The 257,018-nt window shown below is 38.4% G+C and overlaps 6 protein-coding genes across 14 annotated transcripts; 5 read left to right on the forward strand and 1 right to left on the reverse strand.

Annotated features, from left to right (window-relative positions):
- Positions 1 to 15,736: 15,736 nt before the first annotated feature.
- Positions 15,737 to 80,245, forward strand: cachd1 (cache domain containing 1). The gene is made up of 27 exons (XM_079460848.1): positions 15,737 to 16,293; positions 42,958 to 43,020; positions 47,909 to 48,057; positions 55,508 to 55,614; positions 59,515 to 59,641; positions 60,933 to 61,077; positions 61,158 to 61,374; positions 62,135 to 62,284; positions 63,579 to 63,812; positions 64,112 to 64,261; positions 65,636 to 65,759; positions 65,853 to 65,970; positions 66,068 to 66,236; positions 66,368 to 66,510; positions 66,765 to 66,946; positions 67,204 to 67,314; positions 69,290 to 69,412; positions 70,889 to 70,988; positions 71,144 to 71,260; positions 71,544 to 71,704; positions 72,186 to 72,272; positions 72,797 to 72,913; positions 73,190 to 73,341; positions 74,727 to 74,888; positions 75,722 to 75,799; positions 76,688 to 76,789; positions 78,732 to 80,245. The coding sequence occupies exons 1-27, from the start codon at positions 16,045 to 16,047 to the stop codon at positions 78,977 to 78,979; spliced, it is 3,885 nt and encodes a 1,294-aa protein (XP_079316974.1). The 5' UTR covers positions 15,737 to 16,044; the 3' UTR covers positions 78,980 to 80,245.
- Positions 80,246 to 82,878: 2,633 nt separating this feature from the next.
- raver2 (ribonucleoprotein, PTB-binding 2) lies at positions 82,879 to 133,621 on the forward strand (the record flags this gene model as incomplete). The annotated part of the gene is given in 16 exon segments (XM_079460435.1): positions 82,879 to 82,899; positions 82,902 to 83,204; positions 88,428 to 88,494; positions 103,051 to 103,523; positions 113,765 to 113,956; positions 116,337 to 116,457; positions 117,430 to 117,512; positions 117,728 to 117,826; positions 121,319 to 121,430; positions 122,507 to 122,805; positions 125,021 to 125,132; positions 125,396 to 125,523; positions 130,434 to 130,535; positions 130,860 to 130,982; positions 131,694 to 131,876; positions 132,407 to 133,621. Coding segments are annotated over 16 exon segments (2,556 nt in total). The 3' UTR covers positions 132,545 to 133,621.
- Positions 133,622 to 135,201: 1,580 nt separating this feature from the next.
- Positions 135,202 to 166,065, reverse strand: jak1 (Janus kinase 1). The gene is made up of 24 exons (XM_079460434.1): positions 165,816 to 166,065; positions 159,524 to 159,729; positions 155,879 to 156,002; positions 154,364 to 154,511; positions 153,856 to 154,019; positions 151,739 to 152,081; positions 151,110 to 151,292; positions 150,812 to 150,969; positions 150,488 to 150,602; positions 147,381 to 147,579; positions 144,869 to 144,978; positions 144,107 to 144,256; positions 143,904 to 143,991; positions 143,241 to 143,368; positions 142,940 to 143,075; positions 141,272 to 141,423; positions 141,037 to 141,187; positions 140,133 to 140,221; positions 138,732 to 138,924; positions 138,525 to 138,649; positions 138,243 to 138,415; positions 138,018 to 138,135; positions 137,285 to 137,395; positions 135,202 to 136,887 (listed from the first exon to the last, which is right to left on the reverse strand). The coding sequence occupies exons 2-24, from the start codon at positions 159,720 to 159,722 to the stop codon at positions 136,774 to 136,776; spliced, it is 3,471 nt and encodes a 1,156-aa protein (XP_079316560.1). The 5' UTR covers positions 159,723 to 159,729; positions 165,816 to 166,065; the 3' UTR covers positions 135,202 to 136,773.
- A 3,767-nt stretch (positions 166,066 to 169,832) lies between these two features.
- ak4 (adenylate kinase 4) lies at positions 169,833 to 173,736 on the forward strand. Of its 2 annotated transcripts, none has more exons than XM_079460437.1 (6): positions 169,833 to 169,963; positions 170,180 to 170,339; positions 171,019 to 171,138; positions 171,724 to 171,896; positions 172,526 to 172,644; positions 172,721 to 173,736. In XM_079460437.1, the coding sequence occupies exons 2-6, from the start codon at positions 170,198 to 170,200 to the stop codon at positions 172,845 to 172,847; spliced, it is 681 nt and encodes a 226-aa protein (XP_079316563.1). In that variant the 5' UTR covers positions 169,833 to 169,963; positions 170,180 to 170,197; the 3' UTR covers positions 172,848 to 173,736. The 2 variants fall into 2 exon arrangements, with proteins under 2 accessions (XP_079316563.1, XP_079316562.1); XM_079460436.1 differs by having other exon boundaries at positions 169,843 to 169,959.
- A 1,301-nt stretch (positions 173,737 to 175,037) lies between these two features.
- dnajc6 (DnaJ (Hsp40) homolog, subfamily C, member 6) lies at positions 175,038 to 196,519 on the forward strand (the record flags this gene model as incomplete). Of its 8 annotated transcripts, XM_079460992.1 has the most annotated exons (20): positions 175,065 to 175,102; positions 178,078 to 178,198; positions 181,215 to 181,365; positions 183,420 to 183,469; positions 183,778 to 183,926; positions 184,698 to 184,820; positions 185,938 to 186,071; positions 186,235 to 186,429; positions 186,521 to 186,629; positions 186,738 to 186,817; positions 188,316 to 188,509; positions 188,910 to 188,936; positions 189,724 to 190,107; positions 190,880 to 191,029; positions 191,697 to 191,792; positions 191,959 to 192,096; positions 192,170 to 192,502; positions 192,945 to 193,093; positions 193,319 to 193,495; positions 193,829 to 196,519. In XM_079460992.1, the coding sequence occupies 20 exons, from the start codon at positions 175,082 to 175,084 to the stop codon at positions 193,928 to 193,930; spliced, it is 2,883 nt and encodes a 960-aa protein (XP_079317118.1). In that variant the 3' UTR covers positions 193,931 to 196,519. The 8 variants fall into 8 exon arrangements, 6 of the variants coding, with proteins under 6 accessions (XP_079317119.1, XP_079317118.1, XP_079317121.1 ...); XM_079460993.1 differs by lacking the exon at positions 188,910 to 188,936 and having other exon boundaries at positions 175,038 to 175,102; XR_013786951.1 differs by lacking the exon at positions 188,910 to 188,936 and having other exon boundaries at positions 190,880 to 190,954; positions 193,273 to 193,495; positions 193,829 to 195,173.
- Positions 196,520 to 219,795: 23,276 nt separating this feature from the next.
- lepr (leptin receptor) lies at positions 219,796 to 243,096 on the forward strand. Its single transcript, XM_079460662.1, has 20 exons — positions 219,796 to 220,086; positions 222,281 to 222,341; positions 223,871 to 223,923; positions 225,028 to 225,225; positions 227,458 to 227,566; positions 228,295 to 228,476; positions 229,855 to 229,988; positions 230,216 to 230,354; positions 232,329 to 232,601; positions 232,733 to 232,838; positions 232,930 to 233,153; positions 234,407 to 234,558; positions 234,811 to 234,964; positions 237,369 to 237,448; positions 237,554 to 237,767; positions 238,766 to 238,969; positions 239,057 to 239,134; positions 239,403 to 239,496; positions 241,008 to 241,083; positions 241,537 to 243,096. Exons 2-20 carry the CDS (start codon positions 222,337 to 222,339, stop codon positions 242,299 to 242,301), a joined length of 3,240 nt encoding a protein of 1,079 aa, XP_079316788.1. The 5' UTR covers positions 219,796 to 220,086; positions 222,281 to 222,336; the 3' UTR covers positions 242,302 to 243,096.
- Positions 243,097 to 257,018: the final 13,922 nt, after the last annotated feature.

A 257,018-nucleotide genomic window follows, 5' to 3' on the forward strand; every position in this document is an offset into this window, starting at 1 on the left:
TGAATTATGACAAACTGTGAAAACAGTATTATTGGATAATGTTAAGTGCCTGTTTTTCAAGGTCTCTCGTCCCCAGAGACTGCAGCAAACATCTCTCTTACTGAATGCCTTGAACTGGAAGAGGACTATTTTCATAATATTTGCAAAAATCATGACAATATAATTTTAATAAAAAGTCAAATGGCAATAATCACTGCATTTACATTTTGTCCTAAGCTTTGTCTATTACTTACTTTTGTCTATATAAAAATGTCGCTCCTGGAATTGATTTTGTATGGCATTTGTATCAATGTGTTTGTATGTTTTTTGTACATTTTTCAATCAATCATTTATGTTAAATATTACTTCTGCCATCTTCAGAGGTATTTTTGCCCCAAACCTTAATTCAATTAAGAACACACACGTGCCACCAGAAGAGGGCAGTGTAGGATTCATTTTGTTTGTCATATTTTCTGTCATTTATCTGGTCATAATCACATTTAAAGCAACCCAAGGTTGACCATACTGCTGTTCAAAAACACATTATAAAACATTGTAAACAATACAAATGTAATGCATATTATAACATATATCAGCAATCTAAAAATGATGGTGAGACTTTAGAATAAGGTTGTATTTGTTAACATTGGTAAATTCATTAACAATGAAAACATAGTTTTTTATCATTTATTCTATGTCTTTATTAATGAGTTAATGTCAACACAATTATGTTAGTTAAATATGCATTAACTAATGTTAACAACTTTTGAGTTTTAAAATGTTAGTTAAAGGGATAGTTCACCCAAAAATTATGTCATAATTTACTCACCCTCAAGTTGTTCCAAACCTGAAGAATGTCAGTAACTAAACAGATCGCATCCCCCATTTACCGCCATGTAGGGAAAACAAATACTATGGCAGTCAATGGGAGATGAGATGTGTTTGGTTTCTGACAGATAGCTGAAGCATTAACAAATACAACCTAAGGTGTTGATAAAAGTTTACATAGAAACTGTGTCTATGGAAAGTCCTCACAGAACATGAAAACCCAATACACGTGTGTGGTTTGGCTATAATTGTAACTGTTTTATTTTTCATCTATGTCAACAGATTACATTTGGGAAGATATCATTTGCCCGATATGAAAACATCCAAGGTGTACGTGCAGACTTGTGAATGGTTTGCATTATAGAACTACACACTTCTGGAAAAAATGTTCTTTTGCACTGGATAAACAAACATGATCATTAAACAAGTCTTATAGGAAAGGCTTAACAAGTCCTGCATGTTTGCCAAAGAAAAAAATGGCATACACATGGATAGATGATTACACCCATGAAGACTCTATCTTAACCAGAGGAAAAAACTCTGACCTTGAACTCTTGAGCGTTCAGCAGCCCATGTGAAGAGAGAGATTTGATGTAGGGAATGTTTTTGATCAGTTCTGCTCTCCGGTTTCTTTTCTGGAACAGCCGCCATCCAGACCCTGGCGAAGGAAATACGAAGGAACAAATCCACATCTTTTTTATGAGAAGAATAAACATTACCATATGGCCTCATAATGTATCTGGACACTTACTCCACACTTTAAATCTACACATTTTTGCACCATATAACAATATATAAATTCAAGTGACGTTTATTTTGAAGAAATTGTCAAACTTTGCACAGCGTGTCCATAGTAAATGTGAGAAATTACACCTGTGGTAGGGCACTTGTGTGAATCAACTTCACATACTGTATCTGATCAAATACAAGCACATTGGTTAAAATCATTCGGACTAATTTATTCATGTTGCATTTTATAGTTAGACTACACATTTTTTATTTTACAAAAGTTGATATTTATACAGTGCTCATTATAGTTTACGGCCTTACAAACTCCCTAGGATGTTAAAAAAACCTTCGAACACCTCTTCTCCAATCAGATTCAATGACTGGAACTTTTTCATAACACACAATATGTGAATAGCGAGGGCTTTGATATATGTGACCCTGGATCAAAAAACGACTTAAGTCTTAAGTAGCACGGGAACATTTTTGATAAAAACCCAAAATACATTGTGTGTGTCAAAATGATCGATTTTTCTTTTATGCCAAAAAATCATTAGGATATTAAAAAAAGATCATGTTCTATGAAGATATTTTGTAAATTTACTGTGGATGTCAATTTCCTCAATATTTGAATTTTTACAGATTCCAGAGTTTTAAACGGTTGTCAGATATTTAGGATGTTTATCAAGCTTTCAGGTGAAGTAAACATGTCAATTTCGAAAAATGTACCCCATAAGATCATTTTTTTTGTTGTCCAGGCTCACAATATGGTACTGGAAAATAAAGAAATAATATGTTACGTATAAATTTCCTTTGGTTTGCTTTCAGGTCCTCAGGCACATATACCCAGATTACAGGTGGAATGCCAAGCTTCACTGAATCCTTCCACACACACCTCAAGTAGGCCTACAGTTCACAACCTTTGTCACACCACAACCCACCCTGATGAAATATAGATGAAGTCCTACAATTTTTACAAGCCTCCAAACCATATCTTGTCAGTCCTGTACATTTACATTACATTTACATTTACATTTATTCATTTGGCAGACGCTTTTATCCAAAGCGACTTACAAGTAGTTTTTATACAGTGGAACATTACTGCAGAGCAATCAGGGGTAAGGTGTCTTGCTCAAGGGCACTTCAGTCATGACCTGCTGACACTGAGATTAGAACCAGCAACCTTCTGACCACAAGCCCAACGCTCTAACCATTAGGCCACAGCTGACCCCTGTCTACATGTTAAAAATATTTTCAGCCTTCCAGCAGTTTACCAGTTTAGTTTTCACAAGTAGTAGAGTAAAAGAGTAAAAGAGCAACTGCCTGTTATGAGTGAGAATAATTGTGACAAAGAAAACATTAGCACCATGCTAAAATATGCTACCATTGATATGTTCTTAAAAAATCCTTTGTGGTGTTACTGTCCTTAGTAATATATATTGTGCTTTAGCTTAAAACTTAAACCAGTCTGGTTTGCTGGTTTTAGCTATAGTGTAAACTTTTTGTCTTATGGCCCTGTGCAGAACATCACCCTCAGCTCATGTGTTTCTCATCTAAATGCACACTTTGGTGATTTCATGTAGCCAAATGGAGTTGGTGTGTGTATCATGGCTCCCGTGAGCACCATTTTAAACAATAAATGACGATGGGGACATTCTATAATAGTCTTGTTGACTTTATAGACTCATAGACAAAGGCCATGAAAGCTTGAGTCCAAAGGAGCTTTGATTTGTGTTTGTTGTGTTTTTAAAAAACACGCAGATATGGGATAGTTCACCCAAAAATCATTAACTTACTCTAAATGTCAACCTGCATGACTTTCTTCTGGAGAACACAAAAGAAGATATTTTGAAGAATGTTGGTAACCAAACAACATTGTCCCCCATTGACTTTCTCCTTTTGAAACTTGAAATTTCTCCTTTTGTGTTCCACAGAATAAAGAGTCTTAATAAATGATGACAGAATGTTTTTTGGGGGGGGAACTATACCTTTAAGTCAATAAAAACAACACTACATGTATAGAGATCTAGGACATCCGAATGTGTGTGGGTGAGTGGCAATATTGTAACGTACATTTTTTTGTGGGACAAAATGAGGAAAAAAAACAAAATACATTTTCACAAATTAGATTTTGTTATCAAATACTTTCGTATTTATAAGAGAACCATGTGTTTTATTAAATCAATGTTTAAAGATTAGTGTCCTTTTATGCTAATTCTTGCTTATGCTGAATGCATGTGTAGTGTTTTTAAATTGCAATATCTTAACATTTCATAACATTTCCAGTTTAGCCTGCTGAGGAATATGTCTTTCTCTGAGCTGATATGGAAAGCATCTACAGGTCTTGGTTGGTGGTGTATGTGTATGAATGTTTGTATCATGTGATGTGTGCGGGCCAGTTATTATTAAAGAGCTACTCATTATGAAAATAATACGTAATTGATGAAATAATATGAAGAATGAAGTAAACAACAGAAAGTGGGAGGACTGTGGAAAAATACATAACTTTTTTAATAACTAAAATATGAATGATTAAAAATGGTGCTAATCAAGAGATTGTATGGGGTAAATGACTGTAAACGTGTTGTATGTACCGTATGTAAAGGATGTGTATGCTCATCAGCCGTCTAAAGTCCAAGCAACAGCAATATGTGATATTTCCTCCCTCTGTGTTGTGAAACCTTGTGCAAACGACCCAAACTACATTCAGGTGCATTTAATCAAAGTGCATCTGAGATCTGTCATGCTCGTGTAACAGATAAAAGGCAGAAAGAAAAGAGACACAATAAATGAAATACTGGTGTAAATTTACTGTGGTTTTCCTCCGGGGCCCTCTACCCATCTACTCCCATAATACATCTCTCTCACATTCGCTCTTCCTCAGACAAAATCCTCAATTGTCAGGATACGTGTGAACTGTTGTTTCAGAACAGCCGACACTCGATTGACCCCTGGACAAAGAGTGCAGTGTCCGGAGCGTATGTGCGTCTTTTTTGTTTTTATTATGGCCTGGTCTAGCAAAACTAATTGTTATCGATTGAAATGTTTTGAAATATGCTTTTTAATACGAATTACATAATGATTTAGGACAGTCTGTGGTTCATCTGTCTATGCAGTGTGTATATTTTAAAGCGATAGTTCACATAAAAATGACAATTCTGTCATTATTTACTTACCCCTCAGGTTGATCCTAACCTGTTTAAATGTATTTGTTTTGCTGAACACAAAGGAAGATATTTGTGAGAATGCCAGTAACCAAACATGTCTCATCCCTCATTTATGCCATAGTAGGGAAAATAACGGGAGTCAATGGGGAATTAGATCTGTTCATTTTTGGGGGACCTATCCCTTTAAGGACACATGTATAAAGTTCTGGAAATGTTATCTGACTTATGTTCTGCTTTTCTAAATTTACTATTTATAGTTGTGGTAAAATAATCATTTTTGTAAAAGTTTATTTAAATTTGATCTTTCAATTGTATTTATATATTGCACAGGTTCTGGGTCAAACAGTTTTAAGAGATTCATTCATTTTGGTTAAATTGTGTGGTTTTTTTTGTGTATTACTTAATTTCCAATAGGTCGAGTTTTCTGTTACTTTAATCTAAATTAAAACACTTTGACTTTAAAATAAGCAAGAAGAGACCGGTCTCATAACTGGCATTAGCACAGCAACACAGCAAAAAATCACATTCCTCCTAAGCATTTTTGTTTTGTTTTCTATTAAAACTATTTAAAACTTATTTATAACAAGAAAAGTGACCTAAGATTTCTGGTCATGTTTTATTAAAGAAAATATAATAACTATGTTTAAAACAAAATTGTAAATTAAATTTACAGTAAATTACTGTTTAATCTGCCGCAAAATTAAAGCCAAGGTTTACAGTGAAGGTAATGCTATTGATCAGGTACGATAAGGTTTTTAGGTCAAGTTCTCTCTGAAACAGATTTAAATGGATCTGTGGTTTCCCCATACATTTATACTACAGAAGCAGGAATTGCAGGAGAGGTTTTCTCCATTTTCTCGGGATGTTTGTGCTTTGTAAAGCTCTGGGGAACAGAATACGTTTTTTTGCTGCAATTTGGCAGCACAAGGGAGCAAGAAGGTATAATGAGGGAAAACTGTTTCATGTGACAACAGTTTGAAGGAGTAGAATCAAAGCTAATGTGAACCCTTTTTTTTCAACTAATAGCTGAATCTTTTCTTTTAATGAGAGCTGTGAACAAAAAAGATTATTGAAGAAGAAATTGAACTGTATTGTTAATCTGTCTATTTTAGTCCGTTGGAGGAAAATGTAAGATATAACGCTCATGGTTAAATGTTATATATCTGCTTTTGTAAATCATGAGTATATTTCCAATTTTTTCTTATTTTTTTTAATTCATTGAACTTGTCTTCATCTATATCTTACCGTCTCTTTCAATTGATCTTGTTCTGTTTCGTCTATATTTCCACGTATGTTTCCACTCAGCTCAAAATTCTTTCCGATTCTAAGGCCTCTTCCCTCAGGCTAAAAGGAGGGGCCAGGACCTGATTTGGGACCAGTTTTCATGACCTGAAACACTGCACTTCTCCAAACTTGTTTCTCTTAGAGGCTAATCTATAAACTATAACATAGAAAAGGTTTAGGTTACAGACATTCTAGGGCAGATTGCTTAAATGGATGCTGTGTTTTTCCCAGTACTACTGAATTGTTAAACACCTCAATGTTGAGCTCTGTTGTTTGATACATTTATTTTTTATAAGATTCTGTCACTCAAATTCTGTGATGGCTAAATATAGATTTTGATATCAATATTTATGTTCTCTTGCCTCAGCTATCGTCATCGACTTGTAAACATGGCCTATAAACTACAATATTGTTTTAGCTCATTGACTAAATGTTTAATGCTCATTCATCTGTAAGGGCCTTTGGATCAAATGAATAGATGTTAATTTAAATGTTATATTATTGATTCGAATAAAAAGGCACAATCATGACGTAAAATGAACTTATGTTTTAACTGAACTTTTCCAAATCACCAATCCCATTCACTCTGGAATCAAATACTCAGATTAGTTTTACTCATGGCAGTCTTCCCAGTGCAAAAAGCCAAAGTCACCCTGAAAGGATTCTATATGGGGCTGCTTTATGTGTTAGCTTTAAATTATTGTCGCTGAGGGACTTTTCCACCTTAAAGATTTCACAGAACAGAACACCTGTGGAGAAGTTCTTGTTGCCTAATACATTAACAAGATCCTAAATGTGTTCTGTGTCTCTCAGCCGCAACGTAATTGAAACGACAGATTTGAAACTCTGTAAGTTGAGATATTTTGAGAGTGTTTGTAGCTACGTTTGTAGTCAGTCTATAGCTTGAAAAAAGTACTGAAGTAGAACACACCTCTTGTACGTACATTGACGGACCTCAGTGTTACATTTAAAGGGATAGTTCAACCAAAGATGAATATTTTGTCATATCAAGATATTTTGGAAAATAGATGCGAGTTGGTCTTTAAACAATGGAAGTCAATGTGGGCCATGTTGTTTGGTTACCAGAATTCTTTTAAATATATATTTTTGTGTTCTCTGCAGAATAAAGAAAGTCATACAGGTTTGGAATTACATGAAAGTCAAATGACAGAGTTTTCATTTCTATCCCTTTCATGACAGAGCGTCATTTGCACAAATTGCATGTATAAAAAAGATCATGCTTTACTATTTCATATGTCATCATTGTTCTTAAGAAACGTTGTCCGTAGACTGAAAGTAAAATTTGTACAAACATATGGTCTTGAAATCTCCTCAGAAGATATTTATATATAGACTTTCAACAAGTAGGCCTACCATATGACAAAAAAATTATGGAAAACACTGCTTGCTTTAAATAACACATTTTGCATTAAATTTAAATGTTTTGTTGATACTCTTTCAAACCGTGTTTGCATCAAAATACACTAATGTTTAAGACCTCAGCACAGCCAGAAATAGAAAAATGGCTTCAGCTGGGAATCGGCTTAGTCCTCAAAGCTCACTCTGATGTTGAAATAGTTTGGGGGGGGATGTGGTGCGTGAGGAAAAGTGGAGAACCAGATTCAGTTTCACTTGTCTGTAAAAAGCCTGAAAAAGTGTTGTCATGGCAACAGGGTAGGTTTAAAGTGCACCTAAAAACTGACGTAAAAAGAATATGAAACATATCAGGGAGACATGGTACCATTTATTTTTGGGTGCGAAGTTCTCTGTAACGGTTTGGTCCCTCTCCTCGGCTGTTCAGAGCTCAGGCTGTGAGAGTGTTTAATAATGTCTACTGGAATCACATCCATCTGCTCATTATTCAGGCCTGGCTTTGCGGTAGGTTCAAATTAAAAACTGATAGTGGCTATACTCCCAGAGTTCCTTCTTTGACGTGAGGCCTGTGGCTCCTCCAAGACTAGGAAACAGGGGGACTTATTGGCTGTCAAATAGCCTGCAGACATTTAAGCATCACCCCCAGTCCCTCGCAGTTCACCCTCAGGTCTGTCTTCCATCAAATGTTGGAGCGCAGCCACAAATTATTATCCATATGTGTATGTTGGCTTACTGGTTTGGAAATGAGGGAGTAGCATGCTTCCTGATGGACCGGTATCATTGAGTTAAGTGTGGACTTTCTAGAACAACATTAAAAGAATACAAACTTCTGTTTCTCTTTGATATGTTGATGTCTATTTAGACCTAGCTTTAGGCCATGCATGTTGCAAAATGCCTCTAACTTTATCTCAGATTTGTATTTTTGTATTCATTACATGGAATTCCATTAACCCTTTAACATAACCCAATGCAATGCAAATTCAAAGTTCGGGTTAAACAGCTGTAAAAAATGACAATAGGAAAATTCCTATGCTGCAATATTTTTTAAATAGGGCACAATATACTGTATTAATATTGAGGATTTTTTAATATTAATTTTTACAGTTGTTTTACCAGCATTTACATTTTTTCCACAGCATTGCTATACATATGTTTCAGCATTAACGGAAATGTAGACGGAACGGATAAAATACTGTCGGAAAGTTCTCAGTGCATTTTCTCTTTTTTACATCGTGTTTTTCAATTTTACAGATTTTTAACAGTATACACTTTTAAACAAATCCCGTAAAAAACTAATATTGCGTCAACTAAGGCACCAGACAAAAAAACCTATTCACCCAAATTTTAATGTGCAGTTTATTTCTCTAATGTAACATTTTTATGGCACTTCAATGCATGAAATTTCTGTCAAATAAAACAATAAAATTACGTAAAATTACAATGTGCTATACGCATAATATGTATGCATATTCCATATGCTAAAATAGCTTTAATGTAAATTTAAAGTCACCATAACAGAAAGTTGCGATTGATTTCTTTTCTGTATTGTGACGTGTGTCTGAGTGAAAGCTGGCCATTGGACAGTCAGTATTGTCCTACCTCTTTTTTGTAGCTGACATCATGTGGTGAAGAGTTGTTGTTGAGAGGGGGAGAGGAGCTTTTTGCTTTAAGATTACAAGTGAATAATCTATAATAATCTCTCCAACACTGTGTTAAAGACTTTTCCTGTTTTATTGCATGGTGACTTTAAAAAATGCAACAGATGTTTTGATTTGTAACGCTTGTGTAGCTAACATTTTCAGAATATTACAATTCAATTTAAGCCATTTATTGCGTTGCAGTTCCTAATAAAGTTACTGTTTGGACAAAAGGTTAAGTGAAGGAATGTGACCTTTGGGGCCAGAGAAGAGAAGTCAGTGGTTAGTCGTCTTTCATGTAATGGTGCTAGAGCTTCCACTGTACTATGCGCAGAAGAAACCCGAAAAGAACATTTTATTTCTCTTTGTGTCCTGTTTTCAATTGAGAGTAAAAAGAAGAGAATAGGAAACAGAAATTAAGAATCTCAACCACAGCCAGACATGAGAGCACAATACGAGTAATTGTGCTTGTTACTCCTAGTCTTTTATAATATAAATCCTTTATAATTCATTGAATGTGCAGAAGTGTTTCTGTTGAAATCATGAATGTTCTTGCTCTCCTTTTATCGCTTAAAACCAGGTGTGTTGTAGAACTGCAGATTAAATAGAATTATATAAATAAAATAATCCACTGAGTCAAAAGGAGATGTTTTGAGAAACCTTGTGTCTAAACAATAGAAGTCAATTGGGGCCGATACTGCTTAGTTAGCAACATTCTTCAAACAATCTTCTTTTGTCCGCTGGAAATATTAATCGTAAATGCTACTGTAAGTCATCCATGTTTCGACCATATACTGTATGACACAGAATAAGGAAAATGGCTTATGTTTTTTTTGCAGACACTTGCATATAGATCCACATATCAAAGTCGATCTCACATTCTGACCACTATGCAGCAGCTCTGTGTTACTGCTAATGAGACTGGAATCTCTCTCGCTGTTTAATGGAGCTAGAAAAATACAGTACTTGAGCATGTTATTCAGCTTAACACTGGCCACATACTAAATTACAACTCAGGCTGGTGTGCACATGGGTATAGACTTGGCAAAATGATTAGCTAGCACAGACTTAGAGAATAACATCACACTTTTCAGTATAAGTCACGTAAATATATTTTAAATGTATTATAGCGTTCGCTGCTATCTGCTGTGTTGGCAATACAATTTTCATACGAGACAGTCCAAATGCAAAGCATGTTGCTCATCTGCGATTCCTGTGCTCTGCAGGCATCCGCTGCAGCAGGAGCTGAAACTGCGGGCTGTGGTGATGCCCCTTTCATCTCTTCTGGCTGTGGATCAAGCAGCGCTGCACCCCTCACCCTCTCTCCCTCCACCCCCTTCTTCTCTTCATCTTCCATCCAGCTCCTGTCTGGTAATACAGGCAGTGATGCAGCATCCCAGTGGATTCAATTCACCAGCATAACTATTATTTAAATATAGAGAACACTGCCTCAAGACAGAATAATTGTATAATGTGAATGAGGACGGACAGTGATTGCTAATTTTTAGTTTCAGAGATGATGGAATTACAATCACAAATGAGATCTCGGTAATATGTCACAGTTACACCTCCTCTGTATTGGACTACATAAGTTCCACCATTGATAGTGTCACAACCCAGAAGCAGATCACCACGTACCCTAATCAGAAGCCATGGATGAACAAGGAAGTGCGCCTCCTGTTGAAAGCACGCAACACTGCCTTCCGATCGGATGATTCACAGGCCTACAGTACTTCTAGGGCAAATCTGAAGAGGGGCATCAAAAAGGCCAAGCACTGCTACAAGCTGAAGCTAGAGGAGCATTTTTCTAATTCTGACCCTCGACGCATGTGGCAGGGCATCCAGGCCATCAGTGACTACAAACCCAAACACTCCACCCCCATAGCCACAGATGCCGTCTTCCTGAACGAGCTTAATGACTTTTATGCTCGCTTTGAGAGAGACAATAAGGAAACCGCTACCAAGCTCACACCCTCTGCTGACCACCCAATCATCACACTTAACTCCACTGATGTTCACAATGCACTAAGCCGGATCAACGCGCGCAAGGCTGCTGGCCCAGACGGCATCCCTGGTTGTGTACTCAAGGCATGTGCGGAGCAGCTTGCTGGGGTCTTCACGGACATCTTCAACCTGTCCCTCGCCCAAGCAGTGGTTCCAGCATGTCTTAAATCCACCTCCATTGTGCCCATCCCAAAACATTCGAACCTGACATGCCTTAACGACTACCGCCCTGTAGCACTTACACCCATTGTTATGAAGTGCTTTGAGCGGCTGGTCCTGGCACACGTAAAGGTCTCCCTACCACCCACACTGGACCCATACCAATTTGCCTATCGCAACAATAGGAGCAAGGATGATGCAGTGTCCATGGCGCTGCACTCTGTGCTCACACATCTGGACAACAAGGACACTTACGCACGCATGTTGTTTGTAGACTTCAGCTCTGCTTTCAATACCGTCATCCCTTCCAAGCTAATCGTCAAACTTGGAAACCTAGGCATTAACAACTCTACCTGCAATTGGATTATCTAGCAATTGGAACTTCCTGACGAACAGGCCTCAGCTTGTTAGGTTAGGCCACATCTGCTCCACCACCACCACCCTCAACACTGGTGTACCACAGGGCTGCGTACTGAGCCCCTTTCTCTACTCCCTTTTCACACTCGACTGCAGGCCTGTGAACGGATCTAACTCCTTCATCAAGTTTGCAGACGATACAACGGTGATTGGTCTCATCAGCAACAACGATGAGACTGCATACAGGGAGGAGGTCCGGCACCTGGCCACATGGTGCTCAGACAACAACCTGCTCCTTAACACCTCCAAGACAAAGGAGATCATCGTGGACTTCAGGAAGGCGAAAGGAGGCACATACGACCCCATCCACATTAATGGGATGGCTGTTGAACGTGTTTCCAGTTTTAAGTTCCTGGGGACTCATATTTCGGAGGACCTGTCCTGGACCACCAACACCTCATGCCTGGTCATGAAGGCTCACCAGCGTCTCTTCTTTCTGAGGACACTGAAGAAGAACCAACTGTCTTCAACTATCCTGGTGAACTTCTATCGCTACACGATAGAGAGCATCCTGACCAATTGTGTCACAGTCTGGTACAAGATCTATTCGGTTGCTGAGCGCAAGGCACTGCAGCGGGTGGTGAAAATAGCCCAGCGCATCACAGGGACTACACTTTCTCCCATTGAGGACATCCAGAAGAAACGCTGTCTGCGTCGAGCTCGCAGCATTCTCAAGGACTCCTCTCACCCCGCTCATAGACTGTTTACTCTCCTGCCTTCCGGTAGGCGCTTCCGGTGCCTCCGGACAAGAACCAGCAGACTAAGAAACAGCTTTTTTCCCAGAGCTGTTTCATTATTGAACTCTGCCCCCCACTGATTCCACTACCTCTCTTACCTTGAACTCCAAGCTGCTATAACATTGTTCACACTGCACTACAGTGCTGCATGCATGACTGAACTGTCCACACCAGTACTTCATGTTATCTGCTCTACTGGACTGTTTACACACGCACAGCATCATTTGCACTCTATACTGCTCACTTGCACATCTAAAAGTTGCTTATTCGCACTAATGGACCACTTTCATAACTGCACTAACTTATCTACTGCACTGTAACTCTATTAACTGCATCTACTCATCTATTGCACTGTAACCTCAATAACTGCATTAACTAATCTACTGCACTGTAACCTAATTAACTGCATTAACTCATCTTCTGGACTGCAACCTATTATTAACTCTTATACTGCGCCGTAACTTTAATAACCGCATTAACTCATCCACTGCACTGTTACTTCAACAACTGCATTAACTCACCTATTGCATTGCAACTTTAACAGCTAATGTCAATAATCTATGCACACTTAAATCACTTGCACTATTGTTTAGTCTAAATTATTATCTGCTCATATCCAACTGTACATTAATGTTCATAGTGTTAATGTTCATAGTATATAGTCATCTGTATATATTGTTCATAGTACATACCTACTGTCATATTTTCATAGAACATACCTACTGTAAAATATTTTCATAACTGTATAATATTTTATCAATATTGTATTCTGTATTTATTCTAACTGTATATCCTGCACTTGCTAATTGCACTTCTGGTTAGACCTAAACTACATTTCGTTACACTGTACTTGTATATGTGTAATGACAATAAAGTTGAATCTAATCATCTAATCTAATCTAATGTCAAATGTTTCTCTGGACAATGAGATTACAAGGACAAATTAAGGATTTTGCTTTTTTATTCAAAATAAATGTATACTAAGGTGATGTTGACTTCTCAACATAATACATATGAGAATGTTAATATCTTATGATCTATGAAAGGAGCAACATTAAACCAATACAGTTTTTGTGCTCTCCATATTTTTAGGAGTAGTTCACCTTCAAAGTGAAAATTCTGTTAACATTTACTCACCCTATTGTCATTTTAAACCTGTATGACTTTCTTTCTTCCACAGAACACAAAATAAGAGATTTTAAAGAATGTTGTTAACAGCCCCCCCGCCATTCACTTGCGTTGGTTGCGACAGAAGTGAAAGGGGGGCTTTGCTGTTCGGTTTCCAACATTTGAAATCATTTTTGTAAATGATGCAGAGGTGTTAATAGTACCTGAAAACCATACTTGAGTAAAAGGTACCTTGGAGTGAAAATAACTCCATTACCAGTTACAAGTCACAAATTCCAAAACGAATTGTGTCTTAGAGTTTCTGATTTTAACAGGACTTGAGTATTTTACTCATACTGAATGTAGGCTCAAAGCAGCACTAGTCCTCAACACTTAAGAGACGTGTCCGTGAAAAACAAGAAACAGTTGATTCGTGAGGAGAGCCATTTCATCTAACTGAACACCTCAAAATTGCAACTGGTCTATTACAAACACCCGTCTCAGTAAAGCTCAAGTGCTCATAAGCAAACCAATACCCTTCAAAAAGTTCTCTTCAGTAAAACAAATAAATAAAATAATGTTAAGTAAAATGACAAAAGTCAAAGCCTTTTGCACTGGACATGCTGGTTTTGGCCTCATCGCCAGCTGCAGTCATGTCCTTTTAAAACATCTGAAAATGAACCCGGATTCGCATAAAGAAGCAATGTTGCAATATTCAGTAAGTAAGGGCATTTATATTAAGGGAAGTTATACATTCAATGCCCTGTAAATGGCAATATTGCTTCCTCTGTAGCAGAAATAAACTGTTGCTATGACATTTTTTATGTGTAATTGCATTAGTCCTTACTAATGTAGTGGAGTAAAGAGTACATACTGTATACTAGTTGCTAATATCTTTAATATTCAGTACATTTACAAAATAACCAAAAAGATACTTCTCCAATACTTTACAGGATTTTCATTTTGAAGGTGAACTACTTCTTTCAATGATGGTTTTCGGAACAGAAATGAAGGAGAAAAAGATACACGACAAGTGACTGGATGAAGACTTCTCTTCTGATTTTCTCAGGGTTTCACTTTGAAAGTGAACTGGGAAATATCATTCAAATTGAATGTGATTTCACGTCTGGCAAATGAGAAAATATTCTCAGAAGCACATTACAAGCATCTCAGCCAATGTCATTCATTATCTCAGTCAGGCACTTCAACTAATTTAATCAATGAAGGCTTGCTACTCACATTGGGAACTGAGGGAAAACTCATATTTAGACACATAATTGTCGAGATTAAAGAGGACGGCTTTTAATTTGACTCAGTTGAAGGACTTTGTAGATTGCAGTTAAGGGGTTATTAATTCAGGGCAATTCACTTAAGACTATAATAAATCTGCATAGGTAATGGGATAAGAGTAAACTGAGCACATCAAAACAGTTGTGCAGTGATTGCTTTGTTTTACACAAGAAGAAATTGAAATAAATTAACATTCTATTCAGAAGATATTCTTAAAGTGTTGTTAAAATCTTAATTTAGATTTTTCTGTCAATGCGGTGTCAAATATGAGGTGGAAATGTTATCAATTGGTAAAATTCAGCTCATGCTTCCAGATTTTCCAAATCACACAAACGCAAAATTGTCAATAATGTACTATACATCTAGTATTGGAACCTTATGAATTAAACCCTCACTCTTCTCACTAAAAACAAAGATTGCTTACATTAAATCTTATTTTTACAATCGCATTTTCTATTTTATTTTATTGATATCAAACTATCTTATCTCTTGATCAAATCCAAAGGCACCTTCAGATCCATGACATAACAGTGTTCTGCTTTCCACAATCCTCAACCCCAGCTTTTATTTACATACAAATACACATGTAACGCCTGAAACATACCTCACTACTTTTAATATAGGCGTTTACCACTTAAATTAGATAATATGTTTGCTATTTTAACAGAGAATTAAAATGCTCTCTTGTGCTTCAACTTTAACTAATAGGTGTTTGAGAGTTTTATCACAAACGTTTTTGACATTACGTTACAATCTTCATAATATTTGAACAAAATATATCAAAGTCGTTCATTCATTTATAATAGAACACGGCTAAAGAGGGTTTTAAATAATTATGAGTTTTGAACATCAGATAAAAATCTAAAAGTTAAAATCATTGCTAAATATTTGATTAAAATATTATTTCATCAATTGTTTATGAAAGCAATTATATATTAGATGACAAATAAATGGTCAAACAGGGATTGCTCTTTAATGACACCATAGGTGGGCTCGAGAGTAAGAATCTAAAACGGAAGGGAAGTCCGCCAACCACGAGGAGTGAATCCCAATCCAGCTGCTCTAGTAAATCCACGTCGGTGTTTGGATAGCGCGCCTCCTGCTTTTCACTCCTATTGTGATGCTCCTGCTCACATACACACACACTTTACCGAGCGCCAACAGCTAAAGAAACTAATGTTGCCCTCTTAACCAAAGACCGAGCGTTTAAAACTTCGCGTTGATGCATCTTACTGAAATCACTGGAATTCGGAAAGTTTAAGAAGTGGAAAGGAAAGTTGGGAAGTAATCGGTGAAGTTTTTCGGTAATTCAGTGCAGGAGCGCATCGAGCCATAATGGCGAGCCGTGCGCGGACAGGAGCGCTGGCTTTACCTCGATTCTCTCTCGCGGCGTGGAGCAGACTCTACCGATCCTACCGGAATAACTTAAAGGTTTCCAAGTGGAGCCTGTTTGCTCTGTTCGTGTTTCTTTGCGTTGGATTTTGTGGAGCAGATAGTGAGTTTTCTATCTTGGAGGAGGCTCAAGTTTTGGCAGTGCAGATGAAAAAGCTCTCCACGCAGGAGCTGGGTGTTCTCACCATGCAGGTAACAAAACACACCCTTTTGAAACGTCGGCTTTGTGTTTTTACGCGAACCTGTAACGGATCATGTTAACGATTGTGCGTTGTGTTTAGTTCTGGTGTGGGGATCTTAAATAACTCGGGAAGTGTGAATTGAAGTTCGAGTTGTTTTGGTGAACGTTAGACCGCGGTCAAGCCAGCCGCAGTTCGAAAATACACGGTCAAGCCAGCCGCAGTTTGATTAATTATGCGCGCATACTTCGTAAACTACGGTAATTTCTAGAAACACCGCTTTTAAAGCTTTATTTAAATGCGGATCGTCTGTGTGTCTCCTCAATATTATATATTGCGTTTTACGTTTAGAATTTCCGTAATTGAAGAACATTTTTATCAGAATGTTTGCTTATGCATGTTGTGAAAGCAATGTCTCCGTCTGCAACTTTTGTTTAACAGTTACTGTTACTGATATTTCCATCAAATAAAACGGGTTAAAATAGTTTTACCTGTAGCCTACTCCTGTGAAATTATTTTTTTAATGTGTATCCTATAGTAAATGTGTTGTTAGTGTCTAAATGATTAGCTACAAAATGCAAATACATGATTTTAATACAGTAACATGAATTTGTACAAGTTTAACTGTGTAATGGCTTTTGAAAGCGTATTATAGCGTTTTGAAAAACCATGCTTTCATACTATAATGACTTATAACTAATGGTAATGGTTTACTGTAGCATTTGGGAGAAATTGTCATTTATCCAATTTAAATGCCTATAGAAACATGATTTCCTATAAGTTTCACAAACGGATGGTCTCTTCCTCTAGGGGGCATCCCACACTATATATACACCATATATGGACTCATTTTACTGTAGCATTTGGGAGAAATTGTCATTTTTCCAATTTAAATGCCTATAGAAACATGATTTCTAATAAGTTTCACAAACGGATGGTCGGATCCTGTAGGGGGCATCCCACACTATATATACACCATATATGGACTCATTTTACTGTAGCATTTCGGAGAAATTGTCATTTTTCCAATTTAAATGCCTATAGAAACATGATTTCTAATTAGTTTCACAAACGGATGGTCGGATCCTGTAGGGGGCATCCCACACTATATATACACCATATATGGACTCATTTTACTGTAGCATTTGGGAGAAATTGTCATTTTTCCAATTTAAATGCCTATAGAAACATGATTTCTAATAAGTTTCACAAACGGATGGTCGGATCCTGTAGGGGGCATCCCACACTATATATACACCATATATGGACTCATTTTACTGTAGCATTTCGGAGAAATTGTCATTTTTCCAATTTAAATGCCTATAGAAACATGATTTCTAATTAGTTTCACAAACGGATGGTCGGATCCTGTAGGGGGCATCCCAAACTATATGCACACCATATATGGTCTCATTTTACTGTGGCATTTGGGAGAAATTGTCATTTTTCCACTTTAAATGCCTATAGAAACATGATTTCTAATAAGTTTCACAAACGGATGGTCGGATCCTGTAGGGGGCATCCCATACTATATGTACACCATATATGGACTCATTTTACTGTAGCATTTCGGAGAAATTGTCATTTTTCCACTTTAAATGCCTATAGAAACATGATTTCCAATAAGTTTCACAAACGGATGGTCGGATCCTGTAGGGGGCATCCCACACTACCTATACAACATATATGGACTCATTTTACTGTAGCATTTCGGAGAAATTGTCATTTTTCCACCTTAAATGCCTATAGAAATATGATTTCCAATAAGTTTCACAAACGGATGGTCTCTTCCTCTAGGGGGCATCCCACACTATATGCACACCATATATGGACTTATTTTACTGTGCCATTTGGGAGAAATTGTCATTTTTCCACTTTAAATGCCTATAGAAACATGATTTCCAATAAGTTTCACAAACGGATGGTCGGATCCTGTAGGGGGTATGCCACACTATATGCACACCATATATGGACTAATTTTACTGTAGCATTTCGGAGAAATTGTCATTTTTCCACCTTAAATGCCTATAGAAACATGATTTCCAATAAGTTTCACAAACGGATGGTCTCTTCCTCTAGGGGGCATCCCACACTATATGCACACCATATATGGACTTATTTTACTGTGCCATTTGGGAGAAATTGTCATTTTTCCACTTTAAATGCCTATAGAAACATGATTTCCAATAAGTTTCACAAACGGATGGTCGGACTCTGTAGGGGGCATCCCATACTATATGCACACCATATATGGACTCATTTTACTGTAACATTTGGGAGAAATGGTCATTTTTCCACTTTAAATGCCTATAGAAACACGATTTCTAATAAGTTTCACAAACGGATGGCCAAAATTGTCATTTTTCTGCTTCAAAAGTTATAGACACATTAATTATAAACTGAAAGGTACATTCTCTGAAGAAATTGTAAAGTGGTGCTAATTTGGCAAAATGCTGGTGTTGGGCTAGGGGGATGACCATTCAAACCACTAGTGAAACAGCCAACCCCCATGTCTCTACGATGTTCTGATGCAAAGATGAAGGTTTTGCTATTGGCCCTAACAGTTGCAAAGCTAAGCTGTTTGGTTGCCATGGGCGTGGCTTGGCATTAAACAATTTATAAAACTCTGAGGTATAAGTGAAATTAACCAACTCCCATGTCTCTACGATGTTCTGATGCAGAGATATACATCTTGTAAAATAAGTTAAGTCAATGGGATTTTTGGGGCGAGTTTTTGCCCTCCTATCATACTCCCTACGCCTGATCGCTTTTAAAAGTCATAGCTCACCATTCCTCAATAAGCTAGACGATTTGTTACGACTAGTTACGGGCTGAAAAAAAATGTCACAATAATAATTATTTGTGCATATAGTGTGGAATGCCCCCTACAGGAAGAGACCATCTGTTTGTGAAACTTATTAGAAATCATGTTTCTATAGGCATTTAAATTGGGGAAATCGCAATTTCTCCCAAATGCTACAGTGAAATGAGTCCATATATGGTGTGCATATAGTGTGGGATGCCCCCTACAGGATCCGACCATCCGTTTGTGAAACTTATTGGAAATCATGTTTCTATAGGCATTTAAAGTGGAAAAATTACAATTTCTCTCAAATGCTACAGTAAAATGAGACCATATATGGTGTGCATATACTGTGGGATGCCCCCAACAGAGTCCGACCATCCGTTTGTGAAACTTATTAGAAATCATGTTTCTATAGGCATTTAAGGTGGAAAAATGACAATTTCTCCCAAATGCTACAGTAAAATTAGTCCATATATGGTGTGCATATAGTATGGGATGCCCCCTACAGGATCCGACCATCCGTTTGAGAAACTTATTGGAATTCATGTTTCTATAGGCATTTAAAGTGGAAAAATGACAATTTCTCCCAAATGCTACAGTAAAATTAGTCCATATATGGTGTATATATAGTGTGGGATTACCCCTACAGGATCCGAACATCCGTTTGTGAAACTTATTGGAAATCATGTTTCTATAGGCATTTAAGGTGGAAAAATGACAATTTCTCCGAAATGCTACAGTAAAATGAGTCCATATATGTTGTATAGGTAGTGTGGGATGCCCCCTACAGGATCCGACCATCCGTTTGTGAAACTTATTGGAAATCATGTTTCTATAGGCATTTAAAGTGGAAAAATGACCTTTTCTCCCAAATGCTACAGTAGAATGAGTCCATATATGGTGTATATATAGTGTGGGATGCCCCCTATAGGATCCGACCATCCGTTTGTGAAACTTATTGGAAATCATGTTTCTATAGGCATTTAAGGTGGAAAATGACAATTTCTCCCATATGCTACAGTAAAATTAGTCCATATATGGTGTATATATAGTGTGGGATGCCCCCTAGAGGAAGAGACCATCCGTTTGTGAAACTTATTAGAAATCATGTTTCTATAGGCATTTAAAGAGGAAAAATGACAATTTCTCCGAAATGCTACAGTAAAATGAGTCCATATATGGTGTGCATATAGTGTGGGATGCCCCCTAGAGGAAGGACCATCCGTTTGTGAAACTTATTGGAAATCATGTTTCTATAGGCATTTAAAGAGGAAAAATGACAATTTCTCCCATATGCTACAGTAAAATAAGTCCATATATGGTGTGTATATAGTGTGGGATGCCCCCTAGAGGAAGAGACCATCCGTTTGTGAAACTTATTAGAAATCATGTTTCTATAGGCATTTAAAGAGGAAAAATGACAATTTCTCCGAAATGCTACAGTAAAATGAGTCCATATATGGTGTGCATATAGTGTGGCATGCCCCCTAGAGGAAGAGACCATCCGTTTGTGAAACTTATTGGAAATCATGTTTCTATAGGCATTTAAAGTGAAAAAATGACAATTTCTCCGAAATGCTACAGTAAAATGAGTCCATATATGGTGTACATATAGTGTGGGATGCCCCCTACAGGATCCGACCATCCGTTTGTGAAACTTATTGGAAATCATGTTTCTATATGCATTTAAAGTGGAAAAATGACATTTTCTCCCATATGCTACAGTAAAATTAGTCCATATATGGTGTACATATAGTGTGGGATGCCCCCTACAGGATCCGACCATCCGTTTGTGAAACTTATTGGAAATCATGTTTCTATAGGCATTTAAGGTGGAAAAATGACAATTTCTCCCATATGCTACAGTAAAATTAGTCCATATATGGTGTATATATAGTGTGGGATGCCCCCTAGAGGAAGAGACCATCCGTTTGTGAAACTTATTGGAAATCATGTTTCTATAGGCATTTAAAGTGGAAAAATGACCATTTCTCCAAAATGCTACAGTAGAATGAGTCCATATATGGTGTGCATATAGTATGGGATGCCCCCTACAGGATCCGCCCATCCGTTTGTGAAACTTATTGGAAATCATGTTTCTATATGCATTTAAAGTGGAAAAATGACATTTTCTCCCATATGCTACAGTAAAATTAGTCCATATATGGTGTATATATAGTGTGGGATGCCCCCTACAGGATCCGACCATCCGTTTGTGAAACTTATTGGAAATCATGTTTCTATAGGCATTTAAAGTGGAAAAATGACAATTTCTCCGAAATGCTACAGTAAAATGAGTCCATATATGGTGTACATATAGTGTGGGATGCCCCCTACAGGATCCGACCATCCGTTTGTGAAACTTATTGGAAATCATGTTTCTATAGGCATTTAAGGTGGAAAAATGACAATTTCTCCCATATGCTACAGTAAAATTAGTCCATATATGGTGTATATATAGTGTGGGATGCCCCCTAGAGGAAGAGACCATCCGTTTGTGAAACTTATTGGAAATCATGTTTCTATAGGCATTTAAAGTGGAAAAATGACCATTTCTCCCAAATGCTACAGTAGAATGAGTCCATATATGGTGTGCATATAGTATGGGATGCCCCCTACAGGATCCGACCATCCGTTTGTGAAACTTATTGGAAATCATGTTTCTATAGGCATTTAAGGTGGAAAAATGACAATTTCTCCCATATGCTACAGTAAAATTAGTCCATATATGGTGTATATATAGTGTGGGATGCCCCCTAGAGGAAGAGACCATCCGTTTGTGAAACTTATTGGAAATCATGTTTCTATAGGCATTTAAAGTGGAAAAATGACCATTTCTCCCAAATGCTACAGTAGAATGAGTCCATATATGGTGTGCATATAGTATGGGATGCCCCCTACAGGAAGAGACCATCCGTTTATGAAACTTATTCGAAATCATGTTTCTATAGGCATTTAAAGTGGAAAAATGACAATTTCTCCCAAATGCCACAGTAAAATGAGACCATATATGGTGTATATATAGTGTGGGATGCCCCCTACAGGACCCGACCATCCGTTTGTGAAACTTATTAGAAATCATGTTTCTATAGGCATTTAAAGTGGAAAAATGACCATTTCTCCCAAATGCTACAGTAGAATGAGTCCATATATGGTGTGCATATAGTATGGGATGCCCCCTACAGGAAGAGACCATCCGTTTGTGAAACTTATTGGAAATCATGTTTCTATAGGCATTTAAAGTGGAAAAATGACAATTTCTCCCAAATGCCACAGTAAAATGAGACCATATATGGTGTGCATATAGTATGGGATGCCCCCTACAGGATCCGACCATCCGTTTGTGAAACTTATTAGAAATCGTGTATTAAAACCACTAAACTTGTTTTGAACAAATAAAAATCATGTTAATTGTCGTAGGAGTATAGATATTAGACAAATAATTGAATTGGATAAACTGTTTTATATGCAGGACAAAGGTCTATAATAATAGGCTAGTTTTAGACGGAGACATTGTTTTTGCAATAAAGTAGACCTACTTTAGCTTACAGAAATTATATTGCAAACATTCGGAAAAAAATACATAAATTACTACAAAAACGACATATTCTAAACGTAAAACGCAATGTATAATATTGAGGAGACACACAGACGATCCGCATTTAAATAAAGCTTTTAAAGCGGTGTTTCTAGAAAGTACCGTAGTTTACGAAGTATGCGCGCATAATGAATCTAAACGGCGGCTGGCTTGACCGTGTATTTTCGAACTGCGGCTGGCTTGACCGCGGTAACGTTAGCTAGTCGCAGTTGCATTGAAGCACGTCCTGCCGGTTCACATCGTGTATTTGCACAATTGCCGTTTCGATTTGCACGATTTAAGTGGTAGAAGAAAATATAAAGTTATTCAGACTTTTAAAAACATGGTTGACAGTCGTCGCAATGGCAATGTTATTATTGTTCCTACGCTCTAGTATTCGTGTATTTAAAGGCTTGTATGAATGGAGAGATCTAAAGTCTTTGTAAAGATTGTAGATTTGAAAGATCCGTCATTTTCACTTCATCTGTGTCGGTTTGATCTTCAACAATATCCTAGTCCAAAAGTTTATTCAATTAGTTGGTGTGTGATCATATCTCACACATTTGATAAATATCTATTTTTTAAATATATTAAAGGTTCGACTATTGTTTTATATATAACTGAATATTCGATTTAAAACATTTACCACATTTCCTCTACATTCGCAGCTTTTACTTCACTATAGGCCAGTGTGTGTTTTGGGTCTATTTATAAGCTAATTGTTCTTACAGCCTATGTAAATATATAACCAACCACGTATAAATGTTAAAGACAGGTCGTTAAAATTATGCATTGAATTGGCGCATTGTTACGCAATGGCACTTGTTATTTACACTGCATTGTGTGTTCGTCTACATTTTACTGAGTGAATTAATTGATATGACTATAAAAATGAATTTCAAGCTCTGAAATGAAAATGTATAAAACAACCACGGCATTTCTTTGTATTGCTCCCTAAATAAAAATGCATTAAATGTGTTTTTTGCAACAAATGGCTAATTTTGCTGTGTAATATGTTGTTGGAAAAGCGCGCGCTTCAGAGGGAGCGCGCACAGAGGTTGTCAGTAGGGGGCCAAACCCAAATGGCCTTTCATCTGTGGCACATTATACCTCCCTCCAAGCTCCTCCTAGATCTTCACACTCAGATGTTAATAATCTCCCTCTTCTTTTCTCGCACGCACTCTTCTCCCCCACCCTGTTGCCTTTGGACATATAATTGGTTGTAAATCATATGAATGAGTTGCACATACACCACATTTGTGAATTGGCAACGTCTACCAAATATATGTGGATGGGATACATTTTTCTTTCCCTTCAACTTTAGCGTTTGTTTGTTTTGAATCATTACTCGCACAACTAGACTATCCGCCTCCAGATTAACTATCCCTGTGCCCATAAAAACATATCTGACCTCATATGTCGACAAACCCTTTTACACCTGCATCCTAGCTTTGATTCAAGGCATTAGAGATTTGTGGAAGGCCCGCCCTAGTGTTTTTAAAGGTGAAGCGTTTTTGTGAATGTGATGGCTTGAGGCTAAAGCTGAATTCCATTTTATGTTAAAGCAAGATAAGAATTTGTAAGCATTTCGCTTTTACGAGTCCCAATAATTACAGAAAACAATTCCACTTTTTTGAGTTGCTGTCCTAGGCACACGTGTATGTTTCTTCAAATGTGTCTTCGAAGGAAATTATCAAATTTAATCTAGCAGTATCTCGCCTGCATTTTTAAGTATTGCTTGCGAAAATCATCAGCCCTGAGGGTCGTAAATAAAGCTCCCGCTTGGTTATATTTACTTTTTTTATTAGAAATATTACCCTTCGGACTTCACTGAGCACGCTCTGTTTCTCCATCAGGCTGGTGGCTGTGGTTTAGGGAAGGGGCTATTTGAGCTGAGGCCTCCTAATTGAATAATGATGCTAATTCTTGAACGACATGTGTAAAAAGTAATGGACACCGGGTTGATTATGCATCATCAGTGCTTTTTTACATCTGCCTGTTTTCACTTCCCTCCCACGTAAATGAACTTAATCAATACTATATATTTATTAGCTGCGTGTCATTGAGACATATTATTGTGGTTAAAAAAATCGTCCTTTTTTCCCACAGGCGCATTTTTCCAAATCTCTCTCTGAAGGGTACTAAAAAACATTGCGCAAAATGTAAGTTTCGCAAAAAACTCATGCTTGCATGAGGTGTTTTTTCAGGCATAGGTAAACCTGTACCAAAAATATTACTTGGAATGATTTAACGCGAGAGGAAAATTATGTTAGTCGCATAACATTGGTTAATGGAAACTTATTTTGCAGTACCTTTGTATTGACATTTAGAAAATATTGCAAATGTTTTGTGCAAATCCATGCCAATAAAACCTGGCCATTGTGACTTTTAGATTTGTTTAGTTGTTAGTCCAGTCTTTGCTGGTTTAGCTTCTTCACTGGTCACACATGGACGGTTTGATATGCAAGATCTTGTAAGCTAATTCAGTTATAAATGTGTAGTTTTCTGATGAGCGGAATTTGTTTTTGAGGCCATATTAATTAGCTCTGCCGTATTTCTGTGTTGACTGTCCACTGACTGTGACCTTTAGAACTACTGCATGCTCAAGTAAACACGATTCTCTGTTGGAACAGCAGCTGAGCCTGTCATGACCTGCTATCAAGATCCCTGGATTGTGTATAATTAGTTTTCTTTGAAATTTTGTGAAAATTATTATGATGACTCAAGCTTTGCCCTTGCAAGACAAAATTAGACTAAAATAAATTTCTCTTCAGTTGTTTTAGGCTGCTGTGTTGATATTAGAGCACACCGATAGTATCAGTGGACAAAACCACTAACTCTTGCATAACATTGCATTAGAATGGTACTATTTAAAAGAAATACGTTTAAGAAGTAAAACACTTCAATATCAACGATGAGGCTTTGAAAACTGGGCTGTTGTATTGAAAATAAACCTGTTGCATTGTACTGTCTGCAAGGTGTGGATGTAACATTTACCAGTAATGTATTTCAGACGTTTGATATAATACAATAGCGGACTGTTTGATAGCTGTTGAATCTAATCGAATTAAGACCACAAAACACATGTGTGGCGTGTGTGTTTTGGCCCAATATATCAGGCCTCTGAACTCGCAAAAAAAATCATAATATAATAATGCCAGTTTCTAAGAGTCTTAAACGGTTTGCAAAACAAACATTAATGTCCAACAATTCCCCTACAGTCGAGGGGGTGAGTGCTGCCTGAAAGCAATTCTTGTTCCCCTTCTCTGTCCAGCTTCTTCATTTCATAGTGACTCTGCTCGCAGAGGACTCCCTTCTTTTGGGTTCTCATATTTTCTGCTCTGATTCAGTCTATTGTCAGCATTCTTTTGTCCACAATGGATTTTCAATACACTGTTGAGACCCCTCCCGTTGGGATGCCAGACTCGAGTTAACAATCTGAAGGGAACGTTCCTCACGTCTACGGCAGCAAAACATTTGTACGCTTTGATTGGGCATTCTGCGAGGAAAATGGCCACCCTCGCGGTTCTCTCGCTGTGTATCACCATGGTAAAGTAAACCTCAGCGAAGCCATTGTGCCGCATTTTTTAATTCACGTGAAACTTCGCTGGGCCGGCTTCTCATTGCATGGCTGCGATGCGCTTGTTATTGAACGACCTAGTTAGAAAGTCTGCCGCACAGAAGCTTTTGAGAGGAGGTCTTTCATTCACAATCTCCCAGAGGCAAATCCCCCACCCTTTCACTTGGAGAAGAGCCTGCTTTCTGTGGTGCCTTTTATTAACCAGGAGCTGTAATTAACCGGCCTTTTTTAATCAGTTTGGGCTCTTGCTCTCACACACACGCAGGAAAGAATAGAAGCTTCATGGGAACAAGCCTTTATGCCGCGCTCAAAAGGGTCTTTCAGCACGTTCCTGCAGGGTCGACCTGGGATGGGACACAGAGCCTTATCACAGGGTCTTCAATAGGGAGGTCTTCGCACACCCTACCCTGTCCCAAGGGGGATGGGAATGAGAGACTAGAGTCCCCACAGTGCCCTTTAGAAGTGTGTCTGTGTTGGTGTTTGTTGGATGACTATGCGCAGTGGCTTGGTGCTTGTTCCTTCTTCAGCTTTGGTTTTAGGACTGTGATGTCCCTCCCCCTCTTTTCTGACATAGACGGGGCCCACATTCACAGTGAGAGATGAGAAGGACCCTTGCTGTGTTCGAACCAGACTGTTTTTCCATTTCACTTTTTGTGACAGACCCCTTCCTCAAGATTCGAACCATCCTTAATGCAGTCTCATGGTATTGTTTGTCTTTGGTGCTTTTGTAAAGCGAGTAACAGAAACTGATTGGATTAAAGAGCTTGATGTCATTTACGGATCAAGTATGGCCACATAGTAACCCAATAGTCAAGCAAATTTAAGGCATAATGACTCAGAAATAAAATGTGCTCCATGACATTCACAAAATACACCAAGTATTCAATGAAAACCTGCAGTCTCTCACTTCCCCAATACAAGTTAACGTATTTTATGACATCACGCTGAACGTTTCAATATAAATTGTGTGTTGAATTTAGTCTTATTTTTGTAGCACTTTTCAAGGTGTTGCAAAGCAGATTTACATACACTTAGTCAACAGTACTGTAGTAATGAGATTATAAAAGTTATAAAAAAAGAAGACACAGAATACATGTTATTATAATACATGGTTGCTGGTCCATTTTTATTTATTTATTTTAAACACCATGTTTGTTTTTTCATTCAGAAACTGTTGAATTTTTGTTATTGCATGAATGCATCAAACAAAGCTGCACATTTCAAGGCACTCCACAGTGGATCTTTATATTGTACTATTTATGTAATCTATGAGTTGCTTTCTTGGCACTATCGATTGTTGTGCATTTTGACTTCAAGAACCTCCTGAGTTACCAGAGATGCACGTATTGTGCAGACAAGAGCTAGTTTTACTGGAAGTATCTTGAGACGGGCATTTTTCAGCATGGAAGGAGTAGAACCTTGAAGTGCTGAGTGACAGACTGAGTACACGCTGTCTATCCAACTAAACTCATTCAGTGGGAATGAATGAATGAAATAATATATAACTATACTTCATTAATCCTGAACCCCTTGTGAAAGCAGCATTCATTGGAGCATCTGCTTCACTGTTTGTATTCAAAGCCATTCACAAAAACAGTGCTTATGTATAGCGGACGCTCTTCAACTCTTCTACGTTTGTGAAATGCATAATTTAACCAGGCCTCGTTTTACTAGTTCCAGTGACTGTTTCCCATGAAAGCAACTTTAACGTATACATGGAAAATTACGGCATATGGGAAAAATGTATCAAAATGGTCTCTCTCTGTCAGAGATGAAGGAGATGGATACGTTTAAGACAGAATAAGAGAAGCCTCTGTGTTTGGTCAGCAGGTCACTCCCTGATTGAAAGATTAAAGAGTAGTTTGCTTCCCATCCATGTGTATCTGATAACCTTTGAGATAAGAGGGTAGGTGGGAATTCCTCTTTTTGCTACTTGGGGCACATTTCCATGGGCTCATGAGAGGCATAAAAACGGGGTGGGCCTGTGTCTCAGTTAGGTCTTTGTGTTTACCCAGTCTTCCATGCTGCATGAAGCAAATTAGCTTAGGCCTTTATATGTAAAAATAAATAGGTGAATTGAACACTCAGGTGTCTTAAACTGAAATTTTCCTGGGGCCACTTCCCATGTTTTTTCTTTAAAGGCCACTGTTATAACAGAATCAAGTGTTTGTACAGCCAGCCATAGGTTATGTGCAGTTGCTAGCATACAATTTGGCGCACATGTTCACACATGTACTCTAGTCATATACAGTATGTTTACCAGAGATGAAGTAACTCAAAGACTGATCAAAATGCAGAAAGTAAAAAAACAGTTAATTTAAAATAAATAGTTTTCATAGTTTACTGAATAAGCATTTATTGAGTGTTATTCAGAAGCCAATGTTTATAGTTTAAACTTTAAACGGTTACAAACACATCAATAATACATTTAATAACCTTCTGGATTACTCTTTAGGGCTGTGTAACGATAAGCTAGTCGAATCGAAAGCAAAATAAAAGTTTTTGTTGACATAATATATGTGTATGTATTGTGTATAATAATAATAATTATTTGCACGTATATATTTAAGAAAAATGTACGTGTATATATACATTTTCATATTCATTTATAATATATATTATATATAAATATAATATTTCAGAATTTTTCTTAAAATAATACATGCATGTGTATTTATATATACATAATTATTACACACCGTAGTAGTACACAGACATAAATTACATACATTGAAAGCAAAATAAATGTTTTTTTGTGACTAATCGTTGTAAATCTTATTACTTTTATAATTAAAGTATGTGCTTTTTGAATTTCTTTGGTGCTCTAGTTGTGTTACAAAGACAAGGAGCGCCAGCATTATTTTTTAAATAACACTGTTGTAATACTGGGATGGCCTTAGTAATAACTAAATGAGAACATTTACATTTCTGCCTTAACTAGCCCATTAAGGATAAACTATTAACACTTAAAGTAAGGTGATGATGTCATATGGATATTTAGAACCATACCATAGTAATGAACGAGTACCTTATTCATGGTATTGAATAAAAAAAAAGTTCTAGTTACGTGTTTTTTAAATTGTTTATAATTCCGCCGTTTACTTGATATTGAAGATTGGCAAGATAAACTGCCGCCCAAAATAAAACAGGAAATGACCTCAGATAATGTCTGAACTTTTGACACGATCTCTCTCTCGCAGCGTGTACTTTGAAAGATAAAAGGACTTTGACTCGCCCACCAATAGGCAACAAAAAGAGAGACTTCCCGCTTTGAGTTCTCGCAAAAGAAGTAAAGTTACTGGTGCAACAAACAGCAGCTGTGTTTTGCTATGACTTGCTATGTTTTGAGTCGGGCTGCTGCTTGCCAAGGACAGTTACTTTATCTGGCCAGAACGAATGGTAACGCAACACCTGCGTTAGCGTGGTGGACGAACTTGTGTGGTAGGCGCGAGAGCACATTTCCCCTTTCTGATATGTCAACATGACAGGGAATCAAAAATCATTTTTATTGGCCACGATACCCCGGTTGCTGCCCAGTGTGGACTATTATTTATGCTCAAAGTAATTCATATGACTATTCATCTTCCCCAGAGACTCAATAGAGATGTTGAGCAGTGTGGTCTCAGATTAGCCGGCCTTGTCTTGTGATTGCTTTAACAGTGTGGAACAATTTACTGGCTGATTTACAAGGTGACGGTGCATCTGACAGAGAGAAAACGAGGAAGAAGTGAGCACATTTGTGGGAGGGAAAGAGACTATGTTTGTGGCCGATGTGTGCCTGCGCTCTTCCCAGAAAGTGCCCAGCAGCGGTTCGCTTGGCACTCATGATCGTGTGTATGTGTGAACTGGTTCAGTGCCAGCCTTTCTTTTATAGGAGTCTTGGGGACAGCACTCTGCGCCTCTGGTGTCTGTTGAAAGAAAGACTGTGTGTAATGAACGGCTTGCAGCAGTGCACTGTGGGAATGCAGGTGGCTTAGGACACTAATAATGTATGTTTTCACACTATTGAAAGGCTTGATGTACTTGCTGTGCAGTTACTTAGCCTGAAACTGTGAAAATGGAGTGAAGGGTGTTCTAGCTCAACAGGTAGGCACAATTTATGCCACGGGTTTAATGTGTGAATTGTTTTATAAAACTGAGTTTACATTTCTTTTTTAAAGGTATAATTAGTTCAAAAGACCAGTCCACACCAAGAATGATAACAATAGCGTAACGTATTAGCATCTGCAGTATTAGTTAGGTTTATTTTGAGCTTGTGCACCTCAGTTTTACATGAAAGTGACGTGTCGGCAAGCATGGTGTCCCATACTCCGAATTTGTGCTCTGCATTTCACCCATCCAAGTGCACACACACACAGCAGCGAGAAACACACACACTCGGAGCAGCGGCCAGCCATTCGGTGCCTTGCTCAAGAGCAAGCTTAAAGTGGGCGGAGCAAGCCGCCGCAAACTTAGCACTCCTGATATTCTAAAATGGGCAAAGAGGCGGGATGTGGTTGGAGCTGAGGTGCCTGGTTGCTAAAACCACTTGTCACTCAAGTGGCCACACACCTACTTTGCAGAATTTTAAGGCTTAATAGAAGTTAAAGAGGCGAGTTATAGAAACATTCACCCTTCTCACAGTTGTCATGAAAGGTAAAATGAGCTATAGACCAAAATAATTGTTTGTACCTGGCTGTAAACATGTTTTATTTTCTGCTGAAAAGTTTTAACATGGGGTCAATGAAATTCTGCTCTTTTTTTTGGAGCCAGTCGATGAATTGCAGTTTAAGTCACTTCCGTGTTGGCCTCACTAGAAATATCGGAAGGTTGCTTCTTGGGCATAACGCATACATACGGCGTAGAAATATAAGAAGAAACTCAATACAAAAAGATGTTTAAGTATTGTAATTTGGTATAGAAAATGGTTCCAGTTTAAAATGTGGTTAAATACTCTATTTTTAACAGCCGTGTGAGCCAAACTCATGTCAGCCAATTTCTATAAGGTTTCAAATATAAATGTTGCAAAATGCCACATTAGTCCTTTGCTTGGTTGTTTCAGCTAATTTCTGATATCAAGTGCTAATGCTAATGGTGTTGTTAATCTGATGATTTTGATTGTCAAGTTTTTGATCAATTCACTGAAATCATGATTCGCATTGGAGAAGTAAATCTGCTGCTTTGCATCATGCATTCAGATCGCTCCTCGAACAAGCATTTATACCTCAGGAGTGCACGATGCTATTTGCCTTTAATGTATTCTCTCATAAGGAAATCTGTAAACAGTCCAATTCTGATGATTATTAATTCTGCATTATTCAATTATTTCCACCTGTTTATCGCGTTGTTGTCAGATTCCTTTAATGTTTTATTTGCGTGTTGCTTTTGGCATGATGATGTCCCTAGTTAGTTTCAGCTTTACTTCTTGACTTTACTGCAACACACCAGAATAAACCCATCAGCTGTATTTGAGGATGGATTTGCCAAGTTTTTATCTTGTTTTAGCTGATGTTCGAAGTTTAGGTTCCTGCACAGAGGATTAGGTGCGTTTGTTTGTTTGCACTGTCTTTGTGAAGCGTTACGGCCGGTGCCAAAACAAAAGTGCTGTATTTTGTATTTACCCGGATTCGTGAAAATGAGATTTGAATGAACCTGGCGGCATTCTCAGTGGAAATGTCATGATTTAGGGAGCAGTTCCGAAGGAATGTAAGCAGTGTCTTGACAGCAAATATATCTTCAGTTGCCTGAGGTGTTTACTGCTTCACTTCAAGATGTTGTGTCCTATGTTTTCTTCACTGTGAGCTTGAAGGTGTGCACAAATGCATATTTGTGTAAGGAAAAGTGTTCCATAAGCTAACATCTATCCAGGTGTTTTGATTAACCAAACTTTATGCTTGCAACAGCTAGGCCTATATATTCTGACAGTATCTGATGACATATCAAAACTACTCATAAAATACACTTAATTCTAGTATGCTTCCAGATGCCATAATCACCTCTTTTTTGGTTTTGCTGTGGATGACTTTGAAGTTATCATATTGTTTGATGGCAATAGACGTTTGTGTATTCACCTCTCACCCCAAACGAGACTTTGTTTCATTATCTCATACTACCTATTAGGTACATAGCGATATTTGGATACGTACCGATACTTTAAAATCTGAAACAGTTCCAATACGCATGTCCCACGGTATCAATACCAGCTGCCCGTTCTACAACAGAGCCCTGCCTCCTCTCGCTAGTTTGCGGCAATTAAACTGTGTTCATGTTAGAAAAGATGGCCAGTGCAGAGTCTCAGCAATTCTCGCTATTAACTAGTTGTTATTTACACGCCTATTATTGGCATATTGGCTGTTTATTAGTACTAAGAAAGCACATATTCTGCATGACCATATTCTACATCCCTAATCCTACCCAATACCTAATCCTAACTGCTATTTTACCAACTATTTATAAGCAACAAATGAAGAGTTTATTGAGGAAAATTGTGGTAATTAATGGTTTTTAATAGTAAGAATTGCCCCCTATACTGAAGTGTGATCTAAAGTTTTTTATTATTTATTCACCCGGTAGCAGTTAAGGTTTATACTTGAGCCTAAATCAGGGTTCGCAGCATAATACCTTGAGTCTAATAGAGTTTGGCAGGCCTGTGGATATCAGAGGCCCCTGTTCCCCCATCCATCTCCGTCCAGCTCACCGATGCTTGTCTGTAACCAAGCCCCTGTGTCCATCTGAGCGTGTTCACCACGCACCCTGAATTCACATCCGGCAGGCGGCCAACAGACCCTTTGTCCTACAGACTGAAGCAAGCGGTAGGATTTTGCTCTGTCTTACTGATCCGAGAATAGAGCAGGAACTAACAGGAGATAAGCACTGATCCCAGACTGCAATGATTCTCCCTGATCACTGGAATGTGGTTCCTCTGTTGGCTGTGTATTCGCTGGAAAACAACTGTTCATAATGAAATGTTAGCACAGCTATACTTTTCCATGACTATAAATAACAACAGGAAGTATTTATTAGGGCTATCAAGCGATTATTTGTGATTAATCGCATCCAGAATAAAAGTTTGGGGTCAGTTCACACAGACATATATTATGTATTTATGTAAACACAGAGTTATTATAGTTTTGATTTAAATTGTATTAATATATTCAATTAGCTTTTATTTTTAGTTTGTATGTTAAGTTTAGTTATTATAAATATTTCATTCTAAGTTTTAGCAATTTTGTCATTTTATAATTTATTTTTTATATTGCTATATTAGATTAATTGATTGTAATTTTAGTTTTTGTTTATTATTATAATTTTAGTGCTTTCAACTTATTTAAGTTCATTTCTGAGGCAACATTTAAGTTTTTCATTTACATATAGTCATTTAGCAGATGCTTTTATCCAAAGCGACTTACAAAGAATTCAGGGAGCAATAAGCGATATGTCATTCAAGAGCAATAATACAATATCATTAAGTATAGGTTTTTCCAATTATTTTTATTATACAAAATAAAACATTCAGGTAAAGACCAACGTTTTGGAAAACGTAAGCCATGCTGTTCCAGTAGAACTTCCTGTTTCAGATTTTAACTACACAAATGTTTTCTTAAAAAAAAATTATATAGTGTTTTAGTCCTCTTAAAAAATCTCTTAAGTGATGTAGTTAGTTGTTGTTTGGACTCTTGAGAAGAATATTTATTTCACCTCAGTGATGCCATCCAGAAGCATATACCCATATAATGTACCTTAAACGTTCCCTGGGGAAAGCGCTGTTCTTAAAAACTTGCAAAACGCAGAGCACATTAGTACGGTATTTGTAGTTTGTGTTGGTCAGGACTCAGGCGCTGTTTCTGTAAAATATTCAGCATTCTTTGGTGACAGTTCTACGAAGCCTTTCTTCTGAGCCACTGCTTCCCTGTCTGCCGTATCTGTCACCGCTCTATGAGTAGTGGCTCTGGCTGGGTCATCGGGACAAAAAAATGAAGCAAAGTTTTGTTAAACGATATTTCCCAGGAACAAAAGGTCACTGCATGGGATCAGAGAATGTAATCCATCCTACCGAATCTTTTACCAATGAAAGAGCTTTCACTTTAAAACAGGTAATTTTGACCTCAAGTTAGGATTATGTAACTGATGGTATGTACTGTAACTGATGGTAGGAAAATTGGTAGCTGCATGTTTGGCATGTGCAGAGAAATATTTGCAAAAGTGTAAATCATGTTGCAAGGATAAAAGAAAGATTTGCATGTTCAGAGTGAGGTTTTCATGGTAGTGAATGACATGAGGGTGAATAAGTGACAAAAATGCTAATTTATGGTTGAACCGACCCTTTAAGCTGGACGAGTCTGACGGGTTTTTGACTTTAAAAAGTCCAAAACTCAAACAGACCAGGAATGTTTGATCTGCATTACATGTTTTTATATGGAAAAAGAGATTTGTCTCTCCGTCCAAATCCTGCTGTGGGTCAATATCTGTTTTGCGTTCCCCAAATATCTCTCTCCTCCCGTTTTCTCACTTTAATCCTTAGAATGAAGTGCAACACACGTGTGTAATTATGGAAACACTTGCCAGATCTGTTGGCTGTAGAGGGCAGCCAAGTCTAATTCAGCCCACACCATCTGTGGTCGTTGTGGATTGGGGTGGTTGGCACATTGGAAAGTCACACCACCGTGAGTGCCATGGTAGCCAATTCATGGACCCGGGTTTGCAATTTAAACCACATGTAGCACAATAAGTGGAAAGAATGTCAATAGTTGTTGATATTCTGGCACACCTGCCCATTATTTGCGAATGCTTTATTCCATCACTACTTGGAGAATTGTGGACCAGTTTGGTTTCTTGGTTCAGGTGTGATGTTCTAAGAATCTTTTAATCATTTGTGCTTTTATGTATTCCTCTGATCTCTCAGTAAAGCAGTTTATTAGTTGTTGAATGGTATTTCAGCTTAACCAGGGCCAGGTTTGAAGTTCTGAAGTTTTACGTGCATCTTTAGTCAAGCCAAATGTACGAAATAACAGGCAGGACGACTACTATTTCACCAGGGGAAACGGGACTATTGTTGTAAAACATTGACATGTTTACAAGGTAGTGCTTTATTGATGTTCTCCCAAATTTTTGGGGTATATTCTCAACCCTTAATTATTCAATTTAGCACAAATTGCTTGACGCACAAACTTTGTAGAAACGTAATTCAGTCACATTTCAGTTTATTTTTGGTTGTGTTCTAAACTCGCCAATTGACTTCGTGCTATAACTTAATATTAATTCCCTTTTTTCTTCCATCTATTTACCATGTTAATCAGTCTTTGAGCAAAGTCTTTACTTATTAGGGACATCTTAATAACTTGGTTGTACTTTAAGTTGAGTTCCATAAAAGCGCCTCCACAAAATGTGTTAAATGTAAATGTAATTTGCCAATTTAATTTAAGAAAACTGGCCGCCATGTCCTACTTATCTCTTATTGAAGGCAAATGTTTTTGTTTGGATGTCATACCATGTAGTTTACATGGTATTTCTATACCATGGTAATCATCAATGATAAACAATTTAACATCAGGTGCCTCAAGAAACTCGATTCACATTTCATGTCTTTTCTACGCGTATATTTGTTATATTAAATGTAGACTCGCGGCAGGCACGTGCAAATAGGCGGCAACGCGGGCGTGCATATCTCAAACAACCCACAAGACCTGAAGGCGTTTAGTGATTATTCTTCTTGAAAGCTGCATTGACAAACGTTTGCCTGTTATCAGTAGCGACTCACAATTAAATAGGATTTAACATGATGTATAACGTTAATATTTTGTACGCTTTGCAGTATAGAGAGCTGTATACTTTGCAGAGAGCTGTATACAATAATATAGTGCTTAAAGTTTAAACACGTTTCCTGCATTGGCTTCACACGCATACAATACACGCAATGGTTCAACCATTAAAACAGAGCAGTCTAGAGCCCTGAAACTCCATCAGGACAGTGTGTTCCTACACAGACCCTTCCAATTTTGGAGGAAATGAAGCGCCGTTTTCATCGTTCCTCGTAGATGGATGAACTTCGGGAATGTCGGACAGGGTTGTGGATTTTAAGACCTTCCCCTTATTTTCCATTCTTCTCCCCCCATTGCTTTTCCAGGCACTTGTGAACTTGCGTTTGAAGCTCACACTTCACCACTGACAAACACACACTGCTCATCTCCCAAATTGTAACACTCCTTGAGAGGAAAGATTAGAGACTCAGAGTCTCTGTCATGTTTACCTCCAAGGTTCTCAGTAGAAGTAGTGTCTGCTGCCCTATTTATAGCCAGAACCGTCTGAAAGTCTCTCTCATATTTTCTTTTATGTGTTGTCATGGTGTTAATGAGATCTTGCTTAACTACATTTGAAACCTCAAATATGTCAGGACACTTGGTGTATGGATATACATGCATCTTTTTTTACTTTTACATAATGCTAAATGGGTGATGGTGTCTTATTACTCTGCTGAATTACCCCTCAAGACTTCGGAAATAAATGTTGTTTTCAGTTCAATTCAAACCAAAAGACCTTTGTTTTTTTTAATGTTCAAATAACACAGTCATGTTAAACGGATTAAAAAGCTTATTATAAATCTGAAAGCATTACAATTTTACTGAAAGTTATTTTTTTACATTCAATTCTGAAAGCTTTGTCGAACGCAGAAAGTCAAAGTAATAAAAAATTCAGCCTCTCAACTGTTGTCATTGTTTTTCGGGGCCCCTTCACATGTGGAAACCATTATATCCTGTCTGCCGGGCTGAAAGAAAACAGGGCTGCCGCGAGTTGGAGATCTGCGAGAGAATCCGCTTCATGACCCCGTCTCTCAACGGGCCCCTCAGTGTTTGCACAAAGAGGTTTTGTTATTGTAGGACCCAGGCTATGTTGGCCCCTCCACTGACACTCAGTTCAAAAACATAAGTTCAGCCCACAGCAGATCAAGAACACACGGCCGTGATCTCTGTAAGGTGATTTATCTACACACTGAAGGTTTGCTATAGTTCCCTGTTTAGACTGTATGTTGATAGAGGATGTGTTAATAGTATCTTGCTATTAATACTACACTTCTTAGAAGCCCCAGACATCCATCAGACATACTCAGGCTGACCTACACATAGTCCGAGACCTGCTCTAGTTATGCGTAACCTTGGAAACCGAAGTCATTTTTTACTCCAGCCATGCTCAGTGTCATTCCTTTGTTTCCAATGGTCCGAAATGTCTGAGAAGTTTTTGTATTAAAGAACCATTAAAACAACTTATTGTCCTTTACCTGGTAACTCGGTCAGAGTATATATGGCATCCACCTTTTGTTCTCGCATTTGAAACTCATTTTACCCTCACTCTCTTCTGATCCTCCCAACCCGCTCACAAACACAGAGTTTGCTTTATTCGGATAATGCGAAGCATGTCAGCTGCACCTTTCAGTATCTGTTAAGACTTTGGGGAGAATTTGGGGAGATATAAAAGATATATAATGTTCTGGAAACGTTGGGTGCAAGAAAAGTTGGTTAGAAAGATTTTAAACTTTTGACCTGAAACTTACTTCGCAGGAACTCATTTTGTAAGCATTTTGCTGCGAGCTTAAAGGTTAATGTATGTTCCTTGCTGTAACGTGTTATTTGAGATGGTGTGGCAGAATAAGGAGGTCTACACCCTTCAGTTTACCTCTGAACACTGCCGTTTCATGGACGCCACATTTAATTTCAAACAAATGAATGCGAGGCCATGCATTTTATAATGCGTTATTGATTTCTTTAGGTACATGGGAGATTGTCTATTCAATGTTTTCCCAAGAAACCCCAGATTCAGGTGCACATATAAAGTGCAACATTGTCTCGAAACTGGAAGAGGGTGAGCGAGAGAGAACACATCAGAGGGTAGGCAAGCGTGCCTCATTCTGGAGCACAAGCCTTTGTAGTGCAATGAGCACATTGCTTCTGAGAGTTTGAGAGGGGGGTTGGGGGGATAAGGGCGAGAGGGGGTACCTGCGGCAGGAAATCGCAATAGCATCCCAGACTGGCTTCTGTTGTCTGGCCTTTCATCTTCTCTGTTTGTACCCAGTTTCCCCTGTTGCTGCCACAGCAACTAGGTGTTGTCAGCTGTGAGGAAATGTGGGATTTAAAATCCAATCGTTCATAAAGCTGCCACTTATTAAAAAACACATTTATTTGAAGGAGCCGGTTTCGGTATGCTCAGGAAGAATGTGATAACAGTTTATATGGAAAAAAAAGTTTGAAGTAGAAATGGAATTCATTTGGTGTTTTGGTTTTAAATTTGCACATTCATTTAGCAGTACAATGACTTTGCAAAAATTCATTTGAATTGTAATATATAAATGTTTTTCATGTTAATGACGCCTTATCATTTGGATTTGTAATCATGAATGTGCTGTGTAAATAAAATAATGTTTTTCACTTTTGTTAGCAGCAACAACAATTTTGTCTTCTTGTACATCTCTCATGACCTTTAAACATTGCTAGAAAAGGTTCACCAAAATATTTTTTATGGCCGAGTAGTTCCAAACACATATTACACCAAAGAAAATAATTACAGTGAATGAGGTGTATGAGCTCAAAACAAAAAAAAATATGATTTGTGCGCTATATTCTCATGTTTTAAATACATATTTTAAATAATCTTTAAAGAAACAGATTTTAAGGTTCATGGAAGACTAGTGCACTTTCATTTGAAAACTGAGTTTTCGTTTTCAAAACCCTTTTCGTCCACAGTAGCGCTTTGAAGCGTTTCCCAAACCCTACCCATCCACACTGAAACGTCTCAAAACGCTTACATCCATATACCGCGCATGAGTAAAACCTAAGACACGTCAGCATGTGTCACACGTGGCAATGTGGAGCTAAGAGACAGTTTTTTTAAATAGACGGACAACGAGGTAACTTGGATAGATGTTGCCGCGGGAAACGCAAGATTACAAAAATGTATGCGCACACCGGTCACATGTCTACATTAAAAATAACGAACTAGCGCACAAAAGACGCGAAATGTGAATCACCCCAAAGCCATACATATTTGGAATGACAAAAGAGTAAGGCAAACTTTCACTTTTTACTCTTCAAAATCTGATCTAGTAAATAAACACTTAGTTGCTCTTAAACCCGCATGTATACATCAGTTATGGAAGTGGTTGAGGGAGAGCCAGTTCAATGATTTAGACCTTGTAGTCCTAAAGAGAAGATTAGGGCACCTTTTCTGCTCATTGCGTTGTGTGAGCGCACCCTTTCACTCCCTCGTTCAATCCCAAATTAATGAGGATTAGCCGGATGGGTTCTGGCCTTTGAAGATGACTGAATAGCTAATAGGTTTATCCCCCTCCAACTCGCCATTTTAATGGAAATGTTGCAGAGCAGGAACGCCACGGCTCCGCCATTTTTCCGCTCCTACGGTGTGTCAGCTGTTTCCCCAACCGGCTCTTGGAAACCTTACAATATGTCAGGTTAGCGCAAATCTTATGAGTCACGAAGAGAAATTTTGAGCTACTTTCTGTTTGTGAATTGAAATATGGACGTGATTTATTGGTTTTGGATTCTTTTGGCCGGAGGCAATAATTCATAAGTGGCTGCTTTTAGGCCCCAGAGAGATTGCAATCTTGATATAGTAAACCACCCTGCGGAGAGCTTTGTTTCACTTGGTTTTCTTCGCCGTGACTCTGTTTTAGGGAGTGCCGGAGCTTTGACATGCCTGGATCAAAGACAGCGTGAGGTTTAGACATTTCAGACATTTATTCAACTGTAGTTGAGATTAACCCTAGGATTGACAAGATTAATAACCGCCCTGGACACCAAATTCTGAGCCGGTCCAGCTGCACATAGGCTTCTTTGTGCCATTTCAACTGAACGCTGGTGTGTTATTTATTTCTTACAATCCTATAGCATGTCATTCATTTTGATCTCAGCTTGTCTGTGAGGATTATATGGTGGATAGTCCAACTTGAAGAGGGCTATAAGATTCCTGTTGTGTGGTGATCGAAGATTTTACAACACCGAGTATTCATGTTCATGCCCATGCACAGTCTCTACTTTTTGAATCCTTTAACTGCTTTAAAGTGGCTTAAGAAAATAGAAAACGCTTTTTGTCGTTCTGTAATCAATTATCTTACCTAGAAAACCTTCCAGAGTTCTTTGTTTCTAGAGACGACTCTCATATTACAAGCTGCAGAAACCTATTTGGCCCAAGTAAAGCTGTAAAAGCCATCAGAGCGGTTCGAAAAACAAACCCACCATGCCTGGGAAAAACGTTCAGAGGTGCCCGGCGAGCTATTTGTGTTTACGTTGATGTTTATTTTACAAGAGGGGTCTGAAATGACACCTTTCTTCTTTCACTTACATTTCAACAGCTTATGTGTCAACAGCTTTATTCACAAAGGTGGGGCTCATCCATACATCACCCACAGTTTGTTTAGCTTTTTATAAACATGCGCTCGTGATGAAATTCCAGTCCTTTGGTGAGGGCACACATTAGCCCGTTTTGTAATCTTTAATGTGGGCGAATGTCCTGACCTCAGACTGGCCTTAGTGTAAGGTTCTTCTCTCTGGAAGTGTTGAGGATCGTCAGCTCAGTTCGTGGCAAGTCTCCTCATGATTTGTGGATTTGTGGTGGGAATTCATCATGTTGTTATGACACATTCCACAGTGGTATTCTGTGTCAGAATCGCCACGGTAATGAGGTGAGGGAATAGCAAATTCCTTCATTGTGTGTGACTGTTAAACGTGTTGACTGCTTTTTGATTGTTTACCGCAGTAATGTTTGGATAGAGAAAGTGTTTAATCGTCCATGGCTTGTTTAGCAAGGAGTTGGAAAGCTAATAGCAAAACAGTTAATGGAAGCTTTTTTGCAGGTTATTGTTGGTAATGTTTGTGGTCTAATGTTTGTGTTCGTGATGAAACATTTGGTACTAATATGCTTACGAAAATTAACCGTTTTTATTTTAAAGTGATGAAATTACAAGTATTGGTTGCCATGGATTTACCAGTAACCATTTTTTAACTGTAGTAAAATCAGGGTTAATTTTCGTAAGGCTACCATACTATAGTACAGGGGTTCCCAAACTCTTTAGACCGCGACCCCCCCATATTAGACTGCTGTGACGCCGTCACACTGTCATAATTAATCGGAGCAAACAAAGTTTTATTTCCAGTTTTTTAATTATGCTTAATTTATACTCACATCATTACAACCTTTTTTAACATATAAATAAATAAAATAAATGAAGTTTCTGTAAATCATCTCGCGACCCCCCGTCCCCCACTCGGGGTTAGAGTTAGGGGTTAGGGTTAGTAGTACTTTGGGAACTTCTGCTATAGTATATACTATATTATCATGTAAACACTGGCCCAGAAGCACTTCCAGTATCAGTTTTAATTTCAAACTGTTTTAGTATTATTATTTATACATATATTCAATTCTTAAAAAGATATTCATTAAACCTTTTGATTTGGTAATGAATGTTCTGTTGGTTTGTATTTCGTTCAAACAACTGAAACAGTAAGTTCTTGGACCACATTGGACCAACATAGTTTACGTCTTATGAAGTGTATGATACAGAACTATTATACGATGCTATTTGAACTGCACAATAAATCGGATGCATGCCATTCAGTAGTAGAATTTGATGTTTTTATGCTTGCCTGTTAAGTACGGTTGAATGTAAACCAGATGGCGCTCTCTCACGCATAAGCGCTAACTATGACCTGTAAAAGAAGTACCACAACACATGCAAGGCCTGACCCAAATCGCTCACTTATGCAATATTCTACGCCATTTTGCAGTACAAATAGTGCGAGTAGTGCATACACAAAAAAATTCAAAAAAGAAAAGTGCACTTTAAATACCCGGATGATGCACTCGTTCAACCGAAAATATGAAGTGTGGAACTAATTGTTTAATTGTTTTTGGACCCTTCACTCAGTAAACGGTCCCAGTTTCGCTTATGGAGCGGAAAGGAGGCGGAGCTATCAGATGCTGCTCGAGCAAAGTTCTCCTGCATAGTGATTATGCTTAAATTTAATGCTGACAGAAGACATGCTTGGCAAAATAGGTTAAATAACATTAAATCTACGATGTACACATTTATTTTTATCGACTTGCATTGTGTTGTGAGATTGACGTCATTTGCCCTCGTCTGGGAAACTACACTACACTAGATGGTTGAGTACATATGTCATTTGGGACACTTTTGTTCCAGGAAATGCCTATGGTCATCTTTCTATCGCTGTTCTTTAAGTAGTCTCAGGTATTTTTATGATAATAAAGTGTATTTATGAGTGTTCCATTTTCAAATGCACGTTAGAAGCGACTCAAAATTGCAAAGCTTTCACATTTCTCTTTTTTACTCTGAAACCACATCATGAAAGTCTACGTGACTAATAATATCTTTAACTGTTTAAAACACAAATATTGTTCTGTCACAGAACCAGCTTTTAATTGAAACTGGGTGTAAATCTGGTGCGCACTATGCAGTATATAAACGCAAAGCGTTTTTGTCTCTTTGCCACAACTTGTTGAAATATTACATCAATTTAAAAACGAGTCATGGTACATAATAATGTAGTTAGAAGTGTTCATTTAGTTACTCCTAAACAGTGCTGTGAAGTCGGATGAATGGTTTAACTGACACGTTTGTTTTAGTGTTTGTCTTGTCAAATGTTACCTGTTATTACACATGCCACATTTTTCTTTACCTCTCACTAACTCTTCTCTCATCTTTACCACACAGAGAATCTTCAATTCTTTTGTGTACACGGAGAAGACTTCAAATGGTGAAACCGAGGTACAGCAGGTGAGTTGCTCTTCATCTCTTGATTACCGTGCGAGTGAAGTCTGTTTGTGTGTATGTGTGGTCTAGAGGGGCAAAGGACATCCATTAAAATTCTATGGTTGCTGTCTGGCTGGCTTTGAAGATCTCTTTGTGCTTTGTCCTGCTGAAACACTAATTCCAGGCACTATCGACTGCTTCGCGGCACTCCCTAACAAGCCGTGGAGAAATGAGATGCCTGCTCACCATTTAGCTCTTAACCACAATGCATTTGGCCTGTGATCAAAACTCTCTGATTATGAGCTATTTTTAGACTTAATTTGGGAGCGTAATTTGGAAAAAATGTACAATTGCAAACATGTCTGTCTGTCGTTCAGTATGAGGTAGTTGGGTTTACAGAACAAGACGTTACTTTAATGTCTTTATAATGTTGTCATGGTTGAAAATCCTACAGGCTATTAAAATTTAATCTGGTTATATTATATCTGGTTATACTTACTCTCTTATAATCTTTTCTCTACATATTGCATATTTTGATTTGTGGTCATGAAATGATGTAACAGAGCATGTATGTGTCTTTGAATGCTTTTTTTGCATAATTTATCAACTATATATAAGAGCTTTTTCATTGTAAACCTAATTAGATCCATTGAAACATACACAATAGCTATAACGATATCCATTTGCGTTCACACCAACAGACGATAACGTTATGTTTCTACTAGGTGTATTGGTACGTATATTCGTACCGAACCGTCACAGGAAACATTCCAAATATTGTCATCATTCCTATGCCCTACTCCTTCGAAAGGAGGAGCCCTTGGAGTTTAGACTTTGGAGTGAACATTTGCATTTGCGTGCCATTTATGTAGACGTTTGAAAGGCACTTGGCGAAAGGAAGCGACGTAATTTCCACATTATCTTTAGCTGGCATGTGTCGCTGGTTTAATGGCATAACTTCCTTAGTTGTTTGCAAATAAACAATACATTTTATATTTTGAAAAGTTTTAAATATATTGGTGTTTATATATTATATAGCATATTTTAATTGGCAAACAGTTAGGTTTAATGCTGAAATTATGCCATTTAAACAGCGACATCTGCACAATGCTTTGTTGTCACAGGAACATTCAATTATGATGCTTCCTTTGCCAAGTGCATTCTAAGCATCTGCATAATGGCACATAAATGTCCTGTTCACTCCAAAGTCTAAACTCTGTTCTTTCTAAGGGAGTAAGGCATAGAAATGATGACTTCATTTGGAATTTTCCCTGTGACAGCTCGTGACAGCTCAGTAGGAATACGCACAGCTTTACACCAATGCCGATCCTAGACGTCTGGGGGCCCTAAGCAAACCTTGTGGGGGCCCTTGTCATAGTTAAATTTAGATAAACATAACTTTGGTATATAATAGATAAAAATTATAAATAAATTAACAGTTAAATTAATAAAATCTGAAAGACAAAAAACATTAAACTGCCAGTTAGAACAATTAAGTTTAAAATGATATTAAAATGTTGATTCCAAAGTAACGTGTGGCTCTGGAACCATATAGCTGTCAAAAAACCTTTAACTAACCAAATGAGTGATTAGCAAAAATAAAACAATTTAAATGTAGTTTACTCAAGAAAGCTTGGACAACGCATCAATAATTCTCTAAATGTGATGACACAAAAATGACATATTATCATTGTCAAACGAAATACAGTGGATTGCAGTGGTTACACTGTACAGCTGGTTTTGTGATTAAGTCATTCCTTTTAATGATATTGAAGTTAGAAACATGTATAATAATGGGTAGCCATTGTAACTTTGGAGACGGTCCCTGAATTCAGACTATCAAATGTCCAACGTCAATTTACCATAGGGTTATTTTTACATTAAGAATTACATGCAGCAGCATCACAAGTCACGTTTCTAGCGGTATAAAAATTATGCTGGAGACTTCCTTTGATAATGCCGGTGTATAGAGCTTGTCAATCTACATCCCGGCGTGTTGCATGCTGGGTGTCGCGGCTCTTTTCTGCTAGTAAGTTCATTTCAATGTTTTTGACTTGTTTGACTTGATTTATTCATATTTTCCACTGCTCTAATTCTCTTCTTACCACTTTATGCAAAAGCAAGGTGAATGCCGTGGTAAAACAAAACAATCGCAAGTTAACAACTTCCTAAGATGGCGGCGCTGCCCCAGCATGCAACGCGCTGTAACATCTATTGATAAGCTCTATACAAACTGTGTGTATATATCATAATACCTATAGGAATCTAGGCCACAGAAACTATACAATTTCAGTACTTTTCCATCTGAAACTATGGAACACATCTGACATCATTCAGTTTAAAGACCATGAGCCTGTCATGCACAAGTCTAATTTATTCTTGCCATGGGCCTCTCTCTTATGCCAACTTCTGTTTTTGCTGCAAGGCAAAAAGCGCTCTCGATGTTAATACGCCCTGTTCTGACCAGTCTCAAAACAACTCGCAGTGAGTGGCAGCAGCCCGGCAAATGCACACATGCACCCAATCATTTTGTTTCTCAGCTACACACATGAGCTCTGAGCAAGAATGGACAGGTTGTTGCTCCTTTCTTGGGCTCCCACGCCAGAAGAAACCCTTTTGTGTGAACTACTCATCCACACTGTCGCTCTCACACCTGCAACTATTTAGCGGCTGCTGGTGAGAGATTAGGCCGATCCCTGGCAGGCTTTACCAGTGACATCTCGACAGCTAATTGCCAAACAGGGTTTTTGGAGGTAGACACTGATAAACGGCTCAGCCTGCTGAGGCAGTCGAAACCTGGAGGTGTTTCAGTTGTGAGTCAGGTTGTGTCATGCTCTAATGTTGTTTTGTTGTACCACATACTAATAGGCATTGCAGCATTTATATTAAAAAGGCAGAAAATTCAGTCTGACTAGAATTAGAGCGATTAATCGTTCCTCTATTTTGGGAGCAGTTTTTTTCTGCAGGCGTATTGAAGTGTCATATTTGGGAGGAAGGTAAGAGTGACATTTTTCTACTATACAGTCAACAGTACCTAGCCTTTTTTTACCCACGGTTTTCGGTTCGGTTCTGAAGGCTTGGCACATTAAGGTGTTTTTTTCATTATTCATGTTCACGTGACAAGTTAAGAAGATGAAAACATATTTTATTGCAGTGCTCTTTATTTTACATCCTTAATATAACCGTTTTCAGCTTTGCATTAAATTAACCTAGTTTTAGTTTAATCAAACTTCAGTTTATAGGACTTGTAGGTCATTTGTATGTAGAATAAATAAAATTCAGCTTTCTTTAAAGTGTCTAGCCTTGATTGCTTGTTGCTTTTGTTTCTGCTTTTTTCATCTTTTATTGTTTTTATTTGAAGTTCAGCTTCAAACTTTTATTATACAAAGTAAAAGGTTCTAAAATAGCATGTTTAGAACTGCAAATCTCATTATTGTGGGTTTCTCTTAAAAATGTGACTTTCATTAGTAGCTTGCTTGCAGTGCTCTCAACATCTGCAAGCACACAGAGTAATGAAGCCCTGGCAAGCTTAAAAGGTATCCCACTGGAAAAAAAACGGCACCAATTAGGATGATATCCATGTATTTTAGATGCATAAAGACAAAGCAAGTGTTTCTCCTCACCCTGTGACCATTTTAATGAGATCGGACAAAGACCCTTGCGAAATATCACAGCGCAGTTTTCACATATGTGCCATGAAATAATAACTGTAGCTTGGTTGTATGTTCAGTTGTGATGTACATTTTCTTTTTATAAACAGTTAATTAAATTAACAAAAATAATGTCTGTCTTTAAAGGAATTAAGCGGTATCTAGTGATGAGGTTGCGAATTGCAACCAACGGTTCACTCCACCCCCTCATGTCGAAGCACTACAGTGGCTGACACAGAACAAAGTGTGCTCTGTAGAGCAGTTTGGATGTTTAGGGCTACTGTAGGAACAACATGGCTATTTGTGGACCAGCGGTGTATGTAGATAGAAATCATTCTAAGGAAAAGGTATAAAAAGTGTAACGCTTCATTATTTAAAATATTTATACACCTATACATAACTAAGTCTTCATATTTTATTGCTTTTCTGTTAATATATTCTCCAAATTATTACAAAAAATGTTTGCTCAAATCAAACATACAGTATAAGTCCATGGCCAAATAACCTTCCAGTTCTTTCCACACTCTAAAGGTTGGAAGTTAAATGTACCGTGTTTTTTTGTACCGAACTTTCTGGAGTGTTTTTCTCGTATATGTTATTCTTTCAAGTTGACGATCTCAGTTTAGTACAGAGCAGCTGGGTCATGGAACATTACCCCATTCCTGTTTTTCCTTAGAACTCCATTCTTACCTAGACATGCATTTGTATTAAGTGCGTCTGCAGGCTTTAGGAAAATTCCAGGGGAAGAAAAAAAAAAAATGTCAGTATAATATGGCATGAGTTTGGGTTTCTGGGGTTGTCAGTGCTGTTCTGGTTTTCTCCAGAGACCAACGTTCTGCATCAGGCAAACCTGAATTCTAAGAAGCAGGGTTAACCAGCCATAACTCCCAAAGCTAAAACAGCGCCTCGGTTTAACCTCTTTTGGATTAGGAACTCAATTTTCTCCCCGTAGCACCCAACCATTTGCCCGTGGTGCAGTAGCTGCTGACAATCCATATCTAATGGTGATCGATTACTAGTCTTGAAGGTTAGTTGAAGCCCTCTTAGATGTGGAGTACAGGATTGGATGTGGTGAATTAAGCGTATACTACTTCACATGAAACTAATGGAGGCAGACTTCGGCAGCAAAGAGTGTTTACATCAGTGATGCTTGTTCTTTATGCTTTATTTCTGACAAGCCATTAACTCCGTAGCCACAGACATGAAATTCAACAATTGGGCCAAAAAATTTGAATGAACAAAAATGTATCTTTTGTTTTCAGCTGGCGAAGAAAATCCGGGAGAAGTTCAATCGATACCTGGATGTGGTTAACAGGAACAAGCAGGTGGTCGAAGCCTCTTACACAGCCCACCTCACATCTCCTCTCACAGCCATACAGGACTGCTGCACCATCCCTCCCTCTGTGATGGAGTAAGTATTTTAAGTACTTTATTATGACACTTTATTTTTAAGAACATGATTAAAGATTCCCGGTACACACACCAACACATGCATGTGCAGGCGAGTAGATACACAGATTTTGTATTGTAACATTTCCTCAGAATATGAGTATGATTCTTTACTAAATTATGAAATGCAACATTAAAGGTGTCAGGCTTGAGGTGTGTTTTAAGGAATTGCTTTAAATGAAACCTGAATTTATTCATTGCATTGAATATATCTCTTTCTGCAATGGCAGTTTTTACCTTCTCACTTCTGCAATCTTCTCCAGGACTTCGTCTCTGTTTATTATTCAGTGACCTTCTCAGCTATCTCTATTTCATCCTATGATGTTTTATAATTTTTTCTCTTTACATCACATCACTATTGTCTGAGATTTTATAGGTCCTGCTGGTTAAGTTGTTTTTCTCTCAACCCCTCCAGACCATAGCTCGTTTTCCCTAAGCCCGAATTCCTTAGTTGAGAGAGAGAGAGAGAGAGAGAGAGAGAGAGAAGATTGGCTCATTTAAAAATATGAGCTTTGCGATAGAAGTGCATCACTAACTACAAAGTGTTTTAAAGAAAAATGCTCAAAGCCAAAATTTGCTTCATCAGAATCTGCAGTTCTCACCATGACCGCTTAAAAATTATTTTTTCTAAAGGCATATAAACATTGTTTACAATGTGTCACAGCGATTTGTAGTATGTATTGAGATGCACAATGTTTGCTTACTATCAGACTACAAAAGAAGTTTAATTCAGGCCTTCCAGTATATGTCAAACAGTGTCCAGATTTAAAATCAAACCTTCGTAAATGTCATCGCCTGAGTCTTGATTTAAAAAGCATGAAAAGTCAGCCAGGCACTGCCTTATAGTCTGAGACCAGACTTGGATGTTTTTATGAATGGCACATCTTCGGATTACACCTTTACACAACTGTCTAATCAGCTTTTCATTCTTTATCTGAACTGCCACTTGACAATGGGATGTATTATATGCCGTCTTGATATTATTACCTGACATCCTGTTTGTGGCTTTTTTGAAAAGCTATTTTTATCATAATGGGATATCACTTTTTTGATATTTTTGATAAAAGTGCTGTTCAGCAATTAATCGCGATCAATCACATTCATAATAAAAGTTTGTGTTGACATAATGTGTCTGGGCCCTTTTTCATATTAATTTTGTATTTATAAACATACACATACATGCATATATATATACATACATACATGTGCAGTATATATTTAAGGGAAATATAAAAATATGTGGATGTATATAATTTACATATACATGTAACATATATCCATAAATTTCATAAATATAATAAATATTCAGATGTGTGGCTATGTGGATGTTTATAGATACAAAATGAATATGCACAATACAGACATATATTATGTAAACACAAACTTTTGTTCTGGATGCGATTTATTGTGATTAATCCTTGGACAGGCCTGTGACAAATGGTGCAAAATTATGTACACTCAAAAGACTCCAGTCAGATTAAGGGCATAGACAAAGCTGTATTCCATTCCATAAGGGTGATCCACCCTCATGATGGCCACCATGTAGATATCGCAAAACCATGTAGAATGACATTCTAAGACAACCGTCATGTCTGCCAGCATAACCCAGTGCCTAATAAAACAAATTAATCACATTTCCATTACAGTAAAGTTAGATTCGTGCCAGAAGAAACTGGTGTCGAGGCCTACTTCTGAGTAGTATAAAACTAGGAGCTGATAGCGTCAGAGGCCTGCATAATATTCTAAAAAAATAACAAACATGGACCAGTCAAGCACCAGCTATGACACAAGATCCACAATTTCAGTGAAAATGCAGCTTTGGGCCGTGTTCACACTTGACTTCTCTTTTGTTTTCATTATTATCCTATGGAGTAAACAGTGTTTTCAAAAAAATGTCCTGAGCACTTTTTTAAATGCCAGCACCTGCATCTTTTTCTGCAGCTCAGAACGTCTTTTGGGGTTGAAAAAAGCTCAACTCTTCTGAAAAAGACAGCTAACCAATGAAAGAGATCTGTCGTTTCTATAACAACATGCTAGGAACGTGATTGCAAGCTGGAGATCGCTTGCACAGTTATTCCGGTATTGAGGGACAGGCACTACAATGGTTCAGATCTTACTTATCAGACAGACATCAATTTGTCCATTTAAATGGGGAATCATCAAATCTAACGCAAGTAAATTATGGATTACCTCACGGATCAGTTCTAGGACCCTTGCTATTCTCCATATACATGCTGCCCCTTGAAAACATTATTAAAAACATGGAATTAGCTTCCACTGCTATGCAGATGATAACCAGCTATATATCTCTTCAAGACCAGATGATTCCTCCCAGCTATCCAAATTGGCTGAGTGCATCGAAGATATAAAACATTGGATGACTTGTAATTTCCTTCTTTTAAATTCTAATAAAACTGAAATATTACTTATGGGACCAAAGACACTTAACCGAATATTTCGGATTATAACCTGCAAGTTGAAGGATGTACTGTTTCTCCAACAAATACAGTAAAAGATCTAGAAATTATATTAGACTTAGAATATTTTGTAATTTGGCAACATTTCTATGTGTTGCCATCACTACTAAACTCTGGAATAGCCTTCCCGATACTATTCGAGGATCAGACACACTCGCCCAATTTAAATCTAGATTAAAGAAACATCTTTTCAGCAAAGCATTTACTTAATGCATAATATGCTAAATAAGCGACCGGGAGACTGCTGACATTAGATATTATTACTAGAATAATTTAACTTGTAAGTTGAATTTTGTGCACCCTTATCTTTGAACCTTGTCGGCTTCTTTTTGTAACCACAACGCTGCGAGTGCTTTTTTACAAAAAAATCAAGTGTGAAGACTATCTTGAGGGTGAGACATAAACATTTTAACCCTGGCTTAATGCGATAGAAACACTGTATGTTATTCACATTAAATGGCTAAAAGTGTAATTTAACGACACGGTTTATAGAGATTTAATGCTTCCATGTGACATCAGTCCTGACATTATGTCCTCAGTAAGACCCAGTTCAGCTGCCATCGCGAAGCCCAGTCACGGCCGTGAAGATCAAATGTTTCGCACCGTATCAATGTCACATCCCATCACACATCTCCGCAGTGGCTGTTCTCCCACGAGCACTGACCTCTGCCACAGGAGAATGCTTTAATCAACACTCAAAGCCTACTGCTACACTTAACCAGCGAAGAAACGGTCTAGAAATAACCCCTTACTGCATGTGATCTCACTCTGCTTGGGGGGATTTGAGTGTCGGGGGATTGGAGCTACGTTGCACTGAAGATCGGCCTGCAGAATTAATGATGCTGGAGCGTCTGAGTGGAGTGTGTTGTGATAAGGCTACAGTCATTAACTAACAATAATTTTAGAGACGTACCAATGTATTTCCTTGGGATTCTTGTACCCTGAAGCACCATGTACAGCAGTGATGAAAGTGATGGCCATCTTTGTGTCTTATTCTGAAATATTATTAAAAGTGGATGTTTGAGGTTGCGCTTATCTTGGAGACGACTTAAAGGAGGCTTGGCAAAAAATATAACTACAAAAGCAGATCAACAAATATTAATAGCAGTTGTAAAGTCCAACCCACTTTTTAAGTCTATTCAATATAATTAAGGTTGAATTGACTCATAAAGCTTATTTGATTTTACTTAAAAATGTAATGATGCTGTTTAACTAAAGTTTTCATCTTTTAATAGAAGTTATGAACTGCAGTGCAGTTATTCCTCAATCCTCTGGTGGGTTTTTTTACTTAAAGAAAAACATGAAGATTTAAGTTTTAGTCGACCTTCATTGCTGTCCTTGCAGTAATAAATAAATAACATTCCCACTGAAGCTGAGGGTCTAAACTCTGTAATTTCTGCATCGCTAGAGTTACCATATAATTTCAACATGTGTCCTGTACACACCCCCAATTGTCATTGATCAAAAAACAGATAGCCCCGCCCCAAGCTCATTTCATTGGTTGAGCCCATGCATTTATCAAAATTAAATGTATTCAATATTTTTATGGCGAGTTCATTGCCATTTGCACTACAACAGTTTTACTACAAATACCATTGTTAATCGATCTTTACCTGTTTTTTTTGTGGTTAGCATGTGTTTTGTTTTTTGTATTAAAAACTTTGTTTGGAGGGTTGTGTCAGTCAGGTCGAAATGCTCAAACAAACAGAGCAGTATTTTGATAGCTTTGCGGTGTTTATACAGCATCAAATTGCAAATGGCTTGCTTTAAGTTGTCTCTGCATATTAAGCTGGCACATGAAAAAGTATTTTGACATTGCAAAAATTGCACCCTTCAACTTAAAATAACATTACACTCACTATATATGCTTCCTTTCGATGCATCAGAGTGAGTGTCTCTGTTTCCGATGCTTTCTGTGTTTATAAACGAGTCCTATCCATATTCCTTCACTTGGATTCAGTGATTAAGTTCCATGATTAGGGGCTTTTACCACCATAAACAAACTACAGCAAGTTTCACATTCATTTACCCTTTCCACCCTCTTTTTCTCCTTTTCTCATTCCATGTTCGCTGTTAATCCGGTCTGTCCATCTCGCAGAGCCGGACTGTTTGGACGGGCTCTGAGCCTCAGCTTATTAAGACTGTGAGAAAGAGAGAGGGACATTGGCAAAGAGAAAGAGGTAGCGCAAAGGCTTAAGTCACCATAAAGGGGTCTTAAATGCTGCTCGGCCGGACTGCATGCTTTCCTAAATCCATACCCCGGGAAATAGGGAACCTCTTTCCCATAATCCCCCTTGAGCCTCCCTCTTAACTCATGGAGACCGCTGTGCTAATGAACCGTTGCTCTGATAGACACACAGATAGAAAGTGTGTGTGTTTGTCAGAGCTCACACCGCAGTGGTACGTGCCAGACATTTCACAAGTCCCTGAGGTGGAGTCTTAGTCAAATCTTAGGTTTTCCTAGACGAAGTCTAAGTCAGGTCTTGCTCATGTGTCTCTAAATGAAATTCCACAACACTTTGTGTCTCCGACTCTGTGTTTCTATCTCCTTTACATCCATCTTATCCCGCCGCTGACGCCAACTGTCTGCTAGCAGCACTCTATAAGCCTTGGAGCATAATCACAGAAATTTGTTGATGTCACTATCAAGCATGGAGGCCCACTAAATGAAGAGTTCATTTTAGCATGCCAAGACAGCTTTTCATTTAGTTTGGGTATTTAAGGACATAAAAGCGTATTTATACAAGTGATTATTAATATGTTTGTGACACAGATTAAAGATGTATGGAGTTGCTGTGAATGGAGGAACAGGTCTTTCAAAAATCATTCAAAATCTATTTAATGGAACTTTTCAATGATTTTTATACATCTTCAAGCTGTTAAGAATTGCGTTAGTCATAGTTTATAGTTAAAAAAGCATGCATTGGAATTAAAACAAAAATTCAATGTGAAGTTATAGGTTAGTTTCTGCTTGGCTATTGTTTTAGTTCAGATGCTGTTTCACATTCGCCAAGCTGAAAACTACCCATGGGCTTGTTTTTCCATTTCTTTTTTCTCTGCTTTTAATGTTTTTGTCAACATTCTAATTTGCATGTTGAGCCCAAATCAAAGATAGAGGGGAAAATGTGCTTCAAGCTTTTATTCAGTATATTTTTTTCTGTCTCTGTTTCTCTCTCCCCACTTTCCTCTTTAGCTCAGTTTGCTTGCCCAGTTTTTTTGTGATGTGAAATTCAAAGCAGCGTGCAAATTTATTTTTTATCTAGCACATTTGCTTTGCCATCACATGTAAAGTGTGTTGAAGGAGAATTCTAATGACTAGGGCCTGATGGGAATTAAATGTCTGAAGTTCAAAGCGCTTTGCACATCACAGCAGCCGTCAATCAAATGCCAGCCCCTCTCTCTCCCTCTCTCTCTCGCTCTGGCTCTGCGTGCTGGTGATAATAGGGCAGAGAGAAATGAACTCGCCAGTGTATAAGACACTTGATTAGTAATGGGTGATGGAACAGAACACACTTAGTTCTTGTAGCAAATGACGGACGGGGCACATTTAGGGGAGAGCGGTGTATTATGGGTATGTTATGTGATGAAGGTGAGGTAGCAAGATCAGAAGATAGTCGGATGGTGGTTGATGAGATGAAAGAAAGCGATGCAGTGCAGTGAGATCTCTGGAGACAGAGCTCAGATCTGTGCTTGATAAGTGCAGACAGAAACCTGGAGCGGGACACATTAAAATGTCATTCTGTTGAAGCACACAGATCTGGTTGACACTGTGAATGCAGTTAGCTCTTCTGTCAGTACATTGTTAGCTTGCTATTGACCAGGGATGTATTGAAGTTAAATAATGCTTGATTTTGCTTTCGTTGTACCGCACATTCATATTAAAATAGGACTAACAATGAATCTATGAATTAATTGTTGGTCATAATTTAATCAACCAGGTTTAAGTGTTGAGTAATCTCTTCTTATCTTAAATGCATTGAGTAATTAAAACTGAATTCAAAATAAGAACGATTTAATATCACTAATGAAAGAAACCTTATTTAATGCATTATTGCATTACTATCAATTCAAACATCTAAAATGATATGGAAAATGTATAAATAAAAACTAAGCTAAACTAAAACCAAAATAAAAATACATTCCACAATAGCAATATGAAAAGCAATATGAAAACATAATTCAAAATATTGATATAATTTAAAAAGAGACTTAAAGCAATAATCATTGTATAATCAATAGTATTAAGGTTTCATTGATACATTTGTTGATAAATAATTTTCACATCCCTTCATGAACAAGCTTTTTCTTTGGAATAGCTCACCGGTGCAAACCGAAAATGTCAAAGTTAGATTTTGCTGCATGTGGACCAGTGAAACCATTTAAAGCTTTTTTATTGTTTTGTGTGTGTTATGCAAATGAAAACTACACAACATTTCAAACTAGCAGAACAAAATGTATAAGTGCATGTATATTTTTAAGCATATTGTTTATTTAATTTAAGTAATTTTGTATTATAAAGTATACATTTAAGCTATAAATATTTTTCTCTCTTCATGGCTGTCTGAGATGTGTGTTTGATGAAGTGAATTAAATAAAAAGGATTCCATCTGCTCAGTTCTCCACCACTCAGCTCATCTCCCCTCAGACCCCATCCCTCCATCTTCCTCTTTTATCTTCAGTAAAGGAGCTGTGCAGCTGGTAGAAATAGATATCGATGCAGTCTTCCTCAGGGGGTTTTACCTCACAACTGTTAAAGCAGTTATACGGTGGTTACATCCAGAGAAACACATCAGCTTGACTTCGTGAGAGAGAAATACTGCATTAAAGTTCTGGAAGTTTGTGTTCTGGCCTGTTTGTTGTTATTCTTTTCTGTGCGGCTTTTCTAATTATCCCAGAATAAAATAAATTGATGTTTTGTCTTCTCTCTCATTTCAGATTTGACGGCAATTTTAATACCAATGTTTCAAAGACCATCAGCTGTGATCGCCTGTCCCCGACTGTCAATAGCCGAGCTTTCAACCCGGGACGAGACCTTAACTCTGGTGTGTAAGCACTCACACACACAAACTTCAAAAGCGAAAGCCAATTTTCACTTTGCCAGTGGCTGCTATGGCAACCATTTGCAAAGAACAATATTGCTTTTCTGACGTCAAATCTTCAAAGGTTTTTTATTAACCTTATGAGCGAGACAGATGCACGGGGCTGTCAAATGCCTGACCTTGATCGTTTGGATGTGGAATTACTTTATTTTCTCTCCTCTCATCTGTTTTCATTTCCCCTCTTTGAATTGACCGGTGCTTTCTTACCCTTTCTATCAGGAAGTGTTTTTTTTCCAGTCAAAGCCAAAAACACTCCCTTGATATCCAGATTGTAATCACTTTTGTAATTTAGTTCATGTTTTGTGGACTGATTTTTTTTAAATGAGAAAACAAGTGTTATCGCCTATTGTTTTCTCATGTACATTTCAGGGTTCGGTTCTGAATGCAGTTTTCGCTTTTTGTCTCTTTCAGCCATTATGTTTAAGACCTCATCTGTCCCTCGTTCTGGCCTCGTGCACATACGCTCTCACTCCACAACATATTATCCCAATTCATCTTCGTGCACATGCTTATTTTTGTAAGGTAGACATTGGGAGTTCACGTTACCGTTCTCCCTCCATTTGTCATTGAAACTGACCCCTGTAACCATGCAGGCAGTCATCAGTTACATTTGATCCGTGTTAGTCTAAACATTGATGAAAAGCCAAGGGGGAGGGAGAGAGGAAACAATTTAGAAAGAGGAAAATCATGGAGAACAGAGGAGTAAAGTAGATGTTGTTGTAAGGTTCGATTGTGAGAAATGTATTGCTCTTTATTTCCCAGAATTCTTTTGTGTTGTTCTAAATGTCATAATTGTCCCAGTGTTTTTCTATGATAATTTGTCTTAACCAGATGCATAGCTAGGCTGCAGTTTTCCCCCACACTGAACCCAGTAAAATGTAATGTACAGTTAGGACCTGGATTTTGTACTTCAGTGTGGGCAGACCTAATGCAAGTTGCACAAAATAAATAGAAACCACATGGTTGAAAATGTATTACTCCTTGATTTGTTTGGCTTATCCGAACAAAACCTGTTTTTAAGATATACAGATTTATGGATGTGTTGTTGCTTTATCATGTAATGCAATGTGTAAAACAGCATCTCAAATTGCATACTTGCAGTATGCGAAGTAATAAGAAAGTACATACTTATTAGTTTTGAACTACCGTCCAAAGGTTTAGGATTACTTATTGATTATGTTTTCTTACGTTTTTTGCCTTTTCCTCATTATTGAATACAAATCAATCATTTAAAAAAATGAAAATATGTTTTCACAATTATATTTTGTCTACAAAATTCATTTAAAATAGATAATATCTATATAAAATAGAAATGTACGTAAATCACATTCATTTTATAATCACAAAATACCTTTCAGTCAAGTGATCCTACATTTTTGAAACATTGTGCATCATACTTGAGCCCCACAGTAACCCCCACGTTTGCATCGTTTTGCATGTAAGCTTTACCTATGGGGTTCAATTCATAACCTTAAACATTCATTTATTGCCAACATTAAAAAAAAGAAAAAATGGAAATAGTTACCTACATCCCCTGGGCTCCTTTCGGCTTACTATCGTGTACTATGATTTGTTTGTCTGACTAATTCTTACATCCCTAGTCGAGACAACGTTTACTTTATCAGTGTTGTCAAGATACTCAAATCTGAGTAGAATGTACTTCCTCTACTTATAGCCCGTGTACACCAGGAAGCACACAACAATTCCTATTGGCTGGATGGCAGAAGGTTTAAAACGGCGACTCGTGCCGCTTTGTCATTTCAAGCTTATCGGAGTCCAGGAAAGTGACAGCGCTTTAGTCAAGTGAACATTTAAAGGCTTGAAAGTTTAGAGGAAATGAGAGACTCTCACCTCATGACTGTGGTTCTCAGCTACTCTAAACACTGGATGTTGGATTAAGCACTCTGGGGCGACATGTGTGTATGATTTCCAAGCCGTCAACATGCTTCAAAGTTTCTGTTTATAATTTGGGTGCAGATTGATGGCCGTATCGCACTAGTGCAAGGTTGGGACGGCTGTTTGTGCTTAGCATCTTTCTCTTCCTCCGCAGGTTTCTGCTGTAATTTGATTAACTGTGTTTAGTGTGATCTGAATTAGGAATGGCTGTCCTGTGTCTCCGTGGGACTTAACGTTGACATATACACTGATAAATCATCTCCTTATATTATGTTTCATTTGACCAGTTCTGTGTGATCTTTGATTTTTTGAGGGCAAGACAGATGCTATATATCTCTCTCTCTCTATATGCACAATATGGCACATCTATATGGCATTTTTGTGGGGGCTGGTCGTACTAAACATCTTTCTGGGAAGGCTTTCCACTAGATGTTGGAACACAGCTTTAAGGATTTGCTTTCAGGCACTGGTCAGGCAGTGATTTTGGTAGATGGGGTTTGGCTCACAGTCGGTGTTCCAATTCATCCCAAAGGTGATCAGTGGAGTTCAGGTCTGGGCTTCGTCCAGGCCAGCGAGGTTTTTCCTCACCAGACTCAGTAAATCATTTCTTTATGGACGTACAGGGACCTTATAATGCTGAAAAAATAAGCAAACTTTTGAAAACACACAATTCACTAGTATGTCATATTTTTGGCCATGTAGTGTAGATGAGCGTTGCTTGCTTGTTCCACAAAAGCAACACGGCTCGATTCAGGAGGACTTTCTGTGTCATTAAGAACACCAAATGGATTTATGGAGAAATGAGCTGTTTCTGAAAAACACATCCTTTGTACGCTGTCGTTTTGAAATGAACGGAACATGTCCAACCCCAGACTTTTGGTTCAGATCACTAAAGCACCTCAGTTCGTACACTCCACAGAAAGTCAAAGACATTCATCCTCTCTATATGATTTTACATCGGTTGTTATTAAGATTCAAGTAATCTTGACTCGGGTACATTTTGAACTGATATAAGCAGACACGTGCACTTTGGGAATTTGCAGGCACGGAGACTTCAGCCGTCATGTGATTCTCTCGCCCATTTCTAACGTCAGCTCTAATCCTATTAATCCACGGGCGGAATAACCCCCGGCTCAGGTGGGATAACCGTTGTGATGGTCGACCCCTGTGATAATTTCCGCTTCTTGTTAGGGGACCCTCTTGACTGTCGTTCTTCCACTAACATCTCGTCTTTTCTCATTTTCATTCCCACTTTTGTTCCTCTTTTGCCGGCTCTCGTTAAATAAATATACACTTAAATTGATGGCTGCGGAGTGGGGATGACTGCGTTTCTGGAAAGGATCAGCTTGTCTGGGCTCAGGCCATCACGCTGCTGAGACCTGTTCAACTTAAACTAACCCACTTGCTGCCCGCGAAAGGAATTTAAAGGGACCGTTCCACAAAATTTTTATTTTTTTCTCATGTCAGTCCAGAACTAAATGGTTTTTGCTGCTCTTGCCATATAGTGCATGTCAAATTTTGTAAATATGTCAAGTTACAAAAATGACGAAAAGATGCATGCTTGGAAAAAGCGTTTATGTTTTTTTTTTGTTATTTATGAAGGTTTAGAACCCCTGGTCACCATTTACATTTATTGTATGTAAAAAAAACGGTAAACATGTTGCTAAACATCTTTTGTGTGAATCATGAAAGGAAAAGCATACAGGTTTAAAAACAACTTGAGACTTAAGTAAATTATTGCGTTTTTTGTTGTAATGAATGTACATACATTTAATATTGTTTATATTCTTTTTGAACGATTTTAAGGGCTGATTGTTTTTGCAAATTTTTGCCTTTATGTACCAAATTACCGTGTAAATTTACATTTAACAGTTGCTGTATTTTATCACAATTCGTGTTTAAGGTGAAATAGTGTTTATAACATAATTCTGTTTAAAACAATTTTAGTGTTGGCAGACAACCTGAAGTCCAATCCAGGGATCAAGTGGCAGTACTTCAGCTCAGAGGAAGGCATTTTCACTGTGTTTCCTGCTCACAAGTTCCATTGCAAGGGCACATATGAGCACAGAAGCAGGCAAGCAAGCACACACACACACACACACACACACACACACACACACAGACACAATTTTAAGGTTTTACCATCAACTCGTATAAGTGCTCTTACTGTAGCTGCTATGAAATGTACCTTTTTGATTGGTCCTCATTTGTTAGGAAAATATTTTTTTAGCAGTATTTTACAGGCATGAAATTATAATGTTTTGTTTTTCCCCGTTTATTGGATTATTTCCAAAATAAAGAATTCATTTCAGCTCTTTTTGCAGCTTTTCACTAAAGATCCAAGCAGCTAAGTGCCTTTCTTGCTAAGTGCTCAAAAAACTGTCAAAGTCAAGGGTTTGTCGTCTTGTGTGGCAAAGCATAAATTAAACTCTTGGAAGTTCTTTAGGCCAGTTACATTAAGCCTCATGCCCTTGACTGTAATACACGGTCGTGTTTTGCTGCTGTTCCCAAACTCACCACCACTTGTAGGATGTTACACAGTAGGGTATTTGGGAAATATAGCTTTCATTGTAAATTATTCGCTTTTCTTCTTTCTCTGAATGCTGGAGATGAAAACAGTGTGTTTTGCTTCCAAAAGCATCACGATAGAGAGCAGGATTTCTTGCACAAACACTGTGGTAAGGAGAGCAGGAGTTACGCCAGTATAGCTCTTGGCGCCTTTCCGTCAGAGTCCAGGAAAAGAAGGTCTGCATTTCGTAAATAAAGGTGTCTTTACATAGCCAGGTTGTGGCTAATCTGTGCCTGCTCAAAATTCAGTGAAATGACATAATGCAACAAAAAATCACAACTGCATTATTCTACCTCAACTCCCACTAAGGCTGTGTGATGTTGCATTGGTTCTGTGTACATTTTTACATTTATTTATTTGGCAGGGATGTTTTTCCAACGCAAATCACAAATGAGGGATCATTTAACATTTGATCTTAGAAGACAACAAAAAGCTTAATACTGTATAGTATAAAAACTAAATTAAATTGTTGGTTTAATATGCAAACATATTTTTCGGTGCATTCATTTCAAGTTGTGGTTCAGTATACCACGATAATTTAACAAATTTAAGTTGTGCAGTTCAAAGTTCTCTCCTATGTTGATTATTTTTAGTAATTTTTGTTCCATGACTTACATTGTGTTCAAAATATTTCAATGCCCAGTATTCTGTATTGTATTGAATTGTGTACTGTTTTGAATTGTTATCATTACGTCCCTATTTGTTTCCTGTTTACAAATTTTGTATATCTCATAACATAACATGCTGCTTTTTTACCACCCTTAAAGCAACTTCTTTTGTTTTTGTATGTTTACAGGCCTGTATATGTGTCAGCAGTAAGGCCACAGTCAAAGCACATAGTAGTTATCATAGACCATGGTGCCTCTGTTACTGAGACCCAACTCCAGATCGCCCGCGATGCCGCCCTCATCATCCTAAACTCAATTGACGAACATGATAAAGTATGGAAATGACATGATAATCATATAGCGCCGACTGATTTTGTCGTTACTAATAAGGGCGTATAATTTCTCTTTCTCAGATCTCTGTGTTGACGGTAGCAGATGCGGTACGTTCGTGCTCTCTGGATCAGTGCTACAAGAGCTTCCTCTCACCTGCTACCAGTGAGACCAAGAGGAAGATGAGCACCTTCATCAACAACATTAAAGCTTCTGACAGCTCTACCCAGCATGCACTGGGCTTCCAGAAAGCCTTTCAGTTGTTAAGGAACACAACTAGTGTCACCAGACAGCTCACTAGTAAGAGACAAGGTTATATTTAATGGGTTATTACAAATATGACGTCTTATTTTGATTAAGTTTTTGTACTCTTTTGAGTTGTATGATCAAAGAACCTGTATAAAATGCTTGGCTCTTCTGAGCACAAAAGAAGATATTTTGAAGAATGTACAGTTTTGGGGCACCAATTACTGCAAGAGTAGTTTTTTTCTACTATGGAAGTCAATAGTGCCCCAGAATTGTATGGTTTTAAACATTCCTCTAAATATCATTCTTTGTGTTCAGGTCAAAGACAAACGAAAACTTGACTGTCAGTATAAGCTGATACACTTTTCATTTTTGGGTAAACCAAATCCTTTTTGCTTTAGCTATTGGGTAAACAAGCAACAAGAAAAGGCAAGAAAATCACACTGGTGTTTTAAGGTCATTTCATAAATTCAGGTTTTCTGATTTATCAAGTGAATTTGGCAGAAAGAATATTATTTTATTATTATTATTATTATGAATTACTATTATTGTGTAAATTTGTGGCAGCATGTCCCGATCATATGTTACTTCATAATGAACCTGTGTTCAGTGAACTGTTTGTATTCGGTTTACCGGTGGAAATTAATGGTCAAAGATTTGACTGATATTAGATTTAAAAGTAACTTTCTCAGAACACCCCAATTTTTTTTTACTGTCTTGAAGTCACCATAAGAGTCAATGTTTGTATACAGTTGATGATGCAAATGATTCATCATCATAATATTAATATTATCATATTTTTTTCTTCTCACAGAAACAGACATGGTGATAATCTACCTGTCGTCTGGCATCACCACGCGAGATTCATCCGAGCATGAAAAAAGAGCGACGCTTAGCGTCGTCAAAGAGGAGAACCGCCACCTCAACAACTCCGTCATGATCCTCACCTACGCTCTTATGAACGGTGAGATGTCGCCTAAAGATAAACCTTCTCATAGCTTTTTGTCTCACGGCCCACACGAACAAGCATATTGAACACCTGTGTGCGTGTTTGTGTTTTTCCAAATGTGCTCAGCTGTTTTTATGCCCCTTCTTCTTTCTTCTCTGTTCGCGTGCCTGCCGTAAGAAAGCATTCCCATTATTGCTGTCCTCAGATGTTTCTCTCCCTGCATGTATTAGCCTGACATTAGCATACATTAGTTTGGCATCATGAAAATTAAAACGCATATTATCGAATAGAAGAAAGAGAAATAGGACAATGCATCAAAGGCCGTACACATGAAAGAGTGACGGGGGCTTTTTTCTAGCATTAGATGACTCACAGATATGATTCGGGTTGATTAGCATGGAGGGTAGAAGAGGGTAATGCTAGTTTGCCCAGTTATTGTGAGGCTATGAACGGCACCCACACATGCTCTGTTAACCAACGGAATCGCTTATATTTTCCTTTTTATGTTATTTATGACGAAGTTGCTTATATTTTTCTGTTTATGTCATTTGACATCATTGTTAAATATTGACTAGTTTAAACCTGTCTATAGTAACCAAAGTTTGTTCTTGTGTAGTAAAACTATAGTACACACAATTTAACATTGTTTAATAGAGTAACTGTAGTTTAAATATGAAAGTTGTGGTAATGTAAAACCATAACTAATTTTCATAATGATAATGATGGATTGAGGTTGATATTAGCAATTTTGCAAATCCTAGTAGTGAACTGAATGATGATTGTGAATGACTGCACATGCTAACTTCGTGTTGCTAAGCTAACGTGAACTCATCTTTTTGGTTAAAAAGTGCTGTGAAATATATGTTTGGCCCTCAGAGCTTCTTGCAGTGCATTCTGGGATTGTAGAGCTCATCGCAACGCATTCTGGGATATTACAATGGGTCCACAAAATGTGGACAAGAGTAGCTTTAAAATGTTGCTACAGATATTTATAAAAACAATTCCAGTCAGGATCATGTCGTCGCTGTCGAGCTGAAAACTAGTTTCATTGAAACACTACTTTTGAGAAAATAGAAAAACAATATATTGTTTAAGGAGCTAAACACTATGATCAAAATTGAAGCTCTTTTAAATCTCGTTTATTGGTTAAATATTTGTAAAATCCACCGACAAACTTAAAGAAATGGTTTATGATAAAATAGAGAAATGAGGTTCTCACCCGACTGCGACGATATGACGCCTGTCTAGGTTTTCTGCTGCCGTTCAGTTGACCTTTACAGTTCGTCTTTTCTGCTTTTTTCTGAGACAGAGGGTGTAACTGGACTTAAGGAGTTGGCTTTCTTGCGAGACCTAGCCGAGCAGAATTCTGTGAAATATGGCGTTCCGGATCGTTCCACACTGCCCGTCGTGAAGGGCAGCATGATGGTTCTGAACCAGCTAAGTAACCTGGAGACCACCGTGGGACGCTTCTACATCAACCTGCCAAATCGAATGATAGACGTGGCCTCCTTTAGCCTGCCTTACACAGACCAGATGGGAGACGGTAAGAGAAGATCCCGCTGTTGCTGCGTAAATATTACGTCTGACACCTTTGCGGTCAAAGCACTAAACCAGCCAGCTCTCCCATGGTATTACATGTGTAAGCAGAGCCAAAAGACACAAGTGTAACGTCTGCTCTTATGAGACACTTCTATTATTTTTCGCATGCAGTTGTCTGCTTTCCAATTTCTTGCGAATATTGAGAATAAAATCACATTTAAAGGGCAAGCAGTCAAGACATGAAATGTTATGTTTTTATAAATTTGATAATATGATTATTACCTTTCTATCATTTCCTTTTAGGCTTTATCATGACCGTCAGTAGGCCATGCTACTTTGGAAACCTGCTGCTGGGTGTTGTTGGAGTAGACGTGAATCTGGCGTACATACTGGAGGATGTCACCTACTACCAGGACTCGCTGGCCTCGTATACCTACCTCATAGACAATAAAGGTATGGAGATGCATGTGCGGTTATCTCATTATTTCTGCCCAAAATGTCTGCCTGTGTCACATTGGATTGCCCTATGATCCTAAATTTGACTTGCTGATTTTACCATGGTATGGGCGGTCTTATTTTCATAGCCATTCCAATTTCATGGACTCAAAACACTGGACAGAAAGCCATTAACCTTTAAAAGTCCATTAGGGGAAATTGGCTGTCCCACGTTTGAGCCAGCACGGCTGGCATCATGTACATTTTTTGGGTCAGGCACAAAAAAACTTTAAAGTCAGTGGTTTTTAACCTAAAAGCAAAGATAAACACAAATATTATTAGGGATGGAACGAGGCAGGTTGATTCAACTGACAATTCAAGTCACTTGAGATGTTGAATGAATCCCGATACAGTACATATTTTGAACAGCAGGGGTCGCTGTGTTTACTGCAAACTTGGAATATGTAGATATGCTGATATTTATTTTTAGGAATCCAAGTTAGGAAAAAAGGAAAGTTAGGAAAGACTTAGTTAGTTTACATTAAATAGACTTTTGTATTCATCCGTTTTGATTTGATTTGGATTTATTTTATTTGCATTTAGTTTTGTTATTTGACAAAGAAATGTGCAGGAACTTGTTCATTTCTAATTTGTATCAACTCATTTTGTCAAAAATAAAGCGTGAACAAATCGCGTTGTGACATCATAATTGTGAATCAAATCGCACCGTGAGCTAAAAAAAGTTTCATCCCTAAATATGATATTTGTATATTTTTAATTTATTTCATATATTCATATTCACAAAAATACAATTAAAGCTTTTGGACCTTATTTTACTTCTATGTATAGTTTTTAATCATGTTCTAACGCAGTGTCTGTCATATAATAAATAACACACATCTTTGAGAAAGTTAAAAAGCAGAGTTAACCTCTGATTCATACATATTAAACAAATTCATTATGTCCCAGAAATTGCCACTTTGGCCAAAAAGATTGTTTTATTACGTATGTAATAACATTATAGTGATTATGTGTTCCTGGGAGTATAGAGTCTGTGCTAATGGCAGAGATAATAACGTGGCACCTGCTGTCTCCAGCTGTCCGCTGAAGGGATGGGCTGAAAGCTCATCTGACATGCCCTGCTTCTTGTGCCATAGATTTTTGGAAAGCAACCAAACATTGGCTTTCATTATATGGACACAAAACTACAGAGACTCTTTCACAGAAGAAAGAGTCAACTACAGTATTTAAACATCAACACTGGTGTTCAAAAACTTCTAGGAAAAAGGGGCATGTAACCCCTTATTTACGATCTAAAATTATAGAGGTGGTATTTTGAAAATAAAGTTTTGCCTTTGATTTAGATGTTACTCACTTTTGTACACGTTGCAGGCTACACCCTCATGCACCCGTCACTAACTCGTCCTTACCTGATGACCGAAGCTCCTCTCCACACAGACATCATCCATTATGAGAACATCCCTGGCTTTGCTGACGTGCGTCAAAACATCCTTAGGTGAGGGATCATGGGATATCTGTCTCTGTACTACTGTACATTCATTTATGCCTTATAACAATGTTATATGACATGTTTTGTTTTTCCTGCTAGTTTGCCTCTGGGCAGTCAGGTCATTGCTGTGCCCGTCAACTCATCTCTGTCCTGGCACATGAACCGTCTGCGTGACCTCAGTCGAGATGCTTACAACGTCAGCTATGCCTGGAAACTGGTATGAAATTCATAGACATTGGTAGAAATGGTATTACTTTTGGTATCCTTTGATTTGTTTTTATACATGCTCCTGATGTCACTTCTCTAATTTGCAGGTACAGGACACGTCCTTTATTTTGTGTATAGTGTACGTTCAGCCCGAAATCCCAGTGAAGCAACTCAAAAATCTAAACACGGGTCCCAGCAGTAAACTCCTGTACCATCGGCTGGATCTGCTGGGACAGCCCAGCTCCTGCCTCCACTTTAAACAGCTCGCTACAGTCGGTGAGCTAACATGATATCTAAAATCATCAATCTGTTGGAAAAACGTGTTGTCATCGTAAATGAATCATAACCTAATAATTGTTAGGTGCTGATATAAAAAGCAAACTGTTTTCTCTGGATTTTCTTCTCAGAGAGTCCCACAGTGATGTTGTCCGCTGGCAGTTTCTCTTCTCCTTATGAGCACTTGAGTCAACCCGAGACCAAGCGCATGGTGGAGCACTACACAGCTTACCTAAGTGACAACACCCGTCTCATAGCCAACCCGGGCCTGAAGGTACACACACACGCCCGTCTCAATGACAGCTCCAGCCCACCAGGGCCTTTGCTTGAATAAGCTCAGCAATATCTTTCACAGTCAGTGGTCACAGAGTTTGTTTTGTATTAATTACTTCAGCATGTTGGCAACGCGCCTCTCCCTATTAGTTCTGCTTTTCCATTAGAGAAGATAAATAACTGTAGGGAGTACAGTGAATCAGCCTTTACATTTTGCAGACGAATTGTTAAACACCCCCTCCTATGGTCTTTTAGTCTTCTGTGAGGAACGAGGTGATGGCCACCAGTCACGTGACAGATGAATGGATGAGTCTTATGGAGATGAGCAGCCTGAACTGCTACATTGTTCGCCGTTACATAGCAACGCCCAATGGTGTGCTGCGGATTTACCCTGGTTCACTCATGGACAAAGCATTCGACCCCACCAGGAGGCGATGGTAAGATCTGAGTCTCGGGACGGTGGTCTCCGAACTCTTAGGTGGATGGAGATGAACAGATATATCAGTCTGGTGACTGGGAAAGAAAGCTGTTGATTTCTGTGTATTGTGTGAAACTGTAAGCGAACTGAGGATGCACCGCCAGTCGTTTTCAGCATTTCATTTTGACAAAATGTGAAGAATAAAATAAAAACATCAGAGTCATTTTCACAATTGCTGTATGTGGTATAATAACCATTGAACTTCTGTCTGTTCAGGTATCTCCACGCTGTCGCCAATCCTGGTCTCATCACTTTCACTGGTCCATACCTGGATGTGGGTGGGGCGGGCTATGTGGTCACCATCAGTCACACTATCCATGCCTCTAGGTCAGTTGTTTGAGAGTCAAATTTAGAGTCTTGTTTAATGCAAGATAAGGACACGGGCAGTTGACAAATATACTGTATATGTGGCCTATGGTGTGACAGCAAATATTTTATAAAGTATTTTGTATAAATAGTGTGTTTATTTATATATTGATTTATCTTCATTCTTATTTTTTTCTACATTTTTGCTGTCACACCTATAGATGCATTTACGGTTTATTTGTCACGTACCCACTACATATTTCTTGTAAAATGTGCACAAGTTGGTTTCCAAAATGGCTCTTATCAAACAAGCTTGCAAAACACTGAATGCGACTCGCTCTTTAAAAATCTGTAGCTTTTGCCTTGCTATTGCCATCTCTGTTCGAAACTTAAAATTAAAAGCGCAGTGACTCTCTTGAATTTCTACCTGACAGCACAAACTATGACACAAATACTACTTTTTGTTAAAAACGTGTTTTTTTAAATGTTTTTTTTTATCCAAAAATGTAACGGATTGCAGCTTTTTAGACAAACTGTTTCGCACACACGCACACGCGCGTGTGTGTATGTTCGCTGGCTAGCTGTCTAGCTTTTCAGACTGACACAGTTGTGAGAACAGCATAGTCCGGCGGAGTGATACAAACAGTCAGTGAAGTGGTACCCGTGGTGATACTGGTGTAATATTGCATGGCTCTCAGCCAATCGGATTCAAGAACCCGGAAGAACTGTTGTATAATATACATTTATTTGAATATAAATTAATTAAAATATAAGTTGTTATATTATTAGCCACTAGCCAGACCGATCAACATACACAGACCGCAAGTTAACTTTGGGCAAGGTGCATGCGTCCGATGAAACCATCTATATTATTTTGTATCTGCTGCCCATCTAAAGAAAGTGTAGTTCACTTACTAAATGTATCTGTTATAGATGAAGAGCAGCAGTGTTATCACTGCAAATGGTTCGTGCTTGGTGCCGTGCATCTGTGTATAGTTGTGTTTAAAGATATGATGAAACTCTCTGAAACTGGAGGTATTCCAGAATGTCTGGTGTAGATAAAACGTGTTTTGCCTTCACATTTTTTCCAATCAGTACTCTCTTAACGGAGTATTCACAACCATAATTCAAGTGTTTATATTCTGTTACGTTATACTTGAAACAATGGATTCATTTTTTGAAGCTTACATTTTTTTGTTTTGGTATGGTACTATTTCCCGAAGTTAACTTCCGGTCTGTGTTTGGTTACATATAACAAGTTATTTCAAATAAAATGTTTACTAATATTAATTTATATGAATATTTTATGGTATTTTGTATTCAATTAAATGTAAACTACTCATCAGTTGTGTTGGGCCTGTGGGGTGGTGGTTGGTGTGCATGCTCCAGATCAGGGGTCTCCAACATGGTGCCCGTGGGCACCTGGTAGCCCGCATGAACTCTGTAAGGTGCCCGCTAAACACAGAGCTCACCAATAATGCTCAAGACAGTTGACAAATCTGTGACTATACAGATCCGCCAAGTACATCGTTATGAAAGGTTATTATTAGCAAGTGTTATAAGCTTTAATATCTGAAAGAAAACTGAATTTGGTTCTGTGAGTGTGAAAAAAAGGCATCACATGTTTAAAGTTTGAATATATGTTATCATCAAGAAGCCCTCTAGAGGATTTTAGATATTTTAGTAGCCTTCGCTTACAAAAAGGTTGGAGACCCCTGCTCCAGATGCATATGGGCTGTAGACCTGCGGGGACCTAGGTTCGAGTCCGACCTGGGTCATGTCCTGATCCCACACCCTTACCTCTCATCCCTATTCTCCTGTCTACTCTCCACTTCCCTATATGTGGAAAAAAGGAACAAAGATTCTAAACCTACTCAACAGTTATTGATTCTTTGCCGAGGTCTACAGGAAGCAACGTTTGTTTATGTTGTTTCTGCTGATAACGTCTATATGCCCTTACTCGTCTCATTGTTACTATATTTACTTCCTTTTACAGTTCCCAGATTGCCTCAGGGTCCACGGTAGCAGTTATGGGTATTGACTTCACTCTGCGCTACTTCTACAAAGTTCTGCTGGACCTTCTGCCCATCTGCAACCAAGACAAGGGCAACAAAATCCGGTAAGGTCTCCCCACCTTTTATCCCCCACCTCCACCCCAGGCCAACTTTGTTTGTCTCTTCTCTGACTCTCTTGAGGGTATGCCAAGACCCCAGCGTCCTGGCTGTGGTGTCCGGTGTAGCGCCTGAAGCTGTCGATGCCCCACAGAGGCTCTTTAAAGCTCTTTCAAATGAAACTAATCAGATTTGCTTCTGTTGGAAAAGAGGCATTCTTTTAGTCTTCCCTGCATGCCTCTAAGCCCTCTCTTTCAGAATAGAATGAGATAGACTGAGAAGGATCTGAGGTGGGGATGAGGGAGGGGTAGACATACAGAGAGGAGATAAGAGAGTAGAATGAGATTTTTTTCAGTGATACCAGATACATTTTTATAGCATATAAAGTGGCATGATAAAAGGGATATTTCACCCAAAAATAAACATTCCATCATCATTTATTTCACCCGTGTGGTGTTCAAAACCTGTATATGATATTTTGAGAAAGGTCTGTGTGGTTTTATGTCAATACAATGGAAATCAAAGGTGTCCAATGTTGTTTGGTTGTAACATTCTTCAAAGAAATGTATGTTCACCAATAAAAGAAAGTCACACAGGTTATGCATACATTGGAATAACATGATGAAAAAGTATTTCACCTTCAAAATAAAAAGTATTTCATCATTACACCCCCTCTTTTCATTCCAAACCTACATGACTTTATTTCTTGTGCAGAACACAAAAGAAGATATTTTGAAAAATGTTGGTAACAGAACTGGTCAGCCCCCCACTTCTACGTTTACCAATGCAACATTAACAATGCAAGGTTAAAAACATTCTTCAAAATACCTTTGTGTTCTGCGGAGGAGAAAGTAAGTCTTACAGGCCTGAAATGACAAGAGGGTAAGTAAATGATAACAGAATTTTCATTTTGAAGGTGAACTACTCCTTTAAGGACCCTCAATCCAAAATATGTGCATTAGGAATCAAAGCACTAATACAAACTACTTATACTTAAAATGAAAGAAAGGATCACTGTTTAAGAAATTACTGAACTGACACACGTGGAGATAAACAGATTAGAGCTGCATTCCAGACACATCCTGTTATGTTAGGTGCCAGTAGCCTTGTTTTCCCCTTTCCCTTTTCTATCCTGCCTTCTCATTGTTAATTTCTCAACTGTTTCTAACCTTTATTCTCCTTCTTTCTTCCCCCTTAATGCTTCCTCTCTTTATCTGTCTGTGCTGTTCTTTGAGTTTTCACCGCTTTTGGTCACTAAGCAGGATTAGTGAGGTGGAATGTCCCAGTGTGCCACCGCCATCATAATAATGTGATGTGTTGTGAACTGCAGCTGCTAGACTGTGAACTGACAGGAAAACATACAGCCTCAAAGGCCTTGTTTACACCTTGTCATTGGATTTCGAATGTCAAACACAGATACACACACAGTCTGTTTTTGATTGTCGGTTGATATTGTCTTTCTTTGTTTTTCTTGCCACATGAAGTTGTTTCATCATGGAGGACAGAGGGTATCTTGTAGCCCATCCAACACTGATCGATCCAAAGGGTCACGCTCCGGCGGAACAGCAGCACATTACCCATAAGGTAAAAGAAAATGGATCTAAGATCAAACTCGCCACCCTCTTAAATAAGAAAACCAGCCTGTGCTATTGTTCTGCAATATTCCTTTTTAAATGTGGTTATCAAGCTGAAAAGGGAAAGTGGTTTATCAGCTTTTCTTCTGTTTTGCTTGACTTTAGGAGCCCCTAGTGGCCAATGACATTCTCAACCATCCCAACTTTGTGAAGAAAAACCTGTGTAACAGTTTCAGCGATCGGACCGTGCAACGCTTCTATAAATTCAACACCAGCATTGTGGTATGTTGGATTATCAAATTATTATTTGGATTATGATTTATTTCATCTGCCGACTGTCGTCGGTGTAGAGCTGGTTTTTGAGCTTTGTCAAGGATTGTCAGCTTCATGTATGAATGATATTAGAACGCCACCAAGTGGTTGTACTAATAACAGTTGAAGCATTTTTTATACGAAAAGGACTTTAATTCTTTACCTTAAGGTTTTTAATGAGAACAACGTGCTATATGAATGTAAAACATCTTTCCTATTACATTGTTTACATATGTATCTTTTTATTTTCAAGGGTGATCTGACAAACCTAGTGCATGGCAGTCACTGCTCTAAGTACAGACTCACGCGTATCCCAGGAACCAATGCATTTGCTGGCATCGTGAATGAGACGTGTGATTCGCTGGCATTCTGTGCGTGCAGTACCGTGGATCGCCTCTGTCTTAACTGCCACAGGTACAGTTTGACTTCTGCACACCTCTGCCAGTAATACATTATATTTGAAACAAAAATGTCATATTTTTGGCTAATGATATTGAATAAAATAGTGTTTTAAAGAAATGGGCATGCCAAATTAATAAAATATATAAACAATTTGTCGATTTTAAAGTGTAGCCTTTAATTGAAAACTAAACTCTTTACCCTGATATTGTATGCATCTCTAGAGCAATTATAGCTATTGGATGTAGAATGATAATAATTCTAATAAAAGAATATTAGAACAACACTAATCTCAGGAGAAATGAAAAAATAGGTCATGGTTGTTCTATTGACAAAAAGGGATGGGAGTCTTCTGTACTGTTCTAATAGTTCACCAGTCTTTCATTCTAATGACTAGGTTGTGTCATACAATAAAAGCAGGTTAAACAAATATCTTGCGTATGTGTAATGTTGCTATTTGCTAGCTTGCAATAATTGTTTTTCATATGCTCCTCAGAATGGAGCAGAATGAATGCGAGTGCCCATGTGAGTGCCCCCTAGAGGTGAATGAGTGCACTGGAAACCTCACCAATGCGGAGAACAGGTAAACCGCTGAAACTTATTTTATTGTTTTGTAAATAAAGTCCATTTACATGAAGTCACATGAACGTGATATTTTGCGAAGCAAAGGTTTCTCCTTTGCATTTGTAGTATTCTATATTATTAATTCAAGCTCATGACTGAGCACTACAGAGAGTCCAGACTCTCATCAGCATGCACTGGAATTAATCTCACTTAGTCCCCCCCCCCCACACACACACACACACACACACTTCTGCCTGTCACTTCATCATGTTGTTGTTCGTCACAATGAATAGATATCTAGCCACCTGTGTCCTCAATTAGCCGTTCAGCTTCAAGATGTTCCTCAAAAGACATTTAGACGCATTCAGGTTTGTCGTGTTAATCCCCACCGAGAGGTCCCTAGCCATTTGTCTTTCTGTCACCAAGCCATCTGTTCACTTAAAAGAGAAAATGTGAACTTGAATATTAATAAAATGAAAGGTGTTGTAGCTGTAGTTGCAGTATTTAGACCCTAACTGATGATTTCTCTTTGGGTGTGTGCAGAAACCCGAGCTGTGACGTGCACCAGGAGCCTTTGTCTTACAGCGTCATTGAGCCCAGTCTACAGGACACTCTTCCTCAGTGTATCAACACAAGATGCAGCCAGCGCTTCACCAGCAGGTACGATTACATATCAGGTGTGATCAGCCTGCCCTGAACAGGACCTTACAGGAAACACTGACCTCACAGTAGTGTACACAGTGTAGAAGTAGTGACGTCCCTCCCTTTCACTTAACACAGCTAATTTCACATCATTTATTCACCTGTGACAACCACAACTACTGTGGGCTTTACACTATGAAAGCTGAATGAAATATCGCCTACAGTATGAGAGAGAAACTCCTGTCAATAAACTTGTCATGTCATGTGTGATATGTTTTAATTGTGCGCTTTCAGTGACTGTTTTGGGGTTCTGGACTGCGAGTGGTGTACGGTGGAAAGCGACGCAAAGACCCACCTTGATAAACCCTACTGTGCCCTGCAGAAAGAGTGTTTTGGAGGGATAGTGGGTGCCAAAAGTCCATATATGGATGGACTTGGCCTTATAGGTGAGTTTAAGCTTCTGTAATCCTGTTACTGCAGTTTATTAACATATAGTATAATGTAAATAATGCAAGTAGACCAAAGATGTCATACGTTATGCCCCCCTTACCTGCTCCGTCTAGTGGTTTGTTTATTTAGTTTGGAACAGCAGGAATAGCAATATAATTAAATACACCAATATTCACGTTACGTAACTTATTAATAATTATGTGAAAACAATTTCTTCCAAAAAGCATTATAGTGTATATAGTATATAGTAGGGGTGCGTAATAAAATGCGATAATTTCCTAAAATGTGCTATAATTTATCAAATAATCCTTTGACGGGATTCACCCAAAAAGGAAAATTCTGTCATTACTTACTTACATGTTGTTCCAAACCTGTATAAATGTACTTGTTCTGCTGAACACAAAGGAAGATATTTAGAAGAATGTTAGTAACCAAACAGATATCAAAGCCCATTGACTCCCATATTATTTATTTTCCCTACTGTGCCAGTAAATAGGGGATGAGATCTGTTTGGTTACTGACGTTCATGAAAATGCATTTGGAAATATAACATACAGTACATGTTTCACATTGAAAATTTTTTTTCATTATCGATAAAACTTTGACTATTCATAACTTTCAGAATTTGATATAGCAAATATACATACCACCTTGTGTTACTATCTGTTTGCACATTATCTTACAGATTCCTGCTCATGTAAATATTTACAGTTTACTTCTATCATAGACTATATACCTTTATCTTTATTATATTCTTTTGTTTTTGTATTTTATAATACTTGCACTGTCTTTGGAGCTGACCTGACCTACATTTTCACGGCTGGTTGTATATTCTCTATATAACTGTGTATGTTACAAATAAAATCTTGAACATTTTAAACCATTATGATATGCATATTGCGATATTTCAATATGTTATGCAACCGTAGGATATGTTTTAGTTGCATACTTTAGGTTTAGACTGTTTGTGGATGCCAGAATATGACATTGGTGCATTTTAATTGCGATGCTTTTAAAATAATTTGCTTATTAAATCGATTTATATTAAATGGAGGGATTTTAAAGACTTTGCACAGGAATTTAAAGTCAAAACGATCGGTTTTATGAAACAGAATTTATGTAAATTGCTGCTATATTATTACTATGTTTAGTGTGTTTATTGCGTTTAGTCTGTGTGCTGTGTCAGATTGAAACAAACACGTGTTGTAAAAGTAAGATTAGAATTTATACACAGGACTCAGAATTATGGGTAGAGTCACACATTTTACCTTGAGGACCTTTTGACAGCTTATATTATATTATAGTGTATATTATGGTGTTTATTTCCTTCAATTTGTCATGTCTTAAAATTATGTTTTGGCGTTTCTTTATCTCTATGCAGACGAGGAGGTGGCATCTCTCAACATGATCAAGAGTGCACCAGTGGGGCCAGTGGCAGGAGGCATTATGGGATGCATTATGGTGCTGGTGTTGGCTGTGTATGCCTACAGGCACCAGATCCACCGTCGCAGCCATCAGCACATGTCCCCTCTGGCCGCACAAGGTGTGATACCGTCTGGACACTTGACATGCTTTTACATATGTTTAAGGGATGAGTCTGTAATGTGGTTACTAGGGATTTCAAGACATTTTTGGGCACAGAATTACACACTTTTTTTAAAGGCTCGGTAACAAAAATTACATACTTTCTGAACTAATAGAAAATTACAGTTGGCCGCCAAAGGGAAGAGAGATAAATTGCTCCTATTTTTGTATTATTAAAGTAATTAAAAAATCTGAATTGCGTTTCTAGCTGTTGCTTACCTACTGTACACCCAAACCATATTCATCTTCAAGTTGTGCATACCTAAGACTAGAAAGCATTTCTTTGACTTGATGGTCTGTTGCAATTTTTAATTACTTTCGAAATCAGTCTATGAGAAAAAGCTATTGTTCATCTGTTTTGAGCTAACATAAATGTCTGAGATGGAGCACCTTAAGTCTGTTTTACTGAGTAGACTGGAATCTTACATCCAACTCATGTGCAGTTTTTATGTTTGATGAACATTCGGCGAATTAAAGCATCCGAAATAAAGTCTATGGAATTCCAATTGATGTCCTATTGACGTCATATTGGTTTGTAACAACAGAATTGTCTGTCATCATTTACTCACCCTCTTGTCAATTCAAACCTGTATGAGTTTCTTTCATCTGCAGAACACAAAAGAAGATATTTTGAAGAATGTTGCTAACTGGCCCCCATTGACTTGCATTGGTTTTGTGTCCATACATTAGAAGTGAATGGGGGCCCAGTGCTGTTCAGTTACCAACTTTCATCAAAATATATTTTATATATAGCTGTTCTGTTTTTCTACTCACCCCTCTCTCTCTCTCCAGAGATGTCCGTGCGAATGTCAAACTTGGACAACGAGCGAGATGACAGAGATGAAGACAGTCATGAAGACAGAGGCATAAGTAAGATTCCCGTCTGTTTGCCTCGCTGGCACAGAGTAACAAACAGAATACCTTAAATGCCCATTTCAGCATTAATAATAATACTGAATGATAAAATTATACTTGTGTAAGTACATCAGAGTTTTATACTTGGTATAGTTAATGCTGTTTTTCGCTGATTCAGTGCATCAGATTTCAAATGGATGATAATCGTACAGTCTCTGTGTATGGTTGGATGTTTTATTCTGCTAGAGCAGAGAGCATACATTCACGCTAACAATAGTACCATGTCATTCTTCTTGGATAATTGCCTGAAACGGCTTTATGGGTTAGACTGGATCTTATCTTTAACTCTGATATGATAACTCTCTCCATTTGTTTATGTTTTATATCTAAAAATCTAATATATATCTCAAGCTTTTTTAAGGTCCAATATGTATTTTTTGGAGGATCCATTGACAGAAACGCAAAATCAATCAATATGGATATAAGATCTAAAATTATTACAGGAAAGATTTCTAAACGAATGACTATGAATTGGAATATGACTATAAAATACAAACACATCCTCTGAGTAGTAGAGATCTACATGAGCATTAAAGCAATGTTGCAACTCATATTTCAGTTTATAAAACTGCAATAAATGTCATTGAATTTGTTTGATTTTATAAACTGAATTTTCACTTTTCTAAAAGGTTTACATCCCCTTTCAGTTGAGCTTATTGAAGCTGTTGAACCTGAAACATTCTGTGATTCGACCTTTTGAAGTTTTCCTCACTGAAAGTTCATTTCTAGTATATCCTGACTTTATTAGAAATATCTGCGTTTACTTCATACTCAGATCATCCACCGACCAGAGTGTGTTCTTGTTATATGACCATTTGGCTCTGTTTCTGTCTGTCTTTGCAGTTAGCAACACTCGATTCATTGCCGCTGTTATTGAAAGGCACACACACAGTCCGGAACGCAGGCGGAGATACTGGGGCCGGTCAGGGACAGAAAGTGACCACGGTAAGAATGTATCTTCTCTTTAACTCTAAAGGAAAAAGAAGGTAGGACCCCTAAAATATTGTGCATCACATAGGACGAGTTTTATTAAAGAAATAGAGCAAAGCCAACCCCGGCACCTTAGTATACGCTTGTGTTTAACCTCTTTTTCATTGGCATCTCAAGGCTTGGGTTACATGGAGTCCACAGTGCAATGCTAAATCCGCCTTCCCCTCAGGGACGAGCCTTTCTAGAATTCATTGTGTAACCGGCAAGAGGAGAAAGGGCAGCCCTATTCCAGGAGGAGAGGTGCAACGTGATAACTAAAGGAATATAATGCAAAGAAGTGGGTGGATTGAAAGATAGCTGGAACAGTTAGAGATGGCAAAGACCTCGCACAAAAAGTCTCTCGAAAGTTTCTTTGCTGTATTTTTATTTGGCTGGGTTAAAGGTCGCCTCCGACTGCCTGCTCAGTCATTCAGCTTAAGGGGCCGTTTTAAAGAAATATCGATTTGGCTTTTGAGCTTGTGTGTGTATGCGGGAACACTGCGTTGAAGACTTTTCCTGTGCGCTCTGACTCATTACCGCTCCACCAACACGCAGAATTCTTTTCTGAAAGATACGAGCAGCTTTAGATTGAGATCTAAAGCAAACAGGAGGTGTGTTTTTTTTTTTTTGCTGGGACTGAGATCCTAGCTCTACTTGTTTGCAAGCTTGGCTCTTTGAAATGTTTTAGGGATAGATCTTGATGCAGCTTCCAAGATTTCCAGTCACTTCACACTCAGAAGAATTTTAAAGTCGATTCTCAGTTGCAGGTTTATTTTCACATTATTGATTATTTCAAAGCAGACAGTAATGACTTAATGGCCCCATTAGGAAACACATAAAAACAAATCAGTTCGGTCGAAACCTCCTTCAAACCTTGAAAAAATCAACCTCGATAGTTCACCGCAAATTTGTTCTGGGGCAGCATTGAATATTGTAGTAGGTTTTCGTCCTACTGTGGTAGTCAATAGTGCCCCAGAACTGTTCCATTACAAACATTCTTCCGAATATCCTTCTTTGAGAAAATGTATATGCGTAGGTTGTTATTTTTGGGCAAACTATTCCTTTACCACCTTATTATTCTGTGGTAAGACAAACACTATAATAAAGTACAAGGGGCAAATATTTTGACGTTATATAATGGGTGTCATAGATTTAGACATAATTAAATGTTTAAAATAACATTTCAATTGTTAAAAATCAGGATTTGTTTATTCTGTAGTCTTTGAAGCTGTCTGGCACCCATACGGGCTGTATAATGTGCTCTCTGACTCAAAGTCAGAGATCAAAGTCAGGATCATGAGAGGTTTTTGACCTTTCCTTCACCTCCCATCCCGTTTTAAATCCCTTCACATGCAGCTGGACGTTTGTCCTATTGACAGCAGGACAGGACCTTTCTTCACACTACTGTACCTTCATTCATTTTATTCAGGACGTTGTTTTGTAACATACGTAACCTCAGTATTTTTATTTTATTTTAGAGCTCATCTTTTATGATGTGTGCATTTAGCTGCAACTCTCTAGTCTATTATTTATTTCATCTAATTCATCTTACTGTCTTGTGTATCGTTGCCTTAAAAGGAACCGGGAAGGTTTTGCAGAAGAAAATGAATTTGGATAGTCATAAAAATAAAATTCTGTCATTATTTACTCATACATACAAACATTTTATTATATAGATTCATATCTTAGTTTTGCTTTTAAATCTTTAAAAAATATATTTATACTGTATGTGTGGATGGTAAGATTAGAAGAAATTAGAAGCTATCTTGCTTTGTTTAAAAAAAACTGTTAAGATTAAAACATTGAAGACTTAAAGTAAATTCAAAGAGTGATTTTAACTTTTGTGTTGATTTGTCTTCATTTTTCTTGTTGTGTACGTTTGTCGACTTGACTAGGATTCTTGTTTATTCATACACAGGTTACAGCACCATGAGCCCTCAAGAGGACAGCGAGAACCCTCCTTGCAACAACGATCCTCTGTCAGCGGGCGTATACGTGGGCAATCATGATGAAGACCTTGACCTGGATACACCTCCACAGACAGCTGCTCTTCTCAGCCACAAGTTCCACCCGTATCGGCACCCCCGCACACACCACCCCCTTCACTTGCACACACACCATCTCCAGGCGGCCGTCACAGTGCACAGCGTAGATGCCGAGTGCTGATCCCGCCCACCAGTGACTCCCAAACCACCAACCTTGATGCCACTGATCTCAAACCCTCGCTCTTTATCCATCACCACAGCATTAGCCCTCTGGTCCCTGCATCCTCCAGAGGAGAGAGGAGAGAACCAGAACTCCTTCTCTCGGGGAACTTGCTGATGGGTAGTGGATGGTGGGCATTTCGGTATGTGACTATGGGGCAAACAGTTGGCCTCTTTAGAGACAATTAGAGAGGGGGGTTGGCGGTTCCATACAAAGCTCCTCAAGATTTCTTTTTCCATGGAAACAATGAAGATTAAAGGAATATTTTTCTACTATTTATTTAACTGGAGATGGAGATAAATGAATGGGGAAAAAAATGATATGACTGACTGAATATCATGGCCCTGAGTCCGTTTTAAACATGCAGCCCTAGTTTTTCCTTCACTAGACTGCGTAGCAGCCTTGAAGGATTCGATTCATGGCACATTCGAGTTATACAAGTGCCATGAGCTTTTCCTGCGGGTAAACAAAGAATTCCAAGGCACAATAGACATGAATGCCTGTGCTGCACATCAGAGAGAGTCCGACCATCTGCGACTGGAGTCTTGGAAATGTGTTGTTTTCAGAGGAACTGTCACTCTCCGGTTTGCTAGTTCTGTGTGTGTATCATTTGTGACGGTGTGAGAAGGTTTATCTTCAGACACTGCAACATGACCAAGGTTGTCTGGGCCACATGGGTTTTGTCTCCAAACCCACTGACAGTTATTTGAAATATTTTAAAGATGACTGGGAGAGAGACTATGCTCAGTCTCGCCACTGTGTGTATAAGCTCTCGTTGTTTTTTTTGTCTGCCCGATTATTTTACATTCGTTGTGAGAAAGAATGTGCGTGTCGGTGCTTGTTTACGTGATCATGATGGTACAAATGGATTATATCCATTAATGTTATTTTTTAAATCATTAGTCAGTATTGATGGAATGCCGTGATCAAATCCTTTTAAACCCATGTGCACTTTCATTCAGCTGCCTGCCTGCCGAGTGCAGACGATGTGCTTTTATGATTTTAGAAGGACTGTGACTATTGTTTTCAGAATGAAATGATATACTGTGTATATACATCTAAAGTTTAACAAAGTAGCTATAAATGTGTCACACACTACAAACCTTTAATCCTCGCCAGGAGTGTTTTATTTTGTCATTGTTTTATTGAATTCTGTTTATGGGAGCTGTAGCATGTTTTTATTGCTCTTGAAAAGTTCACCCAAAAATGAAAATTCGGTCTTCGTTTACTCACCCTCAAGTTGTTCCAAATCTGTATTCATGTCTTTGTTCCGATGAACACAGAGAAAGATATTTGGAAGAATGCTTGTAACCAAACAGTTCTTGGCCACCATTGACTACGATAGTAGGAAACACCGCTTGATAAATGTCTTTGTTCTGTCGAACACAAAAGAGTATATTTTGAAGCATTTAGGAAAGCAAACCATTCCAAGGCACTTTTGTAAAAAAGCACACATTCAGAACACATTAGAAGTCAGGTTCATTATTTCTGTCCAGTTCTCGTACAATGGCAGATATGATTTAGGGGTTTTAACACCATTTAAAATGTTAAAGTCATTTATTAACCCTGTGCTGTTCCAAACCTGTATGACTTTCTTCTTCGAGTCCATATAATGAAAGTCGATTGGGGGCCGATGTTTTCTGATTACCAACATTCTTCAAAATATCTTTTGTGTTCTGCAGAAAACAAGAAAATCAAATACTGCAGGTTTGGAATGACATGCAGGTGCGAGTAAAAGTAAAACTAAGATCTGCTGCAAGATGAATGTAAAAATTCTTAAAAGATTTTTAAGAATCAGCAGGTAATTTCAATACTTATTTATACAAATATATTGTGGTGCTAAATTTACATTTTTTTTAAACTTTTGGGGTATATTTCTTAATATACATTATTATAGTTCTGTTCAGGGTATTATGCTTTTCCCACTAACACTGCAAACCCAAGATCTGGGTTTCAGGTCTCTCGTGTTAGTCACTGCATCGATATAACAGTGGTGATAGTGTTGAACGAATAGCCAAAGGCGTTAATGGGGCAGGATTAACAAATGAGACCGATCTCAAACAACCTCCTTCAGGACACCATCAGACCATTTCTGGCCTACATTTGCAGGTTTGGTGTCCGGCGCACACACAACTAAAGATTGTGTGAAGTACAGGACATTCCGCGCTTGCTGTCGCTGACTGGATCACGAAGAATTTGCGCACAAGGACATACAGGAGAGATTTGTGAGCATCGCAAATTACGCACACGGTCCAGATGACACAGACGATTTTACGCACTAGTGAATGTAATAATAATGCATGACAATTATTAGTGAATGTCAGAAACATTGGTGTTAAAATACGCATTTGTTATGTTTTACTGCACCACCGATCCTGGAATGTTTGGAACGCGCGATGACACAAAAAGTGGAGCACTGTCAGTTGGCACCAAAGGGGGGACTCCAAAAATGGATCGATCGTTGGATTCACTTATCGCCTTCGCTTCTGTTACATCTCTTAATAATACATATGCATGCACTCATTAAATTCTTTCGGGAGCTATTTTGGTTACCTAAAGAACATTTTAGATTCTTCGAAGAATAATTTCCGTCATTTTTACATAGTCGAAAGAACACTGTTAAGAACCTTTATTCCTGAGTGTACATTGGTTTTGAATTCGCACGATTGTCTACGCAAAAAAGAATAATCGCCAGTGGTTATGACCACACAAACACACCACCGCCCACACACACTCGGAGCTGCTCGCGGCGAGGGGTTCAAGGTTCCCATCATCCCTTTACATAAACACAAGCACGTCCCAGATGCGCGATCTGCTGGCTCCGGCATTCGCGCGTGCGCCCACGCGCTACTTTTCTGAGCCATTGAATTATTCTGGTCTCCACTCAATCCCACTCAGAGAGGCGCTGAATCACTCGCGTTAGACACGGCCGTGGGTTCATGCTCAGGTAATTGAGCCCAACGCACATCCACCTGTATGTGAGTTTCCTTTTAGAAGGGTGATAACGGCGACGGAAATCGTCCGTTGACAATGATGGATTTACTCACGTGGAAGAAAACTATGCAAAATCCATATTTCTACAATTCTATGACAAATTCCAGCCGTCAATCATTTACATCATTAGGGCCTACGTCATTCCTTCAGATCACACTATAGTATACATTAAAACGATACGATCCCCATTATAAATAGATTTAGCTTTTACACTTAGGCAGCTTTCTGTTATAAACTTTTATTTGTTTATCGTTCACGTGTCCAGAATAAGATCCAGAGTGGGGTGTTTTCACAATGGGCTATCCCGATTCTTAAAGAGTCAGACGCAGTCTGTAAATATTGTTGATGTGGGTTGTGTTGCTAGAAACTGAAAGCGTTCATTCGGGGACATTATAACGACTCCTGTGATAAAGTCTGCCAGAAGATGGCATTTAGCACACCCACGTGAGGCGGCAAAAGTCATTCATTCCCACATCGCATCCAGTATAACCAATCTAAGGATCTGCCGATATTTTACCAGACATATACCATTTATCTCTCCAAGCGCACGATATTTGTATAAACCAGAGAAATAAAGTTGTACACGTATAAACCAAAACATTGAAGCTAGTATTAAACTACTATTAAAGAAGTAGGCCTACTATTAAAGAAGTACAACTGAAGTTGTTTTTTTGGTTTGTTACAATAATCATCCTGCTATTGCTCTTATCCAATTAAACGCGTCATATATATTTTAAAGATGCTTTCAATGTTGCTTGCTGTCCAGCCTTGCAGGCAGAATGAGTTTAGGTTTCTATCGGTGGAGGTCGCCAGCTGTACTGTGGTGGGGATGATTCTCACTAACGTTACTTTCAAGTGTGCCGTCGATGGGTTTGACTAGAGGCACTCAGACGCCCACCTATCCGCTCTCTCCGACTCACTTTCCACCGAGCGCTGCAAAATGGCGGCCGCTCCATCCATCCAGCCGCCGTGCGTACACGCGACAAAGCGGGAAAATTCACCTCACCCGGAGTCCGACAGCCCCGCGAGCCGACAGGATGAGGACGCAGCATCTGAGGGAATCGCCATCCTCAGAGATCTACCGGAACTGGATCCGGACGAGATCGAAAGACGGCTGCAGAAAACTCGCAGAGAGCTGAGCAACAGGAGGAAGATCCTTATTAAGAACCTGCCACAGGACACCACGAACCAGGTAGAGAAACTGAATATATAGCATGACAGGTGAAAGTTACACTGCTCACTAGTTTCTTTGAAAAAGAGAATAACTTTCCGGGTGAGGTTTCTTTACGACACGGAGCACGTTTGTTAGTTTGTTTAAGGCGCGTAAACTACATTTTTTACGCAAGTTAAATCCAGTGTATAAACAATTCACCTGATATTACGCGGCACAACACTGCTAACTTACAGTTTATGCATTTCAGCCTAAATAAATAAATAGACCACGACCTAACATCGAGAGTTATCAGAAGGTATCATTTACAAAACTGTTAGTTTGAAAGGGATATTGGGATAAACAAATACGTATATTTATTTACATATCAACGCTTAACTTTTGACGTTTTGCGTGTTATCCGAAACATTATCCAATTAACAACAACACAAAACAAGTAACTTAGTATGATAAAACCTCTAAAGTAAAACTAAAACGTTAAAATATTTAGTAGTAGTAGCCTAATATATCACCACAGCGGCACTTTTGACGGCTCGGCGCAGCTCGTCTAGCAGAGCTCCGCTAAAAATGAGCTGCTCGCCGTGTCCTGTAATTTCTAAATGTCATTCAAACATGCAAATAAACAACCAACTGTCATGTATTATTTGTCTAACGGATATTTAATACCTAATAAAGTGACAGCATCTTAGTTTTTGGCCGACGAATATCTTTGGTTTTGTGTAACTGCTATGTTTTGTCAGGACGAACACATGAACTCAAAACATCGCGGTTTTTAAATCGTTCAGTTGTGGTTACGTGTTGTCTCGACGCGTGTTTGCTCAATAATTCAAGGCTCAAGGTTGAGTCGGAGAAAACCGCACGTCGGTGAGCTAAACTCCGAGTGGGAGATTTTCTCATTTCAAAGGGCTGAGGTGCCTGCTGCTGCTGCTGCTGCCTGTGGCCTTTCCTACAAAGTTTTACCACATTATTATTATTGTCATTAAACATGTCGCGCAACTGGAACCTCGAGGGATTTGTTTTATTTTCAGGAAAAGTCAATATTTAATCTCCTGAAAAGATGGCGGGACGTTTTGAGTGCGCATTTTGACATGCAAGGGCTGCTCTGCAATATCGCACATATCGCGATTATTGCTTTGTGAGGTGATTAATCATAGTGCAATATTCTAGCAAACTCCTGTGAGTCACGTGACTGCTATTTCATCTTTAACTACGAACACATATGAACTCAGAGAGCACTGCACATTGTTGCAGTTTGGTTGAGAGTGTCAGGTGCACAAAAGAACTGTGATCTTTACAGTGGGAACTCATGTCGGGCAAAGCTCTCTCTCTCTCTCTCTCTCTCTCTCTCTCTCTCTCTCTCTCTCTCTCTCTCGCTCTCTCTCTCGCTCTCTCTCTCTCTCTCTCTCTCTCTCTCTCTCTCTCGCTCTCTCTCTCTCTCTCTCTCTCTCGCTCTCTCTCTCTCTCTCTCTCTCTCGCTCTCTCGCTCTCTCGCTCTCTCTCTCTCTCTCTCTCTCTCTCTCTCATTCATACAGTGCCTTATACTGAATTATTTAGGAGCAGGGTAGTCACAGGTGGGGAGAAGGAGAAATAAAGTCAGTTAACCACCACGAAAAGGCTTCATATTTTGGCCAGTACTATTCTCTCCTTTTGTAACATCCCCTCCTTGGGTGTGTTGTCAAGACGTTGAGCGTGGTCAGGTCCTTGCACTTTCTGAATCCTTACAACATTACCACATGCAGATATGTTGGAAAATATGCCAAATGTTTTAAAATAAGTAAAGGCATGTTATGGCAAAGAATCAACAACAAACTGAGAAAATCATTACAAATGGGTTTCGTTTACCTTCGTTCAAAGTAAATACTGTATAATTGTCATTAAGTATTATTAATGTCTTCCCAGTGTCACTAGCTAATCAATTGTTTTCATTACCCTTTCGTATGAAGATTTCATCTGTCCTCTCATCTCTTTGGCTGTTGACTTGGGACACACCCTGTGTCAAACGCTTATTTTTCACATTTCAACGTGTTTTACCGCTATTCTACTACCTGGTATTCTTCTATGTACACACACCTCACTTTCATCATGTGTTCATTGGAGCAACTATAGCAGCAAAAATGGGCCATCCTGATTGTTTATTGAAAATACCACCTGCTTATCTGTAGGGGGCGATGTGTTTTGTCATTGTAGAGAAGCGGAGAATTGTGATGCATTATGTTTAATTATATAATTGAATGTGTAGAAATCATGCTTCTCAAAGCCCCATTTTCAAAGGGAAATAGACCAAATAATACAAAATGCTTATTAAAATATTTCAATGTCTAGCAATTGTTTCCGTCTTAACATTAGTTCTAACTCTGATTGACTGGCACGGCACGCCAGTCTCCACCCCGCACATACGGGTATAAAAGGAAGATGCTCATTCATTCACCTTTTATTCTTCGGAATAAGGGAATTCAGGTGAAGAAGCGTGTGCTTCCCAGCAGACCCCCCCCCTCCGATCCCGCTGCGGTCCCAGTGTCCCCTCTTTAGGCGTGGTAGGAGGGTTGAGGAGAGCATTGACTCCCTGTATACCACCTCCTAAGAAAAGTGAACCCGATGGGGACAACCCAGGGAGGCCAGGACATTGGGCACCACTCCATTCAACACCACTGTCGAGTCACACCGGGACGGCTCCTGCCCCGTCCCGTCACATACCTGGCGCCCACCTTTTCTCTCGAGAGCATCCTTTTCCCTGGGTGTATCTTTCAACATAGCGCAGCCTCCACTTGACGTTGCTTCAGGTTGTTCCTGCTGCCTTCGGCACTCTCATCTCGAAAGTGTCTCTGAGTTCTTAATAAATGCGAGCAATATCAAATGATTAACAAGTACGCAGTTATTCTTACTCTGAAAAATGACTCTCTCCTTTATTTTGTTTTAACATCCCTTTTTTGTAATTTCCCCTTGTTAACACAGACAGTCTGTTCATAAAGCTTTTGATTAAGTAGCACTGTAACCTGTGCTACATGCACACAACACACCGGTGAACAAGAGCAGGGACATTCATTCAGTTTCCCTTCCATCTATGTTAGCCATCAAATATTCCAGATGTTAGTAGCAAGCTTATTTATTTTAATGGAAGTTTGTACACATGCACACACAGCGATGCTGATCCTGACATCTTGATCCATCTCCTAAGGTCTCTGGATGCTCCCTTAAGCTTTCTGCCCTTTTATGGGCCATTGTAATGGACGTGTAATGCACTGTGTTAAGAGACAGCCATAACTAAGGAAGACTCTAACATATTAGAGACAGGGGGAGGCAGTCATTATTGAGATTAAACATGTAGTTTATATATTTTTATATTATATTTAAATAAGAATGATTGTATGTTTTGTCTATTCAGTTTAAGTGGTATCGAACATATTAAAGGAGATTAAAGGGATAGTTCACCAAAAAACATTTGCTCACCCTCAATTTGTTTCAAACCAGCATAAATTTTGTTGTTCTGCTGAACAAAGAAATATATTTTGAAGAATGTTTGTAAACAAACAGATCCGGGGCACTTTAGACTTCTATAGTAGGGGAACATGTTAGTTAATGGTGGCCCAGAACTATTTAGTTTCCCACATTCTTCAAAATATCTTCTTTTGTGTTCAAAAGAATGACCAAAAATCTATTTCACAGAATGAGTCTTTTTATTTCACGGTAAAAATGTATTTTACGGTAACAATCTCCCATTATAATTCTCTATCTTATACCTCAATATAAACTATGAATATATGCACAAACAATGAGAGTACAGTAGGCTATGACTGGTGTTATAAACTGGTGTTCATGGGGTCTGTACCGTAGGTCTTCTCCCTATTAGATGCGCACTTTTAGTGTTTTGCGTCTCTCTGTCTTCAGGTTTGTTTATTCTTGGTCTTGTCTTTGCACTGAGAGTCTCTGGTGACTCCACACGCGCTCCCAAAATGTGGGTTTGCGACACGTCACGTCAAAGCGCACATGCGACGAGCATCATCGCCCATTGCAACGCTAGTTCGCCTCTGCTCGCCTAAAGTTGAACATAAGTAAAACTATTAACAGCTTTACAAAACAATCGGACTTGTGAAATACGTGATTATGAGCTTTCTTTATATGCACGTGCAGATCCCTGCACCTCTGCACGAGCACTGCTGGTAAGAGAGAAAGTGACGGACTGGGGCGTATCACAAAACTACAGACTGAAAGAACGTTAAAAGAGTATTGGATTGGTTAATTTGTTATGGTTGCATTAATTCACATGGTTTTTCATAATAACTCCAAACTTGCAGAGCACCGAGTTAACCAATCCTACTAATTTACATTCGGCGGAATATGCAGAAAAGAAGAAACTCTTACGGTTGACATTTTATCCCGCGTAACGGCATATTCTGTCATTCCGCAGAGCCCTAGGTCAACTCAACAAAGATTTTAATACAGTTTTGGAAAAACTTGAGGGCGAGTAAATGATTACAGAATTTTCATTATTGGGTGAACTATCCCTTTAATGTTTCAAGTTTTTGTTAAAATAAAATGGAATTTTAGTAGGTTCTTGTGACAAAATTTCATGACATCATGCAACAAAAACATTCGTCCCTCCGCATTTCTGATCTGCCTGCTTGTTCCAAACCAGCAGGTACCATTGTGTTTTTGCAGATAGCTTTAAGCCTACACAAGCATCTTACAAAGAACAGTTTGTTTCCCCTGAAATGTCATGAAAGTAGATCTCACAAAGAAGAGTAATCCAGCACAGCCACAATAGCGGTCCCACACTGTATGTTGTGTCCCCTGCTGAATAAAGAACTACATTTTTAGTCATAATTCAAGTGTGTCCTTTTGGATGTTCCTTTTGTGAAAACACAAAGGCAGTGTGGGCACCTCTGGTTTATCTCCCTTAACACGTGTGCTAGATCTGACAGCAGGGCCTGCTGTGCGCATAAAAGGAAGAGATTTATGACACGGCATATTTGAGTGTTTATCTGATAATACTGGAACAGTGGACAGTGGGTGTGTGGCTGTAGATGGTCACCTCATTTTCATGCCCACACCATCTGTACGTTTTAAGAGTTTAGCCCAAAATTTTGTTAAAAGATAAAGAAACCTGGTTCAAAGTCTTAGGGCATAGCCTGGTTGCTCTCAACTGCCCGAGCGCGATTGTGACATTTTCATATGCATATTCATCATTTTTGCTGCTTTGAGAGCCACTTTCTCACCCATCTTTCTCTCTATCTCAACCCCTCACAGGAGGTCCATGACATTCTACGCGAGTACGAGCTCAAATACTGCTTTGTGGACCGGAACAAAGGAACAGGTAATTGGCCTTCTTCAGTCATTCTACTGCTCTCATGTATCTAATGGTTCTCTTCGGAGCCATCGGAATCCAGACCTCTTTCAGCACACGTTTGCCTACTTACAGCACCTGAGATTGTGCAGCCATGAATGAGCACTTTGTGTGAAATTGTTCTATCTTGCCGAAAGGTCTCAGCCCTTTAGCTACAGTACATAAATGTTGCCTGTATGTCTGAAGTAAAGAGAAGCTCAAAGTCTTATTACTTTATGTGGCGGTGAAATGTCTTTATACAGTATATACTACTAATATTTAAACAAATAAGCATGTGTATAACTGTCTTATATCTTAAACCACTCATTGCTTATATGAATGATTGTAACGTTCTAACATCTAAAAGATTTTTAACACTTTCAATAAGATTTTATTTGTTAATATAAGTAAATGCATTAGCTAACATTAACTAACAATGGTCAATAGAACTTTTCAGGATTTATAATCCTTGTTAATGTCAGTACAGTTGTTCATGTTAGTTCAAGGTGCATTTACTAATGTTAACAGTTAAAATGTTCATACATTTATTAATAAATGCTAAAATAATAAGAACAAAAATGCGGTAAAAGTATTGTTCATTGTTAGTTCATGTTAGCTAATCAGCTAAATATGAACAAATACAAATTTATTGTACCAAAATAACTGCTGTTTCATCAGCTTCCCCTCATTTTAAAAACTAAGCTTGTTAAAGTAATGTAAAACATAGATGTACATTCCATTAATTCAGTTTTAGAAAATAGAAGCATTTTTATTTATACTTTCTACTCTTTTTTTGCATCGTTTGTAAAACATTTATTTAATTAAAGCATGAAAGTTTTGTAGTATTTGTCTAAATATTTTAAATTACTTATCCATTTAAAACAAATTTTGTTATAGTTTTGTTTTATTTTGTTTTCATTGACCAACTAGCATATCGCACCAGACAAAGAAAAGGCAAATAGACGTTCCTTTTCCAGAGTATGACAGACAGACTACTTCCTAATTTTGGTACAATCATAACCTTCATAACATTCAGTTTAGTAAACATAAAATATATAGAGTCCTATTTATGAGATGGGGCCAACCTGCTTTTTTAAGTTTGATTGACCCAAAAGAAACTTTTCGGTTACAAAAAAATGAACATTTCTACTCTTAATGCACAGTTTTGTTTTGAATGAGTATTTTTGTTATTGGAACAACAAGCCTTGTAAAAATACCATAATTTCCATCAACAATGCGGCTTACATAATGCCATAATAAAAATCTTGCTTCTAAAATAAATTAAATGACATTGTGTTATTTTTTATATACATGTTCTTTTAAAAAAACAAAAGATGAAAAATCGTGATGAAGAATAATACCATTAAATTCAAAGCTTCAAAATAATTCAGTGTAATAGCATTCATCAGATGCATCTGTTCTGTGTGACACAATGTGATTTGCCCAACCTAACCAGACCTTAACCTAACTACCCATAAACCTTACCCTAAAATAGGAAGTTTGTTCCAGGATAAACAATAATAGCGCTTTTTCACTGCATCGTACCGTCAGGTTTAGTACGACTCCGCTCGGTACAGCTCACTTCACATTGGGTCAGATTGTTTTTCCATAGCAGTTTAGTACTGCTTCAATGTGGGGATTATAAACTTTTGTGTCTTAGTTGCGCCGCCTTTACTGCACTAACATCATTGCGACAGAAACACACACACAACACAGGAGATATATGGAGCATGTCGATGAGTATTTGTCAAAACAAAATACTGCTAAAAATACCAGATAGTTTGGGAAATATTACAGCAAAGAGCAGACAATGATCATTTGGTGCACGAGGGTAAGCTAATGTAGCATTTAGCATTGCGTTAAGGGTCTCAATCGCTATATTGCTGTCACAACGTATTTAAATAATGCCAATATTACGTATTAAAATGCGTATTCATGTGCAAATCAAATGACCCTGGGAATGATTCTCTCTGACCAATCAGTGATCTGTGTGTAAACACGTCCCATTTTGGTTTCGGTACAGTATGCTTGGAACCTCAACTGAGTATCAGGTCAAAAGTATCAGGTACTAGGTACTGTACCCAGTGGAAAACCCCCCAAAAGTTAGCTGTACCGCACAGTTCCATGCAGTACTATGCAGTGGAAAAGCACCATAGTATTGCTCTCTTTGAAATCACATTCACCTGAACCAAGCTCACCATTCCGCAGAGTATCTAAAACACTTCACCAAACAGAATTCACTTGAAAATTACAGGCAGGTGTTCGATTGTGGATGAAACAAGCTCTTCTGGAAGGTAGCTGTGTGCACACACTGCATGGTTGCATCAAATACAACCGCAGATCGACAGAGGTATTTTGTATAGTCTAGTGCTAACCCTATAGCTGATTATCAACCTTAAAGTAATGCTAGGATCCGGTCCCGCTAAATGTCGTCAGTGCCTTAAACCCCGGGCAGCATTGCAAGCCTTCTCACATGCTCTAATTAGCAGTATCTAGGGATAAAGGTGAAACGCAGCGGTGATCTCATCCTCCAGCCGCTCAGGGCTTGTCACCTCCTGCCAGAACCCTAGCAGAAGCTCTGGTGTCAAGGGTGCCGGCGTGAGGTTAGCTGGAATGGTTGATCTGCACCTCTGCCCTTTAATACCGTCCCCAAATCCATTTCGCTGTTGAAGCATTTAAAAGTTCACCGAACCGTTTACGACGCTAACAGACTTGCTGGGGAACTACTGTATAACCGCACTTTTGGCTGGAGTCGAGTTTAACTAAAAGATCCGTGGGGTGTGAAAAAGAATAATGAATTACCAAGAGAGGAAATGAGGAAAGGCGAGGAAATATTGATAGAGACTGTAGAGGAAAAGAATGACAGCTTATATGATAGTGAAAAATGAAGAAAAAACGAAATCTACGGAAAAAGAATTCTTGTCTGGCATACAGCCCAGAACTGAAATATGCTCTTGATATTCCCAATGCTATAGGCATACAGTAAGGGAACTACACACATCCCCCTTCTCTCTCTGTATGGTATAGTTGTATTGAACTGCATTATGAATGTTCCTAGGCATATAAATGATCTGAACATATGCTTTTAAGTCCTGCCAGGGAAGAGCTGCCCTCCAAAACAAAAATAATGCACTGCACAGGACCTACGAGTCTGCGTGGCTGCTTACATGCGCAGCTTCAGACGGAACAGTGCATTCGCGATCGAGTGCCAAAGGTTGACGTTTCGGGGAACCGTCGCACCCCACCTGCTTTACCCCTGCGCCCCCCCTGGTCGAGAACCATTGTTCTAGACTATTAATGTTCAATGCATAGGCAATAATGTTAAACAGAACCCTTAAAGGGATAAAAATAAAAATTCTGTCATGAATTACTCAACCTCAAGGAGTACCAAACCTATATACATTTCTTTGTTCTGTTGAACACAAAGATATTTAGAAAACTGTTAGCCATTGAGATTTCTGGATTAGTCAAAAATGGTTGTTAGAGGAGCCCCAGAAGTGTTTGTTTTCTTAAATTCATACAATTTCTCCTACCATGGTAGTCAGTAGTGCCTCAGAAATCTTAGTTGCTAACATTTTTCCAAATATCTTTGTGTTCAAAACAAAGACATTTATACAGGTTTGGAACAATTTGAGGATGAGTAATTCATGACAGCATTTTTAGGTGGAGTATACCTTTTAAAAAGATCTAGTTTTCACTGTAAACTATATTCTGATACTATGAATAAAATAGAAATTGACAAAGGTATCCACATACAGTATGTAAGAGTCAAAGCGTACTATAGCAGTATAGACCCACACTTCATTATTGCTGTTTGACTTAAAAGTACCGCAAATATTTTCTACTGACTTTCTATTAACGCATTGTGACTCAGATATCAATATAATTTTGTATTGTCAGTTTCCTTCTGTTTCCGATTCTTCCATACGATAAGAAGAACATAGAGGTTCACTTGTGCATGTCACAATAAACAGGCATCGCTCTGAAATGCTGAATGTATATTTGAATGCTCTGTTTTTTAAATCCTACAGACTTATATATTGCTGAAGCCTAAATGGCTCCCATCTTTAAATGCCAAACAAGGCTGGTGGACAGCTCTCTTCTTTAGCCGATGCTGATCTTTCAGCTTTATAAATGTTTGGATTGCCTGGAAAGGAAAGCAGCTTCTCGTCAGGGCTGCACCGGTGCTGTTCACTTAGTGGAATGTTGCTGATGTCGATTAACAATGATGATTCCTGACCTCAAATGTACTTTAGAGAGGAAAAATCTAGTAATGAGTGATGGTATGTTGTCTGAGGGCTTTCAGATGGCTTTATGTACAATAGCAGTATGTTGACATAAAAATAATGTTTAAATTTGATTCATTATTACTTTAAGGTCAAGTTTGTAACTTCTGCAACACTGGTGGGAATTACATAAATACTGTTGTTTTGAAGAAAAAGGTAGCGCCACCCCCAGAATCTTTTATATAAATGGGAATGGTAACGTAAACCAGATACTTTCGAATTCTCTGGGTGGCTCAAGCAAATAGAGCACTGGTTTGCGTTCTATGGAATAGCTACATTGTTTATAGTTGCTCTGTAAAAAATATTTTTACAGAAGTAAGAACTGTAGACACACATACTGTATATGTTGGAAGGGGTACTAAAAAGCATAATTGGGTTAAACTTGTGTGTGCGCAGGCACGTAGTGTTTCTTAACAAAGTGACCTCACCAACTTCCAGCCTTGCATGTCTAATACAGTGTCTTTACTTATTTTCATGGCTTTGTATAAGCGCAGGTCGTTTTGACAGCGCTGACTGGTGTACATGAAACTTTTATAAAACACAAAGGAAAAACAGTTTTGTTAGCGATACACATTGTTAGCGATTTGTGACCGTGTTTGCGCATTGAATCGAATGGTCAAAAATGAGAAAGCACAAGGTTCCACCAAATGAATCATGTTTAAAGCAACACTTTCAAACCTTTGCTCATGGGTTCCCCCATGTGGTTGATAAGCATAATTTTCTGTTACCAGTGTTGTAAATAATGTCACTGTATAAGCGGGGCTATGTGTACCGACCCGAACACAGAACTTACAGAGGTATATCAGCGGCAATAGAAATCTTCGGTTAAGAGTTATTTTACCACTGAAATAATTTTAGAGACATTATTTTAAGGTCGAAAAACTACAAAGTGTTGCTTTAAATCTAACATCAGCCAAACTACTGAAGTCCTCTACATACACTTTTATTTTTCCAATTCTGGAATCTGTTTCATCCGTGTATTTAAGAATCCTCGCAGTAAACGCCAGCATGCTATTATTGTGTTGGGGATTCTCCATGCAGGAATCTGTCGTCTTTAATGCAGTACAGACAAATGGGATGCTGTAGGAGAAAAGTGCATAAAGTAATGCAAGAGAACCTAAACAGAAGTGTATTTAATTGAATTGTTCGTGTCTAGAAAGGCCATTAGGGATGAGTCTTTCCCTTCCCCCCCCCCCCCCCCCCCCTTACGTTTATCTGACTGCATGGCTTTTCCGGTAACATTTGTGCACATGAAATCCACTTTGCTCGTCCTTATTTCTGTACTCCTAATGGTGGCTTTAAAAGTCATTTGCGGAGAAGTTCTTTCCCATAATTACAGAACAGAGGGTGTGTGTGTGTTTTGTGTGAGTGCAGACACACACTCTTGTAGGGGGATTTTGCTTCTGGCTGTTGCCTCGTCTCCTAAGGTAATGAGGATTATTTATTATCTTCCGTCTCCTATGCAAAGTTTACTCAAGATTCGCCTCAGTAAGCCCAACAAATTGGCTCTCCGCATTAAATGCGGTTGTTAATGGCTGCATGTTGGGAAACAAAGCATGTTAATTTAACACTTAATAAAGCCTCATCAACCACCCTGGATCTTCCCAGTACGGTTAGACTGTAGAGTTAAAAAAGCTCATTTGTTTCAATAGTGCCATCCATTCCGGGATGGAATTCTGAAGGAATGTGTGGTGTTCCGGACAGGCAGCAGGATGACAATGGATTTGGTGGGCATGGGAATAAAGGTTAAACAATGGGACTTTTGTCTGCACTGTCCAGTAATAAAGACGCATGCAAATCAAAAAATCGTCCGTGATCTGACTAGACTTGGCTCAGTAGGCTCTTATCAACACAGGTGGTAACAAATATTAATAATGCTTATGTTTGGGAACTGTCCTATACAAAAAGATTGTATTCTTATCATATGTTGCTTTGCACACTGCTGGCATCTCGAATTATTTGGATCTGCATTTTATTGTTCATATCAGAGGGCTCTCTCAATTTATGTCTTACATTAAGCTTTTTGTAATATTGTTCATATTGTTATCAGAATCATATCCTATCGACCGTAATGAAGAAATATATTTAAATAACAATATTGGCCATATCGTCCAGCCCTAGTCTCACAGCAGTTTATGACATACATTTTACACAAAATGTAGAATCTTGATTTAGGTTAATACACACAAATATCTATTTTTCAGGTCTTTTCTTGTAAATAAACATGCAGTATTTATACATATCTATGTATATTGCCCATATTGATAGGATAGCATCTTGCAGTTGATGGAGATTTGTGGGATGCACATCCAGGGCACGAAGCTCCCGTTCCACCACATCCATAAGATGCTCTATAGGGTTGAGATCTGGTGACTGTGGGGGCCATTTTAGTACAGTGAACTCATTGTCATGTTCAAGAAACCAATTTGAAATGATTCGAGCTTTGTGACATGGTGCATTATCCTGCTGGAAGTCAGAGGATGGGTACATGGTGTTCATAAAGGGATGGACATGGTCAGAAACTATGCTCAGGTAGGCCGTGGCATTTAAACGATGCCCAATTGGCACTAAAGGGCCTAAAGTGTGCCAAGAAAACATCCCCCACACCATTACATCACCACCACCAGCCTGCACAGTGGTAACAAGGCATGATGGATCCATGTTCTCATTCTGTTTACGCCAAATTCTGACTCAACCATCTGAATGTCTCAACAGAAATCGAGACTCATTAGACCAGGCAACATTTTTCCAGTGTTCAACTGTCCAATTTTGGTGAGCTCGTGCAAATTGTAGCCTCTTTTTCCTATTTGTAGTAGAGATGAGTGGTACCCGGTGGGGCCTTCTGCTGTTGTAGCCCATCCGCCTCAAGGTTGTGTGTGTTGTGGCTTCACAAATGCTTTGCTGCATACCTCGGTTGTAACGAGTGGATATTTCATCCAAAGTTGCTCTTCTATCAGCTTGAATCAGTCGGCCCATTCTCCTCTGACCTCTAGCATCAACAAGGCATTTTCGCCCACAGGACTGCCGCATACTGGATGTTTTTCCCTTTTCACACCATTCTTTGTAAACCCTAGAAATGATTGTCCGTGAAAATCCCAGTAACTGAGCAGATTGTGAAATACTCAGACCGGCCCGTCTGGCACCAACAACCATGCCACGCTCAAAATTGCTTAAATCACATTTCTTTCCCATTCTGACATTCAGTTTGGATTTCAGGAGATTGTCTTGACTAGGACCACACCCCGAAATGCATTGAAGCAACAACCATGTGATTGGTTGATTAGATAATTGCATTTAGGTGAGTGTGTATATATATATATATATATATATATATATATATATATATATATATATTAAACCTTCATACTGAAATAATATCATTTTTGCATTTAGAAATTTAGACCTGACCTATTAACATCAGCTAAAGATTTTCTTTCTGTCTAATGCAGTCAAAAGGTCTGTAGGTTTTCACAGGGTTTAAGTCATGTTGGGACTCTCCCTTTTAGCCGTATTGAGGCTCATAATCCCTGCTCAGTGTGCCCAATTATTTCTGATCGAACGTCAAAGATCTTCTTTTATGAACTACGTCACTGGATCTGATCAAGAGGGGCTTATTGCAGTCCTTTCATAAGACCTTTGTGAAGTACACTGGCATATTTTTAAAACTAGACACGGTTATGTTCTTGTAAGTGATTAGACCCACTTTCTCTCTTGTGTTGGTTTGAGTGGTGTATACAGGCTGGTCGTGACTGATGAACAATCATAATGGTGACAATAAGGTGACATAAAGGACAAGCTAATGTATAGTTTTATCTAGAGCTCGGACAATATTGGAAAAACCCTAATAGTACAGAAGGACTGGGGCACATTAGCAGTGCTATGAGAAATATATAATTGGAATAAATTATACCATATTATATGAGTCCCTGCAGGATTATCATATATCAACTGAAAATAATAATTCTTTCCGCAGCTGTATGAGAACAAAATGAACATAAATAAAAATTTACACACCTAACAGAAATTGAAAGCCTGAGCTTTTCATCACATTGAAATGTCACCATTGCTCACTGCCCAAAAATTACATTGTCTTTAAAGTTGTCTTTAAAGAAGCATTGGGTAACTACATACTTTGAACACCCTTGCTCCTCTTAAAATCCTTTTTTCTACTTTGTCAGTATAGTAATATATTTAGAATGCACAATTGTCTACTGTACAAATCCTTCAAACATTTATGGAGACAATAGTGTAACACTCAGCATCAATACAACATCTCAAGATCTTTCTCATCCCCTGACAGAACTTGACTGATTTTTCTCAACAGTGGCTTATTACGCAGGGAGACGGCACACATAACAGCTGAATTCCAGTCCCAAAGGGAGGAGAAGAACACCATTAGAAGCCCACATGCTGTCATTTCACGCCTCGACTCTTGTTATGTGCGGCGTTGTTTTCTATGCCCAGTTTCCAAATGACTGATTTACAGCGCTGAAATTAATTGCCGTGTGAGCGTTCGCACGTACTCCCAACAGGACGGTTCATCAGCGCGTACAGTGACAAATCACAGGCGTAAAAACTACCGGCATGTGACGTGTATGATCAATGGAGGACAGGCAGGAAGCGCTGCCCACACTGACCGCACGTGTCATGCTGCCATTGCCCCTTTGAGATATAAAAACTAGGAGAGAAGAGTTATGTTTTCCTGTGCTGACACTTGTAAAAACACTTGTTTTGCGACTAGTGGTCATATGATGTTCCGGGTGGATCGAATTTGCTTTTAACTTCTGTATTGTGATGTATTTACAAAGAATAGCACATTTAAAAGGGGGCGTGGCTTGGTTTTGATAGGAAATTTATTTGATTTACAATTACATTTAAAATGCAAAAAAATTTTATGTGTTATATTTGGGATTTTTTGTAAGTACGGTAAAGAGGATTCAGCGTTGGTTCACTTCATTTTCATAAAAGTAACACCACAGTGCAAAACATTCTGGTGATCTCAAAAAATATTTTTTTATCTTCAATCAAACTGTTGTTTTATATTTCTTTTTGGTGCCAAAGTAATATATGACCCAGGCATGTTCTTGATAGGTTTAACCAGATTTGCCTTTTTATTAAGGTGATGATTGAAAGCATACGTGTAGGTGATGACTAAATGTGCATTATCCAAACAGCACGAGCACTCCATTGGAACAATCCCCTAGCATGCATCTCACAGCTGATGAAGATTGAGAGAGGGGGCCGCAAATGGATCCAATGGTGGCGCGGGGGTCTCGTTGTCCACTTGAAGTTTTAGAGGGGCTTTTTACGGGAGCGTGTGGGAGTTAGTTCTAGGCCCGATGACCACTTCAGCCGGATGACTGATGCTGGTAAAACAGAAGGAGATCATCATTAATTGATGCGGTGGCAAATGTAGGCGGCTTGAGAGAATGAACACACACTCTCTCGCACTTAAACATGCACTTGCAAGAGGACAAAGGCCAAAGTCGTGTCTGCTGTAGAGCAGAAAGCATTTGAATATCGAGGCTGGGTAATGCTAGCATTTAACTGCTCCATTATGTTTGCCGCATGGGAATCGGGATGTGATGTAGTTCACATTTCTGTGTTTTCACTCAGCCGTGCATGTGAGGGTTTTTCCGAACTTGTATGGATTTGTATGAGTGATAACGTTTTCCTTAAGATGCTCTATGGTACACTGTCACAGACATGTTTATTATTCCTCTGTTATTTCACGTTTATTAAAACAAAATACTGCACACCCCCATTACTCTTATGCATTTACTGACATGTAGTGTCACTGCAATATTTCTTTTTTAAACCTGTTAGCCTCTTCCACTTCATAAATTTATTTTACAATGAGCCACAGTAGGTCATACTCAAGTGGGCTGTGCCCCAAAGGACTGAAATACTAAAATCTCCCCATGCAAGATGATACAAGACCCTCAGCTTTGCTTCAGAATCTTGTCGGGATGTTGTACATTATCCTTCACTTGTCAGCCTGAACATGTATGCAGAGTCCCCAGAGCCTGTTTTAACACCGAAGATGAAAGATGTTTATCCATTTGTTCTTTTGCATGTTCATCAGTACATATTCCACATCTATAGCAGCTGTCAGCTTTGCTGGCAGTTTTCATCGCTAACTGGCATGCTGAGAGATAGCAGGTGGAGACCGAAACGCACGTGCGTGTCCGAGTGGCTCATTTTAGCGTTAGGTCACATGACCTAATTCAAACGATCTTGTCAAGGAACCGCAGATATGCGCATGTGTTTGTAGTGCTCTGACCCGCCAGTTGACACGTCATAAAGCGTGGCTGTATCACAGAGCCTGTCTGCCTGTTTGTGATATATGTCTATGTGCGTCTGCCTGCCTGCTTGATAATTGACATGCTGTAAAGCAGCAGGCGAAGGCTTGTTTGTGTTCTGCCACTGAAGGCAGCCAGTGGGGGTTGGACACTCTGTCAAGGCACAGCCTGAAGGAACCAAAGTTGGCCTGTCGCTGATGGCCTTGGTGTCTGCTAAGATATTACAGCCATCTGGTAATGACACCCAGCCGGATCGGAGCCTAACAAGCCATAATGAGCACAGCATTAGGGCAGATCTGTGTCGTCGACTTTTTGCCACAGACCCAGTTGTAAACGTAAAAAGCAGCAATTGCATGTGTTTGTGTCACTATTGGCGATTACTTTGATCAAAATATTAATTTTGCGATTAATTATCATTATTATTCTGTTAATATAGATCTTTTTGTTATTTCACTTCAGCATATTTATTTCGTTTTACAGCCAATTAAAGCCAATTTCCAATTTACTTTAACATGACATCATGATTCATGTGCCTTCTATTAGCACGTGAATATAACTTCGATTGTTCTTAATTAATTGTAAGAAGCAGAAATTGTTATTTTGGTTCAATTATGATTTAAATTTTTTCATAAATCAACCTGTATTTAGAAAATTTGGGTTGTTTTCCTTCGCCCTCTGTAGTTCTGAGGATGTGGGCATCACATAACCCTTGTCCATCTGCTTTATTTGGCTGCCTTCTACCAAGCAGATTTTGTGCCAAAAATGCCATAAAATCTTGATTGTATGGTTGGTTACTGTGTTGCTTGTATTATTCTGTATTAGCGTTGTTGTTTTCCCCAGTCAGAACAGACCTGCAAATCATTTTTGGGTCATCATGACCCATCATCTGGGCACTGTTCCTGTACAGTTTATGACAGGTCAGGATTTACACAGTGTGCATCTGTTTGGATTCATATTTGCCCACCATCTTTTGCAGGAGAAGAGGTTCTCCAATCATGTCTGCAGTTGCAAATACAGGCATATCACTATAAAGCAAAATCTTTATGAGAAGTATTCATAAGTATGAAAATTGCGCAATGAATGTAAGGTTGTGCCGACTCTTACACTATGAGGTTAGTTTACCAAACAATTACAACTCATAAACGTTATGGCTAACCACCCGCAAAACAGTAAAACAGACACAAAATGCACTGAATGAATATAAACATGCTACCACTCTATATAAATAACGTTTATTGTTGAATCCAGCTTATTCACAAAATATAGCGCTGATGTAATTGACGTTGCGCTAGTTTTGCGCATAATAATCAGATAATCAAATTTCATTCAAAGTAGTTGATTGTAGCATGCTATTTGCACGTCATAAATATCCTACGTATGTTTGCTCTGTTACCTGATCTGCAGAGCAGGTGCATGTTTAATTCCTTTAGTCTACTGTGTTGCTCAAACAACACAGACCTTGCAGGCAATAAAGCACACTTTCAGACTCTTAATCTCTTCTTATTTCTTATTGAACTTCCATCTCCAGTGCAGTTTTATGATGTAGTAGATCTAGTCCTTTATCACCAGACATGCATACGAAAATATGCGAATAGAGGTGTGGCCTATTACTGGACTAACATAAAGGATAAAAAACAATCCCTTCGGTCGTTTGTTCAAACAGCTTATTGCAATGTATATTTACATTTTAAAGATAATAAGACAACAGTTTTGGGTTGTGTGTGATGTTATGAAATGACGTTTGACCGTCACTATGATTCAATATGTGTCTTTATTTATATGTAATGTGTGAACTTTATACACAGTCCCTCACCCACCAATTTATCAATAATTGTATATAATAATAACAATAATATATCTTTAACGTTTATGCATTCGTCAGATGTGTTGGGAAAGCAACTTAAAGTTGCAATGCTCAAAGCATAAATACTCAAACCCTTAGTGCCACAACATGGAACCAAATTAAGCTTTAAATGCTATGATCTTTCACACCCTTTTTAATGAATCTCATTGAGTTCACACACAGTGTCAGTAGGGCTCATGTCACACACAATGGTATTTGAGCGTGTATTACTCCTCCCCAGCATATTATCATTTCAGTTCTAAAGAAAAGTCTAATGAGTGTAACGAGAAAGTGGAAACGCAACACAGACAATGCCCAGGGGATGAAGACACTCAGCGTTGTGATTTGAACTTTATAATAGCTGTAATTGTCGTTGCTTTGTCTTGTGATGTTGCCAGAAACCAATCCACAGTCTACTGACCAGAAAGCCACACAGACATCTGCCATAGAGGCTTATGACAGATGAGAACAACGTCATGCTGGTCATTTTAATGTCAATGCCTATAGAGCACCTATTAATGACTGCACTATATGTTAATGAGTAATTTTAGATGTCTCATCATGGCAGAAGAATTATAGGCTTTATGCCGCTACAATAAAACCCCCTACCAGACACCCCCACCCTCGATTTAGCAGAGAAAAAAGCTAATAACTGTCACCGATTTATACGAAGGCTATAATCAGGTTCCTGTGTTTTAAAAAATGGCCGTCTAAGACCTGTCACCAGTAAAGTGGCTGTGATTTCTAAGATTATTGTGTTAGCTTTCTTCGTTCAAGCTGTGTTTTTTATACATTTTTTGTCAAATACAAAAAGTCCCAGATACTGTTTACTCAATTTCTTCTAGAGGGAAAAGGAGAAAAAAAATGAACGACGTATAAATGGGATAAACTGAGGCTGAAGAACCTTTGACATTATATGCAGAGCATGTTCACATCTATTATATATAGATATATTCTCTAGTATATTCTGAAGTATATTAATGCACATTTTAAAATATTTTTTCAGTTTAGCAGCAATTTAAAGTGGCATTCCGAGGGGGCAGAATCCATTTCTAGCCAGCTGTTTTTACAGTACAGATTTGCTTGTAAACAACATCAGTGCAATAGATAGTGCAGTGCATGTCCAGAACTAGCGTGTGTGTTGAACACTAACATGTAGATGGAGATATAACTTGAACATGAAAAGTTATGGAACGTTTAACTCATGCGCTATGATTTTCTCAAAATGTGTGTGAACTATTTACTTCCTGTTATTCACCAAAAATTATTTTATGTTAAATTTAATGGACTTGCACAGAGTCATTTTAATGTTTGAATGTTAATGTCGCATGTAATGCTAATGGTAATTAATGAATTGCCCTACAATAACATTTATTGCCACATTTTCGGGAATGACTTACAGTATGTTCAAAAACTAGGCTGAAAATATGATAGCTACTACTAGTAGGATTTTTGTAATGAAGTGAAGAACCTCACCAAATAAACAGAAAGGAAGAGAGCAATTTTTCATATCTCCAAGCGACCTTGATGCTCAGAATGTAGAATAATAATGTCTGAGTTTGTTCAGTCCAAAGCTTTTTTTTCTCTGTTATTCAAGAATGTAACATTTTTTGATGTTTCTAAAAATAGAATGGTTTCATTACAGTTAAATGTTAAAATCTAGTTAAATAAATGCTGTAAAGGCCTGTTACAACAACTTCCATAGCTTTTCATAGATTTTATTTCGTAGCAAACTTTTTGTAAAGGCAAAGTGTGTATTGTGTTATGTTAAAAATGATTTGTCCAGTCCAATCTAAATATGTAAACACAACCATAGGTAAGCCATTGCAGGCTGATTTTCACCAAAACGTGCAAACGCTGTCTCTCTGGTGGTGTTAAACTAAGGATTGTGTTCGGGAAACCTGTTTGAAAACGATCATTTTCAATTTTGGTGCCTTAGAAATTACACACTTCAAAATGTACTACAAAAACATCTTGCCAAATGTTTTTCTCTGGTCAAAATGTCAAGTCTTACTCTTGATGAGTTATTCTATTCGTGTTTGTGACTTGATTACCCTTTGAGTGTTTTTTAATGTTTTGTCCATATGTGTGTGTTTGTATGTGTGTGTCTCACTAGCCTTCGTAACTCTTCTAAATGGTGACCAGGCACAGGATGCCATCCGAAATCTGCACCAGACATCAATCCGCGGCCGTGACATCACCGTCCAGCTACAGCCCACGGACTCTCTCCTGTGTGTCACCAACCTACCCTACACACTCACCGCCACCCAGTTTCAGGAGCTGGTGCGTACCTATGGCAACATCGAGCGCTGTTTCCTGGTTTATAGTGACCTTATGGGACACTCTAAAGGCTACGGCTTCGTGGAGTACATGAAGAAGGATTCGGCCTCCAGGGCACGGTCAGAACTCCTGGGGAAGCCGTTGGGTGACCGGGCGCTTATGGTGCAATGGGCTGATGTCAACCAGCTGACCTCTACTGACCACCTCCATTCCAAGTGCCTGTGCGTGGATCGCCTGCCACTAGACTTCGAAGACTCAGAGGAGCTGGCTCACATTTTTTCAGAGCACTACAAACCTGTCTTCTGCCAGGTGAGATGAGGAGGTGTTTTGTTATGGTTTTTGGTATTTAACATCACGGATATGGGTGGGTAAAGTATTAGTCAATGGAAATTTGGAAGGGTAGTATTTTTAATGCGATGTCATGCGCATTTGTGCTATATAATTGTAATTGTGGCAAGAGATAAAAGTAAAAATACAATAAAAAGCACAATATTATGAATTGGCATGTCAAAGTATCCATTTCATATCACGATAATTGCTAAAGCGCGGTATTCAGTATTATCAAGACATTGAATTGGGTTGCAAAAAAACTAAATCAGGTTGAAATGTGTCCAGCTTTGTCCTCCTAATAACAAGTTTGACACATCTAAAAAACTTAATATAAATAAATATGACTAAATCAAATAAAATGTAGATTATATTTAAATTATGAAGTTATATGATATTATAGTTAAATTAAACATATAAAAAGTAAATCAATTGTACAAACAATTGTTTCAAACTGTTTTAAGTTCTAAAGGACAATTTATAACATTTTTAAACAGTTTTATCTGTGCTGGCATGTTTTGGTCCAGATAAAAAAGGTTTTAGATTTTCACTACACTAAAAGAATTTACACCAGGGGTATTTGATGATTTTCACCAAAACGGTTTTTAGTGATTTTAGAGAGGCTATAGAAGATTAAATTGTGCTAGCACATACCTAACATGTCCTGATGAGTGCTTTAAGTTATTACTGATATTACATCATTTAACTTTGCAATCGACCCTGCCCTCCACTTTTCTCCAATGTTTCTGTTACAGCTTGATATTTTGAACCTGCTGCATCTTGATTTTTTTCGTGTGCTTGTGTGTGCTACTGTACATCTTAATCCATCAGAAAAGTGCTGATGGTCTTTTTCCAGACGTGACAGCGATGACTTGTGCTAAAATCCTACCCAGCCTTCACTCCTCTGTCCATCTTGTTAATAAGAGAGAGCTTTTCACCATGCAAGACTTCTCCAGAAATCAATACCATCCAGGAAAAACTGCCTTTAAGTGCTGATACAGGATATGGTTTCCTCATCCTCCATCCTAATCAGAACCATTAGAGCTATAGGGCAACACTGACTTTAGATCCGCAGTTAGGGCCAAAACCAGCCGACACAGAAATCAATACGGTACAATACACCCTCTCAATCCCATGATGCTTTGCAGTGGCACCAAACCCACACCATCTGTTGGAGGCTTGAAGATGCATCAGGCACTGAGGACTTTGACCTCAAATCGCATCACTGTGCTTTCAGGGCTTTTAATACTCAAACTTTGCTTCGAGAATCAATATTGGAGCTCTATTGACGCCTCCAGTACTGTACAGAAATGAGATAAGTCGAAAATATGCAAAATGTGGCCCGGGCTGACAAAAAAGTCTCATTAATATTAAGGATGTTTTAATGATCTGAAAGCTGCTTTCATAACTGCATAGTGATCGGAAGGAGTCACTGTGTAGTTATGTTCTCCTAATTGAGGTTTGTCCTTAGTGCTGCCTTTTGGAAATTGTTTCATATAAAAACATTTTAAAGGTATGGTTCACCCTAAAATCTGTACATTTTAAATGAATTCATAATTTATTCATATTAACCATCATTGGGCTTCATTAAAAATGCCCTGTGAATTTTTATTGCAGTCCAACATTATAAACAGCAAAAGGGAAAACGTAATTGAATTTAAAGTCAGCATCATTTCATTATAGTTCACATTGAATGTGTTAACCAGGCCACCTTTGACTTACCAGCTACAGTAGGAGCAGCTGTGCATTCTTAAAGACACTGTGGTGAGATATACGATGGCAAAACTACTGTATTTTTGGTGGTAGTGTTAGCTGTTAGGCATGTTAGGAAATGTCAGCTCCATTAAATGTGTTCCAAAACACATCTTGCTCTTTCTTTCCGACATGTCGCCTCCCACGTCATCACCCCCCCCCCCCCCCCACTTTAATGTGCCTTTGAGAAGCTCTTGAGAATGACAGCAGTTATGTTATTAGATGACTCAGCGTGTTTGTGAGTGGCATGTTCTGACCCGGGTCTTCTGGGACACGTTCGAAGGGTTCGTGCTCAATGCAAATGCTGACAGCTGGACACACATAGTCTCGATGCTTCTGTATTTATTTAGGTGGGCTAGAAGTGAAGAGATTAACCCAGCCTGCAAGTTTTGTGATAACTGGGGGGGCTCAGGGGGATTTAACAAGGAAAACGCATATTTTTTAAGCTGCATGCTTTGAGTTAGATTATTTCTTTAACTCAGATTTAAGTCAGTTTGTGATATGAGCCTACTTTTTTATACAGTATCAACACATTATCACTCCCGACTCGTCATTTTTTTACGCGCAGGGTACCCATTTGCCGTCGTTTTTTGACATGCAGGGCACGTAAAACGAATTTTACCGTGGTTATGAAAATGTATATTGGATATAATTTGCAATGATGATGTGTCTGGGTTTGATTTAAATTTAATTACTCTATTCAGGCAGTTTGAACCAGTAATGTAACAGCTTATTAATGTATTAAAATAAATATAAAACACAAGATACAATGTTGTTGAAAATTACAGATATTCCATGGGTACCAACGCTAAATTATCGATCTGTGCGAGACTCGAAAGGGATCACCGTCTGCCGTAATTCTCAGATCCGGTGACGACCACACATTCAAAAATTGTCACGTCAGCTTTAATGCCATTTGCTCTTCTGTGTCTCGTGATCGATCGCGTCATTTTGTTGGCTTTGAAAGTGAAACAGTATTGGCTCCTGGGATCGACCGCATCAAGCTAATGTTCTGGTTTTCTTTTTTGAATGGGAGCCAAGTGCGTGCATTCACGGACACTGCATCTTCATATAAAGTTATCGTACGGCTTTGATGCAAAAAGGTCTTTGACATGAGTTGTTTGTAATACTTTTTGACTGCTTTTGGTCCGTTTGTGCAATAAATTCCTGTGACTGTACTTAAAAAAAAGTTTCTTTTGTCAGTGTACAGTCAGAAATTAGATGTGGGGGAAATGTGTACAGTTGCTATGGTTACCTCCTCAAGCCTACGCAATTTGGCTTGTGCCTATTAAACTGGAGGCAAAATCACATGCCTGACTAACTTGTAATTTCAAAAATCGTTCACCAAATAATTATTTTATTACTAACTCACCCTCAAGCCCTTCTAAGCCTGCATGACTTTTTTATCCTGCTGAACCCTAAAGGAAGATATTTTGAAGATTGTTGGTAACCAAACAACACTGGGTCGCATTGACGTCCATTGAATGGACACAAAAATACATTTCTGAAAATATCTTCTTTTGTGTTACATAGAAGAAAAAGTTATATTGTACAAATTTTGAATGACAAGAGGTTAAATTAATGACAACAGAAGCTTTTGGTTAACTACATTTATTGTAACCAGAATGTTATTTGTGTGCTTTTTTGACAAGAAAATCTTATTTGGGCTAAAATGAGAAAAACCACCCAAAACCATCCTATACTTTGCACTTGGATTAACTTTTGTTGCACATTTCAGGATATTTGACTGTTTCTGTTCATTATAATAATAATTTTTAAAAGGGTTCATGCATTGCAATAGTTTATTATTGTAATATGTTTCTGAGATTCATGTTAGCAAAACATGGATTTTTTAATGCATATTTTCAGTCCTCATTCCATCAGCTCTTTTAGGATACGGCATGCCTATAGATTTGTAAGATTCAGATATAAAATAGGGAAGATTTCAGACCCACTCAATGTGGCAACATAATTTGAACAAATGGTTTTGTTTGCAATGAGGACATACTTTTGAGGGCTGAAACAAAAGCAGTAATGTAGATGTTGAATGCTGTCACAGCACAAAAACAAACAAACATGCCACTTGTCAGTCAACTCATCTTTCATCATGACACTTAAAGAAACATATCTACTTTTAAAGACGTAACCATAAATGTTTTATCCATGACAATGTTAATTTTGATATCATACATTTTTATTGACAATAAAGTGAAAATACAGTCTTACACACATAAGATGCGTCTCCAAAAAAAGGTGTGGATTTGGAACCTATGATTGGTATGTGACATGATTTTAAAATCATATTTTTAGGTTTATGTTCTTAATCCTATGTTGATTTGTTTTTCCTACATAATTGTTACAATGTAAAATGTGACCCCGGACCACAAAACCAGTCATAAGTAGCACGGGTATGTTTGTAGCAATAGCCAACAAAACATTGTATGGGTCAAGATTAGCAAAATCATGAACAAAAATGGTCGGAACCATGCCGACAAACTTCGCTCGCTTTGATAAAAAGGACTCGCAAATTCAGGGCTTGACTTCCTGGCAGACAGTGGTGATGTGTAAATGTCAATAGGAATGTTTGGGAAACCTGTAACATCAGTCATATCTAGTTTTGAGAATGTCATATGGAGACTTAGGAACCATGTACAAACATACAGTACCATGAGCGCACCATATCTAGGCAAAGAGGTGGTTGCACCATCTGAATGTAAAATGTTTGGTGTAAACCCTATGCAGGGCTTACAGGTAGCTAAATCCAGCCTTGTAATAAATATTAACACCTGTTTCACCATCTTAAATTATGACTAGACACATCTACCCTCAAGGGAGACGATGCCCTCATTGACATCCTACTATGGTTACAAGAGTACATTTACTACCACCAACATATACCGTAGATGACAAACGATTGGTGAGCCAAAAATTATAACTGTCTACATACTACAATATATCTAAAGGACTCGTGCAGTCCCTCATTACTTCTTCACACCTGAAATCCCACTGATCATGTAGCCTGTATTATCCGCACCATTTTCTAAATTGAAGTTACTGTTTTAATTTTCTCCAAGGAAACGAGTCAAGGCCTCTCATTTACACCTTACACCTACCTATATGACTAGGTAGATATATTTTCTCTCACACGTATGCTACACCTAGATGGTGCAACAGGTATAAACTTTAAACATGTAGTTGTTTTACGTCCAGGCTAGTATTCTAACGGGATGTACGTCTAGCTGTTGCAGTCGACCCCTGAATATCAAGGAGAGCAGTTTTATATGGGCCAGCATCCATCATTTTTTAAAGCATACATCCCCTTAAAGAAGAAAATAGCACATACTGTATCTCAACAACCTTTCTGAGAAGTGCCTTTACAGGTACCCCCAATATTTTACTCGTATAGCATGTTACATGGGATTGTATTTATTGTACTTCACTGCCTTGACATCGATACTGCTCAACTACCCTTCCCAGAAACCCACTGGGGTCTCTGTATCACCCTCAAAGGTCAGCTACATGTATATACTATAGGAAAACGAACATGTCTGAGCCAGAGGGAACAAGCCATGTTGATGTCTAGATCTTTTGATCAAGTGCTTTACTGTGTCAGGTATGCTGTCGTGTGTTTGTGTTTAAGCAGTAGCTATATTGATTTCCCTGTCTTGAGGTGAGTAATGGCTTGTTGAGTCCGACTGCATTCATACACAGCGGCATAACAGACAGACATTGGCACCCTACAGCCTGACCACTCTCTCGCGACTGTCTAGAAAATGCTTCGTACATTAAATGGGCGTAATGGAGGAAACCGGTGGAGTGTCATGATTGTATTAGATTTGTGTCAAGTGCCCTGCAGGACGCACAATTGTGACAGCTGCGATCTGTTTTTCCAGAGAACAATGCAGTACACATACAGACAGAAAGAGAGAGAGCTGATCATCATTTGTTCAGCCAGCAGGTTTAGAGAATTTTTTTGCACAATTTGTCATAAAAGCCTCATTATGCATTACTGTATGTATCGTACGAACACACAATTTCTGTGTGAAAATACTTTTATCTAATTTATAAATGCTGAATGAATTTGCTTGTCTGCCTGTATGGTCTCTGCTGAAAAGATTGAAAAATCTTTTTTGGTTACTACTGTATGTTGAGTTTTGCATGGTGGTCGCCAGTAAAGAATGCACCAGCACCAGACTGGCACCAACTAAATAAACTAGACTAGCATGGAAATTCTGGTTAATGTGACTGATTTCTTCTCACCTTGCGATGTTTTTGCATGTGTGTTTGTCTGTGTTAGAACAGGAATAATGGAGGGTTTTTGCTTCAGAGATTTCTCTCCTTTGCCAAAGTAATCTACCATGTGACTAGTAATATTTCAGCATAGGTCTCAACAATGTCTAAGGCTGCTCATATCTGCTCAGACATCAATGTTGAGCTTTCTAAATAAATGTTTTTAAAGTCAATATGAATTATATATTACCTTGGGCTATTATATTTATTATTATGAAACTTGGCTGACAATTAATTTGATAATAAACTGTCTTTTAGGAGTTAGTACAATGGGGTATATACATACAGGTCAATGACATACTTCCGCTAAAATCTCAGCCAGCTCTGTTACATCCGACACCATAGAGAACAATGGCATTTCGCTTCAGGATGCACATGGGATTACGATAAACATGAGTCGTCGGTTCACCGAAATTTGAACATCAATATCACTTTGGTGAAAAATCCCCTTAGTGCTATTATTGTTTGCTTGTTTCACTATATAATTGTCACTAATAGTCATTTTTTCGATGAAGAAAATGTTCACAGAAATGTGATAATGCTATAAATAACAGAAGGAATCCCTATAAAGTGACCAACACTGTAAAGTCCTCACCACCCAAAGTAAAATTGAGCTTCTGTCACGGGGTGCGTAGTGGAAGAACCCAATTGCAAGGCAGCGGGGTGAAGGGGTTAGCAAACAGACTTTAATGAACAATAACAAAAGCACCCTCGATGGGGAAAACACTAACTAAACAAGATACAAAAACAGAAAACAATCACTTCCCACAAGGGGGGCAAAAATAACAAAACACTAGGTAATTTAACCATGGCATGGCATGGCATGGCATGGCGTGGCGTGGCGTGGCGTGGCGTGGCGTGGCATGGCTTGGGATGGCATGGCATGGCCAAAGAACTCTACATACGGTGCAGGAAACACGTACAACAAACAAGCACAAGACAATAGACAAGAGGGCATTAAATAGGGAGACTAACAAAGGAGATAACGATGGGCAGGTGTGGGTAATGAGACACAGGAGGAAAGCTATACTAGGAACGAGAGGGGCAGGGCCAAATGACAAGACTGGAGAGAACGCATATTATGTCCTGATTGACAATAATATGTTTCTCTCCACATAAAACACGTGGGTCTTTCATGATTCTGCCCCTAGACCAGAAAATCAAGACAAGAGAAGGCAGAATCATGACAGCTTCTTGAGTTTTTGCATTGTATTTGACTTTGTAGAAAAAACCTTTAGAAAGTCCCAAAATGTACACAGCGTAAATAAAATACCTGACATAATGTAAATAAGACACATTATATAAAGTTAATAAATCAGAAGATTATTTAGTTTTTCTTATGCTTTGTTCCCTCCAATTCCTGAAAAGTTTGTTATTTTGCGCGAAATACATTGTGCGGACGTGTCAAACAGTAGGAATTAATGCTCTCCGTGCAAATTCAACTTGCACAAATGACGTGATTGACACGTGTGCTCGGCCATCGTACAACTCGATTAGCATCACTAGTGTCGCCTGGCGCAAGGTCACTTTGCAACTTTGCATTGACTTTGTATGTAATTTACTCGCTCAAATCGCTTAATTCGCGTTTGGTGTGAAAAGGATTAGAGTCCTATTTATTCTAAAATGTATTTCTCTGAAACCAAATGATCTGTACTATGTGATGCACTATTATAGCTCTTACTGTATGTATTTCTTTATTTTCCTAAGGAAAACAATATTACAAATACCAGCATATTAGAGTAACATCTAAGACAATGTTGATACCTAAATGTGCAGATTCCTGAGCTATTAAACAGCCCCCATTGAGCAATACAATTTCCTAGACTCAAGTTGGTGCTGAGAATAGTGCATTGTTGCTGGTTAGTGTTCAAACACGCACACGCCACACACAACAGTTTGACACTTATCCAAATGACAAATGCTTTTCCTTCTCTATATTTAGACTTTTACATACACTGTCCTGACTGCATTATAACTGGCACAGATAAGCCCGGGTTCCTCCGAGACATACCGCACCACTTATTACTGCCAAGGGCGTATGCTGTGTGTGTGACAGTGTGAAAGAAATATCCAGGGCGCTGTAGCACATTTTACAGTTTCCTACAGTCTCACCCTGTGTGTGTGCATACAGTAGGGTTCAAAAGTGTAAGAGATTATTTTCACGTGTCTGTCCTTCAATCAGCCTGTCTTCATCTCTTCCACTTACAGTTGATTATTTCAGCATCCTCTTTTGGTACACGCTTCCATCTTTTTGTCTCTCACCAATACATTATCCGTTCATTCACGTAGTCGCCCAATCTCCCTTTCCCTCATTCTTTCCTCGCTCTTTGTTCCCCGAGGGGTCTCATTTCCATTGGAATAAGTGCCAATAGCTGATTCGTTTCGCACAGTTTCTTCTTAAAAACCCTCGACTGAAGCTTCTGATCACTGGCTTTCTCTCTAGACATATTTGTAACTAAACTCCATGATACGAGTGAGATAAATAATGTACTGACCTTAAATTATTCACAACCGTGTCAACGCTAACATAGTCCTTTGTTTTAAAGCACAATGCAATGTGCTTAAAAACGACTGACAAGGTGACTAACAATTCAATTGGTGGGCTGTATACATTTTTTGGCGAATCATCTGAACCGATCCGTGAATCAATCTGAATAGAACGCAGGAGACTGGAGAACATACGTGTGGAGAAAGAGGTAGATGGGTTCTTTCCACTGATCTGTTCCTGACAGTTGGAAAGATGTTTTGATGAAGCACGCTGGTCTCTCCAGGGGCCATTTCAAAGAAGTGACGCACATAGATGAAAGGCCGCACCTCAAAACACATCTGGAGTGTGTGTGTGTTTATTTCGTGTGAACGTTCCGGATTCCCTGTGTGATCTCTTGTACAGACTGAGATTTAAAAACGTGGGCTGGTAATTGTAATGGGCATTTGAGAGTTTGTAGCCTATTTGCAAGTACGGTTGCGTTCATGTTCAGTTTTAATAGGAAATCACTTTTCGATTATATGTTTAAAGGGTCAGATTTTTTTTCTAGTTAAGAAATAATAATGCAATTGAGGAATATTGTGAATGTTTAATAGAGGACTGTTTTTTATTCGGCTTTTATACCCTGGGTATAAAAAGTGGGTCTCCACTTCATGGGTGGGTGCTGTATTGACATTCTACATGATGTAAACATATTATTATTGCTTTCAGGCAGTGCTCAAACCAGATAACAACACAGGCAATACACTTACTGCAGACACGACACAACAATAATAATGGACCTGTGTGATCCTTCGGTCTTCATAGAATGAATGTGGGAGAAAAAGTAAAGTCTAGACACTCTCATCGTGCTGGATGAAAGAATGATCCACAGCTTTCACGCACAGATTGAAGATAAAAGCACAAGGGTCAAAACAGCGACTATAGACAGAACAGTAGACAAGCTTCATGTATGCAGAGCAGTTGCTGTCTAAAACCACTGTTACAATCCAGTGTAGATAAAAATTTAGTTTTGATTGAAATAAAAACGAAAATGTTTTGCCTGTGGGGGCAGCAGAAAATACCGTAAGGGGCTGAGTCCACCGAAGCGTTTAAACGCAACAGAAAACTTGTTATGCTTGTTATGGAGACAATTGAATAAACACGCCGTACACCGGCAGAAACACTTCGGTAGACACAGTCCCTAACAGCCTTTTTCACGTAAAAATTACACGATTTTCTTGTAAATGTATTTTTCTGCAATTTGATGGGTTTTTTTAGTAAGTTTTTCTAATTGTACATCAAAATCTGTAAATTATTTACAGTGAAAATCTGTAAAATTACAGTTTTTACATTGTGTCATCGTCAGAGATCTTGATCCCCAGTCATTCATTCTCGTATCATGCTGGGACAACACGGATCATCAGGTTTTACACAAACTTGTGGAGTCTGTGCCAGCTTGAGCACACGCTGTCACAGAAACAAATACTTATACAGAATTCCGATACATATTTACATTCCTCCATCTTTATAAAGTTCGCGTTGAGACGTTTTAAACTTCTATTTGTCTCACGCATTCATGTGACATAAAATTCATGTGACACGAGCTTGAACTTAACTATGCAGTGAAATGTGAAAGCTCCATCTCTAAAAGATAATGCCTCATAAAAATTGTAAATATAGCTCTTGACACTGTTTTTTTTGTGTGTTGTTATAGCTGGCCCAAGATGAGGGCAGTCCAATACGGGGTTTCGGTGTCGTTGAGTATGAGACGGCGGAGCAGGCCGAAGCCGTTCTGCTGGAGATGGACAGGCAGATGATCCAGGGTCAGGAGATACGGCTGTGTCTCTGTCCTCCAGGGACCTCTGGGCGCAGCACGCTCGCTGCCCTCATCGCTGCTCAGGGTGTGGTAAGAACATTTTCTTTATCGTGAAACAACAAGCAACCAGAGTTTTGCACATATTAAAGTGCCCGCATCACTGCGCACACACGTGCATGTGTGAAACTGTGGCTTTGACGGTTTAATTACAGTATTCATAGGAACCCTGCTGTTTCAAACATCTCCAGACCTCTGCTGCATTTCCGAGGTCTGAAATACACCAGGGCTATTTTCATCTTGCCGGACAGGTCTACATAAAGCAGCTGACGGAAACACATGTGCATCATACAGAAAACATTGAGCGTTAACCAGTGTAAAGAGGACACTGGTTCAGAATTGACCGATATACATACACTTATGAAATCTGATCTTTTCAATAGGGTCACGTTAAGCTGCTTTTGTTTTTTTTCCTGTTTTATCCTCCGAAAATATCCAGCCAAATAGAGCAAATGCAATCTGACATTTGTCAGGAAGTCCACCCCTTAGAGGCACAATCATCACTTTATTCTCTACGACTGCACCACTCACAGACGGACTGTGAGGCCACCAGCCTTCCCTTCAGTCTGACGGGCTTTTGCTTTCGTGTGAGTGTAGCCATATAAATTTAGTTCTGCTTCGGGTCTAGCAGGTGTCTGCACTGGCTCTTCTCACTAACCAACGCTCTGGGAACTCATGCGAAACGCCAAGGATACATGCCTGCTGGTTATTATTCAGTAGTACTCAAGGCTGACCGAATTTGCTTTGCCTCTTACGAATGGACTCCTAACAGCGTATTTTAAGGACACGGATGGTTTTAAATGTTATTTGAGAAGCCATTTTCCCACTAGAAGATTTAGTTATTGACATTTACTGTCATACAAATACTAGTTCGGGAAAGAGGTTATGGCTGACCAATCCGCATTCAGTACTAGGTGTGTAATGATATAGCACTGTACATTGCGATACAAAAAAAAATCCAAAATAATTTTTTAATGATATAACATCTGGTTAATTCCATCGGCTTAGCCGCCAAAACGTAGGCGAGTAAATGTAATGTTTTTCATGATTTTCTTCAGCTCATGTAATTTCATACCTGTATAAATTCCAATGAGCACAAAGGAAGATATTTGGAGGAATGTTAGTTATTTTCATGTGTTAAACAGAACAAAAAATTAAATACTTTTTCCTACTGTGGTAGTGGATGATGTCCCGGAACTGAAAATGACTAACATTCTTCCTAATATCTTTCTCTGTGTTCATTGGAACAAAGAAATGTATAAATGTTTGAAACGAGGATGAGCAAATGATGAAAGTTTTTTAATTTTGGATGAACTGTCCCTTTAACTTTACAAAAGTTGCATCACAACATCATTTATTATTGACAAATCTGTCATTTGAATTTCAGTTCATTATCACATTTTTAACCCAGTGTTACGTTATACATCAACTCATTAGCTGGGTGTATCATTAAACTCCTATCCAGGGCTCAATCTATGAGTAAAATAAATGTACAAAATCGTAACCCACACTAAACCCCCAGACGTAGTTTCAATGTATGCTTAGTTAATGAATTTGTATTCGGCTTACGGTAGAGAAAGGAAAGCCTTTGAGCTGCAGCCTAATGGACCTTTGAAAGCACATATTAGAATCGGAGCCAATCCATCTCTGAAGCTTCATGCAGGGGCATGATGGGAGAGCTCTGCTCTTTGCCATCCTCAAACTCTGTAAATCTCTGTATACTCCACCTGGATGCTGATTCACCCAGAGCTGTAATTATATTCACGCTCCACTGATACAGGCTTTTCAATGGTTGATCCTAAATTATCGCCACCAGTCCTGAATAGGTGGTTGCATTTTTGGATGCGTCCATTACGGCATGAAAGCACCACAGCGTGTGGGTGGGGGAATAGTAGTCAGCAGACAGAGATGAAGTGTGGTGGAGGCATCCACACCTCTAACAGCAATCAGAGATCCGATGAGAGTTCAACATGTCTGCAAGCATCTCTCCAATGCCAGAAGATACACACACATGCTCACTCACAGCGGGGGCATAAACATCCCAGATAAACATTCAAAAGGACATAAATTGTGAAGAGAAAACTGTGTCTGTTTGGTGGGAACTGTAATTGTTGGGATATGTGTTCATTTGTGCCAAGAAATGGAGCCTGAAACTTTTCGGGAAACTAAGTAATATTCATTACAGTTTCTTTTTGTGTTACTGGTATTAAAATATAAGACATGGCTAAAAGGTTCGTTTTTTAAATATGCAATAAAAATCCACATGAAATAGGAAAAGTGATATTACGTTTTAATGCTCGTGGAAAATAGCATGATTACTGTAGTAATCCTTTTAGGAAAGCTTAGCATATTTACAAAGACATTGATAACAAATTGCTCTTTTTAATCTTTGTTGTGTGTGTGTCTCTTGTAGATGTTGAGCAATAAGAAAGGTTTGCTGCCTGAACCCAATCTGGCCCAGTTCCTTAATAGTATGACCAATCCTGCTGCTCTCCAAGTCCTTATGAGACCCTACCCTACTGGCAAACTTGGAGGTATCTTTGTTATATATCAAATATATATTTTATGGGGACTTTCCGGAGACATAATGATTTTAATACTGTACAAACTGTATATTCTATCCCCTTACCCTCACATGAATCTTAAAGTCCCCGTGAACCGAACGTTGCGATAATGTTTACTTCCTTATTTTGGTGCATTTCTGAGTTAAATGGAATTTCGAATGAGAAAATAGTAGCCGTGGCTTTCATCTTTCTTGATTGGATGTATTAAAACAGACATTGCATTTGGAACCAGCAACAGACTGACATTTAATGGGGAGGATTCCGCCCAAGCGTCTAACATACATCATTTGAGATGGATAGTCACTATAGGAGTGAAGTACAATTTCAGATTTCAATTGAAGATTATGAGTGCACAAATTTAAAAAAAGAGATTGACCCAAATTGATAAAGTATTTACAATAAAAGCTGCAATATTTCGTGAAAAATAGGCATTGTCAATTTTTACTTCACTGGGACTTTAAGTGTCTCTTTAGTTTCTTGAATATTCATGAATACATTTTTAAAAGTACTTCAAACAGAACCAATCCAATCATATGTCCTGTAGTTTAAATGAAATATCTCTCTTATGTTTGCATATGAGTGTGTGTGTGTTCTATGAAGCGGAGATCACAAGCTCAGAGCAGATTTTTCTCTTGATGAAGGCCTAATCATATATTAAAATGAACTTTTCATTGGGTGGAAGAATAAATGAGATGAGGAAGAAGTGGAGGCCGGAGCTTAAAGAGAACACACAATTAAGACACTAAATTTAGCACATGATTAAACGTTCAACTTCTCTACCTATTCCGGAGCAATTTGCCATTAGCCAAATCTGGAATATTGGTATGAGGAAATGGTGGGCCATGTGCATTAGACTCCCCCTTTCTTTTCCTCTGAGGGTTAGTTTTGGATTGTGTGTGTGATCACATGTTCTGCCTTGTTTTTTTGCTGGTTTCTACCCAGGAAAGTTTGGCCGACCTCACAATCTCCCGTTCCTGCGTCCGCCGCTCACTGCAGCTCTGCTTCAGTTAGGAAAAGCACAGCAGGTATTTCTTTCTTTCAAGATGGGTGTTGTGTAGATGGGTGTTTCTTTAACTATAGCCAATTTTACTTCCAGTGGGTTTTGTAATTTTAGGTGTTCGTGTGGCTAAAATGCCCATAGGTGAAGCTGCTTCATTAAAAAAAGCAACTGCTGTGACCACATCTCTCTCTCTCTCTCTCTCTCTCTCTCTCTCTCTCTCTCTCTCTCTCTCACATGCAGAGTGCCATTCTAGGTAATGGTATTGTTCTCCAGAATCTTCTCCACATGCAGATGGCCCAACAGCAGCTCTTACAGATCAAAGACAAGCACGTTTCTAACGTAAGGGTATGTGTGTCTTTATGCGTGTCAGTCTTGTGTACCCATAACCAAAAAATCTGTAACGTGTGTGTGATTTATTGCACGACTGAATACGCATGTTAAGAAACTGCGGATATGAAATTATTCCGAGTTCTTTCTGTGATGATCTACATTCTGTACAAAAGCTGGTGTTTTCTCATATTAAGGCATTATTTGTTTTTATTTTACAAAGCATTATTAGAACCATACTCAACTGCTTCTCAGTGCGCATATGGTTATGGAATAATATCGCTGTATGACAGGGGAACATTTGTGCAGTAATACTGGGCAATTCCATGCAAATCTTAAGATCAAGTTTCTACTAAAGGTTTTTACAATACTGCCCCTGGTAGGGTCTCCCAAGGCAAACAGGTCCTAGGCGACAGGTCAGACTAAGAGCGGTTAAAAAATCCCTTATGATGCTTAATAAATCAATGACCGTGATGTCGCCCGGTATGGCGCTACCGGGGCACCACCCTGGAGCCAGGGTCGGTGCTCGTATGCGAGCGCCTGGTCGGCCGGGCCTTTCCCCACGGGGTCCGGCCGGGCTCAGAACGTCACCTCGCTGGCGGGGAAGGAGCCTGAGCTGGTGCGTGAGGTTGAGAGGTTACGACTAGAGATAGTCGGGATCACCTCTACGCATGGCTTGGGCTCTGGAACCACACTCCTCGAGAGAGGATGGACACTTCATCACTCTGGAGTTGCCCGTGGTGAGAGGCGACGGGCTGGTGTGGGTTTGCTTATAGCCCCCCAGCTCTCCCGCCATGTGTTGGAGTTTACCCCGGTGAACGAGAGGGTCGTTTCCCTGCGCCTACGGGTCAGGGTTAGGTCTCTCACTGTTGTTTGTGCCTACGGGCCGAATGGCAGTGCAGAGTACCCGACCTTCTTGGAGTCTCTGGGAGGGGTGCTGAAAAGTGCTCCGATCGGGGACTCCATCGTCCTACTGGGGGACTTCAACGCCCATGTGGGCAACGACAGTGACACCTGGATGGGCGTGATTGGGAGGAACGGCCCCCCTGATCTGAACCCGAGCGGAGTTCAGTTATTGGACTTCTGTGCTAGTCACAGTTTGTCTATAACGAACACCATGTTCAAGCATAAGGGTGTCCGTCAGTACACGTGGCACCAGGACACCCTAGGCCGCAGGTCAATGATCGACTTTGTGGTCGTTTCATCTGACCTGCGACTGTATGTTTTGGACACTCGGGTTAAGAGAGGGGCGGAGCTGTCAACTGATCACCACCTGGTGGTGAGTTGGATCCGATTGCAAGAGAGGAAGCTGGACAGACTCGGCAGACCCAAACGTACTGTAAGGGTCTGCTGGGAACGCCTGGCCGAGTCTCCTGTCAGAGAGATCTTAAACTCCCACCTCCGGCAGAGCTTCAACCGGATCCCGAGGGATGCTGGAGACATTGAGTCCGAGTGGACCATGTTCTCCACCTCCATTGTCGAAGTGGCCACTCGGAGCTGTGGCCGTAAGGTCTCCGGTGCCTGTCGAGGCGGGAATCCCCGAACCCGGTGGTGGACACCGGAAGTAAGGGAAACCGTCAAGCTGAAGAAGGAGTCCTATCGGGCCTGGTTGGCTTGTGGGACTCCTGAGGCAGCTGACGGGTACCGGCAGGCCAAGCGGACTGCTGCCCGGGTGGTTGTGGAGGCAAAAACTCGGGCCTGGGAGGAGTTTGGTGAGGCCATGGAGAAGGACTATCGACTGGCCAGTGGAGGTGGGAAGCTGTTGACCTCAACAGGGGATGTCGTCGGACGGTGGATGGAGTACTTGAGGATCTCCTCAATCCCACCGTCACGTCTTCCACTGAGGAAGCAGAGGCCGAGGGCTCAGAGGTGGACTCGTCCATCACCCAAGCCGAATTCACTGAGGTAGTCAAGAAACTCCTCAGTGGCAAGGCTCCGGGGGTGGATGAGATTCGCCCTGAGTACCTCAAGTCTCTGGATGTTGTGGGGCTGTCTTGGCTGACACGCCTCTGCAGCATCGCGTGGCGGTTGGGGACAGTGCCTCTGGGATGGCAAACCGGGGTGGTAGTCCCTCTTTTTAAGAAGGGGGACCGGAGGGTGTGTTCCAACTACAGGGGGATCACACTTCTCAGCCTCCCCGGGAAAGTCTATGCCAGGGTACTGGAGATTGACAGACGGATCGGTGCAGCTTCTGCAGTAATGCGGTCGATGTACCGGTCTGTCGTGGTGAAGAAAGAGCTGAGCTGCAAGGCGAAGCTCTCAATTTACCGGTCAATCTACGTTCCTACTCTCACCTATGGCCATGAGCTTTGGGTCATGACCGAAAGGACAAGATCCCGGATACAGGCGGCCAAAATTAGCTTCCTCCGCAGGGTGGCTGGGCGATCCCTTGGAGATAGGGTGAGAAGCTCGGTCACCTGGGAGGAGCTCGGAGTAGAGCCGCTGCTCCTCCACATCGAGAGGGGTCAGCTGAGGTGGCTTGGGCATCTGTTCCGGATGCCTCCTGGACGCATTCCCCGGAAGGTGTTCCGGGCCCGTCCGACCGGGAGGAGACCCCGGGGAAGACCTAGGACACGCTGGTGGGACTATGTCTCCCAACTGGCCTGGGAACGCCTCGGTGTCCCCCCGGAAGAGCTAGAGGAAGTGTCTAGGGTGAGGGATGTCTGGGCATCTCTACTTAGACTGCTGCCCCCGCGACCCGGCCCCGGATAAAGCGGAAGAAAATGGATGGAAAAAATGGATCGGTCAGATGTCAATATTTGGTGGTCGTATAAATACCTATGTGAGTCTCTCTTAAAGTTTGTAAAGCTGATTTCTATAGTCAGGTAAGTGTACTTTCACATCCATAACCGTCCATATTCCTCATAAATGGGCACATGAAAATTTAAATAAAATAACTCCACTCTTAATTCACATAAATTCTACAAAGTGTTTTGTCTCTCAAAAGCGTGTCCCTTTTTGTCACATCCAGTATGCATAAATCATTTTCTCGTGCTTAGACTGATATTTTTCTGATTTCTGAACTCTATCATCAGGGGTTTAGATCAATAAAATAAGTTGATTCCATATATTGATAATAACATTTCAGCATCTCCAAGAATTTATAAAATGTCACGTCCTTAATACTGGAATTGCCAATGTTGCCAATAAATCTCCTTTAATGTCTGTGTGTTTTTGTTGAGCAATGCGTGAAACGGTCAAAAAATGAACACTTCCCTTGCACGGAATGCGAGTTGATCAGTAATTTTGTTAATAACCTCAACATAATGTCGTAGGAACAGTGTTATTTATTCACAAAATGAAAATACAGTTTCATGGTCAGTGGGAAGTGTTTATGAATGGTACATTTTTTCAGTTTACCCGATATTGCCAGGTCTAGAAAAATTTAACTTTTGGACTTATGGTTATGTACTGTGTTTTAGCTCATTATCTCTCTTGTCTTAAAACACACAAATGAATTCATTAACAGCCTCATCTTATCCGGTCCTTTCATTTCTCTCTAAGATCCCTGGTCTGTTGGGCGATCCCTCCCGGCTGCTCCTGCAGAAAGTTCTGGGTCTTCGAACTACTGCACCGGTTCCTCTGGGGAAGGGGTTGCTGGGAGATTCCCCCACAGGTGAGCCTGCCCGCCACAGCCTCAGACATGAGGTCACAGACGGGGCTGTGGGGAGAGACATTTGCAATGCAAATATTCCAACAGTTTGAAAGCTCCATTATAAGCGGCGAGAGGCAGCAAGCGCTTCAATCAGTATTTATTTTCCTTTTGTGCTCTTATACAGAAGGTGTGCGTGCAAAGTATTATATAGTCTTTCATCAAAGCAACGGAGACTTTGAAGAGTGTGTTTGTGTGCAGGGTCATTTTTATTTGCATTTCAGTGCTATGCAGGTGTTACAGTTAGGTGAGAATAGCCAAGTTGCCATAATACTACAGCCTCTGGTTGTAAACATGCAGATTGATCTTCCTGAAAAATAAGTAGGAATGTGTATTATGTATTATACTAGAAAATGTATATCTGTCCAGTGTGAACTCAATATTTAAAGTTTTCAAACCATAGTAACCCTGGTGTCATGACAGATTGCTCTCAATTGTATACTAACCGCTGTGTAGGGTTGCCAGATCTGCGTAACACTTCCAGTTTAAACGCCCCTAATTTTCCAATTTTCTTTGCATTTTCTCTTTATTTGATTAAAATGATGACATTACTTGACTCAACACCCCTAGAATGAACCATTATATCTTCAGTCTCAATACTAATTCAGCCTTCATTAGGGCATTCTTCACAGGATTATTTTTGTAGCCAGTTTCAGTCCCAGTAGTTGAGTACCATCATGCCTTGTAATAACCAGGGGCGACATGACAAGATTCTAGACACAAGCTGTTTGTCTGTCCACATGAAATGTAAAAATGATTAAAAGGCAATAAAACCACAGTCAATCAAAACAGTGTTTTGTTTTGCTTTTTAGCATCCATGTCGCAAGGCATTGTGTAAAACATGTACCTTGTGGTGGGAGGGCATCCTGAAATTGAATGAAGATTGGTTGGTTGTATTATCCAGCATTCATGTTTGAAGTTAGTTTTGAACAAAGATTTTAGTCCAGTGAGTTGTTGGCATGAAAATAAAATTGTCAACCTGTGTCTGGTTAAGACACTGTATGTAAAGTTAAACACCACTGATGTTCTGGTTGTTGTAGAGTTGGGCCAGGACTCTTCAATCACATCCCAGGGGGGGAGTCTAGGGGCTGGAATATCTGGTCGCTCGCATGGAAATGCCACTGCTGAGCAGAACGGAGTCACGACAGCGCCCATTGCACTGGAAAAACAGCCCACACCTCCAGGAACGACAGGGGGATCTGTAAGCGCCCAAAGCCAGATGCAAAACTTTATCCCTGGAATGAACACAGCGGGTCTGGGTCCATTGCTGGGAAACACGACGCACAAACATCTAGCCAACCATCACAGCACCAGTCCACAGACGAGCTCTTCTCTTACAGTAAGCCTGGTTCTTTGTTTATTTCTTTATTTTAATTCGTTTTTGTTATTCAATACAGATATTTCTTATGATATTGTTACTTTGGTTTTTGCTTTTCCTACCATTAAGACAATTTTTTTTTACAGAGTTCGTATTTGTAGTTCGGTTCTCTTCGTTATTTAGGTCCGTACCAAAAACAATGTTGTCCTGGTTCGCTTAGCGTTCAGACTGGCATTTTAACAGCGAACCTAAAGATACAGAACCTAAGACTTAACATGTAAAGTCGCAATGTGATTGGACATCCTTGATTATTTATATTTTAAAACAGAACTTACCAGACATCAAAACAATGCTGTGTGCTGGGTTATACATGCAGAGTGTATGCCTGCGCATATGCCGGTAACTTGCGGAGACCTCATGATGTCTTTAAAGCAGTCAAAACGCCACCAAGAATTCCTCCGTTACATGCACAAGCACAGATCTAATAAACACTCCATTTATATTACATTTACATTTAGTCATTTAGCAGACGCTTTTATCCAAAGCGACTTACAAAGAGTTCGGGGAGCAATAAGCGACCAAATCACTTGATTTTCAAGTCTTATCTTGTCACTTCCTGTTTTTGGTTCGATCCGATGCCCTTGGTCTGTGTTGCGTTTATATTTCAATCGAACCGCCCCAGAGTTGGTTTGAAAGCGGTCCGAAACTCATCTTTTCATTCATCTCGGTCCACTTGTTTGGTGCGCTCCAGGCTTCGGGTGGCAGCATTCACACTTGCATATTAAATGTTTCAACCGAATCAAACATGTCAAATGTAAACACAACCTTAAAGGGAGGGAGCCTTTTGTTGCAATTCGCAATCACACAAATAGATGCGGCTACGTTTCATACACTGGACCTTTAATTGAGGTTAAAATGTGATATATTCTAGTATATAACAGTTTAAAATGTATAAAACCATTTGCGTTTGAAATGCGAAGTTTTGGAAGAGCTATTGATGTGTCTGTGTCCATTGTTAGCTCCTTTCATCATGGTTGTCTAAGTCACCTGTTAAACACACACTTGTCCCTCTATTGTTCTCTAGGAACAGCTCTTAATGTATGACTCATATTTTGTTGTGTGTAGCCGGTGGTAAGCAGCGCATTAAAGCCGCCGCCATTGTTCCCATCTGTAGGAGTCTGTATTGAGAAACAGCACTCAGTCAGCAAGTAGAACTTAATACAGACTCCTGACAGAGTTCTGGAACGTAATGACAGAGAGCTAGTGCCTGCAGGCTCTGATTACTCACTGCATTAACCCGCGCAGGCTAATAGAGAGCTGTCTTCTGTTCTGCTTCTATAAGAAATGAACGGCAGACACTGTGCCAGTACTTTTCCACATCATCCCTTTTCCTGAATCCCTTTCTGAATCCCGTGGAAGGGTGAAGATGCTTTAAAGGAATTTTCCAGGTTGATTTCAGATTAAGCTGTGACGACAGCATCTGTAGCCTATCGCTGTCCTTTAGCGCAGAAAATGGTTTCTTAAAAATCTCACGTAGAAGCACTTGCGGTGGGCGTCTGTGGGATGAGACATTGCCTCAAAATAGCAATTATAAATTTAAGTTCATAATAATGAAATTATAATGTTCAGAAGCTTTCAATCGAGCTTAAAGTTGTGACCTTGAAAGTTTAGTATTTTTTTCTGTTTTGCCGACTGTGCAAGACAACGTTATTAGAATTGACATTTAACTGAACTCAAAGTGTAAATGCACTTGAACAATTTACGAGTGCATGTTATTCTAAGAAAAAAAGTGTTTTTTGTTCAAACATCCAACCAGTGCGTCTAAAAAAAATTTAATAACTTATCATTTCAAGGCCCATTTTTCATAGTCTATTGAAATCCAATAGGTAAATAATTTTTTTCGTTTGAAATATTTTTTAATATTTAGTTTACACTTATGTTAACCAAAACCTGTGTATGTCCCTTTCTTCAGTGGAACACAAAAGAAGATATTTTGAGAAATGTCCCAGCGGTTCTGTCCATACAATGGAAGTCAATAACACCCAATGTTGTTCGTTTACCAACATTCTTCAAAATATCTTCATTTGTGTTCTGCAGAAGAAAGAAACTCATACAGGTTAGGAATGACATTAGGGTAAACAAATGATGAAAGCATTTACATTTTTGTATGAACTATGACTTTAATAGGTATTCTCTCTTACTTTCAATCTCGATAATTCTTTACCTCTCTCTATAGACTCTATCGAATTGTCAGACATCTCTATTAGGAGATCCTCCTAAAGAAGTCAAGTTGCCTTCCAACCCTTATCTAAACCTGGCTAGTGTGCTTCCCGGAGTGGTACTACAAGGTAAGTGCGGCACAAACAGACGATGACTCACCTCTCGTAGACCTTGGGTGGTGTTTTCTGTCAGCCTACGATTTGCAACCATAATGTTCGCAGTGTATCACTGTCTCTCTGTGATCCTGTTCAAGGGTGCAGGTAGACTGCGCAACACTGCAGCCCACACCAGCAGAGAAGATAATATGTGTGAAAGAGTGTAAATGGGTGTCCCTGACAAGGCCATGATTTACATCAGCATGTCTGTGTACGTGTGTTTGTGTCTCTTACAGCACCATGCAACAGTAAACCTCAGACTCACAGTGGGACGTACAGCGCGGTCCTGCCCCCTGCCACTCAATATAGTGCAGAGACCACAGCTGCTGAATACACTCAACAATACGCTCAGCAATATACACAGGTAAATACAGTACTACAGACATCGACCCCGTTGACTTCTATTGTATGGACACAAAATCACATTTCCAGAAATATCTTCTTTTGTGTTCCGCAGAAGAAAGAGTTATATACAGGTTTGAACAACGTGAGGGCGAATAAATCATGACAGAATCTTTTTGGGGGGTGAACGATCCCTTTATCAAGATATGCACAAGTAGGACTGTGTATTCATGCAGCTCCATTATTGTGAAGTCATCTATCTCAGATAAACCAAAATGACATGCTAAAACAAAATGTGCTATGGTTGATGGCTTTATATGTCAGTCTGACAGTAATTCACTGCTCTTTGCATTTACCGCAACAATCAGTCTCGCTTAGCCCCGCCCCCTCTCTACAGTTTTCTCTCCCCTTCGATCTCCCACAAATGCAGGATTCCACTGAGCCCCAGACATGACAGCGAAAGCCAGAAAGATAAGAGAGGAATGAGGAAAGAATCAAATGTTTGCAATGTGCTCTTGTGCACAGTGGAGATCGATCGGCGTGTATATAAACTCCCAAATATCATTTGAGTTGATGAGAATAATTCGGTGCAAGCATCTGGTTGATACTTCGGAATGGAAGGTGGTGGTATTGGACCCATCTAACATCTGACCTTAAAGGGATAGTTCACCCCAAAATAAAAGTGATGTCATCATTTACTCAGCCTCTTGTCATTTCAAACCTTTACGACTTTCTTTTCTTTTGCAGAACATGAAAGAAGATATTTAGAAGAATGTTGCTAGCCGAACAACCCATTCACTTTTATTGTATGGACACAAATCCAATACACACAAATTAAGTCAATGGGTACAGCCGTTGTTCTGTTACCAACATTCTTCAAACCATGTTCTGCAAAAGAAAAGAAACCCATATAGGTTTGAAATGAGATAAAGGAAAGTAAATGATGACAGAAATGTAATTTATTTTTGGGTGAACTTTCCCTTTAAGAGCCACAATGGGTGTAATTCATTGGCCGAAAAAGAAGCCACACAAATTTGCATTATAATTCAATTAATCTTTAGTTGTGTTTATTTTATTTAATATTGCAACATATTTTGTCGCCATGATAATCGTTTAGTGAAAATCAGACATTGTGAGTTACCATTAGCATTCGCGTTTGCTTTCATCTCAAAAGCAGCTGGAGTAAACCTGCTTGTCTGTCATGTGACTTATCGCTCTATATATTGCTGAAAAATGGCGATGCTGATTGGCTGTTAGCGTCACAGGAACTCCAATAGTCCACATCCCAAGCTGTGGTGTGACATAAAAATACAAAAATATATCCATGTATTTAAAAGCCCTCAAAAACCATCAACTTCCACTAATAAGAACACAAATACAAAAGCAATAGGAACTAAGAGATTTCATCACGCTCACAGGAGAACATAATCGAGAGGGAATGAAAAGGAGTTGCAGTAGTCCACCCACGGTCTCTCAGATCCCCGCCAGTGTCTTTAGGGTGATCCCCTACTCATGCCTTGGCAGAGCGTTCGGAGGGGAAGGAAATTTAGCAGGATTAAATGGCTTAAATGTGGGTCTCCCTCTCATTACTGCCAGCGTTCCTATGACAATACGAGCAGGAGTGGGTGAGAGTTGGAGGAATGGAAAAGGGAGTGAGAGATGCAGGGGGGAACGGGAGGGGGGAGGAAGATTGGCTGCAAGTTGTCTGTCCCATCTGGTCGCACACTCCCACACAGCTTTAGTGAAATGAGACAGCGAGCGTTCGCGCTGTAGGCGTCCAGAGAGAGCGCAGGGAATGGTGAAAGGACTGATGGGAAGGAAGGGGGTATGTTAAAGAAACGGTTGAAGAGAAAGCTCGACAAACGGATTAGGCCGTGAGGTTAGCCAGATGGAGGAAAGAGGGAAGCAGAGTGCGGCAGCTGTTTGGAGAGACCTTGTGGAGAGGGTTCGAGAGTGAAGAGTTCGTGTTTGAGACATCTAAGAGAGTCAGAAAGTCTGAGGGATATGATGTTGAGTCATTGTGGATATACAAAGTCTAGTCAGTTTTGCTGTTTATTAGAAGTGAAGAGAATATTTGATTGACATGTTAATGGACCCAGAAACGTCATGCTGTTTAGGAATGAATCCAAGAGTCACAGTTTCCTTGGTTAGCATGGCCTTGCAGCATGGAGTAACTGAATGTCTGTCAAAAAAAGAAAGATGCTGCCAGATGGTGTGAAGGCAGTTGTGTTTTCTCTTAGATTGTAATACAAGCCACCTTTTCGTTATAGTAGATATTGGAACACCGGTGTTAAGGATCTATAAGTTAACATTTGTAAATGCATTAACTAACATAAACTATCAAGGAATGCTGATAAAACTTTATTTCTCATTGTTAATGTTAGTTAAAGAGTACGTAACATTGGATTTTTAAGGTCCTACTTTGGTTTATGGAGTGTCCAACAAGTTATTGTACATACAAGGTGTAAAAACACTTATGTCGTAATAATAGGCAGTTATTCTTACTTTACGAATCATTTGAGAGTCAGTCAAGAAGTACTGCGATTCAACCCTCCTATCCGTGAGCCTAGTGTCATGTGATTGGTCAAACGCGATCATCATGTCACAAATGGAACGCCTATCATCATAAGTGGATTATGGTTTACAGGTGGTTGGATATTATATACAGTGTATAGATAGCGGTTTGAGGCCAAGTCAGACGAAGAACCATCCGAAGCCCCTATTCATCAAGAACTCCAGCACGACTGGAGCCGATGTTTCTCAGTGGCAAGTGACAACTCTTGTCATCAACACTTCCAGTGTGACAACATGCATGTTGGGCTTTTGCTCATCATTGAAATAAAATAAAATACTGTTAATACGTTAGTAATAATATTAAGTAAAAATAATATTTTGTCTTTGTAACATAACAATGCACAGTATAGAGTATTTTAGATAGTCGACATTATAAAAAAGTTTTTAGTTTCACACCTTTATATCTAAATACAGTAGGTGTAATTTACTCTTCTCTAGTAACTGTATGCCTTGAAAACTAGTCCAAGTATAATACTGTCACGGTGTTCGTGTCTTCAGATGTTATTACAATACAGATAGTACTCCACTCTGTTCTTGAAATAAATGCTTTGAGAGTTAATAGATTGAACACTTAAATTAGCCGAGTTCATAGCTAGATACACAAACCGTAATACCCCAGAAATAACATTACATGTTCACGTTAGTGTTATATGCATTAGCTAAACACAGACATAAGGTACACAAATATTTATTTAAGACAAAAAATAGCTCCACCGAATCACAACTTGAAAGTGTGACTAACAGTTCCAAATAGTTGTTTTCCCCCCTCTTTCAAGGATAGTCATTTAACATATCCTGCAGTGAATTTGCCAAGACTATTGAAGTTATCTTCGGTGAAATGACGCACACGCAGTAAAACCCTGGGGTTATACTCTTTTGGTGTCATTTGAAAAATGAATTGTCACCATTGTTTCCTCAGAAGTTCTTCCTTTGGTAGTTTAAATAAGAAGGACTTAAGTTTCACAACGTAGACATGATGTACACGCATCACGCAAGTGTTTGGGGGATGAGAGTGAAGTTTTCGCGCCAGGCCCAGCAAAATGTAGTCGAGGACTATTTCTAGTGACGTAGATATGTGGCGGTTAGAGACTCGGACTAGGTCATGTCTCGTTTGCGTGATTCAGAGTCGACTCCCTTTTTTACAAGGCAAAAACAGTGCTAAGTAGCAAGTTTGAAGGTGAATGAATAACAGACTGCTTACTTTTAAACACGACAACATAACACACTGGATTTAATGTTACTTGCACCATAACTGTTATTAAAGAGTATCAACTAATGTTAACAGATACAGCTTTTATGTATGACGAAATGCTGAAATTAACATGAACATCGTCTTCAGAGGTGTATAAAGACGTTACACATGAAGCTTCATGTTTTATTACCTTAGAATGAGTCATTTCTATCTACACACACCCCTTACATGGAATCCGCCATGTTGTTTCTACAGTAGCTCTGAATGGACAAACTGCTTCACAGAGTGTGTTTCCTTAAAAACTCCTTCGGCAAAGAAGCGAAAACGTGATGATTATGTGTCAGCCACCTTAGTGACTCGATAGGGAGGGGTGAGCCGTTTTTATTTATTTATTCGCAACCTCACCACTAGATCCCGCTTAATGTCATACACTGGACCTAAAGGCACAATATGTAATTTTCGCTGCTATAGGTTGCAAATCCGTAAGAAAGGTGTAGCACTTGTCTCCACCTTCACTGCCGATATAAAATAATCCAACAAGATGCACAAATCATGTTTATGGATGACGTAATAAAATAACGCTTTACAACCGTTACATTGTACACGCTAAAACTAGCACTCCTCTATCCTCGACATTACTGCTTGGACACGTCAGGACTGATGTCATTTGCCCTCATTTGGAAAACCACTTATACCTCCGGGTAGTAGAAAACCATCAAGTATTCCATTTGGGACACAATTACTGTCAAACACACACTGTAAAGGTATTTGCAACTACCGGTCAAAATAAGTCATGTTCACTTTACGGTTTTAGTTTACTTCACAAAATTTTTGAATGATCAAATTTATTTGTGTACTATACTATTTACTTTAGTAAAAATGTACTGACATGGTACTGGTTCATATTATAAACTGATATTTAACTATAGTTTATGAGTAAATACAACAGAATACTAAACACATTTTTTCATGCAGGCATATTGTATGGTAAAAATGGACAACGCTGAATCCTGAAAATGTTAATGTATTGGAAAAAACTAAACACAATGTGAGGAAAAAACGAAACATATTTCATAGGGCTCTAGTGATATCTTGGGCTATAGAATTCTTTATATGATTTTTATGTGCTCTTCATGCTTCTCCAATGGTTCCCATCTCTGTGATAGGAAGCAATGCAGCAGTGGTACCAACACTACCAAGCTCAGAGCTATGGCAACACAAGCCAAGAGACCACTGCAGTTACAGAATGCCCAAAAGAGCAACCTCAGGTAAGCACACGCACCAGCTACAATACTATAGTAATATACCCACGACTGTTTAAAAGTTAGCGTTACTTGACTGAAATATAGACATTATATTACGTTTTTATTTATTTATTTAGTTTGTTAATCTAAACGTGTATGCAAGCGTGAAAAGGATTATCGAGAGGTAGAATGTACACTAGTTTTAAAAATTGTATGGTTCTTTATCTATATGATAATAATAAAAATGAACAAATGCAGAAAGGTCAGTGTGTGCGTTTCTAGGTATAGAAACACAAGAGTCAAGTCCCATGACAGAAAAACAATGTTTTGTGTGTGTGTGTGTTGTAGGTGGTGGTCTCCTCCTCATACGGAGACTACAGTTCCTACATGCATGCTGTCAGTCAGTACTATTCTCAGACACAGATGAGCCAGACAGCTGCTCAAGTCTACCAACCCCGAGATGTCAGCAAGGTACACGCGCACACACAGAAAAACAGAAACACAGCCATGCTCACTCTACCGTGTACTTAAAACAGCTCAAGAAAGCATTTTGTACTGGAATACACACATATACGAATCTACTACATACTGTTAACAGTCGACATATTTTTCACACTGCAAACAGATGTCAAAAAGTCAAGCCGGGCCCTCAGCTGTGTCTAAGTATCTCCCAGCTGACACCTCATCTGTACTGATGGAGATCACTCAATGACTTACTGCACAACCCTCGTACAGTCACTGACCAAAATAGACCAAATATCCAGCCATTCATTTCTCCATAGACACATACATAATGTACATCTGTACGTCTGTTTAAATTTCTAATTGTTATGCTGATAACATGCATCGAAATGGACTGTATTAAACGCAACAAATGCAAAACAGATGCATTTTCTTGAGTTAATCCCTGGGCTTTGCTGTATAAACGAGTTGCAAATCCATTAGCTTGTGTAAATGGGATATCAGGTTGTGTTACAGGTCACACTTTACATTCCTGTCTCAGTCATGTAACACTCAGGACAAGATATATCCTGCTGAAAACTCTCCATCACTCTTCAGTACACCAGCTGGATGTGTGTGTGTGTGTGTGTGTGTGTGAGGTGTAATCTGAACAGCGGGGTCGATGAGCAGTGTGTGTGTGGGTATAAATGTTTGATGATGTCATTTTTTGTCTCACTTTAGGAGGTGGAGGTGAAGACGCCCCTGAGTACTCCTCTGCACAGCTCTTTGAATGGCAGTACCCAGCCTCTTTTGCCTGCTTACAGTGCCCTTCCCATCATGCCAGGCTTCATCACAACCACACACACGCCCAGTCCTGCTACGCACACTACCCCCACGGCTACAGACTGGAATCAGTATTACTATGTGAGTGTGTTAAATGCATCAATTATACATCATAAACATAAAAATACACAAATATTTACAGTTTTTCTGAATTTACCATTTATACAGGGAGGTACGTGTTTAGGTACAATTATTATTTTGGTTTCCTTCAGTGAACTACTAACAATATCTTTTCATATTTCCATCAAAAATTGTTTCCATTTGCACTTAAAAACGTTAAAATAACAGAAAAGCTGGCAGGAGACAGACACACAGACAAACATTTTCTCACTGCTGTTCACTAAAAGACAGACGCATCCAGAGATGAACGCCTCTTAACTGCTGTCTTACCCATTTAACAATAGACTCTTTATCATTGTGCAAAAGTCAGAGAAAATATCCTCAAACGCGCGTGTGCATGCATGCGTGGGTCGGCGTAAGCGTCAGTCATTTACTGAATATCACACAAAAAACCTGTCAGTCATTTCCTGTGTCACGCACACACAAAAACTCAATAGATGTCATTTCGCATGTAAGAACATTATTAACAATTACCTCTCGTTCTCTCTCAGAATCAAGCTCGAGGACAAAAGCGAGAATACCCCACACTGCCAACACAGGAAGTGACATCAGAGGGGCCGTATGTAGGCCAACACTCACAGGGTCTTGGGGGCCAGTATGCCGATTTCTTCAAAAAGAAGAGGATCTAACCTCCACACCCACTCACTAACTCACTTACACACATACACACACACACACACAAACACACACACCTCTATGTGCTGTTGTCATGTTCAAGCCTTAACTCTGTCACCTATAGCTTATATTTATGATGAGATTGTACATTTTATTGTGTGTTAGGTCTCCTCTTCTTTAACCTTTCTGTGTGGTACTGTTTTGATCTCTGTATAAACCAGGCAGGGCGACGGTATGACGCTTTACAGTTACTGATATTTCTCTGTTCTACATTTTGACCTCTCTCCTAGGCGAGGCGTACCATTCCACTCCAGCGAGAGAAAGAGAGAGGCGGCCGTTCAGTGTCCGAGTTTTACTGTAAATGGTTAAGGGCTGATAAAAGATAGAGCTACACTCAGAGGAATAACATTTTCTTTTTTGCTCGAACAGGTTAGGGCATAGCTGATGTATCTATATTCTGCAAAACGAGTGTATTTTTTACAATGTACAGATATACCGAATATATTATTAATATCGCTTTACGTGTCATACATGTGTTCTTGTTTATTGATGCCCAGATCAGCTTTCCTGAAGTGTGAATACGTCAGGCGCTGATCGTATATTGTGTCTTGAAATGTTTATGTACACACTGCTGTATCTGTAGGAAAGATCAGCCATTCTGAATACTGCAATAGCCTTAAAACAACAGACATGGCTACGTCAATAATCGCTTATCTTCTCTGGAGAATTACAATGTACTTACTAAGAATTACAATACAAGGTCGCTTCCCTCCAGTAAGGGTGGATTGACCTCCCTATAACTTGTGACGCTACAGTGCTGCCCGATTTCTGTAAGAGTAGTAATACATAGTAACAGTAGTAGTAATAAAGTGTTTGAAGGATATGTGATGTGACGGAGGTCAGAGAGATGTATGGGTGCCAGTGCTCTGGTCTGTTTTCTGTTTCTGATCTTTGTTTTTCAACAAATTAATTCATATCAAACAAATCTTTTAAATAAGCAAAACATAAACGATAACATTGCTCAAGGCATGCAAGTTTAATCTTGTCCTGTTGGCTGATTTTGTGCATTTCGTTTTTCTCTTTTAATAGAGGTATTTGTTTTATATAGGTGACACAAATCTGCCAATAAAAACAAGATAAAGCGCATACAACATTTTTTATTACTTTTGCCAGAAAACAAGATACGTATTAAGCATTGGATTTTTTGCAGTGTGCTTGGTTAGATGCAGTCTTAAATTGTCTTAAAAGGAGATGTTTGCTTTGTCACCACACAGCACAAACACAGGCCTGGCACATTCACGTTTGATTGAGGCTACGTGCCTTGTTTTTCTACTCTTTTGAAGCGATCTTCTTTAGTTCTGCTCTCTCTGAAAGCCGTTCTCTCACCTAGACAATAGATTTGAGGAGCCCGTGTTATTGTGTCCTAGTTATTTTGCTTTATTGCGTTATCGACTACTATAAAGACAATCCCAAATACATAGCAGTACCCGAGGCTCCGAGACCCACTTTCTGCACCTAAACACCTAAAGGCCTTTTCGAGGGAGTGCTACAAATGACAAGAATAAACTCATTTAAAGGAATAGTTCACCTTTAAAGTGAAAGTTATGTCATTATTTACACACCCTGTTTTCAACCTCTTTGATTTTCTTTATTTTGCAAAACACAAAAGATACGTTTTAGGTGAACTATTCCTTTAAATCAGCTTTTGGTTTATGTACCTTTGCATTCAAGCCGTGTTTGTTTTTAGATCCTCAGAAATATTACTTTGTTTCAGAACTACAGGGATTATTTAAGAACATACTTATGGTCTTCTTCTTACAAGACCATTCCTTTCGTCTTCCCCCTCCTGTAATAATCTCAAATGTTCTTCAAATGAAGGCAAGTTTTTCCTAAATGAAAGTAAATCTCTGGAAAGATGGAGGATGGGAAAGTGTGCCTACTCTTGTGACCCCTAGTATTCCTCCCATGTATTTTAAGTTGAGACTGTGCATCGTTCCCATTTCGCACAGCAAGGTCAGCGGACCTCAATATCAGAACGTTCCATCTCCGAACGAGTATGTGTGCGCTTGTATCTCGAAGCTTTGCAATACTGAAGTGTGTCTTGATGTAGATGGTACAGGCACCTGTTCAAACATGCAGGGGGATTAACACTTGGGCTTTGTACACATATCGCAGCCTGATTTTAGTTTACAAGGTTGTAGTTTTTTTCACCTTGAATTAACATTTTGCAATATTTTATATCCAGACTCTGTTGATATTGCTTAACTGTGAATAAGCTATTTTTAGGAAGTGGAATTTAAGCATGCAAATCATTCTGCAATACAACAAAAAAATCAAGGTTTCTTTTCAGTAGATGTGTCAGCGCTTGCTGCTTTTGAGTATTTATTCAACAACAACAAAAAAAGATTGTAATTGTATTTATTTTGTGTGTTTATGTACATTTGTCCTGTTCGATACTATTTTGTTGTTATTCTTTTTTGAGGAAATGGTGTGGGGTTTGATTTCGAGCGGACGGATTTGTTTTGCATTCCACATTAAAGGACAGAAGAATTACACCTGCTCTCTTCGTTCATTTCTATTTTTAAATCCTAAAAGAAATATTTAGAAGTTGATTCGAAAACAAGTTTCTTGATAAACCTTCAGCTAGAAGATGAATTGTGTTCTGTTCATAAACACAAAAAACTTTTAATATAATATACAAACAATGTAAAATACCGGCAGCTCCCTTACGGTCGACTGCCAGCCATACAAACATAATAAAACAGAACATAAAGCCAGGCCTGGTCCTCTCTCGCCCTTCCCTGCTGTCGCTCATCTCTTATGCTTCCGGAGCTCCTCCTCCACGGCTCTCGTCCCGCCCTGCGAACCAAAGCCTTCCCTCGGATATATGCATAACTGCTTTAAAGTGATAAACGAATCTTAATCCTCCTTAATATACAACCATCTGACAGAAGCATGCCGCACATTTATCAAATTAAGTTTGCGTTTGATTCCATTTTGATAAAAAACAGAACACAAAATACAACAGTATTTTATAGAAGTAAATGGTTAATTGAACGGTAAAGCCCACATTTCCACATGCCCATCGCATATTGAATATTTCTTGGGAGCCATTTCATAAGCTCTACTGTCCCCTAGTGCCTACTGTAGGTATTTCAGTCAAGCAATGTCTCCACAACCAATATAACATTCTCACAATCCTTCAGTTGATAAACTCTGCACACAAGTTCAGTGATCCGTGTGGAATTTTCCGACATTACAATCCCCTTCCATGAAGGATGTCAGCTATCAGCTGGACAGTCAATGAAGACGCGTTCTCTCGCACACATACCCGAAAATCCAATCCCAGAGCGTGCGACATACTCTGCACGTCAATAGTCTGAGAAGGGGGGCACGACCCCCTCGACGTTCGGGAAAACAGTCGTCTTTTAACCACGATGAGGTTCATTTCGCAGAGATGGGCTCTGGTATCACACATGCTTTGGGAAGCTTCCATACAGCACATGCTGCAATGCATCATTTGGGTCATTTATACATGCAGCACGGTGGAGGCTCTGTGACGGCACAATAAGAAGCAGAAGAGGTGTCACCGAGTCAAAAGCAGGTGTAGCGGTTTAGCTGCATGTTAAAATAATGATGAGCTTAGCTCACCAAATATGATTCCCCACCAGGTCTATCAAGATCACATCCATGAAATGAGTTATTTAAAACATCAGTTTCAGTCAAGGAATTAGTATCTCATTTTGCTTGCTTTGAAGCTTAAGGAGTCGTAAATATCCCATGGAGAAACAAAAAGGTTATCAACGCTTTCGGAGGGGGAGAACCAACCTAAGGACCTCCTTTGGCTAGGTTTGACTTTTGATGATGGCTTCAAGAAACCAGAACAAAAGGGGGCGGGTTTATGGCTTTTCTTTTAATGATCCAGCCCCTGCACAGGACAGGATCCGTGTACTTCTTTCTCCACTCTTGTATGGGTTTTTAAAAAAAACGAGCCAATCAAATGACTGGCAATGAAGTGTTAGCATAATCGGAAAAGAATGCAGGATGCTTCCTGATGTCCGTCAGTGGTTCTAGCAGGTTTTCTTCCTTTCATTTGCGATCATCTTTGACGTCACAATGTGTGTGATAGAGTAGAGGGAGAATATATCTGAAAGAGTGCTACACTGCACATTTATACGACTTTTTTGTTTTTACCATTTTTTTAGGGTGTCTCTGGCAAAAGAGGCGGAGTCTGTGTCCCATTTTAGTTCAGCAGTTTCTGGTTGTCAATCATCTGCTGAAAGGCGGCGATCAGTTCTTTGAATTCGATCCGTTTGTTGGGTGTCGCCTCCCAGCATCTCCTCATCAGATTGTACAACTGTCGAAACACAAAGAGCAGAATTAAACACGGACACTAGAGATCGCCATGTCCTTGCCTTTATTTACCTAAGCATTCAGTCTTTATAAAATAAAGCGTTATTTAACAGCACTTAGTGATGGAAGTGTTTGCGCCATACATTTATTTGTTTTGTTGATCACAAAAGAAGATACTTTCAAGTATGTAGGAAAGCAAACAGTTCTGTGGCAATTTTGACTACGATTGTAATTTTTCCTCCTATGGTAGTCAATGATGACCAAGAACTGTTTGGTTACAAGCGCTCTTACAAATCTGTGTACATATTTGAAACAACTTGAGGGTGAGTAAATGATGACAGAATTACATTTTGTCCCTTTAAGCTTATAATAATATTTAATTTTGAACACAAAGTTATTACCCAATCAGAGCAGCCATCTGGCTTTGGAAGCCTCTTTCCCTCCTCCAGGACTTTGACCAATCGGGTGACAGTCATCTGACCGTGTGTTGGACCAATCATCTTGAGGAATACCTATTTGGGGGTGGAACAGAATAAAGTCACTTGACTAGAGTATCAATGTTCATCCATCTCAAGCATTAACTTGGCTGAAGGGCTGTTTTACTAGTCAAACTCATTGTGATAAACTTTCCTGTGGCTCAGTGGTTAGGGCATGGTGCTAGCAACTCCAAGGTAAAGGGTTCGATCCCAGGAGATGGCACACAGACAGAAACAAATATATAGTACAATTGCGATGCAAGTCGCTTTAGATAGAAGCGTCTGCCAAATGCATAAATGTAAATGAAAACTAATGAATCTCTCAAATCCACATCCTAGGACAAATGTTTTCCCTAAACACGCTGAAAGTGGGGATTGGTTTACAGACGTCTATCAGAGCCTTTGGGTTATACATCTGCCACTCTGGGCACAGACTGGCACCATCTGCCACACTCGAAGAGAAAATGAACTACCAGAACTACAAGAACCCGTTACACAATGGCTTCTTTCAGACTGCAGGTCTTTTTATAAAACGTAGCGTAGTGCGGCCCGCTAACAAATCTGTATTACCCTTAGAATCACTGAAATGATGCGGTCATGTTTACACAGAATACTAATGAAACTGATATATGATGATGTCATCTAACCGGCCGCTTACCGACATAGGGCTGCATGAGGTGTCGCAGTACGTGAGAAGCTCGTACATGGTCACTCCGAAAGACCAGACGTCAGACGCCCTGTAGAATTTGCAATGGATCAGGCACTCCGGAGCGTACCTGGGAAACAGAGAGAATGGATTTCCCAGCAATAGAAAAGAGCATTTAATACGTCTATATAATTCAATAACTCCTGATGGAACGTCACATTCAGTATTGAGGTTTACCAGAACACAGGGCTGTCCAGGTCATCTTTCACCGTGTAGTAGCCCTCGTTGTCCTTAATGCTTTTGGTCAGGCCGAAGTCTCCGATCTTCACCGTGCCCTCGTTTTCTACCAGAACATTACGTGCCGCCAGGTCTCTGTGGATGTAGTTTCGAGACCCAAGGTAGTCCATGCCCTGTAGAAGAGGTCAGAAAACAGCGGGGGTGAGAAAGTGCTAAAGCTCTGAAGTTTTGTTATCAAATCCCACAGTCAAATACTGTGTTGAAATTCAAATGTGCCGTTACCTGGCAGATCTGCACCGCGTATTTCAGGAGGGTTTTCTGGTCGATGTTAGCTTTGTTTCTGGGCAGGTATTCCTTCAGACTGCCAGCCGGCAAAAACTCCATGATGAGCTTAATGGATCTTCCGCCTTAAAATGGAAAAAAATGAAAATGTTACATTTACAATCCACACATCAACAGTCGCGCATCACTAATGATTTCATGATTTACCTTCTTCATGACAAATGCCCTTATATTTGACGATGTTCTCGTGGTAAAGTTCTCTCAGGATGTGAATCTCACACCACAGGTTACTGCTCTGCTCCTCACAGTTCTCCGGCTTCAGAGACTTCACGGCCACTAGCTCTCCGGTCCGATCCCCTCGAGGATCATACCGACACAACTCAACCTTCCCGAAATGACCCTGAGAACGCAAACAGATGAATCTCAGTCCAACCGAAGAACAGTAAAGCGACAACTAGGGTTGGGAATCGTTTTTTAATTTGCTCGATTCCCATTCTTATTTCGATTCTGCTTATCATTTCGATTGTTATCGATTACCAGTTTCCATTCCACAAGTAAAACATCAACAGAAATCAACCTGTATGGTCATTTTAGCCTGCTTATTGATTTGTTTGCAAAATATACATATTTATGAGCACCGTTTTGTGAGCGTATATATATATATATAATACAGGGGTTTAGTAAAAAATCCTGAGCCTGGACTTTTTTTGCAGGGTTGCGAGAGAAGACACAACCGCATGGTTATTTGTCAAACCAAAAAGAACATTATTAGAACATTACATCCCTTGAAACTAACTAATAGCGTGCCAGTTTTGACGTTTCTTAAACTTTGATGCTATGCCATGTGTGTATGGATCACAGAATGACTCGAAAGAAGTATATATTATAACCCACAAAAACAATAAAAACATAGCTTAACATACCACATTCAACCGAATTCATCATAATAAAAATACTACTTGCACTACTGAGGGTGGTATTTTTAGAAGTGACTAGATCTATGATGGATTTTGTACTCTAGTAGTAATTGAATCATTAGTTTCATAGGTATTAATGGTGATGATATGGCACAAGTCACATCCACAACACATAGTAATGAGATCACAGTTGGTCAAAGCATGAGCTTGTTTACTTCTTTTGTAACAATTAGTGGAGGCAGATTTATTATTCATTTTTAAACTCCTACTGGCAATGTTTGCACCACAAACTGTGAAACGAAAAAATATAAAATCACAACGTTTGCGGAATCAGCAGTGTTTGCTTCTCTTTTCATTTGTTTGAGTGACTGTTTGCTTGCTACTTTCCAAGGTGATGTCTCCACTCCACTCCAAGTCCCGCCCCATTTTAATTCTGATTGGCCAGTAATGTTTGTTTGGTTAAGAGTGATATCTTTGTTCCTCTCCTACCATTGGTGGCGAACTTATGAACTCGAACCGATAAAAATATTATTGTTTTTAGTCAATTTTTTCCGCAGTCAAACGTTGCAATCCGAGATCTGAAAAATGTAAGCCCTGTAAATATATATATATATATATTTTGGAATTGTTCTTTGATTCCCAACCCTAGCGACAACCTTAAGCTGTAAGTTCACACTTGTGGGGTAAATACCTCTCCGAGGTCTCTGATCTTCTTGAGGAATCTCTTCTCGAATACAGTGGGGTCCATCTCGAGCGTGGGAACTGGCTGAATGGAAGGGTCTGGAGAAAAAAACAACCACATTAAAAAACAAAAAGAGGAAGAAATAGGCTGAAAAAAGTTTTTTATGCACTTTCAAATAGCAAAGCTCACTCCACCCAGAATGTGACCTGGTCTATAAAAAAACCCAGTTGAAGTCATTATTGGTGATTTACTGTTTTCTACAGAAATCATCTTACATAATGTAAAGAGCATTCTGTGAAAATATAACTTAAATATCTTTAATATTGTAAAAATCTATATTTAGGATGCCAACATTCAGTATTATTTATGCAAAATAATAAAATGTAGTGTCAATAAAACCATAAATTCTATTGTATCTATTCTTTTGTATTATATCTATTGTTTACAGTGATGAACACATAACTTATTTTCATCATTTTATCTTTATAACTACAGTACGTTGATGTTCCTAATCTCATAATAATTCGGTCACTCACCTACTTGTCATTTCAAACCTGTATGACTTTCTTTCTCCCACAGAACACAAAAGAAGATATTGTGAAGAAAGTTGGCAGCCCAACAGCCTTTCACTTCTATTGCATATACACCAATGCAAGTGAATGGGTGCCGGTTAACAACATTTTTCAAAATATCTTCTTGTGTTCTGTGGAAGAAAGAAATTCAAACAGGTTTGAATGAAAGTCAATTTGGGGTGAGCTATCACTTGAAAGGACAAAAAATAGGAACTCCTGAATACTTCTAACAGCACTTCTTCCTATTAACCACAAGAGGGCCGAATTGAGATCAGTAAACACATTTTCCCAAACAAGGCAACAGACTATTTAAGCTTAAATTTTCACCCTAAATGTCTTACTCTGTTTTTCCACCATGTCGATGTCTCTGACGATGGCTCTGAAGAAGGGTCTCTGCCGGGGGTCATAGGTCATACAGTGGGTCATGAGTTTGGCCAGTTCTTCGCAGTCAGGAGTGGCCAACTGACACTGGGCTGAATAAAACATCTCCTTCTGCTCAAAGACAAGAGAAATATATAAGCAAATATTTGATGGCAAAAAGGGTACAAAGTGATATGTGTGTGTTTGTGTTGTTACCTCTGTGAGTTTCTTGTCTTTTAGAGGGATCTCTCCATTATAACAAATCTCCCATAGAGTTGTGCCGAAGCCCCACTTATCAGCTGCCACACTCAGATGAGCCGTGTCCTGTACACACTCGGGAGCAATCCACGGAATCCTTTCCACACACTCTGTGGACACACACATAGCGTGCTGTCATGCTATGTTTTTCTTGATATGACCTTTAAGGGCTGGTTCATTAAAAAAAGCTGGAAATTGTTTCATCGTTCATTCACCCTCATGTCGTTTCAAATATGCGTGACTCACTTTCATTCACTCCATTAAACACCCACATTATTGTGTACAGGAGTGTTTCTAACAAACTAGGCCTTTTCCAAGTAACTTTAAACTAATACCTGAAAACCTCTGAGCTTTACTGAATGACTAACACTTATTTTGCGGGATTTCATCATCTTTTCATTCTATCACAACACATAAAGGTTGCGATACTGGTTCAGTAGTAACGCTGTTCAAAACATGATCCCTCTGAAACCATTATCACTAGGACTGTCAACAACTATTAATCGCATCCAGAATAAATGTTTGTTTACATAAAATATGTCTGTGTACTGTGCGTGCGTATTCATTTTTTATGTAACAAACATTTACATACATATTAATGAAGTATTTACAAGCATTTATTTATATTCACCGATCATTTTTATTATACACGTAAATGTTTATAATCAGTGTGATTAATCAGGATTAACAGCGCTAATTATTTTAATGTCTCAATCTTTCTAATGGGCTTCCCTCATTCCAGTCTGTCTATCACACACCTCCAAAAAAACACAACCAGTCTTTCCTGTAACAGTTCATACTGCACCGCTAACAAAGAGCCTTTCTTGTCTCACAAGCCCTTCTGGGAGTCGGGCTGGACCTCCGCCAACAAAATTCCTGTCAGTTATGGAAGTTTCCGAGCAGTACATTTTCACAGTCCACTAGACCCTTGCTATCAGATCCAAAGCACTCCCACAAATTCAATTACACTAGACAAACACAAGGCCGCTGTTTTTCTTACAAGTGTCACACTGGATGACCATCAATATTCTGAGATGAAAATAAAGCAGGTATCTCAAATATTGTATAATGTTTTTGGTTCTGTAACACTAAATGAGATATTATGGAGAATTTAGGTTTAAGGAAGCAAACAGTTCTGGGGCACCTTTGACTACCAATTTAATTCCATTAGTTCTTTCTGTGGTAGTCAATGATGTCCCAGAAGTGTCAGTTGCTTACATTGCTTCAAATATCTTTCTTTGTCTTTAACAGAACAAATACATTTATACAGGGGGGTGGCGTTTGTAATTCATGACTGAATTTTCATTTTTGGGTGGATTATCTCTTTATATTTTAAATCGGTTATAGATGTTCTGTGTAGTGTTAAAGAACTGAAACGTTCAATCTACGATGGGCGTTCAATCTACGATGTTCACGTTATAAGGCATGTTCATAAGACGAACACAACTCGTGCGTCTACATTTGTAGAATCACCAAATTGGTCATAATGTCCAATATCATGGTTTATAGTATGTTCATAAAATGGAAATGATTTCTGTTTTTTTTATTGATTATTTTGTATTATGACCACCTTAAAAGTGCTACAAAACAACACTTTTTACAAAGTGATCATAATGAATCGCTTACCCTGTCTGCTCAATACAGTAATGGGTATGCCGGGGTCACTCAGTTTAATGAAGGGTCCTCCCACTCCCTCCAGACCATCTCGAGCCACTAGAATGTTCTTACTGCACACGTATCCATGAACCAGCTTCTTATCCTCCTACAGAACACACACAGCGATTAAACAAAATCATTAGGGCGCACCTTTTATTTGCTATGATAATATTATTTGCTGCAATTATGATAACTGCTAATCGGCACAGATTAGAATACAAAATGTCAATATTCACATGTAATGTGTACGTTGTTATGCGTTTGTCTTTACCAGATAACTGAGGGCGCTGGCCAACTGTTTGGCAACCTGGAACTTCCACAGGGTGGTGAGAGGGGTGGTCTGTATGCGCATGAAGAGATCCAGAGGACCGTGCTGAACAAACTCCTCCACCATGATATCTACAAGCAGAGAAAGTCTCATGTAAATAAGCACAGTTATGAAATGTACTTCTCATCAGACAACCGCAGTTCCTTCTCAATTATTCAAATTCTTTTGTGCAAACTAGCAGACCCACCCATCACATTGATATCCCTCGGCTATTTACGTCAGTCAAATAATAGAGCAGCAATAGCAGTTTGAAATGTAACCATTCAAAACATTTACTCTACATGACACATAATCTGATCTTGTTCAGCTCTTTGTCTTTACTGTTAAATGATAAAACAGTACGGAGTCTAGAATTCGAGCATGTTACAGTCGATGTTTGATTACTTCGCACTTGGAATATAAAACTGCCAATGATCCAGATCTACACGGCCAAGAGAAAAACAATAGTGCTTGAATTCTCCTTGCGCAGAAATTAAGTACTATCGCACCATTCACTTTGATCGCCAATGGAAAACAACGAAAATGACCTCATTTTCACCCAAAAGTAGAACAGAAAGGAGGACAGAAGGGAATCAGAATAGGTTAAGATTCAGAAAAGCTGCTTACTCTCTTGGTGACGAACACACACTCCATAAAGCAGGACGATGTGTTTGTGAGAGATCTGTCGCATCATACTGGCTGTCTCAAAGAAGGCCTGAGGAAACAAACACACATGGATCTTTAAAAGTTTGTTACAGTTCAAATGAGAAGTTGTTATTTTGTACACGCTTTTAACCAAATGTTGAGAAGTTGTCTGCGTATTTCCTTACCAAAGAGATGTCTCTGTGTGCTAAGCCTAGCACTTTCAACACCACTTTCACCTCCTGTGTGTATCCACCCATCTCATCATCATCCTCACTCTTCAGTTTCAGAACACCAGCGTAAATGTTGGTCCTCGTACCCAGACCCAAATGCTCACCCTGAACCATACCAAAATGACAGAAATGTAACATGACGTTGTTAACGTATAAATAGATAAGATTTAAACATGCAGCAATTCAATTGTAACTTGAGGGTCATGGTTCACAACATTTGGTGTTCAAACCTTTATATACAGTATATATTACATTCAAAATATATCCTCATTTTCTTTTTGAAGTACAGTTTTAGTCTGTTAGAATGTAATGAGTGTGAGTTTCAGTAAATTTCTTTGTTTAAGGTAAATTAAATTTAGCGGCATCTGGTGGTGAGGTTGTGAATTGCAACCAATGGCTAATTCCACCCCCCTTTCGAAGCACTACGGTGGCTGACACAGAACTAAAATGTCGTCACGTTTTCGCTTCTTTGCTGAACGAGATAACGTAAATTACAAAACGCACTCTGTAGAGCAGTTTGTCCGTTTAGGGCTACTGTAGGAACAACATGGAGAATTCCATGCAAGGGGACCCGCGGTGTATGTAGATAGAAATTGCCCTTCTAAGGTAATAAAAACATAACGCTTCATTATTTAAGGTCTTTATACACCCCTGAAGACATCGTTATGTATATTATATTGTATTTCTGTCAGACTTTTTTTTTTAACAAGTGATCACCTGAACGATCTCCTCCTTAAGGATGCGATGGAAACTCAGCTGGCTGACTTGAGGTTGTCTCTGGGGTGCAGGCTCTCGGTTTACGGTCATCACCAACAGGTTGGAGATTTCTAAAGAGCAGAAAGACAATTTCTGATTGGTCGAAAAAAATACAAACAGAGTAGGCAGCAGGATTGTTGTGTGCAGCTTAAACACAAACGTCACAATAAACAGAATATCTTCTGGTTTGATCTTCCAGTGCCATTTAATTTTGTATGATATCTAAATCATGCTTATGCAAATTTTACCAAACCGTATTAATCAGGAGTGACAAAAGCAGATAAACAAAGAGAGTGTGTGTCTGTGTGTGAACATGACAGCTATCGTCACATAAGGAAAGAGCAGCCGAGAAAAGGAAGTTGTGCAGCCAGACAGTGCAGGGTTATGCGAAACACGGCGTCAACAACGAGGGTGCGCTTTGATTTTCAATGTATTCACGGGCATGTTTGCCTTCATATAAGCTCATCTATCATCATTCTGCAGGACCGGCTGGTCTTTTGACTGATCAGTGACATCATCTTGATTCAGACATCGGCAGAACTGTTTTTATGAGTGCAAAGAGATCAAAAGATGTGAACAACGGAAACCCACGTTTACTACATTTCCTGCCTGTCACTGATGCCTCAGCATGTACTCTGACGAACGCATGTCAACAACAGCAGATACCTTCTTGAAGTGCAACAACAGGGTGTTTTTCACACCCAAATCAATCCTTTGCATTTGTACATAACAAACTATAAAACTAACACGCTAAATTGCTGAGTAATTTACGATTAATTTACATACGTTTATTAAATTAACAAAGTATCCTTTTTTTTCATTTTGACTTTGGAAAGAAAAAACTAACTATAGTAGACAAGCAAACAATTACAAAACAACATCTGTACTGACTAGTTTTCCAATGCGAGTTATATAATAACCTCCTCTATTCATAATAAAATCTTAAAATTTGTAACAAAAAACGAAATATTTCCGCTGTCACCGAGTTTACTTGTTTTCATTTGGATTAATGTTTGCTTAAGATTTGCGCACCAAAAGATGTTTGAGATACATGTACTTTGGGACTAATGTTTGGCGCTATGATCTTAAATGTCATTATCACAAATGTTAGACAGTTTATTAATAACTCAAGTAATTCAAAACTTAAAAGTATAGTGACTTGTGTATTGTTTCTGATCCTGGATCAGTTGAAATGTGAGCAAGTTTAACAGCTGCCCATGGTCATCCAAAGAGATGACATGACACGTTTTACACAACATTTTACACACGTCAGCTCACAGGAATGTTTGTTCACGTGATCACAGTTGAGAAGCTAACAGACCAAAACCAAGCCTTCATTTTTGCAGATGTTAAAGGAAAACTTAAAAGGTGATACTGAGCCTTTCCTTTCTAAACAAAATCATGAAACATTTGAGCAAAATGCTAATGCTATTACTACAATATCATTATCATTATTGAGTTAAAATTTCCCGTTCTAGCAAAATCATCACAATATGCTTTCACTTCTACACCAAAGTCTTTCTATAATAATTAAGATTATGATAATCCAGTTAACTCAGTCAAAGCTTCTTTTACAAACTTTCCTGAGACATTATCTGCTCAATATTGTAGCTGCATCCTTATGGGAAAGCATACAAATAATTGTTGTAGTTGTGGTTAGAGCTCGAGGATTTAACAAGTTCCCCTGAGGGAACACAGAGAGTCAGTCCAGGTGAAGCACTGCACAAATGAACAGCGGAAAATCCTGGCATTTCATCTGTCTGCTTTCAATAAACTGGACAACGAAATAACCTTTAGAGCTTCAGGTCGGTTTCACATTAAGTTCGATTGCATGGTCCGAACCCTAGTTCGATTGCTCCCCCTCACCCTGCACCCACTGGACTGCATTCATATTATTATTTTGGGGTCCGAACAGCTGTTTGCCGTCGCTTGTAACGACAACGCAGGCGAATGCGTCAAAATGCATAACATTGCTCGCATCACTTTTATACATTTTTGAACTGTTAGTTTGGTTTCCAACGCTTCAGTACATAGCGGCACTTTTGTCAGTGAACGTATTGCAAATGCTCTTAAGAACGCTCCAGGCAAACAGAAATGAGACAGCTTTCTGCTTTGAGCCCGTCAGCACACATTTTTACCAAAGAATACGTCATTAATAGCGGTGCACTTCCGCGATTTGGTACGATGGTGTTCATATCACCCAAAAGAACCAAACTCTGACGTTTATCAAACCCGGGTGCACACCAAAAGTTCTAGTGTGAAACCGTCGTCAGATTCTAGTTCCACTTTAGGCCATAAAATATTTTGTACATATTTTTAGGACTGTAGGTAATCTAATAATTGCTCTGCAAGCTCTTTTGGAAATCTCATTCTCAAAAGCTCATTAACATAAAATCTGACTGAAGGTCGAGACACATTTCTGGACTTTGTTTGTCAATGACATCAAGAACTATCACTAGCAACGCATCGGTACCTCTGGGCTGTGGTGGGCAGCATCTGTGCAGCTTAAAGCACAGGTTCTCCGTGCGCAGACTCTTGCCCTGCAGGTGCTCCAGGAGTTCCCTCATTGTGGGTCTGAACATCTCTGTCCCAAACAGTCTGTAGCCCTGAGGACTTGATTCAATCTGGAAATTTTTATATTGGGGAACAGGCCTTGACTCAGACAGTTCCATCTGAAAGAGACAAAATATGAAAATAAAGCACAACAGAAATAAAGTGAAAGGCAGTATACAAATAAAGTAAAGGCAAAATAGTGAGAAAACAGAAAAGGCTCTTTTAAAAAGTCAGTTGAGTGAAGCTGTTGGGAGTTTGTTTGCTGATCTTGTTTGCTGTTGGGAAAGTTTGCTCTTGTTTGGGCATCTGAGCATAACTGCAACCATCATATTTCGTGCCTAAAACTTTTTTTTTATCATTGACTCACCCTTATGTCATTCAAAACCTGTTCAAAAAGATATTATATAGAACGTCAGCAACAAAACAACATCGGACCCCATTGACTACCATTGTATGGAACCCCCTCAAACACAACGTTGTCACACTGAAGCCAATCGTGATCAAAAAATTGATGTGGAGTTGTCACAACAAAGTTAGCTTTTACCGTGCCTTTGAGGCCAACATACACACCAAGTTGTATGTCAACTCCGATTCATTGGATTCATTCATTTCTGTCAGCAAAATAGATTTGTAAAATACTGAATTAATCAAATTTAACAAGCTAATCATAATATGAATAAAACACATTTAAGTAACCTGCCGCTCAAATGCTTAAAAAATTCTCACAACTTTTTGGGTATGTTTTGGTTAATAACAAATAATATTTGCTTAAAAAACGCTATTATGATGCTATTCTTAGGTGACGCCTCTTTTTTCAGCTCTCTGGTCAACCGAAGGCTGCTGAGCTGCCAGTATGATGGTTTACAGTTATGAATGTGAAGTGATAAAAATGATGTCACCATTTAATCACCCTCAGGTTGATCCAAACCTGTATGAATTTCTCAGTTCTTCTAAACACAAAAGAAGATATTTTGAAGAATGTCAGTAAGCAAACAGATCAAATCCCCATTTACTGCCGTAGTAGGGAATAAATACTATAGCATTAAATGGGGGATGAGATCTGTTCAGTTAGACTTTTTCCAGATATCTTGCTTTGTGCTTAGAATTAAAAAAGGTGTACAGGTTTGGAACAACCTGAGGGTGGGTAAATGATGACAAAATTTTATTTTTTGGGTGAACTATCCTTTTAAATAACCATTTACCAATACCAGTAATGTGTAAGGTTCGTTTTTGGAAGTGTAATTTAATTTTACAATACCCTTGTGTTGGTATGCACGTATTCATAATAAAGCTAAATTATATAACGCTACATTGTTACTCTTTCAAGTTTATATAGGTTGGTGTCGATTACATTTTTTTTGCTAATTCATTATTAACGGTTATAAAAAGCAATATTTATTTTGTTGTTGTATAACAGCAAAATGTAGCGTAAATTGGTAATACACAGAAAAGAGTAGCTATGGATTTTTAACGAAAGTATTTTGAATGTCGTCTCACAGTTACTGAATGTGGCAGAACAACGGTGATACAGCCTTCTAGCGTCTTATATAGGGATGGGTATCGTTAAGATTTTAACGGTATTTCTACTCTTATCGATACTGCTTATCGGTCCGGAACTTTTAAGGTTTTCTTATCTGTACTTTCTGATATAAAAAGAAACAAATTAGGCACAGAATTAATATTGTTATTATTTATTTTGAATTATTTATTTATTGTTCATTATTAATAATTAATTAATTCAAATAAAGCAATAAATAATATTTTTCATGTTCTTCCTTAATCCCAATCTTTATTGACTCTTTGTCTTATTTTTTTTCTGAACAAATATACATAAAACGTCTGTTAGCATTCAGCATACATACATACCTGATGTTTACGGGGCATCAAGAGATGAACTAGAATGGGTTAAGCTGTCAAAAACAGTGCGTCTCTCTTTCTGTTCATGATGCACTTTTGACAGCTGCTTTGACATATTACTTGGGTTTTCACCCTTACAAGCAAAGGTTTTGTTGCACTTGTGGCAACTCACATTGTCACTGTCAGCATCAACTTTGGTGACGTGTAACCACACTTTTGAATGTTTAGTTCTCTTCGCCATCGAATTAATAGCGTCTTTCATTTTGTGCAGCTGTTAGTGTGTGTGCGTGCTGTGTAGACACAAACTGCGCGTAATATATACGATTTTGTTTACTGAAGATGGAAAGCCGAACCGATAATTTTATATATATTAAATAACACTAAGATTTATTTAGTCGAATTTAGTGCTTGGCAATGTCGATATAAAACCTGAATGAACACCTTGTTTTCCAGTGTTAAAGACATTCAATCATGTTATTGTCAGTAAGTCATATTCACGTGCACATGTTCCCAGGGCTGTCAATAGTAAACAAACAAATAAGTAATTTTACAATAGCAACAGGAGCGTGTAACAACTCGATTTTATGAAAGTGTACTCTCTGAATGACAGGTGGGTGCTTTTAAAAACTCATTTGTTTCTATTGTGTAACCGAGAGCAGTTCACCGGAATGTATATGACTAATAACACAAGAACATAAAAGCAAAACAGGCTATATTTAGCATAGGTAAATGTTTTTCCTCACTAGGCTGACATGCATGACATGAACACATTTTCTCTGAACAAGACCTTAATGAGCAAATACACAAAGTGGCTCCATGATTTGCATTTGTACTAAGGCTTTACTGTTTTCACATGAAAATATTCATAATGATATGGAAAATGAAAACTTAGAAGCAGACCTTTTTCATTTCCTGTGGAGAACCACGCAAAAGGATCTTTAAGTTCAAGATGGGTCTTGATCAGTTTTCAGTTTCCAACTGATCCATTGCATAAAAATTGCTTCATGCTCATATATAATTCAGATGTCCTATCCCAAAAATGGAACAAGGTACAACAGTGAACTCTATTTCCTCTCATCACCACCTCTAACTTTGCTATGAAGGACTTCATTCTCTTCATGATTCCTGCCTGTTTGTGACATTTTCATGAGTGCCTTTATGTGCGTTTACCTCAAAGCAGACAACAGTCATGATGATGTAGTTGTAGTCTGTGCAACTCCAGCGCAGGATGTAGGTCCCTTCTTCATTCCCTTCCTGACGTAGTTTATGAATGGCATACTCTGTGCTATACGAGAAAAATGAACCAACAGATAATAAAAAAGGATTATTATATGAATATAAATAAATCTAAGATGACAAAAGCTAGAACTCAAAAGTAAAGTTAACCTAAAAACCTAAAAAAGAACCTAAGAATTTACGTCTCATTTTGTCTGTGAAAATGACATTTGGGTCCAGATTTAAACCAAGCCTGGCAATATTCATATATGGTCATACCAGATGGGCCCATGACATCCATTTTCTAAATTCTGGACCACAGATGAAGGTGCCACATCTGTGCATAGGTAATGATGGGCATCCACAGTCAGTCTGAAGTAACCGTCCACCAGCGTAACAAAAGAAAGAGCCGCATCCCGATAAATCAGATCCATCTCCTGCAGAGACATTTTTTTTTAAATTTCCTACAAGCTATTCTTATCAAGACTTATGAATCATATGAGTACAAATCATCAGCGTTACATGAGTTTCAAAAATACTTTGTCTGATTAAAACTGGTTTGCAATAACCACAATACCATGATTTTATTGTCTTGTCTGTAAATGGTGACGCAAGACTCCTTAATGACGATGTGGGTGATTTCATAAAAGTCAGAGAAGAGTGCCCAGCCGTTGATGCCGTCGTTCTTTTTGTCGTTTTTCTGCTTGCTGTCGTTCTTGTTCTTCTTCGATTTGTTTTTCTCTTTGACAATCGAAACATTCTATTTAGAAAGAAGACACAAAAGAAGATTTGGAAATTACTCACACGAACTGTGGTTCACTTGTTCCAAAACCTACTACTGTTTTCAGAGGAAGCATTTTAAGATGGAACCTTGTGATTGTGAATTTGTGAATAATAAGTCTTTTTCATTGTTTTATAGTCCAGAATGAAAAACACATTCTCAGTGCTTGAGCTCCAATATTGACATGGTTTTAGAAAATTTACTGTTTTTAAATATTGCATAACATCCTAAACAACCCGAATATTCACAATTGGAGAGTACAAAAGTGAACCGACTTGCGTGGGTGCATTGTTAAGGTACAGTTAAAAAAAGCCCTTTTTGGGTTTGTTTTCACCAAATACCTTGGCATCCCTCAGAACACTTGGAATATATGGCACAAGTCACCTAGAGTTATTTAATGACGACTCCCCATCCCCTAAACTTACCGGTAAGGGCTTTCTCCTCCAAGAGATCCCAGTGGTTCCAGATACTTGCACCTCATAGCCCATTCCATCCTCCCCCAAGAGAAGAGAGTGGTCCCCCTCGCTCTCTCCTGATAATTTGAGGTTTTTGGGCTCTACAGTCTCTCTCCCCAGGCCTTGGGTGAGTGTCTCGAGAGTGGACAGGTACTTCACCTTCAGGTCATAGAGGGTGATGTTACTGTCCTGTATGGTATTGCTGTTGAAATCATTTAGAAAGTTCTTGAACATATTGTTGATTCGCATTCGCGTAAGGAAGTTGCGCTGCTTGATGGTGCGGTTCAGACTGTCCGGAATGAAGCGTTTGTAGCTGTGGATGACAAGAACATCAGTTTTATTGATTCACTGATTCAATGTGTTTTAATCATTCGCTGATGAAATGCACTTTACCATGTGTTTTACTGATTTACTGATTCAACTAGTTTTACTGATTCACTGATTCCATAAGTATTTAATCATTCGCTGATGAAATGCACTTTTCCATGTGTTTTACTGATTCAGCTAGTTTTACTGATTCACTGATTCCATAAGTATTACAGATTCACTGATTCCATGAGTTTTACAGATTCACTGATTTGAGGAGTTTTATTGATTAACAGATTCCATGAGTTTTACGGATTCACTGATTTGAGGAGTTTTACTGATTAACAGATTCTATGAGTTTTAAGGATTCACTGATTTGAGGAGTTTTATTGATTAACAGATTCTATGAGTTTTACGGATTCACTGATTTGAGGAGTTTTACTGATTAACAGATTCTATGAGTTTTACGGATTCACTGATTTGAGGAGTTTTATTGATTAACAGATTCTATGAGTTTTACGGATTCACTGATTTGAGGAGTTTTACTGATTAACAGATTCTATGAGTTTTACAGATTCACTGATTTGAGGAGTTTTACTGATTAACAGATTCTATGAGTTTTAAGGATTCACTGATTTGAGGAGTTTTACTGATTAACAGATTCTATGAGTTTTACGGATTCACTGATTTGAGGAGTTTTACTGATTAACAGATTCTATGAGTTTTAAGGATTCACTGATTTGAGGAGTTTTACTGATTAACAGATTCTATGAGTTTTACAGATTCACTGATTTGAGGAGTTTTACTGATTAACAGATTCTATGAGTTTTACAGATTCACTGATTTGAGGAGTTTTGTTGATTAACAGATTCTATGAGTTTTACGGATTCACTGATTTGAGGAGTTTTATTGATTAACAGATTCTATGAGTTTTACAGATTCACTGATTTGAGGAGTTTTATTGATTAACAGATTCTATGAGTTTCACGAATTCACTGATTTGAGGAGTTTTATTGATTAACAGATTCTATGAGTTTAACTGATTCACCGATTCCATGTTTCCGATTCCATGCGTTTTACTGAGTCACTGATTCCATTTATTTTACTAAAGCACGGATTATGTGTCTTATTAATATACTAATTTCATGTGTTAACAGATTTACTTATTCCATGATTCCCAATTACAGGTGTTTTACAAATTGACTTATTCCATACGTTTTACAGATTTACTGATTCTACGTAATTTACTTATTTACTGAATTGCATGAGTTTCACTAACTCATTGATTCTATGATTCCCTGTTTTTACGGAGTCAGTGATTCCATTAATTTGACTAAGTCACTATTTCGGTTTTACTGATTTCACGTGTTTCACTGATTCACGGAGGGCTCAGCATAACTATCAATTCCTTCTTTCCTTACATCCATATCACCAATATGTGATATTGGGTCAATATGTTTTGTACTGTTGCGTCGAACCGTCACAATAGACATTGTTAATCTTCAAGTACCTCCATTCTGCGGCTGGTGTTGCTTTTGTGAGGCAGTGTTTAGGCAACAGATGTTGTACGTTTGTTGCGTGATACAAGATGACGGTATTACAGTATTTATTATGAGTGTCAGTATACAAGTATAACGTCTGATGAATCCCTAGTACATTAACCACTTGGACACTTAAGTCATATTTATTGAAAATGTAGTTTCAATTCTGATATTTCTAGAAAAGAATTTGCAGGACCGTACTATGAAGCATAAAATCTACGAATCGTGTGTATGGGTCACCTGCTCTCAGCTCCGGCTCCTGACAGGGGCAGATTATTGTCCTTGGCATGATGGGTAATAGCCAAAACGGCCATCCCCAAACACTCATTCTCTATCTCATGAAGTTCCGCCTCGTTCTGGGGATTACGCACGGGTGCCAGACCCCTCAGAAAATCATACTGACCCTATAAAAGATCAAAGCACATATTGAAACAGTGTATGCAAAATACAAACATTTTATGACAGCGTGCAACACGCAAGCACAACATGCATATAACAGACATGATTGTTAAGGGCCTAATGTTGTTTGATTATGTTGCTATGCGCCAATAAAGACATTCAAATATAATTCTACAAACAGGAACAACAAAATATGATGGGAACAACAGATTCTATTATACCCCACGAGAGGTGTTTTGAATAGCCATTAAGCTAAAATCCCCCTGCAGGCCACAAAAGACTATATTAATCTTGTTAACTTCAAAGATAATAGACGTGAACGTTTATTTAGGGTCCGTCCCGCACTAACCTGTGCAAACAGGTAGTCGAGAGACGCAGCATCAAGCAAAGGTGTCCCCTCGGGCCCCTTCTGAGAGGTTAAACCGCCTTTCTGGAGAGAATGTCTCCAAACAGGAGACTCTGAATCGCTTGTGCCATGCCAGTTTGTGAAATAAAACCTGGGTAAACAATGCAAAAAAGCACATACGTTTAAACATGTGGGTTTGCTTACACATTTATTATCATAAATGCATGCATGCACAAAACCATGATGACAGCGGTGGATGACATGTCAAACATCAAACATAACATAGATGATCACCACAAAAGCTCTAAAGTAAATAGCATATGGTGCACAGGGTACACTCATTACCATACCCTGTGTCAACAACAGCCAGAGAAGCGGAACTGCAGCACCCTGCTGCCACGCGAGCGAGAGCTCATTGTAAACAGGAAGTCATATTTGTGAGAAAAGACTGCTCTATGCCACAGAGGAAAAGAGAGAGAGTACAAAGGTTGACCGTAACCTGTTTGTGTGCACAACAGGTAAAGCTTTGCACAGGGAGACGGCGGTTCTGTTTCACCGCTGGTTTTGAATATAGTAATTGACTTTTATCTTAGTTTCATTGTCAGAAAGGGGAAGTTAAGGGGATTCAAATTGAACTTTGCAAATGTTTGAAACGTTAAGAGGACAGAAACACTTCTGTTTTTTGTTTACTTTTTAGAGTTTGTTACAGGGCAAAAATATCGCTCCTATAATTGTTTAATCTTATTCCAGACCAGAGCAGTATGACAACTGATTTCTGTATCAATGTTTGCTTTTTGCATTACAGTAATGAGAATTAATGGGAGAGTTCATCCAAAAATATAAATTCTGTCATCATTTACTAGCCAAACGGTTCTTGGCCACCATTGCCTATCATAGTAGGAAAAATGAAAATCGAAGTTCAGAGTGCCGAAGAACTGTTTGCTTTCCTACACAACATTCTTCGAAATATCTTCTTTAGTGGTTAACAGAAAAATATTAAGAAAAAAATGTTTTCTACTATGGTAGTCAATGGTGGCCTAGAACTGTTTGGCTACAAGCATTCTTCCAAATATCTTTCTCTGTGTTCATCAGAGATTTTTGGGTGAACTGTTCCTTTAAGAGCAAAAATGTGCAGTGAAAATAATGCAAAACATTTTACTACTTAGTTTGTGTTAAGGTCATTTTCAAGCTTATAATGGAAATAGAAATAGCTATACCACTGTATGTTGTTTCTCCTGAAAAGGAATATTAAAGTTAAGTCCAAGTTAAACACTTTACCACTACCAAAACATTACATTGTTTGAGATGTTTAAGGTGTGACAATCCACTTGTTCAGCCAATGAAAGATGGGGCAGTACTTGAGAAACACTTGTGTATTTTTCTTTTCTATTTGGTGCCGTAAAATCACATAATTTTCTGCAAATTATAATTTGTATTTATTTCTCCTTGATGAAGGCCATCAAGTTGGATACATGCCGACGACTTAGAATTTTCAGTTTTCAGACTGTGGTCTCTCACCTCATACGGTAGTGAAGTTTGATGCTGGTCTCCTCTGTGATCTTAAACACATGGTTGGGAGCATACCAGAGATCCTGGCTCTCTTCATACAGCGCAAACAAGTTGTGGCACAGGGGCGAAATATCTGGGGAAAGAATTTCAGAATGAGTGCAAGATTTAAACAACTTTCTCTTTTGCTTTTCATTTGATTCATTTCTGAGAATTTCAATCACATCCCCCATTACAGTTAAAAAGGTTATTTTTGTATGTAAAATGCACCTAGAAAATAGATTGGAGCTTTTTTTAAAGCATGATTTAAATAGGGGTGGGAAACTTTTGTTTTACACAAATTCTACATTGACGTAAAGGATATATGCGCAATTTATGTAGCAGAACAAAAAACGAGGAAGTCTCTTCAAGTAATGTTAACCACAGACGTTATTATACTCCAATCACTCTTATATGGATCCAGTAGCTTGAAAGTACTAATTCTCTCCTAGGTTTGGCTACAACCCGAAGGGAAAAGAGGAAAAATACAGACAAAGAAACACTTTACGAGATAACTGCTTTTTAGAGCCATAACAAATCAGGATTATAGAAAATACTTATATTAGCTTGAACCTAATGCACAAAACATATTTTTACATGAGAGAAATTGAGGAAATGCAAATCATGGCTAATAGAAATATAACAGTGTGACTAAACAAACATTATTAATTAAATGAAGTTACTCCAGATAATCCATTTGGCAGATGATTTCATCCAAAGCAACCTTGTATTCTTTATAGTTCATAATTTATAAAAACATTATAGATTTTACTTGTGAACTTGTGGCCTGTCAGCTGCTAGAACAACGCTCTACCCACTGAGTTAAAGGAACACCTGATTCATCAGTCAAACCTTCGGTTTCATTTAATTACTCTACAAATGTGAAAGTAAGACTTCCAGTACCAAACTACAGGGTTTAAAACCAAGTTCCTCTTCAGCTCCCTTCTTGTGTAATAAACTTCCCTTTCCTCTCTTACTGTCCAGGCCAGATTGTGTTCTTGGCTGCAACTTTGAGGAAATTCCAGATATGACATTTTTACCCAGCAGCCATTTTGTGCCTGGCTATTGATCGAGAGCCAAGCAGAGAGATTCACTGTTCCACTGTGAGATAAAAGGGGATGAAGAGGGACAGCTCATCACCATCAGGTCAATGCTCTCACATTCAACATCCATGTCACATGATGACACAACAGTAAAACCCCTTCAAGTTCCTCTTTTACATTCTGTGAAATGCTGATGGTACAAACTTTGGTATAGTAAATCGAAAACACATTAAAAAAATGCTATGTTTTTGTAGCTCATTTTCCTTCCCATGCTGGGTGCAAATTGTTTTTAAAGGATTTGTTCATCCCAAAATTGAAATTTTCTCATAATTTATCCTTGCACGGACATCCTAAATGTATTTGACTTTCTGTCTTCAATTGAACATAAATTATGTCTTTCTAAGAAAATAATCTATATGTTGAAGATTTACTGGACTTCGCGGAGGCAACCACACAATTTTTCTTTTAGTTTAAAGCCACTTAAATTTATTAAATTATAATAATAAAACCAAAGAAATAAAGATAAAATAAAAATGTACCTTATATAGCAAACTAAAAATTAAAGAAATGAGAAAAGCACATAAAAATTGCAACAAATTTAACTAAGAAAGATAAATCAAAGAAATAACATTTACAGATTAAAGTATAGGGTGACTGTTGTGCAATGACCGTTATTGTGAAATAGATATATAAAAGAAATAACGTTTATAAATGAATTAAATTATTTAATAATGTATTTATAGTAACTGCTATATATGTTAAAATATTTATATATAATAAAAAGATGCAATTTAAAGCAAACTTACATGAATAAATGGACACTAAACAAAAGAACCAAATATGTTTTTCCCGGTATCACTGGGCCCTACAAACTCTTGGCATATGTTGTTTATGTTATGGTTGTCGAGCTTGTCTTTTTGCACATTGCCGACTAACACACTGTTAAGTCTGTCTTGGCCTATAGTAGCCCTTAGCCACATGTTCAGTCTCCGCAACGCACGGAAGCTCCTCTCAGCATCACATGAGGACACTGGCACCGCCAAAACAATAACCACTAACACCTTATAAAGATGTTACCATTTACATATTTTTTGTCTTTGTTGTCAAAACAAGAAAGAAACAAGTATAAAAACACACCACCCATTATACTACATGTTAACATGGAGTAACTTTCGAAACACTTAAAACACTTTCTAAATGCAATCCTGACTTACACTGCAACATTGTCTGACAAAATCACCATACAGCTACATTAAAGATTGGTGGTTTTCCCATGTAGTTCCCTTCCTCCGCCAACAACCATAGATGAACTGTTCTTTTCCCCAAACAGTCAGTAACAGTTATCGATTCTTACATTTTGTGTTGTTGATGAGTCGCCTGAGTAATGTTTAGCTTATCCGCCACGCACACAGCTCACAAAATAGATGCTGAGAAAACAACCTTTTCTAACTGAATGAAAGCTGTGCACCTTTTGTGGACAAAAGGGAACTGAAATTCGCTAAATATAGTGCCAAAGTTAGTAAATTGTCCCCCTGTGAGACGGGATCTGGATGGCAAGGAACGGTGGCTAATTGTAGCCATTAATGTTAACATTATGCCAGGTTTCCACAAATAAAACAATAGGGACTTTAAGCAACAGCGGCGGATGGATCGGCAACAACGTTTTTGTCTTTGTATTGAACATGCACACAACGGGAGAATAGAGTGTTTCCCATAGTGGTTACTACGTGACTAATAAAGGTTATGTTTAATGGCATGTAACGCTGCATTTTTAACAGTATATCATTTTTAACATTGTAATCCGTGTTAATACGTTTTAAACACAAGCTTATGCTAACAATTTTCCGTTTGTTAATAGGTATGTCTACTGTTGAAAACAACACTTCAGGAGAGCTGACCTAGACGTTCGATTTGCTTATAGTGATTTGTGCATTCATGGTTCTACGGCGGTTTAATCGACAACTTCTAGTCCAAACCACTGTGAGGCAGTTTTTGTATTTTATCCCACTTACACAATTATTTTAGGTTTACATAAATCTATGTTTCACAATAGACAGTGCAATTTTAATGATTTCTTTGGGGGGGACCCTCGGAGGGAGAGGGGGGCGGGATTTACGCCTATGATTATTATAGTTACTCCTAATATTAAAACCTACCAACATTTTTTTTAATACCAAGTTATGAGCTTTGATCAAGTAACATAAGTCACCTTTTGCTTTTTAAATGACAAAAACAAATCAGTTAAAATCTCTAAATTCAGGTAACCAGAGAATTAAGATCAAACAAATTTAATATTTAGATTAGCTACACATTTAACAGTCACATCGGGCAAATACAGACAACAGATATCAGACTCCTGCAAATCAATAAACTATCTGGAGAGAATGTAATCCTACAAAAAGCCTAGAAAAAATATGTTATTCACTATGAGCACATTTCATAGCCCTCAGGAAATTTTCGATCCTGCTATAATCAAACCCATTCGCGCTGTATGATGAAATGATAGTCACTCTGTATGTCCTGACTCTGAGGGATACATTAGAAATGTAAATGTGCAACCATGACGCTAACTTACGGCATCTCCTGGCAGCCTCTATGCAGAGGTCCTCCGCAGTGTGGCAGTCTTTGAAGTACTCAAGCTGATGTGTGTCGGGCAGGTAGAAGTGGATTTCCAGTCCTTTCATGACAGCTGGGATGATCATCTCCCCCTTCCTCTGTTTTTTCATCTTCCCACACAGTTGCCTGCCCAGCTCCATAACTGCTAGTTTTGGCATCAAGACCCTGGAGGTAAACAGAGAGAACAGCGAGCTTTAGCGTTAAACTAAAGGTCCCAGAGGTAATGAGAAAGCAGTGACTTTGCTGAAAAAAACAACATATAAATAATGCAATATCGTAATATATGTGTAACACTCCCGTCCGTTTCCCTGCCGGTTTTTCCCCATGGACTCATTTGCTATCCCGCACCTGTCTGTCATTTGTATCACGCCGTTTCCCGCACCTGCCAGCGATCATTGTCATCATTTAAGACTATTTATACCCTGTGTTTCCTTTGTTCCCCGGTCGGTTATTGATTGTTGTGATTGTCTTGCGTTTCGTGTACCAGTCTGTTCATTAAAGTTACCTGTCTTTTTGTAAAACCTGCATTCTCGTCTGTCTCGTCCGGCGCGACACCGTGACAGAATAACCGACCCACGAATGGATTACATCTACGTCTCTCCAGTGGACCAGCTCGTGGGTCTTCTTCAAGACGGACGGCCACTGGAGAGGTATGTGGAGGAGTTTGTTGAGGTGTGTTACCGGGTGGGTTGGGACAATCCCACACTTAACCGTGTGTTTTTGACCGGTCTGGACGACGACCTGCTCGCCGCCGTTCTGCTCCCGTACGCGGACGACCTTCCCCTGGAGGAGTTGATCAATCAGGTTCTCCCGGGGGAGGAATCCGTGGACCGCGTTGGGGAGCTGGACGGTGGCTTGAGCGGTTCGCGTCCGGTACCGGTCATCCGCGTGGGGGTTGTTCTGACTCACTCCGGCGGCAGCAGCGCGAGTGCGCCCCTGAGATTCCGCAGCAGCGGAATATGGAAGGCCGTGAGGGTCAAAATCCCCGGCCTTCCCAGGCACAGCTACCGGTCCTGATCGCACCAGAGGCACTCCGGGAGTTGGATTCCCTCTGGTGTTCAAAGCCAGCGCCCCGATGCACCCCCGTGCCAGCGCCCCGATGCACCCCCGTGCCAGCGCCCCGAAGCACTCCCGTGCCAGCGCCCCGAAGCACTCCCGTGCCAGCGCCCCGAAGCACTCCCGTGCCAGCGCCCCGAAGCACTCCCGTGCCAGCGCCCCGAAGCACACCCGTGCCAGCGCCCCGAAGCACACCCGTGCCAGCGCCCCGATGCACACCCGTGCCAGCGCCCCGATGCACACCCGTGCCAGCGCCCCGATGCACACCCGTGCCAGCGCCCCGATGCACCCCCGTGCCAGCGCCCCGATGCACCCCCGTGCCAGCGCCCCGATGCACCCCCGTGCCAGCGCCCCGAAGCACTCCCGTGCCAGCGCCCCGAAGCACTCCCGTGCCAGCGCCCCGAAGCACTCCCGTGCCAGCGCCCCGAAGCACTCCCGTGCCAGCGCCCCGAAGCACTCCCGTGCCAGCGCCCCGAAGCACTCCCGTGCCAGCGCCCCGAAGCACTCCCGTGCCAGCGCCCCGATGCACACCCGTGCCAGCGCCCCGATGCACACCCGTGCCAGCGCCCCGATGCACACCCGTGCCAGCGCCCCGATGCACACCCGTGCCAGCGCCCCGATGCACACCCGTGCCCGAGCCTCACCAGGCCTCCGTACCCGTGCCCGAGCCTCACCAGGCCTCCGTACCCGTGCCCGAGCCTCACCAGGCCTCCGTACCCGTGCCCGAGCCTAACCAGGCCTCCGAACCCGTGCCCGAGCCTCACCAGGCCTCCGTACCCGTGCCCGAGCCTCACCAGGCCTCCGTACCCGTGCCCGAGCCTCACCAGGCCTCCGTACCCGTGCCCGAGCCTCACCAGGCCTCCGTACCCGTGCCCGAGCCTCACCAGGCCTCCGTACCCGTGCCCGAGCCTCACCAGGCCTCCGTACCCGTGCCCGAGCCTAACCAGGCCTCCGAACCCGTGCCCGAGCCTCACCAGGCCTCCGTACCCGTGCCCGAGCCTCACCAGGCCTCCGTACCCGTGCCCGAGCCTCACCAGGCCTCCGTACCCGTGCCCGAGCCTCACCAGGCCTCCGAACCCGTGCCCGAGCCCTCTCCAGAGCCCAAGGAACCCCAGGGGCCAACCCAAATGTTTTTTGGGGGGGTGCACATTGCCTATCCGGGGAGCCCGGCACCCACCAGTCGTTCCATGGCCCCGGATAGCCCAGAGCCCAAGCCTCCGGACCCTCAGCCCGAACCCAAGCCTCCGGACCCTCAGCCCGAACCCAAGCCTCCGGACCCTCAGCCCGAACCCAAGCCTCCGGACCCTCAGCCCGAGCCCAAGCCTCCGGACCCTCAGCCCGAGCCCAAGCCTCCGGACCCTCAGCCCGAGCCCAAGCCTCCGGACCCTCAGCCCGAGCCCAAGCCTCCGGACCCTCAGCCCGAGCCCAAGCCTCCGGACCCTCAGCCCGAGCCCAAGCCTCCGGACCCTCAGCCCGAGCCCAAGCCTCCGGACCCCCAGCCCGAACCCAAGCCTCAGGACCCTCAGCCCGAACCCAAGCCTCCGGACCCTCAGCCCGAGCCCAAGCCTCCGGACCCTCAGCCCGAGCCCAAGCCTCCGGACCCTCAGCCCGAGCCCAAGCCTCCGGACCCACAGCCCGAGCCCAAGCCTCCTGACCCCAAGCCAGGGGGAAGCCAGCTGAGAGACTCCCTGTCCCGTACTAGTCTGTATGTCCCGCACGAGTCTCTCAGCTGCCCACCCCCCCTCCCTGGTGTTTCGTTGGCGCGAGGACGCGCCTTTGGGGAGGGGGGTGTACTGTAACACTCCCGTCCGTTTCCCTGCCGGTTTTTCCCCATGGACTCATTTGCTATCCCGCACCTGTCTGTCATTTGTATCACGCCGTTTCCCGCACCTGCCAGCGATCATTGTCATCATTTAAGACTATTTATACCCTGTGTTTCCTTTGTTCCCCGGTCGGTTATTGATTGTTGTGATTGTCTTGCGTTTCGTGTACCAGTCTGTTCATTAAAGTTACCTGTCTTTTTGTAAAACCTGCATTCTCGTCTGTCTCGTCCGGCGCGACACCGTGACAATATGCTTATAATCCTTGCAACACAGCAAATCAAACAGCATCGTTGTGACATCATAGGCCATGGATATGTTCTTGTTAACAGTGTCTATATCAAATCAGCTAATTTAACTCTCTTATTTGACGCGCATTAATTCAGTCTAGGCTATATTTTAATTTGGATATTCTGAGCACATCTCCTGTGTCCGCCGTGACAAGGGCAAGCCCTGACCCAAGCTAAATCCTTCATTACTAAAACAATAGGAATTAACCGAAGTAAAACACTTGATGTTCTCTCAACAGGTGCTCTCACATGGAGCAATTTATTTCATCCACCATCCTAGGAAGAACAAGGGGGAGGGCAAGATGAACGTCTTTCGAATCCGAATCAGATGCTTTTTACTCATTGGATCGCCTTCCAGATTTATCGCATACGCCCGACAGGGGTAGGCATGCAGGTCAGAACGTGTTAGGAAGCCAAGATCCCTGCTGACTTGTGAAAGGACTTTCCAGGGATGAATAACAAAAACATTCTATGTAGTGATTATATCACAAAAATGGAATTAAAACTTGTTAAAACCTGGTAAATGTGTTATCGGGGAATTCAGAGCTTTGGAAACAAGTCAGAAATTGGCTAAGTGAACGTAATCATGTACTCCATTGAAAGACTTCATTAGTCCAGGCCCGCATCCCAAGGTCTTCTAGCTCCCTAAACAGCAGGTCAGTATCAGGGATAGATGTTTTTTCTGTTAGCAAACTTTTGAAATCTGAGATAAAGAAGGGAAAATTCCATAAGAAACTACAATTATCGTTAACATTCACAAAGCCTTGCTAGAAGTTGCAATTCAGGCTCAGAAACATCTTTAACCTTTCTGTTCTTAGTTTACAACAGTCAAACACAGTCTGATAAACTCAGATGTTTGTGAATTGAAAATATGCTTTAATGATTCAATGACAAACGCAGTCCTAAACCATCCTGGAAAATTGGAGAAAGGATCAAGTCTGACAATATCCAAGCTGTCAGTACGTCCCTCCACCTGCTTCTGTGCGACCCACAAAATGTCGTTCGTCTGTTTACTTGCCGGCGACCTCACTTCGAGTGCGGTAACTTGCTGTAACTGCTTTATCATGTTTGCAAGCTTCTTTTTTGGCAAATTAACATAAAACAGAGGTATATTCAAGTATATTGAACAGTTTTCTGTATTGGAGTGTATTCTATGTTCTTGTTATGCATTGACATTTATAATGCAGAAGTTATTTTGTTTGAAGATGCAAATCATGTTAATCTAAGCACTATTGAAATTGTAGGACGAAGCTTATTAACAGCAAAAATCTACAGATCCAAAAGTGAATCATACTGTAATGATAATGACATTTGACTATATTTTTGTTTACATACATTTATTCAATTTTAAGCTGTAATATATACCACAAGGTTAGATTAAGATATGAATCGCTACATATTTGCATTGCTTTTCTGTAGGGATGGGGATTTTTCAATAATTTCATAGTCGAATTCAATAGTTTGAGCTCATAAAAACGAATATTCAAGCTCATAAAACGAATATTCAAATTAAGTTAACTATGACGTAATAATTTGTTACGTTTTTATCACAATTTCATATCAAGCTTATAACTATCATTAAATATTCATAACGCATTCATATTATTTCTTGTATAAAGGTTTTTTTTATCTTGAAGAAAACAAAACGCAATGTATATTGAGAGTCTGTGATATATGGTTATCTTGTTTATTTTGTTTTACATGTTCTTGATAAGAAAATCAAGCGAATGGTCTATTTTACTCTGGTGAAAATCTGTTCAACAAGCCGTCGACAACGGAGAAATGCTCTGCATATATTACATATATCACCAGTTCTATTCTAATGGGAAGTTCCACTCGCAATGTACATTGAAGGACACGTCAGGAACACAGTAACATCTCTCAATTTCTCACTAATTCAATAATATGGCTACTTCCATCTTATGACTTGATTGTATGATTTATTTTCTTTTTTGTTAGGGTAGATCAATCAAAAGACTGTTATTATTATTAAGTAGGGAACATCAGGATGAGAGCTACAAGTGGAACCAAAGTGATGTCTATACCATTTATTTGATCATGTTTTATCTGTATGAAACTATGAAAGTAATCTTCACAGGATACAGGAGATAAATTACTACAGTACTTTTTTGGCGGCCAGCAAAGAAATTTCAGAGGGATTTCCCACGAAAGCAGCTTCTCTAGGAATTAAACATTTGGCCGTTTTTTATCAATGTCTGGTAAGCGGATGACATAAACAATAATTTAGTATTGTCAAGTAGCAAGTCGTGGTTTTCACGTATTCCACTGATATTTAACTTGGAAACATTAGAGTTGATTTGGAGAGAAAGGGGAATTCGGCTTTTGAGCTTTACCATTTCCTGACTGATTTCATCTGAATTCTGTGAATATTTTATATCACGATTTTCTTCCACCTATTATGACTGTGTCAATCAGACAGAATGGGATCTGGTCACAGTCAAACTCCATATGAGTACTTAAATTCAGCAGATCTCAAATAAACTTCATAATTACATTTTATAAGCCTGAGCCATTTACGTTGATTTGTTCCTGGCCGTTTAAAGCATTTTATCTATATTTCTAATCTAAACTTGAACTGCAAATATTTGTTTATTACACAGTAATTATCTGTGTGTACACGGTAGTCACATTTTTATTGACAAAACTAAAGTCGCAGCGCCAGCAACAAGTTTAACCATTTAACAAACGTTCAAAACGACAAAGAAATCAAATTGACATCCTCTCAAGACAACGTCATTGCCAATAAAACAAAAAAAGGCTCAGTAGGAAATCACATGTGGCTTTGTAAATGTACCTTTCGTGGACAATACAAGCAGCATAAATGAACTTGATCAGTATTTACACGTTTAAAGCCATGCATTGCCGTAGACGTGGGCTCAGACAAGTTTCTCATGCCCGCTAAGATCGACATATTTACCAGCAAACATCCCCAAAGTTACGCTAAAGCGCCTCACAGCTCGACTGCTTACTGACGTAGCACATAAAACAGCAGACACACATGTAATCGTCCCCAAAAGATTTACACACATTCAGTATTATGAAGAGTTACGGCCCTCGCCCTTACCTCGCCAGGCAAAGCTACTTCCGTTTAATTTCGATCATTACAGATGTCTGAACACTTCCTCGCAGTGTTTCGTCGGTTATAATAGCACTCGATAGCTTCCGAAACAGTCTCTTGATAGTATTAGATTTAGTCTACGTGATAAAACGTCAAAGAAAACTTCAACTCGATGCGGTGCAAACCGTGGCTAAGTCCTCATGATCAACTAACCTTTCCTGTCAAACGTCGACTACATTCCCGAAAATAGGGTTACGACGAGCTCTTTCGCACGCCGCCTATTGGCTCATCCGTCTGTCGATCAAATGCTCTACCAATGACATTAACCCTTTGTCGGAGAGTACGCTGGAGGGTTTGTTTAAGCTACAGAAGAGTCTTTTTGCTGCTTATAGTAGGACTATTTATTACTATATACACACATTTGATTTGCGTTTTTTGTGTTTGCTTTTGTTTTCAAATGCTTCCGTCTGTATAATTAAGCACACAATATATATTTTGGCCACTGGCTTCTCTTTTTTTTTTGTGGAGCTTTAAAAGTTGCTTGACTTAAATGATGTCTATTCAGTTGGTTTAGCCGATCTAAATGGCTAAAATATCATTGAAATGAATGCATTCATTGAATTAATGTAGACTAACCATTATAGGCCTATTCGTTATTTAGACATAGTCAAGAGACCATTACATGCAGATACGTTTACTCTAGAGAAGTTTAATAACGCCGTTCTGCATAATCAAATATAAGAAATGCAACCCTGTTTATAAATATGTTATATAATAAAGGCTACATAAATGTAAATATGAAGAGTTTGGTTCCATAATGAGATAACTCAAACATCATGTTTTGAGGTATTATGGCTTAAATCAAAACAAACCAATTGCAGTTTTATTGATATTAATTGGAATGCACAGTAAAAAACGTTATCTCTTCATATAGAATTAATGTAAATACATTAAAATAATATTACTAAACCTGATTACGTAAGTAGCGAAAAACCATCAGTAAATATGCTTTTTACATTTATCATGCATAAATCACGTTTCTTCTATTTAACACAACCTTTTAGAATAAGTAGGGTATATATAACTCACATAGCCCTCTTGGACTATACTGATATGTAAAGGTCTTTAAGACCAAGAAGCACGAGCCTGCCATGAAAGGGAGGGACTTCCCGTTCTCGCCATCATATGAGTTGCCAGAAACTGTAGGTGCAGTTTCACAAGAGGTCTGTAGGGCACACTGAGAGAATGTGGCAAATCAATAAGCGTTACAAAGGTTAGGTTTTTGTATGAGGGAAAAAAAGCACATCAGCAAAAATATTACACTGAAGCCGGTCTTATTCAATTTATAAATTCAGATACTTAACGAACATGATCTTTATTTAGTGACTAATTTGCAAAATACATGAATCTGTTGTGTGTTAAATTGAAATGATGACAATGAGCGAGTCCAATGAGTCCAGTCAGAATACCCTGTCGTTGGATGGGTCACAGGCTATAAATTGGGGTGTGAAAAGTTTATATGCTATAAACACCAAACTAAAAGCAGGAAGGGCATTTTTTTAATTCCCACACAATGTAAGATGACAGCAGAGCAGACATATAGTGTCGTTATGATTTCAGGAATCATGTTTACAGCCATAACCTTAGAGTACACTTCCCCTAATAATTAAAACATATAAGGTTTCTCATGAATGTGAATTTTTCGGTAATTACATACCAGGCATATAAATCATGTTAAAACAATATATAACACATTCTCTACATCAGAATTTTAACTTATAATCAAAAATTAACTAAAATAATTATTTCATTTTGCCACTTTAATATCATGTTAACATATTATAGTAAATTATATTTATATAACATTAGAAGGCAAACAATAGTTCGAAAATGTTTATTCAAACAATTAAAGATTTCCATTATACAAACTGACGAAAACATAAAGAATAAGAAGGTACAAAAACAATATGCTTGTTTGTTTTAGTTGTTTTTCTTTATATTTAGTTGTTGCTTTATGTAGCTAGATGTCAAGATGGCAGCCATCCTTCAGTTATCACAGTACTGTACCTTTAAGATGGACAGCATCAGCACTGTGATAACTGAACCAGGGCAGCCTGTCACATCATGCAGAGCCAGGCTTGTGGTGTATCCTTAAGCATCTTCTTATTTATCAGGGGAAAACAACTTTGCCTTTAAACATTAGTAACAAATATCAGGTTTCTGATACATTGAGTGACAAAATCATACATTTCTGTTTTATTTAATATGTAATAACCATTTTCATCTATAGCTATTTCGTTATACTAAATTAATAATATTAACAGCAAACATAAATATTCTATTAGTAGTATGATATAAGGATTTGACTTTATGCCAATGTTGTATTGGATAACCAAACACATCTGACAGCATGCGACCCGATACCTTCGTTTCATGGTTTTAATTATTTATAAACACCACCCCTGTGATGTCAGACTTGTTATGGTAAGTCTGACTCCGCCTTCCGTGCTTGGCTCGCGGTCTTTGGCCGTTCAGCGCTCCTCTGGGCTCCGCCCACATCATCCCCGCCCTCAGTGCGAATCTCTTCTTGTAAACAACTCCATCAGAGCGTCGTGTTTGCCATCATAGAAACGCCTGCCAAATAATCTGACAAACATCTGCCTAACATTCTTAAAGCGTGTTGTTTCAGGAAAAAGAAAGAAAACATTTTCAAGATATTACAGTTAAAATACGTTGCGACTTCTCGTGGCAAAACGTAGACGTTTGATAAAACTGCAGGCTTAAATAAAGTCTTGGCGTTTGAGAAATATAGCACCATATTCTGTTTGACCGATAAAAATATGTGCATGTGCAAAAAGTACGTCATGAGGTCAGTGGTCGACAAATAAATAAGTTATCGCACGTAAACGATATAAATGATCTTCTATAATATACCATCATAAAAATCATCAATATTATTTATAGATTTATTTATTTGATAGTGTAACATTTTTTAAGTCGTCTTGTAATGTATTTATGTGCGCTAACGCCCAACAAACGCGCACACACACCCCTCTAATGGCAAAAACAAACACCACGTTCTACGATCAAAACATAAAAATAATATCGCAATACACGTTAAACATATGTACTATTTGATCGTCTACAGAAGTACTTACTTGCATTTTCAACGCCGAACTCCAATGTTTACGTGAATATTTTTAATGACGCAGCAAGCCTACTGCGAACAACGTGATTGTCGCCATCTTTTGTTGTTATTGAAATCTTCAAGCCATGTGACAATAAAAACATGCTTCCGGGTCCTGACGCTCAAAGTTCACCACTCTCTGTTGTGCAGATGCAGAATTACTCTTCACATGTAAGAGGCTTGATTTTGACATTGCGTGCCCGAACTGAACTGCGTGCGTTCGTAAAGCGTATGTTCTGACGCCACCAGAAGAAACCTCGGAAATAAATGTTTGACACGGGGATAGTTGAACTTGACCCTGTAGTTGATACGTAAGGTGGACGTGTAGTTTCAATTACACGTTTATAAACGTAAAAGTAAAGTAATCAGTGGCGTCTGAATTGCGCACCAGCAGTCAACAAGTGCATCATGTCCAAAAACAGACGGGGGGCAATTACATAACGTTTCAATACAAAGCATGAGGAGACAATACGTTTTTTGAATAGAGAATAGTTTGTATAGACAACATTTGTTCACATTTGACATATTAAAAACAAAAGTCTATTTGTCCGTTATGCAATACAACTAGATTGCCCTGATCATTCATGTTTAAACAAGAAAAGTAAACGTGTGGTGACATGTGTATTAAGACAAGCATGCTGCAACCATATTCTAACACATTTCTTCAGTTTATTGGTCGCAGTGGAAAATATACATTACGAAAATATCACGCTAGAATTGTTTTTACCAAATACCACAACGACCCCCCTCCTATACGAGATGCTCGCAGAATGCATATTTCCAGTGGGCTGATCTAAGAGAGGCGTTTTAATACGGGGCGTTTATGTTTCTCCTCCATTCATTTGCAGGGGAGCTCACGTCCACATAAAGAGCAGTAGGCGGTGCGTCAGGCTAGAGCTTCCCAGTTTTAATACCCTGCAACAACAGAATCTTTTCGCGATTTATAAAACAGGATACTATCGGGTGGGTAAGTTTGCGGAGTTTGACCTAATGCTTTCAAAGTGGGAATTTGTTACGTGCATGGTTCAATTCGATGATACAAGTCCCACCCTCACTCTGCACTGGAGATCTGTTCCAAGAGAACTGTAATCTCTGAGTTTAATGCCATTGCAAACCACGTAAATTTCGTGCATGCGTTGCGTGGTTTCAGGTGTAATGCTGGTCACATTTTTACTGTAAACAGGTCAACTTCAGCGAAGAAATGTCCAAATTATTTCGGGCTGTTATCATGGGTCCACCAGGCTCAGGAAAAGGTACCATCTCGGAGAGAATTGCGCACAGTTTCGGACTCAAGCATATATCCAGCGGAGACTTCGTTCGGGAAAACATCGCTGCTAATACGGGTGAGGGATGTGCAACGATTTACAAGAGCACAAACTGCGCCTCTATAGTTAGACGGCAAGGATCCCGTGATCAAATAAAACGTAAAAACGTAGGGGGTACATTCACCCCTATTCATACACTATATGAATAGTTTTCACTATACAGTTTTCAAAATTATGTTTTCTGCAACTTTAACATTTGTCCCTCCCCCATTTGGGCGTCACAGTGTTCTGGAGTTCATGTGAGGTATTGTAGTTGTGTTGGCATGATGCCACTCTGTCTGTCTTTAAACGTACAGTTATTGAAGTATTATATAAGATTTAAGATTCTATTCATGGATGGTATTCATGAATAGATGTAGCTGAAATGTGATGAAATAATGTCATGACATTTAGCCTACTTCTCTTCTGCTCACTGTGGGTTTAAAACACTGGTTATAAAATACTTCAGGGTTACTGTTAGATACTTATGCATTCTATGTAAAAATGGATTAATCATAGTTTATCGCTGGATGTTCAAATTGAAGCCTGGAGGTTGTCATGCATGTCTTTATCATATTATGTAATGAACACTAGTTTCTTGTCGAAATGATGAATAATATGTGTGGATTTCAGTTATGAATTTAGTATACAAATTTGTAATGCATGGTGTCCTTAAATGATAGGGCTCATTGCACAGTTGTCTTCTCTGTGTTTACAGAAGCTGGCGTCTTGGCTAAGGTGTATATAAAAAAAGGATTGCTTGTGCCAGACCATGTCATGACTCGCCTTCTGCTGCCTAGATTGGAGGAGATGACCAAATACAGTTGGTTGTTAGATGGTATGGTGGTTCAAATCATCAAATACTTTTAATATTTAAGTAAAATGTATTACATGCTCAACAATACATTTCAAACGAGTTATTACCATTACAGTTTCTTGATGTTTGGAATTAGTGTTTGGCAGGTTTGTCGGATCATTAAATATTTACAAGGTCTGTTATTTAGTTGAGGATAATCTGCCGTCACGCCAGTCAGGTTATATTTTCAACCTTAACTAGAACTATATGTATTGAACCAAGTTAAAGTGTCAGAAAAATAGAGGTCAATGTAAATTGTTAGTTTGTTTGCTATATTTTGCAAAACTTGTAATCCTTCTTTAGTAGAAGTACAACAGACAAATAATAAATTGTTGGAAAAAAGAACAGCTACTTGCATTAAAAGTTAAATTCTCCCAGTAAAATATAGTAGGAAATTACATATCGACCGAAAAGGGGTTTGACTTTTTACTATTCTTGTTTGTCTTGCTTCTTGAAGCTATTATGTACGTCCTTTAAATATTGTAGTGAGATATTAGTCGGCAGACAGACATTAACGTGTGCCTGTGTTTCAGAAGTAGAATTTTTGTACATTTACCTCCCTACCAGGTTTCCCTCGAACTCTTGCTCAGGCAAATGCCCTGAACAGTATCTGTGATCTAGATGTAGTCATCAACCTCAACATCCCTCTGGAAACACTTAAAGAAAGGCTACGTCATCGCTGGACACACCCATCTAGTGGGAGAGTATACAACATGTACTTCAATCCCCCCCGAATCCAGGTGAACATCATCATTTTTGGCTTGTTGGCCTGAGATGTGGTTATCAAATTGTTTCAGTACCCCTTAAAGAGTTTGTGGGTTATGTTGAAATATGGTTAGCTTTTCGGGCCTGCGGGAAGTGCTGTTTATGATTATTGGTAATTTCATAATTTTGGATCTCTGAATAATCCTTGCAAATTCTAACCACATAAATACAAGTAATGAACAACATGTTTCATTTTGCCGCGTCATGTTTAGAGGCGTGGAAATGGCCCCGCAGTTACAGACCGGTGTACATTCATGAACGTGTCAAAAGTTGACAGCAACAATAATGATTTGAAGTTTATGCCGTGAACATCGCACACTTTTTAGAATCAAGCCTTTAGTCAATCGTGATGAATTCTTATTGCAACCGTTGTAAACACAACAGCTTACTTCTAGATGAGATGGCTTTGTGTTGTTTCCAGGCGGGCCGTTAAAGAATGCTCCGCCTGGAAACGTCTCCCGGAAATCCTGTAAAATTCAACCAATCAAATTACGACTTTGAACGTGCTGAAGTGTTTCCAGTGCCTTATGCATCAGACGTTTAGTCAACGGTCCATGGACTTTACAATCCTCAACAGTCCTGATAATTCTCTGTTGTTTTATAGGGGCTAGATGACATTACACAAGAGCCGTTAATTCAACAGGAAGATGACAGACCAGAAGCTCTGGTGGCCAGACTGAGACACTATAAAGATATTGCCAAACCTGTCATAGACTTATATAAGTAAGTATATTTCACACAAATGGCCTCGCCTTTGACCCCACCCAGTGTTTTTATAACTTTTTCTGTGCCTTTGTAGGGCTAAAGGCATCCTGAACACATTCTCTGACACAGAAACAGATCGGATCTGGCCAAATATCAGCACACTCCTAAGCACTAAGATCCCCGTTGTCCAGTCAGTTTCTCGCTGTGCCTCAACTCACTGAGGAAACACTGAAACTCTCTTATTCAAGAGAACAATGTGGCCTCATCTCAGAGGAGTTAACTTTTCACAACATTTATTTCCAAAGATTGATTACTTCAGATTGTCTGTTAGTAGTGCAGTATGATGCTTTATAGCGCAAACTTTGATTGTTTCATACAGATTCTGAAAAGATTACCTAAGTATTCAACTGGACTCGTCCAAGTCAGGGTAAAATACAGCTAATGTACCAAATGCATTCTTTTAAAATGGGCCAAAGTACATCAATGTGTAATTGAATGATACGAACGTGGTGTTATAATGTATGACGGGTGGATTCGGCTTCTAGTGTGAGACACTCTACTGTTCAAGCATTTCATAAGTACAGAAAGTTTTAGTTGATATGTCTATTTGGAACTATTTTAATCCATCTCTGTCAGTGGATTTTGCTTAGCAAACATTTCTTGATAGTGTTACAATCCCATTAAACACTGTTTACGCCAGAATGTTACAAATATATTGAGGTCTTTACATTTTCAGAAGGGATATCTGAAGGGACATTTTGACAGTAGAGAAACTTAAAGATTTTAACAGATCATATATTGAAAATTTATCATAAACCCTTGATAACATTACAGCACTGGTTGTGAATGATATTTTCGCGGAAACAAAGATAAGGCGAAGGACCTCAGAATGTTTGTTAAACCTGACTTTATATGTGTAAGCATCTCTTTAAGTCTTTGTTTAATTTTTTTAGATTGTCTTTTCTTTCAGTGTCAGTCAAGTTTTTAATCATGTTTTGAGAAAAGCTCTTAAATATCTTCACATCCTCTTGTTGTGCAATTCACAGAGCAATTAACAAGCTTAAGCTTTTCTTTCCCCAGCAAAATAAACGTATTTTCTCATAAATCTTAAGGACATTTCTTTCATCTATGCGACTGTAGTTCTGTTTGAGAGGGTATTCAAATTTGTTTAAAGGCAGCTATATTTTAGGTCCTCAACAACATTTCATACTGTTCATTCTGGAGAAAAGGCAACTGTAGCATGCAAAGAACATGTTATTTTACCATTGTAATATACTATGTCTTGTAGACTATTTGAAGAGTTTGGTTCCAAAATGAGATAACTTAAAAAAATTCAATTAATGTGCATTCAATTAATATCAATATCAGCAGTTGGTTTGTTTTGATTAAAGCCATAATAACTAAAACAATACAGCTAACAAACACAATTAAAACAATATCATAAAAAACAAGATTTATCAATGAGTAATCTCATTTTGGAACCAAACTCTTCATTTCTTCCCACAACCAAGACAATAATGAAATTAGCTTCCAAAGTAAGAAGTTATCTTAAAAATGTATGATAAACACATTTTAGGTTATGTATTGCAAAAACTCCAGCTTCCTCTTTCATTCGCTTAGTTTCGTGGGTTATTTTTTTCAGAAATGGTAAAGAAACCATTATTATGAAGTTGTCATTGTTGTATGCCTAAGAAATTAAATATGTTTAAAGGCTTTTTCCTTTATATTTATTAAATTATCCTGAACCACACGTGGAAACCGTTTTGACCAACAATGAAGATTACACTGTGAAGGCTATCTCGCGATACGAGTCCTACAATGAAGGCTTGGCTAATGAATATTAATGAGAATACAGGACAAGACGCTGCCGTAACGTCACCACGTCCTAATTAATATTCAAAAGACTAGCCTTAGCCATAGTAGCAGACCATAGTTTACTTAAATACGGAAATCCAGAGTTTAATCAAACGGATTATTTGCTGTAGTGTCACCACACACACACACACACACGCACAGCTTAAATCACGACCCATTGAGAAGACCTAAACGATTCTCTAATGACACAGGAAAAGGCTACAATAAAATATTCAGCGATAGATTTGAGTTATCCAGTCCGTGATTTTAAGTATACGGTTGATTGATATTTTGTAAATATCACAATAAACAAAAATAAATAAAAAAAATAAGAACGAGACTAGAAAACACATCAATCTATTTTTCTAGTTTACTAATCTAGGTCAATTAAATGAACGGTAGATGTGGGTTTGGCTTGTGATCAAAGCACTGATTCGACGGTGATGTAGGCATGTACAGCTCATCCCTGCTTCACTTTCCTCCCTGCCGCTTATTCGTGACGGATCGCGATTCGCTGGGACGAGCGCCAATCTGACCTTTGACAGGCAGCGAATGACAAATGAAAGGTCAGCATTTCTGAGATCAGCTGGGGCATCGGAGAATGGAGAGAGTGCATCGAAAGGTAGGGGGAATACCTGTTTTTAAATAATTTAAATGTATTTATGTATAACAGCGGTCGTCATACGCGACGGAATTGAACGGGACGGTGTCAATCTTTCGTAGTGAAATGGTTGTATTCGCCTACATAAAACGTCGTGATGTCATTTGAATCGGGAGGCTGGGTTTCATCTTTATCTGCATCGCTAAACAAGCATTACGTTTTCTGCAGTGACATAAGTGGTATATTTGATGTGCTGTTCGTCGTGACAGCAGCACTGCAGCATCGCATCGCTTTTGTGCATTTTAACACGACGACCGGCCTGACATAAGAAAAGAAATAAGCTGTATGAGTCACGACACAGCATCAGCTGAGAGGACGCGTTTCTGATGCTTTTGTGAGGATGTTGTCAGTGGGCTCCATTCCCAGCGCGTACTGTTTTTCATTTTTCTGGTCAACTGATATATCGACTGAAGGATCGCGTCGGCAAGCACGAATTGCATATGATTATTAACCCTTTTTGCAAACCTGTCGTTTCCGAGTTTGTTTTGGTTGCAACATTAATGTTTGTTTTATGCACTGCAGGCGAATAATGCATAAAAACAATACCCAATGACAGAGAGAGGACTGGTTTAAAGACTTATTATTTAAGTTTTTATCTATGTTAAGGGCAAGGTCAGTTTAAGAAAGGGGTCAGGGAAACCCTTTGCATCATGGAGCTGAACGGAAGGGTTAGCTCCCTGCCTCCGTTTCCATGGATGCATCTTTGGGTGTTAGAACGTTACACGTGACTGATGGTGTGCGTCATACATCTGAATTTAGAATGACACAGAAACTAACATCAGTATATACATGTTGCATATCATTAAGTGTGAAACACTTTCAGGTTAAGTGTATAAGAGAGCTGTTCACAGAGGTCAATTGCTTTGTCAATACAAGTGATCTTCTCCCATTCCAAGCACGCTAGTAAAACATCCGCATTTAAGTTAACAAGTAATCCAAAACTGGCCATAAATCAAAGTCAATATATTAACCGATATAACAATTTAACCTCGGTGTAGTCTATACTGATTCGCAGATGTGTGAGATTTGAGAATTGTGCAGCATGCTTGGTACAGCATTGTGACTGTGAAGATGACAGTTTGTAAATACAAAGATCGCCAACCAACAAATTCAAAAGAAAGCATAGGAAAATGAATAAATTTGGATTTGCTTTTAACTTCCTCGTCTGCCAAATGCTTGCCTTTTCAATTCTACAAAAATATAAACAAGATCTGCTTCTATATTTGATTCCAGAATATTTGTGCAGTGCCATTTCTGTAAAGACTCTCGTAGAGATTATAAGACATTTACAAGTTACAGGCCATAACAATGATCACAACATGTGTTAAATAACAACTTTGTGTGAGTGTAACATTAACCAAGCCCTAAGCCTTTCATCAAAAGTTGTAAGAGTAGTTTCCCCTAAGGTACAATTGTGCCGCTGTGTGCTCTCATATCAAGTGCATTGTGCTGCTGTTTGCTCTTATATCAAGTGCATATGTTTATCTGCTCCCTCGTTTGCTGCTTTCATAAAAAACATATTAACATTTATTCTCTTGAACGCCCTACATTTAAGTGGTATATAATGTGTTTAGTCAATGGCATCAGATTTTCTTTTCAAAAAGTGGATTGTCTTTATAGCGGCAAAGGTAAAGCGATGATTTGGAGTTAGCGTTAAATTGTTATTTAATGGCAGACAGCAACCAGAGCTTTTCACTCTGTGACACTTCCTACATGCTGTGTTCTCAGTCTCACTCTTCTAAAAAGGTTTCCCAGGATGCAGATCTCTTATGAGAAAGCATGCAGTCCCATAGGCTGCCAAGCAGTGGGGCTGGGAAGGAAGCATCAAGTGGCTCAATTAGAAATAGTCATCCACCCTGTCTGAAACTGGCAAAGCACTGAACACTATATCAGGGTTACCCATAGACTGCAAAGCAATAGAGGATTATTTGTGTGCACAATGCTGGGAAAAGAAAGCAATGCAACTTCTAAACAACTGTGATGAATAAATACTTTAAGTTTTTAACATGATTAATATGAATTAGGACTGCGATTTTAAACAGAAAAACAATGTGATATGTGATACAATAAGGCTTTAAGTCATCATATGTAAAAATCTAAATAAATGTAAGAACGGAACATTAAACATCCATTTATTATACATGTTTCACATTATTTTTCATTATTGATCATCTTTCACACATCAGGCACAGTCGCTCTGTTATCTGCATCAACTTGAAACTTTGATTAAACATAACAGCAAAATAATTTAGTTACTGCAAACCATCGGGATATGCACATTTGCGATATTTCAAAAATATCTATATATTGTGCTTCGCTAATATTTCTTATTATATTTTGTGCATTATGGTGATGAAAATAGAACGAGAAACAAAAGAAAAACGGGAAAGAAAAACATGTTATATTGGCATGGTAAAATATTTGCATGGTTTTTATTTCGTGATGAAATATGACCTGGTTCTTGACAACGTGCTATTAATTTAAAATAAACATTTATCCAACGCATTTCTTATAATCTAATAATAAAGCTCATTCTAATATTAAGTTCGTTATTGTTATCAATAAAGGAAACAAAAATCATGTCTAAAGCGGGCAATTGAACTATGGGGGGTCCTTTTATCAAAGGCATGGAAGTATGTTCTGGCTGCGGAGTCAGGCCTGAACCGGCTGCGTTGATTGGCTGCTCGGCTCCGTGTGTGTGCCGCGTAGTAAATGCGGTGCTCGGTGACACAAAACGCCCTCCTCTCTCCTGCAGCTAGCGGGCGTCTGAAGCGGGCAGCCTGCTGGAAACCCCATTATTCCCTCCTAACATGTGCATGCTTCTAGTCTCTTGAAATCGTCGTTGTCGTACGTCTATGTGATTTCCAGTTGTGCTAATGAGCCTGCTAGGTGGCTACAAGAAAAAGAGCAGTTATGATGGCTACGAATCTTTGCAGTTGGTCGAGAGCAGCGGAGACCTCTGCACCGGCGGCGGCGGTGCTTTGACGGCGGTTACCCTCGGCATCGGTAAGACAGGCCCGGCGCGACAGGACGACTACAGCACCATGGACAGCTCAGGTATGTAAACGAACGGTGTCGACGGTGATATGGCGCTCGCGGGCCAGTCCCTTTTTCGACTGTTGTTGTGTCATTGTCATTTTAAGCATTTTAGATGGCGAATTAAATGTTTGTGTCGGCCTGGAGCATGTCTTGCACGTCGTGTGTATATGTGCTGTGTCATGATAATCTGTCAAAGTATGAGTGGACGCATATTAGAAACCATCGGCAGTTGTTTTCCGCATTTAAAGATCCGTACTACATGTCAATTGATGTTAACTACACCGATTTGGTGTGCATGGGCATTAAAACATTGCCCTGCATAATATAGATCGTCTTGCACGTAGGTGTACGTATTCCCTAAAGAACATTTAACATTCATAAAACAGAACTAAAATGTAACCTCTGTGTACCTCTGCCCCACAAACTGTTCAAATGAAGGAAATAATAGGGCTTTTCACACTGTGCTTAACCCTGGGTTATCTTCATTCTAAACCCCGCATTTTACCCGGGGTTATGAAACCCTGCTCCGAAGCAGGTTTAGCACCGCTTTTGGATGGTTAACCCTGCTTTTTGGTGTCAAACGTGAACAGTGTGAAACGAAGCGGGGGTAGAATGATACGACCAGACGCTTAGCAACGGACACCCAATAAAAAACCGAACATCGCTTGCCTCATTTCACAAGCTTAGCACAGTCACAGAAACTCTGTGGCTGTGTAAACAATCCTTTGAGTTTTTTATTTATTTGATTTAGGAGGCTTTAAACCACCAAAAAGGCTTTGCGAGGCATCCTTTTTCCCCGGATGCGAAACAATGATGTATTTGGTAGTTTAAAGTGACGCCGCACTATTTTAATTTAGTCAGTTTGACACTGCAGTCTTTATCCAATCATGACTGTTGACATTGCAAATCAGAATGTTAACGCAGGGTTTAGTGATGTACAGTGTGAAACATCAGGTTATGAATACCATGGGTTATCTCTTAACACCTGGTCAATTATATGCAGTGTGAAACGGATAACCTGGGGTTAAGAATAACCAGGGGTTAACGATTTCAAGTGTGAAAAGGCCTAATGTGTTCCTAAAAAGATTTTAGGTACCGGTTAGCATTTGAGGTTCTTCTAGCATTGCTGTTACAGACCCTTTTAGCTATTTCATTTTTAAGAGTAAATGCCATTTTGTTACTTGCCTTTAGACAATTCAAGCTATTTGAAAGAAATGGTTTAGAGAGATTGTTTACTGGGGTTGCTGCTGTTTCACTGCAGTGGTCTGGAATGAGAGCTGGCCTTTGGTATGAGGAAGAGCTAGTGTCAGGTCTTTTAGTCCCAGCTGTTGTGTGATTCAGTTCAGTTTGCAAAGTGTTTATATGTGTGTTTGTGTGAAAGAGAGATTTTAATATACATTCTGGATGGTGTTTGTAACGTAAATAGTTAAAAATGCGAAATAATCAAATAATTGTTGATAGACACGAGACTCATAAATATTTGCTCTGTATTTTATGAGAAAATTGGTGCTTTAAATTGTTGGTTGAAACAAACATTGGCTTTGTTTTGGCCTGGAGGTGATGTATAAATGAAAAATCAGTTGGGTCTTGTAACAAGACACACAAGCACACAATTAAACACACAAACACACAGGGGGCTGGGTTGTCACAGGGCTGAAGTCTGTAACTCAAAGCTGTAGGATGAAACTAACTTAAGAAGGTGAGACTATCTTGAAAATAAATAGACAGTAAAAGCTTTATTTTTTCACATGATCTAAACGAATTTTTGTGGCCGGGACAGCCCCCTTTCTCTTTTACTTATCTCAAAGAAGAATCAGTAATAAATAGATTACTATCCTGCCAAAACTTAAAATGTACAAAACGATACAACCCAAAACATACCATGAATAAGGTGCTTAAATCTGAATGAAAATTAAAATAAAAAGTAAGATAAATTAAGTTTTACTTTACTAAGAACAAAAATTACACGGAATGTCTCTGTGTCGCACACACATACAAATACTTGCATTCTTTGAGGGAATAAAGGGACATTGGTAGGAGTTCAGAGTCTCTGTGTTCTGTCAGCCCTGGACTTTGAAGTCAATTGGCCCTCTTGTATTTGCTCACTCGGAATAGAGCTCCTACATTAATGGCAAGTCTAACAGGAAGCCCACTCTCTGGCCCACCCAATAAAGCAATGCCAGGCCACCCAGCTCTTCTAGCTACAACAACAAGTGGAGGAGAGAAAAGTGCTGGCGGTTTCTGTTTTGGGGTCCTTCAATGTTTTCTAATCAAAGTAGTTCCACATTTTGTATGGTTTTGCATGAGTTTAAGAGAGATAAGGGGCCATTAAATGACTAAAACCCTATTCAGATTAGTTTTGCAGTGGGAGGTGGGGCAAAATTATTTGATCACAGGACGTCTGTAATATTCAGTTTCTAATTCACACAGGGTAAGAAATCTCAAGAAAACTACTAGAAGTGGGAAGGCTAACTCGATTTATTGACCGCTGTCAATACTAAATTATTTCATTTGTTAGAATATGTGGTCTTAAAGGCCACTTTTGGTGTCAGCATTTCACACAGTACACCCAAAAATTACTCCAAATCTGTATAATGTTTTTGTTCTATTTGTACTTGGAAGAATGCTTGTAAACAGTTCTTGGCCACCATTGACTAACATAAAAATTGCTTTGATCTGTTTACCACAAAAGAAGATATTTTGTAGAATGTAGGAAAGCAAACCGTACTGGGGCACTATTGACTGCCATTGTAATTTTTTCTACAATGGTAGTAAATTCTGGTTGTGAAGCATAAAAAGCTTGTCGTTGTTCCTTTTTCTCCCTTGACTTCCTTTCAAGGAAACGTAAAATAAATAGTTTATATATTTTATATATTTATTTTATTTGTATATTTTATTCTTATCTATAATAATGTATAACAATATATAATAATAAAATACCAGATATTAGTCACAACCCATTTCATAAGATTGTCACAAGATTTCTACCCTCATAAAAATGCATGTTGTAAGATATTAAATCTGATCATTGAAGGCCCTCCGTCTCCAGATATGGATGGAAACTATGGAGGGGGACTTCTGGATATGGTTAAAGGAGGTGCTGGAAAGTTCTTCAGCAACATTAAGGATAACCTTAAAGACACCATCAAAGACACCTCTACCAAGGTTATGAATCAAGTGGCCACGTAAGTCCTTATTTGTTCATGTGGCTTTTCTGTGTTCGTTTGGATTATGTTCATTTGTGTAGGGCTGATCTTTAGAGCAAACACAGTCAAGGTCTTATATCAAATTTCTAGGGTGACCTGGAAGTTTATACCTAAAGATATTTTTTTTGACGTTTGTGAGATTTCAGAGAGGCCGGAGACTTAAAGCAGAGGTAACTTGCTATTTCATTCATTCGGAGTTCTTTACAGTGTTAAACGTGTTGGCTTCTCAAGCTTCACATGGTCAACTTGTCAAAATACGAGTTGAACGTAGTGTCCATTTGCTTTCTATTTTATCTTATTCTCATTTGTGATTTTTCTTTCTTATGCTGGGGCCACACCAAAAGATAATCGGGCCGTTTTCTCCCCTTCCGACAGTCCTAGGTAAAGTCCCGATGATTTTAAACGGCTCTAAAGATATTCTTATCAGATTTCCCTGTGGTGTGTGTCAAGAGTGAATTAACCTGATCAGAAGCCGCCCCGATCGCTGTTGAATATTTACGATCAGATATCTGGATGTGTGGGGGAAACCCCGAGGACATATGCACAAGAACTCTGTCGCGTGGAACAAAACAATACCCAATCAGAAAGCCAGCGGACAGAAGTATAACAACCGTAGTCGTCACTTCAACAAACCCTTTTCTTTATTCTGTCAATTTGATGTCAAAAGCATTACAAATAACAAACACCATAAGATTTCCTGTGTTCACAGTAAGGACACGGTCTTCGTCACATCACGGCGCACCACACATTATAGGAGCAAAATGATTTAATGTCGGATTTTTGCTCCTCATGTTTGTTTTAAACGGCTCCTCACCGTTTAAAATCCTTTGGCGTGACCCAGCATTATGGGACAAGATTTACCAATGGGGTTAGAATAATAGTAACGGAAAACAAGGCATTGCACATTGAGAGAATTTTGCTTTACAGTGTACAGTAGGAAACCACTTGTTTACTTTGTCACAGTTGTATGTGGTTATCCCGAGGACTCTTTTCTGATGGTGGCACACAGAGGCCAAGCATCCGGAAATCCTGAACTATTCATGTGCATTTAACTCTCAGCTGAAAGCAAAGCACTGAAAGACATTGATGAGCAGACACAGCGTGAAGCACTTGTGTTATAGCATTTTACATCAGAGTAACTATTGGGTCAAGCAGTAGGCTATACTAACACACTATGTAATTTTTAAGTTAGAAGATTTTATGGAGCACAAGCTATTTATTCTGGCAAAAATATGTTAAAAGTAGACTTAAATGTCTTACGTTTTTCCTTTTTTCCACAAACACATATCCACACGGACACGCATTTTAAGCAAAATAGCAACAGCTATGTTCAGACTGTGAGCAGAGGAAGAGCAACACACACACAGAAACACTCACACACACACAGAGACCAATGCTTGTGAGTGTTTCATTCACCTTTTACACAGAGGCTTAGTACAGTAGCTTGTAGACCTAGCTAGGAGCTCATTAGAGGGATTGTTTTCTTCAGTAGATCAGTCAGGTGATTTGGGTGTTGTGTAATGTTGCTCACTGTGTCCAGGGATTAGATAACTCATGACCAAAGTACAGTATTCCAAAGACATGAAGTTTGATGGGAATTGTACATTTCCACCATAATGTTACAGCTTTCTGTCATCATTTACTCACCCCTCTTGTCATTTCGAACCTTTATGACTTCTGCAGAACACAAAAGAAGATATATGTTGATACCCGAACAACTGCAGTACCCATTCACTTCTATTGCATGGACACAAGGCAATTGCAAGTCAATGGGAACCACAGTTGTTTGTTTGCCAACATTTTAAAAGACGAAAGAAAGTCATACAGGTTTGAAATGACAAGAGTGGTGAGTAAATGATGACAGAATTTTCATGTTGAGGTGAACCATCCCTTTACATTTAAATAGGTTTATTCTTGTTGCTTTATTTTCATCATTATCCGAATAATATAATAAAATATGTGAATACTTGTATGGATACGAACATGTATTATGCTGTCAGTATTGACTGTCAATGTTTATGTGTGTAATTTAGATACACGAAAGGAGAGCTGGACATTGCTTACATCACATCACGTATCATTGGTAAACAAACATTCTGTATTACAGATATCACATACATATTATTAACACTCATTCTTTAGTGGAATATAGTGCTCAGTACTCAATATATCCAGAAAAGTTTACATAATTCTTATTCTCTTACTCTGTGTGTGGGCATATAGTTTTATTATTGGCCCATGCAGTTTAAATGCAATACTTAAAAGTATTTAAATCGGCAATTTTGACCAAAGCGTTTGTATGTGAAATATATGTTTTGGTCACAAACAAATCTGAAATTGCTATCAGGGCCATCTCTGAATTGCCTATTTCCACTTTCCTCACTTTGCCAGTGATGTCATATCCTGCTGAAGTAGTGGAGATGGGCTACAGGAACCACACAGAGGATATCCGCTCTTTCCTGGACTCGCGGCATGCCGACCACTACACTGTTTTCAACCTGTCACAGAGGAACTATCGGGGCGCCAAATTCTCCAACAGGGTGAGCGTTACGCTCAGGATTTCACGATCACTTGTTATATTTTTGGTCATCTTGCAAAGTGTAGAGTAGCGATAAAACTACGGTGAAAGACTGCGTATTCATAAAAAAACATTTCCAGTCAAAGAAGCTCCAAAATCATTCTCAAACATCTGGGCAGGAGACTGTAGGCTACTAGCAGAAATTGTAGGCTAGTGGTCACTATGACGACTTATCTGGATTTCATTTGTTAAATATTAAACAGTGCTTTTATCATGTAATTAAATAACTTTCATAAAGATTAACTGCATTACTCAACTATCATTTCATTGCCTATTTGCTACTGCAGTTATGAAGGATATCGGTGTTCATTTTGACATTATTTTGTTAAAAAGTGCTGCAGCATTGATCAATTCTAACAAATATGTACATTTTTATATATTAATCACAAATGTTTTACTTTACACAGATTATATGAATGTTCTATTGATTCTGATCTTGCGGTAATGCCGTTGTTTTATAATTTATACGTTTTTTTTCCTAGTTATCTGTCTCTTTCATTCATGCCCAAAAATGAATGCCCCTTGAGCCAATAGTGATTGAACTGAAAGATAAAATGATCAGACATTATTATTCCTACCGGTCATTTCATTAAATTATTATTATTAAATTCCTCAAGACAGTAGTTGTTTAGCTAATGGACCTTTTTGGAACCCCCTTTCTGTTCTTTTTATCCTTCTTATTTGTCTTTACGCTGTCTCACTCCTTCTCCTTTGTGTCATTCTTCATCTGTAGGTGTCCGAATGCAATTGGCCTTCCCGACAGGCCCCGAGTCTTCATAACCTTTTTGCCGTGTGTAAGAACATGTACAATTGGCTCAAGCAAAACCCCAAGAATGTGTGTGTTCTCACCTGCTCGGTAAGAAGACATTCAATGTTCACGCTATATGAATATTGTGAAGTATAGAAAAGAGCATTCAATGTATCCGCTTGTTAAGTTATGAAGTAAGTAATTAAAAGTCTACAGCTTAAATAGCTGATAATGAGCACTGTTTATTCATATAGCACTTTTATGAACTCACAGCGTACACTACAGTCTCCAGGCTCACAGAATCTCTGCCATACATTAAAAAACATTATTCGCTGTCTGGACATTTGGGTTTTTCGTTATGGAGATGAAGGTTTGTGGTTTTAAAAAAAAAAAATTTGACAGCACGCTATAAGTATATATATATGTACTTTTTCATTATTTTTTCCGAGAAGAAACGTTTTTCCGCAGAAGCAGTGGTGCTTCACATCAGACTTATTTCTCCTTTTCCATTGCACTAAATGGCCTGTTTTTCTTGATGCTTAACATGCAAAAGCATACGTTTCTTAATGTTGCTTTTAAGAAACTCAAGAGGAGTATGGCTCCCACATAACAAGTAGGCAGGCAATAACAAAAAACTTAATTCATCAGTGTCAAGTAAAACTAAACCAGTATGCCACCAGTATAACCACCTGTATTTGCACATGCTGTCTGTGTTGTTTCAGTGGCTGGAATTATGCAAACTAGGTTACCTCATAAACATATTCACATCGTTTATATTAAACCGTTCTGCACAGTTCTCTGTGTTGGAGCACAGTCATGAATGCGGAGCAAGCAACAGACTGCCTTAATCTGACAAACTTTGTAAACCAGGCACCTAGACGTGCATAAAAGGTGTGTCTGGATATTAGCTCAATTTAAACAGACTTTTCCATAAATTAAAAACAGCCATTGATGGTGCTGCCATGATCAATATGTCGATCAATACTGTGTTTCACAAGGTGGTGAAGTATTTTTTTATTTCGTTTTATTAATAATAATACTTTAATGTAATTTAAATCTTTGATTTAATATTTTATTTGATTCTTATTTCAGTTTTTGGCCGTCAAATTGTTTGAATGAATTTGTTCTTAAATTTCTTCCGGTCCTCTCTAAGCAGGTTAGACGACAAGTTTCAATAGTTTTATTCGAACCCATCCTCAAATTCGCTTGCTCTTCCTTTCTTTAGGATGGTAGAGTTCCTTCAGGCGTGCTGGTCTGTGCCATGTTCTGTTTCTGCCACCTTTTTGCCAACCCGGTGCCAGCCATGCAGCTTCTCATTGCCAAGAGGCCTGGTTCTGGCCTGTGGCCCTCCCACAGGAGGTACGGCCAATCAGCTTGAAGCTCGAAAACCTGTACCATTGATATAAAAAATGATATGAAATACAAACAAGATTATTGTTGAGCAATAATCATGGGTTCATCCAGCTGAAGTCTTGCATACATCATACATTTTTGGAGTCTAATTTTCTGTGTGTTTATTCAGGTACATAGGTTACGTATGCAGTTTAGTCTCAGAGAAGCCTACGGTACCCCACTCGAAACCACTAGTCATTAAAGTTGTCACCATGAGTCCTGTTCCGTGCTTCAACAAACAGCGCAGTGGCTGTCGGCCATTTTGTGACGTACTTATCGGCGAGACCAAGATATTTTCTACAGCTCAGGAGTACGAGAGAATGAGGTAGATCACACATGACTTGATTTCTTAAAAAAACATTAGGTTTAACAGAAAGGAATGATAAGTTCTCTTCATATCTGTTGTATGATCTCAGAGAACACAGAGTTCAGGAGGGCAAAGTCGTCTTTCCTGTAGGAGTGAGTGCCCAAGGAGACGTGGTGATTTCTGTCTTTCACATGCGCTCTCATGCACTACAGGCCAAGGTAGGAGACTTATTAATAACTTCTTTGTACATTTCACTGAATATTACATTTGTGTGCCTTTAGTAAGCACAAATTGACTTCACATGTCTGTTCAACGTGTGTCTGCAGGTAACAAACACCCAGATATTCCAGATTCAGTTCCATACTGGTTTCATTGCTCCCGGCACTACGGTCTTAAAGTTTGTGAAGTAAGTTTTTCTTCTCATTCACCACGTTACATCTGAAGCAATTGACTTTGATTTGGGTAGTTGACTTGAAGTGTTATTTAAGAAAAGGTTTGATGAGATTTGATAAATGCACTAAATGCAAACCCGGTGCATGATGTTACACAGTCAAGCTGAGAATATTGTATCTGATTAATGAAACAGCAATGCAGAGCTGAAATTGGTTCTAGTGGCATTTCACAGTGGGGATACCCAGCATGCCTCAGCAGAATTAAAAACAGCGACTGAATAAATGCCATGTTATTTATTGCTTATTTTGGTCACAACTACTGCGGTAAAGACAAAACAGTCACGCCTGGATAGGACACTGTAACACTTTAAAGGGATACTCCACCCAAAAATGAAAATTGTGTCATGATTACTCATCCTCAATTGGCGGACCGCGGGCCGGATCCGGACCTTGGCTTCATTCCATCCGGACCGCGAGACATAGCCTTATAAACCATTTAAAACATTTGACTATTTGGTTGTTTAAATTGAGCCGTGCGTCTACACAAATTGGAGAATCACATCTCAGGAACATTTATGTAATGTACCGCTATAACTTTATCTCCTGCCAAAGATGCGCAACATGAGAAGCAGACACATGCTTATTTTAACAACATTAGTGCAGACACACAGATCAGGTACATGGACACACAACATTAAAATAAATGCAGCAATATTTAAGTATTTGCATCGGTCAGTCTGTTCACTGTTTGCTATAGGTATCCAACCTTTCGACCAGATTTGTGATATTTTATGAACCGTAACGTTTCATCTACATTACTTATTAGCATTATTGATAAGCATTTAAACATTTGTGACCCTGTTAAAACCCAGGCTGCAAGCATTCATTTCACTAAGATTTCAATCTTTGAAATGGCATTATTCAGTAAATCTTGAAGATATTGTTGTTATATTTTCACAGAATATTCTGAAGGATGATTTTATGTAGAAAACAGTTAAAAGACTTGCTGGGTTTTCACAAGCAGGGCCACATTTTATAGTGAACAACGTTCTAATCGGGAAATTATTTAAAGATAAAAGTAGTGGCCTTGGCATGGAAAGGCTAATTTAGAAAGTCAATTTTTTTCTGTTTATGACGAGAGCATTTTTATTCTTGCAATACATTTGCTGTTTGTTGTCAGTAGCTTATTTTTTATAAATATTAATTATTAGACTTCTATTAAGAGGGCATTCCCCTAAAGCCACAGAGCCTACAATAAATACAATACAAACACACTGTGGATATCAAAATATAAAATAAATGGCCAAATAAATGGGGATAAATATATATAAGATATGATCATTTATCAGGCAATTTATTTTATATTTTGATATCCATCCTATTACAGGTGTCATTATTATACCTTAGAAAAAAGTTCTTAGTTTGTTCATTTAATATTAGTTCTACCATATCTGATGTCTCCATGTTGTTTTTTGTTAACTACATTTCACCGAAATCTGTTTGTGTGTTCAGAACAGAGCTGGATGCCTGTGATTCTCCTGAGAAATATCCACAGCTGTTTCATGTAGTGTTAGACATCGAGGTGGAAAGCACAGAGAAACAGAAAGATCTCACACCTCCATGGGAGCAGTTCCCCACCAAAGATCTGAGCCCTAATGTGCTTTTCTCCGGTCATCAAGAACATCAGGACGCACTGGCCATTGCAGGTAACATGCACAAATCCCTATATATTACTGATACAGTTGAATGGAGGGTTTTGATTCGCTTTTTTGGAAAATAGAACAAATGTGAAGGTTGGTTGGACAGTGTATATTACTTTTGTTATAATATAAACAAGGTAAGCAACATAATGAATAGCAATACTTTATATTTGGGGGTTAAAACATCCCCCTTTTATTTGACCAAATAAATAGATATCAGAATATTTTTACTAGCAGTAGGCTGAGTTTAGGCTGTTGAGGTAAAAGCTCAGTAGTTTGTGTCTGAATATGCCTTTAAACCGTAAGCCAACAGTCATTAGTCACCCCCTGGCTTTTTAAAGAGATTCTGTGCCCCATTAAACTAAACACCATCTGTTTAATGTACTTTTCATTCTCGGACGAAAAGATGAAAAGGAAGGCTTGGACTTGGAAGGTAAGACGTAGTGTAGGAGGCCTGTGAGAGAGCACACTGAATAGTCGATTAATAGATTTGCGGTGGCTTGAAGACTTTACATGACCAAATGCGCAGATATTTGGGTGAAATATTCTTTTAAAAGGGCTTAGGGCTATTATTTCATAGGTTTGTACTCGTAGGTTTGTTTACTTTTATTTGTATCTTTTTTAAGTTTTATTCCATCTCATACACAGTTTAAATCATTATTAATATTTTGTAATTCTTAAGTATCTATGGTCTTAAAATGTTTTGAATTATTTCTGTGTAAAGCATGTTGAATTACCTTTGGATACACAGTATAAATAATAATAAACTTGCCTTGCCTCACAGTTATATTTATTCAACTATATTCAACTTTCTATGTTGGAAAACACAATGGAAAGGCTTTTAATTCTAGAGCTCTATTCTTTTCTACACAACTGCAAATAGAGTTCAACTTTAGTTACACGTGAAATAATACATTTGACTCTATAGGGATAAATAAATAATAATAAAAATTCTGCTGAACACAAAGGCAGATATTTGGAAGAATGTCATTAAACAAGTCGATCTCATCCCCCATTTACTGCCATAGTTGGGAAAATAAATACTAAGGGAGTCAATAGGGGATGAGATATTTTTGGTTACTGACATTCTTCCAAATTTCTTCCTTTAATCGTGTTCAGCATAACCAGAAATGTCTACAAATTTGGAACAATTTGAAGATGAGGGTGAACTGTCCCTTTTAGCGTCCTCACATCCCATTTCCACATTTCTCCTATCTTAGCTCCAGCCCCGGGCCACGGAGGTTGCGGAGGCAGAGTGGGGCCGAATGAGGAAAGCGAACCCTCGGATGATGAGATGCTCTCCATATCCAGCCAGCAGAGCAACACAAGCAATGACAAAACAAAAGCGGCCAAGAAACCAGAGCTCCAGCCTGCAGCGGCCGCTCCTCCACCCGCTGAAGAAGTAGATCTGCTTGGGCTGGATGCAGCTCAGCCTCCATCTTCCCCACAACCTCCCACTACAGGCACCACCACGGACCTGCTGGGAGATCTGTTTGGAGCTCCGCCCACACCACAGCCGGCCAGCGGCTCAACCTCTGCTCAGTCGACTCCTCGGAGATCCGCACCCTCTTCTTCACCCAGCCCGTCACCTCGATCTGGAGACAGTAAGCTCCCATTGAGTAACAACGTGATTAATTGTAGCACAGACAGATGTCTTGCAGAAATGTAAAATATGGACATACTGTACATGCTTGCCGCTTAACACATATAATATATACATTTATGTGTTCAGATTGCAGAGATATAAAATATCTTAAACATTTAAGTATATATTTTATGGATATATCAGTGTACCTTTCCATATATTCATGTTGTACACATGTCCTGTATTTCCATATTAAATATTTCTTAATACTACAAAATATGGCAAAAAGTAGTGTGTGTGTATATATATATATATATATATATATATATATATATATATATATATATATATATATATAGTATATGGTAGTATTATAGCTTTTTTTATTGAAGTTTTTTTATTAACTTTGAAATTGTTTATTTTATTAAGTCTGTTTTTTTTCTTCATTTTTATTTTCAGTTATTAATTTTAGTTGCACAACTTAAACTTATTTGAGTTTATTATGTTACGTTTATGATTTCCCAATAATATTTAGGTCAATATTTTATTTTATTTCGAATGGTTTAGTAGTTAACAGCAAAAAACATGATTTTTATACGGCACAGTTCAAGTATTTTACTTTAGAAATGTGTCAATAGTCTGTGAATTAAATACTAATAATTAAAGAATAAAATTAATATAATTCATTGTTTTTATAAAAATATATACATATATTGAAATATATTGAATATAAAATGCTTTTTAATGTGCATCTTAACTAATTCAAATGAATCTTTCATTTCATTCTTCAGCTTTTGACCTGTTTGGGTCCGGCACTGCTCCAGCCCCTAAGCCGCAGGACTTCATGGGGGCATTCCTCGGACCAGGTAATGTGGGGCAGCCAGACCCCTTCCTGCATGCTGCACGATCTCCATCTCCTACAATGCAGAACATGGCCATGGGTAAGGCATGCGCCTCTGCCACTCAGTGCTGCCAGTGTGTGGGCAATGTCACCATAACAACCAGCAACATCTTTTGTGTGAAATCCTCCAGAAACAAACAGCAAGATAACCTTGCATATGTTCATCTGTTAAATAGTCCTCTTGAAAAACTGTGTTAGGTACGTGCTAATGGTTGATGTTTTTGGAGAGTACAGTTGGTATAGGCTTTTGTTACTGTTATTTGAGCTTGATCGTTTGTTTTGAGAACAGCGTGTGTGGTTGGAAGCAGCATGCGCTCTGGGAAGGAGAAGTCTAACTGGTATTATGTATCTGGGAATACGTGAGGCAGATGAATATCGAAATAGAATACATTGATACACTGTTTTTACTGAATCACATTTCAGTAAGAATAATCTAGGTCATGTACAGCAAGGACCCTAAAAACTGTAGGTCATCTTGAATATAGTGCATTATGCTTAGTGTTTGTGATGGTGTGCATGAATAAGAAACAAATATAATTTCAGACATAATCATTTGCCTTTTAATGACAAGATTTTTAAAAACATATTCAAAAGATCATAAGAAACAATTCAGTCAGGTGAACCTAAACTTTTGAAAGCTGTATCAGTCTGTTTGGTGTTAAAACTTGTAAATGATACAGTGAGGTAGCAAAATGTTTCCTTAACAGGTCGGAGTTCACCTGTGCCCCCCACTACCCCCAGTGTTAACATCCAGCAGCAGAGCTCTACAGGAGCATGGGAATGGAACAAACAAGCACCTGCAGGCAAGTGCTGTTTTAAAAACATGATAACTTATCGAGCCATCTGGTGGAGTCCTTTGCAATTGCAATAAATACAAAATAAATGACTCCCTTCTCTGCCATCTGGACTGGGATCGTGAGCTCATAATTCAACACTGTTGATGTTTTTCGAAATGATTCATCTCATCAGGTGAAGGGTTTGGGATGGGCAGCAAGTCCGCTAGCACCAGTCCGACAAGCTCAGTGCACAGCACACCCACCCACCAGGCCAAACCCAACAACCTGGACCCTTTTGCGGATCTGGGTAACTTAGGAAGCAGTCTGGGAGGTAAAGGAAAAGTGTGTATAAGTCTTTGTGTAAGTACACTCTGGATTCAACGCCAGCATGTTTTCACGCACAGGTGGATCAGGATTCTCCAGCAAACCCACCACGCCCACTGGTACAGGAGGAGCATTTCCACCCATGGGCTCCCCCCAGCGTCCGGCTCCCTCTCCGCAGCACACTGCCTCTGGAGGCTGGCATCCCGGTACTGGCTTTCCTTCATGGCAACCTGGTGGTACGGGTCAGTGGCAACCGACGAACCAGGGAGCACACCACCAGACCCCACCTAAGGCACCTGGACCATCCGTGCCTCACACCTCGCCACAGAACAGACCAAACTACAACGTCAGCTTCTCCAATAGGGGTGGAGCATCACCCGGGAGCACTGGAGTGAAAGCACAGCCTAACATGGGTCAGAAACTGACAACATTGCATTTACATGTCAAGATATACATTTCATCCGTATGCAACACTTTATAGCCATGTATGTATATCTACAAAAGAGGTTCTTGGCTTAGTTATTTATGAAATTGCCAGCCAGAGCAAGCATGTTTGATCATAGCCCATACAATATGAGAGAACAAAGCCTCTGCTTTAAGAACAATATTATTGTTCACATATTCTTTGTATCTCTCCCTGAATTTGGGAAGTTTACTTTAAAACACAACATTATGAGCAAAAAAGTAAATTGTGTTTTTGTCAAAGAATTGCTAAGCTGTAAATGCTATATATTCTTTCAAAAGATGAATAACAGCACCCCCTACTGTATAACTATGAAAACATGGACAGCTGGGAAATTAATCAGGTCTTGTCATAAATGATGGAAAATTTCTGAAATTCCTGTTTCTTTCCAGGAACCAGGCCAAAGGTTTCGGATGCTAATTTCGATGACCTGCTCTCTGGTCAGGGCTTTGCTGGGGGCAAGGAAAAAAAAGGGCCAAAAACCATAGCAGAGATGAGAAAAGAAGAGATGGCAAAAGAGATGGACCCAGAGAAACTTAAGGTGAAAAATCAAAGATTAACAAACATCACAACTTTCTGGATTTTGTTAATTGGCAATACATATAATTCTGTATTTATAAGCTGTTGTCCCTCATGGGGACCTAAACAACGTCCCCACACGATCAGAATCTACTGGTATTATTATCTTTGTGGTGACATTTGGTCATTTGGTTTTTACAGTGTCGTCTAGACTCACTTGTCACCATGTCCCTTGTGTGTGTGATAGATCCTTGACTGGATTGAAGGGAAGGAGAGAAACATCAGAGCATTGCTGTCCACCATGCACACAGTGCTGTGGGAGGGGGAGACACGCTGGAAACCTGTAGGCATGGCTGACCTTGTCACACCAGAGCAGGTGAAGAAGGTTTACCGCAAAGCTGTGCTGGTTGTACACCCTGACAAGGTGAGCGACATATCCGTTTTATCCAGAGCAAATAACATTCCATTAAAAAATTCACAGTATTTTAATAGTATGCGTGTGCCTTGAGAATCGAGAACATATTTATTTATGGAAACTAAACTGGAAAATGATTCAGTATTTCACAATTGCAATACACACAACTTTCTACGACCCAACATTAGCGGTTCAGACTTCTGTTTAGTCATTTTAGTGGTATATGTCAGCACAGTTTATTTTGTAAACATTCCTTACTTTAATGCAGATTTAGCAATTTATCTTATATAGAAGTATGACTATTCAATGAGGCTATTTAATTAATATTTTTTTCTTTTTCAGGCAACTGGCAAGCCCTATGAACAATATGCCAAGATGATTTTTATGGAACTTAACGATGCCTGGTCAGAATTTGAAAGCCAAGGACTGAAGGCACTATACTGAGACTTTAAATCCAGAAGGTCATCAAGGAAGACCCCAAATCTAAATATGATCCCAACCAGTCAACAGCTCCTGCCCACTTTAGACATCGCAACCCACCACACCCCATGAATCACATCTTCTCTCCCACCTCCAGTATAGTTGTGTGTGTCTCTCTATCTATTCATCAGGTCAGATCATGCAACCTAAAGAATAAGCCAACCTTACCAATTTTTTGAAAAGACCGCTATTTAAATAGTAGCATTCGACTTTATTCCATAGCATTTGATCGCTGCATAAAGTCAAGATTGTGTCTTTGGACAGCTGTTAAATATATATCTGTAGTCATCTCTGGCATTGTTGAATATCTGATAGAAATGGATAAAAACTGATAGAAAGAAGTACAAATGCAGAGGAATCTTGGATGAGAGGCGAAGCACTTTAACTAATGGAAAAACATATCCAGATTCTCTAGGATCAATTTTTCAAAACACCTGTGAAATATGTAAGTGGGTCTCAGGTTTTTCCACTCCAGAGGTTAGAGGTTTAGGCAAATATGCACAAACGAAAGAACACTTTTACAAAAGCGTTGTATCAACATCTTGTATTATGTAACGTTATTCTTTAGGAAGCTAGGATTTTACCAGTTACATTGGATTGGAGTACATACATTTAAAAGCACAATGAAAAGACTAAGAAGTGTGCGTCATGCAGCTAATAATGTTCTGTTCCTTCTGAATCTGTGCTTGCGGGTTATCGGACTACATTTTAAAAACATTGAATTTGGTCAGTGAAAGGCAGATGTACTCCGTAGGTAACTGATCTGTATATGTTGCACTACAGTTTTCAAACACGAACGGTTAAGGAAAATTTGTATTTATGTAGTAACAAGGTAAAGTAGATAGTATGAAAATGTATCTTGGAGTAACTCGACTAGGCTTCCATTGTGATCTACTGTATACAAGATGAACTCTTAATGTCGTCTCAACATACACAATTTATGTTAACCTGATGTAATATGTTTTCTAAGTGGTTAACAGTGCCCTCGTGAATTAATCACATTCACACAACAATATGTTTTTAACTTATTTAAATACAGAAACTATTGCATTTCTCAAGTACTTTTGTCTGCATTCCACAGACTATGTTTACTGAATTGAATTTGCACATTGCCTTTAGACTATGTTTATTTATTCCGGATTCTGCGTATTTGATGAGACTTCTGATTAAGAATGTTATTAAAAATGGTTACAAAATAACATCATTTCATAATTGATCCATAGGTGTCTTCTAAAACGATTGAACATATCATGTGGACCATAAGGTTCAGATTTTAACAACTGGTTTTACATATGAACTCACATTAACATTAGGCAGCAGCAGTGGATCGATCTTCAAAATCCAGCTCTGTTTCTTGGTATCCACGTAATGTCCGACTGTAAGCGGCACATAGTCCAGCCGACGTTTCTAGAGTGTTCAGCCACTAATCTGCCCTTTTTCTTCTCTGTATATTTGCACTTGAATGGCATAAGGTAAATACACACACTTGTGCCGAAACTTGCAGTACCTGCTGTACATCTCATTCATGCTTCCTCTTTTTGTGCTTTGGATCACACAGTGATATGTTTGCTGTCAATATTCTTCATACAGACCAGTGCTGAAGACTTCAATACACATAATAAATAAAGACAACTATCTTGAACTGATGATGCCGTGTATCCACAATGGAGCCCCAACCCTTGTGAACTGAGCTGTTTATCTTCAAACGTAGGATAACAATGTTCAAAAGCTAACCTCTGTATACAGTAGTGAATGTGTGGTGTTCTCAATTATGATGTTCTCTGTAAGGAAGTGATACGATTCGGACACATCTCTGTGTTTGTCTGCCGTATCAGTATTATTGTGAGATAAATTTGTTTTTGTGTCTTTTATTTTTTCTTCTCCATAGTGATCTGTACATATGATGATGTGCGTTGCACAAATAAATGGAAAACAAAAAGTGCTCAAGGAAAAAGGAACAGTTGAAAGTTAAAGCAAGAAGTGTTCAAGTTGATAATAAGATATGACAAGGGTCATCTATTGAACAACAACCACAACATCAACAAAAACTTCTAAAATCTTTAAAATGCAGCAGCATGTTTAATACAAAGACTGTTTAATGCAGCTTAATTGTGCCACGGATGTATTTAAATCACGATTACATGTTGTAAGATTAATATCGTTTTAAATGTGTGTACATTAATAATGAATTATAAAAAAAGATTAAAGCAAAGTTTAAGGCTGATGCTAATGTCTTTGAGTTGAGTCCAACATAAATGTAGGTAACAATTGGACTTTGTTAATTGCATACGATAAATATTTGCAGTTATTTCATTTTATTATAGCCTACTATGATTTAGTCTGACATTAAACAACTTTTTTAGGCTTTACGTCTGCAACTAGTTAACCAATGAAAAGTATTTAAAAGATCCTGTCGCTAAACCACGAAACTATTGGATCCCACCCCAAATTAACTGCTTCAACTTTTGGATCGCCTCCTTCACAAACATGCTTTAAGTGTCACTGTCACGACTTCTTTGCTATACAAGGGTAAATAAAGAACTGGTTCCTTGCATATTTTCAGCGTATTCTTTATTAAACAAACACTATATCCTGTGGCCTATAGACGGTTTCAAGCGGTGGCAACACAAACAAACATAAGCTTACGGTAGATCTCGGCAAAGAATCAATAAATGTTAAGTAGTTTTAATTCAATAAATGTAATATGCATTAATATGAACATACATTTTATATAAAATAAATGGTTATATTATATTACAACCGGTGCGTCCCATGAAACTAAGGCTAATGTTCTACGTAGATGATTGAATAATTTTTTTATTTTAACATGATATTTTATCCAGATGACAGAAAAAACGGCATATTGCGTGTGGTAAAGAAGCGTTATACAGTAGATATAAATCAGTGACGTCATAATGAGAGACGCTAAAGAGACATCTCTGCTGGAGCTGCTTTTAGAGTCATAACAACGCGGAGAATACAGACGAGTTTATAACCGTGTCTCCGTTCTCGTCTCTGTTCCCATCCTCTCGTCTCTGAGTTATGCCCTACACCTGTTCCCTTGCTTAATGCCCTTGTGTCTTCTGTCTTGTGCTGGTTCATTGGGGTTGTGTGGTGAGTTCCTGTGTTTTGTTAGTCTAATCTAGTCTAGTTTTATGTTTAAAGTTAATTTTAGTCTTGTTTAAGTGTAGTTAGTCTTAGTCCTGTCTTGTCATGTTATTATTTTCCCTTTATGTTACTCCCTCGTGGGTTTTGTTTTGTATTTTTATTAAATTCTTGTTAACCCCTGATCCGCTGTCTGCACCTGGGTCCTCTGTCCTTGTCACACCCACCGCGATCATGACACTTTGTTGGTAATGACAGCTTCCAGGTGCCTCCTGTATGGAGAAATTAGTCGCATGCATTGCTCTGCCGTGATTCTTCCACACAAACAGTCTTCAAATCTTGAAGGTTCCGTTGGCCTTTTCTCTGACTCTGACCTTTAGTTCTTTTAATAGAGTTTCTATAGGATTCAAGTCAGGTGATTGGCTGGGACATTCTAGCAGCTTTATTCCATTTCTCTGAAACCAATTGAGAGTTTCCTTGGCTGTGTGTTTGGGGTTGTCTTGCTGAAATGTCCACCCTCATTTCATCTTCATCATTCTGGTAGATGGCAGCAGATTTTTATCAAGAATGCCTCTGTACATTTGTCCATTCATCCTTCCTTCAATTATGATAAGTACATGTATTTTAGTTTTATTAATCAGTTCTTAAATGTGTAATTACATTGTAACACGGTGTAATAAAGTGTAACCATGAATTTAAGTAAATATTCCATACAAATATTTATCTTTTTTCGCAATTAACTTTACCTTTTAATTTACATTAAAATTATTATAAATGTAACCAGGTCATTGTCTTGATTTTTTACTCACTTGACTCGTACGGTTAAGGGCATATTCATTCAGTGCATTCAACCAATGAAACACTCCAACACCACTCGCACTCAAACGCTATTGGCTCGGGTCTCTTTAAAGAAAAGAGTCTATGCTCAATGAATGAGAAAAATGAACCAATGCATTAAGTAAACCCCAACAGATCTTTTAAAAATACATGTTACATAAACTGTAGTACATTTCTTTATGCAAACACATACTTTTCAATTCAGTGCAGGAGAGCGCTGGTTTCTTTTGGGTTATGTTACATTTCACATTATCAGCTCACGTAAGCGCAAGAAAAGCTACTTATGTGTTGTTTAAAAAGAAGAATGTAACCATACATTCCCTATACCTACAATAGGTCTATTACTTACATTTATAAATGGCAATCCTGCTTGGAGTGGCTTTATGGCATAACGTAAAAAAGAATTAATTTCAGTGGCAGTAAGCTACACTAGTACATCTTGCCTACTGTTTTTAAAGGATATCATAATTATGAGACTTGATGTGTCATTTATGCTGAACCAAAGCTCGAACCAAAACGTGTTCACTCTCAAATCCACCGTTTATCAACAAACAGGGACGATATTAATTTGCTTTTCCAGTCCTTTGTGAACACAAATAAATCTCAACCTGTTTAAACTAGTGAAACACTTTATTGGGGTAGAAAGATTAGGCTGCACCACCAACACATGTTGTTTGGGTGCATGTCCACTAGATGACAGCGATGCTGCAATTAATTGTATCTTTCACAGCAATTTAGAAAAACAATAAGTTGGTGTGACACATACATTAACGTGCACAAAAGTTAGTATTTAGGAGGATCAGGTGAAAAGACGGATGAAAAACACTTCAGGTGCTGCTGTAATCGTTTACCATGTGTCAACAAAACAAGTGAATATTTAATTTAGCCAAAAACAAATTTCGCCATTTTGCTTTTTTAGTCTGAAGACAAAAACACAACTTTCTTTCTCAGATTGTAGACCATGATCATAAGGACGCATGTACCGTACCATTAAGTTGAGAAGTTGAGTCATTCTTTCACTAAAGGCCCATAACAAAGACGCTCTTGTGTGAGCCCTCATCCTTAAAATAAGGGAATGCTGACTCACACCCATGTAAGTGACTGCTATGGGGTGTAATTCTGCCCCATTCAAGCTTTGCAGCTCAGGAAGAAATGATGTCTCCACCTTGTTAATCTTTATAGTTCCCACATGTCCTTTAGTGTCTCTAGCATTGGTGCAGTGCGTGTTTTGTGATCCTCTGTTGGGTTTCCCCTTTGCGATTTCTTGTTTCTGCCTTTTGAGTGTCAGTATGAGTATTTACATGCAGTCAAAAATATTTTTTTGTTGTGCATTCCAAGTAACATCAATCAAACTGCAGATAGGTCTTTAAAATAAGTAAAATCTTTCACAATGACCTTGACGTTTCATTGGACAGAAACCTGTCTTTGAAAAAACACATTTCAAACGTCACAAAAACAGCTTTCTACCATCTTATAAACATTGCCAAACTGCGGAATATTCTGTGTATTTCTGATGCAGAAAAACTAGTTCATGCATTTTTGATTTCAAGACTTGTTGTAATGCACTACTTAAGGGGGATCTTTACTTATGCGTCGGACGTACGCCATAGCCGACGCAGAGAAGAGTACCCTATGCCATAGCCTGACACGCACCTCTCCAAAAATGTAACAGTAAGTCAATGCGACGCGGACCCCAAGTGCTGAGATCGGTCTGTTGAAACCCCTCCCTTCAGGTCAATAAACTCAGTGATAGCGTCGGGTTACTCATAAGTATTTCCGAGTGAATTATGTAAATAAATTTCGCTTTCTTTTGTATGTAACAACTCAAGCTGCGGAAGTGACTTACGTTCATCTGCTAAATGCTTCACACAGCGTACACAAGGAACTGCTTCTTCTTCGGCTCATGTCTTGGTTACACAAGCAACACCCCTGTGGACACTGACGCCTAGTCGCCATTGCCTGTCAACGCGGACAACAACACCCAAGTATAATAAAAAACTGACGAGTGCCCTACGGCGTAGAAGTAAAAATCCCCCTTAAATTACAGCTAGTTCAATTTCCGCTGGTAGTGTTCTTACAAGGTCTAGAAAATATGACCACATAACACCAATTTCATCATCCCAACACTTGCCACCCATTAAGGTCCGTAGAGACTATAAAGTACTTCTGGTCACTTATAAAGCATTAAACGGTTTAGCTCCCGCTTATCTAACAGAGCTTCTATCACGATACAACCCATCACGCTCTTTACCATCACAAAACTGCAGACTTCTGATAGTACCTAGAATAACTAAATCCAACCAAGGTGGTCGAGTTTCTCATATGTAGCTGAACCTAAACCCTGGAATAGCCTTCCTGAGACTATTCGAGGGTCAGACACACTCTCCCAGTTTAAATCTAGATTAAAACGCATCTTTTCAGCAAAGCATACATATGATGCATACCAGTATTATCTCTTGTTTTTAAGTAAATGAACAGCAGCTACGCTAATTGTTCACTCATCCCGATGTAACCACAGACTATGCTGGCTCAAGTAGGACCACCTCGTGACATCCCCCAACCCAAGGAAACTCTGGCTGATCGTCAGGTGCCATCCTCATGCAAGAACCTTTTGACTTCATGCGCCATCAAACTGGTGACGTCACCTCGGAAGTGGGATATTTCCCAACACAAACGCGGAAGTAACATCAGGATTTACTAACGTTACAATTATATTAGTAACATTGACGTTTCTAATTATCTAGATTCATTCAAACGTTACAAGTATCTTTTAACATTAAAAGAGCACTGATCCATAAATTAATTCTTGGGAATTAACAGATTTCCGAGAGCGCTTGAAGGCAACAAAAGTTGCAACTTCAGACTGCTTCGATACTGCTCTCTCAACATAACATGTTGTCAATTGTCATTTACATATTTTCGGTTTCTGTTGTCAGTTCTGTTTTATAAGCAAGACACATTGTCTGATAAAATCACCACACACCACAAAGCTCATCCCTCTGAAAAGCGAGGTGTGCTATGATTGGCCAGTTAACCAGTGCGTTGTGAGTGGTCGAATACTGCAGTGTGTGACGTAAAACGAAACCATATGACCCCTTTAATATCATTAATATACTCAAATTCTGGCGAATTGTGAAGGATAATTCCTTTTCCTCTTTAAGAACCAACATTCCTCTCAGAAGGCTCTGTTAGACGGTTAATATTTCCCCAATTTTCCAATATGGCAAATCACTTTTATCACCATGCATGCACCTGTACTCTCGCATCACCTGCATGATTAAGCTAACTTTCATTTGGACATACTGTAAATTCTTAAGCACTTGTGTGTTTTTGTGTAAAAAAGGCAGATGGGCTCTGAAGGTTGTTCATAATTTCAGCATAGAACATCTATATATTACAGCCTTTCGTATGTTTTCATTCTGTACTCTTGGTTTGCATTGCATTGTCATCCACATCAATAGAGTGTGTGGATTAAGTTTGAACAAGGCCATGAGTCAGGCCAGTTCACTTTATGAGCATCAACGAAATAAAGTGCTTAGTAGAGAATGGAAAAAAGCACAAACTGGCAAACAGGGACTTTTATTTGACAGCAGCAACAGAAACTAATATGTAAGAAAGTTGTGCTCTATGTGAAGATTTACCCTCATGTTGCATCTCTCATATACTTTACTCTTTCTTTCGTGGAACACTGATATTTTGAGAAATTTGTCAGAGTTTTTTTTTTTCATACAATGGAAATCAATGGCGTGTCGTGTTGTTTGTTTACAAACATTCTTCAAAATATCTTCTTTTGTGTTCTGCAGAAGAAAGTCATACAGGTTTGGAATGACGTAGGTGAGTAAATAAAGGTAATAAAGGAAGATAAAGGAATGTTGATTTTTGAGTGAAATATCCCTTTAATAACTGTATATAATACAAACATACCAGTAGAAATGTACTCAGCATTAATTACATTCAATGCATTTCATAGAGAGCAAGACATGCAATAACCTTGTAAAGCTGAAGCCACTGAATATTTTTCCTGGATATGTTCCTCTGTGAATAGATATGTAGATTCATCAAAGAGAATTATTCATAAGCCAGAGTTTTGAGCTTGAATCATAACTACTATCCACACAGAACTATCAGTTCATTATGTGCACATCAAATGAGGATTTTACCCTCACTGAGTCATATGGAAATGACGAGTACCTTAAACTGTGATTTGGGGTCTTAGTCATTCTGAGGTTCTTAAGAAGTCAGAGCCCATAATAACAAAACTGGTCGGTCACAAGCGCTAGTTTCTTCAAATCAACTTCTGACACTATGATATTTCCTTATATCTACCGCAGAGTTGTAATGCTTTAAATTCATATCACAGGTTTGGTAAGAAAAAACATTTCTATGAACTTTTTCAAGGGCCGAGAACATTTTCTTTTTTTAAACTCAGTTTTTGTCCAGGAAATTTACAAACTTTTGAGGACATGTTCAGCACAGTGTCTTAGCATAGCGAGCACTAAAACTAGTTCAATCTTTATTGAAGATGCCCATCGCAGAACCTAGAGACAAACAACACTGTTTTAGTTTTATTATACTATATTAGTGTCAGTTCTCCACCCCTAGAATTAAGAACAAGATTTAGGTTACAACTTATGAGGCAAAGTGTATATTTTTAGATGTCTGGTTGCTAGGTTTGTCTATGTTTTTTAAGGAATATTTGTTGTTGTGTTTACACAAATAATTAATATGCACTTTAAAAACAGCACAATTCATTATATCAATGTTGTTTTAAAACAGTTACAGCATATCATGTTGTTGCACCCCACTGTCATCTAATATGTCGACTATCTACAAATTATTTCCATATGGTTTACGATGAAACAGATATTCAAAACTCTTTACAATTGGTTCCAGGACAACTAAAAATAGATCCTTTCCTACTGACATTCAGTATAGACATTGCAGCTGTTGTTGTGGAAACTAGTTATAATAGTAGAAATAATAAATAGTTTGGGTAAAGCTTATGGGAAATTGCTCATGTGAGCCGAAATAACAGGTGTGCAGATTTTACACAGTAGCTCTGGCCGTCACTTTTATTCTGTGCATCAAGAATAGAAATCATATTTAAAGATCACCAGGGGTGCACAGTGAATTGAAATGTGGGATCTTGCAAGTCATTGATATGCTTACTGGAAATGGTTTTGATCTTATAATTGTAATGTATCTATGGAAGTTCTCAGGTTATTTATTTAGTTACTATGATACACGGATTAAGATTATGTATGATTCTGTTGCAGTCCTGTTTGTCTTTGTCTATATAAAATAATTTGGTTTAATCTTAATTCTTAATTTTAAATTTGCAGATGAAACAACTGATATATATTTTGCCATTTCCCAACAGGTGTCTCTGGTGTACAGTATGTTGCAAAGTCATCCAACGGAAGCAGATCTGTCTTCAGCTACAGTACCGTGTTGACCTAAACAAGCATTCTGAATATGCACACAAACACATACCATTTGTTTTTTATATGGGAGGGGGGCTTTCCATTGGCTTCTGGTGCTTTTTATATATTACATACCCCTAATCCCTTCTTCGTTGAGTTTTCTTTAAGGGACAGTTCACCCCAAAATGAATATTGTGTCATCATTTACTCACCCTCGAGTTGTTCCAAATTTGTTTAAATGTATTTGTTCTGATGAACACATAGAAAGATATTTGGAAGAATGCTTGTAACCAAACAGTTCTTGGCAACCATTGACTACCATAGTAGGAAAAAATACAATGGTAGTCAAAAGTGACCCAGAACTGTTTGCTTTCCTACATTTTTCTAAAATTCTTTTGTGGAAGAGAAATGTATAAAGCAGTTTTTCCCATGGTAGTCAATGGTGGCCAAGAACTGTTTGGTTACAAGCATTCTTACAAATATCTCTGTGTTCACCAGGACAAAGAAATGTACAAAGATTTGGATCAACTTTGACTCTGCTGAGTAAACTGAGTAAAAGAAGACGGAATGTTTTTTGCGTGAACTGTTCCTTTAAGTGGACAGTTGACAAGAATTCAGATTCAGATTTTATTATCCCTTTGGGCACACTTGCTGCCCACAATGTAGGGAAAATCTGATCAACAAACATTGTGGTCAGTTTCAAACACATAGTGCAAGACATAGTAAAAGATCACTTACCTAGTGTTTGTTTCCTGGGAAAGGCTCTGCTTAAATAACACACAGACGCACACACACTCAAACACAAATAGTCGATTGGTGTGTATTTCTGGCCCTCCCTCTTAGAATAGCTACATGTTTGCCTGGAGACCCGCTTGGAAGGAGAGATGGGGTCTGTAAATTCACCTCAACAAAACGAAGCTCTCTTTAACGCACACTGTCCCTTTTTTCACATCTTGACTGCACAGGTCACATATAAACTCTCCAGGTGAGTTTCTCCACTTTTAGGGAAATCTGTTTGTTTTTCTAAATTCAGTTAGTAGTTATTATTTCTACATTAATACATATTAATAATTCAACACATGCAGATGTTTATTGAAAACGCTTTACCATTTAAGCATTTACAAATAGGAGTCAAATTAAAAGCACCATGCAGTGTAGAGGCCACAGCTGTTGAATTTTATATTCTTTACATTGTGATATCCAGATGATTAATTCAGTTCTGCATTTAATTTAGTTTTCTATGACTAACAGATCCTATGTGTGGATATGGTTGTGCATACTGTGTATATTCCTTGATGCTTTGTTTGAGTCTATAAAAAAGATTAATTGAGCTAAACTGAAGCATAGAGAGCAGGTCATGTCATGTGTTCAGTCGGTTCATGCTCTTGCGTTCTAATTCATATGATGAGTGTTTTCCTCACAGCCACAAGGCTCCAACGTTCAGCTCCTATGATGCTGGCATTAGCATTTCATTTATTACGTAATGTTATTAAAACGGAAGTTACCACAATCATTTGCCTTTTGGCAAAGATGTCTTTGTTGCATCACAATTGTAATTGTTTTATTTCATCATTGTATATTTGTTTTGAGGGTTTGCAGTTTACTGTAGAGCAGATGCACATACTGTTTATTAGACTATGAGTGCAATCCAAATATATTGAAACATTTTGTTACATCCAACAGAAAAAATCAGCTGTACACACTGGCACTGTTTTTAAAACCTCAGATGATAGCCCTAATACTTCAATTGTATTTTAAATCATAACTCATTCTGTATAAAACTGAGTTTAGGGTTTTTGTTCAAGCACAGAAAGAGAGAGAGAGAGAGAGAGAGAGAGAGAGAGAGAGAGACAACCCAGAAGGGTTCTTTTCACCGGCTGATCTGCTGATCAGTTCAGAATTAAACTCAATTAGGATGTGAGTAAAAGCACATTGTGTTGTCTGCTCAGAAGTAGCGTGTGATGATCTTGCTCACTTTCCCGGTTGAAATGAGCTCCAGTTTCCACCTTGTACCAGGTGAGAACGGTTCATGTGATTATTTCTGCTTGATGATCTCGGTGCATTAACACTAATGACTTCAGCACAAAGGCTGTGGACGAGGTAACGGGTGTTAGGGCTGGATGTAGAGATGATTTGGTCATCCAATGTTTGTTCAGCAGTTCCAGGAACATGCATGCTGCTTATTCTAATGTCCGTTTAGCATTAGTTAATCAGTGCAACATACTCTCCTTCCATTCCAAATAACTGTAAAATCCAGTACATGGCTATATAATAATGTGCCATTAGGGCCAAGCTGTCAGGCCAGCTGGGGAGTGGAGCTTTTGTCAAGGCCCCCTCAGAGATAAAGCACATCATACTAATACTGTTGCATTACTTTTTGAGATCTGTTTGGTTGATGATGTCATAAGATCTTTATTATGCAGATTAAATAATGAGTAATTTGTTTGCATCAAAACATCAGTAGTATGGAGGACAAGAAATGACTTAAGTATTAAAACAAAAATGAATTTATTAGTACACAACCATTTTTTGTATTACCACATTTATTTCTGTATTTCTACATTTATCTCTACATTTCAACATTGATTTTTACATTTCTACATTTATTTATATATTTATTAAGGTAGGCAGTCCTATTCCTCTCTCAAAACATGATTGGTCAGCTCTAGTACTGCTGCAGGTACTACTAACCCTGTTAAAGATGGCGGGTGTTTTAATATGATTTACGATCATTAGCAAATATCATTGATCTTCAATCTACTAACTACCTTCGGTTTCATTTGAAGAGCTTAGACAATCAGGGAGCTCAGACAATCAGGGAGCTCAGACAAGCAGGGAGCTCAGACAAGCAGGAAGCTCAGACACACATGGAGCTCAGAAAAAAAGGGAGCTCAGACAAGCAGGGAGCTCATGCAACCAGGGAGCTCAGACAACCACAGAGCTCAGACAAGCAGGGAGCTCATGCAACCAGGGAGCTCAGACAAGCAGGGAGCTCAGACAAGCAGGGAGCTCAGACAAGCAGGGAGCTCAGACAAGCAGGGAGCACAGACAAGCAGGGAGCTCAGACATGCAGGGAGCTCAGACAAGCAGGGAGCTCAGACAAGCAGGGAGCACAGACAAGCAGGGAGCTCAGACATGCAGGGAGCTCAGACAAGCAGGGAGCTCAGACAATCAGGGAGCTCCGACAAGCAGGGAGCTCATGCAACCAGGGAGCTCAGACAAGCAGGGAGCTCAGACAAGCAGGGAGCTCAGACAAGCAGGGAGCTCAGACAAGCAGGGAGCACAGACAAGCAGGGAGCTCAGACATGCAGGGAGCTCAGACAAGCAGGGAGCTCAGACAAGCAGGGAGCACAGACAAGCAGGGAGCTCAGACATGCAGGGAGCTCAGACAAGCAGGGAGCTCAGACAATCAGGGAGCTCCGACAAGCAGGGAGCTCAGACAAGCAGGGAGCTCCGATAAGCAGGAAGCTCAGACACATGGAGCTCAGAAAATCAGGGAGCTCCGACAAGCAGGGAGCTCATGCAACCAGGGAGCTCAGACAAGCAGGGAGCTCATGCAACCAGGGAGCTCAGACAAGCAAGGAGCACCGACAAGCAGGAAGCTCAGACAATCAGGGAGCTCCGACAAGCAGGGAGCTCAGACAAGCAGGGAGCTCCGATAAGCAGGAAGCTCAGACACACAGGGAGCTCAGGCAAGCCATCAGCTGGATGAACTCGTACTTAGCTAATAGAATACAGTGTGTCTCTATTGACAACATCAAATCTCCCTATTTAGAATGTCCAGTAGGGGTTCCACAAGGCTCCATACTTGCCCCTATTCTTTTTTCTTTATACATTAACAACCTGCCTACTGTATGCCAAAACACCAATATTTTATATACTATCAATTAAGGGGACAGAGATCTGGAACAAATTACTGGTTGCCGTGAGAGAAAGCCTGACCTTCCCAGTTTTAAGAACCAACTTAAACAATGGCTTAAAACAAATCAAACATGTGCCCACCAATGATAATTGTTCAGAGCCGGACAGTAACGGAGTACATTTACTCGAGTACAGTACTTAAGTACAATTTTGAGGGATCTGTACTTTACTTGAGTATAATTTTTGGGGAGTACTCATGACTTTACTCAAGTACATTTGAGAGGCAAATATTGTACTCTTTACTCCGCTACATTTCTATCCATAACCGTAAGTACACGTTATTTCTAAAAAGGAAAAAGAAAAATCTCGGAAACCACCAATTTGTTTTTTCCCTCTCAAACGTGATTGGATTGTGCAGGCGCCACTTATTGGGCGAGCCTATCAGCAACAATCACCCAGACCTCAGAGCTCTATCATTTGCTGTACACAGCTGTCAATCATCTCACGTCTGCATGACGCGTCCTGTGTACACTTCCTCATTCAGGACATCCGCGATGAAGCTAAAGTAACATTTCTTCACCAAAACAAGAAGCTAATAAATGCACGATTGAAGAATATGTGTTTTGTGTGTATTTTCATGCGATTTGGGGGTATTTTTATACGAATAAAGAATAAAGGTAAGGGAAGAGTAGCCAATAGCGTCATATAAAATGCTAAATATAACATGAAATGAACTTGAAAACATCGCGACCGGTCAGCTGATTTTCTTTAATCATTATTATTTTCTCTTCTTTGCTCTATGCTGCGTGTATAACATGGTCAGGTTCAGAGGTGTGTCAGAACATTGCTATATCGCCTTCTTTGCTGTTTTAGGTTTATTGATTTCAGGGGCGGCGTTTGTGTATGGCCCTAGCGTTCAGAAAACATTGTTGAAACAAAGTACGTGTGCATAATGAGACTCATTATAGATAATTAAACTACTTTACACTGATGTGTACATGTAGCATAGGCGTCGGAAGCATGTGTATTTGAGAATGTATAAACACCGTTAATTCACATAGCGTCATTGACGTATAGTCGGTAAGACCGAAGATATGTAGTTTTGACGTGACATCATCGTAATGTTGGTTCGAAGCTCTTTTTGGCTAAACTCGTTTGTCTGCATTTTCCACATTTAAGATCATATACAGGCATTTATTTTCAATAAAACAAAGAAACTGTCTACAAAATGCCTAACAGTGGTTTTGGAATCAAGTGTGAGGTTATGGGTAGTGGGGATGGTCTTTATTTCCCAATTAGTTGGCATCCATTTAATAATTTTAATAAATCGAATAATTTACACTATTGTTATTGTATTTCATTCATAATGTAAAACGCTATCTGTGAAAAATTAAAAAAATATATTGTACGGAAAGACTTTGTAGTGCAGTCGCAGTTTAGGCTATTATGTATTTTGCGATTTGCCACTAGCTATGCCAGGATTAGCTTGTTTGCTGAATCTGATCAATGGTCGGTTTATATTTTAGTCTCATAGTCGATTAACGTAGTCGTTGGTGGTGGTTATGACAACATCTGGCTGGGTTATTTTTTACTACTTTAAGTTTTGTGGTTACATATATGTGGTATCATTTGGTTTCATTGTGGTTCGCTTTTGTATGGTCTGAGGAAATTTCGCCATACCCTAGGTTTTGATGAAACGCCACTACTGATTGATGAAAAAACAGAGAAACTCACATGTACACACAATTGTTAGCTGAATTGTATTTTCTAATATTACTCATTAATGTAAGCCGAGTATTTGCTTTGATGTTCTTGAGTATGCGGTGTGTTGTTTAAAACTGTTCGGTTCAAATGTGGGTGCAAAAAATCCATTAAAACTCTAGCAGAGGTGAAAAGAATAAAGCATGGTAAAAAGATTAAAATTACTTTATTTTACTTTAAATTCCTTTAACATTCTCCAAGGTATTAACATTAACATTTTTCATAACTCCATGTAGGACGTTTCTGTACATAAATGTAAGCACTGTGGCAGTAGTAATGCAATATTTAGAAAATGTACTCTTGTACTCTTGATACTCAAGTACTTTTAAAAACATGTACTTCAGTACTTTTACTTAAGTACACATCTGACTGTAGTACTTTTACTTGTACTTGAGTAAAATTTAGTAAGGGGTATCTGTACTTTTACTCAAGTAATGAACCTGTGTACTCTGTCCGCCTCTGTAATTGTTGTAATTTAGATAAATGGATACGGTTCACTGTACTACTTTATAAGTGTATGTATGTATGCCAAACTAGATTCAGCATTTTGCAGCATCTAATAGCACTTTAAGAAATTTATAATACATTTATTGTACTTTAAGTAGCACTTTACTATGTATGTGTATATGTGTGTATCCGTCATGTATGAGTATGCCATATTAGATGCCCTGTTTACTAATTGTGTCATTTCCTATATGTTGCTGTTAATTGTGTGTCTTTTAAATTAAGTCGAATCATGTTTAAATTAAATGTTTTAGCTGTGTTACTAGGTATTGATTGATGACCGCACATGGGACTACAAATGTAAAATAGCCTGGGGGCTAATTTTGGCATGTGTACATTGCTGAAAAGCTATGTTCATCCATATGCATTGTCCCTTTTAAATAAAAAAATAAAAAAATAAACAAGTTCAAAATCCTTATCATCACTTAACTGAACTAAAGCATCTGTGATTCGTTCCAAACGTAACAGAAGGTAGACGCTAGGTTGAAGATCAATGATATTTGTTAATGATCATAAATCACAGTTGACCGATCATGTTTTGAGAGAGGAAGAGGACTGCCTACCTTATTAACATACAGACACAGAAATCAATACATGTAGAAATGGATAAATTAATGTAGAAATACAGAAATAAATGTAGAAATACAGAAATAAATGTAGAAATACAGAAATAAATGTAGAAATACAGAAATAAATGTAGTAGTACAAAAAATTGTGCAAAGTTCATATTTTTGACATATTTATTTATTTATTTACGCGTTTATGTATTTATTTATTTATTTATTTATACATTTATGCGTTAATTTATCGAATTATTTATACATTTTTGCTTTAATTTATCTAATTATTTATTAGAATTATTTAATCTAATTATTTATATATTTATGCTTTCATGCATGTATTTATGTATTTGTTTGTTTATTTAATGTAATTCATTCTGTCATGATTCTGCCTACTCTTGTCTTGATTTTCTGGTCTAGGGGCAGAATCATGACAGACCCACGTGTTTTATGTGGAAAGAAACATATTATTGTCAATCAGGACATAATATGCGTTCTCTCCAGTCTCGTCATTTGGCCCCGCCCCTCTCGTTCCTAGTATAGCTTTCCTCCTGTGTCTCATTACCCACACCTGCCCATCGTTATTTCCTTTGTTAGTCTCCCTTTTTAATGCCCTCTTGTCTATTGTCTTGTGCTGGTTCGTTGTACATGTTTCCTGGCTTGTACCTGTTCCCTTGGTCATGTTCCTAGTTCTTGTTCCTGTCAATACTGTATGTATATGTTGAAGTACCTTGTTTGTGTTTGGTTATTTTTGCCCCCCTTGTGGGAAGTGTTTGTTTTCAGTTTTGTATCTAGTTTGGTTAGTGGTTTCCCCCATCGTGGGTGTTTATTTTGTCGTTTGTATCAAAGTTTATTTGGGATTCACTCCTTCATCCCCGTGTCTGCCTGCATTTGGGTTCTCCCCACACAATTCATGACACATTCATTTATGTATTTGTACTTAAGTCCTCCATAAGGTTATTTTGCATTGTTTGGCTTGAAAAAATATCTTCAATATTCATTTGTTTACATTTTATAGTAGCCATGGAATCTTTTCCTGAAGGCAAGCTAGTGATGCACCTCAAACAGCAGATTGTAAAAAGTTTCATTAAACCTGGTGACACCACATCTTTGCATCACTGTTGCACAACCCAATCTAGTTTATAATGTTTCTCATCATATGGTCTTACTTTATTATTTTAAAGAGGCTTCCTTAAGTAACATTAACCGAGATGCCATTTCAATATATTACCATGTTCACACCCATTTACTTTTGCCTAAAGACTGAATCATCACTCATTTACACTTCATTAGTTCTTTAGTATAGGGCTCCACTCATACGCATAGCTGCAAGATATATGGGGTCCTGTCAGGCTCGTTCTGTGAGTTATTGCCCACTCACTCTTCACACCCACTGAGGGACCACCCAACACTTATTAATTTATTTAGTCATTTGCCTCTATGCAGGTTCATTCAGAAAAACAAAGTGCTGTACATGAATGACTCCAGCATATCTCCGTCTGTCGGATGAATGGGCTTGTAAGTCTATATATTTAAATGATACTGAATAGTGCATATGTGCATTTCCTTGATCACGAGACTTAATGAACTACACATTTCTGATTAATTTAGTATCAACTTACTCTCACCTGCTTCTCCCAAAATTATTTTGAAGAAAAATGAATGCATGCACGGTCAGAAAAAAGGTACAAAAGATAAATGGTCCTAATATGTACCTTTGAGGTATACTTATATGCACTCTTTGGGGCAAAAATATACTTTTTGAAAGGATATCACCCCAGTGATAAGTTGATGGAAATATGTTTGGGTTCATATTGACATCTTGAATTAAATTGACGTTTGAGTGCAGATTCAGCAAATCTAAGCTTAAGTGTGAAAACATCACTGGAAAATGATAGGTGGTTAAATACTGATTATGGACTAAAATTGAATAATTAATAATCTCTTTGAGTTACGGTACATTCCCTCTACAATACATTCTACTGAGCAAACTAATAAATCAAAGAGAAAAAGAGAAAGAAAGTAAAACATCTTGTTTTTATGAACTATGTCAGTTTTATACTGTATGCTGTACCTCTGTTTAAACATCTGGGGCGGTTTAAAAGAAAGACATTATGCAATGCATTCTGCTCAATTCTCTATCATGAAAAAATTGTGTCTGTTTATAATCAGTTCACCCAGACAAAAGCAGACTCTAAGTGTTGCAACAAATAATTTGAAATAGAGGATGAGAAGCCATTTGCTCACTTTGCCCTGTATAAAGGTTCTTGTTGCCCTGTATAACATCCTTGAAGCAACTTCTTGTAGCCATTGCATTGTTGATTACTAACCATCATCCTTGTGCTGTTTGGCTGTGGGTAAAAGAGACTGGTGATTCAGAGCTTTTTGTTTGTACGTCTGGAGACCTCAAAGAAATCACAATAATGCAGACTGACGCAGTGTGTGGGGTATTGTGAATGTGCATGTTAGTCAAGGGATTTAGAAATTGGAGGGCCCAGGAGGTTCATTTTAGGGTCAAATAGGAATACTGCTCTTCCTGATAAACCAGCTGATTTAGTTTTGTATTTTCACACACACACACAAACTAAACATAAATTAAACTATACTTTTACAGCATTTATGAATCAGCTCATGTTAATTTCACCATTTTACACAAGTGATAATACACCCCAACATAAAAATTCTGTCATCATTTACTCACCCTCTTTTCATTTTAAACCTGTTTGTATTTCTTTCTTCCACAGAACACAAATGAACATATTTTGAAGAATGTTCAGAACTAGATTCCATGCACTTCCAGTTTTGTGTCCATACAATAGAAGTGAACGAGGGCCAGTGCTTTTTGGTTATTTGCTCAAAATGTCTTATTTTGTGTTCTGCGGAAGGAAGGAAGTCGTACACGTTTAAAATTACAAGAGGATCAGGAAATGCAACACACTATCATGGGAATTTGCGATACTGTCACAAACTGTAATATATTAGTTTGTGGTTACTGACACGAATTTCCTCCTTTTTTTCGTGTCAGTTAGCACGACTTTCAATCTAGTGTATTTTAAAATGCGGTATCTTACATATGTATAAATAAATATCAATGCAATCTGATGGGAATTCACCTATTTTATAAGGTGGCTAATTCGTGTGAATTTCTATTTCCTACGATCCCCTAAAATATAGGAATCAGGTTATAAATATATAAATACACACGGAGTCTCTGTATTGAAAGTCGTGCTGAGGGATGAGTTTAAAAAAGGTTGTGCTCTCTGACACGAAAAAATCTGGATATTAGTGTAGTGTCTATGAACACAAATGAATAGATTGCAAATTTTGTGTCTATGCCACGAACTGCCATGAGACTTGGTTTGGGAAATGATGACAGAATGTTCATTTTTGGGTTAACTGTCACTTTAACATTAGTTAATGCACAGTGAACTAAGATGAACAATTGTCTTGATATTATTGCAACTAACATTAACAAAGATTTAAAAAACTAGGGATGCACCGAAATGTGTTAAAAATTGGAAGCGATACATGGCCGATATACAGTATCTGAATATTAATAGAAAATTCCCTAGAACTAAAACAAAAGGCAAAAAGTGGACAACTGCTTTTATTTGAAAACATTCACTGCAGAAAACAAGGTAACCATTACCATCAGTAATTCACAGTAAGTGAATTATCATGACAGAAAGATAGTACTGTACAGTATTTTAACAGTGAGCAGTGTGCAGCTGAAGAAGTTTAACCAGAGAACATTATTTATGATGTATCTGCTATAATATTTGGCCGATGACATAAAAAAAAACATTTATCAGTCAATACCACATTCAAAATCACCACATCAGCACTTTCAGATTGACATTGTGACTTTTTTTTCACTTTTGGCATATAGCGCTCTCAGATTTGCTCACTTCTGGGAAATGAACAGAGATATTTCTGACCGAAGTCAGCCAGCTGGCACACAATGGTCAGGAAAGCATCTTCAAACCTTGTGTTGTTATTTTACAAGCCAGACTGTATGATTTTATGCAGCCTGAAGTTAAACCGTTGTGAATATTGGAACCATTTCTGTTCACACATGATAAATTCGAAACATACGCAAGATTAACTGGAAGTCCTTGAAAAGAAAGATCCGCACATAATTATTACATACGCTCTAGGAGCAGCTGTGTTTTTGGATTTATCAGCTCTAGATGCAGAGTGGAAATGTATGTTCACATTAAACGCTTGTCTGACAACTGCCCCATTTAACAAAGAGCAATAAGACTTTAGCCATTTGTGTATTCTGACGTAAACGGTCTTATTAACCTTTAGGCTAGAGGTAATTTCCTTTTGTTCAGAAGATGGCATTACTTATTCTGTCTTCTGTGGCCCTCAAACCAGATTCACTTATTGATCTGTTGACATGCATTTTGTTTTCTTGGTACGCATGGAATACTAGAGTTTGCATCATTTTACACGTGTGCCATGTCTCAAGTATACATTTTCAGCAGCATTCACCATCTTTTTTATTTCCAGTGGTCTGTGGTCGGAGCTGCTCTTGGTCAGTCAGTAGTTTACTGTCTCGAACTGCACAAAGAGACTCATTCATATTTAACCAGGCACAGACACAGCAACAAAATGTGTGGAAAACTATGGACCTTTCAGACACAGCGTAAAAGGCGGTCTTGTATGATTTTAGGGAGAAAGTCATCGTCTGTGATTTGCATCCTAGTAGACGTGAAGAGTTACTTGGTTAGTCAATCTTTCGGCTGAAGTTGTCTTTCAAATGTTTTCCTCAGAACACCATTTACAAGGATAGACCCCCAGCAGCAAACTGGTTTTAAGCGCCTATAATAATAACACGGCAAGAATTACTAACAGGCTTTGCATAGCAGTCTACATTCTTAAGCGTTAAATTGCCAGGACCACTTCTCTCTCACATCATTTAGATAATCGGAAATCACCCTTACATTGGGCAATATGCTGAGTCCTCTTTTTCAGACAAAAACAATAGAATTTATGTTATATAAAAGTCATAGTAAAACTTCACCATGTCTTCATTTACTTTTGCTACTCTTCAGACATGAGTGCAATGCTCACAAACCACTTTGTATTGTGTGAATTTAAAACTTATTTTCGAAGGTTGAGCTTGGAGACAGCCGATTTGGTGAAGAGCATGCATACATATGGTGTGTGAAGAAAACAATGCAACATGGTGAATATTACATATAATATTATAATTGTATATTGTTGTAAACTGTAAATTTGTGTTAGAAATGTTTAAAGTATCATGAGTTTGTTTGTATTTAGGATACATAGTTTGCTTTCTACAAAATTAGCCTTAGGAAAATAAAAGGCTGCTATTTTATTATTAAAAAAGATGTAGAAATGTCATCTATTGTCATTTTTTGTCATATTTAGCTTAATAAATGATCTGAGGTGTTTTGAAAATCCCATTATAAAGTTCTGCTGTAATATACAGTCACAGGAAAAGTTACTTTTGTGACAAATATTGTGACAAGAAGGTAATCCAACAGTAATGTGAAAGACCGACAGCATGACAATACACATGAAAACCGTGATAAAAATCAAGGTTATCACATAAAGAATATTTTTGAATTTTTCCTAAAAACATGTACAAATATTTCTGTTACAAATATGAACTTGTTTTCTTCACAGTATTTGAGGTCTGAAAAAAGCATATTTTCTGCTATTTTTACCTGTTTCTTCAGTTTTCACCTTCTTCAAATAAATGCAAATAGAAACACGATTTGCTTTTGAAAATATTGTTATAGTTCACAGAATGAAACCTAAACACATACCTATAAATTGTAAATGAAGAATATTGTAAATAATTTTGAAATGGTCTCTTAATTTTTGTTGTAACTGTATGTACAGTATATAGACATATTTTCTGTATTTTCCCAAAGTCAAAGAATCACAGAAAGTATTGTGTTATATATATATTTTTATATATATATATAGTCATAATTAATATCACACTGTAACATTCAAAATGAATAAACATTCAGAAACACTTAAGAATGGTGAAGAGCCAGATGCCACAGCGTGAGTCAGCTCATCGGTGTGGGTTAATTGAAACTGTGACACACACTACAATACTAACGGTTTCATACTCATAATTAAATGTCTTTCTTTCAATCTGACATTTCAATCTGACCTTGCAGGTCGCACACCTTCACGGGAATAAAGAGAGGTCAACTTTAATGAGTTTAATTAAAGAATTATGCGTAATATGTGCATAAGCATTATGTTTTTGTGAACACGTATAATCTAGTGACAGACAATGCGGAAAATCTGCAAAACAAAATTTTCTGGGTAATTCTTTGGTCTGGCAAAATGATCCGTCTCATTTTCTCTTTATTATTATTGTATTTGATTCTGAGCAAACGAAATATTGCTGAGATGTTGAATGTCTAAACTCATCCCCTGTCCACCATTGCAAGCACTGGCTGGAATATATGATGCGTGCAGTCTGATTAGGGCAGCTATTCTTCACTTTATCTAACCCATAAATCTCACAGTCGCCCTCGTAATATAGATCTCATCCCTGAGAAAATAACAGCCAGCGTTCAATGCGTGAAAGATGTCTGCATAACCAAATACATGGGGTGCCAAAAAAGAATTGTCTGCGTCGTTGATTGTTAATCTCCTTTTATGCTTAGAATCTAGTAAAATCTCCACCAATTGTTTAAATTTAATTTTCTAGAAGGAACACATTTATGACAGAGGCACAACATGTTGTGTTAAACATTCAGACATATATCACGGCCACTCATGAACATATTTATATATGGTATTCTGCCAAATGTAGGACTAATTGACCACTTTCTTTAAAAAACATAAAAATGTATACTTTTGTGATGAGCCAGCTTGTGAATATTTTATCCGCCTGCATGAGCTCCCTAGAGAACATGACATAGGGAGTGCATGATGTCATAACTTGAACATTCCAGGATGATGGTGGGAGATGACATCATCCACAAACTATTGGGACTAAAGGGAATTTAAATGGATAGTTTACCCCATAACAAGAATCTTTCCTCATTTACTCACCCTTATGTCATTACAAACCTGTATGATTTCTTTCTTCTGCTGCACACGAAAGAAGATAGTTTGAAGAACGTTAGTAACAAAACAACATTGGCCCCCAATGACTTCCGTTGCATGGTTTCAAAAACAAAGACATTTCTCAAAAAATCTTCTGGTTGTGTTATGAATGCTTTATAAGGCTATACATTCTTATGTCATGCTTTCTTATGCGACCTTGTCCTTCCATCCAAAGAACCGCCACACATTCAGTCTTTTTTATATTACTGAATCAATTTATATGAACTGTCTGCAAGACCCACAGGTTGATGACTAACACTTTCCATGTCTCATCGGCTTTGCCGTTTCAACTGAATTTATAAGAAGAATAGATGTTTACAGATGCAACGCTTCTTTCATTGTTGGATTTTATTGTTGTAATTTATGACAGTGATTATCGATCAGTGCAACGCAAACTGTGCAGTAATAATGCATTATAACTTTTTCTTTGCCATGCTGTGACTCATGCAGTCTTCCAACTGCAGTCTGCTGAAAGATGTTCCTGTGCCCTCACCATTCATGCTGTCTAAAGGACCTCCCAGGCGTCAGTAATTTGACTACAGCTCATGCTATGCATGACTGGACTCATTCTTAAAGATCAGACTCTTGAGAGCGTCGGCACCCCTATACTGACAATAAACACCCACACCAAACTGAGAGTCATGCAAGCCATTAGCTGCCCACATACACAAGCAGATCAGTTCTGCGGTCAGCGTTCACTGCAACAACATCTGCAAACTTGTTAAACAAATATTTATTTGCACTGCTCTAAACTAGCAATTCATCTAAACTCAACGGTAAAATATGACAGTTATTATAACCTCCAAATAGATCTATACATCTTCACATCATTTTAAAGGCAAATGATTAATACCAATATTTAACTTACTGTGTGTTTGAATGTCACTAGACAATTCCCCCAGATATTGATTTGCCACATCTGCAGTATGATGTTAATGTACTGCAATGTTATCTAAGTTTTTTTTACATCTCCGTTTTTACTGATATATTCGTATGGTAATGCATTTAAGCCTGGCTCTGATAAGCATGGACACAATCTGATTTACATCTGATTACCCCGCTGTGAGCTGCTAATGAGACAGGAGGTGTTTTTTGGTCTAAGTCACAGCACAAGAAGAGCATCACGGTTCATGTTATGCATTTAAATGGCATTTGTGAGAGAATTGGCAGTAACAATATTATGTTTTTGTGGCTGGAAATGGCTGATAAACATTTGGGCCTCTGAGCATCAGTGTCAACAGTGTGCTGCTTCGCTGCTGATATCTGGATGGAGCATATTGTGCTTCAAATGGAATCAAACCCAGTTAGAGGTCTTTAAAATTGCGTAGAAGGAGAGTGCAAACTGTTATAAAAAGGCACTAAAAGCAGCAAAGCCTGAACACCTCCGAAACCTCATAGAAACTAACAAAAACAATCCATGTTTTTATTTAGTACAGTTGCTAAATAAACAAATAAACAGACATCACCTGACCTGGTTATTCTGCCGCACCTTGGTAGCAATGAATTCATGAAATTATTTACAGAGAAAAATCGAAAACATACAGAGAAAAACTCAACCTCTAAGTCTGAATAAGTATCGCCCCAAAAGAAAAGCTACTTTGTTTTTGACCTATAAAACAGGAGATTTAATTAAACTTATTGCAAAATCTAAACCTACAATATGCTTATTAGACTACCAATTAAATGATTAAAATAGTTTGTACATGTTGCAATTGAGCCCATTTATAACAACATATCAACTCGTCAATTAAATCTAGGCTATGTAGCAGGACCCTTTAAGACGTCATTAAGCCTCTTATCAAGAAACCAAACTTAGACCCCAACGAACTAGAAAAATGTAGACCAATTTCAAATCTCCCTTACCTGTCTAATATACTAGAAAAAGTAGTGGCCACTCAGTTATGTTCTTTCTTACAAAATAATGACATACACGAAAAATTTCAGGTCAGGCTTTAGACCGCATCATAGTACTGGAGCTTGTGGGCTTGACTCCATCGGAAGCAAGAAGGAGTTCGAAATAAAACAAGCTTTGTTGTCATAAAAATACTATATACTAAGCTTTTATAGAAGTGACGTAGGCCTCAAGCAGTGGTAAAACCTTATTTGTGTAATCACAACAGCCTCTGCAGAGAGATCAGGATACTTTGAGTTTATGTGCAGTATGTTATTACTTGATCTCATGCGATGCTGTATTAGAGAATCGTGTCACGTGTGGGGGGTATCCTCGCACTCACTAAGAATAGGCGATGACAGCATGATGAGATCATTTGGATGACGTAATGTTACTAGACCGCACCACCAAGAGTCATTTTTTAGAACGTGTATCTATTGGCGACGCTTTGGGGCTAGTAGGAATCTCATGTTTAAACTATGGTTAATGTGTGGTTGATTTTCGAAAGAGAAACTACAAGAAACATGTGCTGTGTGAGTTGGCGACGTTTTAAAAATGAGAAACCCTATAGGAATAGAAAAATGATCACATGTTTATGGGCAGCAATGCGAATTTAATATTTCATTAAGTTACTTTGCACTAAGCACACATTAACCCACGTATTTTCTCAAGGAAAACACGTCCGAGCACTACAAACGCCGCGGTCTTGTCTAAAAATGAAACAATAAAGATGATGCTGCTGTGACGCGGTAGATGATGCCACTCCCTCCTTGGGATAACTCGGCACAGCAGCGCTCGACTTGAGGATGCCGTTTCAAACCTCACAGCAGCTCTGGAAACATTAAAAAGGTCCCACGCCTCACCTCTTCTACGTGGACACAGTCCATTGCAGAAGGAAGCGTTTTAGTTTCATCCTGAGCTTTGTTCTTAAACTGTTACCGGAGGATTAAACGCGTTAGACTTGAATATAGTTGGATCAAATGTGTGGAGAGTCAGAAGTCTGAACACAGGTGCGATATTCTGCACATGAGTGAGAGTTAAAGCGGATCTCAGGGGGCGGTTATACCGGTAAGAGTGCTTCGTACATCTTCTTATATTTTTTAGTTCAACGATTGTACTCTTTTGTAGTATGTCGTTTGTGTGCGTGCGCGCGCGCTGAATAAGAACATACTTCATATATACGCAGTCGCTGAAAACAACATACATAAAAGTGCATTTGAAGAAACGTTATAACACGTTTTACCCGCATGTCTTTCTTGTGTAATTTATCCATTCGAACATATGACATTCGTAGCTTACTAACAAAACGCATCACCGATTGGGAACTTTTTTGGAAGGATAACGGACTTGGCGTAATTAACGTGGCAGTTTGTGTTTGAAGTTTATTTACACACAGGCACAATTTCATATCTAGGGTTTTCTTGAATGTTGTCACGGAGGCAACATTTTTTCTCGCTTTCCTTTCTCCGAAGTGGAGCAAATGTCAGGATTTCCGTCTCCATGTCAACGCTGAAAGTGAAAGTAATGCAGCCATATGGGATTTCGTTTACTTGATATTTCTGATGGAAATATGAAAGACTATTTAATCTATACATTTCTTTGTATAAAAATGTGAGCTGTTGGTCAATTTATATACCGTAGGCCTGTGCATTATGAATTTCACGTGTGGAAATGTACCAAAGCCACACTGAGTATAGATCTCAAACAAATATTTTTCTATTCAAGGGAATAATGAATAAGTATGATACTTTATCGACTCTCTCTATCCTGCACCATGTAATTTACAAAATAATCAGTTGTAGAATATCAGCATAATACATAAAACAACATCCGAGAGCATCAAATCCAAATCCTGACCGACCATTGAGCCTTTCCGCTTGGAGCTGATCTGAACTGGCACATCATATATTCTGCGTTAATAGTCATCTTGGTTAGCATTTGGTGTTTTTTACACAAACATGGAACACTGTCATTGTTGTTTTGATATTTGATATGAGGTTGCATACATGACATGTTATCGCAAGGGCTATCCTGGGAAAAATGCTTTGAGGGAATGACTACTTGCCTGACTCCCTCTATATTAAGGTTGAATCTGTTTTTTTGTCAGATTATCACATATCATGTTTGGTGTTTTAGCTTTGGTTCAGTACTCCACGTGGCATCAACAGATGGTGTGGAAAGCATTGCATTGTGGGAGTTGTAGTGGTTTATTTACAAAGCACTGTTTTATTAGGGATGCACCGATATGTACATTTCTGGACTATATCGATAACCGATAATTCTTTGTCTTTGGAAGTCAATAACCGATATATATGGACGATATACAGTATCTAAATATTAATATAAAATTCCCTAAGACTGAAACAAAAAGGAAAAAGTGGACAACTGCTTTAATTTGAAAACATTGACTGCAGAAAACAAGGTTACCATTATTAACCTTCAAACTTATGGTATGGTACCGGTATGTTTTTCATGTTTTTGTGCAGCTGAAGAAGTTTATCCAGATGAATTGATGTTTTTATTTATCAGCTAAAATATATCGGGCTAAATTTTATTAACGGCCGATACAGATAACATAAAAAATGATTCCGTTATGGCCGATAATTTATCGTGCATCCCTAGTTTTTATTATACTTCTATGCATCTCATGTACCTGTAGATGGCATTCTGACTTTTTATCACTAGGTCATTACATCACACCATTGTGCCAAAGCAGGTTTCAGATTTCACAATATTAAACACAAATATATAGCAGGAAATAGCTCTTCTTAAACACGGGCGTTGCTAATGATAACAACCTTTTTGTATGCATGCAAATAAAAAAATGCTCAGCATAATAACAAGGAATAATGATGTTTTAGTTTCCGCTATGTGAAGATGAATTGAAGGAAGCAGTCATGCCTGTCATTGACGTAAAGAAGAAAGGTGATTTGCCTCCTAAGAGAAGCAAATATAATCTGAGTAATTCATTCGGAAACTGGTGTCTTGTTACTGTCTGATACGTTTAATGCCAGAGGCTTTATGTGCCTTCTCTAAAAAAAACAAGATCTCTGTGTTATAATGTCGTATCTTCCATCAAGTGAGTCAGGGTTGAGCTCTGTTATCCAGAGAGCAAAATCACGTCAATGTTTTTCATCAGCATAGTCATTTAGAGAGTATTTAGTTTAAATCAAATTAGTCTACACTTATGCCCATCGTCATTCTTTTCTTGCTCTCCCCCCCCCTCTCTTTCTCTTTGCTCTTTCCCTTTTGTTCATTACAGACTGATCTACTTCATCTCTTCAACAACAAGTGCAATGATGCTCAAAGTCAAGTAAGATGATGTAGGTACCACTGATTGTTTTTATTTGATTTCGGTACATTACAACAGTAAATGTTATTGATTTGCCATTTCTTAGTGGTTACTTAATTGTTATTGAGGGGAAATTACATTGCTGTTCATTTTATGTGTTATCATTTTCTGTAAATACTGTTGTCATGTATTAATGTGCTGAAGATCTTTTGGTTCTTGGTGAAAGAGTTTGACGGCACTTTCTTCTAATTCTCTTTTTAATCCCCCGTTCCTTTACAAATATTATCCTTATTTGTCCGATCAATAGAGATTTCATTGTAAGGTGATCAATATTGGTTGATCAATAGTCATTACATTAGAAGTTCTTTCTAAGACATGCATTGCTTTCACTGATCCGCTTGTTAAGTGACGTAAGAAATACCATTTCCGGGTCCAAAGCTTCACTTGTTTCAAGTACTATTATTCACTATTATCACACATTTAAGGTAAATGATTGTACACTCAAGATATGCACTGCAGTCTCCAGGGCATTTAATGCAGTTGTGTACTTATATTATCCCAAATGTTCCCAAGAATGTGCCAATCCAGAGAAATTCCTATTTAAAATAATGGCCTGTACCTTGTCCCACGTTTTAAACGACAACGGCGTGACTGTTTAGGTAAAACTGTGTAGCATTATGCTACCAAATCAATAGACAAAGTCCAACATCATTAGCGGGCTAACGTAGCATTACATTCCACGTTTCTTGCAAGCTAATTCAGTACGATGACATAAAATGAAACATGATGGGCGATCTCCATACGCCTCTGGATGGTGAAAACGACATGTCCCCTACATTCTCCTACATAACGTCATTTAGCTTTGCCTTTTGTTGTTGTTTCGAAAGTGCACAATCTACCGGTCAAAATTTACATATTTAAAGCTTTAAAGTGATAGTTTACCTGAAAATTTTGTCATTGACTTGCATTGGTTTTGTGTCTATACAACAGAAGTGTATGGGTACCACCATTGTTTGGTTACCAACATTCTTCAAAATATCTTCTTTTGTGTTCTGCAGAAGACTGCAGAAGGTTTAAAATGACAAGGGGGTAACTAAATGATGAAAGAATTTGGGTAAGCTGTCACTTTAACGAGTGAATTGCATCTGACTAAATTTTACAAGAATATTTATTATTGAGACTGGAGTATCTGTCTCAGTAACCACCTAGCAACACCCTATAGAACAACGCCCAAGCAATTTCATAGAAACTACGATGGCTAAAAACTGATAAGAACACCTAATAAAGAACACACTAGCAACTGCATAGCAATGCCACGGAAACAACACCCTAGAATCATGCCAAACACAACTCAGGTTTTCACCATAACACGCCAAAAATCAAGTTCACTTTGTTTTTGCCAACAGCATTCATAAAGAAACCAAAAATCCATTTGAAACATCTGAATGAGTTTGCCTGCAGCATATGAGTAAACTGGCAAAGTACTGTCACGCTCCTTTCCATTGTGGAAGATGATAGTGAGTCATTGCACCATTTTACAGATGTTCTCTCTCCCCCCAGGTCTCTGTTTATCTCGCTCACACTTCTGGTGAATTTCAGTATCATTTCACAAGGTGAGTCGTTGCTTGATGTGAACTTTACTAAAAAGCTACCTTCCTGTTTTTATTCATCAATCTGTCATAACCTGACCAACCACCGAGTGTCTATATTGTTTTCCATTTCCCATTTGCTGCTGTGGCAAATCCCTAAAAGTGGGCTGGTCACCCACCAGCTGTCAGCAATCCCTCTGTCCACCTCACATAATATTAAGGAGGCTCATGGTTGAGTGCACAAAGAGCAGGAGGCTAATGAATTTACAGAGAGAAAGGAAGAGGGAGAGCAAGAGGGAGATTTAAAGTCAGCAAGAGGGAGCAAGCTGCTCTCACCCTTTACATGAACCAGATCCGTAGACATTAATGACCAGCCGAGGGCTTCACAGATGTACAGATGAAACAGGGTTTACGGGGTCACACAGGGAAAGTTTCAAAAGGTGATGTGAGTCATTTTATAGATTAGCTATATAAAATAATTAGTTGCATTTCTAACTAATATGCGAGGACAAATTTAACCCTTCCATGCATTAATTATGAAACCATGTGATTGAAAGATTTTTCCTTTGTGTTTTTATTGGTCCTATTTTTCACACATTACAAATGTTTTGTACTTACAATGGGTTTAAATTATTCTATGCAGAGTTGTTTTAAACCTGCTTGGGTCAAGTATGGAGCTTTTGTGGGTTCATTTAAACCAGCGGCTGGGTTTTACCCACAATGGATTGAAACAACCCAGCATTTTTTAAAGAAAATTTTGGTAATAAATTGTGTAATTTAGAAATAAAAAGTGTAATTCTCTTTCATCGAGTTCAAAACAAGATGTTTGGAGGCATTTAAGGAAAGTAATTATTTGCAGATGTTCCAGTGCCAAACTGCTTTTGATGTCTCTTTTAAAGCAACAAGCTCAATGAAAGGCACTGAGTGATGTTTCAAAACTGAAAATCTGAGTGATAATCCTTGTACTTCATAGAAAAGACTTTTCATATACCTCTCTTGGCATTTTCTGCACTGTGAGACAGTTTCTCATTAAATGCATTTGATTTTGTTCACCTTTTAAAGACAAGGCATTTGTTTAAAACAAATTGTATCTTCAGCGTCACTCATTGTGAGATCTGTACGTTCCAGGTCTTGCTACTTTGAGTCCCAGTGATGGCAGTGGTGGGGTTTATGAAGACCTGAAGTGGATGGCTCAGCTCTGCTGTCAGGTGCCATCGGATCAAAGTGTGAGAAGTCAACTAGCTGCCACCAGTGGTCTTTTGGGACAGTGTCAACTGATAAATGATACAAAACCAGAATCGTCCAGGAAATCCCACCCCCTTTCTGGTAAACTAATCTTGCTGATATTATTTGGACATCAATTATTTAAGAGTTAATTTGCGAAAACGGATAAATAAATGTTTTATCATTTTTTAAAATCAAGTTTATTTTATTGTGGATTTGAAAAAAAGCATGATTTATGAAAATAAATACAAATATTTTTGCAAATAAACTCTTCAATTGTCTATGTAAAAATGTCAACAGGTTTGCACATTATTACTGTGATCTAAGGCAATTATGCACCATTTCATTTCTGAATGAAATACAGTAGCATCATATAAATACTAGTTATTTTAATCAGTTGAAGTACCAAGAAGAATGTTGTCAACTGTGTTCAATGACGACAAAGCAGGTTAAAGGGATAGTTAATCCAAAAATGTGATTTCGGCAGTAAATGCCTAAAAGCCTATCTGTATTTTGGTGTTGCAACCTTTTTCCTCAGCGGTCTAGCAGTGGACCTCAATGTCAAAATAAGGTGGCCATTGGCCAATCAAATATAAGAAGACGGCGTACTGTTTACAGAGCAGTTGTGGTGACCAATCAAATGCACAACATTAGTGGCTAAACATTCATTATTTTAAATTTCTTAACAATAGAAATGTTGAGCGATAGTATCCACTGATGCAAATGAAAATACGCTGTTTTAAATGGAAAATAAAAAAAATAGAAAACCTCGATGACGGATGCGCTTGACAAATGTGACCACCGGAGGATGCAGCCTTCAAATTGAAAAGCAGCTCTTTTTTGCGTTCAGCCCTGAAAAAAACGTTGCAAAACGTTTTTTTAAATGAAAATGGTGGTTGTGTTGATGCAAGAGTTGAACTATGGCAAATGAGAAGACTATTCCTCAAAAAACTTTTTGAAGAATTTTCGAGGCCTAATGAAATCTGTATAAATACGTGTTGATGACTGCAAAATGCACCTCGTCTAATATTTTGAATTGTTGCGCATACTGAGCTGCAGCGGACACGTTTAAACGACTTTACTTGGACCCACTGTGTGAGCTCTCTTTAATACCGCGTGGGTTATACTGTATACATGTGGCTGCTGATTGGGCTGACATTCTTGCCACACCAACCAAACAAGAGAAAACGTATCTCAAACCCCGTTGCAAACCGTTTCCAGGAAACATGTCGTTCCAACCGTAGCTAAACATTGCACACCGGTTTGAGCTTGAACATGCCCCAGGTCTGTGCTAAATATTTAAAGGGACAGTTCACCTAAAATTAATGAAAATAATGAAATTATGTTTTTGATAAACACAATACTGTAATGCAAGGTTTTTATGTTTTATTTTACAACTTTCCACCTCTGCAGTTTCTCCACAACCCCCCCTCGGGCCGAAACATTTCATTGTTGGCAGCCCTGCCTTCGTACATGTGTGGCTGTTACACGCTTCGGCATGATACTGGGTTGCCACTAAAGTCATGATCTCGCCATCGCTAGTGCAGTGCACAACTTCAAGCTACAGGAACACAAGAATGTATTGCAGAGCTCATTGTATTCTATCAGTATAGCTTAGTTTGAAAGGCAAATTGTCTGTTTTACCAATGCCTTGTTTCGTATTGAAGAATATGTCATATTTCGTATTCTTTGAAGAAGGAAATTCATGTAACTCAAGGCTGTTTTGTTTGTATGTGCATATTAGAGATGATCTAGTTAATTGGACAGACAAATCTAAAATGAACCAGAAGAGACTGGCAACATTTTAAAGGCTTCAGGGCGATTGTAGAAAAGTCTGGACGAGTAAATGAATTACGCATGTTAATCAATTCTCGTTACTTTGCCCTCTCTGTTGTAAGCCGCAGATCAGTAATTGAACTCTACAGATTACATTATTGCACATTCAATTAAAAATGTATTTGGTTTACAATCCTATAAAGGTGTCAATAGGCGTTTCAAAAAGAGAAAATAAATCAATACAAATTCTCAGAGGTACACGCCTATTTGTCTTAGTCATAACACGATAAAGCATTTATGAAACTCTCAAAGATCAGAGATGAAAATATTCCCTAGGTTATTTGACTGGAATCTTATGGTAGTGCGTACTTAAATCTTTGATCTAAAACAGACAGTGTTATGTGTTTACTTTATTCAGTGGATGGCGTTTGTATCTTTCATACTATTTGGCTGAGTTTACTGAGTTTTGACTGGAGTCATTTAACAATGAAACATCTAGAGGCTTGTAATTGCTAAAGTGAATAAAGAGACTAACAAGAAACTTAAATGTCTTTTTAGGAAAATGTTGGGACATCTCGTGCTTGTTTGAAGGAGAACGGGCAAATTTGGTTTGTAATGCAAAGAGTCACGGAGTAGCGCCCCCTGCCGCTAGCCCACGACAATTAGTGTAAGTCTCCTCTTTCTCTTCTCCTCTCCAGATTAAATGGTAGCTGGTGCATTGGTGGTCCCATTTGTGTTTAAATTTAGGACAAATTAAAGAAATAGTTCACTGTTTATTACTTTACTTCTACTTTCTTGTGTGCTTGACTGAAGGTAGACGATTAGAGACTATAACAGAGCTGGTTTTATATTCAGTGCTTTTCCATACAATGCTAATGAATGGTGACTAGAGGATGCCAGTCCCTAATATTCTGCTCAATATAGGAACATAAAAGAAGATATTTTGAGAAAATATTTCTCAAAGAAATTCTGTGTCCATACAATGGAAGTCAACGGAGGCTAATGTCGTTTGGTCACCAACATTCTTCAAAATATCTTCTTTTCTGTTCTGCAGAAGGAAGAAAGTCATGCTGAACTTTTTTTGTGAACTATCCCTTAGAGAGTCTTATGTAGATGATATTTGAAGGATGTCCTAAATAACTATTTTAAGTTGTTACCCTTTTCCCATTCTTTTTTACCGTTAAATTCAAGTACAGTCAAATATAACTACGTTGCTTCAACTCATTGATAATTTAAACCAGCCCAGCATCATTTAGAGCTTACTGAGATTTTTGATGTATTCTTATGGATTTTAAATATATATGAAAAGAATATTTTGTACTTATGAATCGCAGTAATGGTATGCATACTAACAAAGAGCACATCCATTATGAACCTACGTTTTCTTTCTTGTAGGTTAGAGATGGGTTTGCTCTCAAATGAAACAAACCATACTACTCAATGTGCTGGGGAAGATACTGCCACATGCTCCATATCTCTTCATGACAATGATGCAATTGTTTCACTGTCCATCAGTTTGTCTGTGAATGGCACTACTGCAATGTCACCAAAGATGCAGATCAACACATATCATCTACGTAAGAATTAATTTACTTATTTATTGATGTTGTTGATCCGTCTGTCATCTATCTCTCTAATCTCTTGTATTCTCTGTAAAATGAGAGTGATTTCTTACTGTTCTAGTAAGTGAATTTGAGCCCGCAGTTCTAGGAATGCTGAATTCTTTTGAATCAGCTGTTATCAAAACGAAAGCAGCCTTTTTATTTCCACCAGGTACTGGAAGAGCTATTATTCCTGTGCATGTTTACTTTAAAGCTTAAAAGATAGTACATAGCTCTTTTCCCTTTTGACAAAATGTTCTACAGACCGTTGAGTGCTGTTATTTTATCTTATGCTGTGTTCCACAAATAACAAAAACCTAATGTGTAAATTGTGAGTTCTGGATGAGATAAATAAAGACAAAAAGTGAATACTACCATTTTATTGGTTAGATATATTTTGTACAGTTATACATTATTTTTGTCTGTATGAATGAATGAATGAACATTTGTAGTGTTAAAAGCATGAGCTTTATAGAAGTATGTTTGTTTTGATGCAAATCTGTCCCTGATGGAAACACATCTCTCTCTCGAGTGGTTTTCAAGGCAGTGAAATTAAATTCCACCGCCGTATGGTTAAATCAATGTCACAACCAAGCCTTAACAAAACAGCATGATGGGAGATTTTAAATAATGAAATGTAAGTTGATTTAAAAGTGAACAAGCTGCCTTGACACTGGTTTCTTCTTCTTTTTTGAAAACATTGAGAGCTTGCTAGAAAGGAAGAAAATAAGTTGATCATTAAATGAATGGAAGCAAATGCTGTTTGTATTAATTGCAGAGACAGGGGCAATTTACTCAGAGCTGTTAGTGTGTTAGAGTCACTGAGGTAGTGGTCTGAGGGATAATGCCTTTTAATATAGACTGTTTTTTTAAAGGCATTACTAATATAGAATGCAATTATACAAAAAATCACATTGCATTATATGATGCAATGGCTATTCAGGGCATTTTGTACTACACTGAATAATGTGTTTGGAAGTATTACCTTACATGTACTGTAGATAACAGATTTTTTTATGCGTAATATAAAATGGTTTTATCCTGGTATGCATGTGCCACAGGAATGTTACTGATGACTGTCAATACATTTTTCCTTTCAATTATTTGTTTTAATACCATACTTATATAGATATATTGTACTGACTTAAGTGAAAGGTAACTTTTTCCCTGACCTTTAATATTACTATAGCTTGTTTACAGTAAACCATGAGAATAAGGACAGTAATAACTTCTAATTTAACATTCGATTTTATGTAAATACAAAAATTGTATTTAATTAAATCATCATTACATCATTACTGGTTTAAGACAGCCAATGGTTTGCAAATGGATACATATTTTGTGACTTTCACAGGAACACCAGAGCCACCCGTAAATCTGCATTATAATGTGACCGTTGAGGGTGAGGTGATATTTAGATGGAGCTACACACTTCCTGACAGCTGTGAGGTCCGATACTCAACCAACTCATCACGTCGTCAATGGGAGGTCAGCCTCACTTGTTTGATCTCATAGGATGTGTGAGAGTTATGATAAACCTCTTCTGGGTGATATCAGGAATTATATTTTTCTATAACCTCACACAATTCCCCCAAATTCTTACATGCTCACTTTTTATTAAATGTATATTTACACTCTGGGCTATAAATAAAAGTGTCGTTTTTTCTAGTATCTGTGTTTAGTTAGTCTTTCTGTATGAACTGTTGCTCTTTTAGGTGGTGAAGGTCAAAGGTCATTCATGGGTGCCTTTGAATGAGCTAAGTTCTGGGGTCAGATACATGGTTCAAGTGCGTTGCCAAAACAGCTTTAACTACTGGAGTGAATGGAGTCAGCCTTTCTATTTCACACTTGATGGTAAGGATTCTGTAGTACACAAGAATTCAACCTAAATACCGCTTAGACTTATGCTGCATGTGTCTGGGTATAAACAGTAAATTAACACTCTGTAATTGTCATGACTTCCTCCCATTTTGACTAAGCAATGAAGGTTGCAAAATGAGTAAATATGCAAATTTTGACATATATGAAAGGATTTTTTAAATGTTTTAACCCGATCATGATTTACAATCTCCTGTTGTCAACAATAGAAGGTAAAGGTCAACACATTTACCCTAACATCATTGAGAATACACTTATGGCTTTTAGTGTAAATTAAAACCCCATTAATATTTAGTTTGCTGGGCCATAGGAGGACAGTCCACTTTATCAGAAAATAATTAATATCTGCTCTGTAAATGGACGACATGGCTTGTTGCTATGGTCTCAAAACATATTTTGAAATGTTCTCTAAAAGATGCATCCATAATTCATGATCCAGAATTAATTGGAATGCTAAAACGTAATTTTTTGATGTTTTACAAAAGTATTTGCTATAGCAATCTAAAAACCATTTGCCATCATACAATTCTTTTGCATATTTATTAGTATACACTTGATCCCGATGAACACTGGAGGAGTTTGAGCATTATGTGTGCACATTTTCCTGAATAAAGGGAGACTTAGCAATTTGAAAAGTTTTTCCCAAAATAAAATAATTGTATATAGGGTAGCTGTCCTATGGTGTGACAGCAAAAATGTATAAAAATATAAAGATAAATGTTTGTGCTATTTTATATTATAATTCTAAATGTTAATAATATATATATATATATTATTAACTATTTGTTTAAAAATGTTTGGTGTCACACCTATTTTTCTTACCTTGTGGGTTTTCATGTTGAACACAAAATTAGGTTTTTTGAAGGAAAGCAAAAAGTTCTGGGGCACTTTTGAGTATCATTGTCATTTCTATGGTAGTCAATGGTGACCAAGAACTGTTTGGTTACAAGCATTCTTCCAAATATCTTTCTCTGTGTTTATCAGAACAAATTTATAGAGGTTTGGGACAACTAGAGACTGAGTAATGCATGACAGAATGTTCATTTTTGGGTGAACTAAATGTACATTATATTATTATTACTGTGGTTTGTTAGGCATTTAAGCATCTTTAAAACCCTCATGTTACCTTCCGTGATTAGAATCTCTACGTGTTTTGGTCCACCGATTGAAGTCATTTGAGTACACCCTGCTTCTACATTGGATGTTTCTATGCAAAAAGAGACAAATTCTTACAGCAGACTAGAGTTTTCTTTATTAGCTTTGCTGAACACAGTTCATGTGGGGCTTTCTTTATTCTATCGTCTTCTCTTGCTTTTAAATGCCCACTCAACAGCAATGCCCAAGAGCAATGTTGAAGAAGCTGAAAGGAATGTCAATTTTGTTCAATGTTATTGGGGTATTGCAGCCAGTTATTACTGTACTTTACACTGAACGTGTCTGCATATTACTGTTTCTTTCTGGATTTTCTTATATTAATCCGATATCGCCACCTCTTGTTTTGCACATTTGCATATTTGATGTGCATTCGGCCCTTTTAAGATGATATACCATTTGGGTTGTAGCATTTGTGGAAAATCCACGGGAAAAGTTACCATGGCAACTAAAGAGAAGGCCTAAGGTTGATCACCAGTAAAACAACACAAACAGCTTTCCCTCTGATGAGGGAGCAAGACTGAAGTGGATCGCACAATCCTGTTTAAAACCCCCAAAACATGCATAAAAATCCTATTGAGCATAAATAACAAGTTTATTTGTCATGAAGGTGACAAAACTGTAATGGTACATGTTTTTGAATCTTATTAATGCTATTTTTAATTTAGGGTAAAAACGGACGTTTCACAAAACTCACCAACTTGCATGGAGACCGTTCTGAATTCTGATGCATTCATTTTGTATGTTTACTGCAAATCCTTTACTTTGTTTCTCTCTCTCTTCATCGTCTTCTCAAAGTGACTTACATCCCCACTGAGGTCTTCACGACACCTGGCTCAGATGTAACCGTGTACGCCGTGTTTCACAACCGCAGCCGTAGCGCCAGCAAAGCCATGTGGATGCTGAACGGGCAGGTGAATATCCCGGAAAGCCAGTACACAGTCATCAACGAGCGGGTCAGCGCGGTCACGCTGCAGGCAACCAGCCCAGGGTTTGACTCTTTGATGTGTTGCCACCCGTGGGGGGAGAGGTTCATGTGCACCATTGCCTATGCCAAAATGTACACAGAAGGTTAGTCGTGCCTTATGAAAAAGTTGTTTGAATAGCTAAGACAACGTTAATTCAATTCTCAACTATATTTAAAACAACAACGTGTACTTAGTTCACAATGAATATTTGATGATGTGTCTGTTTGTTTACAGGAATGTTCAATGCAAATATTTCCTGCCAAAGCAAGAATTCAAGGGTTGACACAATGACCTGTGAATGGAATAAGAGTGCTTGGGCTGAGGTCAGGTTTCTGTACAGGTATGCGTACTTCTATACTGTATTAATTTATTATTACAGACAGTTTGATGTTTTTTTATGGTGGCATTGTCATCCTGTTTTATTTTTGTAGACAATATAAAATGATGTGTGAAGACGTATTAAAGATGGACAACAATGAAGAAGCTGAATTATCCTCAGCTTCGGTTAAGGAATGTCCTTACGGAGCAGGAGACCACAGGGAGTGCACTTTAAGCCACCTAAGCCTATTCTCTTGCTACAAAATCTGGTTGGAGGTGGAAGGAGGGCGTGGCAAAGTGAGGTCATTTCCTGTCTATATTGCCCCCATTGACTATGGTGAGTTCCAGGAGTTTCATTATATTCATATGTACATAGATTAAAGTTATAGTTCACCAGAAATAAAAATTCTGTCATCATATTTTTATCCTGATGACATTCAAAATCTGTATATGACGCATGTCATCTGTAGAACGCAAAATGAGATACAGTTTAAAAAATGTCTCAGGGGTTTTGTGTCTATACAATATAAGTTGTTATGGAACTGAAGGAGAACCCAATTGCAGGCAGCGAAACGGGGATGAAGGGGTTAACAAATAGACTTTAATAAATTATAAAACAGGAACAAAACATAAACTCCCTCGATGGGGAAAACACTACTAAACAAAATACCACAACTGAAAACTAAACACTCAACAGGACTAGCAAATACAAAACACTAAGACTAGACTTGACTTGACTTGTCTTTAGAAGGCTTCAGGTACACGGTAACAAGAATGGCATACAAGTACATCCAAGGTAACACGTACAACGAACGAGCACAAGACAATAGACAAGAGGGCATTAAATAGGGAGACTAACAAAGGAGATAACAATGGGCAGGTGTGGGTAATGAGACACAGGAGGAAAGCAATACTAGGAACGAGAGGGGCGGGGCCAATGACGAGACTGGAGAGAACACATATCATGTCCTGATTGACAATAATATGTTTCTCTCCACATAAAACACATAGGTCTGTCATGATTCTGCCCCTAGACCAGAAAACCAAGACAAGATTAGGCAGAATCATGACAATAAGTCAGTGGGGTCCAATGTAGTTTGGTTACCATAATTCTTTAAAATATCTTAATGTTTTGCAGAAGAAAGAAAGTCTTTCTTGTGTGAGGGTGAATAAATGATAAAATAATACTTCAGTATTGGGGGCAATTGGCACTATTAACTAGTTGTTATTAGCATGCCTATTATTGGCATATTGGCTGTTTATTACTACTTATAAAGCATATATTCTGCATGTATATACTCTACAGCCCTAATCCTACCCAATACCTAAACCTAACAACTAATTTATTAACTATTGATAAGCAACGAATTAACAGGTTATTGGGGGAAAAGTTGTAGTTAATGGTTTGTTAATAGCGAAAATTGACCCCTATACTGAGGTGTGACCGAATTTTTATCTTTGGGTAAACCGCCACTTTAGATTACTTAAAATATTATAAATGAAAGACCAGTGGATGGCTGTTTTACTGTTAATATGAGTTTTTGTAACAAGAGCTACATTAAATAACAATCACCTCAATTTTATCCTCAGTAAAACCATCTCCCCCCTATGACTTGGAAGCGATCACTTTACCCAATAAAACCCTAAATGTAAAGTGGAGACGGCCTGCTTTACCCGTATACGAGATGCAGTACGAGCTGCGCTTCTCGGCACTGCATGGGATGGCTAATATGCTTTGGGAGGTAGGAAGACATTTTTGAAAGCTGGAATCTCAGGTGGCCAAAGAAAGCAGGGCGAATAAATAAAATGTTGTGTATAAATATTTTGTGCATAGTTCTGTTCCGTCCCTGATTGAAATGCTAAGGTAAATTGATCCTAGTTAAATCTTCCGCTTGCGGCCCTTTACTTTTTAATATTTCAATGTAATTATCTCTTTAGAGGAAAGATTGGTGTGCTGGGTGCTCGTCTGCCTTCACAGATGCATGTTCTTTCAGGTTATCGGTCCTTTCTTGGAACCGCAGGCAGAGATTTTTCTTGAGGAATCATGCGTTCAGTATAAGGTAGAGGTTCGCTGTAAAAGACTGAATGGATCTGGATTCTGGAGCAACTGGAGCAAGAGTCGGTCTTCGGTTGTTTACAATAGGAAAGGTAAGAGTGCTTTTCTTTATTTAAGAAAAGAGGTAAACACCTTTTGAAACCCAGTCTAAACCAGCCTAGTTAAAACCATTCCAACAGTCTTAGTAATGTTTTGGAGGATCTATTGACAGACATGCAATATAATGTACATGACTGTCTTCAGATGTGTATAAAGACCTTACATAATGAAGCATAATGTTTTTATTACCTTAGAATTAACTATTTCTATCTACATACACTATTTCTATGAAGGTCCCCTTGTTTCTACGGTGACCCTAAACGGCCTAACTGCTCTACAGAATGTAAATACATTAAATACATTATCTCCTTCAGCAAAGAATAGAAAATTTGACATCTCTGTCCTGGGTCAGCCACCGTAGTGCTTTGAGCGGGAGGGGCAGTGAGCCATTGGTTGCAATTCGCAACCTCACCGGTAGATGCTGCTAAATATTGTACACTTGACTTTTTATACAATGGCTCCAAATTATAAACATATTATTCCCTTATTCATCTGCAAACAAATGATGCTGGATCTTTTCTCATAAATAACTTAACTTTTTTTAAAGTTTTCTACCTTAAATAGATTTACCAAATGACAGATTATATATGTGTTCAGGTTCACCATAGCAGAGAATCATAGATGTAGTTTTTAAATGTACATTCAAGCAACACACGTTTTTCAAACGTTTTGGAACATTTATTTACTTACTTTAAAATAACTGTTACTTAATTGAGAGGTTGTGAAGTGTGGTGTAAGTCCAAATAGTTAAGCCTTAACTAGTTGTAAGGCAAAGAGTGCGTCATTGTCAGGAGATGTCTACCTGTATGACATGCAGCTGCGCTTCATGGCTTTGCATGGGACCTAAGTCTTGGCACAATCTTTTATTTCTCAATGCACTGTATGTGACACGAGCGCAAAACAAACAAGGTTGTCCAATGAAAGCATTGTTCTAGAACAAAGCACAACACCTGTGATTTCATCACGCTTGCCATTGCTTGACGGCCAAAATACAAATATGTACAGTATGTGTGAGTCATAAGCAGGTGCACATGCAATACATGCCCACACAAAAATTCTTATTATGTTGAGTACACAACTTGTTACACATTACTGGCATATTCTTTACAAAGAACTAAACTTGTAATTTGTTAGAGCAATTGTCATAAGACTTAATGAAATGCAATGTTTAATAGGATGTTGAGTTTATTGAAAGTTGATAAAAATAACACAACTATTATCAATTACCGCAATGCCTGAATAAGTTCTCACTGCAACAGAGTAGTTTAATTTGGCTGTGTGATTGTAATCATTTAAATGGGTTTTACACATATAAATTGGTTTCTGGTACTTAGTGGGAACGGTTTCTGCTTTAGTGGAAAATGTAATGCTATCCAAATCATAATCGAAAGTCACATATAAGGTGAATGCAAAGTGCACCACACATAACACGCAACACAGCATCTCAAAGTCTGTACGCAACTGAAGGAATGTGAACTGATAAATGTCTGCATCTTCCCCTTGGTGCACAGTTGTCTTTCAAACTAAGCGTCCATTTGTGCAAAAGTCATGTTGAGACTTTTTCCAAAAGTAATTGTTGAGGGTGGTTTGACGTCAGTATTACAGAATATAGTCTGTTATCAAAGTCATTCTTGTTTGTTATAGTACATATGTTGTTTTAGGGTTGGACCACACCTTTTCCTTGGTCGAGGAAGGATTGAAGAATTGTCAAAGTTGTTGGCCCTTGTAGATAATGAGCTGTAGATGTAACAATGTGTAAAGTTGTCACCTTACCAGTTCAAATGTTATCATTATAGATAAAAATGATTTGCACCTCAATGAAATAGTGGCATAGATATATAGATTATGTCATAAATGTCATTTAAAGTTTTAAAACCCATTTTCCCTTGTATTATATTGATGCATATAGTCCCAAACATTAAAATTTTTACTGTATTGTTATTATTAATCTTTTAGCACTTTTAAATTTGTGGGGATTTTAGCGGCATCTAGTGGTGAGGGTTCACTCCACTAGCGTTTCACTCCACCACTCACCCCTCCCTTTTGAAGCACTACGGTGGCTTTGACAGGACAAATATATCATCACGTTTTCGCTTCTTTGCCGAATGAGATGACGTATTTATGAAACAGTTTGTCTGTTTAGGGCTGCTGTAGAAACAACGTGGCCAATTCCCTGCAAGGGGACCTGCAATGTATGTAGATAGAAAAAGCTCATTCTAAAGTAATAAAAACATAACGTTTCATTATGTAAGGTCTTTATACACCTCTGAAGTTATGTACTGTATATTATATTGCTTTTATGTCAATAGATCCTCCAAAAAATTACACACTGGACCTTTTATTTGGAAGAGGGGTTGAGCAAAATAACATCATGACTTTTATGTGGTATCATTTTAGCACCAGAAAAGGGACCCGACTTCTGGCGCATCATTCAAGAGGATCCTGTGAGGAATGTGTCAAACGTCACATTGGTCTTGGTTGGTCATTATAACAGATAATACTGTTTCTCACCAACAGTGCACACAAATGAGTTTGATTTATGCAGAGTTTGATTTATGAAGGTCTTGTAATTTGTTTTGCAGCCAGTCGCGGCAGGAGATCCAAACAGTTGTGTGGAGGGACTCGTGATCGTACATCAAGCTGCAGGAGGGGACGTGTGGTCAAACGAAACCTCTCTGGTTCCATTTTACTCATTCTTGTGGAGGCGGGAAACACACACGGTTTCCGTCATGTCTCGCAACTCTTTGGGCGTCTCTACGTGGAATAGCAACATCACACTGTTGCATCGACCCAAACGTGAGATGACACGCCTGACAAGAATTCCTGTAACATCACATGAATTTCCCTCGCTTTTAGCCTGAGGCAATCGGAGGATTTGTAAATGGTCAAAAATATATTTTCTCACACCTGAAATGCAAAAATTTGCATTTCTGAGAATTAATTTGTATGCAAAATTACTTTAGTTACATTTGGTGCTTTATTGAAGAAAAATGCCTATTAATAAATAGTCTTAGAAGATGCATGTCTTGAAGGGAAAGTTCAACCAAACCAGAAAATTATTTCATAATTTGTTAACCCTCATGTCATTCCAAACCTGTATGACTGACTTTCTTCTGCAGAACACTAAAGAAGAATGTTTGTAACAGAACAACACTACCCCCCATTGACTTCCAATGTATGGACACAAAACCATACAGACATATAGATTTTGAACGACATATTCTTGAATGATTACCAAAATAACTTGATTAACAAAATCACTGGGCTCATTTTGAGCCATTTCATTTAACGCATGTGAAATATTCAGCGCCTGTTCTGTTGATGCCGTCCTCTGTTTTCATGTTCCCAGAGCTTGTTTTTAATGGAGGCTTTGTGTTATTTTGCTAGAGAACTGATTATTTATTCCCTGAATAGAGCTTGTTAATCGACGTCACAACGTTGCATGGTGGGGCGGCTCGGCCATCTTCGGAGGTTGTTTACTAGCGATTGTTTTGTTTTACCACGACTCTCAACTTGCTTTTGCGCACTGTGGTGTGAAGAGAATTAGAAGCGGTGGGAAATATGGAACAACATTGAACTGAACTCACTAGCAGAAAAGAGCCGCTGCCACCTACAAATATGGCCGCGACACGCAGCATTTAACATGGCGTGACGTCAGCGCCACATTCTCTGTAGCATATGCCTTTTAAAAGAAGGAAGGATTATTTCTTACATAAATACATATACAACAAAAGATAATAGAACACCCTTACATTCTCTTCTGAGCTAATTCTGAATTATTTTATATTTCAAAGGATGTTCTGTACAGTCATTCAGCGCGGCGGCTAACGCTAGCTGTGTGCATCTCTCCTGGACGCTGTTATCTGATCAACCCTTACCTCAGTCATTTGTCATCGAATGGTTGGACCTGAACAAAGACCCTGAACAGATCAGGTCCTTAACTGAGAGAACACAGTGGGTCAGAGTTCGGCCCAACGCAAGAGATCTCTGTCTTTGCCGTAGGTTTCGTGTATGCTAAAATATGAAACACAGTAATCGTCTGATCATTTTAAAAGATCTCTGACAGTTTTTTAAACATCTTTCAGGACGGTTTTATGGTGCTGAGACGTTCACCTTGTATCCAGTGTTTGTGGATGGTGAGGGGGAGTCCGTACAATGCACAGGTGGGCAGAGAGACATTTGCAGTCATATTTATTGCCATTACAAACCGAGAACATGATGTTATTTAGTACGACTCACTTGGATCTCTAAAAATGCAACAATACTTTAATTACATTTATTCCATTTGGAATGAACTGTGTATTTTAATAGTGTAATATAAAATAGTGATATATTTATTGATTTAAATAAAATGTAAATGAAGTTACCTACACAATGACAAGCATCAAATCATGGAGGTTTAACAATTTTGCGTTTTGTTTTGTCATACAGCCACCAGAGGAGACCCTGCTGCCTACATGCTCCTTATGATCATTGTGTTCCTCTCAATAGTGCTCTTCATCACACTTATGATGTCACAAAACCAGTAAGAACTACAACATTAACATGACAATGCATAGTACAGTGGTTTAACTTTATTGGTTATACTGACTACATGACGAAGAAAGTTACAGTATCATTTTTTGTTCAGTCTGTCTGGAAATGAAGACTTGTATTGGATTGATGTTTGGATTGTAGCCTCGTTTCTGAAAGAAAGTTCAGGAATAAGCAACAATCCGATAGACATCTTATTTTTGTGGAAAAAAACATATATCGAGTCAATAAAAATACAATATTAAATTAATATGCCAAATGCTTCAGTGCTCTTCTGACATAAAAATGTTTTAAGTTAAAAGATTATGATTTTGTGCGATTTTATTGAGAATTTGAATGGCTCTGCAGTGAATCACAAAGTGCACTACCAGTCAAAAGTTTGGAAATGCTTGACTGAAATGTTTTTAACAATCTTAAGAAAAAAGTATCTCATGGTGTATGCTTTGATGTCTGAAATTACTTAGATTAACAAAAATATAAATGTGACAATATATGCATGTCTTTCATTAGAAAAAAAATGTTAAAATATATACAGTATTTTTGAAATGGATGACTTGGACCAAAAAAGGATGAAAAGGCAGCCAATAAGAGCCCCGAATAGATGGAAACACATTCAATACTATTAAAAACCTTTCTAGGTTGAAACCTCAAGAAGCTGAACGAAAAAATGCCACAAGTACGATTCTGCAAATTCTAGTCAAAGGTTGGCAAATGTAATGTTAAAGTATAACACAGTTTTGATTTATTTGAGGCATAATTCCCACAGTTACAATTGTGTTACTATAGAGTTTTAATGACTTTTACTCTATAAGGTAAAAAAATATATAAAGAACAAATAAGTGTTTCCAAACAGAGACGTCATTCATTTAGTTGAAACCTACAATATGTAATGATTTTGAACAGGTGGTAAAGGTATAAAAAAAGAGTTGAGTTTATATTGTAGGCCTACATAAATCACAAATGCAGTCATTCTCAATAATTCTCAGGCAGGAAGTTTGCTTAAGGGAGTATATTTCACAAGATGTTCCTGTAATAAATAAATTACCGCTTGAATAGCTACTTTAGCCATGTGACGCATTTAAGGAGTGGCTGCGGTGCATTTGTATTTTTTGCAGCTCTTTTGTTCGCTTTGCTTTCAAAATGCAGAGTAATATAAACATCTCCATTTATGCATTTAGCGTCACCTATTCTGCTTGAATCTAGTTGGAACTTGTTAGGTCAATCTCTGCCGCTAACAAAAGGCTGGTCGAAAACACGAGTGCAACAGGAAGCTCTCAGCCATGATGGTGGAATAAGAGTTACTATGCCAATGCTTTATGATTAGATAAATCCAATGTTGAGTACCCAAAACATGTAATGTGTCTGATAATATTGAGAGTTACTCTAGACTTTGTAAACAAACATAATGGACAACATGCTGATTGGTAGTTACAGTGTGTGTACTATTATAATGTTTAAAACATTTCCAAACGTTAATAATCTCATAATTTATGTAATTTACAGGATGAAGAAACTAATGTGGAAGGACATCCCAAACCCCAACAACTGCTCATGGGCAAAAGGAATGGATTTTAGGCAGGTCAGTATATAAATCAACTAAAATCTGTTTCTGCAAGATTATCCATGTTCAGTGTTCAACACAAATGATGTTTTTGTTGGTCAAGAGTGCCACAGGACTGGGGTTGTTTTTGTTTGTTTAGTTTCATGAATGTTTTATATGAATGAGGGGCTTTCAGGCAGCAGTGTTGGCATCTGCATGATTTGGTTTGTGTCCATCAGGTGACAGAGGAATTTACACATAAACGGTTAAGGGTTTGACTGGACACAGTTTTTGACAAACGAATGACACAAAATGAACAAAACACTAAACTTTTAAGGTATTTATTGGACAAAATGATTTGGCATAAAAGCAGACAACAGCGTATTGGGGATCACGTGTTATACTTATACATATTTGTTTATACATTGAAAAACTATATGTAGCAGAAAGAAAGCATACATCGGCTACAATTTATCCTTCATCTCTCTGCAGATTGAAACCATGGAAAACCTGTTCCCTCACCCAGAAGGTCTCACTGCCTGTCCTCTGCTGCTGATCTCTGAGAGTATCTGTGAAGTGGAGATCATTGATAAACCTCTAACCCTTAAATGTGAATTAGACAACAATTCTGTCAACATTGAACGAGCATCAACCAGCTCTCCTCTTCTGGGAGACTCTTCAGAACCTTTATCTCTGGACGCGTTGATTTCCGCTACACCAGAAACATCAGGTCAGTCCTTAGTGATGTACTCCACCATTCTCCTCTCCGATCCGCCGGGCCTCCTTCGGATGCAGCAGGAGAGTCTGAGCAGCTCCAGCGACGAAGGCAACTTCTCTGCCAACACCTCAGACATTTCCGGTTCCTTCCCCGGAGGACTCTGGGACCTGGAGAACCACGTTTGTTCGGACAGCGGCAATCCTCGCCATTCCAGTTTATACAATTCTGTGGAAGAGCTCTCAGAAACCTCAGAGTATGAAGCTTCGGAAAGTACAGGTGGGGGTAAAGATCTCTACTACCTGGCGGTGAATGAAAAGGAAGAGGAGGAGAAGGATGATGAATCAAAGAGCGAGGAAGCACAGGACGAACGGGATGAGAATGAAGAATCCCAGTTTTGCAAAGGGGAAATTGTTATGAAGGCGAATCCTAAACCCAAATCGGAGGGCAACAATTACACAAGCATTGATTCTAATACTACATCTCACAATATTCCACTTTATCTGCCTCAGTTTCAAACGGAAAGTATTAATCCACCCTGATATAATCATAAAGAGAACATTGCCCCTTGTGGTAAAACGTGGAATCACGTTGTTCTTCTCTGGATGGAGGGAAGTTATAAGGATGCCTCAGTGATGTGACATGACTTTCTTGTTCTTTTTAAACACCAAACCGTTCATGATTTCACTGCCACTCCGTTACAAACCCAGTTGTGATCCCTAATTTATTGAAGGTTTACACTAAGACAGAATCCAAGCACAGTTAACCTCTGAATGTCTCACCTGATGGGGCCTGTCATTTGCTGGAACTCGCTGCTGACCAACTGCATCTCACCGACTCTTTTATAAATGATTGTAGGTTGAAATAACATCAGACTTAACTGAAATGAGTCCTTTAATAAAAAGAGTTCAAAGGACTTTATTTCGTCTCCCAGTGTGGCATCATGTACACCGGTCACAGTCGTGGTTTAGTGGCTGTTTAGTTTTTTAGTTGCTTCATGAAGTGCAGTTGCTCAGTGTATTTTAAGTAAGAAGATTCATAAGTCAACATTGTCAATAAGTTGCCCCTCATGTGTGCGTTAACATTGGGCTTAGTCATTCAATTGTATTAGTATTTTTATTAAAAAAAATTCTCAGTGAAGTCTGTGTGCTTCAGAAACTCAAATATTTTGAGTATAAAATACGAGTCTCTGATATTTTCTGATGAAATTAAAGTTGAATGTAAGTGTCAGTGAATGAATGTGGTTATATGTCACAGAGCAAGAATGTAATTTACTGTATATGTATTTTTGTCTATTTTTCTGGGCAAAATAAACTATTTATTGTAGTCAAACATTGAATTATTCACTTCTAGATATGCTTTTTTCATATTAACTAGAATAGATGTTTCTTCTTACTATTCTAGTAATTTTATGAGATGCAATAAATTTGTATGAGATTAAAATGACTTAACAATACCAACAAAATAGGTTTTATGCCAGTAATTGTTACAGTTGAAGCATTTATTCTAATATCTACAATAGGTTGAGCTACACAAAGTGGTTTATGTTGGTTAGGATTAATTGTTCATATAGCTCTTTTACAGACAACAACATAAACGTTATGTGGCAAAAAACTTTACGTCCGGTAGACCTCTGCAAAGAATCAACTGTTGAGTAGTTTTACTGTAATTTCATACAATAGTATACAATAAAACATTAATGTAAACCTCTGCAAAGAATCAACTGTTGAGTAGTTTTACTGTAATTTCATACAATAGTATACAATAAAACATTAATGTAAACCTCTGCAAAGAATCAACTGTTGAGTAGTTTTACTGTATTTTCACACAATAGTATACAATAAAACATTAATGTAAACCTCTGCAAAGAATCAACTGTTGAGTAGTTTTACTGTAATTTCACACAATAGTATACAATAAAACATTAATGTAAACCTCTGCAAAGAATCAACTGTTGAGTAGTTTTACTGTATTTTCACACAATAGTATACAATAAAACATTAATGTAAACCTCTGCAAAGAATCAACTGTTGAGTAGTTTTACTGTAATTTCACACAATAGTATACAATAAAACATTAATGTAAACCTCTGCAAAGAATCAACTGTTGAGTAGTTTTACTGTAATTTCACACAATAGTATACAATAAAACATTAATGTAAACCTCTGCAAAGAATCAACTGTTGAGTAGTTTTACTGTAATTTCATACAATAGTATACAATAAAACATTAATGTAAACCTCTGCAAAGAATCAACTGTTGAGTAGTTTTACTGTAATTTCACACAATAGTATACAATAAAACATTAATGTAAACCTCGGCAAAGAATCAACTGTTGAGTAGTTTTACTGTATTTTCATACAATAGTATACAATAAAACATTAATGTAAACCTCGGCAAAGACTCAACTGTTGAGTAGTTTTACTGTAATTTCATATAATAGTATACAATAAAACATTAATGTAAACCTCTGCAAAGAATCAACTGTTGAGTAGTTTTACTGTAATTTCACACAATAGTATACAATAAAACATTAATGTAAACCTCTGCAAAGAATCAACTGTTGAGTAGTTTTATGTCATTTAATATAATAGTATACAATAAAACATTAATGTAAACCTCTGCAAAGAATCAACTGTTGAGTAGTTTTACTGTAATTTCACACAATAGTATACAATAAAACATTAATGTAAACCTCGGCAAAGACTCAACTGTTGAGTAGTTTTACTGTAATTTCACACAATAGTATACAATAAAACATTAATGTAAACCTCTGCAAAGAATCAACTGTTGAGTAGTTTTACTGTAATTTCACACAATAGTATACAATAAAACATTAATGTAAACCTCTGCAAAGAATCAACTGTTGAGTAGTTTTACTGTAATTTCACACAATAGTATACAATAAAACATTAATGTAAACCTCTGCAAAGAATCAACTGTTGAGTAGTTTTATGTCATTTAATATAATAGTATACAATAAAACATTGTTGTTAATAATACAAAAAAAATGATACATTAGTATAAGTAAACTGTCCTGTACTGTAAAGTTTTTATGGCATCAGCTGGGCAAAAAGGTTACTGCTCATTTCTGTAAGTGTAAATAGATTCCTTGTATTCTGAGGCCAATTTATTAAAGGTCTTTTACGCTTGAGCAAATGAGGGCTATTTTGTTTCATTTGACATTTAGGCCTACCTCTCTCACATATCCGAGCACAGAGGCTATATTGTCTTGATCAACTGGACAATATTTAATCTCTTATTATACAATACCCTACATAAAGACATCTATGAAAATCACACCATACCATAGTAGGAAAAATTAAATGGTCTAGTCGCAGGTGCCCCAGAACTCTTTGCTTTCCTAAATCCCTCAAAATCCAAATGTCTTTTATCATGTTGAACAGAACAAAGAAATGTATACAGGTTTGGAACAACTTGGGGTGAATAAAACGTGACAGAGTTTTTATATTTGGGTGGCCTATCCCTTTAATGTTGAAGTTATACTAAAATTCGGAAAGCATCTTAAAATGCAGAAGTTGAATTTCTGATAAACATCAAGACCTTTATTTTCCGTCTCATTTTTTGTCATGTAATATTCTCTCTATATATATTCTGTCAGTTAATTATACTGTCACATTTGTTGTCAATTTTAAAACATTTACATCTTAAATGTAAAACAAGTTTCACTGATGCCTTCATTAAACTTCATTTATTAAAATCAAAGTGGCGCAAAAGTTACAGCTTACACCGACAATTTCAGTGGACTTTTATGCCCGTTTTGAATTAAAATCCTGATAAAGAAATTTGAGATCTGAAATTCAGAAAAAAATGTAATTTAGCTGAAATTATTATGAAAAGAAACTTGTTTTTCTTTGATATTTATAGAAAGAGACAGAGCGTGCCCTTGCAGTGCTTCCTATTGACCCACAGTCGGCACTGTACAGCTACTTAAAAAAAATATCAACGTGCACCTGCCAGAACAAAATGTGAGTGAGTCTTTGCAGGCCATGACTGGCCATAGCCAATGTAAAAAACATTTAATGGTTAATGGTTTGTTTTAGATATTTATTTCACAGTATTTGGTTTATCAGCACTGAAGGAGTTATTTGCTGGAAGCATTTTACATAATCCACCATGCTTCACCTTCTACTAAAGTTCATTTTAATGTGTTCGGCTTCCCAAAGATGAAGAGGGTCAGTTTCCTCAATTCAATAATGGTTTAATCAACAGGTCTGACTCTGATACTTTGTGACATTGCTTCCTAATCTACTTAAGACATCTTTAATTATGTCATTAGATATAGGTCAATTGGACACGCTCTCAATCATTCCAATACCCTGCTCATCCTGCTAATAGATACATCGGTCCCTTGAAGAAATCCTCTACAGCTTAAAATCTTTAAATCCAGATCTGGGTTAGTATTCAGCAAGCATCCTTGAGAAGTTATCTTGACAAGTTTGATTCTTTTGTGCCAGGCTGAATACTTTGTGCCAGAGGGAAACTTCTGGACATCAGATCAGTACTGTAAGATATGAAAACAGGCCCAAAAAGTAAATTTATAAAATCTGACATGTTTAAAATGACAACATGGGAAGCTCAGATGCGATGTGACGTGTGGCCAAGTTTGGTGTTTCATACTCAGAATTTTTGCTCTGAGATCTCAAAACTAGATAACACCTAAAATAACTAAATCCACCAAAGGTGGCCGAGCTTTCTACGTAGCACCTAAACTCTGGAATAGCCTTCCCGACACTATTCAAGGGTCAGACACACTCAATTGAAATCTAGATTAAAGACACATCTTTTCAGCCAAGCATTCACTTAATGCATAATATGCTTAATTAACCACCGGGAGACTGCTGACATTAGATATTATTTACTAGAATAATTGCACTTTTTATAAAAACACCATGTACTGTGCAGTGTTTTCACTTTTTTGTGTTTTTCTGTGTTTCTTATTTTCTCCTGTAAAGCTGCTTTGGAACAAAGCACATTGTGAAAAGCTCTGTATCAATAAAATTGAATTGACTGACTGCTCTTTATTAATTGCTTGATACATGCCTTAAGTTTCAGGTATACAAACACCAAACCCTGGCAACATATGGACAATGATGAATAACTAAAAGCATCACTGCCACCTGTACTTATTTAGCTTATGACGGCTATTGACATACTGTATCACAGCTAGCGTGTCTGCTCATTTTCAGTTCTGTTGTGTTGTTTACATTTGGTCAATTGCCACCTTCTTGCTGGGCAGATCGAAATATCGTTGAATATGTATAAATGGCAGGTACAGGCAGTAGAGATTGCTTCCATGTAACGGTTAACTGTGACTCTTGGTTTAAATTCAATTGTAGAAGACTCTCAAGCTTCAGGATTTGGATTAAAACATGCTTGTCAAAAACTATTAGGAGAGAAATTTTATTCCATAAGATGATGGTGCCTTGAGGTGGTGCTCAGCTAGAAATAGCTATAAGTTAATCATTTTACATATTTATGTCAGATCCATTTTGGTTTGCTATAATGTTGGAAGATGAATCATGTTTGTCTGATGCTCAACTAATGTTAACAAACGCAACATTGTAAAGTCTTACAAATAGTATTTCTATTGCAATTCCATCAGTAATGCATTTTATGACAGATCTTTATCGAGTTTAAAATGCACTTTAAAATTGCGTTCATAATAATGAGATGAGACACTTTGTTATGACTTAAATAATAATAATGAGATGGGTCCATAGTTTAAGGTGTCGTTAACCGAGACAAAACAGACAATACAGACAGTAATAGACAGAACGGATGCTTGGAAGAAGAAAGAAACATGTAATTGGTTTTAGAATAAGACTTTTATTCTATAAATAAGGAATTGAATAAAAATGTATTTTCGATACATTTTTTTAGCTAGATTGTTTAATAATAACTACAACTTTACATTATCGTATAGATCTTGACCTGACTATCAAGACAAGATTTTTGGCCTCATGTAAGTAATGTTACACTCATGTTACTTACGAATTTTGCATGTTTAATATTATGTTTAAGATAATATAGAACATATGATAATATAAACGCTACAGTTATAATCAAACACACATAACAAGCATGTAAAACTATTAAAAAACAACTTGTTAATATGTATTGTCATTTTAGGAAACACCAACCAGACTGACCGATAGTTTGCAGTTGAAAAACAGAGTTATGACACTCTCATATTCCTTATATTCAGATTCCTTTGTAAGTCAAAGGGATCAAGGTTGAGTCCAACTGCTTGTAATTTCAGCAAATAATTGCGTGTTTTATGCGATGTAAGCATTGCACAGGAACACCCTCTGATGTCACGTTTCCCACTGGGGATATTTTGATACCCGAGTTCCAGAGATGGGTGGGCCTTACACAATCAACATGGCGGATGGTAGAAGGATTTCTTCTGTGACAGATATCATTTATTTATTTTTCCGCCATTGCCTTGTCTAGTACATATTTACATATATGAATAACCATTTGAAGCATTCTGTATGTTTTATACACTGCATGTATAGCATGTATTTCACCAATATTTGAGAATTTTCTAGTAAAACTATACAGTAGGACGTACAGTTGAAATCTATTACCATGTAACATTTTCCCAAGACATACGCAAGCATGAATCTGGCGTCCAACATTCTTTCTGAACACAACCAACTCAGAATCATGACACCAGAAGTGGGAATTATCCAAGCACGTGAGGGGCGGTTTCGGCCCGGTTTCGGCAGCATAAGTCCCGGTTTCTTTGATCTCCTATTCTCCTCAGCCATTTTGCAAAAACTGCACTGGAGCCCCTTCATTTCAGTGTCTCCCAAACTCATTTGCTATAAAAATGGTGAAATAACTTAATCTTTATACATTTTAACAGGTTTGCAGACATTATCTTATATTTATAGGCTTGTATTCATAGATCTTATATTCATATTGCTCCCCAGACAAAATGCTGCTATAAATGAAGTCAACGTAGTAGTTTACACAATGTGCTAATTTGTTTAGCAAAATGTATTCAAATGTATAGTTTCTGTTGTCTGTCCCACTATAAACCATTCAAATAGGTTGACAAGACGGATTTGTTTGGAACTGTTGAACATGAACCATGTGAACCCACGGAGACAACTTCAAGTGTCGCAACTCTGTTTTTCAACGGCTCTGATAAGGCAGTGCTACTGAATCATGCTAGACCAATGAATAAACTTTAATGGGGTATATGTGCTTCCGCTAAAGTCTCTGCCAGCTCTGTTACATCCGGCGCCATAGGGAACAATAGCGTTTCGCTTTAGGATGCACACAGGATTACGATCAACAACGTGAGTCAAATTGTTTTTGCCATACGTCAAGAACAACCAAAAAGGAGAAGCACTTCAAGCTATCCGTTTAAAGGTACATCAACAAATATGAAAAAAAGCAAAGTGTACTTTTGCACGGCATGATCACAGAGGCACTTAAAAAAATGCTCACCCGTAGTGCTGTCGGTTCGCCGACATTTGAACTTTTTCTCACTAAACAAAAAGCTGTCTAAGGAAAAATCCCCTTAGTGAGAGCGGAAGTGATTTTAGTGGAAGTACCCGTGTGCATATACCCTATTGAAAAATGTAATGACTGGCATATAACTAAACAAATCAAATGATCGAAAGAAAGCGGGGCCAACTAAAGGGCGGGTCTCATGGGCTGGAGTCCAAGTGAAGTTCTCTTTGTTTACATTTTCCATTACATTTAGGTGAAACTATTAAAGTGTTGCCTCCCTTTTATTGAGCAGAAGGCTTTACCATGAACCATGACTTGCTAGTTGCCTGTCAGTTGCTATAATATTCACCTTAAAGTGCTTTAGGCACAAAGCCCTGTCCTCCTTAGATAACCTTGTGGTAACCTTTTCTCATTACCAGCAGTCTTAAATGTCAAGTCAAGTTTATTTATATAGCACTTTTTACAATTTTCATTGTTACAAAGCAGCCGTACAAGAAAACATATTGACTATAAGCAAAACATATTAGGTTATACAAAATATATAAGTCAAAACAAAAAAGGTGAAAACACAGTAGACAGACACACAGATTCAGACACACAAAACACTCCACACAACACAACACGCACCAACACACACAGACACACATACAAACGCGTACACAGACAAATGTGCCTCAAGAATTTAAGAATAATCCTTTGCACAACCTTTATGGACGGTAACCGAAAAGCTCGGATCAAATAAAACACTAAACAGCTCGATGGAAAATCTGTGTATGGTATAATGGACTGAAATGGAATCAGATTGTGCAGTGCTTGTACATCACAATCTAAGCAGGTAAAGTGCAGCTAAATGGCTCTTTCATCCAGAAAACGATATAAAAATTTGACCCTTGCTGGAAACGGCATTTCTGATGAGACGTTCCATTAGGTTATATTTGCTGGTCTTCACTCAAGCACTCACTGCGACTGTGGGCCTAACACAGGTTTTTTGTTCATATTGATAGCATCTGATGTGAAGCCACGGTGCAGCATCTTGAACAGAATAAATCATATTAACAAATTGTTTGGAGGGGGAAAGTATGGTGCAACATTGTAGAGATAGTAGTAGAGAGCTGCCTTCCATACTGCAAAGAGTTTGGTGAACAGATGGGTTGTGGGAATGAAATAAATCAAGGAACTGATGAGAAGGTTGACAGATCTGTCAAAGTCATTTTGCTGGAGGACTGGGCAACATGTTACATAATATATTTGAAAATATATTGGGGATCCAAGTGTCAGAGCTCATTCAAATGTGCTGTAAAGCATGAAAAGAAAATATTGTAAATAAAATGCCACTTGATTTCCGTGATCTACATTGTGCACATGCCCTCTTATAACTGTGTGATGGGTTGTAAATGGCTGGTTTTGTATCAATCTTGTTCTTTAATATTGGAAAAGAGGATGAAAACACTGAATCATGTTTACTGAATAATGCATGAAGCTGATTTGTCCCCTTCAGCATTGTAAGGATGATGTTTTTTCTCTGAGACACATCAAAGGTGTGGCACAGCTCAATTGACGTGATAAATGATCAATGTTTCGCTTCCTCTGCAAAAGTGCCTTTTTGTCACATCACACTATTGTTCCATTCTTAATATTTATAGACTTACTTGAAGAAACACCAATGACCATGAGATTCGGACTACAGCAAGAATCGAATAGGTTTCATACTTTGATACTAACCAGTTAACCAGTCCCGCCAACTTGTGATGGTGCAGGTTAACTGTATTTCCTATAAACCAGGGGTATCCAAATTTTTTGTAAGCGAGGGCTACCAAAATATCTAAAATCCTCTAGAGGGCTTCTTGTTGATAACATACTTTCAAACTTGTGATGCCTTATTTTTACGCTCACTGAACCAAATTCAGTTTTCTTTCAGATATTTTTGCACTTGAATATATTAAAGCTTATAACACTTGCTAATAATAAACTTGTATGACGGTCCAGCACTTGGCTGATCGGTATAGTCACAGATTTGTCAACTGTCTTGAGCATTATTTGTGAGCCCTGTGTCTAGCGGGCACCAGGTGCCCAAGGGCACCATGTTGGAGACCACTGCTATAAACAGTTTGACTTGAGTTTTGCTTGATTAAATGAAGAGAATAACTTGCAGTGGCGGTTCACCCCAAAATAAAAATAGGTTCATTGACTCATCTGTATGACTTTCTCCAGACCACAAACAAAGTTAAGTTTTGTTAACCAAACTTACCGCAAAAAGTATATTTTGTGTTCCATTGAAGAAAGTCCCATGAGTGTGATTGAATTATGACAGATTTAATATCTATTTTGTATTCTAAGGTTTGACATTAGAAGGTTATCAGGGTGAATAAATGTTGACAGATTTTTTTCATTTTTTGACTTTAAAGTGACCAACTGAATAGCTTTGTCATGTTTGATTGCGTGCACTGCAGATTTAAGACTTGGCAAGGCCATGAGATTTGTTTATTTACATTTAGTCATATTTGCTTATGACTTGCTTAGTTTCTTACGTCTGACTCGATAGCTTTGTTCACACTGCACTCTTGTGCAATTTTGTAAGTAAAGATATACTGACGAGAACTAACACTGCAGTTTACCCAGTGATGAAATCCATTTGTTCATCCGGTTTGTACATCAAGATGCCTTAAAAGCACTTGAAGCCATGAAGCTTTCTCATTCAACAACTGTAAGTAGCTGTGTGGAAAAAGTGCATGAACTCATATGGAGTATATTTTAGCACACATTTCAGGATAGTATTTCGTACTTTGTATGGCATAACACCCACACCCCGTCTCGAATGATGAAAAAGCTACTTGAAATCTTAGCCGACCATTTAGACCGTGATGCTGTAAAAACAAATTGGATTTTAACAAATGGATGTGATTTGTAAAAAAACTGATTTCTTACTTCTCCCCTGTTCACAGTCATTCTATAAAGCCTAAATGGATTTGACACAGCTACACAAAAAAACACTGTCTGTCTGAGCAACGTGCAGTTCGGTAGGAGTGCAGATTAAAGTCTTCTAGTATTGAAGTGAGTCTTGCTGCTCGTGTCACTGGTCGCTGAAGCTTGAGTCCTTTGAGGAATCTCTTAGGACTCCATTCATATTCATTAAATTCAGCCGGCGAGGTGAATAATATCAGCACGAGTGATTGAATGGCCGTGTTTAGACAGCTAAATGACTCATAAATGATGACCACGCTGTTCTGTGGAAAGGATAAATGACCGAAAGAATACAATGAGGTTCGGTTGAAAAAGAAGCCTGGAAATGGAGAGGGTGGGCAAGAATGGCAAAGTGGCTTATTAACAAAATGAGATGAATAAATGATTCCTTGGTGCATGCTGAGAAATAATAACCTGGTTAAGAGGACAATAATATGAGAGGATTTTAAAGGTGACTGTTCTAACGTCACCGAACTTTTACAGAATAATATTGTTTCCTCGGATAAACAGATAGTCTCGCCCTAAACGTCGTTGGTGCTTTGTCAGGTTCTATGTTGGGTATATCTTGTTTTACTTGGAAAAACATCCAATTGACTTTGTATAGACTATGCAAACATTGGAAAGAATAATTCATTTGACCTTTTTAGTTAAAAGAAAGGAGAGACAATGAATGGAGACAAGAAAGCAGAGAAGCAGGAGATAGAGGTTTCAATATGTGGATGAGAGAAGGAGAGTCGTACGGGAATTGACAGATGTAGAGGAAATAATGGAACGTATTACGTGAAGTGATGTGTAGAAAGTGAATAGAAGAATGGCTGATGGGACAGAGAGAAGTTGATGGTTATAAGAGGCAGAAGAAGGATGGGTTGGTCTCTGCAGTGTCAAAGTATCTGTCATGTTTGTATTGGTACATAGTAGGCGATAATCTTTCGTATGTGTTTGTGGGGATGATGAGTGGTGGTGCAGGTCAGGGTGGGTGAGGGTGATGATGGATTGATTTATTTCATGTGCTTTAATATTGATGACATTCAATCTCACACTCTCTTAGACTTGCTTTCGTATTGAATTTATGATTTATAATTTGTGCATGCTTTTACATAGCTTCATTTTGAGCCATGGTAAACCATTTGATTTTCTTCCAATTTCCTAAATAATTCCTACATTTTGAAAACTCACAGACAGCTGACAGCTGATAAGGGCTGGGAGTGCTGGGGGAAGACTCTTTGTCGAGGTGCATCCCACGCTTATGAAGAATTCTGTTTTCCAAATGCTATTAATAACACTTGTACTGGTGTTTGATTTGCTTCTCCCTCACTTCTCTTACTCAGTTTAAGAAGAAGGCTGAGAATTACCATATCCAGCTACACTTTTTTTTAACATGAAGTGCAAAATGTTTTTTCCTGTGTATCGTAACAACCAATACCATCCTATTTTGTGCTTCATGTTTTCTCTTTAGGAATTCTTATTTTCGGTTTCATTAATAATCACAGCAGTAGTTCAGACGAATACTCTAATCCAGCACAGTGACAGTAACACACAATTTATTATATATATACACACATGTTGGCACACAGACTGAGGGGGATTTACTAGCCGTAAATATTGTGTATATATGTAATATCGTATACATTTTTAGCCACTGGTTTATTTGCAACACGGTTAAAGATGAAAACGTGCCTTTATATGACCCTTAAAACAGATAAACGTAAAATAAATGTATAATAATAATAATTAATAAGATCTTGGATTCATACATTTAACAGGAAATGCCAATTGATGTCATTTGCTCTACACTGAAAATCTGTAATTTTCAGAATTGTTTTTACAGATTTCCCCACGGATTTTTAAAAATACAATATGAAACGTCAGATTACGTCATGATTCTGCCTTCTCTTGTCTTGATTTTCTGGTCTAGGGGCAGAATCATGACACACCCACGTGTTTTATGTGGAGAGAAACCTATTATAGTCAATCAGGCATAATATGCGTTCTCCCCAGTCTTGTCATTTGGCCCCGCCCCTCTCGTTTCTAGTATAGCTTTCCTCCTGTGTCTCATTACCCACACCTGCCCATCGTTATCTCCTTTGTTAGTCTCCCTATTTAATGCCCTCTTGTCTGTTGTATGTTTCCTCGCCTGTACTGGTTTCCTGCTCCATATCCCTGGTTTGTTGCGTTGTCATTCCTAGTTAGATGTTTTCCAACCCCGTGTTTGTTAAGACGTTGAGTCTGTTATTAGTTTTATTTTGCCCCCAATGTGGGAAGTGTTTGTTTTCAGTTTTGTAATCTAGGTTGTCAGTGTTTTCCCCATTGTGGGTGTTTTTTTGTTTTATGTATTAAAATCTTGTTACCCCTTGTTCAAACACAGATGGGATATAGAGGCAATAGTTACTGCTTGCAACTTTTAATGATAGTTATGACCAGCCAGTCAATATTAATAATTTGTATTAATAAGTTTGTTTTATACTTTAATCTTTCTATACTTTTCATATACTTATACTCCTGCATGCATGTTTCCATAGGGATCATGTAAGCTAGTATAGAATACATGTTTGCATTATGCGCTGCCTCTGATTGCATTGCAAATTCTACTCAGCAAATGTGTCCGGGAGACATTTAAATATGTAAATTACAGCAAGACTGAAGTGAGACTGTTGCGTGATGTACGAGTGATGAGTCATGCCTCAGGGTCGAGCGAGCGATTGTTGCGGTGAAGGCCTCTGTTTTGGGTGGGTGGCTGTTCACGCCTCTTCCATTAGATGAGTAACACCACCCCACTGAGTGAATAGTACTGATGCTCGGCAGGAACACTAATGTTGATGCAAAGATGCACAGCTGAAGTTAACCTACAGTCATCTATAATGTAGCCCTCTGCTTTTACATTTGAAAAGATGCTGAAAAGTTTTGCAGAATCAATGTAAAGACCCCACCATGGTTTAAAAATGTGGGTGTGTTATGTTCTATAAATGATCCAATTTCTTATTTTTACAGAGCAAGGTTAAACACAATTTGAGCTTATTCTTGTTGTAATGGTGTAAGACAAGTAAACACATTTAAAAACACATCTTGATGATTTACAGAAGGCCTCTGTGGGGGTGATTAATCGTCAGGTTAATTGCTGGTTGGTAAGTAATGAGAAGACTGTGTTGATATTACAGTGTGTAATTGTGTCCTCTGGGACCCAGATATCCTCTCCCTCTCTGTCTACAGTTTATGTGCATGAGAAATCTTACAATGTCTATCTATCTGAACATGCCCCCGTCTTAAAGGAATAGTTCACCTTCAAAATTCTGTCATTATTTACACGCCCTCTTGTCATTTCAAATCGACTTTTCTGTCTCGACTTTTTTCTGCAGAACACAGAAAATATTTTGGAAAATGTTGGTTGCAGAAAATTATAAGGTAACCCTGGTTCACCTAGATAATGGGAACGAGCATTGCGTTTAGCAAAACGCTATGGGATAACGGTTTTATTCGATACTGAGGCTGCTTGGTTAACGTTAAGATCAGCTCCGCTATCGGCTGCTGCTGTGCGCAAAAAGCAAACCATCAAAACGTGCTACCCAGCATTAGTCATGAGGTTGGGCGATCTTTCTGCCTCCACCTATGCTCCGCCAACAAAAACGTGTCACAATGTCTATTAACGGTAAAGGCATCTATACCAACATTTTTCCAAAAATTCTTTTGTGTTTTAAAGAAGATCACAATTTTCATTTTGAAGTTGAACTATTCCTTTCATAGTACATTTAAAACAATTTTCTTTTGATAAGGGCAAACATTTGCTTGGATAAAATGTGACGCAGCAAACAGCAGGAATTGACTGATGTGTGAATGTGGGCTTTGCAGGTTTATGAGTGAAAGTGTGAGCATGCACACTCCTATTATACATCTATGTGCATAACCGTTGATCTGAATGTCTCTGTGAATGAGTGAGAGAGCATTCTGAGCAAACTAGATGTTGACACATTTTGCTATTTGGCATTATTTTATTTTATTTCACAGTGTTCCATTCCGCAGTATTTTCATTCACTTTCAGTGTGGTCCATTTTACTCATCATTTTTTTCCCATACATCAGCGATTACGTGAAAAAGCTCATGTCACTGTGACACAGGCTAGCAGATGGTCCTGTTTCTTAATCATGTCCATGGTGCTTAAGCATTAAATCCTCCGTGGAACAATTCTGTGAAATTTCAGCCATAGTCTAAGCGTCCAATAAATACTACTTTGCAAAGTAAAACACATCCAAATTCAATACTAGGAAAACTATCAGTAAATAAAAGTTTACCAGGGCCTTGTGTTTATTACAAATTGTAAAATTTTAACATGTTTTAAAGATTCTTTGGCATCTTTTCTTATATAGTTATAGTTCACCCAAAAACAAAATGTTTACATATACATAATGACTTACACTGCATTATCCTATAAATTTGTTGCTAAGTATGTGCAATCCTCTGGGATCGATCCCATGACCTTGGTGGTGTTAGCGCTATGCTCTTACCACTGAGCTACAGGAAAGGCATCCACAGATGAGTTACGAGTATAGAACTGCAAAGACTCTTGTGTTTTCTTTGACCACTGTGTATGTGGGAATTCATTTTTGCAGTGCAACAAAAAGAGCTTCTTATCACACGTGCCAACACATACAGCACAGCAGTGTATTTAAACTTCAGTTTTATGGCAAGTATAATGAAGTAATTATACAAGCATTTATGAGGGGTCACATTGTAAAGTTGTCAAAAGCTCAGTAACAAGATTTTGAGTCTAAAGCTAACTGCAAGAATCAGTTCCCTTTCTGTCTTTCTAAACGAGT

Source organism: Barbatula barbatula, assembly GCF_947034865.1.
Source record: "Barbatula barbatula genome assembly, chromosome: 7".
Classification (NCBI taxonomy): domain Eukaryota; kingdom Metazoa; phylum Chordata; class Actinopteri; order Cypriniformes; family Nemacheilidae; genus Barbatula; species Barbatula barbatula.

Bases quoted from the DNA above. Each gene is read 5' to 3' on its own strand.
- cachd1 (XM_079460848.1), top strand. From the start codon at position 16,045: ATGGCGAGCCGTGCGCGGACAGGAGCGCTGGCTTTACCTCGATTCTCT. The intron at 61,375-62,134 runs GTAAGAGACAAG...TTCTTCTCACAG, and splicing joins TGTCACCAGACAGCTCACTA to AAACAGACATGGTGATAATC. The intron at 66,511-66,764 runs GTACACACACAC...ATGGTCTTTTAG, and splicing joins TAGCCAACCCGGGCCTGAAG to TCTTCTGTGAGGAACGAGGT.
- jak1 (XM_079460434.1), bottom strand. From the start codon at position 159,722: ATGCCAAAACTAGCAGTTATGGAGCTGGGCAGGCAACTGTGTGGGAAG. The intron at 138,136-138,242 runs GTAAACCTCAAT...TCTGTTTCCCAG, and splicing joins CTGGACAGCCCTGTGTTCTG to GTACGCTCCGGAGTGCCTGA. The intron at 136,888-137,284 runs GTAATAACTTTG...GTGTTTCGACAG, and splicing joins CAGATGGCTGCTCTGATTGG to TTGTACAATCTGATGAGGAG.
- ak4 (XM_079460437.1), top strand. From the start codon at position 170,198: ATGTCCAAATTATTTCGGGCTGTTATCATGGGTCCACCAGGCTCAGGA. The intron at 171,139-171,723 runs GTATGGTGGTTC...CCTCCCTACCAG, and splicing joins ATACAGTTGGTTGTTAGATG to GTTTCCCTCGAACTCTTGCT. The intron at 171,897-172,525 runs GTGAACATCATC...GTTGTTTTATAG, and splicing joins TCAATCCCCCCCGAATCCAG to GGGCTAGATGACATTACACA.
- lepr (XM_079460662.1), top strand. The intron at 230,355-232,328 runs GTAAGGATTCTG...GTCTTCTCAAAG, and splicing joins TTTCTATTTCACACTTGATG to TGACTTACATCCCCACTGAG. The intron at 234,965-237,368 runs GTAAGAGTGCTT...GTATCATTTTAG, and splicing joins GGTTGTTTACAATAGGAAAG to CACCAGAAAAGGGACCCGAC.